Source organism: Pinus tabuliformis, chromosome 5_1, assembly GCF_031772625.1.
Source record: "Pinus tabuliformis cultivar Carrire ecotype Pingquan chromosome 5_1, CPIR1, whole genome shotgun sequence".
Taxonomy (NCBI): Eukaryota; Viridiplantae; Streptophyta; class Pinopsida; order Pinales; family Pinaceae; genus Pinus; species Pinus tabuliformis.
In genome coordinates this window covers 322629509-322917866 of record NC_142305.1, presented here as the reverse complement: position 1 = coordinate 322917866, position 288358 = coordinate 322629509, and the positions used below count along the sequence as shown (strand labels likewise).

Sequence of the window (288358 nt, the reverse complement as noted above, 5' to 3'; positions counted from 1 at the left end):
AAAACTGAAACAGATGGAATTGCAACTAACTAAAATCTATCTTGTAGAAATGAAAATGCGGAATTGAAATGAAAGCAGGAAAGGACTAATCTACTTTGTTGAAATCAAATTGTTGGAATGAAATGCTAGACTACGCTTGCAGAATTGAAATTCTATTCTATGCTTGCAGAATTGAAATTGCGGAATTGAAAGGCTAATCTATGAAGGCAGGAAATGTCTATTTTACTTTTGCAGAAATGAAATTGCAGAATGGAACTAAAATAAACTACTTAGCAGAAGGTTAGAGTAGGAAAATAGAAGAAAAGTAGCAATCACAAATACTCTGACGCTTCCCCGGCAACGGCGCCAAAAAGAGTGGTGAGCCCCAGTATTTCAACAATAATGCTACAACTCCTGGAACTCCCTTCTTTACTTTTATCAACCCGGTAGTTCGTAACAAACTTGGAAGCAACGGTGTTGTACGCACAAGTACTAGCTCTTGCCGCAGCTGTCACTTGGTCAGCTGGCACAAGTCCGCTAGGGGCTTAAGCCAACTTCTGTGAGCTCTAAGAAGAAGCTTTTTAACTAATGGACGAAGACTAACTCAAAGAGGGCTGATCTACTTGCAGAAAGAAACTGGAAAGCTGAAAGGAAACATAACCCTAGCAAACCCTAATTTCACCAGCTGTCCCTACCAATGTAAGAAAGAGGAGGAAAGCTACTGAAAGAAATGCCATTGACTTCTAGGAAGGTAAATACATGTATCTATGCTACTTCTACAGTGACATCTACAAAAAACATCTTTTTTGTATTTTTGAATAAGTTGCCAGAATTATTATGCATGCGATTTGACTGTTTTGACTGTGCAGAGGTGGATTGCCGAGAGGAAATGCTTGAATGAGGTCGGGAAGGTTCATAGAGGGCTTAAGGGGTCCCTAACACCCTTCCAGATAGTTTCACAGAGTTTGGCTATCAAGAAACCTCATTCGTGAGCTTCTACAGGAAGTCTGCAGGGGTTCTACAGGATGTCTGTGATTTTCTACAGGATGTTCTGTAACTTTCTACAGGATGTTCAGAAATGGGATTTTGGAGGATGGATGGATGGATAAAGATGAAGGAGTGGGTATGGAGGTAGGATAAGGGTTGGAGGTGGTCCAGGACTTGGTGGATGGAGTTGAGCACAGATGTAGATGGCTGGATTTGTTCAAGGAGGACTGAAACAATGATGCACAAAAAACTAGGGTTATGTGAGCAAATGGAAATCATAAGGCTAGAAGCTGAGCTGAGGAATGGAGCAGATGGGTTTGATGGAGTATGGGCAGGTAGAGAAGTGGTACAGGTGCTCTGCAAGTCGTTTTTCCAACTGAACCAACGAAAACTTGAAAAAATCAAAGACCTAGTTACGTTGACCTAATCTGATCTAGCTGTCAGTAAGGAGAATTAACATAAGTTGAACTGCAATGAAGCCATGTGTTCTAACTCATGCAACTAAGGGAGAAAATGTCTGAACTTGTAACCAACTTCTACACATGAAAATCAAACACTAGTGATTGCATGGCAAAGCAAAATCATTGTTTTTGTGGGCAGCAAGGTCATCCTGATCACAGCTCCTGATCCCACTGAGGGAGAGGTGAAACCAGAGATGGTTGATGGCCCTTTTTTGAAGCTTTTCCCTGTAAACAACCTATCAACTAAATCTGAGCATCAAAAGTATTTCTAACCATTAACAGTGACCTAGTTAATCAGCAAGATTTAATCTACTTAACAGAAATAATTTTGCAAATGCATGAAGAAAAAATAACAATACATAAAGGAGGCCTTAGCACTCGGGTTGGGCCCAACCCCAAGAGCTGCAGGCTCCTATAAAGAACTCAGATCTGATGCCAAGTAAAGCTGCTTCTCATTACTCAAAAATAATCATCACAAGAAAGTGTACAGGAGTAGTTAAGAAAAACGAGCTGAAGAAAAGACAACACTATAGTGCAAATACCAATAGTTCCAAAAGTAAACTATGAAGGCTAAGGCCTTCTTATTTATACAATACGAGGGGGCTAGCAGACCTCCTAGATTCAAGGGACTCGGCTGTTCCAACTACAATAAACAGTCACTCTTTCCAAAGTTGCTTGGCTGCCTTTAGAACTCGTTTTGGTGGCCTGTTGAGCTCGGAGTTGAGGGTGGAGATTTCGAGGAAGGGCCATTTAATGCCACAGCCAACCTCCCTCCAAATCCTCACCTCAAGCTTGGCTGTCACCTGGGCCATAACTGCTTGGTTTTGCTCCAAAATTTGTCCAAAAAACCTGAAATGACCATGTATTAGCCTCCTTGGTAGAGTGACCACCCTTATTCGTTCAAATAACATAAACATACTAGAAAAACATGCATAATCTATGAAAAATGGAGGATTGAACAAGGACAATTAGGCAAAATGAGCCCAATAAGTTACCCAATTCGGGGCTCATCACTCCACATGATTGATTTCTAATTTGTAGCAATCTATTTCAATTAATTTGAGTGATTGTCAGTTTAACTATTTCTAACTATTATAATAACTAGTGGAAGTCAAGTTGTGGAAGTGGAACTTCAGCCACACCTAGTCATCAACTAGTTAATTAATCAATCAACCCAAAACAATTATTGTATGTAGAGAATTTGAGTTACCCAGTTGAATTTGAGATGGATATTCTAAGGTAGTGCACTATCAATCGTAGCATATTCCATTGTGTACAGGTGGTGCATGCAGTCAGAGAATGACCTTAAGCTATTGCGCAATTCCAGAGTGTGAAATTCCTAAAACATAGGGGAAATTTACCAATGGAACAACGCAAGGAAATAGGAGCTTGGGAAGGCATGAAATTAACTAAATGTTGGCCAGGTTCAACCAGTGAGGCATAGGGATAGACTATACACTTGTAATCTGTTGTTAGGCTTAAGAAAGCATTATATTTCTTCTCTATTCTCTCATTAATGCAATATAGATGGTAAGGGGTTTTGAGCATTTGCTTTCCCCTAGATAAATATTTGTGCATGTATGATGTTTCCTTTTGCATGTTTATGATTATTGTTTTAGCTAGTGAATTAACTTATGTAGATTAGTAGAGTAGCTTCAAGTCTTGTGGTTTAGAAAATTTCATGAGAAGTATTAAATATACATATTAATTTCTACATGGTATTAGAGTTGGAATCACTATAGAACATATATTTCGAAGTTTTCATTGCTAGAGGTTTGAGGTTGTAGATCAGGTTGCAGGTTTTCTTCGGAACTGAGATGATGGATTTCAATGAACTAAGGATCGAGTATGCCCTTGAGGGAAGCTTGAATTATGTTGCATGAAAGGACGACATTGAAGAATTACTGAAGGATAATGGGTTGAAGGAATTCATTGCTAATGAGATTCTAAAACCATCAACATTTGCTGCAAAGGATCTAGAAGAATGGAAGAAGTGTGTTGCTAAGGTAAGGATGATCATATTGGAGGGAGTATAAGACTATATTGTCTCTAATCTCCATGGGAAAGAGACTTCATATGCAATGTGGCAAGAATTGATAGATTTGTTCCAAAATAATAGTGACCACAAGAAATTGGAACTCAAGGATAAGCTTCGAAGTATGAATATACAGAGGAACGAGACCATTCCATAGTACCTGAGCAGGTTCACATGTGTCGTGATGAACTTGGTCAAGTAGGTGTTACTATAGAAAAGGATGATTTTGTGATCCTAGCCCTTCTAGGCCTTCCCAAGAGCTAGCACAACTATCAAGATTCAGTGAATGGGAGGGAGAAACTACCAAATTGGGAATGCTTGTGGTCTAATTTGGTACAAAAGGAGATAAGGAAAAATACCAGAGACAGGACTTCATCCAAGGGTGAGGATGAGGAGAATTGTGCCTTGGCTAGAAAGGCAAAGAAAGGGAAATGGAATAAATCCCAATCCAAAGCAGAATAAAGTCAAGGGGGTAAGAAGAAAGACTTGTCCAAAATCAAGTTCTTTCACTATCATGAATTTGAGCACTATGCAACGAAGTGTCCACACAAGAAGGAAAGCAAGAAGACCACAGGAGGAGCAGTGGGTAAAGCCTTGGCTTCACATTTCGAGCTCGATTTTACTCTCATTGCATGCATGGCCAGCATGGTGATGGGAAGTGTGTGGTATCTTGATAGTGGTGCCTCGTTCCATATGATGGGGAACAGTTTTTTTTAGTTATTTGGAGAAGGATCTCGAGATGCACATTGAGATGGGAGATGATGGAAGGTACAATGTGATTGACATTGGTACAATCACCTTTTAGAGGGAGTTGGGCTTCCCTCTTAGGCTCAAGATTTCACATCGAGATGAGAGATGACGGAAGGTACAACGCGACCAACATTGCTACAATAACCTTTTAGAGGGAGTTGGTCTCCCCTCTTAGGCTTAAGGATGTGATGTTTTTACTGGGTCAAAGAAGAATCTTGTCTTTGTTACAGTTTTAGAAGATCGTGGCTACGATGTGATCTTCGGCAAAGGAAATGAATTCTTGAGACTCATAGCCATGGGACAGGTGAAGAAGATTGAGGTTCGAATGAAGAACCTCTATAAGTTATATGTAGAGGATTGTGGTGCATTGAGCACAAAGGCAGAGAAGGTGCAGAGCCGCAATGTCAACCAACTCTTGCATAGAAGACTTGGCCATTTCCATCATGGAACTTTGAATGTCATGAAAAATATTGTAACCACAGGGCTCCCCAAAGGAGCACGAGAGCAGCATGACACATGCAAAGGGTGTACCTTGGGGAAGTACACAAAATCCACTTTCCATGATCGGGACAATAGAGCACATGCAATCCTTGAAAGGATATACTCCAATGTTTGTGGACCTTTCTCGATGGCCTCCACTACCAGGCACAAGTATTTTGTCATCTTTATTGATGAATATTCATGAAAGTGTTGGATCTTATTCATGCAATAGAAGGATGAGACTTTCTCCAAGTTCTTAGAGTTCAAGTCACTAGTGGAGAAATTAACGGGTTAGAAGGTGAAGCCTCTCAGGAGAAATAATGAAGGTGAGTTTGTGTGGAATTAGTTTAATTTTTTTAATGCAAAATAAGGCATTCGACGATAGTTGACAGCACCTCACAACCCACAGAAGAATGCAGTGGCCGAGAGGAAGAACCAAAGCATTGTGGGAGAAGCACGGGTGATGTTGCATGACTAAATCCTACCTCTGCACTTGTTGGCTGAAGCATGCAACATAACAGTCTATTTGCAAAATAGGAGTCCTCATCAGATTCTTGGCATGATCACACCAGAGGAGGATCTCTTAGGGAGGAATCCTAATGTGTCACACTTTAGGATCTTTGGAGCCTATGTCTATTTCGATGTCTACAAAGATTTAAGGAAGAAGTTGGAGTCGACAACAAAGTTGGGGGTATTTGTGGGTTACACAGACACTCCTCACAACTACAGTGTGTATTTTCCATCCCTAAGAATGAAAGTTGTATGATGAGATTTCAAATTTGATGAAGACAAAGCCATGTAGTGCTCTCTTGAGAGGGAGCTATAGATCCCACCATTGGAGGAGCTTTTAGCTCCAAATAAGGAGCGTCATGATGTTGTGGAGCAACCACAAGTTGAGGAGAAGGTAATGGAGATAGCCACTCAATAAGAATCATCCAAAGAAGGCAGGAAGATAACCAGTGAAGCTGAGAGACTTGTGTAGGATGTGAGAGAGAATGTGGGTGCTCCTCCAAATAAGCATAGGTATAGAAGGTCCCTAGGTCAGTACAATAGCTACATGGCTCTTATGAATGAGCTAGTAGAGACTGATCCATCCTCTTTTGAGGAAGAAGTAGAGAAACCAGTTGAGTTGATGCAATGGTGGAGGAGTATGAATCCATTGTGAAGAACTGTGTTTGGGAGGTGGTCCCAAGCCCATCAGTCAAATCAGTTGTGGGCTCGAGATGTATCTTCAAGGTGAAGCAATTAGCAGATGGAAGCATAAAAAAATAAAAGGCCATATTTGTGGCTAAGGTGTACTCTCAGATGGAGTGGATTGACTATGAGGAGACCTTTACTCCTATAGGAAGGTACTCATCCATCAGATCAATCATTTCTTTCACTGTGAAGATAGGGTGGAAGATCCACCAGATGGATGTGAAAACTGCATTCCTCAATGGAGTTATTGAGGGGGAGATGTATATCGAGACACCAGAAAGCTTCAAGAATTGTTATCAAGAGTCTCATGTGTGAAAACTCAAGTGAGCATTTTATGGTCTAAAACAAGAACCTCGTGATTGGTACACCAGGATCGATAACTATCTCACCAGTTTGGGTGTCACCAAAAGTGAAGCGGATGCAAACCTCTATCATATTTTGGTATAAGGTAAATTATTGATTATTGTTTTATATGTTGATGAATTAATCCTTACTGGTGATGAGAAGTTGATCAAATCTTGCAAAGAGGACCTTGAAAGAGAGTTCGAGATGAAGTACATAGATCTCATGCACTACTTCCTAGGATTGGAAGTATGGCAAGGTCATGGGGAACTATTTGTATCTCAAGGAAAGTAGCCAATGAGAAACTTCAAAGGTTCTGCATGGATAGGTGCAAAACCATGGAGACTCCTCTAGAAACCAATTGGAGGAAAGAGGATGCCACTTCAGGTGAGGAAGTAGATGTGACTCTTTACCAGGAGTTGCTGGGTTCACTCATGTACTTTGTGATAACATGACCAAACATGTGTTATACAGTTAATGAAATTAGTCAAGCTATGGTTAGGCCAACCAAATTGTTTTGGAGGGCACCTAAACATGTTCTATGGTACCTCAAAGGCACTACCCAGTTTGGATATGCTACACACAGACAGAGGGAGTGAAGTTGTATGGCTTCACCGATGCAAATTGGGTGGGAAGTCCATCAAAATGGAAGAGTACATCAAGTGGAATTTTCATTGTTGGGTCCACAATAGTTTCTTGGTACAGCAAGAAGCAGAGATCAGTGGCAATGAGCTCATCAAAAGCATAATACATGGCTACAAGTCAAGAAACATGTGAGGCAATATGGATGAGAAAGATACTTGTTGGCTTGTTTGGTCAGATGATGGATCATATAGTGATTTACTATGATAATTAGAGTTGTATCAGACTCTCTGAGAATCTTGTTTTTCATGATTGATTTAAGAATATTGATATCCGGTATCACCATCTATAGAATTGTGTGCAGAGGTGGATTATGTTGTTGCAGTACATTCCAATAAAGGAACAAGATGAAGATATTTTGACAAAGGCCTTGTCAAGAGGGAAGTTTGAGTTCCATAGGTGCAAGATATGGGTGGTTGATAATACCTTTCTTATTGAGAGGGAGTGTTCAAAATGCAGAAAGAAAATATAGTTTTTACTTTGCCTTGGTCAAACTAGTTTAAAATTCGAATTTCTCTTTCAACAAAATACTTGGAGGTATTTAAATGAGGTTACATGGAACTTGTCACTTAGTTAACTCAGTAAATTTGATTTGTAGAAGCTTGAGTTTAGTTCTACATGATTTATTTCTAATTTGTACCAATTTATTTTAGTTAATTTGAGTGATTGTAAGTTTAACTAGTTCTAACTGTCAGAAGAACTAGTGGAGGTCAAGTTGTGGAAGTGGAACTTCAACCATACTAAGTGATCAACCAATTGACTAATAAATTAGCCAAAGTAATTGTTGCATGTAGATAATTTGAGTTACTGAGTTGAGATGGAGATGGAGATTCCAAGGTAGTGTATTATTAGTTGTAGAATATTCCAATATGTATAGGTGGTGCATGCAGTTAGAGAATGACCTAAGGATATTGCGCAATTCCAGAGTGTGAAATTCCTAAAAAAATAGGGGCAATTTACCAAGGGAACAGTGCAAGGAAATAATATTTTGGAAGGCTTTAAATTGCTAATCGTTGACCAAGTTTAGTTAGTGAGGCAGAGGGATAAACGATACACTTCCAGGGTGTGCTCATGCTTGAGAAAGCATTGTATTTCTTCTCTATTATTTTATTAATGCAATATAGATAGTAAGGGTTTTTGAGAAGTTTTTTTCCCATAGATAAATATATGTGCATGTGTTATGTTTCCTTTTTTCATGTATATGATTCTTGTTTTATATGGTCAATTAACTTTCACAGATCAGTAGAGTAGCTTCAACTCTTGTGATTTAGAAAATTTCATGAGCAGTATTGAATCTACACATTAATTTCTACAAGTTAGAGGTAAGGAAAAAAGATTGAAGGAACAATTACTCAATGTAGAAAAGAAAATTCATTTTTTTGATGTAGAATTAATAAATCTTCAAAAGGTTCAACTAAAAGAGGCAAAAATAACCGAATAAATCCTAATAAAGAAACTAATCGACAAACAAAGGGGCTGTGAAAGGCTAGAATATGAAATCACATATTTGAGAAAGTATTTATCTAAGAAATATGAAAGAGAGATCTAAATTAAAATCATGAAGAAGAAATCATCCTCCTAGAGACTCAACTTGAAGAGGGAAAAAGAAAAGAATAAATCCTCCAAACCTACTAACAAGATGGGAGAGAAATTGTGAAAAGATTGAAGTAGAGGTAGTTCCTCTAAGAAAGGTGTTATTATCCAAATCAAAATAATATAGAAACATAAGAAAAGATAGATTAACTACTTGATAATAAGCCACTTAAAGTGGGCAACATCCTTTTACATCACATAAATGAAAAAATCTTGGATGAATCAAATTACAAGACCTCCTTGGTACATATAGGAATTAAAGGGTCAAAATATAATTAGGGTATGCATACCAATAATAATTTAAGGCCACAACAATAACAATGGTGGGATTATATGGGGCACAACAATAAAAATATATGGGCTACACTAGTATTATAGGGACCTAACATGACCTTCTCCTTCAAAAAAACATTGTCCTCAAAACTTGAGTAGTTTTGGATTCTTTTGTATAAAATAATCATTCTCCCATGTGGAATCTTTAACAGGTAAGTTCTTCCACTTAATGAGATACTTTGAAATTGATCGCTTTAGCTGCTAGATTCTTCTTTTTTTGACTTCTTTAGGCTCCAATAGGATTTTTCCTTCCTCTTCAAGTTCTAGAAATATAGTTTGAATTGGGATATTATCACCTATAAGCTTCTTTAAGCGTGAAACATGGAAAAATTGGTGTACTTGTGAAGATGTAGACAACTCCAATATGTATGCCATAGTACCAATCTCGTGCAACACCTTGTAAAGCCCATACTACTTGGGTGATAGTTTATTAACATTCTTAGATTGCTTGAGGGATATTTGTTTGTATGGTTATAGCCGCAAAAAATACCCAATTTCCCATGTTGAAAAATTATTTCATCACGATGTTGATTTGCTTGTTGTTTCATTTGATTATGAACCAGAGTCATATTATCCTTTAAAAGTTGGAGAAATTTTTGTTTATGTTCGATGTGATCTTCCACTCCTTGAACCTCAGAATTGTCTCTTAGTGATGATGTGATGGACGGTTAGTGGGTGATATCCATAAAGCACCAAAAATGGGGTCATTTTTTCTATGCTATGGAAGGAAGTTTCATGCCACAATTATGTCAATGGTAACCACTTGACCCCTTGTGCTTGTTTATTAGATACAAATTAATGAGATATTTTTCCAAACATTAATTCACTATCTTAGTTTCCCATCAGATTCAGGATGACAAGATGATCTATGAGCTAATTAAGTACGAAGGCAAGAAAATAATTCTATCCAAAAAATTCTAGTGAAAATGGGATCTCTATGACTTACAATAATATTTTGTTTTCCATGTATCTTTTGAACTGTTTCCAAAAAGCAGTAGTGACTGTATTGGATTTTAAAGGATGATATAGTGCACAAAAGTATGCATAATTGAAAAGTCTCTCAACTACTACCATGATGACACTCTTTTCTTCAGACTTGGGTAGACCTTTGATAAAATCCATTGAGAACTCCTTCCAACGCTGACTTGGAATGGCTAATGGTTGTAAAATACTTTGGTTCTTAATTGTCTCGACTTTATTTTGTTTGAAAACCAAACATGCCATGAAAACTTATGAATATCATATTTAAGTGTTGCAAAATGTAACTAGGTTCGGTCTTCATTAATGTATTTGAGTCATCATAAAATGTACCTATCGAAAGAATAAAGAAAAGGTTTTTTAGTATTGTATCAATAACTTATTAAAGCATGGGTTTCATGCTTGGGTCATCATTATATTAGTCATAGTCCCCATTGTGGACTCCTAGTATTAATATTGAGTTTATAGGGTCATTGTACGTTCAAAGAGACCCTTCTTGGGCTTTTGAATCATGTAAAAATGTTTACTATTGAGTTAAATATAACTTACGTAACCTCCACACCAAGTCGGCCTAGAAGAGATTAAGTCAATCTAAGGAAATCAATTCTACCTCACTTGGAGCCTATAAATAGAAGGGAGTCGAATTCATTTGGAGCATCTCAAATCAATCTAGTTCGACATCCCTAAGGAAGTTGGAGAGTGCGAAGTGGGTCTAAGGAAGAAAAAGGAAGTGCGAGTTGGGTCAAGTCTAAGGAGAATAAGAAAATTGAAATTTTGGAGCCTCTCTCTCTTCGTTTCATGCCCTAGTTTGGAAGGTCGAAATCTTCCAAGTTTTGATACTATTGGATGTCGGAAGCTACTACATAGTCGAAGTTGTTGGGAAGGAAGTGTTGCTAGAAGGAGGTCGAAGATCTGGGAGGTTGAATTGGTGTTGAGGGATGGTTTGGTATTTGTCTAGGGTGAAGAGTCACAAAGAATACTATTTAAAGGAAGAGAATTTTTTACTCTGTTTTCCCCTTAAGGGGGGTTTTTCCTTGGCATAGTGCCTACATCTTATGTCTCTAGTTTTGTGATATTCATACACACATAATATGGTAATTTCTTGATCAAATATAAGATAATAAATAAGACAACATAAAGCATAAGTAATTATCAAGCAAGGGGAATCAAAGCCTAATCTGTTTGCATTGATTCTCCAACATGGTATCAGAGCTAAGGTCATGAAAAGTTGAAGATCACTTTTTTGGCATGGATTATGCCTCTTTGATGAACTACAAAAGAATGGGTATCAGCATTTTTGGAAGCTAGATTAAGAAGGTCATCCATTATTTATTCAACAAGTTCAAAAGTCAAGGATCCTTGTCTTCTCTTACAGGTTCTCTTAATGATGACAATGCATGGATCATTGATAGTGGAGCATAAAGACACATGACGTGAGATAGTAAAGAAAATCATACAATATAAAAGGAGCCATCTTGTCATGCAGTGGAATTGGGTGAAAACAAAAGCTAAGTTTTTATAGGCCTAGGATCAACATCGTTGAAGCTAGAAAATGGATCAAGGCTGCACCTCAACAACATTCTATATGTTCCAGGTTCGAAAAAGGATTTTATTTCTATTTCTTGTTTAGAAGATAAAGGGGAAAGAGTTGCTTTTTTTGATGGAAAAGTATGGTTTGAGAAAAAGACTCTAGCATTGATAAAGCTAGGGTTATTGGAGTTTGTGAAGGAAGCCTTTATAGAGTCATTACACCACCTCCTCAAGATTTGGTTCATATGGAAATCAATCTCATTGAGCTATGACATAGGAGGTATGGTAATCTACATTATAGGGTCATCCCTACTCTTAGCCAATTGGTTCATGGAATCCCCGATATGAATTTAGGTCATGAAGGTGTGTGCAAGGTATTCTCTAGATCTAAACCAGATCTAAAGAGATGTTATACCTCATCCATTCTGATGTGTGTGGGCCCATGTCTTACAGATCACTTGGAAGTCATATCTACTATGTACCATTCATTGATGACCATTCTAGAAAGACATGGATATACCTTCTCAAAACAAAAATATGAAGTATTTCATAAGTTCAAGGAGTTTAGGTCCAAATTGGAAACCCTAAACGAAAGAAAGATAAACAATCTAAGGTCCGACAATGGTGGGGAATACACTTCTAAGGAATTGATTGCATATTCTAAGGAAGCAGGTATTAAGAGGGAGCTCATTGTTCCTTATTATCCTGAGAAAAATGGATTGGATGAAAGGAAGAATAGGTCAATTGAAGAAGGCATTTGAACTATGCTCCTTGATCAAGACAACCAAAACTCTTATGGGGAGAAGTATCAATGAAAGTCTTGTACATTCAAAATAGATTTCCTCGTAAAAGTCATAATAATACAAAACCCTACTACAAATCATGAACAAGAAGAAGGATCAAGTGATCCTATTCAATCGATGGTCATCCCAACCACAAGGAAATGACCAAATTTATTAAAAGCTACATTATAAGATGTTGATGGACATGAATTTGTGAAAGGAACCTTTAGGGAAAGTAAGAAACTAAAAATATATTATGGTTATGTTGCATACATGAAAAATTTAATTGAATCTGAACCATATACATTGAAGGAAGTTGCTCATCAAGAGGTTAGGAAGAAAGCATTGCAGGAAGAATATCAATCCATCATGAAGAATGGGGTTTGGGAAATTATTCCTAGACCTAATGAAAAAATGGTTATCACTTCCAAATGGATCTATACGATCAAACATGCTATTGATGGAAGTATGGACAAGTACAAAGCGAGATTCGTTGTAAGGGGTTTCTCTCAAAAGGAAGACATTTATTGTGAAGAAACCTTTGCTCCCATAGAAAGGTACACTAACATTACATATTTGGTTTAATTGGATGTTACAATGGGTTGGAATATCCATCAAATGGATGTGAAGACTACATTTATGAATGGGACCATTAATGAAGAAGTGTATATCAAACAACCCGAAGGCTTTGAAGTTAAAAGCAAGGACTCTCATGTTTGCATACTTAAGAAGGCCCGATATTGTTTGAAGCAGTCACCTAGGGCATGCTATGAAAGGATGGATGCATATCTAATTAGAATTGGGTTCATGAAGAATTATGTTGATCTGAATCGCTACATCAAGGTTGTGAATAATGATCCCTTCATTATTCTACTATATGTGGATGATCTATTCATCATAGGTGTGGAGCAAAGAATTCAAGAATGTGGGAAGGTGTTGGTAGTTGAATTTGAAATGAAGGATATAGGATTGATGCACTATTACCTGGGTCTAGAAGTATGGCAAAGACCTGGGGAAATATATTTGGGGCAAGGAAATTACATCACAAGTTGTTGTAGAAATTCAGGATGATGGATTCCAAGTCGATGACTACTCCTATCATCACCAATCTCAATAAGTTTAGGGGATCTGACTCTAGTCTCATGGATCCTACATCTTATCGACAGTTGGTGGGTTCCCTAATGTATTTGGTAAATACTAGGCCAGAGATATGTTTTGTAGTAAAAATTTTGAGTTAGTTTCAGTTGGAACCTTGTCATGATCAAATGGATAGATGCCAAAATTATATTGAGGTATCTTCATGGCACTATACATCACTGCTTAAAGTATGTTAGTAAGGAATTCAAGCTAATTAGCTTCATAGATTATGAATGGGGTGGCAGTGAGACCGATGGAAGGAGCAATACCAGAGGATGTTTTAGTCTGGGAGCTACTATGATCACATGGATGAGTAGGAAGCAATATCCCATTTCTTAAAGTAGTGCTGAGGCAGAATATGTGGCTACATTTGAAGTAGGAAAGGAGGTTGTTTGGTTAATAAGTTTTTGAGACATTTGTTCGAGAAGTATTTAGGTCCCACTGTGATTAATTGTGACAATCAAAGTTGTATCAAGATGTCTCGAGATCCTGTGTTTCATGATAGAAAGAAGCATATCAACAATAAGTTACACTTTATTAGGAACCTGGTGTAAGATGGGATCATGAAGTTAGAGTATGTCTCAACAGATGAATAAGTAGCAGACATACTAACAAAGGCTCTTCCTAATAAGAAGTTTGAATATCTAAGGAACCTGTTTGGTTTAGTAGATATTTTTTATTGTATTAGTGATAAGAAATTGGAAGAGATTTGTTGAGGCTTTGCGAGTGAAGCATTTCCCAGGAGGACATTTGGCCAGCACTTTGTGTTGATGTCTAAGTCCCAAAGTATGGAAGGTGGTGTGGGTTATAGAGCTCTGACCATGGATGTGCACCTAGGTCCCTGGGTTGTTGGTTAGCAAGTAAGCATGATGGTAACTAGAGAGGCTAAAAGCTTGAGTCCACCTTATTCCCACTTGGATAGATTTCCCTAGTCAAGAATCTAGTCCATGGCATTGGGGTGCCTAAATTTATGAGAGACCAATGGATAAATTTTCCTGGTAAGGAATCTAGTCCATGGCATTGCGGTGTCAAAAGTTCTTCATTGTTCATATAGTTTGAGATCTTCCATTGTATTCGTATATTATGAATACCTCCCTAGTTAAGAGGGAGTGTTGGAAAATGTTACTAGGTTCGATCTTCATTAATGTATTGAGTCATCATAAAATGTACTTGTCAAAAGAATAAAGAAAATAATTTGTATTATTGTATCAATGATTTATTAAAGCATGGGTTTCATGCCTAGGTCATGATTATATTAGTCAAATTCCCCATTGTGGTCTCCTATTATTAATATCGAATTTATAGAGTCATTATACATTCAAAAAGATCATTCTTAGGCTTTTAAATCATGTAAAAGGGTTTACTATTGAGTCAAATATAATTTATGTAACCTCCACACCAAGTTGGAATAGAAGAGATCAATTTGGCCTAAGGACATCAATTTGACCTCACTTAGAGCCTATAAATAGAAGGAAGTCGAATTCATTTGGAGCATCTCATCTCAAGCTAAGGAAGTTGGAGAAGTTCCAGATGGGGCTAAGGAAGAAAAAAGAAGTGTGAGTTGGGTCAAGTCTAAGGAGAAGAAGAAAATCGAAATTTTGGAGCCTCTCTCTTTCTGTTTCATGCCCTAGTTTGGTATATCAAATTCTTCCAAGTTTTGTTGTTGCCTGATGCGAAAAGTTGCTGCATAGTCAAAGTTGTTGGGAAGGAAGTGCTACTGAAAAGAGGTCAAAGATATAGGAGGTTTACTTGGTGTGGAGGGAAGGTTTGGTTTTATTCTAGGGTGAAGAGTCTCAAAGAACACTTTTGAAAGGGAGGAATTTTTGACTGGGTTTTCCCCTTGAGGGGGGTTTTTCCCTGGCATAGTGCCTACATCCTGTGTCTCTTGTTTTTTGATCTTCATACACACATAATATGGTAATTTCTTGATGAAAGATAAGATAATAAATAAGTAAAAGAATCCAACATAACTCACAAGTAATTATCAAGTAAAGGGAATCAAAACCTAATCTATTTTCATTGATTCTCCAACATGGTATCAGAGCTAAGGTCGGGAAAAGTTGAAGATCACTTTGTTGGCATGGATTCTGCCTCTTTGATGAACTACATAAGAATGGGTATCAACACTGCTGGAAGCTGGATCAAGAAGGTCATCAATTATTTATTCAACAAGGTCAAAAGTCAAATATTCTTGGCTACTCTTACATGTTCTCTTAGTTATGAAAATGCATGGATCATTGAGAATGGAGCATCAAGACACATGATAGGAGAAAGTAAAAACTTCATACACTCAAAGGAGCCTCTAGGAAAGGTGTGAAATTCATAAGTTTTTAAAAATCCTAAGTTCCCTCCTATAGGAAAGGTGTGAAATTCCAAAATAACATTTTGTTGGAAATATATTCAGTACTTTGGGGTGGGGGGGGGGGGGGGGGGGCGTGGGGGGGCGTGAATTAGTAGTGTGAAACTTTTAAACTTTTTTCTACAATTACTTAATATTTTATACCATACACAAGTTGAATCACAAACGATAGATTAGAGCACAAAAAATAAAGCATGAAATGATAAAAAGCAATCACACGAGAACACAAAGATGTATGGTGGAAAACCCTCTCTAGGGCACAAAACCACCCATTGCTGTTGCACTGCTGAAATTCTATTATATCAAATAATTCTTTACATAGAGATACAAATATGGCTACTCTCAAATGGAGACTGTTTCTCAATCGGATCTATGGACTACCATCCGTTGAAGGCCAAAATGATCAACGATCCTCGCTTGGATACTCTTGAACCAAACAATCGACTTCACAGACTTCAATCTGATGGAAGCTACCACCACCAACAAGCCTCACCCATTTTCTGCCAAACTATCCTACCACCATTGGATTTGAGAAATCTTCTCTTTAATATTGATTTCGCCTGAGCTCCCATTCTTCTCCTTTATGTGGTTCTCATTTCATACACTAACTCCACTAGGCTTTTTGATCTTTTCAACTTTGATCACTTTTTGGAGGTCCCACAAATTTTTCCGACCATAAATCAAAAATTTTAGATTAATGAAGTCATCACAAGCTAAAAATTATCTCAACTGTGTGAGGAATGCAGAGCTATACTTGAAAAATCCCCTGGATTCTCCCATAGCACATTGTATGTGCATATAAGGCCTTGGATTCTCCCTTGATCTAGTCATGCATGCGTCTAGAGACTTCCAGACTCTCCCACGGGCTTCTATGCATGCAGTTGGGCATATAACCTTCCTTTTCTCTCAATATGGACCAAATTTTGAAAAATTTCTCTTCAGGAAGCTAATTTGGTCCGTTTTGCACAAAACCCATGTCTCATAATTTTGATATTCATATGCATTTTCCCAAAAACTCCAATCCAAAATTTCCACTTCTATCCAAACACCATACTCAACAACTGGGCCTAAAACTTAAGTAAAACATGTGTTCTTCAGTCTAGAACCTCTGCCACCTAATCCATCATCTTCCTCTACTCCTATACACTCCTCCAAGCCTATAAAATAGGTCTTCAACTGATGAATAGGTAAGGAACAATTCTATGACATGTTAGGTACTTATTCTGCCAACTTTAGGACCAAGATGAACAGCTCCAGCTCCTCAAGAAGAAAACTCAATATCTCTAACACTTATAGCAGCATCTCTATCCTCTATAGCAACATCGTAAAGTATTGCGGCATTAACAACATGCCATACCACTACCTCCAACACTGGTGCAACCACCTCCAACACAAGCAACCTAAAAACATCACATGAAGAAACAAACCAATGTATCCAAGACAAGTAGATACATATGCAACAACTATGACAACACTCCAACAACCTCCTGCAACAAAAAAATCTCCAAGCTACACCACAACACCATGAGCATCTCTCCATCCTCCTGCAACAACAACATCTCCATCCACAACATGAGGATCCATCTCCAGGTCAGTAGCCATAACATCATCTCTATTATGGTCTAGTCATAAGGATGTTGACATAACTGCCAACTAACAAGACCATCACCACAAGCATCCATCACCAAGAAATCATCACATATCACACATGCATGTGACCAAAAACACAAAGATCTTGTTGAAATCAATGCCAACACTATAATTCCAACACCTTTTGTTTGAGTTGGGAGTTTTTACATATATATAAGTGATGTTTGTACCAAAATTAATCATTTTTCCAGATAAATGTATCATATGCATTGGTATCTTGTTGCAAATTTTGAATGAGTTTCCATAACTCTTCATCATTCTTCCATTGATCCCTTGCTTTATTTATCCAATCAGATTAGATGATAGAAATGGCACAGAGCAATGCCTCCACATCATCATCCTTTATTGAGAGTGCATATACACCAACATTATACTTCCCTTTTTTGTAGATGATTTCAAAGTCATAACCCAACATCTTTGTGACCCTTTTTTCTTCTCTTATAAAGATAATATTTGCTTCGAGTATTTAAGACTACCATGATCTGTTTTTACCTTGAAGTGTCTTCCCAATAGGTAACGACACCATTACTTTAGGGCATGTAGTACTTTCAACATTTCTTTCTCATAAATAGGTTTTTTTAAATTCTTTACCTTGATTGGATGACTTTGAAAAGTAATGGGTCTTCTTTCCTGCATCGAAAAGACATCGATGACATTTTGCAAGGAATCACATTCCAAAATGAATGTTTTTGTGAATTCTGGTGTATCCAAGATCAAAGCTCGACACATCACCTGCACCCTGAGGCATTTCTCGCTTCAATGGAAATTTTCCTTTAGTCTTGTCATTAACCTTCCAATCACGCTTAGGCTCAGTCTTACACTTTGATTGCAAATAACAATTCTCAAAATTCCCAATGAATTCCTCCAATCACTGTGGTTCATCATACCCAATCCAATCCTCGACTACTAATGGAATTTTACTAATGAACCTGTGTACCTTCGTCTTCTCATCCTTAAGATAAGGAACATATCTCAATATGTTTAGAAACTTAGTCATGTACCCTTCATCTGCTATAGATCCCATCTTCAACTGGTAGAACTCCTTGGCGTTTCAGTCATAGTACCTTTATGACAAATACTTCTTCCTAAAGAGTCTTTTGAATTCATTCCAACTCAACACGCTTCACATCTTTTCACCAAATGTTTTCCTTTCCCTTGAGATTGAAAATATCTATCTTGGATTTCATGTTCTCTCAATAATCACGTAGCTTGAAAAACTTATTTATCAGAAGCAACCATGCTTCTGAATCTTTAGGTTTCTTTAGCTCTCCATCAAATGTAGGAGGCTTGGATTTCTTGAACTCATATTGTAAGTATCTCTTCTCACTCCTTCTGTAAGGATGATAATTATGATGTCCATGATGTCTACCTGAACCAAAAATAGAATAGAACCCATAACCACTACCTCTCATGTTAGGTGTATCCATCCATCCGCCACCTCTAACTATATCATCCTCATATAACCTGTGCCCTAATTGAGATCTACTACCATATTCCCCATTAGTCATGTCTTCCTATCAATAATTGATTCGCGGTTGTTCCTATCTCTGCAAATCTTACAAAATATGAAGGATCACTACATTGAACTCTACTTTCTTTTCTTGAGCCTTGGATATCCTTTCTTGTGACTAAATTATTCTATCATTTTCCACCTTACAACTTATGATCTATGCCTTTAAACTTCTCAAGGTAATTGCTATGTCAAGAGAGTACTTATCTCTTGGCTGCTCATTTGATCTACAAGGAGTTACATGAACTATAATCCACCATTTTTCCAGTCATCTTTGATATTATTCTTCCTGTAAACATACCATGTTACATAAACAAATATAAACATAATCAACTTACCTTAGTGAAGTTCAATGGAGGCTATCTCATCTGCACAATTAGTCCATATTTAGCACTATACATAAATATACATATTCATATCAATATATCGACATCATGCATGATAACACTAAATTCATACAATGACCTCATGCACAATAACCATAATCATGAAAATGTATGCATAATAATTTGCATCTAGCCCATCTAGTCCAAGTATTTGAACTTGCTCCGATACCAATCTGTAACATAGCCAACCAAAATTTACCTTTTTTTTCAATCCCTCCAGGTAGATTTCAAGAAGAGTGCCACTATGACATGACCCGACTTCCAAATTCTACTTAAGGAAGTGAGACCTACAAACTTAAACCTTCCTCATCATCCTCGGGGACTACAAACCACCAAGGAGCTAAACAACCACTCCTGGTGCCCAATCTTTGAGCTAGATTGCTTTTTTACTAACCTAGGCCCACAACTACATTCACGACAAGGCTAGAGTGTGGTTATAGCCCTCCAACTACATACAAAATCCTCCTTCCCTGCAGTTATAGCCCAAAATATCTAGTTCATAAGGTGCAATCTTGAGATCTGAGCCGTGTTTCCAAGCCAGCCTCCAGACCACTTCCCAAAACTACCTGTAACTTCTGAGAGTGATAAATGATATAATGACAAAGCTATTCATACAAAACTTGAGCAAGAAATTGACCTAACTAGGCCTAACCATGACAGTCATTTAGTCAAACATATGGTGAACATGTGAGTTACAAGTCATGAATGCATATATGCTCTTAAGAGTTCAAACCTCATATGAGAACCATCAAAAAGGTCTAATTCTTTCCCTTAATAGATTTAATAATACTTGTTAGCCCATACATTCATCAATCAACAATTAGCATGCCAAATCATGAACAAGAGCCAAAACTAGAGCACATCATAGAACCATTCTTGTAACCAACATATAACCAGAATAAGAACCATGAAAAATAGGCCATATAATCAACATAATCATAAGTACACATTATCATTAATCACATTATGTAAACAAATCTTAAACACATATTCAAATCCAACCAAGACAATGAATTCCATGTACCACCCGACCATAGATTGGGTTGAACCAAATCTTTCTTTCAACCAATCACCCTCATGCCATACTCCAATCATGAAGGTGGGATCTCATGGGATAAACCAAGACATGAAAAACCAAGAGAATCCAAAGGTTAAACCACCTCCACCTTCAAACTACCCCGATCTTTCCAAAGCCGGTCAAGAGATCACAAACCAAATCAAGCTTGGATTCCTTAGAATTCCTTCACCATACCTTGAGGAATTTTCCTGTATCCACCCACCTGTCAAGGGCTTCTCAGAGAAGACCATCTCCATCCCCAACCCTTGGGAGTTTTCCTGAGACCACCTCACCCAGTTTAAAACCTTCCTGTAATCCAAAGCTAAACCAAGAAACAAAACCTTTCACACCATGGTTATCCAGGAAATGGCAAGGCAAGGTTGAAACGAATTTCAAACCCAGCAAAAATCATTCCAATGACAACGAATGAACCAAATAAAAAAATGTAGGTACCATGCATTCACACCTCAACTAGGAAATCACACATGCAACCTGTCACCAGAAAAATTCTCCTACTAAAGTTGTTGATCCAACATTTTCCTTTCTTTCCTTTTCTTTTCTTGCTTGCCCTTACTTGTCCCTTTCCTTCCTTTCCTTCCTTAATTTCTCCTCTTTGTATTTTATCCCTCTCTTTCTCATTTAGCCTAATCTAAAACGGATAATAGATGTGAATTGATCCTTAGAAGCCTTTTTATCATTAAGGCCTATATTTTCTTCATTTTCCTTAAGTTTCCTTCTAATTTCCCTCTCATGCAAATGTGTGTCTCTTCATCTCTTGTTTCTCCTATTTTCCTTTATTTCTCATAATAAATTACAATTAATGCCTCTTTTGCTTTTCCAATGCCTTTGCCAATTTGCATAGCCATTAATAAACTGACTGTGATGCCCACTATAATTCTTTGCCCAATATTCAAATTGGAATACATCTCCCATGATCTTGGTTTTATTTTGTGTTTATTATCCTTTATTACATGATATTCCCAAGGATGTTACATATACCTATGTCAGGCTTAGCCACTAGTTTTAATCTGTTTTAGGCTTGTTCCATCCTACATTTCATGAAATGTTGTCAAAAACTATAAACTTTCTTAGCCAATTCCATTCAATTTAAGTGAAGGTTTGTTGAGAAGAGTTTTGGTTTATATTTTGAGCTCCAAAATCAACACGCATTGAGAATTATTTCATTGTTGTGTTGTTGGGAGGAGTATTCATGTTATTAAATATTGCATTATTCCTGGGTAACCATACTTTTCAACACAAACATTTTGGAAAAGCCTCCCAATAATTTTTGAAGAGAGGCTTACTTGAAAAGATTCTAGCATAATTTTTTGTCTATAAATAGAAGAATTATTGAAAACCATAAAGTTGTTTCACTCTATTGGAGACTAGAGTAATTGCTTCCATCCAAAACACACTAGTATAATCACAACCTATAAAGATATGGGAGATGTATTCTACTTGATGAAAGGAAAGAGGAAATTGGGAGGGGCCACAAATGGCTCTCTTTCTTAAACTCTTAGTTGTTGGAATATTCTTATGAGAAAAAATCTAGAAAAAAGAGTTTATATTTGGATTTACATTCACTTCCCGTTTTTTTAAGAATTGTTGAGGTTTGGGGGAGCTCAATATTGGAAGAGTAAAGAGACATATTCCTCCTTCACTGAATAAACTAAGGCATTCCATTCTACATGCTATGCTTCTTCTAATATCCATGGTGTGCATCCCTCCAGTCAATCAAGAAGCTTGAAGGCCAAGTGCTAAATAGTGACTTGTGGCACGTCGTACAAGTTCGCTCTACTGAACTAGTCTATAATCAGGTCACTGTGGGAGATTTTGCATAACTCTTCCTTGGAGAATCCAATTTGGATCAGACTGGTGGCATTGAAAAGAGGACACAATGGGCTACTGCAAGTCACAATTTCAGAACTGGATGATCTAAAAGTACATAGATACATCAGAGGCAATAACGAGCTCCTACAAAGTGAAAAAAGGTGTGTAGATTCTTTTAAATTTTTGCTTAAGATTGGTTTGAAAATTTATTTTGAAGGAATTCAAAGGGTATAGTAGAGCATTATTATCGGTAAGGGATGCCCCAAGGAAAGAAAATGCAAACACCTAGTAAGCAACCTGAAAGCCCTAGCATGACTCACGAAGAAGAGGAAGAAATGCTACATGATATATCAAAATTACAAGAACAAGTGCAACAAATGTCACACTCACAAAATCTAACGAAAGCTAAGATAAATGGTGTGGAATCTAAGATAAAGGGCATGGAAGCTAAGATGGATGATTTGAAGATAGATTTGAAGACATATTTGAAGAGAGACATGGTAGATTTGAAGACAGATTTGACAAATTTTCTACAAGAAATACTTACTAATGGTGAAAAGGTTGTAAAGGAAACTCATGATGCGAACAAAAGAAATGTTAATCAGGATTTCATAGACTCTAATGTGGGATCAAAGACCCACCATATTCCAAAAATCTATATGAGGAACTTTGATGGCAAGGATACCGCAACATGGATATTACAGATGGAGCAATTTTTCGATCTCAATAATGTGCAAAACACACAAAAGGTACGTATTGCAACTTTATATTTGGAACCAAATCAGTTTGTGTGGTATCAATTGCTTTTCTCTCATAAACAAATTATCACTTGGGAAATTTTTACGGAAGAATTGACAGAATATTATGAGGATACAAAAAGCAACACTTTCTTTAGCTGATTGATAAGTCTCAAACAAAAGGGTTCAATAATGGAGCACATTGAGGAGTTCCAAAAATTGAACATAAGGGTAAAAAATATTCCAAGGGAGCATAGGATTGATGTGTTCATAGGGTCTTTAAAGGATAATATCCAACATGATGTTCTCCTTTGGGAACCTGATTCATTAGAGAAGGCATTCAGGTTAGCAAGAAAAATGGAAAGCAAAATTATGGCAACCAGGAAGCATACCACTCACAACTATAAAGATGGAAGTGTTGTTGCCCCTAGTCTTCCACAACCTATAAGGTTGACACCACAACAATTGGAAGAAAAAAGAGCAAAAGGGCTTTGTTACAGTTGTGATAGCAAATACACTAAAGGTCATAAGTGTGCTGAGAAGAAATTATTCTACATAGATTGCGAAGAGGAAGAAGAAAACGAACAAGAAAGGTCAAAAGAAGAGGATATACTCCAGGAACAAAGCCTAGATAAAGAAGAAATGAATCTGACCATATCTTGTAATGCATTGGCTGGAATTACCACTCCTCAAACCATCAAGATAGAAGGACAAATCAAGAAGAAAAAGGTAATAGTGTTGATTGATTCAGGTAGTACCCACAATTTTATTGACTGTGTGGTAGCAAAAGAATTGAATTGCTTCTTATATCCAGCACCAGAGTGTCAAGTGATGGTTGCAAATGGAGGAACAATACATTGATCTGGAAAGTGCCATAATATCAAGCTATTGATGGGAGAATATGTATTGACTAGCCCAATTCTTTCCATTCCAATGGGAGGTGTTGATGTTGTACTAGGAGTACAATGGCTACAATCCTTGGGTACAATAGCTTTTAGTTTTCAAGAACTTTTCATGAAATTTTATATGGAAGGAAAGGAAGTTGAATTAAGGGGTATTGCAGGGAAACCAGGAAAGATAATCAGCTCTAATGGTATGACAAAGTTTCTAAAAAAGGAACAATGGGGTGTAATTGCACAATTATGTTCGCTAAATGTTTCCACATTGGAATCATCTATTTCTCCAGATCTCCAAAAAGTCTTGAACAATCATTCCAAGGTATTTGAGACTCCCAAAGGTCTCCCACCTATTCGTGATCATGATCACGCTATTCATCTGATTCAAGTGTTCCTCGAAACATCAGGCCATACAGATATCCCTATGCCCAAAAGAGTGAAATTGAACGTATGGTTGTAGAGATGCTAGAGGCTGGTATAATTCAACCGAGTCAAAGTTCTTTCTCTGCTCCAGTAGCATTAGTGCACAAGAAGGATGGATCATGGCGCATGTGTCCAGATTATAGGGAGCTCAACAAGCTCACTATTAAAGATAAGTTTCCCATTCCTATCATTGATGAATTACTGGATGAATTGCATGGATCAATTTACTTCACCAAGTTGGATCTTCGTTCAAGATATCATCAAATCAGAATGAAGACTGAAGACATTGCAAAAACAGTGTTTAGAACTCATGAGGGTCATTATGAATTTTTGGTCATGCCTTTTGGCCTTACCAATGCACCTTCAACATTTCAAGGTTTGATGAATTCCATTTTCAAACCATTCCTTAGAAAATTTGTGTTAGTATTTTTTGATGATATACTAATCTACAGCAAGTCTTGGAAGGATCATGTTGAACATGTTGACAGGGTGCTACAACTATTGGAGGAGAAACAATTATATGCAAAAATATCCAAATGTTTCTTTGGAGTACAAGAGGTGGAATATCTAGGTCATATTGTATCTCATGAAGGAGTTAAGGTAGACCCTAGCAAAATTAAAGCCATTAAGGAATGGAAAATCCCCACATCCATAAAGCACCTACGAGGATTTCTCAGGTTGACAAGGTATTATCGCAAGTTTGTTAAGAATTATGGGGGAACAACAGCACCTCTAACAACATTATTGAAGAAAGATGCATTTTCATGGACTCTGGAAGCAACAAAGGCCTTCGAACATCTTAAAGAGGCAATGTGCCAAGCACCGGTCTTAGCTACACCAGACTTCACAAAAACCTTTATTGTGGAATGTGATGCTTCAGGGAATGGAATTGGTGCTGTTTTAATGCAAGATGAAAGACCCATTGCTTTTGAAAGTCGTCCAATCAAGGGAAAGATTTTACACAAAGCTATTTATGAGAAGGAAATGTTGGCAATACTCCATGCACTTAAGAAATGGCAACCCTACCTAATGGGAAGACACTTCAAGGTAAAAAAAGATCATGATAGCCTTAAATACCTCTTAGAACAAAGATTATCCTCTGAAGAGCAACAAAAGTGGGTCACAAAGATGTTGGGTTATGACTTTGAAATCATCTACAAAAAAGGGAAGCAAAATGTGGTGGTAGATGCACTCTCAAGAAAGGATGAGGACGTGGAATCATTATTGTGCACCATTTCTATTATCCAACCAGATTGGATAAATGAAGAAAGGGAGGAATGGAAGAATGACGAAGAAGTGTGGGCACTTATTCGAAAGTTACAACAAGATTCCAGTATGTCTGATACATTTAGCTGGCAAAATGATTCTTTATGGTACAAAGATCACTTATACATCTGTTAGAATTCCCAACTAAAACAAAAGATTCTTATGGAATTGCACACTTCTCCCTTAGGAGGGCACTCAGGATTTTTAAAAACTTACCATAGGGTTAAGAAGGAATTTTTTTGGGATGGCCTTAAATCGGATATTCAAAAGTTTGTGGCAGAATGTTTGGTTTGCCAACAAAATAAAGTTGAAACAATTAAGACCCCGGGTCTATTACAACCTTTATCCATTCCAAGCCAACATTGGGAGGAGGTTTCAATGGATTTTATCACAGGTTTACCCAAGTATGAGGGAAAGAGTGTCATCATGGTGGTAGTTGATAGACTTACCAAGTATGCACACTTTTGTGCATTATCACATCCATTTAAAGCCAGTACAGTATCTACTGCATTTATGGAAACAATTCAAAAGCTACATGGAAACCCAAAGATTATTGTAAGTGACAGAGATCCCATTTTCACTGGAAATTTTTGGACAGAATTATTTTCTTGTCTTGGTACTCAGTTAGCTCATAGCTCATCTTATCATCCTCAATCTGATGGGAAAACTGAGATAGTAAACAAATGTTTGGAAGGATATCTTCGTTGCTTTGTATCTGATAAACAGACACAATGGGTCCAATGGTTGCCTCTAGCTGAATGGTGGTATAACACTTCCTTCCATACAGCAACAAAAATGACCCCATTTATGGCACTTTATGGATATCAGCCACCATCCATCACATCATATTTAAGAGAAAATTCTAAGGTTCAAGCAATGGAACATCACATCGAACATCAAAAACAAGTCCTCCAACTCTTAAAGGATAACCTTGTGTTGGCACAGAAAAGAATGAAACAACAGGAAGATCAACATCGCAGCGAAAGAAGTTTTGATGTAGGTGATTGGGTATTCCTACGACTACACCCATATAAGCAAATGTCCCTCAAGCAAGCTAAGAAGGATAATAAATTATCACCAAAGTATTATGGTTCGTACAAGGTGTTGCAAAAGATTGGTACTATGGCATACATATTGGAGCTTCCTGCAGCTTCTCGATTGCACCTAGTTTTCCATGTTTCATGTTTAAAGAAGGTTATAAGCGACAAGCTCTCAGTTCAAACAATATTGCCAGAACTTGACGAGGAAGGAAAAATTATATTGGAACCGGAAGCAATCACAGAAACAAGAACTTGACAGCTATGAAATCGATCAATTTCGGAGTATCTTATCAAGTGGAAGAACTTATCCGCTGAAGGTTCCACATGGGAGGATGAGAATTTTATACAGAAGCATCCAAAACTACTCAAGCATTGAGGACAACTATTGGGTCCCTATAATACTAGTGATTACCCCATTACTATTGTAGTTATATCCCTTATTAATATTGTTGGCCCCTATTGCCCCCATATTGTTATTACTGTGCCCCATACAATCCCTCTATTGTTATTTTTGTTGCTTTATATTATTATTGTTAGTTTGGCTGGATTATATTGGACTCCTTAGACTCCTATATATAGAAAGGAGGTTTTGTCATTTGAATCATCCAAGAATTGTTCATTTATGTAATGTAAAGGAGGTTTCCCCCTCGAAGAGGCTGAATTCTAAGGTGTTGATCTATCTTTTCTATATTTTCTTGAGATGGTTTCATAACATTTGGTATCAGAGCTTTGGATTCTAGGGTTTCACTGCTCCAAACAGATCATCGTGGCATTTTTGCTATAACTTTTTTTCTACGATGTTTCAGAAGTTGCAAAAAAAAAAAATTGAGAAGAAATCACGTTGAACCTCGGATCCAAATTTCAGAGCTTTTCGCGCTATATTTGCAGAGATATGATCTAAGGAAGTTCATCTTTTTGCAGACTCCTGAATTACATTCCAAACAGGTGACCTGGGGAAAATTGTCATAAATTTCTCTCTGGGGATCGGATTGAAATTTCATCAGAAAGTACAGAAAGAGGACGGACTATAGTTTCTTGTATGCATTTTTCAAATCCAGAGGTCGAAACAGTGACTCGTGGCACGTCATACAAGTTCGCTCTACTGAACTAGTCTATACTCAAGTCACTGTGGGAGATTTCACATAACTCTTCCTTGGAGAATCCAATTTGGGTCAAACTTGTGGCATTGGAAAGAGGACACAAAAGGCTACTATAGGTCATAATTTTAGAACTGGAGGATCTGAATTTACAGAGATACATCAGATTCAATATCAGGCTTCTACAAAGTGAAAAAAGCTGTGTAGTTTTTTTTTTTTTTTTTTTAATTTTTGCGTAAGCTTGGTTTGAAGGAATTCAAAGGGCATAGTAAAACATTATTATCGGTAACTGATGCCCAGAGGAAAGAAAATGCAAACACCTAGTAAGGAACCTGAAAGCTCTAGCATGACTCATGAAGAAGAGGAAGAAATGCTACATGATATATCAAAATTACAAGAACAAGTGCAACAAATGTCACGCTCACAAAAGCTAACAGAAGCTAAGATAAATGGCGTGGAATCTAAGATAAATGGCATGGAATCTAAGATAAAGGGCATGGAAGCTAAGATGGATGATTCAAAGACATATTTGAAGAGAGACATGGTAGATTTGAAGACAGATTTGAAGACAGACATGGCAGATTTGAAGACAGATTTAACAAAGTTTCTACAAGAAATACTTACTAATGGTGAAAAGGTTGTAAAGGAAACTCATGATGTGAACAAAAGAAATGTTAATCATGATTCCATAGACTCTAATGTTGGATCGAAGACCCACCATATTCCAAAAATCTATATGAGGAAGTTTGATGGCAAGGATCCCGCCACATGGATATTACAGATGGAGCAATTCTTCAATCTCAATAATGTGCAAAACACACAAAAGGTACGTATGGAAACTTTATATTTGGAACCAAATCAGTTTGTATGGTATCAATGGCTTTGCTCTCATAAACAATTTATCACTTGGGCAATTTTTACGGAAGAATTGATAGCACATTATGAGGATACAAAAAGCAACACTTTTTTTAGCCAATTGATAAGTCTCAAACAAAAGGGTTCAATAATGGAGCACATTGAGGAATTCCAAAAATTGAACATAAGGGTAAAAGATATTCCAGAGGAGCATAGGATTGATGTGTTCATAGGGTCTTTAAAGGATAATATCCAACATGATGTTCGACTTTGGGAACCTGATTCATTAGAGAAGGCATTCAGGTTAGCAAGAAAAATGGAAAGCAAAATTATGGCAACCAGGAAGCATACCACTCACAACTATAAAGACGGAAGTGTTGTTGCCCCTAGTCTTCCACAACCTATAAGGTTGACACCACAACAATTGGAAGAAAAAAGAGCAAAAGGGCTTTGTTACAGTTGTGATAACAAATACACTAAAGGTCATAAGTGTGCTGAGAAGAAATTATTCTACATAGATTGTGAAGAGGAAGAAGAAAATGAGCAAGAAAGGTCAAAAGAAGAGGATATACTCCAGGAACAAAGCCTAGATGAAGATCAAATAAATCTGACCATATCTTGTAATGCATTGGCGAGAATTACCACTCCTCAAACCATCAAGATAGAAGGACAAATCAAGAAGAAAAAGGTAATAGTGTTGATTGATTCAGGAAGAACCCACAATTTTATTCATTGTAAGGTAGCAAAAAACTGAATTGCTTCCTATATCCAGCACCAGAGTGTCAAGTGATGATTGCAAATGGAGGAACAATAAATTTCTCTGGAAAGTGCCATAATATCAAGCTATCCATGGGAGAATATGTATTGACTAGCCCAATGCTTTCCATTCGAATGGGAGGTGCTGATGTTGTACTAGGAGTCCAATGGCTACAATCCTTGGGTACAATAGCTTTTAATTTTCAAGAACGTTTCATCAAATTTTCTACAGAAGGAAAGGAAGTTGAATTAAGGGGTATTGCATGGAAACCAGGAAAGATAATCAGCTCTAATGGTATGAAAAAGCTTCTAAAAAAGGAGCAAAGAGGTGTAATTGCACAATTATGTTCGCTAGATGTTTCCACATTGGAATCATCTATTTCTCCAAATCTCCAAAAAGTCCTGGACAATCATTCCAAGGTATTTGAGACTCCCAAAGGTCTCCCACCTATGCGTGATCATGATCATGCTATTCATCTGATTCTAGGAAGTGTTCCTCCAAACATCAGGCTGTACAGATATCCCTATGTCCAAAAGAGTGAAATTGAACGTATGGTTGCAGAAATGCTAGAGGCTGGTATAATTCAACTGAGTCAAAGTTCTTTCTCTGCTCCAGTAGTATTGGTGCACAAGAAGGATGGATCATGGCGCATGTGTCCAGATTATAGGGAGCTCAACAAGCTCACTATTAAAGATAAGTTCCCCATTCCTGTCATTGATGAATTACTGGATGAATCGCATGGATCAATTTACTTCACCAAGTTGGATCTTCATTCAGGATATCATCAAATAAGAATGAAGACTGAAGACATTCCGAAAACAACATTTAGAACTCATGAGGGTCATTATGAATTTTTGGTCATGCCTTTTTGCCTTACCAATGCACCTTCAACATTTCAAGGTTTGATGAATTCCATTTTCAAACCATTCCTTAGAAAATTTGTGTTAGTATTTTTTGATGATATACTAATCTACAGCAAGTCTTGGAAGGATCATGTTGAACATGTTGACAGGGTGCTATGACTATTGGAGGAGAAACAATTATATGCAAAAAGATCCAAATGTTTCTTTGGAGTCCAGGAGGTGGAATATTTGGGTCATATTGTATCTCATGAAGGAGTTAAGGTAGACCCTAGAAAAATTAAAGCCATTAAGGAATGGAAAATCCCCACATCCATAAAGCATCTGCGAGGATTTCTCGGGTTGATAGGGTATTATTGCAATTTTGTTAAGAATTATGGGAGAATAGTAGCACCTCTAACAACATTATTGAAGAAAGATGCATTTTCATGGACTCCGGAAGCAACAAAGGCCTTTGAACATCTTAAAGAGGAAATGTGCCAAGCACCGGTCTTAGCTACACTGGACTTCACAAAAACCTTTATTGTGGAATGTGATGCTTCAGGAAATGGAATTGGTGTTGTTCTAATGCAAGATGAAAGACCCATTGCTTTTGAAAGTCGTCCAATCAAGGGAAAGTTTTTAAGCAAAGCTATTTATGAGAAGGAAATGTTGGCAATACTCCATGCACTTAATAAATGGCGACCGTACCTAATGGGAAGACACTTCAAGGTAAAAACGGATCATGATAGCCTTAAATACTTTTTAGAACAAAGATAATCCTCTGAAGAGCAACAAAAGTGGGTCACAAAGATGTTGGGTTATGACTTTGAAATCATCTACAAAAAAGGGAAGCAAAATGTGGTGGCAGATGCACTCTCAAGAAAGGATGAGGATGTGGAAGCATTGTTGTGCGCCATTTCTATTATCCAACCAGATTGGATAAACGAAGCAAGGGAGGAATGGAAGAATGACGAAGAAGTGTGGGCACTTATTCGAAAGTTACAACAAGATTCTAGTACGTCTGATACATTTAGTTGGAAAAATGATTCGTTATGGTACAAAGATCGCTTATACCTCTGTAAGAATTCCCAGCTAAAACAAAAGATTCTTATGGAATTGTACACTTCTCCCTTAGGAGGGCACTCAGGATTTTTAAAAACTTACCATAGGGTTAAGAAGGAATTTTTTTGGGATGGCCTTAAATCAGATATTCAAAAGTTTGTGGAGGAATGTTTGGTTTGCCAACAAAATAAAGTTGAAACAATTAAGACACCGGGTCTATTACAACCTTTATCCATTCCAAGCCAACGTTGGGAGGAGGTTTCAATGGATTTTATCACAGGTTTACCCAAGTCTGAGGGAAAGAGTGTCATCATGGTGGTAGTTGACAGACTTACCAAGTATGCACACTTTTGTGCATTATCACATCCATTTAAACCCAATACAATTTCTACTGCATTTATGGAAACAATTCAAAAGCTACATGGAAACCCAAAGATTATTGTAAGTGATAGAGATCCCATTTTCACGGGAAATTTTTGGACAGAATTATTTTCTTGTCTTGGTGCTCAGTTAGCTCATCGCTCATCTTATCATCCTCAATCTGATGGGCAAACTGAGATAGTAAACACATGTTTGGAAGGATATATTTGTTGCTTTGTATCTGATAAAAAGACACAATGGGTCAAATGGTTGCCTCTGGCTGAGTGGTGGTATAACACTTCCTTCCATACAGCAACAAAAATGACCCCATTTATGGCACTTTATGGGTATCAACCACCATCCATCACATCATATTTAAGAGAAAATTCTAAGGTTCAGGCAGTGGAACATCACATCGAACATCAACAACAAGTCCTCCAACTCTTAAAGGATAACCTCGTGTTGGCACAGAACAGAATGAAACAACAGTCAGATCAACATCACAGTGAAAGAAGTTTTGATGTAGGTGATTGGGTATTCCTACGGCTACAACCATATAAGAAAATGTCCCTCAAACAAGCTAAGAAGGATAATAAATTATCACCAAAGTATTATGGTCCGTACAAGGTGTTGCAAAAGATTGGTACTATGGCATACAAATTGGAGCTTCCTGCAGCTTCTCGATTGCACCCAGTTTTCCATGTTTCATGTTTAAAGAAGGTTATATGCGACAAGCTCCCAGTTCAAACAATATTGCCAGAACTTGACTGTGGAGCGATAAAAAGGTGTCTTGTGAACTCCTAATTACCTCACATTAATTATCAACCCAGGGACGACTTTTTATTTCAAGAGTGTACTCTGTCTGAGGCGGCTATTTACTTAAGAGTAATGTTTCGCAGTATAGTGCTTAAAACCCAAAAGTAAATGAAAGCTGGAAACAAAATCTAAAGCAAGAAACTGAAATGTTCTAAACTAAATCATTCATTCAAATAACCATCAATCGAGGATACAGTTGCAATAACTCATTCCTCTAGAAATTAATGAAGGAAAAGGAATTAGAGTATGGATCATGGATCTGGGAGCATAATAGCGTCTGCTGTGTCTCACGACAGCCTTGATCCTCCTCCCACACTAAAACAGTAAATGCAAGTAAATGGAATGGAAATTAGAGCATGGACCAAAGATCTGGGAGCTAAGCAGCGGCTTGCTGACTCACTACAGCTTTAGACCTTCTCTCACACCAAAGCAATAAAGGCAAGTAAATAAATCAGCAGAAAGTAAAATGGAACGGCGAAATGGAAATGGGACAGCAATAAATGATACAACAGTAAAATGGAACAGCAATAATCAAATGGAACAACAACAATCAAATGGAACATCAATCCTTAATGAATTACGAAACAACAACTATCACCCGTATGTACATGATTTACATTAATATAGCAATCTGAAAGTATTGAATGATATGATTACGTTTCTGAATAAAGTAATATTGTCTTCAAGCCTCGCAAATACTTATTTTATATGAATCCAATGATGATAACATTTATACAAATATCTTGCTATGGAAATAGATGCAATTCAAATAGATTCACTTCGCGTAATACAGAGACATGAGTTAAAGAACTTATTCAGATTCAGATATTAAGTATAAAGCATAATCTATCATATGAAAGATATATCAGATTGCTGAAACAATAGAAATAAGCAAACCAAACACAATTTACCGTATAACAATACAACGGCAAGTGTCCGTTGGAGCCGGGCCCGTAGCTTCCAATGGCACCGCCGTAACTTACTTCAGATGCAGGGATGAATTGAACACCAAATCCTTTATATTGATTGCATTAACAAAAGTATACAAAATAAGATCTCAACAAGACTCCATGATCAAAGTTGTTCTGAAACTTATAATTACAACAACAGTCGTCTCTATTCCAATCCCCTCTGATCTTTGGTTTCATTAAATAGAGAAAGATCAGAGCATAGATAATTACAATCATGATTTCTCTTACAAATTTAGGTTGATTCTAACCCATTGATCAACAAGAACAAGGCGGATTTGGGTTTGCAGCTAAGATTTGGAGGGCGGCCGCAACAGCAAATCTCAGAAAATCGTGCTCAAAGAACCCTGCGTTTCTCCCTGTACAAGCCGAATTTGGGCAAACTGTTCCTTAAGAAGATAATTGGGCCCGTTCTGGACAAAACCCATGTTCCGGATTTTCCAAATGCGTCTTCATTTTCTCAGAATCTTAACCGCAAAACTGTCACTCCTTAAACCAGCGAATTTCTGAGTTGGCTGATTTAAAAATCAAATCTTCAATCTGGAAGTTACTTTGGAGGTTAAAAATGGTAAATAAGGTTACAACCAACTTATTAGAACTATCATTGGTAAAATAATGCATAATAATCAATTTATTAGAAATAAAGGAGAATAAATAATATTTATTCATGAGAGCATAAATAATTAATAAAATGGATTTAAATGATAAATTATAATAAATGGCATGATGAAGAATGGTAGAAATGGGTGAAATAAACGTTCACAAGTGACAATAATAATGGCATATTATCGACTCTACACACCCCCACACTCAATATGTTGCATGTCCTCATGCAACGAAAACTGAATATATTGCATGTCCTCATGCAACCCAAAGACAAAAACCCATGTGTTAACCAAGCAATAAAAAAATATGTTCATCTCAGCTCATGAAATGGATAGAACAAATGAATTCTTCCTTAATTAATGAATATTCACTTTTGGTGATCTTGATGAAGGCATAACAATTTTTACATTGACATTCAATTATATGTATATATGAAGTTGCAACAAAATATGATATGTAACAGCAAACTTCATGAACCATTTTCTCAAAAACTTACAAACCAGCGTTTGTTGAAATTTGGCAAGTAAATTTATAATATATGAATGCCTTTATGATCCAAAAATCAGATTGTTTTGATGCATGGATCATGAGATATAAACAAAATGGCTGTAGGTGAGAGTGCATGATTTCCGAAATTTTATGAACCACTATTTCTTGAAATTGTGTGGGTTTGTATTAATGATAGGTATGTGTTTTCCAAAAATTACAAGAATTGGGTTCATAGTTTTAAAAATATGTGGAAATCAAAAAAATGAAATTGTATGCCTTAAATAAGGAAGAAAGTAGAAAATATCCATCATGCATAGCAATTCCTCCCCCTCTCTGAAAAATTAGCATGTCCTCATGCGATGCTAGAAAACAAATAGAGGTGGTTGCTACCAGCTGTTGAATTCTATGCTTGGTGTAAAACAACATGGAATAAGGGAGGTGTTGAGAGTGAATAAGAATAGCAATGGATGATAAAGAATATAAATGGCGTGGTGATAAGAAAAAAATGAAGGAACACTCCCCCATATTCGGAAATGATATGTTGCTGAAAAAGGGAAAGTAGTAAAGATGTGGAATGAAGGATGACAAATAATGCTCAAAATGGATTTTCAGTAGATTCTCCTAAATTTATAATAAATTAGAAAACTATGCAATTTTACCTCAAGTTTTACCTCCAAAAAATGTGGAATGACATATAAATACTGGCAGTTGTTGAAGCTGATGTAGGCAGAGTTGGTGCTGAAAGTGATGCAAAAGGTGGAATCCAGGTAAGCACATAATGTCTGAAGAGTTGTTCATGTTCGCAAGTTGCTCGAGCCGCGTCTGTTAGTTGCAATAGTGTGGTCATGCTGTGAATAGAATTTTGCCCATACTTGTTGTTCTCCTGTAAACAAAGCACTATTTTGCATACAATGTGCTTGAATCCATAGTGTTGGCTTTGAATATCAACAGATAAGATGCATGAAAAATTGCAATTAGAAAAACTCAAATCAACAAGGTATGGCAAAGTGCAGTAATCATATCGCATGCAATCCCATAATGCATACATTCCCCCTTCCAATTGGAAAATGGGTTCCATAACCATAAAGCATATGAAAGGGGTGGTGCTGACGGCAAGGCAATGGAATGAACAATATATCAGTAAGGGAGGCAGAGTACACTTATCAATGATAGGACGGTGAAAGTTATGATTATTTTGAGAGCAAAGTGTGTAAAGATAGTTATGAATAAGAGATAGGACGCTTTGGATTGATGATAGTTTATACAAACGAAAAAGGACAACAATATGCTAAAAAGATGCTTTGCTGACGGTATTCTAGCTGAAAATGATGTGATTGATCATAAAACACTTTCTCATGCATAAAGGTTCAAACAGGGAAAAAGTTAAGGAAATAACTTCTCTGATAAAAAGAAAATAAGAAAAAGGGTATTATAATAATAATTGACGAAAAGATATAACTTCAATACCATAAGCAGAGCCGCTGCTGCCAGCAGGCGTCCATAGCCTCGGCAGGGTTGCTTTTTAACCCATATGAGCCAGGATCCTCAATTTATAAATGGAGAGTTTTAGTGTTGTTCTACAGAAGAGATCAGTGTGCTGGCGTGGTAACCAAATAACCACACTGCCATTCACTAGGAGGTAGCAAAAGTGATCAGGCCGGCTCGTGATGAGACCTCCTGTTCCAAGGATAATTTGGCTATCCAATGGATCATAACCCTGGTGTGGTGGCCATAATGGGAATGTCACTTTGTTACAGCCTTATGAACATGGTAGGCTGGCTCGTAATGAGACCCCCTATCCTCCATCTGCGAACAAAATTTTGTTATTATTACACATTTTTATGATAAAAAGAGGGAGGCTCAGTACTCCTTAAGAGCAGGGATGGCGGAAGAAGTTGAAGATGTCAATAGAGAGAAATATACCCATAATCTCATTTATTACAGACAAAGAAGATTATAACCAGGGATGATGGAACCAGCATGGTATTAAGATGATCAATCAATATCATGTTCAACAGAAAACAATGCAGTAAAGTAGTATATAAATAATTGTGTCTCTTTTGAAAAAAAATCTGTCATCAAGGAGCTGTCCTGTTAAAGATCATAACGTAAATGATAATACTTGCTTCAAAAGAATCCATAATTCTTGTCCTCATAAAAATAGTGTACTTCATGCCATGAAAGAGAATCAGGAGAATGTGGTTGAGCTGACTATGAATAATCCCACAAGAGAAAGGAAAGGGTTGCCCTCAAAAATATTCCCAAAGTGTTGCTCTTTTGAATGAACAGCAAAAACACTCACAAAGCGGTGTTTCGTGTAAGGAACATCAAAGAAAATGCACACCAAAAAAACAAAAATACATACAAAAAACGTGAAAATGCAAATGTCGTTCGAAAAATCACAAATATTGTTTCTTTTGAGAAAGGAACAGCAGAGACACTCAAATGTTGTTCCTTTTCGCAAAGGATGAGCAAAAACACACAAGTGTTGTTCCTTTTCGCAAAGGAACAGCAAAAACATGCACGTGCTGTTCCTTTTCGCAAAGGAACAGCAAAAAACACACAAGTGTTGTTCCTTTTTGAAAAGGAACAGCAAAGTCACACAAGTGCTGTTCCATTTTGAAAAGGAACAGCAAAATCACACAAATGCTGTTCCATTTCGAAAAGGAATAGCAAAAACACACAAATGCTGTTCCATTTCGAAAAAGAACAGCAAAAACACACAAATGTTGTTCCATTTCAAAAAGGAACAGCAAAAACACACAAATGCTGTTCCATTTCGAAAAAGAACAGCAAAAACACGCAAGTGCTGTTCCATTTCGAAAAGGAACAGCAAAAACACACAAATGCTGTTCCATTTCGAAAAGGAACGGCAAAAAGACACAAATGCTGTTCCATTTCGAAAAGGAACAGCAAAAACACACAAATGTTGTTCCACTTCGAAAAGGAACAGCAAAAACACACAAATGTTGTTCCACTTCGAAAAGGAACAGCAAAAACACGCAAGTGCTGTTCCATTTCGAAAAGGAACAGCAAAATCACACAAATGTTGTTTCATTTCGAAAAGGAACAGCAAAAACACGCAAGTGTTGTTCCATTTCGAAAAGGAACAGCAAAATCACACAAATGCTGTTCCATTTCGAAAAGGAACGGCAAAAACACACAAGTGCTGTTCCATTTCGAAAAGGAACTGCAAAATCACACAAATGCTGTTCCATTTCGAAAAGGAACGGCAAAAACACACAAATGCTGTTCCATTTCGAAAAGGAACAGCAAAAACATCCAAATGCTGTTCCATTTCGAAAGGGAACAGCAAAAACACACAAATGCTGTTCCATTTCGAAAAGGAACAGCAAAATCACACAAATGCTGTTCCATTTCGAAAAGGAACAGCAAAAATAGCAAAAACACGCAAAGAATGAATTAGCTGTTCACTGCATTGATGCTGAGGATGAGTTGCACTTTGAATGAAGCAACACCTGTAACACAAAATATAAAAGAAATTAGAAAAAAACAACATTTTATTTAAAAACAATATGTAAATTAGTTTACAACAACTATGATATTATGTAAAAAAAATGATTTTTTTTGAAAAATGTTTTGGCAGCAAAGAGATGACATGAATCTTCAAATGGAAATCAATTCTTCATTTGTTCTATTATGAATCCGTTGGGTAATGATTTGGATAAAATTCCTTTGTTTTATAATTTTTTTTTTGAAAAATCACTCGTCCATAAATTGACCTTCTTTATTTTCCCAGGACCTGCAAAAAACGAGTGCCTACCTGCAATAAAACATTCAATCATGGAGAAAGAGAGGTGATCGGGCTCCCCTAATCCAAGAATTATGCAAAAAACAACAAGTAGTTACTCTGTTATAACAAATCCATAGAGAAAATAACAAAGTAAAATTTATTTGTTACCTGCGGGAGAGCAGTGGTCGACCATACTAACCAGCAGTGTTTTAATCACAACTTCTTTGTTTTTTGTCCAAATTGAGTGATTCCAAAGCCAAATGAGAGCTAAATCAAAGGTTTATCTCCAGTAGAAACAGGTTTTAAAAATTCAATCATATGATATGTCAAATTTGTTTAGAACAACCTGCATAATAGAGTCATTTTCGATTACCCGGCTTAGACCAACAGTTGATATTTCAAGCATAACTTTTTCGTTTGATGTCGGATTCGAATGATTCAAATTGGAAATGAAAATAGATTCATTTATTGATCTCCAATAGAAACAGGTTTTGAAGACAAGAAGAATTGATAGGTCAAATACTTTAAGGAACAGCTGGAAAGACATAGTTTTAAGAGTGCTGATTTACGATAGACAGTCAGTATTTTGATCATAACTTCCCCATACGATATCGAAAATGAGTGATTCAAATTTAATTGTAAACTAGATTCATAGGGGAATCTACCATAGAAACAGGTTTTAAAAATTCATTCATTTAGGCCTCCAAAAACTGACTGTCCCAACTCTGTTCCTGAGCTGCCCGCTAGACATCCGGTCAATGTTTTGGCTCTAACTTTTTCGTTTCAAATCCAAATTGAGTGATTAAAATTGGATTGGAAAGTAGAAATCAAGGGCTACTTAGGATTGAAACATGTTTTTAAAAATATTCATTTTTGGTCCCTCAAAACATGATTGTCCCGACTGTTTTTCCAGAAAGTTCATCAAGCCCGCAAGCCAAAAAAAATGAAATTCAAGCATTTTTTCAAATTGGTGATAAAAATGAAAATGAGTGTTTGTAGAACTTATTATTTCAATCATGATTCATCCACATACACAAATTATATAAAAAAAATTATCACCGATGTTGATTTGCATAGCATGTTGCAACAAAAACCCTAGTTTTTTACAAAAAAATAAAAAAAATGTGCTTGTTTTATTTCGTTATTTATTTTATTTTCTCCACTATCCTACTCTTCTTTCAGAATTGATTATGTTTATGTATAAGAGTATTTCCAGTGGAACCATGTTAGAAATAAGGCCTCTAGTATGCACATACCCAAATTTGAAAAATACATGTTGATAAAAATTAGGGTATGAGAAGCCAACTTCCCTTGAAAAGATGGAGTCAAAAATTGTTGAAGTGTGGAGCAATGTTGCAAACAAGTGATGGAGTGAAACCAACCTTCAATGTATGCGTTACTTTGTTGATTTCTCATATCCATCAAATCATGAAGTCCTTGGTCTTTTAAAATAATTTGTTGATGCATCCTACAAGAAACCTCATTTTCTTCCATAGCTTCTACAATTTTTGCATTTGAAACATTCTGAATCTCATTGTAGGTTTTCTCTAATAATACATGTGAGATAGAATGGGTGGGAAGGGTGGGTAAATTTGCCAGCTCAACATTGTAAGCATGTTGTATTGGTTTATTATGGTGAGGGTGTGGAATTAGTTGAGCAGGAAAATGTGTAAAGAATGGAGCATTGTGATGATGTGGTTGGTTGGGTTGAGTGGATAAATTTGATATGCAAGTAGGATGTTGCAAAAGAGCCGGTGGAGAATATGGAGAATGTGTTTGTGCTACAAGATGAGGGAGAGTAGTCATGCCATCATAAGATGAACCATGCCCAACTTGTAAACAAGATAGGTGGTTATATTGAAATTGACATGGCTGCCCTAACACATTAGCATTCCATAATGGATTATGCAAGTATGACAATGGAGAAAAAGTGTTTTGAACCATACCTGTAGGCCTTGTTGCAGCTTCCTCACCTCTTTGATATGCTACTTCCATCGTAGATAAGGAAGAGTGAGTATCTATGAAATGCTCCTTTCGGTCATGAGAACAAAACATTTCATCAAATTCTTCATTTTTATGAACCTGCAAAACATCCAATTTTTCATTTAGAGAGCTAATAAAATCAACTTTAAAATTTTCAAATAAAACATTGATTTCAGCTCTTATGTCTCCTGTTCTTGTAGCAGATTTGGAAAACAAAGAAAAAACATCTCTAGGATTCTTACCAGCCTTGGAGATTCCTCTTGAATACCTTATGCACAACTCACAAACATCATCATATGATAACTGAAAAACATCACCTTTTCCTATCAAATTTAAAAGTTCTAAAAATTCATCTTTGATTCCTTTAAGGAGTGTTTTTAAGATCTTTTTTTCCAAATGCTTATGCTTTGATTTTTGAAGGTTGTAATGAAATCGATCTACATAGTCCTCCAAACTTTCATCTTCCCCTTGTATCATATCGAAAATATCTTCATTGGCTTTGCAATAGTCCTGGTACTTCTTCAAGAATATGTTCTTCATGTCCTCCCATGATTGGATGCAATTCCCACCTAGGCTCATGAACCATCGGAGAGCTGCTCCTTTTAGAGTAAGAGGAAACACTTTCAATTTTTGATCATTAGTACAATAATCATATCCTCTACAAAGTATTTCAAACTCAAACATAAATGTATGTGGATCTTCATTTGCTAAACCACGAAAATTTGGTAAAGATGGGGGAATTATGTGCATTTGTGTCACTCCTAGATCTTTGATAAGAATTTCAAAAGTAGCAACGTGAGCCATTTCTTACCATAGCTTAAGATGTTCTTCATGTGTTTCTTCGAGGCTCCTTCTTCAAATGTTCCTGTCAATCGGTTAGCGAAATGGGTGGTGCTTACATCACCACTTGCGTGAGATCATGTAATTCATTTTTTTAAAAAAATTTCTATTTTTCCTAATAATTCACACAAAAATTCAAACATCTATTTCTACTCTAGGTTCTTTAACAGTCCTGCTGGAAAGCGGACGGGGGAGCAGGGCTTTTACATGCTCCGTACGCAAGTTCTTACCTTCCGTTTTTAAGATCCAACTCTTCCCTAGCATGCACTCATCAGATTCACACTACTCTTTAGAAATGGCTACACTCTCCCCGGCAACGGCGCCAAAATGTGGAGCGATAAAAAGGTGTCTTGTGAACTCCTAATTACCTCACATTAATTATCAACCCAGGGACGACTTTTTATTTCAAGAGTGTACTCTGTCTGAGGCGGCTATTTTCTTAAGAGTAATGTTTCGCAGTATAGTGCTTAAAACCCAAAAGTAAATGAAAGCTGGAAACAAAATCTAAAGCAAGAAACTGAAATGTTCTAAACTAAATCATTCATTCAAATAACCATCAATCGAGGATACAGTTGCAATAACTCATTCCTCTAGAAATTGATGAAGGAAAAGGAATTAGAGTATGGATCATGGATCTGGGAGCATAATAGCGTCTGCTGTGTCTCACGACAGCCTTGATCCTCCTCCCACACTAAAACAGTAAATGCAAGTAAATGGAATGGAAATTAGAGCATGGACCAAAGATCTGGGAGCTAAGCAGCGGCTTGCTGACTCACTACAGCTTTAGACCTTCTCTCACACCAAAGCAATAAAGACAAGTAAATAAATCAGCAGAAAGTAAAATGGAACGGCGAAATGGAAATGGGACAGCAATAAATGATACAACAGTAAAATGGAACAACAATAATCAAATGGAACAACAACAATCAAATGGAACAGTAATCCTTAATGAATTACGAAACAACAACTATCACCCGTATGTACATGATTTACATTAATATAGCAATCTGAAAGTATTGAATGATATGATTACGTTTCTGAATAAAGTAATATTGTCTTCAAGCCTCGCAAATACTTATTTTATATGAATCCAATGATGATAACATTTATACAAATATCTTGCTATGGAAATAGATGCAATTCAAATAGATTCACTTCGCGTAATACAGAGACATGAGTTAAAGAACTTATTCAGATTCAGATATTAAGTATAAAGCATAATCTATCATATGAAAGATATATCAGATTGCTGAAACAATAGAAATAAGCAAACCAAACACAATTTACCGTATAACAATACAACGGCAAGTGTCCGTTGGAGCCGGGCCCGTAGCTTCCAATGGCACCGCCGTAACTTACTTCAGATGCAGGGATGAATTGAACACCAAATCCTTTATATTGATTGCATTAACAAAAGTATACAAAATAAGATCTCAACAAGACTCCATGATCAAAGTTGTTCTGAAACTTATAATTACAACAACAGTCGTCTCTCTTCCAATCCCCTCTGATCTTTGGTTTCATTAAATAGAGAAAGATCAGAGCATAGATAATTACAATCATGATTTCTCTTACAAATTTAGGTTGATTCTAACCCATTGATCAACAAGAACAAGGCGGATTTGGGTTTGCAGCTAAGATTTGGAGGGCGGCCGCAATAGCAAATCTCAGAAAATCGTGCTCAAAGAACCCTGCGTTTCTCCCTGTACAAGCCGAATTTGGGCAAACTGTTCCTAATGAAGATAATTGGGCCCGTTCTGGACAAAACCCATGTTCCGGATTTTCCAAATTCGTCGTCATTTGCTCAGAATCTTAACCGCAAAACTGTCACTCCTTAAACCAGCGAATTTCTGAGTTGGCTGATTTAAAAATCAAATCTTCAATCTGGGAGTTACTTTGGAGGCTAAAAATGGTAAATAAGGTTACAACCAACTTATTAGAACTATCATTGGTAAAATAATGCATAATAATCAATTTATTAGAAATAAAGGAGAATAAATAATATTTATTCATGAGAGCATAAATAATTAATAAAATGGATTTAAATGATAAATTATAATAAATGGCATGATGAAGAATGGTAGAAATGGGTGAAATAAACGTTCACAAGTGACAATAATAATGGCATATTATCGACTCTACATTGACAAGGAAGGAAAAATTATATTGGGATCGGAAGCAGTCACAGAAACAAGAACTCGATAGCTACGAAATCGATCAATTTCAGAGTATCTTATCAAGTGGAAGAACTTATCCGCTGAAGATTCCACATGAGAGGATGATAATTTTATGCAGAAGTATCCAGAACTACTCAAGCGTTGAGGACAACACTTTTTTGAAGGAGAGGGGCATGTTGGGTCCCTATAATACTAGTGATTACCCCATTACTATTGTATTTATACCCCTTATTAATATTGTTGGCCCCTATTTCCCCCATATTGTTATTACTGTGCCCCATAGAATCCCTCTATTGTTATTTTTATGGCTTTATATTATTATTGTTAGGTCGGCTGGATTATATTGGACTCCTTAGACTCCTATATATAGAAAGGAGGTTTTGTCATTTGAATCATCCAAGAATTGTTCATTTATGTAATGTAAAGGAGGTTTCCCCCTCGCGTTGCCCCCATAGAAGCCCACTATCGTTATTATTATGCCCTTACATTATTATTGTTATGTCGGCTCTGATTATATTATGACCCCTTAGACTCCTATATATATAAAGGAGGTATTTTCATTTGTATCATCCAAGAATTGTTCATTTATGTAATGTAAAGGAGGTTGCCCCCTCAAAGAGGCTGAATTCTAAGGCGTTGAACTATCTTTTCTATATTTTCTTGAGCTGGTTTCATAACAAATTAGTAGTAATATTATAATAATAATATATATTATTATTATTATTAAACTTAGTGGTAATAATAATAATAGTAAGGCATGAACTAATAAATACTAAAAGTATCTATCTAATAATAACTGTTATTACTGGGTGAATAGAGGATAAAGTCAAGACAAAAGAAAAAAAAAGAAAGATAGATAAAGAAATATAGGGAAAGGGAAACCATAAGGCTAATGAGAACAAGATTTAAGGAAGAGCATAAGAAATGGGGAAATGAGATGGAAGGAATGGGGATAGGATGGAAAAATGAAGGGAAATGAAAAGGAAAGGTAGTGGGAAAAGATATAGAAGAGGGGGAACATAAGATATAAGGAAAGGAAAAAGGGAAGGGAAAGTAGAGGAATAAAGAAGGGAAAGAAAGAAAAATTGAGAGGGTTAGAGAAAGGAAATTGTCAGAAGTAAAGAGACACGAGAAGGGGGCTAGAAATAAGGGAAGGGAAGAAAGATGGAATATTGGAGGGTAGTTGGAAGGAAAGGTAAGGGGGGAGAGGTAATATAAGAAGGAAAGGAAATTGAGAGGACATGGAGGGAGAGCGGGGAGGGAAGAAAACAAAATGGAGGAAAAAATAAAATAGAAAGAACCAAGGTGTTACACTAAAAAATGTCACCATGACTATTTACAGTTAGTATGGCTCTATCAACAGTCATGCTATCCTCTTAGGCAAGTCTTATACCTCTGCTCTCCATGTCAAACTCCAAAAAAGAGAGAAAGTCTTTATAAATGTATTTATCTCTGGGTACGCAGGTTCTCTCAACCTTACCTGCGGGGACGCACCCAATGTTCACAAAAGCTGCGTCTTTGGACACTGTATGTAAAGGGGCAGGTGCGTCCCCCTGTAAAGGTTAAAATGCGCAAGTTTCATCTTTAAAAAGTTACTTGTGGTCATTTCTAGAGCATTCTAGAAGGTTGTTCGACGTGTATTGAGCGCCTCCAGATGGTTCATGCACTCCTACCAAAGAGGAACTTATCCCATCAATAAGGGAGCTATCCCATCCAAAGAGGGGATTATCCCATTGATGGTGGACCTGATTAACCTCCTCTTGAGCACTATAAATACAGGCATTGGGCCAGAAGGAGGAGAGGTTGGAAGCTATACATTTCTAAGGGTAAATGCTGCAGGAATTAGGACTCCCATTTAGAAGCTTGTGAGGAGAGATTGTCATCTTTGCTTGTTCTATTTGGAAGTGGGTGAGCTTTGTCAAAGTAAAGGAGAACTCTTGATGGACCCTGGGAGGGACTTGCACAACACCAAGGCTCAGGTTGTATTTGTTCCTTTTGTTACCTATTAATGCAAATGAGTCCATTCTTCTCAATAACTTGTTATTTATGAGTTGTTTCATGTACTCCTTGGTCTATGTGTTAAATATGTTTTATTCTATGAGATTATCAAGTGCTATTTAATCGTTTGATTGTTAGTGTATGCAGGTTTCAAAGTGAAGGAGGAGCTCATCCGGATCAGCGGAGCTGGACTGCTACAACAGCGTTGGACTACAGGTAGGATCTAAACACTTGATTTCCCATATAATAAATGCATGTTTAGATAAGGATTGCTCTTGTTTGTCTTGTTTGTCACTAGAGAGTCTTAGGCTCCTAGGGAGGTTGGTTGTGTCCGCACAATCGACTCTTTCCGCCTGACAAATTGGCGACTCCACTGGGGACTCCATTGATGTGAAAGTCTTTTCCTTTGTATGAACTTTGCTCTGAGAAAATTGGTTTATTTTTCTGGTTTTTGGTTCTGTGACTTTGTCTTTGGGTGGGTTAGCTTAGGGTTAGATTTATTTTGGTTTTTCTTGAATTTTCCAGTAGGATGCACCCTCTGAGTATTGCACAGTGCGTTCCTGGACGCACTGTCGCTGTGTGCACAGAGCGGGCCCGCACCTGTCTTAACGGGTCGCCTGCGTCCCCTGCTAAAATTTGAAAAAATTCCATTTTTTGCATTTTTTCTCTTAGATTTTGCTTTTTCTTAGTTTTTACTGCCCAGATCCATTAGTCTCTTGTCAAAGATCTTCACCTGAACTTGTTTCGATAGCATTGAGTGTTTTAGTGGATTTCATAGAAATTTAAGCCCTAGGGTTTGATTTTTGAGTAGGTCTTGTAGTGACTTTGGCGGTAGAAGTTGTCAAGCCTTAGATATCTCTGATTTTGTCAGCATTCTTAGAAGTCAGACCTGTCATAAAGTCTACCTGTGAGAGCAACTTACCATTGAGTTGTTTCTTTGGGCAAATTTCGAAGTGCTTGTTGATTGAGTCTTGAATTCCATTTTACAAAAAGAACAAAAAGATTTGAGTTTTGTTTTGACTAGTCTTTTGATTCTGCATTAGCTGGTCCTTGATTTGATTTTGGTCAAGTAAAACAACCTAGAATCATCTTTGTGAGCTTTTTCCTTGTTAGGTTTGCTTAGAGTAATTTCCTTTTTTGATTTGCTTGTGAGTCAAGTTTTCATAGATTTTATAACTTTTGAGATTGATTTTCGTTAAGATAGATTTATATGCTTTATTAAAAAGAGAAAATACAAAAACATCTCCTTTGAAAAGCTTTGTTTCAAGTAGCTTTGAAAAGTTTTGAAAGAAAAAGAGTTTTTTCGTGCACGTAAGGAGTGGTCATGTTTGTATGCTTGAAAAGATAAAGAGAATTGTTTCTTTGATTGTCTTTACTAAGAAAGTTGTTTTCTATAAAATTTGCGTCTCTCAACTCTCTTAGTTAAGAATTTCATTGAAAAAGGAAAGTAGCGTAAATCATCTTAGGTGCATCTTTGTAGTGGTTTGAGTCGAGTCTACACACCATTGGTTTCACTTCCGCTACCTTTTGTCTTTAAGAAAAACCATAAAATTAACGCTTAAAGTAAAATCAACGTAGTAACTTTTATTTACTAGGGCTCTGAAACACCAATTTAGATCAGGCTAGTGTCTTGGAGTAGGTGAGTAATTAACTCTCCAAGACAACAAAACCAAACAAGTAGCTTATCTTGTGATAGAATAAATCCAATTGTCTCATTTGTACTCTGGGAAAGCTCCTCTTAAAGGAGAAGCACGAGCTCGTGTCTGAACCAGTGAGGGGATCAATCCCCCCTCGTTGGGAACGACGCCAGACACGCACGTATTACAAACGGTAAACCTCGGATTAACCATTGTCGAGGAGCCAGGGGTCACTTGTCGGTAAACCTTGGATTATGTCAAGGAGCCAGCAAGGGGATTGAGCTTGATACTCTGCCCTTGCATGCTGTCGGAGTTTAGACTGTTCCCCCAGGTGCATTTGTTGCGGTTGGTAACCTTAGTGACCATTATCTTTAGGATTCTACCGAGGTGACGGTGGAGGGAAGATCCCACTGTACCTGGAGCAGACGTCGGCTAGACTCACTTGGATTTTCTGGGGGGTTCACTTCACTCGAGACGGTTAAAGTGGAGGAACTTGGTCCAGTCTATTCATTAAGCAGGTTACCGGGGTAACTGTTCCACCCGCCACTTCTGTACTGAATCCAGTGATGTTGGGCTTCATCACCAACTAGCGCTTTCGGTCTGGAAGGCTACTGTTTGTGCTTGGTTTGACGCCCTAGATTCTTTAGGCGTGTGATTCAAATTTGTTTGGTTCTTTAGAGACTTTAGGTGGTTTGATTTGAAATTTTATTTTGTTTTCGTGTGTAGTAGTTAAAAGTTTTTAGCTGTGGCGGAATTACCGAGACAGTCCCATAGACTTCGGTGCCAGTCTCCTGAAGTTGTTTCTGTGGCCGAATTGTTGAGAAGATCCCGTAGACTTAGGGGATCACCTCCTCGAGACGACCCGGGTAATCTAGAAGGTTTAAAGGTCCTTGTAACTCCTCCTAGTGGCAGTAGAGTAGGTTCACCTGAAGAAGGAGAATCTTCCTTGGTAGTCCATTCAGATTACCAAGGCTTAGAGACAGGTTATAATCCCGAAGCTGTTACAGTTTCTGAGCTTGTTGGTAGTTTTTCGTCTGCTAGTGATACAGGCGAAGAACCTGAAATATCTGAACCTGTTACTCCGACTTCTAGTGTTCCAGATTCACCGAGAATAGAAAGAATTATCACCGAAAATCTTCCTACTGGTTTGATTGCTATCGAAGAACTTGCTCCAGAGGAAGAAATAGGCGTTTCTAACCTTGAAGATCAACTTACTATTGATCTAAGGGAGCGTGAATCTATCTTTTACAGTCCTCCTAGAAGTACTACTTGGTACCTTTCGTTAACCAATTATTTAGACAACTCAGGGATAGGTTTTTCTCCACCTCGTACTCCTTTTCCACCTGGAGGTATTTATACTCCTGTAAATATGTCTGGTCAGTCGTCCGTGTTTACTCAAAGTCCTGAATCTTTCTTACACGGCGGTCCTTCTGTTCCCACTGGGTATCAATCACTTTCTGGTACCTTTGCGGGGGCATCTCCTCAACCCGTCGATCATGGGTTATTAACTGGAAACAGTGGTAATATACCATTGGGTGTAGGAGACATTTACATGATGTCAGGTTCCATTCCCGTTTCCCAACCTCAAGGTGGCCAATTACCACCTGGGGGGTAGCCTCAGTTAACGCCTGGGGGGCAACCTCAAGGTACACAAATCGTGTCTGGGGGGCAACCTCAAGGTCAGTATGCACCTATGGTACAATACATGCCTCAAGGTCAACCCCAGCCTCAATATGTACCCCAGGGTCAACCTCAGTATCAATATCAACCTCAAGGATGGCAACCCCAAGGGTATCAACCCCAAGGGTATCAACCTCAAGGGTACCAACCTCAAGGTCAAGGTCAACCCCAGTATCAGTATTTACCCCAAGGTTATCAACCTCAAGGTCAATACTCGAGTCAAGGTTATCAACCACCTCAAGGTCAGTCATATGGTCAAGGTATGGGAACTGCACCTTTCAATTATCAATCCTATCCTCAATCCGGTTATGGATCTCAGTATCCTCAACCTGTTACGGGTCAATACCTTAGAATGTTAGTGTGGGATCCATCACAGGGTCAACAGGTGTTGCAGCCAAGTATACAGTTGGTACCTCAAGCTGGACAACCCGTAGTTTCTGGTTCACCCCAGCAACCGCAACCTGCCCAGTCAAATGTTCAAACTTCTGTAACTTCGGTAGTTACTCAGCCGCCAATTTCACCTAGTACTCCATCTCAAACTGCTGCTGCAACTACCGCACTTACTTCTGGAGTATCGACAGCTCCGGTTTCTACTGTCTCTGCAACCACTCCTCAGGCATCTTTACCGTTGTCTGGACCTACGATTCAAACCACGGTCCAGATGCCTATAGGTCAGCCTGGTATAAGTACGGTTGTCACTTCTCAACCTCAATTTGTTCAACAACCGTACCAGGGACAGTACCAACAAAGGCAAGCTGTCCGGCAGCCGGTTTACCAGTATCAACCGTATCCTGGGTACACTTATCAACAACCTCAACAACCCCAGTACGGTCCGGTTAATCCTGGTTTTCCAAGAGGATATAATATCCCTAATGCGATTCCTGTTCCTAGTTATCCTGGATATCCTCCTCCTGGGGCTGGTGTCATGACTCAGAGTTTTAGAGATCCTAATCGGCAATTACTGTTTATCGCAACTTTGGATTTACCAGATTTGACGCGCCTAACGAATGATCCAATTCAATATCTTCAGTTCTGGCCGCCAATGCCAAATAAGTTGCCCAGTGATATACCCAAGTTCGAAGGTAAGCCTGGAGAGGATCCATCCAATCATGTGATGACTTACCACCTCTGGTGTGCTTCAAATTCTATCTCGGATGATTCGATCCACTTACGTCTTTTTCAGCGTACACTCATTGGTCTCGCGGCCAAGTGGTACATTAAGTTACCACGGGCCTCTTTTTACAATTTTAGCCAGTTAGCTACCTCGTTCTTAACTCACTTTCAGTTGCCGGTCAGATACGATAACGGCACGGAGTTATTGACTTCACTAAAACAATCGACGTCCACGTATATTTCCGATCACATTCATGAGTGGAGACGTCGAAGAAGGTTGGTGAAAGTTTTTATTCCGGACCAAATCTTAGCTGAATGGTTTGTTAAATCATTGTTACCGAAGATTACTGAAGATGTAGCTAAGGCCGGAGTAGTTACTTAGGAGCAAGTCATTGCTCAGGCGCAGTACCTTGACTTAGTTTATACTCAGTCGGGTACGTTACACGAGAAGATTCCAGATCTTCCAAAATCGAATCAAATCGCTGCTGCTCCTTCGGGATCTCATGCCGCTGATGGTATGATTGGTACGGTGAACACAAAGATCAAGAAGAAGTCTTCCAAGAGTTCTACTACTCCTATAATCACCTTGCCTGATTCCCCGACAGGAGAGTCTTCTCCTGAACTTTCCGCCGATATTCACGCTGTAGAGTCATCTACGGCCAAATCAAAAAACGGTGGAAAGAAGAAAGGAAAGAAGAAGGCTAAAGCAGACAAGGCTCCGAAGGAGAAAACGGAAAAGTCGGAAACCAATGACGAAAAGCGCAAACCTCGATATCCTTGTCTTATTTGTGAAGAGGATCATTTTACGAGAGATTGCCCTCATCGGGCCGAGGTTGTGAAAATAGTCAAAGGTTCTCCCACTCCTGCTGTGTTAAAAAATCCATTTCCGGAGCAGGAGAATAAGATGATAGGTTCTTCCTCGAATGCCAGTGAAGAACCCATTTTGATGATGTCTCATGTGAGGATTGCGACTCGATCGCAAGATTATGGTAGTAAGAATCCTGTTGATGGTAAGGAAGCAGAATCTTCTCACTCTAACCCATCAACCTCAGCTCCTGGTTTCAATCCACTACAGATCGAAAAACCTAACCCGGACTTAGTAATCAAACCGCCTGCCAAGGGTGTACTTCGAAGGTCTGCTTTCAATCCACATTCGAGAGCAGCCCAGAATTACAACATTGTTGAGGACTTAGCTGTTTCACCCTCAGCAATGTCGGCGTTAGAAGTGCTGCAATCATGCCTAGCACAACGAAAATTACTTTTGTCGGCTATCGGAGTTGTTGATGTTCAGGACCCGAACCTGATAATCTTCGATCTAGAAAATAGTACACCGCGTCTACCCCATCAAATGGCTTTCCAAATTCCAGTGATAGTAAAAAACAGGCCTATTCATCGGACTGTGATTGATGAGGGAGCTTCTACGTGTATTATGTCGATTCAATGTTGGAGATCTCTTGGTTCTCCTTCGTTGAACCAATCCCCCACCATCCTTAAGGCCTTTGATGGTCGTGGGTTCCGTCCGTTTGGTATTCTACAGGAATTACCTATAGGGGTAGAAGGTAAAACCGTTAGTCTGGATGTGGAAGTGGTTGATGCCCCTCTAGACTACAACCTTCTTTTGGGTCGAAGTTGGTCATATGCTATGACAACGGTCGTTTCATCGGTCTTCAGAGTAATTAAGTTTCCACATAACGGTAAGATCGTGACTATTGATCAGCTGACATACTTTTCATCCGACCCAGCCTCTTCAGAGAGTATCCAGCATGTCGGTAAGACGACAATCCCTTATAGGGACGTTGGCGTCGGTTTAGTTAAAGATTCGGTTTACTGGGAACTTTTCCTTTCCCTCCAATCAACGCAGACCCTTCATTTGCATTAATTCATATGATTACATTAGACAACATTATTTATGATGATCCTTGGATCATCCCATCTGAATCTGAGATAGACTCATTCGGTGATGCTATGCCTTTGAGTCCATATGAAATTGCTTATGAAGCCGTCATGTCTTTTACCGACTCGCGTTCAACCCAAATCGACCAAATGAATGTGGTCAGTGAAGAGTCACTTTTCACCTCAACCTTAGAACGGATAGCGTTTCCCGAAGTCGTGTCATCTGACGAACAACTTCGCGAAATCCTAAGTGTAGACGATCTACCATGGGAAGATCTCCATCACAGATCTTCGTTTTTACCTAAGGATGATGCATTTGAAAATGATTTTTCATCTATTTTTACCACTGAATATGTCAAAGACGCTCAGGATCCAACGAAACATTCTGATTCAGAGTTGAATTTGGGGAATATTTCTCGTACTATTCCCATTGATATTTCAGTGAAGCCCGGAATTGAGGAGAACATTCATATAGGTGCGGCATGTACAGAAGATGAAATCCAAACTTACAAGGCCCTATTCCAAGAATTCCGCGACGTGTTTGCCTGGTCTTACGAGGAAATTCCGGGAATCGATCCTGCCATTGTTGTTCATGAAATAAAAACCTACCCGGATGCTAAACCCGTCCGGCAACGGTTGCGTCAGATTCACCCTCGAAAAGCGGCTGTGATTAAAGCAGAAGTCAAGAAACTGTTGAAAGCAGGTTTCATTTATCCAATCCCGTTAATGGATTGGGTATCGAATATTGTTCCGGTTAACAAGAAACAAGGAACAATAAGAATCTGTATCGATTATAGGGATATAAATCGAGCTTGTCCAAAAGACAACTATCCAACGCCTTATATCGATCAAATAATTGATGATTGTGCCGGAAGTGAAATGTTTTCCTTTATGGATGGTTTTTCAGGCTATAATCAAATCAATATTCTACCTGCCGATCAACCAAAAACGGCATTCATTTGTCCATGGGGGACATTTGCTTACTGCAAATTACCTTTTGGGCTTAAGAATGCCGGAGCCACTTTTCAACGGGTGATGTCTTACGCATTTCATGACATCAAGCACATTGTGCAACCGTACCTCGATGATTTGCCTGCTCATTCTTTACATCGAGCTGATCACCTTGTCCACTTACGAGCAATCTTTATGAGGTGTAGGCATTATCGTATTCGGTTGAATCCACACAAGTGTGTTTTCTGTATAGAAATAGGTCGATTGCTAGGCTTTGTTGTTTCAAAAGCCGGCATTCGCGTCGATCCCTCGAAGGTCGAAGCTATCATCAAATTGCCTCCTCCTTCGAGTTTGCGCCAACTCCAAAGTTTGCAAGGGAAAGCCAACTTTTTACGCCGATTCATCCCAAACTACGCCGAGGTCACTAAAGGTTTTACACGGTTGTTGAAACAAAACGCTAAATTCTTTTGGGACGAGATTGCCCAACAATCTTTTGATGCACTTAAACACGCGTTGACCCATGCACCGTTGTTGCATCCTCCCAACTACAACCAGGACTACTTCTTATACCTCGCAGCTTCGCATTCCACCATTGGAATGGTGTTAGTTCAAGAAGATGAATTCGGAGCGGAACATGTGATATATTATCTCAGTAGGACCTTAAATCCCACTGAGCTAAAATATTCGCATGTGGAGAAATTGGCCCTGGCAGCCGTTCAAGCTGTCCAGCGTTTTCGTCACTACATTCTTCTCCGTAAAACTACAGTTATTTCGGATTGCAACCCTATGATTTACATTTTGACAAAACAATTGCTAGGGGGCAAGTACTCTAAATGGATCGTTATCCTGCAAGAGTTCGACTTGGAATTCAAGAAGTCCAAGTCTAAGAAATCCTTGGTTTTTGCGAAATTGATGTGTGATTTCCCTCGTGCTGACACAGAGACTGTGGCAGAGGAGTCCATTGCGGACGAATCTTTGTTTCTTATCAGTACTTTAGATCCGTGGTACGGGGATATAATCATTTATCTCCAAACCCAAACCTTTCGGCCTGAAGCTTCAAAGGCGGAACGTCGAAAAATTCAGTTTCAATCCCAGCAATACAAAATTATTGGAGATACACTTTATCGCCGGGGGGCAGACTTAGTTTTTCGACGTTGTTTAACTCACGAAGAGGCTGAGAGGGTTTTGAATGATTGTCACTCTGGAGCATGTGGCGGTCATATGTCTGGGTATGCCACAGCTCAGAAGGTGTTGCGCGCTGGCTATTTCTGGCCGTCCATGTTTAAAGATTGTATCATTGCAGTCCGGAAGTGCCACAACTGTCAAGTGTTTGATCGCAAGATGCGCGCACCACCTGCTCCTCTCCACCCTATAATTGCCGTTGGTCCATTCGCCAAATGGGGTATCGACTTTATTACTTGTAACCCTCACTCGGCCGGGGGGCATGCGTATATCATCCTCGCGGTTGATTATTTCACTAAATGGGCCGAGGCAATGCCTACATTCGACGCAAGCGGCAAAACAGCTGCAGTTTTCGTATTCAATCATATTATAACTAGGTTTGGTGTCCCACAAGCAATCATTACTGACCATGGGAGCCACTTTCGAAACATCATGATGACTGAGCTTACAAGCCAGCTTGGTTTGCGCCACGATAGCTCTACTTATTATCTGCAAGCCAACGGTTTGGTTGAGTCTATCAACAAAGTTCTGGTTATCATGATCCGACGAACCATTGGTATTCATCGGTCGAATTGGCACAACATGTTATTTTCAGCGCTATGGGCATACCGAACCTCAGTGAAAACTTCAACAGGGTTCACTCCTTTCCAGCTAGTTTATGGCTTGGAAGCTGTGTTACCCATTGAATGCGAAATCCCATCACTTCAAATGGCTGTTGAATTACTTCCAGCTACTTCCGAAGAGGAGAAACGTTTATTGTACTTAGCTAAATTAGATGAGACTCGACGTGACGCTGCATTGGCAATCGAGACTCACGCGAAGCGAATGAAAGCTCAGTATGATAGAAATGTGACCCCTCGAAGTTTTTCGGAGGGAGACCTAGTGCTATTATATGATCAAGCTAACGATAAGCTAGGTGCTGGAAAATTCGTTCCTATGTGGCATGGACCCTACATTGTAAAGCGAAAGCTAGCAAAAGGGGCTTATGAGCTGGTAGATTTTGATGGGGACTCTTTGGGTAAACCCAGAAATGGACTTTACCTAAAGAGGTATTATGCTTAAATGGTGGGTATGGAGAATTTTTAGTTAGGTTAGGTTTTCTTTCTAGCTAGTATGTTTGTTAGTTAGTCAGTGTGCTTAGCTTAGAGAGTGTGTTTTTCGTCGTTCTTCTGGCTTATCTTGGTTTTACTCTTGATATTGCAGATGTCGACGCCTCTCCAAACATACATTGGATTTGCTGATGGTGCTTGTCGTAGTACACGGAATATCTCTTCTGCAGCTTGGGTTATTTATTCACCCTCTGACGAGTTAGTTTCTATGCATGGGGTAAGCCTCGGTCAAACAACGAACAACATTGCGGAATACAGTGCAGTGGTTGAATTATTATCCGAATCTATTTCATTTGGAATTCGACGTTTGATAGTGAGGTTAGATTCTGAACTTGTTGTATTACAGCTTAATAGAGTTTATGCCATTAGAAATCCTGTGTTATTAAGGTTGTTTTTGAGAGTGCGTCTCTTGGAACGTGAATTTGATTACATTGAATATCAGCATATTCCAAGGTCTTTAAATACATTAGCAGATGCAATTGCTTCTCAAATGTTGGACAGACATTTACAATAATCATGCAAGTAAATTTAAAAACATTTCATCACATATGTTAAACAAGATAAGCCGGTAATAGTGATATATATATAGATAGGAGTGTGTCAAAAAATATACATCGTCTTCGATCATAGGTTGAAAAACACCTTATGATCGGCAAAAATGATAAAGTACAAAAAGTCAAAAATGTCACATGTGTCTACAAAGTGACTAGCCAATCACTGGTGGTGATCCCTATACGACACCACTGCACGGGCTACCTTACACAAAAATCTCCTAAACGGTCCAGGGACTGCGACTACATAGCGCTGAAGTCTGATAGGAATATCATCTATGGTAGTCTCAGGCATATCCGCCGTCAGACGCTCTAGATCCTGCTCCAACTCAGCTAGTGACTCTGCAGCCGCGTCCTGTGGGGCCGGTACCGGTGCAACTGGATGTCTCCTCTCAAAAGGCCGGAGGTTGGCTGGGCGCTGTGGACCAACATCTGCATTTTGAAAATTTTTACTGTCAGTTTTGAGACGATATATATAAAAAACAAAAAATACATAATTTGAAAACTTGTGAAAAATAAAGTACCTCTGTCGTCCCATTGTTCTCCCTGTGGAAGAACCATGTTCGGATCACCTCGAAAATCTACTCCGGCATACGGAAAGTCCTGGATCGAAAAAACCTGGTCCTCTAACCAGTGAAAATAACTATCAGAGAATCGAACAATCGTTGTGCCCTTGTCAGGATGCCGGGCCATCACCGTAACCCATCGTATTAGCTTTGGCTCCCGAGGACCCAAGATATCAACAGTGAGTTGCTGAGGGATCAGCATCGGAACTCTCTCTAAGGCAAAGCTCACAACTAGAGGCCCATATCCAAAGGTCTTCAGTGGTCCGTTCTTTGCCCTAGTCAGTTGGCTCTTCATATTAGCCGACACAGCATCACACCAGTTGAAAATGGTGCCTTGGTAACAGTCAATCACCATCCGCATTTGGGACCCGGAGGCAATATGTAAAGCGGCTGCGCCGCAAATTCTGGTAACCGTGAAAGCTATAACTTTGAGTTCACGCAGAGAGATGTGTTTGATTTCCACGCCTTTCGCATGGTGTGCATTGGGTGTGCACCAATCTGCCCGGAGACTAGCAAGGGATTGGCCACCCGGCCTAGTCCTGGCTAGATTGAGTTGCTCGCCTCTATTTGGCAAGCCAGTGAGAAAGTATACGTCAGAGGGCTCTATCTCGAGCTAGTGCCCTCCTATGTAAAAGCATTGCTCTTGAACGTTCCATCTCTCAACCAGCCATTCCAAGAATCTCACCTGAGCCCTCATGCCAGGTATGGCCCAGTATTTATATAGCCCGCATGCTTTTAGGGCATCAATGGAAGGTTGATGTTCAATTGCGGCTAAATCAACGTCCTCGTGCTCTCTTTCTCTCCAATCCAACATGGTGAGTGCCCTACACACCAAGAAACAAAGATTAGAATTCATTTGGGAAATTTTAAATGGTTGCTTGTGGAGTTTGGGGTTTCAAATTCCGCCTTTCGTGGGGGACGCACTCCGCGTTTAGAACACAAGGCGTCGGGACGCAGCTGGCCTGAAGGTGGGCTGCGTCCCCCGACCTTTTTCCTGTACAGGAAAAAGTCGGGGGACGCAGGTCACCCGAAGGGCACCTGCGTCCCCCGCAGAGCGCACTTTGAAACCCAAAACCCCCCAAAAATCAAAACTAAAACCTAAAACACAATTTTAATCGGATGAAATTGAAGAGGAGGATGTTGTAAAATACCTGGAAGAGACGGCGTTCGATTCTGACGGTCGGATTTTCCGCAGCGACCACGGGAAGTTTCTTGCCAAAAGCCCTTTTTTCAACCTCAACAGTAAAATGGTAAAAATGACATGGTAAAAAGTCTTTTTATAGGTTTTTTGGATGAATTTGTTCATTTTTCACCATGGAAGGATGTTTTTCGATGTATTTTTGCCTATCTTAAACAGGTATGAGTAATGTGTCGTTTTTGTGCAGGACAAAGGGATTTAGGGGGAAAATTGTCATTTTTCACGAACCAAAATATCAGAGTCATCTTTTAAGCCCTTTTCTGACTCCTAAAAAATGAAAAGATTGCCGAGCGTTTCTTTTACACTCGTTAAAATGGAATTAAAAGACGGTCCCCTTATAGCTCTTTTCTGACCGTAAAATCAGGAAAAGATTGCCGGGTTTTTGTCGTTTCAAACTCGATATGGAAATAAAACGACGTGTCCTTGATCGCTTTTTACTTTTCAGGTCAGTGGCACTAATTATGAAAGTACTCCTTGGTCGCAAGATCAAGCGGTTCCCCCAGGTATTATTTTGTACTTTTTCGGGCTTGAGGGACACAAATCTACGAAAAAGTTCAACTTGGAGTCTTCTTAAGTTTTTCAGACTCTCTAAAATTGAAAAACGCCGAGTTTCTCCTATACTGGGCTCGTTAAACATTTCACAGTAAAGGACCTGTTCAATTACAAACAGGAACGAACCGCTCCTTCCTAGGGTTCGAATCAAAACTAGGTTGGACTCATCCGAAGGATGAGCTTATAATCAAGCATATGTTATCCTCCTCAAGCTTGTTAAAAATAAAGAGGTACTTGCCAGAAATGGTGGGGGAAAAGAGAGAAGAATGAGCCTATTTGTTACCTTTTGTCTCAGAAGAAACTTTATTACCACTCTTGAACACGACACTTTTCATTCACCTGGGTTGGGAAATCCTTTACCTCACAGTTGATCAAACCACTTTGAAAGTCTTCAGCCGGGTTCCGGGGATTAACTTTGAGTCGTTTATCACCAAGCCATTTGTTGTGTCGTTATGTGTTCAAGAGGTCTGCAAACAAAACTTTCATCTGCAAAATACTTATCATCCATTTGACCATCCCTGAGTCAGTCCTTACAGCAACATTTCTTCAACTTGAACAATGATTTCGTGTTGCGGGCTTGCCTGCAACGAGTCGCTTTCTATCGACATCAGCACATTATCTAGAGAGATGACTTAGAAATCGTCAGTACCTTGAAGTCTGCATGCATCAATGGCAGGTTTCTCGCCTTTGACGTCAGTTTACATAATTGACTTTCGATCGAAGGATTCCGTGAAATGTTCGACATCAACTCATTCATTCACATCTCATGGATTGTATTGGGTACTTTGAGAACCATTGACATTACTGGTGGTCTCTCTCACGCTTGTTAACAATTTTCATCATCGACTGGTAATCAAGTGGTTTCTACCATGTTCGACATCAACTCATTTATTCGCATGGCTAGAATCGTACCAATTCGGGAAGTAGAAATGAAGACCCTGGATCTAGTTACCACCATCCAGGCTGCGAGGAGTTTTGTATTCATTATCTAAGTAGACTAATCATAAACAGATGGCTGCGCCCATACTGTGTCTACAAAAGTCTATGATTATGATGTACTGCAAGATCATTCCTGTATCAGAGTAGTTAGTCTGTTAGTTAAAGTTTTAATCTGAGTATGGGAATGCCTACCTCAGTGATGATATAATCTTATACATGTATTTTGTGTTGAAAATTGCAGGTTCTAACGAGGCTCTCCACGAGATAATCCTTGAAATGATAAAGCGCTTCACCCTTCCTAGATAATACAAAACCCTAATCTATTACAGGCTTCGCACTTTAGGGGGCAATCTGTTACACTAAAAAATGTCACCATGACTATTTACAGTTAGTATGGCTCTATCAACAGTCATGCTATCCTCTTAGGCAAGTCTTATACCTCTGCTCTCCATGTCAAACTCCAAAAAAGAGAGAAAGTCTTTATAAATGTATTTATCTCTGGGTACACAGGTTCTCTCAACCTTACCTGCGGGGACGCACCCAATGTTCACAAAAGCTGCGTCTTTGGACGCTCTGTATGTAAAGGGGCAGGTGCGTCCCCCTGTAAAGGTTAAAATGCGCAAGTTTCATCTTTAAAAAGTTACTTGTGGTCATTTCTAGAGCATTCTAGAAGGTTGTTCGACGTGTATTGAGCGCCTCCAGATGGTTCATGCACTCCTACCAAAGAGGAACTTATCCCATCAATAAGGGAGCTATCCCATCCAAAGAGGGGATTATCCCATTGATGGTGGACCTGATTAACCTCCTCTTGAGCACTATAAATACAGGCATTGGGCCAGAAGGAGGAGAGGTTGGAAGCTATACATTTCTAAGGGTAAATGCTGCAGGAATTAGGACTCCCATTTAGAAGCTTGTGAGGAGAGATTGCCATCTTTGCTTGTTCTATTTGGAAGTGGGTGAGCTTTGTCAAAGTAAAGGAGAACTCTTGATGGACCTTGGGAGGGACTTGCACAACACCAAGGCTCAGGTTGTATTTGTTCCTTTTGTTACCTATTAATGCAAATGAGTCCATTCTTCTCAATAACTTGTTATTTATGAGTTGTTTCATGTACTCCTTGGTCTATGTGTTAAATATGTTTTATTCTATGAGATTATCAAGTGCTATTTAATCGTTTGATTGTTAGTGTATGCAGGTTTCAAAGTGAAGGAGGAGCTCATCCGGATCAGCGGAGCTGGACTACTACAACAGCGTTGGACTACAGGTAGGATCTAAACACTTGATTTCCCATATAGTAAATGCATGTTTAGAGAAGGATTGCTCTTGTTTGTCTTGTTTGTCACTAGAGAGTCTTAGGCTCCTAGGGAGGTTGGTTGTGTCCGCACAATCGACTCTTTCCGCCTGACACAAGGAAGACATGAAAAATACGAGGAACTTTGGAAAGAACAATCAAAAGAACGACACAAAAACCAAGATAGAGGAGAGATAAAAAAGAGGAGTAAGAAATGAAGAAAGATGGAAGGTAAGAGAAAATAATCAAGATTAGTTTCTAAAGGATCTAAATTTGTTAATCAAGGAAGCTAACTTCCACTAATATCAGGACCAAATTATTTTTAATTCACGTAACATATATTTTAATATTATATTTTATTAAAAGAATAAAAAATAGTAATTATCTATATAATATTAATTTTCGTATGTTTTTTAAATTTTTAACTTGTAATTTCAACATATTTCTTTACATTTTTTATTGGAACTTGATAACTTTCAATATCTATGTGTTAGTCATTTATTATTTGATTTTTTCCAAGGAAAAAATTAAACTTTCCATTAAGGCAATAAAAAGTTACATTTGTAGATGCATTTAAGCATTCAAAATATTGTATGTCCAGAAGAAACATATAGTAAGCCATCTCTGGGTTGATCAAAGTAGTGAAAACTACTCAAACCCAAAATCCAAAAATAACCATATCTAGATCTCGAACCTCCCCATTAATGAGGAAAATTACCCATAAATACATAATTTCTTTTTCAAAATATACAAAATTTGATAACCATAATCCATCAAAACAAGTTTATGAAAATTGTAATGACAACAACATCAAAAAGTAAATAACAAAGCTGATCATAAATTTTTGTTGAGTATCCTTTCAGATGAAGAGTTAAATCATTGCTGATTCAGCACACGGACCTTGTCTTCTTCAACTTTAGTTATGCACCAAGAGCCCATAGCATGTTGCAGACCCTCCTTAGAAAGGAGGCCTACTTGTGAATTCTTCTCCTTGTAAATGTGACAAATAGTTATGAGATCAAAATGTTGCTTTCGATGTAAGATCTCTTCTAATAATGGAATCAAAATATAATTTTGATATCTTTGTTCTTCGTTAAACCATTTTATAACATTCAGTGAGTCACCGAATATTTGAACCGGTCCCATCCTCATATGAATAATCCAACATAGTAAAAGTTTCAGTGATTGAAGTGTTGGCTTGTATGGGCCCGACCCAAGTTCAGAGGTGATTTAGCCAAGAAAATCCTAGTACTACTGGCCCTTTCGGTAACAATCCGTGGAGTGAGGTCTCACCTGAAGTACTATGGGAGGGTGCTAGAACCAGGTTTCTGCACCCTGGGGATGTCTGATGAGCTTTTGGAGGTCTGTGGTTTGACCCTGCGTGCATGTCGCTACGCGCACTTGTTATTTCCTTGCAACCTGTGATGCTGCTTCCGCACAGCCCTACTCGGGGTGCAACCCATATTATATCTAAGTTCCTTGCTATTTAATCTGTTATTACCCGATTACTTAAATTATTTTTGTTAGACTAGTGATTATTACAGCATATCCAACAATCATATCAGTGCGAGTGATAAATAGAATAGTATAAATGTAAAGAAGGCAATGCACAAGAAGATACACAGATATTGGAATAAGCTTCTCTTTATTATTCTTCGATCAAGATTATGGACTCGACACCACCCTGCGTACTCAGTTGCAGGGGTCCGCGCACTCAGCTACGGATTGTACTAGGCCTCTACGCACTCAACTACAGAGCCTCTTCCTACTACTATGACCCAATACACTTAGACTCTTACTCTATGCTCAAACCATGCGTTTTCATCATAATTCTCTCATTCCTTCTTAGCTATCTTTACAACTTAGAGCCTCGCTCTATTTATACAATCCCATGGTCCGGTAGGCCGACATGACATTACATTACTTTACAATACTTAGGGCGGACAATCCTATGACTCAACCTATACTTCACGCTCTGTGCCTATAATTCGCAGAGTCTTATAATACATTGACTAAAACTTGGGCTTTGAGCCCCAAAACATGCTGTGGGGGGATTCCATGCCCAACAGGCCCCCAACACAATCATCGAGACTCATCCTGAGTCACTCTATTGGTGTGGAGATCTTGGCATGGAGTCTCTCGAATCTAGTCCCGACGGCGTGATTGTCGACAGCGCACTGAGCCGCTGTCTACTGTACCTGTTGCATTCTTGTTTCTGAATCATCTGCGTCTGAATCGTGTCCTTGGTAGCCCAGAGTGATGAGTACTTTGCAGCCTTTGTTAAGTCTTGTTGCTAGTGAACTGACTGTCCTTGGGCAATTCTCCTATTACCAGCAAAATGGACAAGAGAAACCACGCATAGTGGAAGGTCTTGCCCTACTCCTGGCTTCCTTGTAGTTGGTCAAGAATTCCTCGCAGAGGAACTCGGCCCAGTTGAATTGGACCCCTTCTACGCATTGTTCGGCCAGCACAACTACCGACACTAGTACCTCATTGCCGTGACATTTTCTCATTAGCTTCCCGGCCAAGAGTTGGGTGGCTAAGCGCACCCCTTTATCTTTGATGCTGTTGATTGCGTACCCCCTCTTTTTCTTCTCAAGCTTGTATTTTTTCTTCATGGCCTCTGCGAGTGCCAAATCTCCACTTTTTCCTGCTATTGCCATGGGGTCCTTTCCCTTACAGGGGAGCTGGGAAATTCTATGGATGAGATCCGCCGTGATGGGAATAGGCTCCTCCAGCCATAAGTACCCATCGTGCACCAGACAAAGTAGTTACCTGATGATGAAAATAGTGATAGGCACATGGTGAAAGTGTGGAATCCACAACATATGAAGTAATCCAGCCTTCTCCACACTACACAACCCTTTTCATTGCTCTAGTGTTGTGACTGGCCCCTCTGTGCTCTACTTCATGAGGCTCTCCATCTCTAAGTGTGGGAACTTCTTGCTATCCACGAGGTCCCAATATTCAAACTTCATTGTGGGCACGCGACCCAGGTGCGAGCCCTCAAACACAATTCCATCGGGGAGGAGCAGGGTCTAGAGTGAGCTCTTAGTGGCATCCATGTCCTTTGGTATCTTAGTTTTCCCTTTCCACAGAGGGATGTACTCGAGAAATTTCGCTGCAGAACGCACTGGCTGGATGTCATCTTCCATGTCTTCTACTTCGTCTATCTCATCGACGAGAGCCTTTAGGTCCTCCTCCTCCTCATCTGTCTCAATGGTGACAGCCTTGCCCTTTTCTTCCATTGAGAGTTTACCGAACCACGGATTCCTCAGGGACATGCGAACTGGTCTCGCTGCCTGCTTATCTTTCTTGGGCCTCGGTGTTTGAGGCAATTTCAGGATTTCTGGCACGACCCTAATGTCTCCGAGAACATCATGTACTGTGGGGTTCTACGCGGCCTCGTCGGTGGTTCCTTCTGCAGAGCCCAAACCTCTCCTGGTAGCCGTCATCCTATTTGAACTATCTGTGGTCATTTGCGAACTTTGGGGCTCAAATATTGCTTGGCGCTCAACACTCTGTGCTCTAATCAACTGCTCAAATCTCAAGTGAACAAGTATTGTCTCGTGGCTAGCCCTTGGAGTTTTATAGTGCCTTTTCAATTCAAATTCGACCGTTCCCCCCAATTTTGGGCCATCAATTCTTTCTTGGTGGTAGATTGCCCCAAATCTTGCCCTTAATGTGTGTCTTAAATGCCTGCCGCCCACTCCCTTTTGCCTTAAATCAGACATCTTGTCATGAATAGTGACACCAACAATCACTTCCCAGCCTACCCGCGTGGCAGCGCAGCCCCCCATGCCATGCTGATTCTGCGTACACCTCCCTCATCGTGCAACTCCTAAATAGACTCTTTTATAGTCCCTCACTCTTTTTCAACTACCTGGAGCATTGAGGCTGTGCTCCCTACGGCTAGTCAAGTGGTTATACCACCTGTGCGAGACTTCAAATCGCCTTTTAGTATAGTCCGCAGAAACTCCTCAATTGCCTTCGCGACAGCCAGCGCCGCACATTCTACTGTATGTAGTGTGATCCCTTGGTTACTGCATTTAGTGAGGTGTGGTCGTAGCCATGGTAGTAGAGTCATAAATTCCTGATGACAATCTTCTAATCCAGTGGTATGATCATCTGCACCTTGTCTTGTTATCCTTGGTTGATCGACAAGACCTGCTTGCTTGATCTCATTTTCCAGCCTTTTGATCTCGACATCCATCAAAATGCTTTTCTTCTGTGGTCGTACCCAGTCCTTTTCGAGTTTAAGAAGTCTAAGTTTCCCTCGTCGAATGGCTTCCTGAACCTCTATGTGTTCGACCTCGCATAGCCATGTGATTTCTTCATCTTGGTCTTCGCATACTATCACAATTGCTGGAGCTATTACATGTGGATCCGTGTTTGCATTCTCTTCAGAAATTATGGTCCCTACTCTGTTTCACACCTTCAGAATCGTTTCCGTGGTCAGTGTTTTGCATATGGTCCTATAGGCCCATTGAACCGCTGGTATGTGTAGGTCCCAATCAGTACATCTTTCCTGTTGAACCTTGTTTAGTACTCTGCACACCCTATCGAATGCTTCATCGTGGATAATTGGTAGCACGCATCGCCTTTCCTGTTGCTGCAGTTTGTTCCAATTCTCTATTCTGGGGGTGGTGTGCACTTTTTTGGGCTATACAACATATGTCTGTACCCATCGAGAAAGGTGGGCATGCAAGTTGTTCTGCCCCTGCTGACTGGCTCTTGTTTGGAGCTGGGGTTTTCGAAAAAATAGGAACATAATCCTTCTACATCCATGCCAATCCTCAAAATTTCCCTGATGCATACCCCAACATCGAGCGGGCATCATGTGTAGTGCCCACTTCAGCACATCGAACCGTTGTTGTTCTGGTACTATGCTTTTAAATTTTCTCAGGAGTTCATCCACCATTGTCAACCCATCATATGTTGGCAGATCCCTTGCTTCTATTTTCACGTAGCGCAGTGATCTAACCATCATGTTGCAATTAAGTGTTGTTACTTCGTGCAGCTGATTCTGCCATCATTCTATCTCTTTGTCTGAATCCAAGGTGCAGGAGATTTCACGCTCCCACGAAATCCTTCCATATGTAGTCGGATTCACCTAATCCTCTTCTCACGCAGTTATCTTGTAAATATAATCGAGATCATCATCACCATCATCGTCGCATACTAGTTCAGTGTATCGCACTCCTTTGGCTAGATCTAGCGGTACTACTATGCGTAGTGGCTTTTTCTCAAAGATCATTTTGCGCTTTTTCATATTTATGACTCCGTTCATAATGGTGGCCCAGTCTATTCCTAGTAGCGCAAGATAGGGATTATTGTCATCGACAATCTCTATCACTTCAAAATCTGTCTGCGTGCTCGCTCCTTCAATATCTACTGTTACCCCTTGCAATCTTCCCATGGGCAAGATCTTCTATTGGTTTGCCATCCGTAACTGAATAGGAGACCACTATAGCAAGGGTTTGCCCATGCGTTCCCATGTTTTCTTTGGTAGTACATTCGCGTCCGATTCCAGATCCAGGATTACCTGATCCACCTCATACTCCCCAATTTTTGCAGTCAACCTCATTTACCTTCCTCTACGCAATGCATGTTTTCCAAGTTTCCAGACCACACGTGGTTCTCCTGACCCCGCGCACCTAGTGATAAGTTCCTATAGCCCTTTTACTGTCTTGTTTTCATGCAGCAGTTTCATGAATGTCTCCAAAAAGGTAGTGAGCATTGAAGGATCCATTCCTGGTTCTAATTGATCCTTACTATGAAGTGGAGGCCTTCGTGAAGCTCTTCTTAGCTTCCATGAATGTCTCCTTCGCACGTTCTAAACCAAATTCAGGTTCCTTAGTAGGAGCCTTGCGAACCCATGCACTTTCTTTTGGCTGCTTACCTTTATCATCACTAGTGGTCATACCACTCCTGAGCATCATGTTTACATTCGAGTTTTCTTCATGCGGTTCAGACCTCATCATCTGTAAATTTTGAGTCAGAGGGGGCTGAAGTACCCCTTTTTTGCGCAGTCTCGCTATTAGTGTAGGGCAGTCTTCTACCTCATGGTCAGACTGAGTATAGTACAAACATGATGTCCTTGTTGGGTTTGTACAATCGTGGGCATAGTGCCCTAGCCCTCTGTATTTATAACAAATTAATTGTCTGCGACCCCTTCCTAGTCCCATTCCACCTCGACCTTGACCGCACCCCTGAAATCTAGTGCACGCCATTCCTACATTTGGGTCGAGGGATCATGTTCCAGTCTGCACCCTGTAGGCAGGGGTCCGATCCATCATTAGTTTGTAGCTTCTGTAGATGCGCTCATCATGGCCTACTAACTTGCAGAAGTTACAAAATAATTGATGGGATGTCTACGTATACTTCTACAATAGATGACAATTGTCTGTAGTGTGTTTTCCTCCTATCTAACAGATCATGCACCATAATGGAGGCATTGCGCTTGGCCCTGCCTTTGCCTCGGGTCTTAATGGCATCGACCCTCCTCCTACCAAGTAGTTCACAAACACCGGACAGTGGTCCTTGTCGTGCCCTTGGCCTTTGTATTTTATGCACCATAACTCCTCGCGCACCTCCAGCCGAGGGGTCCTGTCCTGTTTCAAACTTTGCATTTCTAGACACAGATTTTGCAATTGCTCATGGATTTGTTGGACTCCCAAACCAAGGACTTGTATAGGGATCTCATGCAATCTCATCGCCATTTATAAAGCTTCGGCCTGGTTGGAAAGTTTTTGCTGTGACAGCACCGTCTTTAAGTATGGTGTCAGTGATGCTACCAACCATGCATGATGCTATCCATCTGTTAACATCATGTTGGCTTCATGAATCATACCCTTCAGTCTTTGGTCCAAATCCCAGGGAATCTCGCCCAGGAGCATCGTGATCTCCTTAAACCCGATGATTGATTATGTTTATGACTTTGGTCTGCTAAATTCCCTGTTCAGTGTGGCCTGGATTTCTGCGATTCCTGTGTTTGGATGGTCATTATAATGCTTGATGTACCATGTTAATGCACTTACCAATGTAGCCTTCCTGATATTGTCATCCGCGACGCTTTGTGCTTCCCATACTGCTCTTACCACAAACTAGAATTGGTCCGGATCTTCATTCCTACTCCTCTGAATACCGATAGTTCGACCACACTCGCCATACTGAATTGTGGTGGTGGTGGAGGTGGGGTCGATGGAGATGGAGGCGAGGAGGGTGAGATGGGTGGCGTTGTGGGTGGAGGTGGTAAATGTAGAATGCGATGCCTTATCAGACTGACTGCACTTCTCAGAGAAACTTTCGCGAGCTCTTCCTCGCTTTCCCATGAGGGGGGAATTAAGGGACTGGTTTCTAACTCTTCACTAGTTCTGCTTCTGTAGATCTTCCCACTTCATGTAGTCCCAAACATTAATTTATTCGCATAACCTGCTTTTCACACAATAAAATCTTAATCCAAATGTTCAAAGATTTAATATACTTACCTCGAAGTCCCTTGAGGAAACATCGCTCTGCCTCACTGTAGCTGATGGTCATATCTACCATGAACTCAGTGATAAATCCTACTATAATTCAGTCGAGCCAATGGTCCACAGCCCGTGCGATCTTAACTCCTGAAGTTTCTAGTCTTCGCACTAATTCTAGAGTCCACACAATTGGTTTGTCGATTCTACACCTCCCCTAACTGTCTATAGACCTCCCCTGACTGTCTGCTAACTTCGCGATCCACTCATACAGCTCAGAAGGAAAGGATGCAAAGAAAATTTCGTGGATTTCTGTATACAAGTAGCACTCCAACCACTGTTCCTTAGATACTCGCGGATTTCTATTTTCATGTGCCATGAACTCGTGAATCTTCTTGTCCAACCACTCTTCAATTTATTTCTTTGTTGGGTTCCAGTGGCATGACATCAGACATCCCTTATGTAGATCTTGGTCCCAGCAATGGAACCATTTGTTGGCTTGTATGGGCTTGACCCAGGTTCATAGGTGATTTAGCCAAGCAAATCTCGGTACTACTATCCCTTTCAGCAACAGTTCGCAGAGCGCAGACTGAGGTCTCACCCAAAGTGAGAGGGTGCTAGAACTAGATTTCTGCACCTTGGGGATGTCTGATAAGCTTCTGGAGGTCCGTGGTTTAACCCTGCGTGCATGTCGCTACATGCTCTTGTTAGTTCCTTGCAACCTGTGATGTTGCTTCCGCACAGCCCTACTCGGGGCGCAACCCATATTATACCCAAGTTCCTTGCTATTTAATCTGTTATTACCCGATTACTTAACTTATTTGTGTAAGACTAGTGATTATTACAGCATATCCAGCAATCATATCAGTGTGCGCGATAAATAGAATAGTATACATGTAAAGAAGGCAATGCACAAGCAGATACACAAAAATTGGAATAAGCTTCTCTTTATTATTCTTTGATCAAGATTACAGACTCGACACCGCCCTACACACTCAACTACAGGGGTCTACGCACTTAGCTTCGGACTCTACTAGGCCTCTACACACTCAGTTGCAGAGCCTCTTCCTACTACTATGACCCAATACACTTAAACTCTTACTCTATGCTTGAACCCTGTGTATTCATCCTAATTCTCTCATTCCTTCTTAGCTATCTTTACAACTTAGAGACTCGCTCTATTTATACAATCCCATGGTCTATGGACCATGGGTAGACCAACATGATATTACATTACTTTACAATACTTAGGGTGGACAACCCTATGACTCAACCTATACTTCGCGCTCCGCACCCGTAATTCACAGAGTCTTACAATACATTTGATCAAAACTTGGGCTTTGAGCCCCAAAACATACTGTGGGGGGATTCCATGCCCAACATGTAGTTCAACAAATTTGTTTGATCCTGGGCCAAGGCCCACCGAAGCTTTCAAAATTTTTGTAGTTGACATGAATGACAAGTCCCGAGCCACATTTGTCCTGAGATTCAGATGCACCATCAAAGAAATCCCATGGAATGTCAACCCTGATTTATTCTTCTCTAAATATCCTAGATGTCTTGACTGGGTTTGGCAGGGGGATTAGTGTATAAATAGAGGCACATTCAACAACAATTGGGGACTATGAAGGGGACAAATCCTGGAAAATTCTCTTATTTCGAGCCAGCCAAATGCCCCATGAGATGATCAAAGGGAGATTTCTCATGTTTTCACCTGGGGCCACATTCGACCATCTTCACCAGGCATCCCTTAAATTTTCCCCATTACATATTTTAGATTTCCCCAAAAGTCTCAAAGTTTCTTCCCAAGTCTTAATGTTGAATGGAAAACTTACGAAGAGGTGTTGGATTGTTTCTTCCTCGCTTTTGTAGAGAGTACACCAATTGGGACCCTGTTTGTTTCGTTTCTGGAGGTTATCCCATGTAGGAATTTTGTTTCTTAGGATACACCAAAAAAAATTCTTGATTTTGCTAGGATTTTTAATTTCCATAGCAGTTTACACCACCATTCCTAAACCCCCCATGCCCTTCTTACCATAAGGTAGTTGTAACCAAACTTTGGAGAATATTTTCCTGTAGGAGCATGTACCCATCTAAGCACATTAAGTTGGTCCCTTAACTAAACATTTATTCGCTGAAGTTCTCTAAGGTAACTCTGCCATTCCTCTTCCCATTTGGGCTCAAGCTGCAGATCCTCTGTTGATTTCCATTCATGATGCCATATAGTAGATAAATATTCCCTTGCAATCTAATTCAGAAAGTGAAGCCCTTGGGTATGTAAGCAAACCATAACCTCCCTTGTGAGAGAAAACCCTTCATTGCATCCCACCCACGGGTCGATGCCTATTCAGAGGTTCTCTCCATTTCCAATGTGCTAGGCTAGTCCATGTTCTATTATATTGAAAGAATCTACTGTCACCTTCCATACTGTTGAAACATGGGGAGTCTTTTTGTCAGGTCTTTGCAGTCATTCATCAATGGGGATTGGGTCAATATATTTCCTTTTGACAACCATCATCCACAGATGCTCCATTGATATCAACCTCCACCCTAATTTTGTTGCTAGTGAGGATGCAAAAAATGAGAGATATTTTATTCCCCTTCCTCCCCATTCCTTTTGTCTAGAAACTTTGTCCCATGCTACCCATGGCAGCATGAAATCCTGTTTTATTCCATCCCAAAGAAAATGGCTACACACTTTCTTGATTCGTGAAATTATGCCTTTTGGGACCCATGTTAGCAATCCAGTAGACATGAATGGATAGAAGGACCGATTTTATCAAATCTAGTATCCCATCTCTCAATAGCCAATTATAAATCCAGTGTTTTATGTGATTTTCATTTTTTCCCAGAAGCCAGAGCCAACCTTGTTTCCTGTAATTTTCCGTTTTAAGGTGAAAACCCAAAAACTTGAAGCTATCCTTCATCGCCTTTTCTTCAAATGGGAGAACTGAGGTGATCCTTGTAATTTCATTCCTAAAGAAGCCTTCATGAATTAGAGATGATTCCTGAGAATTTATACACATCCCCATTACTACTAAGAAAAGATCGAGGGAGGATTTTAAGTGTTGAATGTTACTTCTACTTCCATCACTAAATAACAATATATCATCCACAAAAAATGAGTGATATACAAATTTATATCTACTTCAATACCTTTAAGTTCACCTCTTCTCTTCACAACCAGAATCAACTAACTAAGACCTTCTACTACTAGTAAGAAAAGGAGAGGGGACAGTGGAAATCCCTGCCAAAGACCTCTTTGGGTGTGAAAGAAAGGGGAAGATACCTCGTTGATCAGAAAAACAAAACTTACATTTGATATACATCCCATTTCTTTATTTATAAAACTAATGTTGAACCGAGGATGCTCAACATCATACGGATATAGAGCCGGATGATTCTATCATATGCTTCAGATAGATCAATTTTAACTATCACCCATTTTTTCCTGGTCCACTTGATATTATGCAATGTCTCCTGAGCAACCCTGATTTCTTCATAAATCTGCCTACCATCGAGGAACCCATACTGTTCCTTTGAAATATTGCTTGAAAGAATTCATTTCAGACAAACTACAATAACTTTAGCTATAGTTTTATAGATGCAATTACAAAGAGAAATAAGCCTAAACTCATCAAAATATGAAGGCTCATCCGTTTTAGGAATTACGGCCATGAAAGTAGTATTGATGGGTTCATATACAAAGCCTTTATCCCGAGATTTCCTCCACCACTCCAGTAAGTTCATCCCCAATGAGTTCAAAATAGTGTTGGAATAATTCCACTGTCCACCCATTAAACCCTGGAATCTTATCTCTTTGCATAGCTTTTAAAACCTATTCTACCTCCCCTTTTGACACTGGAGCCATAAGCATCTCATTTTCCTCATCCTCAATGTATCGGGGAAAGAGTTGGGCCACATGTATCACCTCTGCAATTGAAACCGCTTCAGGAGCTTTAAATAAGTTTTAAAGTGGTTCCTTCCCATGGTGGCTAGGTCAACAAAGGAGTTTGTTATGCCCCCATCTTCCCATTTTAACCCCCAGATCATGTTTGTATTTTTCCTTCCTTTGGCATAATTTTGAAAAAAAAAACAAATTTTCATCCCATACTGCAAGCTAGATTGCTCTACTTTTGAGTCTCCATTGTTTTTCCATATCATTTACAATTTTCCTTCTTTCTATCTCCAGTTGTTTGATCTTTTCCCTCTTCTATTTTGTTTCATATCCATTCATTTCTACTCTCTCCATTTAGTCCAGTTCCTCCCCTATCCTGCTTAATTCAGGGTCATCCCTAATATTTTTGGCTTTTGCACACTCTATCATTTCCTTCTTCATTATTTTTAGCTTCTCCATAAAAGATTGGGCTAGAGAGCATCCCTAATTGCTAGCCAATGACCTCCACATATATTTTACAATGTTGTTGAATGACGTCTCTTTTAGGAGGAAATGGTCCAATCTCTTTTCTACCCTGACATCCCCCACACTCCTATTCCTCCAAGTAGCTCCGGATTTCAGTAAATTTACGTATTTAAGCTTACCAGAGCCAATTTTGTTCATAAAGAAGGCATCCAAGGGGTCATCTTGGGCTACTGGACCATAGGTCTCTGACAACCCTAAGGAGAAATTTAAACCTCCCCCCCGGCAACAACCAAATTAAGCTTTTTCATAAATATTTGGAGAAAAGGTTATTCTAGAAAATAAACCTATCCTGACATGACCCATAGATATTTAAGAGTAACAATTTTGAGTAAAGTTCCTGATAATAAACCTAATCCCCCAACACGAGTTCCGATCCCCAAGAGTTTAATTACTTCACACTAAAATCTTTGACTCTGAAAGCCAAACCCCTAGATCTTCCTTTGGCATCAACGGTCATAAATGACCATCCCGGTAGAATTTTACTGAGAGCAAGTTTTACATCATCACATACTCCAAGACATCAAGACATTAGTTGAGAAAAAAATAATTTAGTGCTAGTTTTTTAATGGCGCTAGCAAAACCACGACAATTGAAGGACAACACAATCATTTTGACACCTTGGTCAGGGTCTATGCTACTCTAAGCACCCCTTGTAAAGATAATTTTTTCCCATCAACAATGTTAATTTTAGCTCTTTTTTGAGCCTATGATAGGTTAGACTTTCTTCCTCGAGTCTATCGGTGCACAAAGGGAGCCTAAGAGTCTCCCAACTAGCCAACAACTCCCAGTGGGATAGCATTCTTTTCTTGGGGACGAAGATTATAGAAGGATTTCTCAACAATGTTCACAAGGGAGGAAAACTTCACAAGGCCTTTAGACAGGGCAGGGTCCATATTAATATCCATAATTTATCTTATAAGACTATATAGAGTATCATACATAAATCCAATAGGAAAATCAACCAAAGGGTCAGGCCTAGAAGGACTAGGCCTCGAGATCTAATTGAAAAAATATTTAAAGGATTCATTTATTGAGGGAAGGGGAAGAGAGACAGTACCCTTCGGGTGAGGTGTAGGGTCCATTTCTCCCATATCCTCTCAATCTTCCCGAATTATCTCCTGAGGCTGATCCTGCTCCTACACAACCACAGTCTCCATCTGCATGCTCTGGTCTTCCTAATTTTCCATCTACACTTTTTCACCCTCCTGCTACTTCCCCAGCTCCTTTGCTTGCGTCATTTCCTCCTCTTTGGCCTAGACCGATCCACAAACCCTGGATATCCTTTATGTCTTCTTCTCCTTCTGAATCCCAAAGGGCAATGTCATGCCAAATTACCATATTTATGGTACTTGTGACAGAAGAAGGGAAGCTTCTCATAATCGATGATCTGGGAGTAAGAATATCCTTGATATTGTAGGTGAATTTCCTCTACCAAACCCTCCCTTGGATCCAACCTTACCAAAATACGAGCCAAGCTCCTGTACCTTCTTTCCATGAACGATATGTCTGCCTCTAGAAAGGATCCCAAAGTATTTCCTATCACTCTAACAACATCCTCCATCCAAAGGTGTGGAGGGAGTCCTAGAAGGCGAACCCAAACCGAAATCTTTGCCACCTTTTATCTTTGAGAGTCGAAGAGAGGATTCCACCTTTTATACAAGATTAGTGCTCTCCCAAAGCACCAATTTCACCTAATTACCCATTCCAATGTCTCTCCTTTGCTGAATTTAATCATAAACCATCCCCTATCCAATGTGGTCACTTCGACCTATTGATCCGAAGCTTCCCTCCATGATTTAGATATCTATTTTTAGATGTAGTTTTCCGAGTATTTTTTTCCTTTCATTCTTCCTACCAAAGTTGCTTCTACAACTTCCATGACCCTATCAATCTGAATGTCAAACCCCAGAACCAAATTCAGACATACGACCTTCCTCTTTACTAACTTCCCTTTCTTCCTCTTCGCCCCTGTGTTCCAATCCCTCCCCGCTTGCCCTGCGAATAGCTGCCCCTCCCTCCGATCAATTCCTTCTTTGGAGAGCAGCCCTAGCCACGTCTTTGCTACCCATTTCCAACTAGTAATAGCCCTGGATGCTAAGAGCTTCCCCACCTCTCCTGAGCCTAAATAATGGGTCTGCTCCCCCACTTCCTGGAACACTAAACCCTAGATCCATTCTTCTTTGAGTACCAGTGGTCTAAGTGAGGGACTACTTGCCTTATTTTTCCCCCTAAATTCCATTGAATCTTCTACTATCTCTTCATAGTGTGCCTAGAAACCCTGGAGAAATACTTCTGCTCTCAGCCTTTCCAGATTGGAATTGTCATAGATATTAAATGTCTCACTGGACTTCTAATTCAAAGGGCTCTTGCATGCAATGGTCCTATCTAATATTTCCCCCCTACGAACTTCAAATTGTCCCAGATCCGAGACTAGACACGATTTTAACCCCTCATTTCCCCTGATGCTACTGTTGATAAAAATATCCTCTAAGCCTCCTGAGAACAGACCAGATATAGGGAAATAACCAAGGTTTTTTGTACTTACTCGGTTCTCCACCTACTCTTCTGCAACGTGACCTGCCAAAACTACCATTGTCCCCTGACTCTATTGGGATACCTTGTCAAGCCCCCAACCCCCCACCTTTGAAGCACAGGGAAAACCAGCTTCCACAAACCCTAAACCCCCATCCAAGTTCTAGTCAACCATCATGCCTCTCTGTGTCGCGGCAGGAGATCTACCTAGATGAATGACCTATTCTAGGTTTTTTTGAGTGAGTTCCAACCCCCAAACTGAAAGAATTTCCTCCAGTTCGGGCTCTAGGTCGACGCAATCCTGGGAGTTGACCATACCTATTGTCTCTATCTGAAGGGTTAAAATGACCACCATAAAACTCTTGTTATTAAGCTTCTTCGTCAGGCATGTGTAGGTGAGGGAGATCACAAGTGAAACAAATAGTAAAAGTAGAAAACCCCTCCTTTGAAACTGCCCATCCCTATTACTCCATTTTGATGCAGCTCCATTCCCTAGGCTGCTTCCATTGTTGCTAGGTATGGTCCATGCATTGGCTAGTCTCTGCCACCTACAACCATGTGTACAAACCTCCCTACATTCCATCTCCACTCTCAATGTCGCCCTCCTGACCTGGATTGGATGCCATTGTACCTCCCCTCCTTAGGCCGTAACGTGAGTCATTTATTATTTGATATAAAAGCTTTTCATTAAGATCTCAATTATTGCACAATTCTTACTCTTCTTAGCCCACCGACCTACCATAATTTTTCTTCTCATTTAACTTTTAAGTTGTTTAGATTTGATTTTGTTCCTCTACACTATGTACATTTATTTTTATTTTCATTTTTATTATTATAATTTTGTGTCATGCACATCACATATCTTCTTAGATTTTTTATCAATTTATCTTTATAAGTTTTTATTTTCATATATATATATATGTGTGTGTGTGTGTGTATAGATATAGATATAGATATATATACCCACTCTACCGATCTTGTAACTTATTATTGGAGAATTTAAAAAAAAAAAAGAAGAAAAAATCTTTACTTATGACTAAATCTTTAATTCTTAAACGAAATATGTATATCTTTATCATTAAATATATTAATATTTAATTAAAATAAATAATTCAGTTATTAAATTTAAATATATAACAACATTTTCCAATGGACACCTAAAAATATAAAAATATTTTTCATGAAAATTTAATGTCTCTAATATCTATGTATATGGAAATTTATATCTAACATCTATAGTATATGAGAACTTATATTTTCAAATGGATTCATACCACTATGAGAAGATGAAGGAAAAAGAGTGTCATGGCCCTACCTTGTGGTAGTCTTTCAACCACACTGTTGATGGTGCTGGACACGCCAACATGTTAAGGGGATCTCTCCGGTAAGAAGTCCCAATTAGACCTCAGACCATTTGGTGTAGGAGTCCCAGCAGTGGGTCATAAGGTAATGGCTTGACTGCGACGTCGCGTAGAGGCAAGTAAGATAACTCTGTCAGTAGCAAGGGTGTGACTGCTGTAATGAGTCAAGGAAGGTGAATGAGAGGTTCTAACACATGGGGGGTGAGATGAGTGCAACCCTTGGCAACCTGTAGCAGTACTCAACAGAGAAGGGAACACATGAGCGAAGATGCATCAAAAGATGGAAAGAAGATCAATCATAAATCCAAAGTGATGGTTAAACCAACATCATATCTGCAACAAGATTCATATAATCGGATATGAAGCAGTTCATACACAACTACGTAAGTTAAACAACATATATTGCTAAGCAACAGGAGCAGGTCAACTACAATAACAACATATGAATGAAAATGCGTTGGCTCTTATTATATAAAGAAGTGTAAGTCCAAATCATACAATACATCCATGTAAACCTACTAGCCCCAACAATGGAACATTACAACCACACCTGCTTGCTCCTCCAAAGAGATGTACTAGCTTTGTGCAGTGGAGAATCCAAGGCGCGTTACAATACTTTCCAAGCTCTTTCCAGGATAGTCTTATTAGAAGCATGGTTGACCAAAAGCCCTTACAATGAGTTACAAGGGACTATTTATAGCAAAGGGTGGGGTGACCCTTAACATTCCCCTTTGCAACCATTCAACTACCCTCATGACTCTTCACCTACTCTAAGACTGTTACATCCAACTATTGACACTTGACTTACACTTTACATGACTCAACGTTACAATGCACATGTACTCATGTGAGACAACATGGCTTGAGCAAGCCATGCAAGACATCACTGACACTCTGTTCACTTTGATGAGACCAACTCTTTGACATGCTTGTGATGGTGAAGGTGGTGAGCTGATGCCAAGCTTAGTCGTCCATGATGGTGTGCATGCACCTCATGGTGACATATTTCTGAAGCGAACTCTTGCCTCCGATGCAACCGGTGCCTTGGTTCAGTCCCTTCATCCAACTTATCTACTAACATGCGCACGATCTTCTTGGGTGTAGCTAAACTGGCAACACACTAATGCATAGTGTCTGTGCTAATCTTCAAGTATATGTTGGTGGTAATGTGCATCAACTTTCCAAAGTACATGTTCAGCTCCAGTTGGACTTGCTTCTTGTCTTCGCCTTGGTGAGTGTGTTGAATGGGTTGGATTGCATGCCTGCACATAATGACATGCATGCTATTGAATCCCTTGCATGCGATCAACAACAATGCTCACTATGTCTACTCTGTGTCAACTACTAGGATGGATCTTTAACTTGTACAGGTGCAGTAACATCTGTGAGTGCATGTTGCACCCACTGTTGTTCATGTTCCTGCTGCAACTCATTCATCTATTTGTGCAGCTTCATGTTCTTCCTAAGTTGCTGCTTTAGCACATGCAACTCCTTCTCTGTTCCATTCTCTGTCTTTGCACGATATTCATGTCGCACCATCACCTCATAGCCTAAGTCTCCAAAGTTTCTTTCATTATTGGTGCATTTGCTTGATCTTGCAACTTTGTTCCACCTCTGTGTTGTCAACAACCTTCCTCTTGCATTCATTGCATTCGCTGCGTTCGTTGCATTCGTTGTATTCACTGCGTTCGATATGATGCCTTCAACTGTTGTTCATGATGCTTCTTGTTGTTATATCTTGATGTTCTTATCTACGAATAACTTGATATCTTCGTGAGTAGGTAAGCTCATAGAAATTTGATCAACTGTATCTCCAGGTGTGCTCTGAACAGTGTCTTCGACTCTGCTCTCTTGGAAACCATTGTACCTGTACATCTTGAGAGACATATGGACACCTGCAATACTTGGAGACATGGCAACACTCATGGCAAGAAAACTGTCAGTCGAAAACCAAAATGAACTTGAGAATTGACTTTCAACATACCTGTGTGACTAATCATGAAGGTTGTGCAATTTCGGCCTGGAGGTCAGGAGACAGACTACCAATACTGCGAAAGGCATAGTCTGGGTTGCTGGGAGACTAAATGACTACTAGAACTGCATAATGTACAGTGCATTCTAGATGTTGACTGTTGGAACTGCGTTGGAACTGCATAATGTATAGTGCAGTATGGCTACTGACTGCTGGAATTGTGCAATGCGCAATCTTAGCTGGAAATGGTTGTAGGCTCAGTGACTGCATTGTGCAATTTTCTGGGCCAATAGTCATTTTCCCTCAAGATTGCACAAAGCATGCCTAGGGAATAGTTGTTAGGTAGAAATGCACATTTCTTGAGAGGAAGGCAGAGCATTCCCTCTTAGGATTGTGCAATGTTGTCTTGGTGAGTCTCTTGGTGAGGCAGAGTCTGCGCCAAGACTGTCCAGACTCGCCGATAGGCAACTGAAATTGAATGTGGGTGTGCATGTATGGTGATACTGCGTGTAAGCATAAGTGAATGATCATGCATGAAAATGGCGAATGACAGATTCAGAAAATGGAACAACATGCATGTGAGTGAGGCGAGTCATCGAATCTGCGACCATTCGCGAAAAAAAGTTTCATGCATGCGACAACAGTGAGACGTTGATGAAAACTGAAATGGTGCTAGGAAAATCTAATATACATGTAAAAAACAACATGCATTCAAAGAAATCATGAAAACAATACTCATAAAAGCAAAAACACAAAAAGCGATAGAAATGCAACACAAGGCATGGGAAGCGGGCTTACCCCAAAACAACTGAGTTGAATGTACCGACAACTCTTAGATGTGATGTGGGTTGTCAGAGTTGCAAGGTCCCAAGGCCAAGGTCCCTTGGCCAAGGGATGAGATCTGAAGCATCCAGTTAATGAGTTTTGATAACATCGAGGTTATGACGTGCATGCCACAAATCTAGGGAAAGCGACACTTAGTGGGAGGTTTCTGAAATGATCCTTGCATGTAACCTCCAACTACTAGAAAAATATCCCTGAAACAAGGGATGCCTTTGCATGTTGTCTTGGGAGAAGCAGCTCATGCATGCATGCAAGCTCCCAGATGGAACCGATCAACTCACCTGCACATGCAAGAGACTGCTCAACTGCTGGGAGAGGACTTGTGGTTGGGAGTTGGGCTAACTTCCCAGGAAATTTGCACAATTTCTGGGTAGAGCAGCTGACTGCTGCCTAGATTTGTGAAAATTCTAGGCTGAGCAGACCTGCTAGGGAAAATTGCGCAATTCCTGCTAGGAGTGTTGACTGGCAGAATTGTGCAATCTTGAAGCCCAGTAGGCTGCCAGACAGGATTGCACAATTTCTGTCGGGAAGGCTGGTTTCCCTCCAGAAATGTGCAATTCTCTTGGGGAAGTTGCTCAACCTATAGCTGGACTAAGTCCGGGTGAACAACCTGTGAGGGGAATTCATCAAGCCATAATCGATAGGTTGCCTTTGCGCAAGGAAAATACTGAAGCTCGTGAACCTGATGAAGCAAGACAAGCTGTTGTGAAGGTTGGAAATGAGGCTCCAAAATGAAGCTAAGGAAAAATTTTGGAGGGTGGTTGTAGCCGCTACAACACACACATAGGTGGGTGTGGCACTGCCGAAATTTTTGGTTTCACCACTACTCAAGCACACAGACTACACCTACTCAACACTTGACCAATTTTCTCTAAGTGTTCACAATGAAATGAAAATAACATTTATTTTATTTATCTTCTTCAATTATATTTCATATATGTAGTGGAATAAATCATCAATAACACAAGTTTATGCACATTTATATGGGAGGGGAACTCCCAGTTAAGTCTGCACAACAATAATATAAATCTACAACTTTACTTCAAATACAATAATTTTACAAATTTACATAAGTTTGTGCAGCCACCCAAGGTCGTCCTGCAAACCTTCTCGAAATTTCCCGATGGTCATGCCCGGGTCATGAACCTCTCCCCATTGTGCTTCCGCTGCCACCCATATGCACTTCCTCTACTTAGAAACCCCAAAATTTGTGCTGCCAATAGTTCTTGCAACACTCTTCTGACTCTACCCAGCGTGTGGCACTTCTGCTCGAAACACTGCCTACGTTTGACACTCCTGTCGTTTATGCCAAGTTCGAAACTATCCTCCAGCACTATTGATTCTTCCCACACCATTCTGCAGCACTCAATCTTTTGCACAATTCTGTCGCATGCAGCCTTTTTGCATGGTGAACGCACCAACTGAACCTCTGTTCACTACTCATTCAACCAAACTACTGTCGCACTACCACCAAACCCAAGTTCACCTGCCCAAGGCGGCGCATGGCCCGAACCACCTATGTGTGCAGTGCCCTATGGAACTTTGTCGGCATCCCAATACACATTGTTCACCGCCATACCTACAACCTGCTCCTGCCTTTCCCCTTCGGTTATCCAAACTCACCCTTTCGCTGTGTTTTCTTGTGTAGAACAAACTCTACGATGGTGCCTAAATCCACCTCCTCAATGTCATACTTATATGCTTCTCCATCGAATGTAATTCACCAAGGGTCACATCGTTTGGTGCTACCCATGGGTTGACCCAACGTGTAGCCAAGTTTCCCATCAACATGACACACCCATCTGCCAAATTTATTTTTCCCAATTGTCACGTATGTCCATGTCTACCCATGGGTCAACATGCCTACATCATTCATGCGACTTACACATTTCTCTGCCATCGTCACACATGCACCAGTTCACTTAACTTGTCCGCCCAAGCCGTCCTCTCATCACAAATCAACTTTCCTATTGCACCTTGTTTGTCTGTAGCACATGACTCATCTATCAGTTGCTCGTCGCACACAACTCACCCATCGCACATTGGTCACTCATCCTGTCAGGAAAGCATTCACCCACCGATGCACTCGCTACACATGCTCACCCATCCGTTGCACATAACCAACTAAGTGACCTTTAACCGATGGTGGGGGTGCACATAACCAAACATTTTTCCTCCAAGTTTCCTTTATCCGAATGATCCAACTGAGTCACCTTTAACCGAATGCGGGAACCTGTTGCACATCTAGTCATGCTTGTACTACAACTTCGGTTTTCTGACTCCCTCGGGCCTTCCTTACTCAAATTCCTGACATCCTCCCCCATTCTAAATAAGGTTTTCATCCTCTATTACACAATCTTCGTATAAACTCCATAATGTCACAAAGTGTTGCTAGCTCCAACATCCAATGTCCATGATGACCAACTCTACTCTCCATCGTACAAACCTCCACCAAGGCTCATGAATCCATAAATAGGTAAGTCTCCTCAATCCATGATCATCATCCACATCTATGGCAATCTCCTCATGCTTCCCCATCATGTAAGGTTGGGACCTCCAACTCGGCTACATGCTCTCACTGCAACATATATCATGTCAATCCACCCTATATCATCATAAACTGAATATCTACCATGGTACTCCATCCCAGCACAACATATCTTAGTCGTAGCCCAGACATATCTTCGACATAACTCTGCACACTACTAGCCCCCATGACTCAAACTAGTTGGATAGCTAATCCAAATGTCATGCTCAACTCATGAGATGCAAATCCTCATGCCATTGTTGGTTGTTTCTCTGACATCCTATCATGTTCATCAACTCAGTCAATAATCTATCCCATCTCTATCCAAATTTAAGGTAAGCTATATCCAAGGTCCATGAAGTAGTCTCCATCCCATCTGCAATATGTTATCCATCAATGCTATCGTCCATGTGCTGCCCATGGTCATGTACCAATCAACCACGTCCATCCAAGCATCATCATCGTATGTGTGAGAGGCCCTTCCCCATGTTGAAAAGTGTCACTAGGTTCGGCCTTCATAATGACATATAATTATGATTTTATGTAATGAGATGTAAAATCAAATTTCTTATATTGACTTGCTTCATGGGTTTCATGAGCAAGGGATTTTCTTGTTTTAGTCCAGACTCCCATTGAGAGTATTTAGGAATTATTTTTCATCTAGTCATAAAATTATAGATTCATTGTCATGTAATGAAGTCATGTTACACTTTGTAAAAGGTCAATAATGTCTATGTAAAGTATCCTCCAAGAACTTGTCACTTATCCTCTTCAAGTCGGCCTAAAATGATGGAAGAACCTCTTAGAAGAAGTGGGCCTAAATACACGTAATCATGTCAGCCTAAAGGACAAGAGAAGAAGTGCATATACAACCTAATTTGGCCTCACTTGAAGACAAGAAATTCGAACAAGCAACTCAACTTGATCTCAACAAGAAGAAGTGCAAAGTAGAAGAGAAACATAAGTGCAAAGAAGGGGTCAAGAGAAGTGCGAAGAAGAAGTAAAGAAGGGCAAGCGAAGATTGGTTTCTTCTGGGAAGTGCGAAGATAGGTTTCTTCTAGGCTAGCGAAGGAGGACTCTTCTGGGCATAATGAAGAAGGTTTCTTCTAGATCAATGAAGAAGAGTTTCTTATGGGGCAGTGAAGAAGAGATTCTTTTGGGGCAATGAAGAAGAAGTTTCTTCTGGGGTAGTGGAGGAGGTTTCTTCTAGGACAATGAAGGAAGGATTCTTCTAGACACTTGGTAACCAAGAAAGAGATCTAGATATTGATATTATCTATATCATAGAGACTGAGTTTCTCTAGAAGATGTCAAGAAGTAGTAGTGTAAAGGATAGAGACTGATTTTCTCTAGAAGGAGTCGAGGAGAGTAGTTCCAGATCAAGAAAGGAAGACGAAGGGAAGAGGCAGAGCATTAAGGATAGTGACAAAGTTCTTGGAAGGATACGAGAGTCAAGGGTCTATGTAATGGTCTCGATACTCGTCAATTGAAGGTCTAGAAGAAAAATTTTGATCAGGTTTTCCTCTCAAAAGGTGAGAGGTTTTGGCCCTAGCTAACAAGCCTTCATACTATGTCACTTGTCTTTTATTATTGGTAATTGTCTTAATGAAAAGAACACAATAGTAACATAATGAAGAGAATATCATAAGCTAAGAAGTGAAAGTATATCACAAACAATTATCAAACATAAAAATCTCTTAACTATTCATGCCCTAGATTTCTTAACATGGTATTAGAGCTTAGGTGTTGAAGTCATGAAGGCGCATCCAAATCAAGTTGACACATCAGGAAGGATCAAAGAAATTCAAATAACACCAATCCATCCAATCAAGAAGACATCAAGCATTGAAGAAGGATCATAGCAGATTCAAGGACTACCAAAGGAAAATCCTAGATCGAAGAAATCTACTCCTACAAGAGTCTTGAAACCATATTCAAGAAAGAAAGGAAGACTAAATCATTCAAGGAGGATCGTAAATCAAGCTCTCTCTTATCAATCTCTCAATAAGAAAATCCTCTATGAACACCAAGATTAAGGAGAAAGTAAGCATCAATCTCTCAAGTAAGTCTATGACTATATATGATAATAAAAAAAATATTTTTGTAAGGAAAATAATAAATTGGTTGGGACTGTAAATTTCCTTGCATGGAAGAAAAGGACATACATAAATCTTATTGAGAATGAGGGCATGGATCACATCAAGGGATCAATATCCCAACCGCCAAAGGAATATACTCAAGCACATGCTATATTCATGAAGGGAGAAGTGAGAGCCCAGAGGATTCTTATAGAATCTATAAAAGACTATCTAATCCCATATGTATCAAAGTTGGAGACTACAAAAGCCATATATGACAATTTGGTAGAGTTGTTTTTCGTAAGTACTACAGGAGAAGTAATCTCATTAAGGAAATAACTCTACAAATTGAAGATATCCAAGGAAGATGGAATAGCCTCATATTTTATGACGATATCAAAAATTTGAGATCAACTACAAGAGCTAGGAGAATTCATGTTTTATAAAGAGATGACCACAATAGTACTAAATGCACTATCAAAAGAATGTGGTAACTTCACTTCAAGTTTATAAGGAAAGAAAGAGACTATTCCATTTCAAGATCTATGGTCACTCTGTAAGATCGAAGAAACCAGACTAAAAGAAAAGGTTGATTTCAAACCAAATGAGTAGAATCAAGCATATGCTATTATGGCAAGAAAGAAAGGGAAATTTTGAAAGTTTGTTCCTCAAAAGAAATGGAGGAACATGGATAAGGTAAGATGGTATGGATGTCAAGAGCTTGGGCACTATAGAAGAGATTTTCCTAAATGTATAAAGGAAAAGAGGAATATGGAAGAATCCCACATTACTAAAGAAGTGTAAAAATGAAGAAGTAAAAGATCTCTACTATGAATGACATGATCTTCTTCATTAAAAGGTATTTTTCACTTGTAATTTATAGATAGGAAGTCATGTAAATAAGATAGGGTGCATCAAATTAGAAAATATCATTGTGATAGAAGCATTAGAAATAAGAGCTCATGACATGAATAGTAGATATAATGTTTGAAAGAAATTCTATTGAGTACAAAAGATAAGGGCTTGCAGAAATCTCAAGTAATACTTATAGAAAGAAGTAGAGGTCATCATCGATTGGGATCATCATACAATAGTCAATAAGGAAACATCTATCAGGTGAGGATATGAAAGATCTTAAAAGTTTTTCTGATGGAATCCTCATCAAAGGATTCATCGATCTAAAAGGACAGAAAGAGTTTCATCAAGAACTCCAACTCGTGGGATTTAAGGGATGATGGTATGATGACATAACAAGAAATAAGGGCTAAAGGATGAAGTTCTTTCATTCAAATGAAGCTGCTACAGGAAGTCTGGATGACCAAAATGAAGGATGAGGTATGTATGCTTACATAGATTATTATTAAAGTCATGTCATATGGTTGCAGATAATACGGATCACTATTTCCATCTTGGGAAATGTGATCAAAATAAGAAAGGATATCCTCCTTTGAAATATTGCAAAAAAGCATAAGTCACACTAAATGAAATCAACATAATATGTCCTCATATGAATCATGAGGAATATGACTACAATTAAGTAGCTCTAATTGGAAGATCCTAGGAATAAAGTTTGTGAAAAAGAAAGGAAGATATCATGATAGTATACAACAAAGATAAAAGGCATTCAGCATCTGATTCCAAGAAGAGCTGACTAGAATATCTCCCAGAAAGATATGAAGACTCTGATAGAAGTCAGAAAAGATGGATACCCTTGACAAAGGATATATTTTGGAAATGTGTCAATATATATGCAGGATGTTGATACCCACAGAAAGATGTCATGATGAAAGGCCATCACAAAGGTAATTTTGAGTTAAGTGTTCATTTCTTATTTTTGATCTAATATCTAGATGGGCTTATGTAGGATTGCCAAAGGGAATATTTGTGGATGACTTCATCTTGAAGGATACAAGATCCTTCTGAAAAATATGGCATGAAAGCATAATGACATAAAGAAAATTCCAGATGGAAAATCTGATGGATCACTTTCTGATGAGGTGACGACATGACTAACTTATGGATGAAATTGATGGATGGTCTATGCCCTATGAATAACTCCCCAAAAGATGAATACTCCATGACAAAAGAAATTGATGAAATCGAAGAAAATAGGATTTCTTTAGGCAACTAGTTTTTCCACATGAGAAGCTACTATAGGTCCCTAGTTAAGAGGGAGCCTGAAATAAAAGTTTCTTACTTGGAAGAAACTTGGAAATTACTAAGCTAAGAGGGAGCTTAGCTACAATCCTTTTTGGTAGGAATGAGTACATTCCTTATTGGAATATCTCCTCCCTATGTGAGAGGGAGAGATAGACATGACATTTTGGTCTTCAACTAGGAAGACATAATGGAGGATTGGGTAATCATTTGGCATTTGATACTCTTTGGGGATGAGATAGGGCATCCAATGGAAGAGTAGTCCTGCATGACCAATTTTATTTGAGGGTTGGGGAGTCCAAGATAAGAATAATCCTCATGGAACATATCTTGAGAGAACCCGGGTGGGGTATGTTCCGAGAGAGACAATGATGAGGGTGTATATAAATCATTGATCTCGCTAGCATTGAGCTCAAATATTGTGGAGATAAGGAATTTTTAGTAAAGGCCTTACTATGTAACAATTCTAGTTTATATGATGCTATACAAATGAGTTACCAATCTGAATTATTCTTATGAGAAATTCTTCAGATTGAGAAAGTCCAAGTAACATTATGAATACATCCCTAGTTAAGAGGGAGTGTTGAAAAGTGTAACTAGGTTTGGTATTCATAATGACATGTAATTTTGATTTTATGTAATGGTATGTAAAATAAAATTTATTATATTGACTTGCCTCATGGGTTTCATGAGCAAGGGATTTTGTTTTTTAGTCAAGACTCCCATTGTGAGTCTTTAGGAATTATTTGTCATCTAGTCATAAAATGATAGAGTAATTGTCATGTAATGAAGTCATGTTACACTTTGTAAAAGGTCAATATTGTCTATGTAAAGTATCCTCCAAGAAATTGTCACTTACCCTCTTCAAGTCAGCCTACAACGATGGAATAATCTTCTAGAAGAAGTTGACCTAACTAAAAGTAATCATGTCAACCTAAAGGACATGAGAAGAAGTGTATATATAGCCTAACTCAACCTCACTTGAAGACAAGAAATTCAAACAAGAAACTCGACTTGATCTCGATAAGCAGAAGTGTGAAGTAGAAGGGAAATAAAAGTGCAAAGAAGGGGTCAAGAGAAGTGCAAAGAAGAAGTAAAGAAGGACAAGCGAAGATAGGTTTCTTCTAGGCAGTGTGAAGATGGGTTTCTTCTATGTAGTGTGAAGATAGGTTTCTTCTAGGCTAGAGAAGGAGGACTCTTCTTGGCATAACGAGGAAGTTTCTTCTAGATCAATGAAGAAGAGTTTCTTTTGGGGTAGCAAAGAAGAGATTCTTCTGGGGCGACAAAGAAGAAGTTTCTTCTGGGGCATCAAAGGAGGTTTCTTCTAGGACAATGAAGGAATGATTCTTCTGGACACTTGGTAACCAAGATAGAGATCTAGATACTGAGATTCTCTAGATCATAGAGACTGCGTTTCTCTAGAAGGAGCAGAGGAGAGAAGTACCATATCAAGAAAGGAAGACGAAGGGAAGAGGCAGAGCATCAAGGATAATGACAAGGTTCTTGGAAGGATACTAGAGTCAAGGGTATATGTAATGGTCTTGGTACTTGTCAATTGAATATGTAGAAGAATCATTTTGATTGGGTTTTCCTCTAAAAAGGTCAAAGGTTTTGGCTCTGGCTGACAAGCCTACATACTGTCACTTCTCTTTTATTATTGGTAATTGTCTTGATGAAAAGAACACAATAATAACATAATGAAGAAAATATAATAAGCTAAGAAGTGAAGGTATATCACATGAAATTATAAAATAGATAAATATGTTTCCTATTCTTGCCCTACATTTCTCAACAGCCCAAAGGCCCCTTTGTCATGGTGGTGCAGTCCTCCTCATCATCAAGGTACTGCAAACACCAATCTCCAAATGTCTAGTGCATGACAAGGTCCTCGAAGTTTCCTCCCTAAATCTCATCTACCCAAGTGTCAGATTGATGTTATGTCCTCAAGTACTCATGCACAACAACAACCTCCTCCTGTGTACATCCAAGCTTCTCAAGCTTGGCTTTCATCAACTGAAAGTCATATATGCCCATAGCATACTTGAAATAGTCCACAATTCCAGTTGGATCTCTACCTACATACTCCCCTCCATCCTTTTCCTTAGAATAATTACTTGTACTTCCTCTTTCATCAACAATCTCATGGTGAAGTATCCTAGTAGAAGATACATCTACCATTTTCCCCATGATGGGTGGAACTACCTTTCCACCTCCATCCTTCTTTTCCTTCATAGCTCTCGCAACAAAGTTGATCATCCTCTTATCCTTCATTACTTGAGTCACACATCCAAGTTCCCTTTGATGCACATACTCATTCTTCACATTTAGGTCCTTTGGATACAAAGTCATCGAAGCAATCCTTGACCTATATCCCAAGTGACTCTTCCTTGTTGTAATAACACTGGTTAAAAATCCATGTAAAAATATATAAGATCATGGTCATGGGACGCGTATTCCAAGCTCAATGGTGGGGAAAACATACTAGTGGGTGTTCATTTGGTTCATTATTGCTAAGGAAATTTGCAAAGGAAATGGTAAAGGCTTTGGAAAGCAAAAAGACATTAATTGGAATTTTATTTATGAAAATAATGGAAATTAGGAGAAAATGGAGATGAAAGGTCACAGGTTGCATGTTAGGAGGAAAATGAAGGAAAATAATGGAAATTGAAGAAAATAGAGGCCTCATTAGTAAAAAGGCTTCTGTGGATCGGTGGGTAAGCTTGGTCAGTGTAGCTTGGTCAATTCAGTTTTGGTGGAGCTCTCTTCTATTCTCTCTCTCTCATACTCTTGGACACTTAGATTTTCCTTGGAGCACTCTTGGAGGGTGTGGCACACTTGGATTTTTGGAGCAAGAAGGCAAAGGAAGAGAAATAAAGTGCAAGAGGACATCAGGATCAACAACTACAATGGATTTTTCTTGCAGGTACAGAGTTGCACGTATGTTTTCCTCACTAGTTTTGGCATTCATGGCACATGCATGTGGTTTATTGGTCATGATCTATCATTGGCATGGAGGATGGTTAGGATTGACAGTGGATTTTCCTATCCTTTCCATTTATTGGATAACCATGGTAATTATGGATTTATTTCCTTGTTTTATTTCGGTTGGTTCTCATGTTTCCTTAGCTTGGGTTGGGTTACTAGTCCTAGAAGCCATGGTTGGAAAAATGCTTTGGAATCCCTGTAACAACTTGGGTTGAGTTACTAGTCCTCAAAGCCTTGCTTTGACAAATGACATGGAAGCCCTTGGTGGGTTGAGTTACTAGTCCTAGAAGCGCTAGTTGGACAAACACTCTACAAGCCTGGAATAAGTTATGGGTTGAGTTACTAGTCCTGGAAACCTTGGTTGGACAAATGCTCTAGAGCCCTGGAAGGCTTGGATAGATACCAATCTGATGATGGTTTTGTGATATACAACCATGAGGTGGAATCATTGTTTCATGGGTTGAGGTGGATGGCCTCTGGAAGCCTTGGATGGTTTTGGATTGATGTTTTCTATGAGATCCCACATTCATGCTTGGAATATGGAACGAGGATGAATGGCTAAAGAGAGATTTGGCTCAGTCATTCTAGGTCAGGTGGAACATGGAAGTCCCATCTCAGGTTTAATTTTTCATCATTAGTATGAAGTTATTTCTCCTTGTATTTCTATGAGTATTATACTAATTCATATGTGGATTATATGGTTGTGATTTCCTTGGTATTTTTGTTGCTATTATGCTGGTTATGTATATGTTTTATGGCAGTAACTAGGTATCGCTCTCATCGTGTTATTACCTATAAATGGATGAAAAATGTAACTATGACCTAATGGATGAAATGATAGCCAATGTGTTGAGGCATCCATGCTTCTTAGTGATTCTCAGATGAGTATGAGACCCCTATGATTATATCTATTATTTACACCTGTAGATTACATATTCATGATATGCTTGATGAAATTTCTGTCATGGCCAGTAGAGTTACAGTTAAGGGATTGTTCAAGTATTTGCATTTGCATCATTTTTTCCTTGTTAGATTTATGTTCTGAAGGTGTCATTCAATTCTAGGCAGTGACCTGGGCTCTGGGCCTGAAAAAGGGGCTCAAATCCTGGGGATGTTAGCACAACACTGAAAAATAGTCCCTAGATGCTGACATGCCTTGCCATGAGAGTGTCTAGAGCCTCCTGAATGCTTACAATCCTATAGAATGGGAGCATCCAAAGGTAAAGTAGTCAAAATTTTAGTAGGACCTAAGGGCTAGCTACATGAGTGGTTGGGATGGTTCCTAGGAGTCATGTAGCTGATGTGGAAGGTCTGCATGTTGTGTTTCTGTCGATTTGACTTCCTTAAGGTCACATAGGAGGTTGAATCCAATCATAGTAGCCTCTCATAACATGTTTACTGCAGTTGGTCGGTTACTTGGGTAGATGTGGGAGGAGGGTTATGCAGAGTCGTATCAAAGCATAGTTCACCCCTCGAATTGGATGGGGAGTGTGTTGGTCATGCATTCATTTCAGTTGCATATGCATTCCTTATGTTGTAAGACCATGTGCTTGTTGCATTTTCATGGTTTTTATCATGGTTGTAGTGATGTAACCATGTGAAGTCTAATGGGGTTTTTTTGGGATGTATCTCCATGAGTGTATGGTTGTATATGCATTTTTTATGCATGTCAATGTCTATATGTTGCTATGCATGCATTGTCATGGTTATAGATATGCATGTATAGTAGGTCAAACATGAATTTTGAGGTCAGTGTATTCAATTACGTCATCATGATGCTATTGGTATGTTATGAGGCTAATGTGTTGGTTGAGATAGAGTAGGAGATGCAGACCATCAAGGTAAAGTTGCAACATTGGACCTCGAGGCCAGAGCATGTCATCATACAGGTTTGTATGTTGAGCATGTAAGTATGTAGGTTAAGGATTGTTATATGCATTATGATTATGTGTGTGCCTTTCTTTTATTGTTTTTATGGTTACATGTATGATAGATACTAGTTGATTAGTGTGGTCATATGCACATGGGTCATATAGTCATGAATGATAGTAACATGTGGTTGTATGCTTTGTTATTGTTGTTTTATGTTAGATAAATTGTTGATAATGTTATATGTTGTTGATGAGTACGTTATAGGTTAACTTGTTGATGTTAAATGATCTTTAGCTTGATGATTAGGTTATATGTTGTTGATGAGTATGTTATAGGTTAAATAGTTGTTGTTATATGATAGTTAGCTTGATGATTAAGTTATATGTTGTTGATAAGCATGATGTATAACTTGTTGTTGTTATATGCTAGTAACTTGATGATTAGGGTTATTACATTAAGATCTTGATGGTATATGTATCATACTAAGTTGGTTTGGTCTATGCAGATGGTTATGATTACAATATTCACATATGAGTTACTATGTTTTGATATTATGTCATACTAATATAGACTGATTGTGCATATGTGATTGCTATGCATGAATGACAATCGTTTATGAGCTTATGATGTGAACATGTTAGCTAGTGACTATTATGAATATCATGACCATGTTTATGTTTGAGTTGATATGTTGTGAAGTTATATCATGCTAATCTAGATTGATTGTGCAGACAAGATAGCCTCCCCGGAGATACATTAAGGTATGAGATTTCTTATGTCGTCTACTTTTTGCTTGAATGTTTGATTATGTCATCTAGTTGATTAATTTAACATGGTATGTTTCCAAGTTGGTTGAATGTTTGATGAATTGCATAATATGAGTATGTGTTCAAATGATCTTGTTTTAAGATGATTGTACTAACAAATATGTGTTGAGACAGTTGATATGTACTTGAGTGTAGTAGGTGACAGTTGTAGCATTATGTCTAATGACTATGATTTGACTATGGATTATGACATGATTTAAGTCTTTGTAAACATTTATTTCAAATTGACAGATATGATTGTCTTGATATTTGGAACATGTGGTTGACATATGTAAACAATTGCAGGAAACATGCTTGGTATTAGCGTGACAAGGTAACAATTGATGTATTTAAATAATTAACAATTAGGTAATGTGACAGTACATAGTAAGCCTCGATTGCAATAAGGTAAAAAGGTAAAAGAAAGGAATTAGACAAGAATTCCTTCGGATATGTTTGGAAACCCTAATTCCAAACGAATGAGTGCTTTTCATACAGGAAGTATTCTTAACCTTAAGCTTGTATGACATTATGTGGATATGTGCTAGAATCATGAACATGTACTTGACAAGTATATTAGCTAGTCTCTAGTTATAGGTGGATCTATCAATGGAATTGGAGCCCCTTGAGAGATGGCATGGACATGTTTAGTTACAAGGCAATGTGCTTGGCACAAAAAGGTAAGGTAACTAGTATGTTGTTATGTTTATTTATGCACTGGCAATTACACATTCATGGCAATATGATGCAGGGGATTGCATGGAAAAGTGACTACCATGAAATCTTGAAGAAGTCTCATGTTGAGCTTTCCTTTGGAAGCATTGGGAACCATGAGTATTGAGTCATGGTGTCTATTGTTAGTCTTGTGCTTTTGATATTTTTTTTATTTTCTTGTGCTTGATTTGTAGTTTTTTTTATGTCTAGTGCATGATCATGACACTTTGATTGTGGTGTGGTATTGTTATTGGTTTTCATGGTTTTCTTCTTGTTTGTTTCTTTTGCTTGCCTTTTAAGTTTTGAGTCTTGCAAATTGGTTGGGAAAGAGGAAATTTAGGAGCTCGAAGAGAGCTGAATGAAATCCAGTAGGAAATGTAAGACTTAGATGAAGTCGATGCATGTATAAATGAAGCTAAAGGCAAGCGTATAACAAGTAGTTGGATTGGTTGGGTCCATTGGTGTAAATGGATGATGTTGGGATAGTCATGAGAAAAGTAATCATGAAAGGTAAAGTAAATAGATTTGAGGCATGATATGACTTAGCTACATTGTGAATTGTTGTTCTCGATGTTGTACATGTGTTGCACGCATAAAGGGAGTTCTCTTAACCTTGAACTTATGATATCTAGTGATTATGTTGTGACCATGATTATGTTGATGTCCATATTGTATACATGTATGTATGTATGTATGTCATTTCTGATAGAGTCATCAAGGGTCATGATTATTTTATGCTAGTGTTTATATATACATATGTATGTATCTATGTCGTTGACTGACTAGATCATTATTATTTCATGTTGATTTTTATATGTATTAATGTGTATGTATGCATATCATTGTCTGACAGGATCATGATTGTTTATGCTAATATTTATGTATGTATCATGTATCTATGTCACTATCTAAGGGGGTCATCAGGGATCATTCTTATGGAATAAGTATTTCTTATGTAGGTGAACGAAATGAAGAGGTTCATGGTCTTACAAGGAATCAATTGGGAGGAGTAGCCACAAAAATATACAAGGTTAGTATCATGTGGATATGAATTGATATTGTATGCTTGTATTATGCATATGTTTATGTTATGACATGTAACTCTGAGGGATACATCAGCTGAATGAAAGTAGTGAGATCCACAACATGCTAGGATAAGCATGGATGTTGGATAAGACACTAGAAGCAAGGTTGCTTGGAAGAGATAGCGTGGTTTTGGATGTGTCATACTACTATTATGCATATGTTGTACATGTTGCATATGTATTGTTATGCGCATGAGGTGTTGTGTATATATAGTGTGTACATGTTGTTTGTGCAATTTTATGTACAGGGTGGTACACATAGTATTGTGTGAATATTGCATATGTATTGATGGGTATAGATGGTGCTATGTGCATGTTGGATATCAGGTGTTGTGTACATATTATACTATACACATGATGGATATGCGGTGTTGTGTGCATATGGTGTTGTGCACATGTTTGATATGAAATGTTGTGTACATAGGGTGATATGTATATGCTTAGTATGTAATGCTATGTACATATGGTGTTGTGTGCATGATTGTACAAGTGGTGTTGTAAGCATGTGGTTCCATGTACATGTTGTACATATGGTGTTGTGTGCAAGTGGTGTTGTGTACAAGTCATGCATATGGTGTTGTGTACATGTGGTGTCGGGTACATATCGTGCATGTGTTGTTGTGTACATCTGGAATTGTGTACATGTTGTACAAGTCTTACGATGTACATGTGACATTATGTACAAGTTGTGTAGGTGGTGCCATGTACATGTTATGTTATGCACATGTTGTGTAGGTGGTGCTTTGTACAAGTGGTACTGTGTATGTGTTGTACATATGGTACCGATGTACATGTGGTATTGTGTGCATGTCGTACATGTTGTATTGCGGACATGCGATACTATATATGTGCATTGTGTAGTCATGGTATCGTGACATGTGTAATTGTTATGTTGTGATTTGTGTACGTATATCATGTATTGTGTGGGGTTGTACATCGGGTATAAATGTATGTATTGTGTTGCACATTGTGCATAGGTGTAAGTACTATGTGGTGGTGTACACCGGGTGTAGGAACATGTATTGTGTTGTGTTGTACACTGGGTGTAGGTGTATGTGTTGTGTGTCAAGTGTAGATGCGTGTATTGCATGGTGTTTTATGTCATGTGTGGTTTTATGTGTGTGATGAACATTATGTGTATGTGCACATGGTTGAGGAGAAGGAGATGGATGTTTGTTGGGTGTGGAAACTGATCCGATGTGGGTATAAAACAAGGAAAAAGGTAGAAGCTAAGGATTGATTAAAGAATAAGTATCAATATTTTATTTTAGTTTTATTATGCATGAGATTTATGATTCTAGTCTATGATGATTACATGTGATCTATGATTCTGGTTTATGATGGTTACATGTGATTTATGATTTTGATCTATGATGGTTTTGTTTTGAGCTAACCTGATGTGATATGTTTATACATGATGATTTGGTCAAATATGCTAATTTGACTTATTGTGACAGGGAGCAGACAAAATTACAAGTGTACCTTATTGACGGGCCACTAATGAGGTATGTTTTGAAGTTATTTCATTTTATTTTGAATCTAATGGAAGTTATGTGCTTGGTATAGGAAGCACGGAAATGCTTGATTAGGTGGTTGAAACTGATGGAAAGCATTAGCAGCAACAAAAAAGGAATTGGAAAATGTAACAGTATGATGGTAAAGTATTAAGGAGCAAGGCCATTATGGAACATTGGTACCCAATAGTTTCCATTGATTTCCATGAGCATGCTATGACTGGTATGATGGTTTGAGGCATGGACATGCCTTGGTTTTTCTAACTTCCGATGTGAGGAAGCCTTTCCAAGGGATGGACTTCTTGAGATGGGGGTGCCAACTGAACTTGGAAGGTATGTGACTACATGGAAGGGGGTGACTGAATTTCCTGAGGGACTATGTAGAACATAAGGGAAGGTCGAGGATGGATTTGTTTTTGGTCATTAGCATTCCCAGATGGAATCAGATGCACGTTGCGAGTGCTCCCTGGAACAATGAGTCAGTAAATGTTTCCTTAGAAGACAAGTGGTGTAGGATTGTAGCACTGGACATTGGATGCAACTTTGACCTTGACTGTGGATTCTGGACTTCCTGGGAAGGAGGTGGATCCTCGTACTACCTTTGAGGTTGGAGGTGTGAGCCTCTGGATTTCTTTTTTGATTAATACAGGCATCATATCCTTTTATTTGTTGGTCGAGAAAATGTATATATGTGTGTATTATTGTAAATACTGTATCGAATTGGTTTATAAAGCTCCATAGACAGTATGATTATTTGTTGGTTGAAGAAAATGTGTATAAGTATATGTGCATTGTAAATACCATAATGAGATATGTTATAAAGCTCTATTAAATGGTATGTTTGTCATGTTTTAGTAGATGGTCATTGAAAATACTGCGACGAGTTGTGTTATAAAGCTCCATGGGCAGTATGTTTTGTTTTCAACAGTCTTACTGGTTATAGGTGTCATTGAACATCGAGGATGGTTTTCCCCCAAGGGGGAGGGTTCTATAACAACCCTGGTTAAAAATCCATGTAAAAATATATAAGAACATGGTCATGGGACATGTATTCCAAGTTGAATGGTAGGGAAAACATCTTAGTGGGTGTTCTTTCAATTTATTATGGCTAAGGAAATTGGCAAAGGAAATGGAAAAGGCTTTGGAAAGGAAAAAGGAATTAATTGACATTATATTTATGAAAATAATGAAAATTAGGAGAAAAGGGAGGTGAATGGTCACGGGTTTCATGTGAAGAGGAAAATGAAGGAAAATAATGGAAATTGAAGAAAATAGAGGCCCCATTAATAAAAAGGCTTCTGAGGATCAGTGGGTAAGCTTTGTCAGTTCAATTTTGGTGGAGCTATCTTCTATTCTCTCTCTCTCATACTCTTGGACACTTAGAGTTTCCTTGGAGCACTCTTGGAGGGTGTGGCACACTTGGATTTTTGGAGCAAGAAGGAAAAGTAAGAGTAAGAAAGCGCAAGAGGAAATCAAGATCAACAACTATAATAGTTTTTCCTTGCAGGTACCAAGTTACATATATGTTTTCCTCACTAGTTGTTGGCTTGATGGGGCCTGACCCTGGTTCGACATTATCTACACCAACCAACAAAACCCTAACTACTGGACTTTCGGCAACAACCTGCATAACGCAGGCTACAGTATCACCCGAACCAGTATTAGGGGATATTAGAACCAGGTTTCTACATCCAAAGGCATGTGTGATGGTTTCCTGAAATTCCTATGGCTTATATCTTCCTTCACGCAACTCTAATCCTTCCAAACAAATAACTACTACAAATATATCTAAACGATTTCCATATCTTCGCGAAGGTACTTAATTGTACCCATCATGCATAAAGATTACAGATCTACCACTTTCGCACAATAAACAAGCATTAATTCTTATAAAATATATCACAGAGTGAAGATACATGAACTTAACAGAAGTAGATAATAAGACACAGATGCATCAATTTCGGCCCAAAATAGTCTTAATTAAGTATAATTACAGACTTCTTATCCCTACGCACTTAGTTGTAGAGGCCCACGCATTTAGCCTATGGACTTACCAAGGTCTCTGCACACTCAGCTGCAAGAGCCTTCCCCTTTCGCTTAAGTACAGGGAACAAACTTTTCCTACCTTAGCACGTTCCCATTACAATGATTCTTCACTATATGATTCCCCTTAGACTCGCTATGAATCAACTATATATAGAATTTTCTTTACAATAACATGGTTTGTGGACCATGGGCGGGTCTCAAAACAACTCTATCACCTACCCAACTAAGGGACTAAAGCCCCTTTGACTTCTACTAGCTTCGCGCTCTACTTCCACATTTCATGGAGACTTTACATTCGTTACAAAAATATATTACAAAATTTTCCAAGACTTTGACCACAGTGACCCCATCCCAATAGGCCCCCAACCCAAATTTTGTGACTCGCCCTCGAGTCACTCAGATGGCATAGAAATCTTAGCTTGGATTTCGATGAACTCCACCTTCAACACTTGCAAGTTAGCAATACCCTACACTGTGGCCTATTGCACTTCCTCGACCAGATTCTTTGTTGTATGACCTTCCACCGTGAGGCCCATTATCTGTTGTATTTGCTGGATAGTCTTCAACTTCTCTTGGACTAATAGAGTAAGCTAGATTGGTTCCTCTATCCACGGTTGTGCCCTGGCCTTCAAGATGGCCTCTTTTCTCTGCAGCTCCTTAATTTGTACTTGCAGTTGTTTCCCCTCAGTTAAGCGAGCAAAGCGATGGACTAGTGCCAAAGTGTGCACGGTTTCGCTGAGTTCATTGAATTGTTTCTGCTTCTCCCAGATATTTGTTCCAGTTTTCTGTAGAGTTGGGTCCCCCCTACAGAGTCGTCCATAATTCCATTGTTTTTTGAAAAATATCAGTGCAACCTTTAACCATTTCATCTAACGTTACCATTCCCTCTTTGATGGCCACACCGCTCTGCTCTGAGACCTGTGGCGGAGTAGTTGGCTGCAGCTTTAGCTGTAATTCTGAGATCTACATGTGCAATTCAAATCAAACTCGGCCGATTATCTCTTTGAATTCCGTTACTGTGATAACCAATTCCCTAATCTTTGCTGATGATGTTGCATCTTCGAGAATGCTGAGCTCTGGAAACTCATTAATACCTGTGTAATGGTTGCCTCCAAAGTCTGGTTGCGTGTGGCCAATTCTTCCTTCTCTTTCAAGGCCTGTTCCTTTTCTGCAAAGATTTGTTCATTGTTTGTCTTTACCTTGCTGATGACTAGAAGCACATGCTTCTCCCTAACCTAAAGCTCATCTGATATCCCTTGATGGAGTGCATGGAGGGTCTGAATCGGTAGTGCTGCTAGTTTGACACCCACATCCTTAATCTGTGTTAACTGGGTGTTTGCTTCTTCTATCTATTCGCTTAGTGATCCCTCTAGTAATGGTATGACTATGAGTTCTAGAGTCCTATCTTTCTCCAGCACAATCACACTCACTTACTACAAGCTCGTTTGAATCCTGCTCGCCTGTCCCACGCTCGATTGAAGTTGGCCTGTTTGAATTTGCAACTCGCACAGATCCTTTTGCACATTGCCTAGTGCCTGTTGGTATTGTTGTTCAAATTCTGTCCATAACTTTGTCATTGTGTCACAGACCTTGTCTCCGATCTCATCCAAGTCTCCCTCAGTGAGGGCCATTGGATCTACATGTACGTGCTTATCCAATTTCTAATTTTTCTTGGGCCTGGAAGTCATCTCCTTTTGTCACTTTGTTATTTTGAAAGGAGTGCTCTGCTTCTCACCACCACCTCCTTCCTCCTTGGACCCTTCCTTGTCCGCAGTATGTTGAGAAGCAGACTCCTAACCTTCCATTGTGGTCTCCTTTGTGGTGTGCTCCTTTTTAGAAGCTTCCTTAGCAGCAGCTACCTTGGCAGCAACTTCCTTCATTTTCTGTGCGACTTTGTCTTGAGCTGCTACCTGATCGACCTCTTTATTTTTCTGCACTATCATCTTCTCCACAGAGGAACTCTCTTCCCTTGTTTGTTCCTACATCAAGATCTATGGGGTGCAGTTACTCCCATGGCCATTTCCCCGTGACTTCCTGCACATTGGCCTCATTGACTAAGTATGGAACTTGTACTAGACCTTTTTTGGATCTCATCGCGTGCAGATAGACACATTGTGACGAATCCACCTTGAACTCCATGTATGCCTCCAACTGCTCAAATAAGGTTGGTGACAACCTCGGCCTCTGGCTAATCACCTTGCGGAGGTCCATCTTGACCAGCACCCAGAATATCTTCGTCTCCATGACCCTCTCCATATCCTTTGTTGCCCACAATGAAGTGAACTTCATGACTTCTGGTAAATTGACATCGTGTGGAGGGAACTGACTATCTTCTGACAGTCTCCACGCAACTAGGGAAATTAACAACAATAACCAGGCACAGTGGAATTCCTTGTCGTCATCCTATGCTTCGCAATAATTAAACAAAAACTCCTTACACAGATATTGTGCCTAGTTGTAATGCACCCCCTTCACGCATTGTGCATCCAATGAAATGACTAGAGCCGACACCTCATCCACGCGACATTTTCTCATAACCTTGCAAGCCAAAATCTGAGCAGAAAACTACAATTCCTTATATGTGATTGAGCGGATGGAATATCTGCGCAACTTCTTTACGAATATGAACTTGCTCTTCATTCTTTCTGCGAGTTTCTTTTCCTTACTCTTGCCTCCAAAATCCTCGGCTAGATCCACCCCTTGATAGGGCAACCGTGTGATGCAGTGGATCAACATGTCTGTAATGGGGATGAGATCTCCCATCCAAAGACACCCAACATGAACCAATGTGAGTAATTGGCGTATGCACACTGTGTTGATAGTGGTCCTGTCGAAATGTGGTACACTTAGCATATTCAACAATCCAACCTTCTCAACCCCCACAACCCACTTCATAGGCTCCAGTCGTGTGACTCTTGTCTCTTCATAATAGATCTTGGCCAAATACGTGTTTTGCACCAACTACAGAAATTTTTCATGATTAGCTAGATCCCAATATTCCATTTTAAGTGCAGGAATGGGCCCTAATAGAGCGCCTTCAAATACCACATTTTCTGGCAACAACGATGTAGATACCATAAACTTGCCAAAATCGAGATCTTTTGGGACCTTCACTTTGCCTTTTGCGGAGGGATATACTTCGGGAGCCTAGTAATAGGCTCACCCTCCTCCTCATCATCCAACTCTTCAACCCCTTCATGATGCTCCTCTTCATCAATATCTAGGGGTTCATGTGGTTGTTTGGATTTGTCCATCTTCCCTTTCTACCGAATCTCCATAGGATTCTTCCTCAGTGACTGCCTCACCGGAACGAACTATGGTTTCTTCTGTTTCTCCTTAGGAGCAGATGGTTTAGGCCTAGGTGACCTTGGCACCGTAGGCACATATGGCGTAGCTTCCATCACCAATGTGATTTCAATGGTTGTGGCTTTAGAACTTGTGGCTTCTGCGGGGTTAGTGGATTTCAAGTTGTCTGCAAAGGAATCTCGAAAGGTTTTAGATACGTTAGCTAGCCCTGGACGCTTAAAAATATCTTCCTAATCTTCTCAGCTCATAGACATACAATAATTGTTCTAACAACAAAATCTCTAAAAGAAAAGTGTTTTAATGCAAGCTATCATACCAGATTTATAGGCGATTTCAAATTCAAATCCTACCATTCCCTCCAAATTTATATCATAAATGCACCTTTGGTGGCAGATTTCCAAATATTTGCACCATAACTGCAGCTTACTTGCTCCTCCTAATGGGATTTTCAACATCCAATCAGTTACAGTGCACCCATAAACTATTTTTTGACCCTTCTATGTGGCACCATTCTCCATGGCGCAACCCTCTTAGTGCATCGTCTTTTGGCGCATTTCTTTCTTCTGTCACGTAGCCCCCTTACTTCGTTTTTCCACTTTTTGGGCAATGTAGTTTATAGTCCCGCACCTCCTTGCAGCTGCCTAGAGTACTAAGACTATCCTGCCATCATGTAGTCATTATGCAGGGGCAAGATCCCCTTGATACAACTTCAATCGACTTCCATTGATTCTTCCAGGAAATAATTCCCCATTCAGCTTCGTGAGCGGAACTGCACCACCATTTATAATTTCCTTGACTATATAGGGTCCCAACCAGTGCATTTGAAACTTTCCAGGAAACTTCGTGAATTTTCTATCATAAAGTAGGACCAAGTCATTCACCTTGAAGGTGCATAGCTTAATATGTCGATCATGCCAGGCCTTCTCGCATTCCATTTGCACTTGTTGGTGAAATCCTATGAGAAACCTGTATTCTTCTAATTATAGCAATTGTGCATGACATTCCTCCATAGTCTCGTGATCCAGGATATTATTCAATGCTACAATCCATAGATTTGACACAATATACTCCATGGGCATCACAACCTCTATCCAATAGAAAACCCTGAATGGGGTCTGGCCTGCCAACTTTTTGCACATCATCCTATATCCCCATAGGACTGTTGGTATGCATAAATCCTAGTCATTCCTCTGTGAGTTGTAGATCTTTTTCAATGTGTTTTCCATGATTTTATTGAATGCTTCAACCGTACCATTTTCCTGAGAATGATAGGGTGTACCCTTTTGATGATAGACTTGGAATTCTTCGAGCATCATGGAAATAGTTTCAAGTAGAAAATGCATACCCCTATCACTCATCAGTATCTTAGGACAACTGAACCTTATCAAGACATATTCAAATAGGAACTTCACAGCTATAGTAGTGCTACAGTCTTTCGCTAGATGTGCTTCTACCCATCGTGTCAAATAATCAATCGCAATAATAATATACCACATGCCCGTCTTTTTCCCTGTGGTTGTATCGAACCTACAAAGTCAAACGCCCATTTTTCAAAGACTTGTAATGAAATTTGAGGATTTAAGGGCAGTTCATCCCTCTGTGATGGCTTCCCCATCCTCTAACAAGCATCGCATGCCCTACAATATGCCTTAGAATCCTTATGCATTGTTGGCCACCATAATCCTGCACGCAGAATCTTCTGCGCAGTTTCTCTACTTGCATAGTGTCCTCCCGCTACTCCTCCATGTGCTTCGATGAGGATGCTAGTTTGTTCAAACTCCGAAACATATCGGCATAGTATTTCATCAGTGCCCATCTTATACAAGTGTCCTACGATCACAAAAACATCAGTCGTGCGAACCAGTAATTCCTTTTTCTACTGGGTAGAATATCCTTCTGGGGCTGTGCCAGTAGTCAAAAACTAGATTATATTAGCGAAATGATCATCTGCGACACGCACTGTAAAGAGTTGCGCATCCTGCAACCCATCTTCTAGACTAGTAGGTTCTTTGCCTATCTTGATCCTAGATAGGTGATCTGGTCCCGCGTTTAATTGTCCAGGCTTCACAATTACCTCAAAATCATATTCCTGAAAAAGAAATAACCACCTGCAGATCTTCCCCCCAACACAGGCTTGTTGACCAGGTACTTGAGAGCAGAGTGATCTATGTACATTTTGAAATGTGCGCCTAATAGCTAATGTCAGAATTTTTGCAGCACGTAGACCATCGCCAGTCCTTCATGCTCTGTAGTTGAATAATTCTTCTCAGCCTTTGACAATTTTCTACTAGCAAAGACTATAGGATGATCAATTTCACCTTCTCCTAGCTGGGTCAATACCGCACCCAACACAATACAAGAGGCATCCACATGTACATGAAATTCTTTCTTCCAGTCTGGAAACACCAAAATGGGTGCATTCACCATCTTTTCCTTTAACACATCAAGACTGTGCTGACACTCCTCGTCCTAGTAGAAAGTCATGTCCTTCTTCAGCAATTTCTCCATTAGCACAATTATCTGTGCATAAGATTTTATAAACTTTCTATAGTAACCAATGTGCCCCAGCATTGCACGCAATTGCTTAACATTCTTTGGAGCCTCTAAATTGACAATCACAACTATCTTTGTAGGGTCTACCATTAATCCTTGCTTACATACCACATGGCCCAACAATATCCCATAAGGCACACAAAAGATACACTTCTTCAAGTTTAGAGAAATTTGGTATCTGTGACAAGTATCCAACATAAGGCACAGACTTGCAACGTGGCACTTTACCAACCCAAAGGCAGTCCAATCATCAAAATAGACTTCTAAAAATTTATGGATGAACTCTTTAAACACTGCAATTAGAACCCTTGAAAATATTGTAGGCGCATTCTTCAGCCCGAACGGCATCACTGTGTACTGGAAGAATTTCCACTCCATCGTGAAGGTTGACCTACTACGATTCTCCGATGCGATCTTGATCTGATGGTACCCTGAAAACCCATCAGTGAACGAGCAAGCTTCCTATCCTCCCACATTCTCCCAAACGTCATCAGCAAACGGGGTTCGAAATGGGTCGTGGATGCATGCATCATTAATATTTCTCAGATCTACACATATCTTGATTACACCTTGTTTCTTCCTTTCATAAACAACCATAGGTCTTACCCAATCAGATTCTTCTACAGGCTTAATGATTCCATCTTCTATCATTTTTTCCAACTCTTTGCACACCTTCTCCTTATACCTAGGATTTAGACGATACTGTCTCTGTTTCATGGGCTTCGCATCGGGCTTTAAGGTTATCTTCATCACTCCTAGATCCCCTACTATTCCTTTGAGGTCTGAGAACTTGGTCGGAAACAAGTCCTGGTATTCGCATAGTAGTTCTGGCACTTTATCAACTGTATCTTCATCCCAATAATCATCTATATTTTCAAACTTAGGTTGCACGTCAGACCCAATGTTCACTTTCCTACTCTTCAATGATTCTGTTATGTCAGGGTTCACTTCTTTAGGTCCTTCAACCTCATGTTGTCCTTCAGTTTCTAGAATTTTGATCTTCCAGGGATCCTCTTCTTCTTCTTCTGTAATCACATTGTAGCATTCCGGCGCATGGAAGAGCTGGGTTTCTAGTCCGGTTGAACCCATTCTACCGTCTCTTTAGGTGTTCTAAAGATAGCGCCTTAGTTTCCTGGAGTGCTTCATCAATGCACTCAAATCCATCCTCAAAGCTTAAAGTTAACAAGAAACTATCTCTCAAGATATCCCATTCGGTCGTCCCATGGCATAACTCTGTTTCCAAGTACCAATTCATTGGAATAATATCTAAGGTGTGACAGAAGGTATGCACCCATTCCTGTTATGGCTCTTCTCCCCAAGCTTTAGTCCACTGTGCCAAGTGCTCACACAAGTCATATTTCCACTTTATTTTTTAGTCATCCAGGTATTAGTGTAACCAAACCTTAGCTTCAGCATCCGCTTGTATTCCCTCCAATTAGTGAAGCCATCCTTATGCGTACCCCACCAACAGGCCGGAATAGCGTGCAGTGCCAGATCTAGTGCTTGGAATCAATGTTCCTCGACTAACTCCCTCTCAAACACATCCAAAAATAAATTAACATCATCTAAGCCATCATAATGCAGGAGATTCCTTACCTTTATTGATACATACCACAACGATTTTGTCATCATATTGCAACATAGCGTGGAAACTTCATGCAATCTATTCTGCCAGTGTTCGAGCTCTTCATCTGAATCTGTGGTGCATGAGATATCTCTATCCCATGCAATTCACCCATCTGCAGTAGAATTGATCCAATCCTCGTCAAGCGCAGTAATCTTGTATATTTTATCCAAGTAATTGTCCTCCACATAGTCGTGAACTAGTTCAGTGTAGCACGCTCCCTCCGCAGGATCTAGTGGTACAATAACTTGCAATGCCTTCCTTTCAAATGTCATCCTTCACTTCTTCAAGTTAATTAAGACATCCATGTCAAAGGCCCAATCAATCCCTAATAGCGCAAGGTAAGGATTGTTTTCATCCACTATTTCAATTACTTAAAAATTGGCCAGAGTGCTTTCCCCTTCAAGGTCGACTATTACCCCATATAGGCGCCCCATAGGAATGATTTTCTACTGATTGGCCATGCATAGATGTATAGGCAATCATTGTAGTGTAGGCCTCCCCATCCTTTTCCATGTCTACTTAGCCAGTACGTTCACATCAGATCCCAGATCCAAGATGACTTGATCCATTTCATACTCTCCAATCTGCACAGTCAACCTCATCTCGCGCTCTGTCCACTTCTTATGTTTACCCAGTTTCCTCACAGTGCATTGTTTTGAAGGAGTCTTAATTTTTCCCCTGCAAATATCAATTAGCTCCTGGAGCCCTTCTACCATCTTTTTATCCCGCAACAACTTCATAAAATTTTTCAGAAAAGTAGTCAATAGTGAGGGATCCAAGTCCTATATTTCATTGTTTTCAGCTGATTTCTCTTGACTCCCTGATGTAGAAGCTTCAACAAAATTCTTCTTGGCCTCCATAAAAGTTTCTCTAGCCTAGTTGAAGTCAAATCCGACTTCTTTTTCGGTAGCCTTGGCACCCATCCCTCGGTCTTCGGCTGCTTTCCTTTATCTTCTCATGTGGCTATACCACTTCATATCATGATATTAATGCTATGATCCTCTTCGCGAGGCTCTACCCTCATCATCTGTATGTTTTGTGTAGGTTGTTGTGTCGTTTTCTCCTACATCTTGGAATTCAGCATCAGGCAGTCTTCTATCACATGATCAAATTGTCTGCAATATTGATAAGATGGATGCATAGGGTTCTAACAGTTGTGCAAAAAATGGCCTGCTTTGCCAAAGTTATAACCGATGATTTGTCCACGACCTTTGTCAACCCCTCCTCCTCTTCCTCTTCCACAATCTTGAAATCCTCCAGCCACTGTACTTGTGCCCTGATCCTGAGGTTGATTTTCTGCTTGCATTTAATATGCAGGGGTTGACTCCATCATCAATTCATAGCTTTGACAGTTTCACTCATGTCCAACCAATTTATAAAAAGTACAAAACAATTGTTGCGTTGTCTGAATAAAATTTTGCAAGAGGTGACAATTATCAGTCGTGTGCTTCCTAGCTATCTGGCAGATAACGCACAATAATGGTACTCCCATGCTTGGTCCTATAATGTTAACAGGCTTCAAAGGCACAAGACCTCCTTCAATCAAGTAATTATGATAAATAGGTCAATGATCCTTATCATGTCCCTTCTCTTTGCATTTTATATAGCACACTTCAGTGCGCACCTCTAGCTAAGATTCCTTCCCTGTCTTCAATATTTGCAAGTCCATGTGTAGGCTTTCCAGTTGCAACTGAATATGTTGTACTCCAACATTCCTATCCTGCACTGGCAAGGCTTCTAACCTCATTGAAATCTCCACAACCTCTGCTTGCATTCCTATCTTCTGTTGTGATAATGTTAATCTCAGATGAGGTAACAATGAAGCAATGTACCAGTCTCTATGTTGATCATCGGTGATATTCATATTAGCCTGTCGGATCAAGCATTTTAGCCTCTAATCGAAATACCACGAGGACTCATTTAACCTCTGTTGTATTTCCTTAAACTTGGTTACAGATTGCTCCTAATACTTGGGCTTCTTAAACTCACTGTTCAACACCTGCTAAGTCTCTGCCATCGTCGCTCTAGGTATATCTGTACAGAAGTTGATGTACCAAGTCAATGCTCTGTCCTGCAGCACTGTGACTAGCCACACTTTCTTCATATTATCATCTGTAATCTGTTGTGCTATCCATTGAGAATCTGTGACAAACCATAATTGTTCAGGGTCTTTGCTTCGCAAGCATTTGAAAATCAGCATCTTCATTGCATTCACCATGTTGAATGGTTGACGCGGAGGTGGAGGTGGAGGTGAAGGTGTAGGTGTATGTTGCAGAGGTGGAGGTGGAGGTGGAGTAGATGGGTGAGGTATCCTTGAGATACCCTGACTTACCATCTACAATGTGCTTCACGGTGTACTCATAATATTTCCTTCATCATCCCTAGAAGAGGATCCTAACAACGGACTGTATTCAGAGCCTAATTCTTCATTATTTTTCAATGGTTTTCCACTTCGCATAGTACCAAACATCAAGGTAATGGCATAACCCTTTTTTCACAAAACAACATCTTAATCCAAATTTTCAAAGATTTTAAATACTTACCTCACAGTCCCTTGAAGAGCCTGCACTTTGATTTGCTATAGTTGATGGTCATATCAATCGCAAGCACAATGACAAATCTTCCTAAGATACGATCAATCCAATGATCAATGGCCCATGCGATTTTATCTTCTGAAGCTTCCAAGCACTTCACCATTTCTGGAGTCCACACAATAGGTCCATCAAGAATCCACGTACCTTGACCGTTCGCTAATCTATATAGCCACTCATGTAATTTTCAAGGGAAAAAACATAAAAAGGCTTCGGTTTCATCTGTGTACAGGTATCTATTCAACCACTGTTCCTTGGATAACGTGGGTTTCTATTCTCCTAAGCTGCAAACATGTGCAACTTTCGATCGAGCTACTTCTCAATTTCTTTCTTAGTACAGAACCATTTATTCGACATTGCGCATTCCTCAGATAGATCTTGGTCCCAGAAACGGAACCATTTGTTGGCTTGATGAGGCCTGACCTAGGTTCAACATTATCTGTGCCAACCAGCAAAACCCTAATTGTTAGCCCTTTCGGCAACAACCCGAATGGTGCAGGCTGCATTCTCACCCGAAGTAGTATTAGGGGATGCTAGAACCAGGTTTCTGCATCTAGAGGCCTGTGTGATGGTTTCCTGAAGTTCCTATGGCTTAGATCTTCCTTCATGCAACTCTAATCCTTTCAAACAGATAACTACTACAAATATATCTAAACGACTTCCACATCTTCGTGAATGTACTTAATTATACTTATCATGCATAAATATTACATATCTACCACTTTTTCATAGTAAACAAGCATTCATTCATATAAAATATATCACAGAGCGAAGATACATGAACTTAGAAGAAGTAAATAATAAGATACAGATGCATCAATTTCGGCCCAAAACAATCTTTATTAAGTATAAGCGTTTAATTACAGACTTCTTACCCATGTGCACTCAGTTGCAGGGGCTTGTGCACTCAGTTGCAGGGGCTTACCAAGGTCTCTGCACACTCAGCTTCAGGGGCTTACCAAGGTCTCTGCACACTCAGCTGCAGGGGCCTTCCCCTTTCACCTAAGTACGGGAAACAAACTTTTCATGCCTCAGCACCTTTCCCTTACAATGATTCTTCGCTATATGATTACCCTTAGACCTGCCATGATTCAAATATATATAGCATTTTCTTTCCAATACCATGGTCCGCGAACCATGGGCAAGTCTCAAAACAACTCTATCACCTACCCAACTAAGGGACTACAACCGCTTTGAATTCTACTAGCTTCACACTCCGCTTCCACATTTCTGAGAGACTTTACATTCGCTACAAAAATATATTACAAAATTTGGCAAAACTTTGACCACAATGGACCCAGGGACCCCATCCAACACTAGTTTTTGCATGCATGGCATATGCATGTGTTTTATTAGTCATGATCTATCATTGGCATGGAGGATGGTCGGGATTGACAATGCATATGCCTAGCCTTGCCATTTCCTGGATAGTAATGGTGATTGTGGATTTATTTCCTTGTTTTGTTATGGTTAGTTCTCACGTTTCCTTCGCTTGGGTTGAGTTACTAGTCCTAGAAGCCCTGGTTGGACAAAAGCTTTGAAAGCCCTATAACAGCTTGGGTTGAGTTACTAGTCCTCTAAGCCTTGGTCGGAAAAATTCTCTGGAAGTCTTTGGTGGGTTGAGTTACTAGTCCTAGCAGCCCTGATTGGACAAGTGCTCTGGAAGCCCGAAATAAGGTGTGAGTTGAGTTACTAGTCCTGGAAGCCTTCGTTGGACAAATTCTCTAGAGCCCTGGAAGGCTTGGATAGAGACCAATCTGATGATGGTTTTGTGATGTTTGACCATGAGGTGGAATCATTGTCTTATGGGTTGATGTGGATGGCGTTTGGAAGCCCTTGATGGTTTTAGATTGATGTGTTCTATGATATCCCACATTCATGCTTGGAATAGGGTACGGGGGTGAATGGCTGAAGAGAGATTTGGCTCAGCCATTCTACGGATGGGTGGAATGTAGAAGCTCCATCCCAGGTTTGGATTTTGCATCATCAATATGAGGTTATTTCTCCTTGTATTTCTATCAGCATTGTACTGGTTCATATGTGGATTATATGGATGTGATTTCCTTGGTATTTCTATTGCTATTATGTTGGTTATGCATATGTTTTATGATAGTAGCTAGGTATGGTTGTCATCATGTTGTTGCTTGTATGTGGATGAATAATGTATCTATGAGCTAATGGATGAAATGGAAGCTAATGTGTTGAGGCATCAATGCTTCTTAGCAATTCTCAGATGAGTATGAGACCCCTATGCTTAGATCAGTTATTTACACTTGTAGATTACATCTTCATGATACATTTAACAAAATCCCTGTAATGGCTAGTAGGGGTCCAGTAAAGGTCTTGTTCAAGTATTTTCATTTCCATAATTGTTTCCTTGTTAGATTTATGTTCTGAAGGTGTCATTCAATTCTGGGTAGTGACCTAGGTTCTATGCATGAAAATGTGGCTAAAATCCCAGGGATGCTAGCACAAAACTGAGCAAAATAGTTCCTAGATGATGGCATGCCTTGTCGTGGGAGCATCTAGAGCCTCCTGGACACTAGCAGGCGTATAGCATGGGAGTGTCCAACGGTCAAGTGGTCAAAAGCTTCAGTGGGACCCACGGGCTGGCTACCTAACTGATTGGGATGGTTCCTAGGAGTCCTATAGCTGATGTGGAAGGTATGTATGTTGTGTTTCTATCGATTACACTTCCTTGGGGTCACATAGGAGGTTGAATCCAATCATAGTAGCCTCTTGTTTCATGTTTACCTTGGTTGGCCAGTTACTTGGGTAGATGTGGGAGGAGGGTGTTACACTTGTCATCGGAATGACCATGGTTTTCCCTCCAGCTATAATCAAGAGTATTTCATGGGCCACCATTAGTATGGCTTGTGCAACTACAAATAAATCCTATCCCAAAACCATAGCATGATCATCCATCTCAATAACCCTCAAATCTAAATTTCAAAACCATGAATCCACTCTCACTTGTGTTTTCCTCAAAACATCTGTCACAGCTTTCATGGTTGAGTTAATAGCTTTGAAAGCACTCAAATCCCTTTCCACTTCATCTTTCTTCCCAAAATATGTTGTTTCCTTTCTACCAAGGAAACTATGTGTAGCCCGTATTTCAACAAATGCAGAAAATTTCTTCCCATGTATGGTCACCTGCACAAAACTCAACCTCAAGGCATCTCCATCCTCTATAGGATTCGTCTTGTGTCTTATCTCGAGAACCTTCTTCAACATTTCCACCTCAAAGTTGTCTTTGGACTTGTGCCTTGACCTGGTTGTCCTCTTAAGGTATACAATCTCCTCTTTAAGTTCATTTGAGGAATCTAATCCTAGTCTAGCTTTCATTCCATCAAGCTTCTCGTTCTTCATGTACTAGTCAAGTGAACCTACTTGTTATACATCGATCTCCTCCACTCGAAGTGACCGAAACATCCACAATTCATCCTACATGGCCTGGTAGTAATCTCCAAGTTTGTCAATGTATTCAATTTCAGCTTCTTCTAAAACAACAAGTTTACGATCAAGAAAGTCCATCTTGATCTCTTCCTCAAGTCCCTTGAATTTACCCTGCAACATGGCACTTTTCTCCCTTAAGTGAACTTGCTCATCCATGAGTTCTTGCAGTCTCCAGTCACCTATCTTCTCGTCAAGTTCCTCAAGTTCAGCATACCTTCTATGAAGATTGTTCAAATCCTTCTGCACATCCACTATTCCATCTCCAATGTGCCCCAATAATTCCCACTCTTGCATAAGAGCTTCATAATGTTTTTACCTCTTGTCCTTCCAATAATATGTCATGTCTTCAAGATTTTGAAAAGCCCTTACATCTGCCATCTTCCTTTCTTTAGCTTGGCCAAAGCTCCTACTTTGCCCATGCTCAACTATGTCACACTACAACCAAATCCTAAGTAACCAAGCTTCAATACCAATTGCAACCATTGCCTATTGTATTCCTACTTCTTCTTTAATCAGCTCATCTTGCCCTGAACCAAGCTCTAATACCAACTATCACACCCCTACATTGTGGTAGTCTTTCAACCACACATAGGCGGGTGTGGCATTGCTGAACTTTTTATTTTCACCACTACTAAAGTACATAGACTACACCTACTCAACACTTGACCAATTTTCTCTAAGTGTTCACAATGCGGCGGAAATAAAATTCATTTTATTTATCTTATTCAATTATCTTTCATATATGCAGTAGAATAAATCATCAATAACACAAGTTTATGCACATTTATATGGGAGCGGAAACTCTTGGTTAAGTCTGCCAAACAATAATATAAATCTATAACTTTACTTCAAATACAATATTTTTACAAATATACACAAGTTCGTGCAACAACCCAAGGTCGACCTCCACACCTTGTCGAAATTTCCCCATGGTAGTGCTCGGGTCATGCTGCTCGGACCACCGTGCTACTGTTGCCACCCGTCCTCACTACCTCTACCTAAAAACCCCATAATTCGTGCTTCCAATACATCATGCAACACTCTGCCGAATTTCCCCAACGTGTAACACTTCTTCCCAAAACATTGTCTGCATTCGACACTCCTATCATTTCTTCCCAGTTCAAAACTGTCTTACACCACTCCCGATTCTGCCCGCACCATTCTGCAGCGCTCCACCCATCACACAATTTTGCCACACTACAACTTTGCTGCATGGTGGATGCACCAATAGAAACTTTGTTCACTACTCGTTCAACCGAACTATTGTCACACTGCCACCCAACCCAAGTTCACCTGCCCAGTGTAGGGCATGACCCGACCCGCCTATTTGTGCGGTGCCTTGGGGAACTCTATCAGCATCCCAATACATGTTGTTCACTACTTGACCTGCGACCTACTCCTACCTTCGCTCTTTAGTTATCCAAACTCACCCTTTCACTCTATTTTTTTGTTTAGAACGAAATTTGTGATGGTTCCTAACTCCACCACCTCAACGCTATACTTATATGCTTCTCCATCGAATGTAATTCACCAAGGGTCGCGTCGTTTGGTGCTTCCATCAGTCAGCCCAACATGTACTTGACCTAGCCATCAACATGACAAACCCATCCGCCGAATGTATTTTTCCCAATGGTCGCGTTAGTCCATATCTACCCATGGGTCGGCTTGCCTACAACGTTCAGCTGACCTACATCGTCACACACTCACCCATTCACTTAACTTGTCCACCTGAGCCGACCTCTCATTGTAACTCAACATTATCGTCGCACCTTGGTCGCACGTAGCACATGAATCGCCTATCAGTCGCTCGTGACACAAGATTCACCCATCACACATCAGTTTGTCTTGTTGGGATAGTGCCTGCCCATAAGCGCACCTGCTACACGTGTTTTCCCATCCCTCGCACATAGCTGACTGAGTCACCTTTAATCGGATATGGGGTCGCACATAACCGAACTTTTTGCCTCCAAGTCACCTTTAACTAAATGCTCCACCCGAGTCACCTTTAACTGAACATGGGTGCCCGTCAAGCATCTAGGCACGACCATAATTTAAATTCGATTTTTTGACTCCCTCAGGTTCTCTTAACGTGAAGTCCTGACAAATAGGGAAACATTTTAGGGATGGCATTTTACTTATTTGTTTATAATTTTTTTGTTGAGAGGTTCTCTACAATCGAGTATAAGGGGTCACAAAACGTTATATTTAAAAAAGTAAAATAATATTTTAAAGTAACAACTTAAAAAAAAATAACAAAAGAAATTAATGTCGTCCATAATTAAAATATTTGAATTTGCACCTTAATTTTATATAACTTTCTATAGAGATATAAAGTAACCTAAAGTAAAAATAAATAAATAAATAAATAAATTACTTTTAGTATGAGGAAGAAATATAATTTCTTCACTACTTAATATGAAGATGAATAAAAATTAATTTAATTGTTACTACATGGTCGAAGAAATGTAATTTTTTCACTAGTTAATATTATGATAGGGAGAAATAGTATTATTGATATTACATGATGTGTAGTTCATTCTAAGTTTATTTTACATTTGATATTTAAAACAAAAATATATTAATAAAAAACAATATTTTACTCTCAACCATAAGTAACATAGTTCAAATTCCATATAAAATAACATAATTTATATCTAGTTTATATAGAGGAAAATAAAGTAAGTTGTCAAATACCCCCTTCGTAAATAAATAATATCATGTAAAAAAAAATATTAAACATGAACTAAAATGGCTTTTTATATTTTTTATAAAAAAATAATAATCACCTTACAAAGCATTCATATAGTCTTATGCTATACTTTAATAGCATTACCCTTATTTAAATATTTATAATTTTATTAGATGATAACTAATTTAAGCTTTGCAATGACCAAACTCTGCATTTCACTAATTTTTAATCCCCAAACCTAGCTGATGGCATGGATTCAAGTTGGACACTTTGAGATAAACACATCCTCCTTCCACCAGGCATGCCCTTGCATTGGGATGCGTACAACATCTATAGCTCAGAGGTCTCCTTGTTCATCGTATGGTAGAGGGTTCGATAAGGGTTTCTTTGGCAACCAACTCTCTTATGTTCTGACCACAACTCAGTTTGGAAATGTCTCGAAGGGTTCTGTAGTGAGTCTGTTACAGGAATTTCATCATATTGTCTCTAAGGTAACGTTTGATCACTGATAAACCCCTCTTTCCAACTTGTGCTTACTGTCTTTTCTAATAAATAATGATTATCGTTAATTTTGGTGGAGGACATTGGATGAACAAGAGGATTTTCTTATTGTTCCCTTCCTTGTTCTTGCAAATTTCTAGTATCATTTCTCTATTCTTTGCACAGGTTTGCCCGGAAGAGACTATGGAAAAATTGCAGGGTTTACAGGTAAAACCCCAACCCCTACACTTCCACTCATAGGATTGTTTCAATTTTCGTTACTCTTATCCCTTTCCTTACAATTTTTCTTCTTTGGATTACAGACGAAATCTCCACTTTGGCTTCCATGAATAGGTTGGTTGTTTGCTGCTCCTTTCAGACTCTCTCTAGTAGAGGCCTCTTCCCATAATGCTCAGGTGCTTCCAGAATTGAAACCCAGTTTCAACTAAGGGCTTTCTCCCAGGTAAAGCTTTGAATTGTTTACATTATCAGCTCTCTGCCGAGGGTTACGACCTCATAGGAATGCAGTATCATCTATTGACTTTAGTCATGAAAGATACCCTTATTTAAATGTGAAAGACTAGTCTTGAGATCTTTTACAGGGTTAGTTTTTAGTGAAATTTGTACTTGCTACTAAATTCAAAAAAACCTAAATGATTTTACTTCAAACCATTAATGGGTAACTTTCCTTTTTCTTCTACAGTCATTATTGCCACAATGGTTTTGTTTAGAGTTTTTCCTTTACTAATTAGGAACTGGCCCTGCGTATTTAGCAATAAATTTTGTATGTGTACATCCTAGACCTGTCACACCTATAGAAACTAAAGGAAGGTCTAGAACTACTCTCAAACTACCGGTATTTACTAGTTGAGTCAGGTGATGTTAGGTCCCTATACTACTAGTGTAACCCCTTATTGTTATTAGTACAACCCCCTTATTACATTGTTCTGCCCATGTAGTCCCCATATTGTTATTAATGTGCCCCATAGAAGCCCACTATTATTATTATTGTGCCCTTACATTATTATTGTTATGCCGGCTCTGATTATATTATGACCCCTTAGACTCCTATATATAGAAAGGAGGTCTTGTCATTTGTATCATCTAAGAATTGTTCATTTGTGTAATGTAAAGGAGGTTTCCCCCTTGAATAGGCTTATTTCTAAGGCATTGATATATATTTTCTATCTTTCTGTGAGCTAATTTCATAACATTTGGTATCAGAGCTTTGGATTCTAAGGTTTCACTGCTCCAAACATATCATCATGGAATTTTTGCAATAACGGTTTTTTTGCGAAGTTTCAAAAGTTAAAAAAAAACCCATTTGAGATGAAATCACGTTGAACCTCGGATCCAAATTTCATATCTTGTCTCGCTATATTTTAGGATATATGATTTGAGGAAGTTAGGGTTTTTGCAAGCTCCAGAATTTAATCTAAAATAGGTCATCATGGAATTTTCGCTATAAATTTTCCGCTACGAAGTTTCAGAACCTAAAACAAAAACCCATTTTAGAAGAAATTTTTCTGAACCACGGATCCGAATTTCAGCTCTTATTTCTCTATATTTTCAGAGATACAGTCCAAGACATTTAGGGTTTCTGCAGGATCCCAAATTACATCCCAAATAGGTGACCAGGGGAAAATAGTCATAACTGTCTCTTTGAGCATCAGATTGAAATTTCGTAAGAAGTTACAGAAGAGGATAGACTATAGTTTCCTATGTATATTTTCAGATCCGAAGGTCAAAACAGTGACACGTGGCACTTCATACAAGTTCGCTCTTCTGAAAAGGTCTATAATTAGGTCATCGCGGGAGATTGGGAATAAATCTTTCTTCAGGAATCCAATTGCAATCAAACTTGTGGAGTTAGAAATAGGACTCAAAGGGCTATTACAAACCCAAATTTCAGAACTTAAAGATCCAAAAGTACAGAGTTACAGTCATTTCAAGATCAAGCTCCTAAAATCAAGAAAAATCGAGATGAGGAAGTTTGATGGCAAGGATCCTGTAAATTGGATACTACAGATGGAGAAATATTTTGATCTACATGGTGTATCACTATTACAAAAGGTATGTATTGCATCTTCATATTTAGAACAAGATCATTTTTATGGTATAAAGGGCTTTGTTCTCGTAAACCACTTGTTATGTGGTCAATTTTCACGAAGGAAATTATAGCACATTATGAGGATACAAAGAGAAACACCTTCTTTAGAGAAACACCACAACAATTGGAAGAAAAAAGAGAAAAATGGCTTTGTTACAAAGTGGAAAGCAAAATTATGGCAACAAGGAAGTCTACCCCTCACAACTATAAAGATGGAAGTGTTGTTTCTCCTAGCCTTCCATAACCTACAAGGGTTACACCACAACAATTCGAAGAAAAAAGAGAAAAAGGGCTTTGTTACAATTGTGATAGAAAATGCACTAAAGGTCATAAGTGTGCTGAGAAGAAATTATTTTACATAGATTATGAAGAGGAGGAAGAAAAGGATCAAGAAACGTCAAAAGAAGAGGATATACACCAGGAACCGACCCCAGAGAAAGAAGAAATGAATCCGACCATATCTTGTAAAGCATTGGAAAGAATTACCACTCCTCAAACTCTCAAGATAGAAGGACATATCAAGAAGAAAAAGGTTCAAGAAGTGAAAGATCACATTGAGAAAGAAGAAATGAATCCGAACATATCTTGTAATGCATTGGCCGGAATTACCACTCCTCAAACTATCGATATAGAAGGACATATCAAGAAGTGAAAGATCACATCGAGCATCAAGAAATGAATTCGACCATATCTTGTAATGCATTGGAAGAAATTACCACTCCTTAAACTATCAAGATAGAAGGACATATCAAAAAGAAAAAGGTAATAGTGTTGATTGATTCGGGCACCACCCATAATTTTATTCATTGTAAGATAGCTAAGGAATTGAATTGCTTCCTATATCCAGCACCAGAGTGTCAAGTAATGGCTGCAAGTGGAGGAACCATAAATTGCTCTGGAAAGTGCCATAATATCAAGCTATCCATGGGAGAATATGTATTGAATAGCCCAATGCTTTCCATTCCAATGGGTGGTGCTGATGTTTTACTAGGAGTCCAATGGCTACAATATTTGGGTACGATAACTTTTAATTTTCAAGAACTTTTCTTGAAATTTTTTTCGAAAGGAGAGGAAGTTGAATTGAGGGGTATTGAAGGGAAACCGGGAAAGATAATAAACTCTAATAGCATGACAAAGCTTTTAAATAAATAACAATGGGGCGCAATTGCACAATTATGTTCACTAGAGGATCCCACATCGAAATCATGTATTTCTCCAAATCTCCAAAATGTTTTGGACCATCATTCCAAGGTATTTGACACTCCCAAAGGCATCCCACCTATTCGTGATCATGATCATTCTATTCATTTGATTCCAAGAAGTGTTCCTCCAAACATCAGGCCTTACAGATATCCATATGCCCAAAGGAGTGGGAACTCATTCAAAAGTTGCAGAAGGTCCCAGTTCAAACAGTATTGCGAGAACTTGAGAAGGAAGGAAAAATCATATTGGAACCAGAAGCAGTCACAGAACCAAGAAATCGACACCTATGAAATAGATCAATTTCAGAGTATCTCATCAAGTGGAAGAACTTACCCACTGAATATTACACATGTGAGGACAAGAATTTATACAGAAGCATCAAGAATTACTCAAGCGTTGAGGACAACACTTTTTGAAGGAGAGGGGCATGTTAGGTCCCTATACTACTAGTGTAACCCCTTATTGTTATTAGTACAAACCCCTTATTATATTGTTCTACCCATGTAGTCCCCATATTGTTATTAATGTGACCCATAGAAGCCCACTATTTTTATTATTGTTCCCTTACATTATTATTGTTATGTCAGCTATGATTATACTATGACCCCTTAGACTCCTATATATAGAAAGGAGGTCTTGTCATTTGTATCATCTAAGAATTGTTCACTTGTGTAATGTAAAGGAGTTTTCCCCCTCGAAGAGGCTTATTTCTAAGGCGTTGATCTATCTTTTCTATCTTTCTATGAGTTGGTTTCATAACAGGAACTAATCTGGTCCAGATTTTATACCCTACGAATGTTTATGTAGATACATATTTCCTCTCTTGAGTCATTTTGAAGTATAAGGTTAAAGCTTATATACAGCTGGATAGTTTTTGTTTTTCTTTAATTTTTCTTTCAACAAGTTAAACGGTTAATTTATTTTCCATTAAGAATTCATTTGTTTTAATTTGGACCGTGTCACTAACTGCATGCTTACACTAACAATTTCCAGTTCCCTGTTTTTCATTTGCCATTCTATGGTTAAAATGAACAATATCATTAATATTCTTTATTTGTATAAATTGTTTCACTGTCCAGTTGACTACACCAAGTATAATTTTCTCTTAGTACTTTTAGTCTTCATTTTAGAGAATTAAAAGAAATAGTTCAGAAAGAATATGATGTTTCTTACAGAATAGTCATGACCTATAACCCTATTTTGTCCGATTTTAAGGGTATGGTTGTTATCGGAGTTTATAAATAATTTTTTTGACTCAGTTAGACCGTAAACCCTTACAGACATTCATAGAGTTATAATAGTTGCAAACTTATACTTAATTTTTTACTTTTCACTACTTTATGAAGTACACGAAATATTGTTCCCTTTACATTTCTAATCTGCATTCAGCCAAATATTACAAGTTTAAGCTTGTAGTTTTCTATATCAAGACATTCCACAGTTACCTAGATTTTGTGGTTTTTTTTTCAATTTAAGTAATATAGCATTATTCATAAAGCCCATTAATAGGCTATTAAACAATCTATAAGTTCACATATTGCATCCATACAAAACTTATAAATTTAAAGTTAGATACTAGTTTGTTATCTGCACCATCCAATACAAAAATATGGCTCCACCTTGTAGGAATAATGTCGGTTTATCTCCCAACCACGAGGCGAGTCTTAGATTGAGTCTCCCCCCGTATCTTCACATGCAGGGAATTTTGTAACTTTCAAACAACTTCGTTGTGACTATCTGGTCCTAACCAAACTTAGTCTAGTTTTAGCTTGTGTGAATTTGTCTGACCTTTCAGGATGAAATACTTGTTTTCTTTCTTATAGTTCTCTCCTCCTTCTTCTTGTTACCTCAGGTACCTCATACTCTTTTGGTTTTCCCTTTTGAGAATTAATTATGAAGAATAAGTTATGGGTATATAACCTCCTAACCATAACTGTCAACTCAACCTGAAATGTGAGATATAATAGCATTCCTTCCAAGTTGTTCCGATTTTTGCATAGCCTACAACAGAATTATTATTAAAATAAAACAAAATATTTTAATTGTCACCCAACCTTTCCTAATTCTAACAATAGTATCATGTTTGTTTTTGGTTGTAGTAATTAATATTTATAGAGTTACCAGGGGATATCACATCTTCCCTCCCCCCCTAAAGTAAACATCATCCCGATGTTTATGCACTATTAAGCAGTCTTGGGTATGCTTCCTTCATAATTTTTCATCTTCCCAGGTAGTCTCGTCTAGGCTAAAGTGTTGCCATTGCACCTTAACCTGGGTGATAACTCGCTTGCACAATGTTACTTCTCTTCGATCGAGTATACGCAACGGTTCGACCAGAAATTCACCTTCCGGCTTGACCTACATACATAGTCAATGGAAATATATATCAATTTCCTTCTTACCATTAAATCGATAATAATATATATAACATAATATTCTTATGACTGCATAAGTTACCTATATATTCTGCCAACTGATTATATGGCTAGGATCATATATGTATTTTTTTAACACAGAAACATGAAAGACATTATTCACACGTATGTGGCTAGGTAGAGCTAGTTGATAAGCTACAAGTCTAATTCTAGCAAGAACTTGAAAAGGACCACCAAATCAGGGTGTTAGTTTGGCATAGCCTCCCCATTGCAAAGTACTTTTCTTGGGTCTCACTCGAAGATATACATGATCACTAACTTCGCATTCCTGAAAACTTCACTTCCTCTCTGCATAGGTATTTTGTCTGTCTTGAGCCGCCTTCAAATTCATTCTCACTTTCTTCACTATATTTCCATTTATTTTATCATGTCAGGACCCATCATTATTTTTTCTTCAGGACCTCCCCAATTCAAGGGTGTCCTACACGTGTGACCATATAACACCTCAAATGGGCTCATCCGCAAGGATATATGATAAATGTTATTTTAGGAAAATTCTACCAAGTGAATCTAATCTTCCCACTTGGATGGTTATTGCATCACATACATTTTTAGCATATCTTCAATTACTTGGTACACTTATTCAGTTTTCCCATCTGTCTAAGGACGATAAGTCGTGCTAAACTATATTTGCATGCATAAGCTTTCAAATAAGGCTTTCTAGAATGCAGACGTAAATTTCACATCTCTGTCTAAGACTATGGACTTTGGTATTCTGTGTAATCTAAAACTATCTTTCATAAATACGTTAGCAATTTGAACAGTTTTAAATGTAGATTGTACCAGAATAAAATGAGCAGATTTGCTCAACTTATCTACTACCACCATTATTGAATCATTCTGTTTTTTGGGTTTTAGGAATGGGCAGTGGGTGAAGTAGCCCAGCTAGATGCTGGTGTTCTTCCTTCACCTATTGACACGCCAAACAATGGACTAATTAGTCTGCCACATGATTTTTCATACCAGGCGAAAAACAATGTTTTCTTAATGTAATGATTAGTTTCTGATAACCAGGGTGAGTTGTATAAGGAATTTTGTGATGTTTGTCTAAAATTAATTGATTTATATTTTCTAATTAGTAATATACATATTACCTCGATATCGGAATTATTCTTCGTTTACTTTATATCCTAATCATTGTTCATTGTTGTTTGGATCTTGAGTTTGCTGCTATAGAAATATGTATTCGGCATCCTTTTGCGTAGCTTCTTTAATCTTCCCCTTAAAAGTGGTGTGAACTTCAATGAAGGAAATTTCATAGACAATTACTCAGGAATGCAACCCAATGTGCCTATCGAGCATTCTGTGTAGGCTGCTTGAAATAGTTAGTTAAGCTATGATGATCTGTCATTAATAAAAACTTCTTACCCAATAAATAATGTCACCACATATTTAATGCATGTATCACCACAAGTAACTCCAGGTCATAGGAGGAGTATCTCTACTCATGCTCCTTCAATTTCTGTTGGTTGGATAAATCGATCTTGCGGACAAGGCCGATCTCCCTAGTATCAATAGATATCTAGCAACAAGCAGGACAAGCAAATCTACCTTTCTCTAAACATATTGTGATTCATTAATAAAAGCTAAAGAGGTGTTTTAGACCCTACCTTAAGTCCAACGCTAGTTTGTGGCAGCCATGTTTCAACCATCTGAAAGAGTTTCCTTTTGAGAACCTGCAATCACAAACAAGCACACATCAAATAACACCTACATAGCTAATATAATAAATCATGTTCATTATGATGATCAAGGAGTTTATAAAATAAACCATAAAACAAAGCTTATTGAGAAAAATAAACTTGATTGTATTAACTTTGAAATAGAAGAACTTTACAACCTTTGGTGCCTTGATATTGTACAAGCTCTTCCCAGGGTCTGAACAGGAATCTCCTTAACTTTGACAAGCCTCACACTCTTCCCAATGAGATCAAAAAAGGTATGTAATCTCTCCTCTCAAAAGCTCAATTAGGAATACTAAGTTCCAGCAGCATTTCACCTCAAAAATATTCAGCTTTCAACCTCCTTAGTAACCAACCCAATGCTTCATTTTATAGTGCAAACGAAGGAGGTTATAGGTCCACCTATGAAGGGATAGAGTCCTCCTTCAAAGGGATAAGCTCCTCACATCAAGGAGTTAGCACCTTAAGGTATGGGATGCATGAACCTTAAAGGAGTGAACTTGCCACCTCAAGATTCCTTCTAGAAGCTTCCAAAAATGACTCAAAGTGAGTTTTTAAGAATGTACTTGCGCCTTTTTGACTTTTACAGGGATCCGCACCCATTACACAAAGACAAAGCAGTCAGGTACGTAGGGGACATGACCATTAGGTGCGGGACCGCAGGTAATGCTAAGAGAAAGTGCGAAACCAGAGTTTTAGCGAATTTTAAGGGCTTTCTCTTATTTTCAAGGCTTGACATGAATAACCGAGGTTTAAGACTTGCAAAGGAGGAAAGTATGAGTGATGATAGACTCACACAGATTGCAGAATGTCATGGTGACAATTTTTGTGCAACAGATTGCCCCATAAAGTGCGAAGTTTGTAATAGATGAGGATAACATTTGTCATCTAAGAAGAGTGAAGTAATTTATCATTTCAAGGATCATCTTGTGGACACCCCAGTTGGAACCTGTAAAAAGATTCAATGCAAAATATATATATGTGAACATATCATCGGTGAGGTAGGCATTCCCATACTCAGATCAAAACTGACTAGAAAACTAACTAAACTGCTCTGATACAGGAATGATTTTGTAATACATCACAAGTATAGACATATGTAGACACAATATGGGCACAGCCATCTGTTTATGAATAGTCCACTGTATAATGGATAACAAAATTCCTCGCAGCCTCGATGGTGGAAACTAGATCCAGGGTCTTGATTTCTATTCCCGAACTAGTACGATTCTATCCATGTGAATAAATGTGTCGAAGTCGAACATGGTAGAAACCACTTGATTACCAGTCAAAGATGTGAATTGTTAACAAGTGTGAGAGAAACCACCAGTAATGTCAATGGCTCTCAAATTACTCAGTACAATCCATGAAATGTGAATAAATGAGTTGATGTCAAACATGTCACAGAATCCTTTGATCGAAGGTCAATGATGCAACCTGTCGTCAAAGGCGAGAAACCTACCATTAGGGCATGTATATTCCAAGGTACTGAAGATTTCTAGATCATCTTTCTAGATAATGAGCTGAAGTCGATAGAAAGCGATCCGTCGTAGGCAAGCCCACAACACGAAATCATAGATCAAGTTTCAAAGAAATATAGTAGCAAGGACTGACTCAGGGACGGTCAAAATGGATGACAGATATTTTGCAGATGAATGGTTTATTTGAACTGACCTCTTGAACACATAACGACACTGCAGATGGTTTGATGGCAATTGACCCAAAGCTAATACCTGCAAACTGGCTGAAGACTTTCAATATGGTTTGATTAACTGTTAGGCAAAGGATTTCCCAACCCAGGTGAACAAAAAGTGTCGTGTTCAAGAGTGGTTAACTACTCTTATAAAACACAAAGTGTAACAAACAGCTTCATTTTTCTCTCTTTTCCCCCACCATTTCTGGCAAGTACCTCTTTATTTTTGGCAAGCTTGAGGAGGATAACATTTGCTTGGTTATAATCTCATCCTTCGGATGAGTCCAACTTAGTTTAAAATTTGAACCCTAAGAAGGAGTGGTCTGTTCCTATTTAAAATTGAACAGGTCCTTTACTGTTAAATTTTAATGAGTCCAGTATAGGAAAAACTCGGTGTTTTTCAATTTTAGGGAGTCAAAAGAAAAACTTAAGGAAACTCCATGGGTGTCCTTTTTCATAAATTTGTGTCCCTCAAGCCCGAAAAGGTATAAAATAATACTTGAGAGAACCGCTTGACCATTACGATCAAGGAGTACTTTTCATAATTAGTGGCTCTGATCTGAAAAAGTAAAAAAGCGATCAAAGACACGTCGTTTTATAACCAATATCAAACTTGAAATGACAAAAGTCCGATGATCTTTTCATGTTTATATGGTCAGAAAAGAGTTGTAAGTGGACCGTCTTTTTAATTCCGTTTTAACAAGTTTAAAAAGAAAAACTCGACAATCTTTTCATATTTTACGAGTCAGAAAAGAGCTTAAAGAGGACTTTAATGTTTCACTTTTTTGTAAATTTTGGAAGAGTCCAAAAAGGTGAAAAAGTATGCTCTTTGTTGAAAATGATCAATTTTTCCTGAAAATCCAATATTCTACACAAAAACTCAAAACATTACTCATACCTATTTAAGATAAATAAAAATGCATAAAAAAATTACCTTTTTAAAGTGAAAGATAAATAAATTAAAAATTCATTTATTCAAAAAAGCTTATAAAAAGGGCTTTTGTAAATTCATTTTTACCATTCGATTTCAGAGTGAGAAGTGAGAGCTTTTGGGTAAGAAACTTCCTGTGAAGATTGCAGAAAATCCGTCTGTTGGAATAAAAAACCGTCAGCTCCAGGTAATCCACATCATCCTTATCTTTCATTTCAACTATTTACATTTCGTTTTTAGGCTTCCATTTTGATTTTTTAGGAGAATTTGTTTTTAGAAAAATGCTCGAGGGGTCCGCAGGTGCAACATGCAGCCCCTGCGGACCTCAACTTTTTTCTACAAAGGAAAAAGTCGTGGGTCCGCACCTGTTACTTAGCACAAGTGTGGACCTATGCACTGTCCCTAACTAGCGGGTGTGGACCCCACGAAATAGGTTTTAAAAATTCCAATTTTCCCCATTTCCACCCAAAAATTTTGAACTAAATTGTTCTAATACATCTTTTTTTTGCAATGTAGGAAATACAAAATGCTTATTTGGCGGGAACGCGAGCACGAGGATGTGGAACTTACCTCAATAAATGATCAACCCTCTTTGGATGCATTGAGAGCATGTGGGCTGTTTAAATTCTGGGCCATACCTGGCATGAGGGCCCAAGTAGACTTCTTGCAATGGTTGGTAGACAGGTGGAACATACAGGACCAGTGTTTCATGATTGGTGGCTACCGGCTCGAAATTGAGCTAGAGGACATATATTTCTTGACTGGTTTAATCTCCACACCCAGATTTAAGCATAATATCTCTTCAGATAAAGACCATTTCTGGGTTTACCCAAAGAGACATCGTCAAAATATACCAATTCATAGGCCCCCTTTGCCAACTTTCGCTTAACAATATAAGGACCATGCCACATAGGTAAACATTTTCCAGCCCCTAGCTTATCATTTGCTTGATCATATAGTAAGACTAGATCTCCTTCCGAAAAAATATGGGGTGTAACATTTCGATCATACTGAGCTTCTATTCGTTTGGCATGAGTTTCGATTGCTAATGCAACATTACGTCGATTCTCATCTAGCTGAGTTAAGTACAACAAATGTTTCTCCTCTTCGGAAGTGGCTAGGAGTAATTCTATGGTTATTTGCAATGACGGAATTTTGCATTCAATGGGTAACACTGCTTCCAAACCGTAGACCAGTTGAAAAGGATTAAAACCAACTGATGTTTTTGCTGAGGTTCAATATGCCCAAAGTGCTGAAAATAACATGTTATGCCAATTCGACCTATGAATACCGATGATTTGTTGGATCATAGTGACTAGAACTTTATTGATAGCTTCAACCAGACCATTGGTCTGTGGGTAATATGGAGTAGAACTATCATGACGCAGGCCAAGTTGATCTATCAGTTCAGTCATCATGATGTTTCGAAAATGACTTCCATGATCAGTAATAATCACTTGAGGAACACCGAATCTAGCAATTATATGATTGAAAACAAAAATTGCAGCAGTTTTGCCATCTGCCGAAAATGTAGGCATCGCCTCAGCCCACTTAGTAAAATAATCTACCGCAAGGGTGATATATGCATGCCCCCCAGTTGAGTGAGGGTTACATGTAATAAAGTCGATACCCCACTTTGCGAAAGGATAGACGGCAATTGTAGGGTGGAGAGGAGCAGGTGGAGCACACATCTTATGATAAAAAATTTGACAATTGTGGCATTTCTAGACTGCATAGATACAATCTTTAAATAAGGATGGCCAGAAATAACCAGCGCACAATATCTTTTGGGTTGTGGCATACCCAAACATATGACCGCCACATGCTCTAGAGTGACAGTCATTCACAACATTTTCATCTTCTTAATGAGTTAGACAATGTCAGAAAACAGAATCCGCCCCACGACGATAGAGTGTATCTCCAATAATATTGTATTGTTGGGATTGGAAACGTATTTTCCATCGCTAAGATCATGATATTTCAGGCCGAAAAGATTGGGTTTGGAGATAAACAATAATATCTCGATACCATGGATCAAGAGTACTGATAAGAAACAAGGATTCGTCTGGAATGGGCTCTTCCGCCACAGCTTCAGTATCAACACGCGGGAAATCACACATTAGTTCTACAAAAACCAAAGATTTCTTTGCCTTAGATTTTTCAAATTCCAAGTCAAATTCCTGCAGGATAACTATCCATTTGGAATACTTTCCCCCTAGCAATTGTTTAGTCAAAATATACATCATAGGGTTACAGTCAGAAATTACGTGGTTTTTCGTAATAAGATGTAATGACGAAATCTTTGGACAGCTTGAACAGCTGCCAAGGCCAATTTCTCCACATGCGAATATTTAAGCTCAGTCGGATTCAGAGTTCGACTAAGATAGTAAATCACATGTTCACTGTTGAATTCATCTTCCTGAACTAAAACCATTCCAATGGTGGAATGAGAAGCGGCGAGGTACAAGAAGTAGTCCTGGTTGTAGTTGGGAGGATGCAATAATGGTGCATGGGTCAACGCGTGTTTAAGTGCATCAAAAGATTTATCAGCTATCTCATCCCAAAAGAATGGAGTACTCTGTTTCAACAAACTAGTAAAACCTTTCGTTATCTCGGCATAGTTAGGAATGAAACGAAGTAAAAAGTTTGCTTTCCCTTGCAAACTTTGGAGTTGGTGAAGAGTTGAAGGAGGAGGCAATTTGACAATAGCTTCAACCTTCGAGGGATTGACACGAATGTTGGCTTTTGAAACGACAAATCTCAGTAAACGACCTGTTTCTATATAGAAAATACATTTGTGTGGATTCGGCCTAATTCGATAATGCCTACATCTCATAAAGATTGCTCGTAAATGAGTGAGATGATCGACTCTACGTAATGAATGGGCAGGTAAATCATCGAGATAAGGCTGCAAAATGTGCTTGATGTCATGAAATGCATAAGACATAGCCCTTTCAAAAGTTGCTCCGACATTCTTCAATCCAAAAGGTAATTTGCAATAAGCAAATGTCCCCCATGGACAAATGAAAGCCGTTTTAGGTTGATCATCAGGGAGTATGTTGATTTGATTGTAACCGGAAAAACCATCCATAAATGAGAACACTTCACTACCGGCACAATCATCAATAATTTGATCGATATAGGGGGTTGGATAATTGTCTTTAGGACAAGCTCGATTAATATCCCTATATTCTTATCGTTCCTTGCTTTTTATTAACAGGAACAATATTCGATACCCAATCCATTAAGGGAATTGGATAAATGAAACCTGCTCGAAGTAATTTCTCAACTTTAGCTTGAATAGCAGTAGCTTTTCACGGATGTATCTGACGCAAACGTTGCCGAACAGGTTTAGCATCCGGGTAAGTTTTAATTTCATGGACAACAATTGATGAATTGGTTCCTGGCATTTCCTCATATGACCAGGCAAACACGTCACAAAATTCTTGAAATAGGGCTTTATAAGTTTGGATTTCATCGTCCGTACAGGAAGCACCTATTTGCATGTTTTCAATAATTCCGGGTTTAATTGAAATGTCAATAGGAACCGTTCGAGAAATATTTCCCAAATTTAACTCAGAATCGGGATGTTGCAATGGATTCTGTGGTTCTTTGACATAGTCAGTGGTAAAAATAGATGAAAAATCATTTTCAAAATGATCAAGCTTAGGTAAAAATGAAGACCGATGATGAAGATCTTCCCATGGTAAATCATCAACAGACAAAAGTTCACGAATCTACTCATCAATATGAACAGACACACAAAATGTTGTTGAAGCTGAGGTTGATATTGAGAGTGATTCTCCATGGACCACATTCATTGGATCAATTTCAGTTAAAAAAGGGTCAGAAAATGACTGTACAACCTGATATGAAATTTCAAAGGGACTCAAAGGCATCGCGTCACCAAATGAATCCACCTCAGAATCGGAAGGTACGATCCAAGGATCATCAAAAGCAATAGTGTTCGATGAAATCATATGAATAGTGGCAATAGAAGGCAATACGTTAGGAGGAAAGGAAAATGTTCCTAGTAAACCAGAATCTTTAACCAAACCTACCCCAACATCCTTGTAAAGGATAGTTGTTTTACCGACATGCTGAATACTATCAGAAGAGGCTGGATCGGATGAAAAATAAGTCAGCTGGTCTATTGTAACGATCTTTCCATTATGAGGAAACTTGATAAGCCGAAAGACCGATGAAACAACAGCAGTCATAGCGTAAGACCAACTGCGACCCAAGAGAAGGTTGTAATATAGAGGGGTGTCAACCACTTCTACATCTAGATTTACAGTTTTGCCTTCAACCCCTATAGGTAAATCCTGTAAAATGCCAAAAGGATGAAACCCTCGGCCATCAAAAGCCTTTAGAATCGTCGGGGATTGATTGAGTGTCGGAGAACCAAGCGATCTCCAACACTGGATCGACATAATACACGTAGAAGTTCCCTCATCAATCACAATCCGAAATCAAGGTCTGTTTTTGAATAACACTAGAATCTAGAAAGCCATTTGATGAGGTAGGCGAGGTGTACTATTTTCTAAATCGAATATTATTAGGTTTGAATCCTGAATATCAACAGCTCCTATAGCCGACAATAGTAATTTACGCTGTGCTGGGCATGATTGCAACACCTCCAAAGCCGACATTGATGAAGGGGAAATAGCTAAGTCTTCAACAATGTTATAATTCTGAGCAGCTCTCGCATGTGGATTGAAAGCTAACTTTCGAAGTATACCTTTTGCAGGCGGTTTGATTACTAAGTCAGGGTTAGGTTTCTCAATCTGTAGTGGATCAGAACTAAAAGGAGTTGAGGTTGATGGGTTTGAGTTAGAAGATTCTGCTTCCTTACCACCAACAGGATTTTTACTACCATAATCTTCCGATCGCGTCGCAATCCTGACATGAGACATCATCATTATGGGTTCTTCTGAGGCATTTGAGGAAGAACCAATCATCTTACTAACTTGATTAGGAAAAGGATCGTTCAAGACAGCAGGTGTTTGAGAACCTTTGACGATTTTCAAAACCTCAACTCGATGTGGGCAGTCTCTTGTAAAATGCTCCTTGTCACAAATGAGACAAGGATAGCGAGGTTTACGTTTCTCGTTAGTAGATTCATTTTTATCTGATTTCTCTTTTGAATTTTGTTTATTTTTCTTCTTCCCCTTCTTTTTACCACTGGATTTTGATTTGGCCGTAGATGATTCTACGACATGGATATCGGCAGGAATTTCAGCGGAAGAGTCTCCTGTCGGGGAATCTGGTAAATTTATAATAGGAGAAGAATTCTTTGAAGATTTCTTCTTGCTTTTGGTACTAACTAAACCAATAATACCATCAACGGCATGAGACCCTAAAGGAGCTGCAGTTATTTGATTGTGTTTGGAAATGTCGGGGATTTTTTCATGTAAAGTACTCGACTGCGTATAAATGAGGTCAAGGTACTGAGCCTGAGCAATTACTTGCTCTTCAGTAACAACTCCTGCCTTAAATACATCTTCAGTGATTTTAGGTAATAATGTTTTAATGAACCATTCTGCTAAAATTTGATCTGGAATAAAAACTTTCACTAAACGTCGTCTACGTTGCCATTCATGAATATGATCTGAAATATATGTGGACGTGGATTGTTTTAATGAAGTTAATAATTCCATGCCATTGTCATATCTGACAGGCAACTAAAAATGAGTTAAGAAAGAAGTAGCTAACTGACTAAAATTATAAAAAGAGGCTCGTGGTAACTCAATGTACCATTTGGCAGCAAGACCAATCAGAGTTCATTGAAAAAGACGTAAGTGAATTGAATCATCAATAATGGAATTAGATGCACACCAGAGGTGATAAGTCATCACATGATTTGACAGATCTTCTCCTGACTTACCCTCAAACTTTGGGATATCACTAGGCAACTTATTAGGCATTGGTGGCCAATATAGAAGATAATTAATTGGATCATTTGTAAGGCGCGACAAATCAGGTAAATCCAAAGTTGCAATAAAAGGTAACTGACGGTTAGGGTCTCAAAAACCTGGGGTAACAAGACCAGCCCCAGGAGGAGGATATCCAGGATAACCTGGAATTGGATTTGCATTTGGAATATTATAACCTCCTGGGAAACCAGGATTAACTGGACCAAACTGGGGTTGTTGAGGTTGCTGATAAGTATACCCAGGGTACGGTTGATACTGATAAACTGGGTTTTGCATAGCAGGACCGAATTGGTACTGTCCCTGGTACAGTTGATAAGTAAATTGCGGTTGACTTGTGACAACCATACTTGGACCAGGTTGTCCTATAGGCATCTGAATCGAAGTCTGAACTGTAGGTCCTGACTGTGGTAAAGAGGCTTGAGGAGTTGATGTAGGAACAGTAGAAACCGGAGCTGCCGATACTCCAGAAGTAGGTGGGGTAGATTGAACAGAAGCTGCAGTAGTTGCAGCAGCAGTTTGAGGCAGAGTTCGAGGTGAACTAGGCCCAGGCTAATGAACTACACTAGGTGCAGAAGTTTGAACAGTAGACTGACAGGTTGTTGGGTTGAACCAGAAACCAAAGGTTGTCCAGGTTGGCTTGATAACTACACATTAGGTTGCAAAATCTATTGAGTTTGAGATGGATCCCACACAACATTCATTCTGGGGTATGGACCCATAAAAGGTTGAGCATATTGAGGACCATAACCAGGTTGAGCGTGAGGCTGATAATTGAGAGGTACATTTCTAGTTCCTTGTACAAATGGTTGACCAGAAGGCAGTTGGAAACCTTGAGTTGGGTACTGACCTTGAGGTTGATAACGTTGAGGCACGTACTGAAACTGGGGTTGACCTTGAGGTATATATTGATACTGGGGTTGACTTTGAGGTATGTACTGAGTCTGGGGTTGACCTTGAGGTATGTATTGTCCCGAAGGTATGTATTGTCCTTGAGGTTTCCCCCCAGGTGGTAACTGACTACCTTGAGGTTGCCCCCCAGGTGGTAATTGAGTACCTTGAGGTTGCCCTCCAAGCATTAACTGACTACCTTGAGGTTGCGGATTTGGAATAGCACTAGACATCATAAGAATGTCCTCTATGCTCAATGCTTGAGTTCCATTATTACCAGTAGATATCCCATGTTCAATTGGTTGAGGAGATGCTCCTGAAAAAGTACCAGTGAGTGACTGATACCCCGAAGGAACATAAGCACCGCCATATAAAAATGTTTCCGATGATTGGGAAAACATAGATGAGTGTCTAGACATATTCAAAGGAGGATAATAACCTCTGGGCGTAGGATGAAAAGGAATTCGAGGTGGTGAAAAACTAAGACCTGGGTTTTCTAAAAAATCTGTCAATGATACGTACCAAGTGTCACTTCTAAAAGGACTGTATAAAATTGACTCACGCTCCATAAGTTCTAAAGTTGGTTGATTTTTAGGGAGAGTTATATCTTCATCCGGACTAACAAGTTCTTCAATAGAAATGAGTCCAGAAGGAAGATTTTGGGTGATGATACTTCCAACCCTGGGTGAACCAGGACCACTAGAAGTTGGAGAAGAAAATCCTGAAGATGGAGTAAGAGCAGGTTCAGTTTCAGGCTCAGAAATTTCAGGTTTTTCAGCTAATTCACTAGTAGGAGAAATACTACCAGTAACTTCGGAAAGTGAAATTAGCTCAGAAATATACTCCATTGTTTGAACTTGATAATCAGGATGAATAATTAAAGATGACTCTTTGACTTCCGATGACCCAACTCTACTCTCACTAGGTGATACAAGAGCTCGTATCCCTTCAATCTGACTTGGTGTATATTCAGTAGGTTTCCCCCGAAGTATACTGGATTGTCTCGGTAATTCAGCCACAATTAAATATTTAATTACTTCACACACAAACAAATAAAATACCAATAAAACCACCTAGAGTCTCTAAAGAACCAAATAATTGAAACACACGCCTAAAAAATCTAAGAGTTCAAACCACATACAAACAGTAACTTTTCGTACCAAAAACACTAGTTGGTGATGAAATCCAACGTCGCAAAATTCAATACAGAAAGGGAAGTTGGAACAGTTAACCCGACAACCTTCTTAATGAAACAAACTGGCACAAGTTTCTTCACAAAACCGTCTCGAGAGAAGAGAACCCCCCAGAGAGTCTAAGTGAGTCTAGTCGACGTCTGCTCCAGGTACAGTGAGACCCATCCTTCACCGTCACCTTAGGAAAGAATCTTAAGATTATGGTCACTAAGGTTACCAACAGTAACAAATACAACTAGGGGAACAGTCTACGATCCGATCTACGTGCAAGGGCAGAGTAACAAAGCTCAATCCCCTTGAAGGCTCTGTTATCACTCAGGTTGTTCCCTTTGACTCCCAAGGGAATACGGCCGAGGTAACCACAAACCAATCTTTGGACTGCAGGTCCTAGCCTACCTGCAATCAGAGAGGGCACTCTCTTTATAATTTAACTTCGTTGATGATGGTTTTAGGCTAGTTATTGAGTTCAAGGGGTTTTGTTTAAGTTTGGTGGGAAGGATGATGCTTTCAAGAAGAGATGAAATGTACAGTATGATAAGTACAAACCATTGGGCATGGAGTCATGGAATAGGACTGCTGGTGCGTTTTCTTGGTCACAAGAGGAATATGGAGCAAGACAGTTACACATGAAACAACTTTCAAGCCAAATGGAGATGGATTGAAGGCTAAGGAATGAGAGGCAGTTAAGAATCTCTCTTTCAGCTTAATAGCGGGAAGGTGAATGAGCTCTATCTAGGAGCAGTAAAGAATCCCTAGATAATTGTCAAACATGAATGAAACAGAGCAAATATGAGCCATGAGGAATTCATATTTATGCCTGAATCAGAAGAAAACATATAGAAGTCACAGAAACTGAGCATAGAGTGCAGCCATGCAAATTCTAAACTAATCTTTCTTTTTGTAACTTAGATGGTGATATATGTATGATAAAACATATATGAATTTAAAACAGAGATAAGAAACACTTATTGAGTCATGTTGCAGCACAAGAATTCCATATTCATTCTTCAAAACATTAATACCATAGTAGACAGTCCATCCTCCAAACTTTTCAGCAGTCTTTGATTAATGAAAACATCAAGTATACAGAGCGAGTCTCTCTTGGAGCTATACAACCAACGAACCCTTTAAACAGTGAATTAGGGTGGTTTTATAAGTAAAATATCTACAAAAATCAGATCTCAGACAAATCTGTTGTAATAAGTGTCCTTAACCCAACATATGTCTGAAATAAATGCGAGAAAATATCTTCGAGCTGCGCTGGGGGCAGCTGTATCAAAAAGAGTTAATGTGTTGTCTTTATGGCTCTGTGCTGATCACTTAGCCATAACTGTGCTTTGGGTTTTGATCCATTGCTGTTTCGTGGCTTTAAATGCTTCGACTGTGATCGGAGAGATTTGATGGGCTTTCACCGCTTTCTTTGACTTTGTTGGAGGCCATTCAATGTTCACCTACTTTGGGAAATAAAGATTTCCATTAAAAACATTTGACTGATACTCTTTGCCGCTTCCTTGATATGCTTTGGCACTGAATGTGCACCTTTTCTCACCTCTAATACTCTTTAAATTGTTCCATCGACCTTTCATGGCTGCTATTCGGCCCTCTGCTTGCTTTAGAACTCTCTTTTCCCCCTTTCCGAATCCTGCGCGAAGAAATTCTTGTCATTTTGCGACTTTCAGGCCCTGCTGGTAGCCGCGCCATGAGGGGGCTTCCATTTTGGCCTATTTCCCTTAGCGATGTGCGATTACGCGCTTCAAAAACTGCCTCGGTTCTTCATTCCGGGCATCCGTTGTGCAGATTTCGCGCTTTGCTTTTTTTGACGATGACATCAGCATGATGTCAGCGGTGGGTCCCAGTATGGCAAGGTGACGTCAGCAGTACGGCCGGGTGACGTGGCAGTACGGTGGGGGTGATGACATGGCAGTACGGTGGCAGCGACGTGACAAGGATATGGTGGCAGGAGGTCGACGCAAGATGATGATGTCATGATGATGTGGTGCTGACGTCACATAGGGGAAGCAGTTTGTGGTTTCATATCGCACCGCTTTAGCGTAGAAGCGGTTTCAGTGGAGGGGGCTCCGAAATAGCCGGGAGAGCGACGCGTGGCGGGAGTACGACGGGAACACCACCCATCTCCCGGACGCTAACCCTCGGCACATCGGGGCACAAAAAGACCTGCCCACCATAGATCTTGGGCACGCCAGATCTGACAGCCGACGGGACAGTTAACGCGGCGGATGGTTAGGGACAGGGCCCGCAACGCTATTTTATTTGTTTATTCATACGGCGGGGGGGGAAATTTAATAAAAATGGGTTTTTATGGGTTTTATATAGCATTGATATGATTTGAACCGATTTATCACAAAATTTGAACACGGATTGACATAGAAAATGGTTCTTGAGGGGAGGGGGGAACAAATGGCTATCAATTCAACTAGAGGTTTAACTGATTCCAAGGGGCAAACGCGGAAGGGTTAAATATAAGTCCCAGATGGACTTAGTATTTCCCCAAACTTTTGAAATATATGGCTATAGTGCCAAGGGGTGGGGATATTATTATTTTTGGGATTTTACATAGCTTTTTTGTAAAATAGGGGGTAGGGAAATGATCTAGGGAGCTAGATAGTAGAGTTAGGAGTTAATATGAATTGGTGAGGTGAAGTGTAGGGGAAAGGCTAAGTTTGTGAGCTGAAACTTAGACATAGGAAGTGAATGGACTGTGGAGACATGATTTTACACAAGAAATGTGGCTTCTTTTCACAGAAGAAAGTCAAAGCTTGACTTGGTGCTTTACAAAAATGAAGTGATAACAGGACTGGTTGGGCAGATCCCAAGGTCCTCAAGGGGATGTTAGTGAGTGATTTGGGGAATGAGAAGAAGGGGGAGTTAGACATGCCTCACTTGAGCTCCTCCAAAGGGGAATTGCCTTGCACTTGTGATCTGAATAGATATAACACTTGAAAAGATGAAATGGATCACACAGCTTGATTCTCCAACCACAAAACTACTTACCCAGCCTACTTACCTAGCATTTTTTCTTCTTTTTTGCATGGGTGCACTTGGACTTGCAGAGCCTGATTATCCTTTTTCTTTTTGCTGTCCTCCTATCTAAATCTACACTTATTTCTTCCAAGGGCCCAGATTAAGCAGTTGGACTCCTTTGTTTCTCTACCTATCTACAAATCTGCCAAGATTAAACTGTTTGGACAGATTTTCATTCTCTACATTCTAGAACAAGAAATTGAAACCTAGGGAAGCCAAGATTAAGCTGTTTGGCCTTCCCTTAACAAAAAATTCTTCAAAAAGGAATAACTTATCAAAATTGGAATAGAGCAGTAGCATTTAGACCGGCACACTTTCATGGCCTTTTCTTTGGCCTCTTTTGGAAATATGGAGCATTGCAGCATGCAAAGTATGACATATTTGGCACTTTCAACTGTCAATCATGAAATATGAACACCTATTGCAACAGGAGGCTAACAGTGGCTCCACTTGGGGATGGCTTTTCCTTGTGAAAAGCCAAGAACAGCAGGTCAGACTGCCTTGATCCTCTATTGTTGCTGTAGACTGAAGCTTCCCTTGTGCTGGCTGTCAAATAATTGAAACTTTGAAACCTGAACACAACATTCTCATCAACTGAATTTTTATAGCATAGCAACATCGCCTGCTTTCTTCTGCGTGCTCTATTATTACATGCACCTGTGCCTGAGAACCTGCCTTTGAAATAAACACAACATAGGGGAACAAAACTGGAGCACCTCCCTTGATTCTTTCTTGAAAAAGGGTGCTGATGTAAACTGAAAATCTTCTTCTCTTTTAATACCATTGACTGCAAAATTGCCTACTCTTTTGCTGTGATTAATGTCATAACAGAGATCTGAATGGAGGGCTTACGTTGGTTCTGCCTTTAAAAACTTTGCTGCACTGTTCCATTATTTGGCCTGCTAAAAGAAACAAAGTGCTGAAAATACAAGTATTTATGTACAAATATAATACAGCTGCATTGTGCTCAACAACAGGGATCATAATAATGCTTTAGCATTCGGCCATTGACAGGGCCTTCTTCAGTTGTGTCGACCTCTACAGATTTGAGGAAATATGTGTTGTTGCCTTGCATAGCACTGATAACAAATGGACCTTTCCATAAAAAATCAAATTTTGCAAGTTTGCCTTTGTCTTCTCTTCGTGAGTCCCACCTTAGAACTTTGTTGCCAACACAGAAATCTTTAGCCTTAACTCTCTTATCAAACATCTTTTTGAGCTTCTCTTGCAAAATTTGTGCTCTGTTATAGACATGTTCTCTTGTTTACTGAAGATGAATGGTCTGGTTTATTCTTCTTTGAATATCATTTGGTTCTGCTTGGATCTCTTCTAAAAGCTTGATGATAGGAGTGCCCAAGGAAGATGGAAATCTGGCCTCCATGCCATACACCAGCTCATAAGGGCTCATCCCAATGGATTTCTTTGTTGAAAGTCTGTCTGCCCATAGGGCATTTGTGAGCTTTCTATGCCAGTTCTTTTTTTTTTCTTCTAAGATCTTCTTGATAATATTAATCAAGCTCTTGTTGGATGATTTGGCCAAGCCATTACCTTGAGGGTAATAGGCTGTGGAATGAACCAAGATAATGTGAAATTTATGGTAAAAATTGATCTTTTTGGATTTGAAAGCAGCAGCGTTGTCAGTAATGATCTTCTCAGGGCAGCCAAATCTAGAAAGGATATTGCACTCAAGGAATTGGATAATGATGGAGTCATTGGCCTGTCTACATGGGATGGCTTCAATCCATTTAGTGAAATAGTCGGTGGCTGTTAGAATCCACTTATGCTGGCCTGAGGAAGAGGGGTGGATTTCTCCAATGAAGTCAAGACCCCATTGTTGAAAGGGCTTCTCAGTTGAAATGGGCTTAAGAGGCAAGGGTAACAGCTTTCTTTTGCCCTCAAAGATTTGGCATTTATGACATGAGATAGCAAACTTTTTTACATCTGCAAACAAAGAGGGCCAATAGAAACTAGCCCTTAAAATTTTATCAGCAGTCGACTTCCAATATAGATGTCCTCCACAATCCCCTGCATGGAATTCTTTCATGACATTATTAGTTTCATTCATGGTTAAACAATTGAGCAATATGCCTTCATGATTTTTCCAAAATAAAGCACCATCTATGACACAAAACTTTGAAGCCTTCATTTTTAAAAATCTTTTCTTGGTTCTGGACAATCCTGGGGGAGCAAACAGGTTTAACAATACAAAACATATATCAGCATACCATGGGGATTGCAAAAAGGTTTCACTGATCTGTGGAGTCGCCAGCTCCTGTTCATTGTCCAGTTGGTTAATGTCTAAAGCTTGAAAGTTTGTTTTGGACATCACTTTGGCTAAACCTTGTCCCTTTATGAGCTTGGTTGGTTTTATTTCTATGTCATACTGAAGGATGTTAGCAATCCACTTGCCTCTTTTGCCTTCTAGCCCCTCTTGGGTTAATATGTCTTTTACAATAGCATTTGGGACATAGGCAATCACATGTGAATATAAAATGTAAACTCGGAAATATTTGATTGCTTTAACAAGGGCATAGGCCTGCTTCTCCATGATTTGGTACTTCAAAGGGGCATCTCTTAAGGCTCGGCTGAAAAAAGCAATTGGCTTTTCAGCTCCTTGATCATCCTTTTGCAAAAGGACAGCAGCTATGGTGTGATCAGATGCGAATGAGAATATGATAAAGTCCCTATGAAATTGTGGACTTGTGAGGACTGGAGCTTGGGTTAAGGCAGATTTGATACTCTCAAAGGCTTGTTTGGTTTCAAGAGACCATTTTACCTTGGCATCCTTTTTTAACATGTTGCTTAACAGTCTTACTAGCTTGGCTAGATTTGGGATAAACCTCCTTAGGAAATTGATCTTTCCAAGGAATGCTTGCAACTCTTTTATGTTTCTTGGATATGGGATTTGCAAAATGGCTTGGATCCTTTCCGGATCTATTCTAATACCATCTTTTGATATGATATGGCCTAGTAATTTACCTCCTTCAAGGCCAAAGAGAGACTTCTTGGGGTTCAAGGAAATGCCATATTCCTACATGTCATGAATATTTGCCTCAAATGTTTTAGGTGTTCTTGATCAGATTTGGAGAAAGGGGTTAAGTCATCGAGGTAGACAACTAGGAAATCATGTATTTCCTTAGCAAATGCAATATCCATTGCCCTTTGAAAGGTAGCACTAGTGTTTTTAAGTCCGAAAGGCATCTTCACATACTTAAATGTTCCCCATGGTGTGGTAAAGGCTGTCTTGTCTTGGTCATCCGGGTGAACCAGTATTTGATTGAAACCTGAAAAGCCATCTAGCAAAGAGATTCTAGATGACCCCACTACTCTTTGTAGAATGTGGTCCATTTTTGGCAAGGGGTAGTGGTCTTTTAGGGAGACTTGGTTTAAATTTCTTAGGTCTACACATAGCCTAATCTCACCTATCTTTTTTCTTGTGGGAACAAGATTGGATACCCATTCAGAGAATCTGATGGGTGCTATGATACCTGCTTCAAACATTCTTTTCACTTCCTTTTCAATCAAAGGAAGGAGCACAGGATTGATTCTTCTAAGTTTTTGTTTGAAGGGCTTTTGGTTTGGTTTTAAGGGAATGGTGTGTTGGATCACTGAGGTGTCATAGGACTTCAAGTCCTCATAACTCCAAGCAAATACATCTTGGAATTCTTTGAACAAATCAACATATTTGGGCTTTTGATCATGTGGCAAAGATTGAGATAGTTTGATCATTTTGGGCTTCTCTGCTGTCCCAATGTTGTGTTCTTCTATAGCAGCGTTTAAGGGCTGCATTTTTTGTTTTTTGGGAACATCATTTGCATCGAACATATCTTCTAACAGGGTGAGGCCAGCAGGGAGAAAGTTATCTTTTAGATCAATGATCTCGGCCTCTGTTTCTGCTATTTCCTCCAAATGCATCTGTTTCATCTCTTCTATGTTTGCATTGTCAAAAACAGTTGGGTTCAGCATTTGTTTGGCTGTTACAGCTGTTACAGCCTGCTGATTTTCATTTGTTTGCTGTTGTTCATCCGTCATAGCATCCATGTCAATGTTAATATTTGAAAACTCATGCTCAAGAGTAAGGAAGTTGTTAATCTGGGCATCATTTTCAAACACTTGCCAATCTTTAACATTATTTGGGATAGCAGGCCTATGTTTTATCTCGGCAGTGAAATGGTGATTTGTTTCAAAAGGAAGCTTGCATGTACTAGCAAAAGTGGCTAGGCTGTGCGCATGAATGTTATGATCTCTTGAAATCTTGGCAAGCTTGGATTCAATGAATGTATTGAGTATATTAGTGGCAGCAGTCCTATAGGCCCTCATTCTATTGTCATTGGTAACAAAGTTGCCTTTCATTTGTTGTATGATTAAATCAGAGTCACCTAGAATGGACACTTTTGCAACCCCTAGAGCTTTGAGCAGTTTAAGGCCTAAAAGGAGAGCCTCATACTTTGCCATGTTATTGGTGCATTTGAAATTTAGTCTGTAGGCATGGCCTTCTGCATGATTGTTATGAGTATTGTGAATCCATACACCTGCCCCTGCTCCTAACTTGTTGACAGAGCCATCAAACTCTAAATACCATGTGATTTCTTGCTTGTGGTTAGTATCGAGAGTTTCAGTCATTCTTGCAGTGGGCAGATTTGAATTTTCTATTTGGGGAGGTTCTTCTTGTATGCTGGTTGCCTTGATTGTTTTGACAGTTTCATCAGTATGGGCAACCGATTCTTCATTGATGTGTGTGTCCAGTTCTAAAGCCAACGGCTTGTCATCAGTGGGAGGACTTGTTTCATCATTAAATAAAATAAAAGAATCCATATCAGAATGGATTGAGTGGATAGGAAAATTTTGGGGCTTGTCCTCACTAGTTACCACATACTTCATCAGTGTTTCTCTATATAGTCTCTTTGGTTGCCCAAAGACAAATATAGTGGCATAAGAGAGGTCTAATTGGAGGGATCCTTGGAGTTTTGCTCCCCAAGATCTTGACAATAGCATGCCATACTTTGGTGGAATGTCAACAACCACCACATCCATGAGGTTTGTCTTGTTGGGATATTGGACTAAGGAGACACACAAGTCTTTGATGAGGCCTAAACACTTGACTTGACTTGAGTCAAAGGAAAATAGATCTTTGTAGGTTCTTGTAACATCAAGTTTTAGCTTCTCCATTACAGCTTTGGGCATAAGATTGTGTGAGGCACCTGAGTCAAACATAGCATTGTGCAAGACTTTGTCATGTATATGTAAACTGACATAAAAGGGTAAAACAGATCCATATGTTGATTTTCCATTAACTTCTGGACCGAACAGCAGTTCAAGGGTATCATCTAGAACATTCACATCATCCTTGACTTTTGGCATTTGAAGTGATCTTTGAATTTGTTGCCTATGCACATCATGTTTGGCAAGTTCCGAGAGGGGGACAGATATCTTCAATCTACCTATTTCTGCCTCTAAATCAAATGATTTTTCAGATTGGGTTTTAGTATTGTGAGAGGCAGGCTTTCGTTTTTCCATTGGAGTATCAGCAATTTGGTCTTGTTTATCAGCGTTATGGGAAGTGATTGCTTGCGGTTTTTCAGTTTTAGGAGGGCTTTTTGGAATGTTGTTCAAATTCTCTTTCGAGGAAGAAGGTGGCAGAGGCTGATCATTAGAGGACTGCATGTCTGTGACATCCTCTATGGTGACATCCTTTGGATTAGGGACTGTTTTATCAGCAGTTTCTATGAGGGCAACCTTTTCTTTGATCTTCTTCAGCTGCTTGGTATCATTTGGTTTAACCTTTTCAGGCACATATATGGTTCTTGTCCTCAGCTTATATTGTTTGTGGACCTCATACACAGCAGTATCATAGCCTTGTTTAAAATCAAAAGACTCACCAGATTTAGTTTGAAATCGATTAAAGTCATGCTCATCTTGGTCTTGTTGAGTTAGGAAAATTTGTTGCTCAGCCTTCAAATCCACCAAATTCATGTGAGTGTCCTCTGTGGGCTCGCTAGATGTAGATGCTTCAGCATAATTTTCATGAAAAGGAGGCCTTACATCATGGTCTGGGCTAGACCTACCAGCATTTGTGTTCTGAGTTTTCCAGAAATTTGGGTTCCTTATGGTATTAGGTTGTTGTCCATCCCATGATGATTTCCTCTCAACACTCTCTACTCTGTCTCCCAGCCTGTGCATGCCACTGATAATAGCATCCAGCTTTTGATCTAAGGCTGAGGGTTCCTCTTTAAAGGTGGTTCTTCTCTCAGTTCTAGCTCTGTTTCTTTTGGCAATTAGATTTGCCTCTACGCTAACAGCAACATTTTGCATGTCTGCAAGGGTTTGAGAGCCTCTTTCCCTTAACTGATAAGCCATGTTAGTATCAAAACCATCAGGGAATTTATACAACGCAAGATCAGGTGGAGGTCTTAAGTTTTGTGGTATTGCATTATAAACATTATTGAATCTTGCACAATAGTCCAAGACAGACTCTTGAGGGCCTCTTTTGATGGTGTCATATTCAGATAATATGTGCAAGGGGTATTTCTTTTTCTCCCATCTGTTGATAAATGACTGGTATAAGGCTTCATGGTCTGCTATGGAATTGACTGTGAGTGCTCTAAACCAAGTCCTGACATCACCTGTCAAACTTTGGACGAAAATCTTCATTCTCACGCTATCATCATCTATCTCGTAGTTCTCAAAATAGTCTTGCATCTTCTTGGTATGCTGAAGGGCTGTGCAAGAACCAGTTCCATCAAAATATGTGATTTTAGTTTGATAATCTTGGGGCATAGCCCCAGGATTTGCAGGTAATTGCAGGGGTGCATATCTATTGGCCATGTTCACAGGGATAAGTGGAACAACAGGGACAGCTGGAAAAGCTGTAACAACAGCGGTAATGGGAGTATGTGCAGTGAATGGAGGTGTGGAAGGAGTGCTTTGAGAGGTGGACGATGAACAAGGGGAAGTAGGGGTTGACCGAAATAAAACTTTGACAGGGGTTGGAACACAGCTTGGCTGAACTGTTTCAGGGCTAAAATCAACAAAATCTTCTCTTTGCTCTAGCTTCCTGAGGTTCCTTGGGATTAAATTCAGATTTTCAAAAAGCAGCTGGGGGGTTTGGGTCTGGATTTGACCTTGTATAACGTGAGTTCCTTTTGGGAGCTAGATTCTGAATTTGTTTTGGTATTTTCTATAAATGTTTTTAGAATTAGCAAGGAACTAATCAAATTTTGGGATAGCTATCTATAGCTTAAAACTAGCATGAAGATTGACTAAAGCAGCTTTTATTTGCTGCTGTAAATGCAAAGCAAGAATAGTTTCAAAGGCTCCATGGCTGACATTCAGGCTTCATGTGTAGTTTTAAGGAATATACAGCAATTGGAAAATTCATTGTTCCCCAGTGGAGTCGCCATTATGTTATCACTCAGGTTGTTCCCTTTGACTCCCAAGGGAATACGGCCGAGGTAACCACAAACCAATCTTTGGACTGCAGGTCCTAGCCTACCTGCAATCAGAGAGGGCTCTCTCTTTATAATTTAACTTCGTTGACGATGGTTTTAGGCTAGTTATTGAGTTCAATGGGTTTTTTTTAAGTTTGGTGGGAAGGATGATGCTTTCAAGCAGAGATGAAATGTACAGTATGATAAGTACAAACCATTGGGCGTGGAGTCATGGAATAGGACTTTTGGTGCGTTTTCTTGGTCACAAGAGGAATATGGAGCAAGACAGTTACACATGAAACAACTTTCAAGCCAAATGGAGATGGATTGAAGGCTAAGGAATGAGAGGCAGTTAAGAATCTCTGTTTTAGCTTAACAGCGGGAAGGTGAATGAGCTCTATCTAGGACCAATAAAGAATCCCTAGATAACTGTCAAACATGAATGAAATAGAGCGAATACGAGCCATGAGGAATTCATATTTATGCCTGAATTAGAAGAAAACATATAGAAGTCACAGAAACTGAGCATAGAGTGCAGCCACGCAAATTCTAAACTAATCTTTCTTTCTGTAACTTAGATGGTGATATATGTATGATAAAACATATATGAATTTAAAACAGAGATAAGAAACACTTATTGAGTCATGTTGCAGCACAAGAATTCCATATTCATTCTTCAAAACATTAATAGCACAGTAGACAGTCCATCCTCCAAACTTTTCAGCAGTCTTTGATTAATGAAAACATCAAGTATACAGAGCGAGTCTCTCTTGGAGCTATACAACCAACCAACCCCTTAAACAGTGAATTAGGGTGGTTTTATAAGTAAAATATCTACAAAAATCAGATCTCAGATAGATCTGTTGTAATAAGTGTCCTTAACCTAACATATGTCTGAAATAACTGCAAGAAAATATCTTCAAGTTGCGCTGGGGGCAGCTGTATCAAAAAGAGTTAATGTGTTGTCTTTATGGCTCTGCGCTGATCACTTAGCCATAACTGTGCTTTGGGTTTTGATCCATTGCTATTCGATGTCTTTAAATGCTTCAACTGTGATCGGAGAGCTTTGATGGGCTTTCACCGCTTTCTTTGACTTTGTTGGAGGCCATTCAATGTTCACCTGCTTTGGGAAATAAAGATTTCCATTAAAAACATTTGACTGATATTCTTTGCTGCTTCCTTGATATGCTTTGGCACTGAATGTGCACCTTTTCTCACCTCTGATACTCTTTAAATTGTTCCATCGACCTTTCATGGCTGCTATTCGGCCCTCTGCTTGCTTTAGAACTGTCTTTGCCCCCTTTCCGAATCCTACGCGAAGAAATTCTTGTCATTTTGCGACTTTCGGGCCCTGCTGGTAGCCGCGCCATGAGGGGGCTTCCATTTTGGCCTATTTCCCTTAGCAATGCCGCTAATCGCGCATCAAAAACTGCCTCGGTTCTTCATTCCGGGCATCCGTTGTGCAGATTTCAGGCTTCGCTTATTTTGATGATGACATCAGCATGATGTCAGCGGTGGGTCCCAATACAGCAGTGACATGAGCAGGGTGACATCAGCAATACAGCCGGGTGATGTGGCAGTATGGTCGGGGTGATGACGTGGCAGTACGGTGGGGTGATGATGTGGCAGTACGGTGGCAGCAACGTGGCAAAGACGTGGCAAGGATATGGTGGCAGGAGGTCGACGCAGGATGATGATGTCATGATGACGTGGTGCTGACGTCACATAGAGGAAGCGGTTTGTGGTTTCATATCGCACCGCTTTAGCGTAGAAGCGGTTTCGGTGGAGGGGGCTCTGCCACATCCGGGAGGGCGACGCGTAGCAGGAGTACGATGGGAAAACCGCCCATCTCCCGGACGCTAACCCTCGGCACATCGGGGCGCAAAAAGACCTGCCCATCGTAGATCTTGGGTGCACCAGATCTGACGGCTGACGGGACAGTTAACTCGGCGGATGGTTAGGGATGGGGCCCGCAGCGCTATTTTATTTGTTTATTCATATGGCAGGGGGGAAACTTTAATAAAAATGGGTTTTTATGGGTTTTATACAGCATTGATATGATTTGAACCGATTTATCACAAAATTTGAACGCGGATTGACATAGAAAATGGTTCTTGAGAGGGGGGGAACAAATGGCTATCAATTCAACCAGAGGTTTAACTGATTCTAAGGGGCAAATGCGGAAGGGTTAAATATAAGTCCCAGATGGACTTAGTATTTCCCCAAACATTTGAAATATATGGCTATAGTGCCAAGGGGTGGGGATATTATTATTTTTGGGATTTTACATAGTTTTTTTGTAAAATATGGGGTAGGGAAATAATCTAGGGAGCTAGATAGTAGAGTTAGGAGTTAATATGAATTGGTGAGGTGAAGTGTAGGGGAAAGGCTAAGTTTGTGAGCTGAAACTTAGACATAGGAAGTGAATGGACTGTGGAGACATGATTTTACACAAGAAATGTGGCTTCTTTTCACAGAAGAAAGTCAAAGCTTGACTTCGTGCTTTACAAAAATGAAGTGATAACAGGACTGGTTGGGCAGATCTCAAGGTCCTCAAGGGGATGTTAGTGAGTGATTTGGGGAATGAGAAGAAGGGGGAGTTAGACATGCCTCGCTTGAGCTCCTCCAAAGGGGAATTGCCTTGCACTTGTGATCTGAATAGATATAACACTTGAAAAGATGAAATGGATCACACAGCTTGATTCTGCAACCACAAAACTACTTACCCAGCCTACTTACCTAGCATTTTTTCTTCTTTTTTGCATGGGTGCACTTGGACTTGCAGAGCCTGATTATCCTTTTTCTTTTTGCTGTCCTCCTATCTAAATCTACACTTATTTCTTCCAAGGGCCCAGATTAAGCAGTTGGGCTCTTTTGTTTCTCTACCTATCTACAAATCTACCAAGATTAAACTGTTTGGACAGATTTTCATTCTCTACATTCTAGAACAAGAAATTGAAACCTAGGGAAGCCAAGATTAAGCTGTTTGGCCTTCCCTTAACAGAAAATTCTTCAAAAAGGAATAACTTATCAAAATTGGAATAGAGCAGTAGCATTTAGACCGGCACACTTTCATGGCCTTTTCTTTGGCCTCTTTTGGAAATATGGAGCATTGCAGCATGCAAAGTATGACATATTTGGCACTTCCAACTGTCAATCATGAAAGATGAACACCTATTGCAATAGGAGGCTAACAGGCTCCTCGACATGATCAATCCGAGGTTTACCAAGAAGTGACCCCAAGCTCTTTTACAATGGTTAATCTAAGGTTTACCATTTTTAATACGCACAAATCTTCTATCTTTCCAAATGAAACAGACTTGATTGTCTCAAAGGTTCGGACATGATCTCGTGATTGACTCCTTTAAGAGGAGCTTCCCAGATGATATTAATTATAATTGGATTTATTTCCTACTGTAAGATATAGCTACTTGTTTTTTTAACTATCTTGGAGAGTTAATTACTTCCTACTCCAAGATACTAGCCTAAGCTATATTGGTGATAAGAGCCCTAGAAATAAAAGATTGCTAGATCAGTTTTAATTAAGCGTTATTTTTGTGGGTTGTTTCTTAAGTCAATAGTTATGGAGATGAAACTTTGATGGTGTGAAGACTCGACTCCAAAAACACTAAAAAATGCACCTAAGATGATAAACAATTCGTTTTTCCTTCAATGAATTTCTAGCTAAAAGAAAGAGTTTGAGAATGCAATTCTTTGAAAAACAAATCTTTCCTTCAACATGTAAATGAAAAGAAAATCTTTTTGTCTTTTTCAATAAAATAAAAATGAGACTACTAATTATGCTCACAAAAAATAAATCCCTTTTTTTTTCAACACTCAAAAACTACAAAAAACAATTCTTTCAAAAGAGATTCTACGATTTCTAGAAAACACTCAAAACTATGAAAAACTAATCTTGAGATCTAAAAACTTCTAAAAACCTAATTGAAATAAAAGCTTCAAATATTTTTGAGGACGTTTTACTTAGTTATTCAGTAAACTAAGGATTAATTCGTTCAGAATAACAAATCAATCAAAAAACACCCAGCTATGTTTTCTTTTATAAAAATGAAATTCAAAACATATAAGCAAGTTCGTTCAAAGCTTTGCAAAGAGAAACGAAATCTATTTCTCACCAAGGATAGATTTCACAAACCAGCTAGACTCATCAAGAAGACCAAAGACACTAGGGTGATCTAAAGTTTCTTAGGCTTCTAATCTTTGAGTCACTACAAAGACCAAGTGAAAATCAATCTAGGCATGCAAAACTTCTAGAAAGTCACCTAAAACAAAAATACCAATGGAACTTACTTACAAGAGATTTTTGACAGGACACATGTAGATCTGGGCAGAGACTAAAATCCGTAAATAAAACCTAAACTTAACTGGACGAAAACATTTTATGTTTTTCAAAAATTTTGACAGGGTCCGCAGGCTTCCAATAGAACCAAATGCAGTACCGCTCTGTGCACTAAAGGAACAGTGTGGATATGTCTGCACTTTCTTGTAAAAAGAAAGTGCAGTCCTCTTTAAAATTTTTAAAAATAAAAAATTACTCCAAATCCTAAAAACTACCCAATCCCACACACATCAAGAAAAAACCAGAAACAAGAACAAGTTTCTCAAGTCAAAGACAAAGGAAAATCAAAAAACCAAATTCAGGTCCCCAGTGGAGTCACCAATTTGTTGGTCGGATAAATCGATCTTGCGGACAAGGCCAATCTTCCTAGTATCAGCAGATATCTAGAAACAAGAAAGACAAGCAAATCTACCTTTCTCTAAACATATTGCGATTCATTAATAAAAACTAAAGAGGTGTTTTAGACCCTACCTTAAGTCCAACGCTAGTTTGTGGTAGCCATGCTTCAACCATCCGAAAGAGTTTCCTTTTGAGAACCTGCAATCACAAACAAACACACATCAAATAACACCTGCATAGCTAATATAATAAATCATGTTCATTATGATGATCAAGGAGTTCATAAAATAAACCATAAAACACAACTTATTGAGAAAAATAAACTTGATTGTATTAACTTTGAAATAGAAGAAATTTACATCCTTTGGTGCCTTGATGCTGTAGAAACTCTTCCCAGGGTCTGAATAGGAATCTACTTAACTTTGACAAGCCTCACACTCTTCCCAATGAGATCAAAAAAGGTATGTAATCTCTCCTCTCAAAAACTCAATTAGGAAGACTAAGTTCCAGCAACATTTCACCTAAAAAATATTCAGCTTTCAACCTCCTTAGTAACCAGCCCAATGCTTCATTTTATAGTGCAAAGGAAGGAGGTTACAGGTCCACCTATGAAGGGATAGAGTCCTCCTTCAAAGGGAGAAGCTCCTCACATCAAGGGGTTAGCTCCTTAAGGTATGGGATGCATGAACGTTAAAGGAGCGAACTTGCCACCTCAAGATTCCTTCTAGAAGCTTCCAGAAATGACTCAAAGTGAGTTTTTAAGAATGTACTTGCGCCTTTTTTACTTTTACAGGGGTCCGCACCCATTACACAAAGACAGAGCGGTCAAGTACGCAAGGGACATGACCATTAGGTGCGGGACCGTAGGTAATGCTAATAGAAAGTGTGGAACCAGAGTTTTATAGACTTTTAAGGGCTTTCTCTTATTTTCAAGGCTTGACATGAAGAACTGAGGTTTAAGACTTGCAAAGGAGGAAAGTATGAGTGATGATAGACTCACACAGATTGCAGAATGTCATGGTGACAATTTTTGTGCAACAATTTCTAAGACTCATAAGCTATAACTCTTCTTGCATCATTACAACCCCTATACCTTCCTTACAGGAATCGATGCAGACAACAAACTCTTTGTCTAGATCCACAATTCTTAGAATAGGAGTAGTGATAAGTAAGTTTTTTAATCAGTCAAATCTATTTCGACACTCCGTTCTCCATTTGAAGGTTATCCCCCTTCTTTTTTAAGGAGGTAATGGGATATGCCACTTTGGGGAACCCCTCAATAAACCCCTTGTAATATCTTTCCAGTCCCATAAATGATCTTATGTTAGCCACATTCTTTGGAACTAGCCATTCCATTATGGTTTTTATTTTCTCTGAATCGACAAAAATTCCATCTTTAGTAATGATATGTCCTAAATATTGAATTTGTTCTTTAAAGAAATCACATTTATTGTATTTTGCATATAGTTGATGTTCTCTTAAAGTTTGTAAAACAATTCACAAATTCTCCTTATGATCTTCTATATTTCAGGAGTACACTAGTATATCATCAATAAATATCAATACAAACTTATGCAAATATTTGTGAAATATGTTTTTCATAAGAGACATAAAAGTCGTTGGGGCATTAGTTAGCCCAAATGGTAATACGATGAATTCATAATGCCCATAGCGAGTTCTAAAAGTTGTTTTTAGCTATGTCTTCATCCTTTATTCTAATTTGATGGTAGCGTGAATAAAGGTCAATCTTAGAGAATATTGTGGCCCCTTTTACCTGGTAAAACAACTCATCAATGTGTGGTAAGGGGTATTTATTTTTAACTGTCGGTAATCAATACACAAACGTAAGGTTCCATCCTTCTTCTTTACAAAAAGTACAGGAGCTCCCCAAGGTGACACGCTTGGGCGAATGTACTTTTTATCTAATAATTCTTGTAATTGCATTTTAAGTTCTGTTAATTCTGGCACACTCATACGCTAAGGTGCTCAGGATAATAGAGAAGCTCCAGGGACTAGCTCGATAGTAAAATCTATATCTCGCTTTAGGGGAAAACCAGGAATATCGTCAGGAAATACATCAAGAAAGTTTTGTACCATAAGTAGATTTTCCAAGGTAGCAAATTTTTCTTTTGAATTATAGTATCCTACCTACACTAAATAAATATGACACCCCTTCCAAATGCATTTTTCCAACTGAGAAGAAATTATTGGTCTTAATTTCAAGGGTCTTTTTACTCCTTGAATTTCCTGTCTGATTCCTTTTTCATTTAAATAATTAATAGTTTTATCTTTACAATTGATGAGGGACCAATGTCTTTCCAGCCAATCCATGCCTATTAGAACATCATAAGACCCTAGAGGTAATATATTCAAGTCTACCACAATTAATTGACCTACCAGTTCCATGGGACAACTATTAACCTTGGATAATACCCTTCTCTTGCTCACGTGGCCAATTTCACCAACCAATGATTTTTAAATTTAATTTCTTGCAAGTTACATTGTTCTACCACTTTAGGTCTTATATAACTTAAACTATCCCCCAGATCAATTAAAATAGATACAATTTGGTCGAAAATCTACCTTCAAATTCTACCATTGTCGGTTGGTACTCCGCCTGATGATCTTCCAGCACAACATTAATTCTAGATAGACTCCTTTCCACTTCTCCCATAGTCGATACTTCTTGGATCTGTGGAACCTAATCGATTCTTTACGATATAGACAGTTGTTAACATAATGTGGTCCCCCACATCCCCAACATCGTACAAGAGGTGTGGCTATTGGTTATACTTCAGTTTTATTTGATTTCTCATTGGGTTTGGATTCATTTGGCAATCTAGACATTTGCTGGGATTTATTGGCATTTCTACCTTGCTGATTTTTGTAAGGTCCTTTAGCATTGGAGAATTTATTCCCTTTAGCAACATGAGGAAACTTAGATACTCTCTTTTCAGTCCACTTCTTTCCTCCATCTCCCTTTTGTTTGACCTGTTGATAACAAATACATTCCTTTATTATAACTTCATCCATAGTTTTTGGGTTATCAAATTCTAAACTCTTTTTCATGAATGCAGGAAGACTGCTTACAAATCGCTGAACATTTTTTGTTTCCTCACGTATATAAGGGACGTATCGTAACAAAGGTAAATTTATTTATAAATTCGTCCATAGTCAGTTGTCCTAGTTGAAGGTCATGAAATTCCTTTGCTTTTTCATGATAAAATCATTCATTTAGATATTTATCCTTAAAATACTTCTGAAATTTATCTTAGGTTACGTTCCGTTGACTAATTCCACGTACTATTTTTACTTCCTCCCACTATAAGGTGGAATTTCCTTGTAGTTGCTAGATTCCTAAGCGAGCCAAAATATTATGAGCATATTTGTATAATTAAAAGTACTTGTTCATGTTGATAATCCAAGCTTAAACAACCTCCTCTTGTTCACCGTCAAAGGTTGAAGGTTTTATCTCCTTGAATTCTCTCTACAACTATTTTTTCTGTCATTTGTGCTTTTTATGGTCTGATACATTATCTGATTCTTCTTCCTGATTCCCTTCGCTACAAGCACCCTCCAAAATTTTGGATCATATACAAATTTTTGAGCCTACCTTGTATCCGACGATTGATCATTCGTTGGTAACTTCTTGGTAAGTTGGTGATCTCAAGCTCCCCTCCTTAATCTTAAGAGTTGTTCATGTTTTCATCTTTATGCAGCATGTGTTAACTTTGGGCATAGTGATTGTTGTTTGTCATGGAAAGGGAATGTTGTTTTGCTTCAAGGGAAATCTTGTGTGTATGAGTTGTTTTCATTACATAAACGTGTTTCACACTCACTTCACGCACTCTTGTCACAAAGGTTTTTGCATAAAATAGAGTATGTTTTATAAATTCTGGATGGTCTACGTTGTATCACTAAGTGTTCGTGAGTGATCATAGTCGAGTCCTATCATTTTTTACGTTTGTTCCCCGATCTCACACTTAGCCAATTTCCCGAGCAACCTAGCCTCATCCAACTTCCCATAATAGTGCACTTTGCTTCTGCAACCCTCAATATATTTCCATTTCCTGCTGGAACTGCACATTGTGCAGATACCCCAACCTCCCTTGGCATCCAAAACTGCGTTGTGGTTTCATCTAGTGTCCTTCCCCATTCAAAACCCACTGTCATAAAAAAATGTGCAATATTGTCCCTCAACTACTCAGTCTGCCTTGCAACCTGAAATTGTGCGGATGTGTCCTCCCGGAACCCATCCTGCAATAGTACATTGCATCTAGAAACTGTGTAGTATTGCCTCTCAACTACCTAGGCTACACTACACTCAGAAACTATGCAGAGGTGTCCTCCCGGGACCCCATCTCGTAGCAGTGTCCTGTGCCTTAAAAATGTGCAGTGTTGTCCAAGTTGTCCTGTCTGTGTTGCATACAAAAACTGTGCAGATGGGCCTCTTAGGGCCTCATCCTGGCAGTAGTCATTACTCCTTGAAACTCTGTGATCTATCTCTCAGTGTGATCTGGATTTAAGCAGAAACGCAATATATTACAGAGATAACCATAAATACAGAGATGCGATAACCATAAAAACAGAGATGCAGCGGAAATAATACTTCATTTCATTAATGGAGAATACTGAAATATGCTTACAAATAGAAATAACCCAGCTAGGGCGATGGTAGCTTATCTCTGAGAAGAGATGTGTGGGCTACATGCCTCTGAACTGTTTCGAATTGTGTTTACAATGAGGCTCGAAGGCCTATTTATTATTGAGAAACAATGGAAAACCCTTAACATTCCAAAACCTAACCCTAGAAGATGAAACACCAAACTATGGGCCCCGTTTGGGTAAATCGGTACATCAACTTCCCGGGGTCGTAACTTTGGCATACGATCTCCGTTTGACGCGCATGATAGCCCGTTGGAAAGATCTCTCCGAGGACTACGACGGAAAATATGGGATAGATTTCCCAAAAAACATCGTTTAGGGCCTCAAAACGGCTCCGGAAGTTTAGGACCCGAAAAACTGCTAAAAATAGTAAACTGCACTATAATTAAGGAAACTGAAAAACTGAAAGAGACAGTTGTGGGGGTCCAAATGGGATAGGTGGGTGGCCACCAACATCCACCTGGATCACTCCTCCCCCCTTAGGTAGCAATGGTCCCCATTGCGTTGAGTTCCTCCTTGAGATGAGGAAGCTTCTGCTGAGCCGGGTCTCCAGTGAGCTGTTTTGCAATCTCTGATGTGTCCAGAAATGGTGGGAAGCATGGTCGGCGATGGTCCACATTGAACAATCGATGCAAGTGAAGGAATGGTGGAATGTTGTGCTTCAAAGCATTGTTGCCCTCAGCCTTGTTACTGGTGTAAGGACCATGTCAAAGCGGTCTGAGTTTCTTATGGGTTCTGATAAGGCGTTCTCTCTGCAGATGTAACCAAACTTTTTCGCCCACCTGAAACTTGTGTGGTACCCCTCTGGGTAAGGAGAAGTTGTTCCTGTGTTCTGTCATGACTATATCCCTATGTTGCTGTTGCTGCGTGGAGGAACCCTTTGCGGGGGTCATGGATGTAGCAACGATCTTCCCCTTACTTTGGGAGCGAACCAGACAGAAAATAAATTTCCTAGTCTGTGAGATGAGCTTGCTGCCTTTCTTAGCAGTGATCAAAGAGGTGGTGGTAGGTGGAGCTACCTCTAGTATCCTGTATAATGAATTATCCAAAGAAATAATGACAGCGCGAGGCCTTGACTCATACATAGCATGTCGCCTCCACAAGTATGGCTGGCCTAATAGTACATCACAAACATCCAGAGGTGTAACATCACACAATACCTCATCTGTGAAGGGCTTGATGCTGTAGGGAAGGTGGCACTGCTGGTGAACTTTGAGATCTCGTTCTTCGTGAAGCCACCCGATACTGTACGGTTGTGGGTGTGGCGTAGTTGGTAGGCCCAACCACTTCACGACCTCTGCTGAAACGAGGTTCTTTTGGCTGCCACTATCGACAATGAATTGCAGCGGCGAACCCTTCACCCACATTTGTGAGTGGAAAAGACGTTCCCCCTCCTATGGCTCTTCAGGCTCATTCTTCTGGATCATGGTAGTGGCAACAGTGGCACTAGGATCCGCATCAATGATTTGCTTCCCTTTGCCATCCCCCTTGTCGGGTTCCGGCTCAGAGTCAGAACATGCATCTGATTCGGAAGCCTTCAACTCGGCCACTAGCGACTGCTTGGTCCAACACTCACTTGTGTTATGAGTGGGACTCTTGTGGAACTCACACCACTTTCCTATGTCCTTCTTCGTTTTCGTGGTGTTGTTCTTTTCTTGCAGCTTAGAGGGGTTGTCTTGGGTCACCCCGCCTTGGCTTTGTCCTTTGGGCTTCGGATTTGCAGATCCAAAGTCTCGCTTCTTCTGTTTGAACTTTTGCTCGATTTTGACAGCGTATCGGTATGCTGTGCCGAGTGAGGAGATGTTCAAGAACTCCATCTCTTCCTGGATGTATCTGTGTAGGCAGCCGCGGTATTTGAGTACCAGATGCAGCTCATAATCTTTGATACCCAACTGTGTGCGAAGGGTATGAAAAATATTTGTGAACTCTGGTACATCTTGGTCTCGTCCCTGCCGCAGTGTGGTCCATTTGATGTATTTGTCCTCATAGCTTTTGACAGGGTAGTACTACTCCTTGATAGCATCCCGGAAGTCATTCCAAGTGGGGGCGGCTGAAAACAGTGAGCCTGTACTTTCATCCTTCTGCTCGCAGTATGTTTCCCACCAGTCCTTGACGTGGGGGGCTACTTTGAGAAGAGCGAAAACAATCTTTTCCTGACTTGAAAATTCATGAACAGAAAAATACCCATCTAGCAGATTTAACCATTTATCTATGGCATCTACGTCTATTTGACCCTCGAAGATGTGGATTTCAAAATTAACTTGTACCTTAAATGGTGTGGCGTTTCCAGAGTAGCTGTTGGAAGCCGATGCGTCGCCTCTGGGTAGCCGCTGAAGGATCTGCGCAAAGTTATCCATCATCGCGTTCCTTTGCTGCTCGAGGGCTTCTTCGAGCAAGATTCTGATAGGATCTCCTGCCCCCTCGTCTTTCTTCTCATCCGCCATGGGAGGTCGTCAAGATTTGCGAGGCTGGTCTTGCAAAGGTTCGACCAATTCAAGGCCTAACTCCTTATATCCTGACCTCGTTGGGGACATGCAAAGAAAAACAGAGAAAAAGCAGACCGCTCTGATACCACTGATCTGGATTTAAGCAGAAACACAATAGATTACAGAGATAACCATAAATACAGATATGTGATAACCATAAAAATAGAGATGCAGCGGAAATAATACTTCATTTCATTAATGGAGAATACTGAAATATGCTTACAAATAGAAATAACCCAGCTAGGGCGATGGTAGCTTATCTCTGAGAAGAGATGTGTCGGCTACATGCCTCTAAACTGTTTCGAACTGTGTTTACAATGAGGCTCGAAGGCCTATTTATTATTGAGAAACAATGGAAAACCCTTAACATTCCAAAACCTAACCCTAGAAGATGAAACGCCAAACTATGGGCCCCGTTTGGGTAAATTGGTACATCAACTTCCCGGGGTCGTAACTTTGGCATATGATCTCCGTTTGATGCACATGATAGCCCGTTGGAAAGATCTCTCCGAGTACTACGATGGAAAACGGAGGTAGATTTCCCAAAAAATGTCGTTTAGGGCCTCAAAACGGCTCCGGAAGTTTACGACCCGAAAAACTGCTAAAAATAGTAAACTGCGCTATAATTAAGGAAACTGAAAAACTGAAAGAGACAGTTGTGGGGGTCCAAATGGGATAGGTGGGTGGCCACCAACATCCACCTGGATCACAGTGAATACAGGAATTGGTTACACACTAAGATCACCCACAAGGAGTTTAGGAGAAGGACCAATAGACTAATTGATGGCAAAATATCAGGACCGCATGCAAACTTTGTCGGATGTATGATCATCTCGAGGGTAAGTATGGTAATTAAAGAACACCTTTCGAAGTACATCTCTTAGTTGAGTTTGCAAGATTTCTTTTCATTTTCATATCATCATGTCTTCAGTAACATGCATGTGTGCAAACACAAAAGTCATTTCATGTGTTTCCTCTACATGTCTTGCTTCCTTTTCGCTTGTTTGACCAACTTTCATCTTCGGCATGTTGATTGCTATGTCATGCTTGCGACCTTGTTCTGGTGATATCGAAGGTTTGTATTTGTGTGCATGAGTTGTTTCGACTATGTAAACACCCGTTTCACTCACACACAATGTTGTAAGCATTGTCGCACAAGTGTCATCACGGTCATCCAAAGGTCTATCCCAAGTGTCGCACTTGTCGCTTACATCATTAGACAATACGGCAGAGGGTCATGCCAAGCATATGTTGTCTTGTTAGTTTGAGTTGTCTTTTCATTGTGTCATGTTGATTGTGTGTTCGCAAGGTCATGTATACACGAGTGCACTCACTCACACACTTAACCCTTTTTTCGAAGATCTATTGACCGGACCACCCTCCATCAACCGGACCTCCACTGAGCTGCACAGCGGAGTCTTATCCCTCAGAGGCATTGCACTCTTTCCCATAAATGCGCATAGCATGAGGTTGTCCTACAGGCAGTCTACACTACACAGTTTTGGAATCAAGCCAACCGACTATCATCCAGAAAAGCACAAAAATTTCCCAAGAAGCCATTTTATTCTACGCTTCTTGGAAGCCTTTCCATCAAGCCTCCCATTGGTCAACCAAAAATTTGACTTGAGTTGTGACCCAGAGCTGCACTCATCTCCAAAACTGTGCAGTAGTTGTCCAACCTGCTTACCTGCACTACCTACAGAAACTCTACAAACATGAGGGGCAGGGACCTACTGCCTATCACTGCACTATCTCGGAAGGGGTAGTCCCCCTATTGGCTTGCTCTCCACTCCTCCAGAAAATTTCATAGCTTTCATTAACAGTCCACCTGTTGCCCAACACTCCTCTCAACCCGGAAACTGCGCAGTCATGTCTTGCTTGACTTCTTCCTAGAACTGTGCAATTATGAACAACAAGCTCCTGTAGCCCAAACCTTGCCTCCTCCAAGAAATTGTGCAGTTTTCACTGCCAGTGCTCCCGCAACCCAATCCTGGCCTCCTCTGGAAAACTATGCAGTTTTCAGTGCCATCGCTCCCTACTTCCTGCACTACACAATGTAAAAAAACTGCATAATTTTGTTGGAAATATTACTGAGAGGGGGGGTGAATCAGTATTATCAAGTTCTTTTAATAAATCTTCCTTATTTATACTTTGAATTATTTTTGCATGTCAGTACCATAAAATAATGAGCATGAACAAAGAAAACAGATAGTCACACCAAAGAACACCAGATGTAAGGTGGAAACCCAATGTGGGTGAAAACCACCTGCTGCAATATGTCTCTATCTTCTTTCAAATTAGAAACTCCTTTTACAATGGTTTTGTACTGGTGCAGTCCTTTACCAGTACGCAGGCTGCAACCTACAGAAAGCTACAACTCTCTCTCGTTTTCCAGTCTCTCCTGGAAGGGAGCTACAACCCCCTACTTCTTTTCTTTCAAGGACAACTTTTCATAAATTTTCAAACTGGATCCATAAACATCAAGAGATCATCAAGTACAAGAAAATCACCCAGTCAACTGCAGTAACCAGATCAATAGTAATAGTAAACTAAACCCAGAACACCTTATCAACAGAGAAAAGTCAGTCAAATAAATGCCTTGATACAGATACACAGTTTTTCTTTATCTGGTCTGCGTGGCTACGCACTTGACCTTCTGCTCCCCTGCGTATACCCGCAGAGAGCCTTCTGCTGCACCACGTACCCATGCACTATTTCTTCAATCACGCTGCGTGCTGTTACTGTAGGCACGCACCCACAGATACTATGTAGGCACGCACCCACAGATGCTATCGCGCCGCGTACCTACGCACCTGCGGCTTCTGATGCACCGCGTACTTTCCCTGTGCCTACGCACCTGAACCTCTGTCACGCTGCGTACCCACGCACTGCGCCTTCTTCTGCTCTGCGTACCCACGCACTTCTCCTTCTTCTACTCTGCGTACCCACGCACTTGCACCGTTAATCACCTGCGTACCTCTGATTAGGGCCGAATTGGCAGTCCCCCCAGTGTGCCACAGATAGTCAGATGCTCAGATCTGATCATGCGCTCGAGAGATCACCCTTCATAGATTCGCTTTCGTCTTCACTTTTATATAGATCAAGCTTTTAAAACAATAACCCAATATTTCAGATCTTAAGATATTCAATTTGCAAAAGATACATAGCCAAGTGATCTCATTTGCTTTATATAGGCAAGCTCTTCCTAAAATCATGGATCAATACCATAGATAACCAAAACATGGGGCTCAATAATAATAATAATATAAAACAATACCACGGGCCAAAACCATAGAATCAAGAATGGCGGGCTAAATACCACGGGCCAAACATAAGAAACCCCATGTGAACGCGCTTCTCTGCCTTGAAGTAAGTGAACTGGGGGTACGCACCTTCTGAATGGGTGACCTGCGTGTGCGGCCGCAGTCCCTTCACGGCGTACCTACGGGTACGCACCTTTTGAACTATTCTCCTGCGTACTTCTTAATTTCCAACATTTTGAGAGCCTGATCAGAGCATTGCCACTTGAGGGTGTTGCCGTCAAGTACAACATCTGTATCATATAGCCATACCAGAATCATAATGCTAACAATCTCCCCCTTTGGACTTGATGGCAACCTTAAAATCTTCAATGTCATTCTCCCCCTTTGACATCAAGGGCAAAGGGTTATGCTCCCCCTAAGAACATGCTCCTCCTTAATATAAACCAGATCTGTAAAGAAGGACCATAATCCGCCAAACACCATAAATGACCATGAAAGAGACATATTGCAGCAATATTCAGACCAGCATCCATGATCTTCTTCTCTACGTCCTCCATAATGCCAACAATGCATTATATGCTCCCCCTGAACCTGTGCCATTCGATCTTCAACCAATCCGCAACCCAACACATGTACGCATATGCCCCAGATGAACCTTGCGTACAACCAACCATCAGAAGAGCTTCAACAAGATGATGCATCAACAACCCCCAGCTTTTGCCTGAGGTATTCAAAGGTCTCCCTGGGCAATGGTTTGGTGAGTATATCAGCAACTTGTTCCTTAAAAGGAACATACTCCAACTTGACCTTTTGTTCAAGTACTTGTTCCCGGAGAAAATGATACTTGATCGGTATGTGCTTGGTCTTTGAATGCATGACTGGGTTCTTTGAAATGCTGATTGCACTTGTGTTATCACATAAGATGGAGATAGGTGGTGTACAAGTGATTTGAAAGTCCTGCAAGGTCTGCATCATCCAAAGGAGTTGAGTGCAGCAAGATGCAGTAGCAACATATTCTGCTTCAGCGGTAGACAAGGCAATCGAACTCTGTTTCTTACTGAACCAAGATACTAATCTGGAACCCATAAAGAACGCACCACCACTTGTGCTCTTCCTGTCATCCACACTTCCTGCCCAATCTGCATCTGTATAAGCATGAAGTGTGAGATCTGTATCTCTAGGATACTATAAGCCATAATTTTGAGTCCCTTGAAGATATTTAAAGATTCTCTTCACTGCCTGAAGATGTGTTTCCTTCGGATTTGCTTGAAATCTTCCAACTATTCCCACTGCATGCATGATGTCTGGTTGGGTACCTGTCAAATAAAGTAGACTTCAAATCATAGATTTGTAGGTTGGTTGATGCACTGCTGCTGATTCATCATTTGCACTGAGGCTACATCCTGTGACCATGGGTGTACATACTGGTTTTGCATCTTCCATGCCATATTTCTTCAAAATCTGCTTGAGATACTTGGTTTGAGACAAAAAGATCCCTCCTTCTTTTTGTTGGATTTGCAAACCAAGAAAATATGTCAGTTCTCCCAGCAAGGACATTTCGAATTCTTTCTGCATCACCAAGGCAAAGCTTTGACTCATAGCTTCTTCATTGCTGCCAAAGATAATGTCATCTACATACACAACAAGTATTAGCAATTTGTCATTTTCAACTTTTATATAAAGATTGTTGTCTGCTGATCCTTTTGAAAAACCTTGTTGATGAAGATATTTGTCCAAACGATAGTACCATGCCCTTGGAGCTTGTTTGAGACCATAGAGAGCCTTTTTCAATCTGCATACAAGATCTGGATCATTTCCAAGAATGAAACCATCTGGCTGCTCAATGTATACTTCTTCTTCCAAGTCTCCATTCAGAAAGGCTGATTTCACGTCCATTTCAAATACTTTGAAGTTTTGAAAGCTTGAGAGAGCAAGGAACATTCGGATGGCCTCAAGTCTTGCAACAGGAGCAAAGGTTTCTTCAAAATCTATTCCTTCTTGCTGCGCATACCCTTTACAAACAAGTCTGGCCTTGTTTCTAATTACTTCTCCATTTTCATTCAATTTATTTTTGAAGACCCATTTTGTCCCTATAACATTCTTATCCTTTGGTCTAGGAACCAGCTCCCAAGTGTTGTTCTTTTCGATCTGCTCAAGTTCTTCATCCATTGCTTTCACCCAACATTCATCTTTGCATGCCTCTTTCACATTTTGTGGTTCAGTGGAAGAGAGTAATGCCAAATAGCTTGAAGCTTCTGCAACTGTTCTTCTTGTTTGTACACCTGCTTCTTTCTGCCCCAAAATCTGAGATTCTGGATGATTCTTCTGAACATATCTGGATGGAGTCTTCTCTTCTATCCTTATCTGCTCCTCTGGTTCTTCTTGAGGTTCTTCTTCTTCATCATTCTGTCTTTGAGGGTAGTCTTCATCTTCTTCGATATCTTCATGATTTACTTGCCTAGGAATGTATCCCTTCTCATCAACCACTACATCAATGCTATCAACAATTCTTCCAAGCCTTTTATTGTAGCACTTGTATGCTTTGTTGTGTGGAGAATAGCCAAGAAGAATGCCTTCATCTGCTCTAGGTTCAAGTTTGCCAAGTTGCTCATCAGCATTCTTAATATAGCATTTGCTCCCAAAGATTTTGAAGTGCTTTACCGAGGGAGTCTCACCATACCAGAGCTCATGATGAGTTTGAGTGCTATTCACCCGGACATTTGTTTTGTTGAGAATAACAACTGCGGCATATGCAGCTTCACCCCAGAAAGTTACGGGAGTTCCAGACTCATCAAGCATAGTACGAGCCATTTGTTGGACTGTTCTGTTCATTCTTTCCACTACTCCATTTTGCTGAGGAGTTCTAGCTGTAGAGAATTCTCTTCTTATCCCATGTTCTTCACAGAAATCGAAAAATTCATTTGAGGTAAACTCCCCACCTCTGTCGCATCTGAGGCACTTAATTTTGTGTCCTGATTCATTTTCAAGGATTTGAATTTTTCGAATGCTTCATCTTTGTGCTTCATAAGTCCTAACCAGACAAACCTGGAGAAATCGTCAATGAATAATATCAAGTATTCTTCTCATCTGTATGTACAAGCTCAAGAGGCATGCTAGCTGATCCTTCCTTCTCTGGAAAGTTAGTTCTGGTTTGCTTTCCAAACTGACATGATTTGCATATGGTGTTGTCTGGAATTTTGATATCTGGAAGACCGCGAACTGCATGATATTTGCATGCTTTCCTTATTTGTGAAAAGCTTAGATGCCCCAACCTCCGGTGCCATAACCAGTGTTCATCATCCTTGCTTAGATAGCATTGTTGTTGTCCTTCTTCAAATATGTATAGATTATTTGGAGTTCTTTTACCTTTGATCACCGCTTTACCTGTATCAAGATCACGAACAAGACATCCATTTGATCTAAATATCACCTCGATTCCTTGATCACACATCTGGCTGACACTTAGAAGATCATGCTTCAATCCATCAACATACAAAACATTTCCAGCTTTGACCTTTTCTTTTAACTAAGCAGTGCCTTTTCCTTTTATAGCTGCAGGAGTATCATTTCCAAAAGAAACTTTCTTTCCCATTTCTAAAGCAGAATATGATTCAAGTTTTTCTTTATCACCTGTCATATGCTTCGAACATCCACTGTCAATGTACCATAGATTTTCTTGTCCCTCTGCATAAAATGCTATCCCACATCTTTCTGTTTGTGGTTCCTTTATTCTCCATGCTTTGGTGCTTGAGGCTTGTTCCTTTGTCTGCTGAAACCTGCTCCTGCATTCAGAATCTTCATGGCCAAAGTTATTGCAAATAGAGCATTCAACTTCATTTTCAAGAACCAAAAAGTTGTTATAGGTCCTTTTTGTAATCCCGGTCATACTTCTTTGTTTTTGAGCTTCTCTAGTCATGATCGTTTTATATGCAACACATTGAGCTGCTTTGTGACCAAAGTTATGGCAAGAAAAGCATTGTCCATTGAAGAAATTTCTGCGGTTATCAAATCTTCCGGCCAAACGATTGTAATTTCTATTGTCATTCATTCTTGAAGCAAATTGAGAGGATTTTACCTGTGGCTGGTTGTAGCTTTTGTTCATCCTTAAGATGGATTGCCCCTGGTTTACCTGATAGTCTTTGTTTGTAATTGGTCCCTGTTTTACCTGGTGATCTCCATTGTGCTTTTGCTCATTCCTTCTTGCTGCATCAAGATAACTCTTTGAGGTGGATGCTTGAGAAGTTTCTCCGTTATACCCCAGACCTGTCTTGTTTAGTGGAGAATGTTGTACATTGATGATCTCATCCAGAGTTTCAGATCCTTTGACAAACTTAAGATTAATAGCCTTTGTTTTCTCAATCTCTTTTCTAAGACCAACAATTTCACCTTCTAACTTTTCAAGATATTTTTCTTTTTCATCAATCTGAAATTGTAGAGTATCAATGATCATATTCTTTTCTTCTATACATGTCTTGAGTCTAGAAATTTCTTCATGAAAGCTATCCACATCTATAGCATCCATGTAATCATCATCTTCAAATGCCATTAAAAGTTTATAGTCATTACCTCGTTCATCTTCATCACTATTTGATAGACCATCACTATCTTCATGAGTGTAGTAGCTTTTCTTATTTGCATTCTGTTTCTTGCTCCATCTAGCAGGTTCCTTTCCTTTGTCAATATTGTCCTTATGAGGACATTTCGCAGCATAATGACCTACTCTTCCACAAGCAAAACATTTAAAAGGTAACTTACCTCTGAACCTTCCAGTACCCCGTTGAAGATTTCTGACAAAATTTGATTCTTCTTCTTCTTCTGGCACGTAACTTGCTTCATAGTAGTCTCCTTTACCTGAAGCCTTGAAAGCAGCTTCTCTCCTGTCTGATGGACCTCCCTTTCTCATTTCATAAGCAGTTAGAATTCCGTGTAGCTGAGACATAGTAAGAATTCGTAGATTTTCCTTTTCTTCTATGGCAGATACTTTAGATTCAAATTTGGGGGACAATGATCTTAAAACTTTTTCAACCACAATAGCCTCTTTTATTTCTTCACCCAAGTTTTTCATGCAATTAACAATCTCGTCTACCCGAAGAAAATAGTTAGCCACACTTTCATCATTATACATTCTGAGATTCTCATACTGAATCCTGAGGGTTTGAAGTTTAGCACGTTTTACCTATTCATCTCCTTCGTAGCTCAAGACAATCTTGTCCCATATTTCCTTTGCGGATTTATATTGCATAACCTTTACGAATTCTGTTTGAGATAAGCATCCTAGCAGAGTATTGACTGCTTTAGCATTGGTTTCATATTTATTCTTCTCAGCCGAATCTGTAGGAGTAGATGAAGGAAAAGTGTAGCCTGTATCTATGATATCCCAAACTTCTGTACCAGGAGATTGAAGATAGGCAGTAACTCTTACCTTCCAATAATTGAAGTTTGTCCCATCAAAGATTGGTGGCCTAATTGATGCTTCCCTCTCGTAGTTGCTCATGATGAATGATCTTCCTTCAAGCGATCAAGCTTCTCTGAAGGACCTGCTCTGATACCAATTGTTGGAAATAATACTGAGAGGGGGGGTGAATCAGTATTATCAAGTTCTTTTAATAAATCTTCCTTATTTATACTTTGAATTATTTTTTCATGTCAGTACCATAAAATAGTGAGCATGAACAAAGAAAACAGATAGTCACACCAAAGAACACCAGATGTAAGGTGGAAACCCAATGTGGGTGAAAACCACCTGCTGCAATATGTCTCTATCTTCTTTCAAATTAGAAAATCCTTTTATAATGGTTTTGTACTGGTGCAGTCCTTTACCAGTACGCAGGCTGCAACCTGTAGAGAGCTACAACTCTCTCTCGTTTTCCAGTCTCTCCTGGAAGGGAGCTACAACCCCCTACTTCTTTTCTTTCAAGGACCACTTTTCATAAATTTTCAAACTGGATCCATAAACATCAAGAGATCATCAAGTACAAGAAAATCACCCAGTCAACTACAGTAACCAGATCAATAGTAATAGTAAACTAAACCCAGAACACCTTATCAACAGAGAAAAGTCAGTCAAATAAATGCCTTGATACAGATACGCAGCTTTTCTTTCTCTGGCCTGCGTGGCTACGCACTTGACCTTCTGCTCCCCTGCGTATACCCGCAGAGAGCCTTCTGTTGCACCGCGTACCCACGCACTGTTTCTTCAATCACGCTGCGTACTGTTACTGTAGGCACGCACCCACAGATACTATCGCGCCGTGTACTACTACTGTAGCCACGCACCCACAGATGTTATCGCGCCACGTACCTACGCACCTGCGGCTTCTGATGCGCCGCGTACTTTCCCTGTGCCTACGCACCTGAACCTCTGTCGCACTGCGTACCCACGCACTGCGCCTTCTTCTGCTCTGCGTACCCACGCACTTCTCCTTCTTCTGCTCTGCGTACCCACGCATTTGCACCGTTAATCACCTGCGTACCTCTGATTAGGGCCGAATTGGCAGTCCCCCCAGTGTGCCACAGATAGTCAGATGCTCAGATCTGATCATGCGCTCGAGAGATCACCCTTCATAGATTCGCTTTCATCTTCACTTTTATATAGATCAAGCTTTTAAAACAATAACCCAATATTTCAGATCTTAAGATATTCAATTTGCAAAAGATACATAGCCAAGTGATCTTCTTTGCTTTATATAGGTAAGCTCTTCCTAAAATCATGGATCAATACCATAGATAACCAATACAAGGGGCCCAAAACATGGGGCTCAATAATAATAATAATATAAAACAATACCACGGGCCAAAACCATAGAATCAAGAACGGCGGGCTAAATACCATGGGCCAAACATAAGAAACCCCATGTGAACGCGCTTCTCTGCCTTGAAGTAAGTGAACTGGGGGTACGCACCTTCTGAACGGGTGACTTGCGTGTGCGGCCGCAGTCCCTTCACGGCGTACCTGCGGGTACGCACCTTTTGAACTATTCTCCTGCGTACTTCTTAATTTCCAACATTTTGAGAGCCTGATCAGAGCATTTCCACTTGAGGGTGTTGCCATCAAGTACAACATCTGTATCATATAGCCATACCAGAATCATAATGCCAACAAATTTTTCCTCCCAGCTGATCCATCTCCCGTAGATGTCATTGCTATCCCAGACCACTCAACCCAGCCTCCCAGTGACCTCTGTGTAGTTTTTCCCGATAGTGTCCCAAAGCCTCACATCCCAGCCTGACATGTTCTCTGCGTTGTTTTAGAGCCTTGTCCTCTCTCCCGGTCACCGGCACCCGGAAATGAAATTCAATGCATCATGGTAGACTAGGGGATTTCTGGATTTGATGTCGTCTCATCACAAGTGATTGAAGAAACAGGTACATGGATGAGACATGGTGCAACGACGAATGGGATGAACAAGGAGCGCATGCTAGAAGACTTGCTCGCGGTTGGAAAAACATACAAATCATACCAAGTAGCAAGCGAAGTAGACACATGCACATGCATGAACCATCAAGAAAACACCAAGACCATCAAAGACCCCACACGCTTCATCATGCAATGGTGAATATATGATACACTGAGATCACACTCATCACTCAGCAGCACAGTAGCTTAACACAAACAACATAGCTAGCATGTGCATATCAGTAGTTTCATGTCGAATTGTATCATGAGTTGTCTCAGCCACATCACTACTATGGGCCATACGTGTTGTAATTATTGCAATGTAATGTGGAAGTCCAAGATACCCACATATGAAGTTGCAGAGTCATGTCAGTTGAAGAGTCATGTACGTCAAACAGTCATGAGGGAAGTCCAAGAGTCACAAGGGTCAAGTTCACCCTTGGCTATATACACCCCTCATTTGTACATGTAAAGGAATTTTCACCTTGGCTCCTCCCACATAGTCTTGAGAGTCTGTAATATTTTCTTTGAGGAGCAAGCAGTGGCTCCAACGCTCCACTACTAGGGCTAGTGATGTATGGTGTACGAATGTGTCTTGGAACTTTCGCTTAATTCAAAAATATTGTCATAGGCCATCATGTTTTCATGCATGTGTTGTATTTGTTTGTAAGACTATTCTTTAAATGCTTGTAATGCATGTTTGCTTAACTTGTACTAGGATAGTTGAACTGCTTCAGTTATTCTAGTGCATATATTGTTGAATATGTGTTACAATGGTTTCTATTGTTGTCCTGTCCGTGTGGACTATTCTGCCAGACACTAGATAGATTCATTTTGTATATTTGTTATAACGATCATTACATCTGTGTGGACTACTCCGCTGGGTGTTGTACGTGTTATTCATTTACCTTAGTGTTTGCGACTATTGCATCCGTGTTGACTACTCCGCTAGAGGTTGTGCATATCCTGTTGTGTTGTGTGTGTCTCTATCTGAGTTGAGACTACTCCCTCTCAACCAAAGACTCACTTTCACCCTCCCCCTATATAGTGAAGGAACTCAGACACAAGTTTCACTAAGCACTCACCAGGCACATGAACCTTGTTGTTTGAAGACTAAGTATACCATTCTCATGTGCTGACAAGCAAGAGCTAAGGCATATCTTTAAGGTAATGGAAACCGGGCCATCATAATGGATGGGACACCTACACCAAACGATTTGAGGTCTATTTGGGACTTCATACCGGGGAGATCCCCTGAATGTTGGTGGATCCATCACCATCAACATTTCTAGTGCTAGAAGGAGGGCTAGATGACAAGTTGAGCCCTCACAATCTGTTTTGAATCTCTGCTCATTTATCATGGCTAACCGTACAATTCATCTTCAGAAATGTATGTCTTATTGAAAGGACTTTAAAATCTCGGAGAAGATATGGAATGACTTATCATGTAACACAGGAGATGGTGAAGGCAGAGCATCCTTGCTTAGAGACATAATTTCCTTCGTAGGCTCCTGTGAAAGGCATGAAATCTAAGAAGATTACATGACCTGCACGTTATTCACATTCACGTTTCAAAGGCACCCACTTCTATAGTGTGCCACGCTGCCCGAGAAATCTATTCACTCTTTCTCTCAATTGATTGCAGAGATAGCCCATGATTTCAATCATTTTGATCGTAAAGCACTCAATAAAGAAATTCTGAAATTACAGAAAACACCTGATGAATCCATTGAGCAATTTCACACACGGTTTTGTAATCTTGCATACCGATTTACTGAAGATAAAAGTGGCCAGAAATTCCTCAATGGAAGAATTAAGTATCTTCTTCACATATCCTAAAATCCACAATTCTTAGAATCATTTGAATGCCTCCCAGCAAACCTCAATGTTAGAGATGCCAAATCTAAGATGGACAAGGTCACTGTCACAAGTGACTCTCTATCCCCTTCTCATCAAACAGCTCTAGCTCCGCAGTGTGAGGTGGGAGAAGGTGCACGAACATCTGTTGAACTGCAACATCCTTCCACCCCACCTGCTCTCAATGTTTGTGCAGATTTGGCTTGCAAACCTATTGGTTGTCACGTGGACTTGTTCCTTCAACCTCCATCCCCACGTTCCATTGATCCTCTAGATTGTACTGTGTTGTGGTCTCCCATTCCGAACTCCACATCTTATGTTCACAAGGATCAAGTTGTCGATGAAGTTGGTGTTATGCAGCCAACCCACACTATCATTCATGATGTGTGTGTGCAGGAATTTGAAGAAGAACTCGCGGTGAAGGATGACTCCCTTCCATCCTCACCTCATCCACTCTATCTTGAAATCTCTTGTGATTCTGTCACTTTTGATTTTCCCTGTGAAAAATCATATCCGGATGTTTCTACTTCTGATCATTCAAAGGATACACCAGATGTCATCCTATCATTACATTATGGAGAGGACACATATTACTCTGAAAATCCATCCCATTTGTCATCTACCATTTTTGAAAACACAGAGGGTCAAATTCCTTGTTTCTCATCTACCCCTCTGCATGATTCATCAAATCATGAGGATGCCGACAAACATCCCGAATTTTTTGATCGTAGTTTTCATGATCTTTTTACTTCTTCATTGAGTCACAATGTTGATTCACTCGTTATTAATCTTTCTAAGCCACTGGCTTCTGACGATCTATCTATTGACGAAGTGGAAACCCCGTAGGCTGTCAAGGCACTTCAGCCTGAGCTGATGGTTATGTCAGGCCCTCGTTGTCCTGAGGTTAGTTCCACTTCCAATCAGAAAATTTTTGAAACACCCAAGGCTCCTCATCACTCTCTTCTTCACATTGAAGATCAATCTAATACACAAAGTTCACTTCCTCCACCCGAATCACATGATCCCATCGCTCATGCCTTGGAGGAATCTTACACAATGAGCACGCTTGCAAAGCATAAGCTGTATTTCTTTCTCATGTTTGCTCGTATGTCACATTCCAAAGAGTATGTATGTTTACCATCTACACGCAGTACATCGCAACACCATGGTACGTCTACAGAATGTTTGTCTTGTGCATTCACTCTTTTCTTTTCTGCGAACTCATTATAACTCAGAGCATGATGGTCTTTGTTGATCTATCTTTCTTGTTCGCTAGTTTACATGCATAACTTTCTCATTTACCATGCCTTCGCCAACATGGGCTAGCCAATGCACCGATGGCTACATTGGAAATATCACTTTACGTGAGTAGGCCCATGGATTGTTTAGCATAGGAGTAGGAGTAGTCCTTTCTTTCTTTCTTTTCTTTGATTTCTGGTTTTCATGTTTTCTTTGCTTGCTTACTTGGTTTCGTTTTATTTCTTGCTTGATTTTCTTACTTTTTGCTTCTACTTTACTTCTTCTTTTTTCTTTTTCTTTCCTTGCTTTCTTGTACCGTAGGTTAGCCTCTCATGAAACCGTTTTTCGCTCTCGAGACAAGCTAGGAAAATCTAACAGGACTTGTACAACCATCAACATTTGGTTATCTGTTGTCCTCTCTCTTTATGAAGAGCTTGTTGTCTTCAGTCGATGATTCCTTGATGGAAAATATGTTCTGTTCAGAGTGAGTCTTGGTGAAAACACAATGCTTGCACTGTTAACTAGTACCACCTACTCTAATCAGTTCTTTTGGGTTAACCCTTGTCAGCTCAGTAAAGTAGAGTAAGGTGGGGGGAATCTTAAAAAGTATGCCAAAGGTATATATAACATGAGTCCCTGAAGGAACAACCTCTTCTGCTCTCAATAAGTCGGGATCCCTCTTCCGCCTCTGAAATAAATAAGTGCCTATGCACAGTCCTTTGAAAAAATGAAAAATGAATAAGGCAAAAGAAGAGAAAGGCTTCCTATGTAGTGAGGTGATACAATTAAATCCATCGGGGTACTAACCAGACTTGCTGGCATTGGAGTGATGCTTGTGTTCCTACGTGACTCTACCGGGGTACTACCTAGGCTTGCTGGCAGCGGAGCAACACTAGAGATGAAACTTAAACTCTAACAATTATATTACTTGTGCGTAAATATACTTTCAATCCCTAGTTAAAACAATTTAGTTAACTTGGCTTGGAATGTGTGTTGACCAATTAAGAGAACGGTAGAGACTACATCTTTCACACAAGCTAGTGTAGAAGCCATCACGATCAAAGAATCGAACAATACTTCTAGAAAGGTTAGAATCACTTTTCACAAAATAAGGTCCATACAGAGAGATGGAGTTCTACCAATGTGTCGCCAATGTTGTAGCGGCTACAACCAACCTCCAAAATTTTGGCTCACATGCAAATTTTGGAGCCTACCTTAGATCCAACGATCGATTGTTCCTTGGTCACTTGTTGGTAAGCTGATGATCTCAAGATCCCCTCCTTGATCTTAAGATTTGTTCATGTTCTCATCTTTATGTAGCATGTTTCATCCTTGGGCATAGGGATTTTTGTTTTTCATGAAAAGGGAATGTTGTTTTGCTTCAAGGGAAATTTTGTGTGTATGATTTGTTTTCATTACATAGACATGTTTCACACGCACTTCACGCACTCTTGTCGCGAAGGTTGTTGTATAAAGCAGAGTATGTTTTATACATTATAGATGGTCTACATTATATCACTAAGTATTCGTGTGTGATCATAGTCGAGTTACATTTGTTCCCTGATCTCACACTTAGCCAATTTCCCGAGTAACCTAGCCTCATCCAGATTCCAAAAACTATGCACTTTGCTTCTACAACCCTCAAGATGTTTCCATTACCTTTTGGAACAGTGCAGTGCACAAAGACCCCAGCCTGCCTTGGCATCCAAAACTGTGCAATGGTTTCTTCCAGTGTCCTTCCCCTAGTCAGAGCCCACTATTATCAGAAACCACACATTATTATCCCTCAGCTGCTCAGTCTACCTTGCAACCTGAAACTGAGCAGATGTGTTCTCCCGGAACCCATCCTGCAACACTTCCTTGCATCCAGAAACTGTGCAGTATTGCCTCTCAGCTGCCCAGGCTGCATCACACTTAGAAAATGTGTAGAGGTTTCCTTCTAGGACCCCATCATGTAGCAGTGTGATGTGCCTCAAACTACGTAGTGTTTTCCAAGCTGTCTTGCATGAAGAAACTGCACAGATGGGCCTCCTAGGGCCTCATCTAGGAAGCAGTCACTGCCTGCTGAAACTACGTGATCTATCTCTTAGTGACTACAGGAATAGGTGACATGATAAGATCACCCCCAAGGAGTTGAGGAGAAGAACCAAGATACTAATTGATGGAAAAATATCAGGACCGCATGCAAACTTTGTTGGATGCATAATCATCTCAAGGGTAAGTATGGTAAGTAAAGAACACCCTTCGAAGTAAATCTCTTAGTTGAGTTTGCAGGAATTCTTGTGATTGTCATTTCATCATGTCTTCAATAACATGCATGTTTGCAAACACAAAATTCATTTCATGTGTTTCCTCTACATGTCTTACTTCCCTTTCGCTTGTTTGACCAACTGTTATCTTCGGCATGTTGATTGATATGTTATTCTTGTGACCTTGTTTTGGTGATATCAAAGGTTTGTATTTGTGTGCATGAGTTGTTTCGACTATGTGAACACCTGTCGCACTCACACACAATGTTGTAAGAATTGTCACACAAGTGTCATCAGGGTTGTTCGAAGGTCTATCCCAAGTATCGCACTTGTCGCTTTCATTATTAGATAGTCCCACAAAGGGTCATGCTAAGAATATGTTGTCTTGTCGGTTTGAGGTGTCTTGTCATTGAGTCATGTTGAGTGTGTGTTTGCAAGTTCATGAATACACGAGTTCACTCGCTCAAACACTTAGCTATTTTTCTGAAGATTTGTCGACTGGACCACCCTCCATGCACAGGACCTCCACAGAGTTTCACTGCGCAGTCTCAACCCTTAGTGGCCTTGCACTATTTCCTATAACTGCGTAGAGTTTGAGGTTGTCCTCCAGGTAGTCTGCATCGCGCAGTTCTAGAATCAAGCCAGTTGATTGTCACCCAAAACAACGCGGAAGTTGCCCAAGAAACCATTAAATTAGTATGCGCTTATGGAAAGCCTATCCATCAATCCTCCCACCGGTCAACCAGAAAAATTGACTTGAGCTGTGACCTAGGGTTGCACTCATCTCCAAAACTACGCAAAAGTTTTCCAACCTTCTTATCCACACTGCCTACAGAAACTACGCAGACATGAGGGGTAGGCACTTGCTGCCTGACACTGCACTATTCTGGGAAATTATGCAGTTCTACCAGGCTATCCCCTTGCTTGCTTGCTCTCCACTCCTAAAAATTTCACAGTTTTCATTGATAGTCCACCTACTTTCTGACACTCCGCTTAGCGCGGAAACTACACAGTCACGTCGTTCTTGACTTCCTCCAAAAACTACACAATTATTACCAGCAAGCTCATGTAGCCTGATTGCAGCCTCCTTCAGGAAACTGCGTAGTTTCACTGCCAGTGCTCTCGTAGCCTGATCTCGACCTCCTTTAAAAAACTGTGTAGTTTTCACTGCCATTGCTCCCTACTTCCCACACTGCCTTCGCGGAAAAACTGTGCAATTATTCCTCACAACTAAACCATCTCCCGTAGATGTCACTGCCACCCCAAACTGCTCAACCCAGCCTCCCGTGACCTATGCACAGTTTTTCCTGATAGTGTCTGGGAGCTTCACATCCTGGCCGACATGTGCTCTGCACTGTTTCAGATCCTTGTCCTCTCTCCCGGTCACCAGCACTCGGAAACGAAAATCAATGCATCATGGTAGACTAGGGGATTTCTGGATTTGATGTCGTCTCATCATGAGTGATTAAATAAACTTGTACATGGATGAGACATGGCGCAATGATGAACGACATGAACAAGGAGCACATGTTAGAAGACTTACTGACGGTTGGACGAACACACCAAGCATACCAAGTAGCAAGCGAATGAGACAAATGCACATGCATGAACCATCAAGTGAACACCAAGACCATCAAATACCCCACACGCTTTGTCATGCAAAGGTGAATATATGATACACTGAGAGCACACTAGGGGATTTCTGGATTTGATGTCGTCTCGTCATGAGTGATTGAAGAAACAGGTACATGGATGAGACATGGTGCGACGACGAATGAGATGAACAAGGAGCGCATGCTAGAAGACTTGCTCGCTGTTGGAAAAACATACGAATCATACCAAGTAGTAAGCGAAGTAGACACATGCACATGCATGAACCATCAAGTGAACACCAAGACCATCAAAGACCCTGCACGCTTCATCATGCAATGGTGAATATATGATACACTGAGAGCACACTCATCACTCAGCCACACAGCAACTTGACACAAACAACACAGCTAGCATGTGCATACAAGCACTGTCATGTCGAGTTGTGTCATGAGTTGTCTCAGCCACATCACTACTATGGGCCATATATGTTGTAATCAATGTAATGTAATGTGGAAGTCCAAGATACCCACATAAGAAGTTGAATATTCATGTCAATTGAAGAGTCATGTAAGTGAAACAGTTATGAGGGAAGTCAAAGAGTCACAAGGGTCAAGTTCACCCTTGGCTATATACACCCCTCATTTGTACATGCAAAGGACTTTTCACCTTGGCTCCTCCCACATAGCCTTGAGAGTCTGTATGGTGTACGAATGTGTCTTGGAACTTTCACTTAATTCAGAAGCCTATCATAGGTCAACATGTTTTCATGTATGTGTTGTATTCATTTGTAATACTATTCTTTGAATGCTTGTAATGCATGTTTGCTTAACTTGTACTAGGATAGTTGAATTAGCTTGATTATTCTAGTGCATATGTTGGTGAAGATGTGATACAATGGTTTTTATTGTTGTCTTGTCCGTTTGGACTTTTCCGCGAGACATTCGATAGATTAATTTTTCTATATTTGTTATAACGACTGTTACATCTGTGTGGACTACTCTGCTGGGTGTTGTATGTGTTATTCATTTACCTTAGTGTTTGTGACTGTTGCATCCATGTGGACTACTTCATCGAAGGCCATGTAGATCTTGTTGTGTTGTGTGTGTCTCTACCTGAGTTGGGACTACTCCCTCTCAACCAGAGACTCACTTTCACCCTCCCCCTCTGCAGTGAAGGAAATTAGACACAAGTTATAGTAAGCACTCACCGGGAACACAAACCTCGTTGTTTGAAGACTAAGTATATCACTCACATGTGCTGACAAGTAAGAGCTAATGTATATCTTTAAGATAATGGAAATCGGACCATCATACTGGATGGGACTCCTAAACCAAATGGTGTGAGGTCTAGTTGGGACTTCATACCGGGGAGTTCCCCTGAATGTTGACGGATCCAGCACTGTCAACACATTCATTCATTTTAATTTGGACCATGTCACTAACTCCATGCTTACGCTTACAATTTCCTATTCCATGTTTTTCGTTTGTCATTGTGCAATTAAAATGAATGATATCATTAATCTTCTTTATTTGTATAAATTGTATTACTCTCTGGTTGACTACACCAAATATAGTTTTCTTCTAGTACTTCTAGTCTTCATTTTAGAGAATTAAAAGAAATAGTTCAGAAAGAATCTGATGTTTCTTACAGAACAATCACGACCCTTAACCCTGTTCTATCTTATTTTAAGGGTATTGTCGTTATTTGATTTTATAAAGAAATATTTTGACTCGGTTAGACCATAAACCCTTACAGACATTCATAGAGTTATAACAATTTCCAACTTATACTTAATCTGTTACTTTTCACTACTTCACGAATTACACAGAAATATTGTTCCCTTTACATTGCTAATCTGCACTCAGTGAAATATTACAAGGTTAAGCTTGTAGTTTTTTGTATCAAGACATTCCACACTTACCTATCTTTTTTGTTTTTTTTTGCAATTTAAGTAATATAGAATTATTCATAAAGCCCATTAACAGGGTATTAAACAATCTATAAGTTCACATATTGCATTCATACTAAACTTATAAATTTAAAGACAGATACTTAACTTATAAAATTTAAAGACAGATACTTATTTGTTATATGCACCAGCCAATACAGAACTCTGGCCCCACATTGTAGGAATAATGTCAGTTTACCTCCCAACCACGACCGTGTTACTCTGGCCCCACATTGTAGGAATAATGTCAGTTTACCTCCCAACCACGACCGTGTTATCTTCACATGCAGGGAAGTCTGTAACTTTCAACTAACTTCGCTATGAGTATCTTGTCCTAATTAGACTTAGTCCATTTTTAGCTTATGTGAATCTGTCTGACCTTTCAGCACGAACCACTTTTTTTTCTTTCTTACAGTTCTCTCCTCCTTATTACCTCAAGTACCTCATACCCTTTTCGTTTTACCTTTTGAGAATTAATTATGAAAAAGAATTTATGGGCAACCTTTGGCCATAACTGTGAATTGAACCTCACATGTGAGATATACTAGAATCATGTGAGATATACTAGAATTCCAAGGTGTTCTGATTTTCACATTATTAAAATAAAATAAAATATTTTATGAAAAAGAATTTATGGGCAACCTTTTGACCATAACTGTGAACTGAACCTCACATGTGAGATATACTAGAATCATGTGAGATATACTAGAATTCCAAGGTGTTCTGATTTTCACATTATTAAAATAAAATAAAATATTTTAATTGTCACCCAACCTTTCCTAGGTCTAACAATAGTATCATGTTTTATTTTGACTGTAGTAATTGATATTTACAAGGTTACCTGGGGATATCACAAGTAATTTAAATTTAAAATTTTCTTATATTTTCACTTTTCATAACTATGAAAATGCGTAATTTATTTTATTTCTATGGAAATGTGTAATTTATTTTATTTCTAATACGGAGTTGATATATATGATTTTAAAAATATCAATAACAACAAAATTTAACTTAGGTTATAAATAAAATATTACAAGATTTTAACATCAAACATATATAGAAAGATTGAGAAAATTCTTATTCAATTCATAACTTCTTTCTAATTCAATGTAGGAGGGATATTTGTAATTCCTTGAATATCTAATATAGATTTGATATGTAATATTTTAGAAAATATTAATAATAAAAATAATTAAATGTATACATACAGAAAAAATATGAGGGGGCACGTTTTAATATTTTAATATGGAGAATCGTGAATTAGAAATAAAATATTTCAATGTCAAGTACATATATATTATACCAAATCCATCTTAATTTTGAATCTACTAAGCCCTAAAGAAATCAAATCTATCCATCTTAACTTTGAATCTACCAAACCCCGAGAGAGATCAAAACTCTTTTTTGCATATATGATCTCTTTCTGTGCTTGGTAAATCCATAGTTAAAATGAATCTAAACTGATATAAATTAAATTTATATTTCTATTGTCCATAGTTAAAATGGATCTAAACTGATACAAATTAAATTTCTATTTCTATTTATAAATGTAACAGATTATGATTATATATATATATATATATATATATATATATATATATATATATTAAAATTAATATTAAAATTAATCTTAATAATAAAAAATATTACATTATATTAAATATATTTATATTCTTAAATTATATAAAAATATTTTTGAAAATTAAATTAATTTATTTAAAAATATACCTATAACAAAATATATATATATATATATATATATAATTTTGAAGTGCCTTGTTTTATAAGGTTGTCCACACTTAAAAAATCTCACCATCATAAAAGTTGGTATAATCTAAACAACTTTCTATTTTGGTTAACCTTTTTTAAACAACATACAAAGATGTATTAATAAATAAATAAAAAAACATTTAAAATATAATAATTTGTATTTGAGCCCATGGGGCTTTGGATTGATGGTGAATGGGTGCACTGTTAAGGCACTCCTTGCGATAGGTCACCGGTTCAAATCCCCGTGGGTACTTAGGTTAGTCTTAACTAGAAAAAAAAAAAAAATTGTATTTGTATTTAAAAAATTAATTATTTTAAAAATATTAAAATAATAATAACAGTTCAAAGTTATTTTTAAATTTTAAATTTTTTTTTCGGCAAGGCGGACAATGGAGAATTAACATCTTAAGAGTATTTAAAGAATATTTATGATAATGTGTAATATACAATGATTTCAAAATTAGTTATAAATTTCTTAAAAATGATTATGAAAATTTTAATTAAAATAAAATAATTGACATTACCTATCTCCTCTTTCTCTGTAAAGTTTAATGGGAATCAATAAATGTAATAGGTATTGCAACTTCCATAGAGAACTATTCCACTAAAACATGCCTCCTGTTCACCGTGTCTTAAAATGGATTCGTAATTTAATTAAATATAACTATTTGACTGTGAAAATGGATTCATGACTTAACTATGAATATTTGGTGTGGGTTTTCTCGTTGCTGTCCAGGCCCAAACACTAATTTTCATTGGACGTTGGCACAAGGAATGCCCAGCATGGGAGTGATTACGATGTGAGCGTACACATTATAGTTCATCAGTCCGGCACAAGGATAATTTTAGGGGCGAATGTTCGCCCTTTGGCGAAATTAAGGGGTTTTAAATTTTTAGTGGGCGAATATTTTGTATCATAGTACATTTTTACAAATCACCTCAAATAGCCCACCTTATTTTAAGGGAGAGGGTAAAAAAGGTAAATTTAGCCCTTGAAACTAGGACTTACAACCTTCCATTCGCCCATTTTCAAGAATAGGTTTTATTTAAGTGAATCCTATGGGCCAAATACCATATTTATAAAAAAGAGGTATGGTAAATTAATAAAAATATAAATAAATGAGAGGTATGGTAAATAAATAAAACATTTTTTATATTTACTCCATAAGTCACCTTATATACATGTAAGGGTGTAAACAAATAAAAATATAAGTAAAGTGGAGGTATGGTAAATAAATAAAACGTCTTTTTATACTTACTCAAAAGGTATGGTAAATAAATAAAAATATAAATAAACTAGAGGTATCGTAAATAAATAAAACCTCTTTTATATTTAGTCCATAACCCTCGTTCTATTTATGAAGGCTTAAGAAAGAGGTTTTATTTAAGTGAATCCTATGGGCCAAATACCATATTTGTAAAAGAGGTATGGTAAATTAATAAAAATATAAATAAACGAGAGGTATGGTAAACAAATAAAACATTTTTTTATATTTACTCCATAAGTCACCTTATATTTACGAACACTCAAAAAATGGGTTATATTTAGGTGAAACCTATGGCCAAAATACTATGGGACAAATACCACAGACTAGATTGTTATTAATACCATGCAGAAAACCATTATTAACCCTAATATTAGAATTAATAAAAATAAAAATGGCACATGGTATTGACCCATGGTATTCACTAAAATGGCACATGGTATTGACCCATGGTTTTCACATGGAATGTAGCCTATTTAAATGAGGGAATTAAACCAGCATGTAGCCTATGCTAAGATTCACTAGGACTTTACAAAGTTTTATTATTTAGTGAAAGACTCGCCAAGATCTTACAAGATTTTATAATTGAGTAAAATATTCGCCATGTCTGGTGAGAGATTCGCCAAAAAATTATATATACATATTATATTATTGATAAAATCGCCTTCCATTTTTCCTATATACCATGGAGATTTGCCCATTTATTATATTTATAAATTTAGGGGGGGTTCTTAAAATTTTCCCTAGTCCGGCAATGGACGAATATGAGAATCCTGCAATCCATGGGAGAACAAATACTGTGCAACATCGTTGAATGTATGATTGTTTACTTGACATTTACACTCAGGATTAATAACGTGAATCTATTTCCAATGAATGTAAGAAAGGGGCAACAATATGCCATAAGTGAGTTTCCTTTCTTAGGCAAATTTGGTTCCAAGTTAGTGGCGTGTCACAAGTAGACATATGCATCTCCTGCGAGAAAGAAATTTGAGAACAACACATAGTGCACACAATTCCACACAAAAGTTATTGATATATTATTCACCAAACTACACAATTACATTAACTATTTAAAGTGCTTACTAGGTGTATCAATTTCTAAACTAAGAGATGGATTGTTGAGAAAATAACTCAACAACCAAATCAAATATTACCTATTTAGTAACGTAAGCATTATTTGCAAGTTTTCCCTTAACGCTTACATCATTACATAAATCACAAATTACAATATAGAGAACAACATAACTGATCTTTCTCTAACTATTCTTCATCAGCACCCATATCCACTCTGGAATCTTCCAAACACCCCTCTTTCTTCACCACCACATGTTCGAGCTATCACTTCACATCCATTTAAAACATAACTACCTCTGACCATCGTTGACGAACTTTGCAAGATCAACAATATTGAAATCTCGGCTCGTCGGAACTTCCACTAAAAGTTGCTAAGTAATGAACCATCCTATGGACCAACCACCATCTGTCAAATATTTCTCTTTCATCTACCCATCCATTGATAGAAGGGTGGTCTGGATAATGAATGTATTCAAAAGTTGATCAAACAAATTGACCTATCTCATGCACATGGATCTCATAAAAATACCCTATAATGGATGCTCTAGAAGCCCAAAGCACAATAAGACCCATCAGCGTATAATTGACTCACATAATCAAATTAGCAATATGTTCTCTCGGCACTAAAGAACATCGAAAATCACTAATTTAATTGCATTCCTTTGTTCATCATTTAGTTATGCACCTTTTACAAGCATAATGGAAAATTACACAAATTTCACAATAACAAAATCAATAACCATAAAACTATCCACAACCATCCAAACATGAACAAATCACCAGGTTCCCGCACAAGTCAACTGTTGTTCATATATAAGTGTTTCATCTTCATTCAAAATTTATCTTAGAGTTTCACCTCTTCACAATCAAATGTTAGAGTGGTCAATTCTAACAAGTTCACACTCCCATATTTAGTTGATGTTTATTATTCAAACTGTAAAATTCAAAACACGTTTTATTTCACAATGACCAAGAATTTCCATGATCACCAACACCACATGACACGATTCCCATTGCGTTAATAGGAGAAATCATTGCAATTTTCTAGTAGCACAAACTACCTTGGTTTTGCGAAGCCATTTCAACAACATAATGTGCACTCGCAGTTTAATATTCTAGACAATCCCACACTCCACCACAATTACAACAGACTGGATTTTTAAGTAGTGTAACTAGACTATAATCCATCAACATCAAATTACCAATACATGCATTTTACATGTATACTTTATGTTCACACATTGGTTGTAATGGGTATGTCGTAGAGTAATTCCCTCCATGTTTCACATTCACAACAGTGATCAAATCTCAGCTATGGAAACCTGCAATGCACTACAACTAGCCTAGATCCATCTTAACCCTTGATCAATCAAGCGCTGAGAGGTATCAAATCTCTTGAGGTGCAAACCTCTTTTTTTAGTGCAAAACCTCGAGAGGTTTGCACCTTGAGAGGTTTGATCCCTCTCGGTGCTTGATAGATCCGAGGTTAAGATGGATCTAGGTTGGTTTCAGTTGTGTGTGGTCATACAAAATTTTTTGAACATATATATCTACACTAAAATCAATGCATCTAGTGCAAGTGATCATATAGGATTAGAAATAAACATCTACACTGAAATCAATGCATCTAGTGCAAGCGATCATATAGGATTAGAAATCAATATCTACACTAAAACCAATGCATCCAATGTAAGCAATCAAATAGGATTTGAAATTGGCATCTACACCGAAATCAATGCATCTAGTGCAAGCAATCAAATACGATTAGAAATTGACATCTACACTAAAATCAATGCATCTAGTGCAAGCGATCAAATATGATTAGAAATCAATATCTACAGTAAAACCATCACACCTAGTGCAAGCAATCAAATAAGATTAGAACTTAACATTTGCACTAAATCAATGCATCTAGTGTAAGGTATTAAATAGGATTAGAAATTGACATCTACACTAAAATCAATGCATCTAGTGCAAGCGATCAAATGGGATTGGAAATCAATAACTACATTGAAATCAATACATCTATTTTAGTGAAAAACCAAAATATTCATGACTTTCTAGATCTAACTTCTATGTATGTATTTGTCTCTGTGTGTCTCTTTCTTCTTCCCTATCTCTCAACCTTCCATTATGTGTCTATCTCCCTCCCTCTATCCTTCTCTCGCTGCCCCTCCCTCTCTCCTCTGTCTCTCTCTCTCTCTGCCTCTCCCTCCCTTTCTTTATCTTTCTCTTATTCCCTCTCCCCCACTGCCATCTATATCTATACCTCCCTCCATCTCTCCTTATTTCTCTCTCTCTCTCTCTCTCTGTCTCTTTATATCTCTATATCAGCATGCACACATGCTCTTTCTTTCCATATCTATCTATTTATCTCTCCCTCTTCCTCTCCTTGTTTATCTCTTCCCCCCCTCTCTCTCTCCATCTATATCTCTATCTCAGATCCCAAACATACACACTCTCTCTCCATATCTATCTATCTCTCTCTCTCCCTTTCCCTCTATTGAGCCTCATGATTACTTCTTTTTGACACCCTTTTTCCACCTATTTTACTCTTTTTTAATCATCATAATCACTCAATGGACAATAAATCACATAATCTATGGCATTCCAGGTATATGAAAGTCTTTTATTTCATAAGTTAATAATGTTATTTATTATTAGTCTAATAGTTGTTTTAGCTACTCGATTGGGATGATTCTGTAGCTAATGTATAATTCTACAGCTAAGTCCATTGTTTCATAGGTTCTAAGGTGCGAGTGGGAACGAGAAATATATGGGAAGATAGAAATCAATGCATTCCATGATTCCTTCCTACCTTCATGAACCAAATCGATCAAGAAAGCTTCCAGTTACATGGTCAAAGGAAAAAGTCAACTCTGTCAGCTATACAGGTGAGTGAGGAACGATATGATTAACGATTTGCTTTGTTAAATAGAAAATCATTAGCGAATTTCATTACAATATCTTTCATAGTTAATTTTAGTATTTTGTTAAGCAAAGCTAGGCATGAAGCTCTCAACATTTAATGCTACGGGATTTATAAAATGACTTCGTAAGAAAGGAAAAACACAGTGATTTTATTATGCGACAGTGAGAAATAAAACTTTGTTTCCAATTCAGTTATAAAGAATCCTTCTTATTTTGATGCATAGTTGATTGTTCAATTGGATCTCATGACCATATTCTTATGCAGGGCCCCTCAAGTAGTAAGGTTCTTTTATGTTTTTAAGTGAATTTCCTTATAACATTTTGTAAGTTTGTTTTCTGAATGCATCTTGTATAATTTCCTTATCGTTTTCCTTTGTTGATTTCTGAGTTAAATAGCAAGAGTGTGGTTTTCTTATTAACTAATTTTCTTTATTGATTCAGGAGCACATGAATTGAGTTTAATGAGTAATGATAACAACAATGAGATTTTAGATTTAAATTGAAATTGTAATTCTTAAAAACAGAGCATTTGATTACAGGTTTTGTTTCAAGCAAGAATGATTCATGATTTTGAGCAAGTGAGAATATATTTTCAATTCATTTTGGATTTTCATGCAAGAGTGTGTTAGTATGATGGATGATTTTATTCCTTTAGAGAATTGAGTTCCTTTCAAAGCATAATTCATACATACAACAAAGAGAGAGAGAGAGAGTGATTTTCTGAGTTAAATTTCATTTTACAAGTGTGAGATTGATTTATAATTCTGAGATTTTCATAAGTTGTGTGGATTTCATAATTAGAATTAATTTTCATAAGTGTGGGATTGATTTAATTTTATGTAGTGTTGTGAAAGTTTCTTTTTGAAGCAGTTGATAAAAGAGAGTGATCATTTTATTTTCTAGGGGAAATTTCTCTACTCATGTGCATTCCAATAACTTAATTTAGAACCTATATTTTGATAACTCAGTATAATTTAAAGGTGTGAATAATCAAGGACTTCTAACACATACAATGCACTTACAGTTCATTAACTTACTGGCTCTAGTCGATAATTTATGCAAGTAATTTAACATTAATTAAATTACCAAACTCTCTCTCTCTCTCTCTCTCTCTCTCTCTATCTCCATATCTATCTCTCTTCCTCCCTCCCTCTCGTTTCCTCTCTCTTTTTCTTTCTCTCCCCCATCCATCTATATCTCTATCTCCCCTTGTCTCTCATTCTCACCCCCAAAACATACACACTCTCTTTCTCCATCTCTCTCGCTATTGCTCTCCTCTCTCCCTCACCGTCTCTCTATCTCTCCCTTGTCACTCCCTCTCCCTCTCCACTTTCTCTCTATATGTCTTTATTCCCCTTCCAACTCCATCTCACTCTCCCCTTCTCTCTATCCTCTCTCTCAAGTCATCTATCTCGTCCTTCCTCTCTCTCCCTTTCTCTCCCACCTCCCTCTGTCTCTCCCCCCCCATCACACACACTCTCTCTCCACCCTCCAACATTGTCACTATCTCCCTCTCTCTCTCATTATTGTTGTCCCCCTCTCTCCCCCCTCCATATCTATGTCTCCATGTCTCTCTCTTCCCCTTCTTTTCCTATCTCTATCCTCTCCTTTTCTCTCCCTTCCCTCATCTCTTTTCTTCGTCATTCCATCTTCATCTCTCCCTTATCACTCCGTCTCTCTCTCTCTCTCCACCTCTATCTCTCAATGCATTTGTTCTTCCCTCCCTCCCTTTACCCCTTCCAACTCCATCTCTCTCTCCCCCCCTCTCTCTCCTCTCTCTCATGTCCCCTATATTTTCCTTCCTCTCTCTCGCTTTCTCTACCACCCCCCTCTGTCTCCCCCCCCCCCCATCACACACGCTCTCTTTCTCCACCCTCCAAATCTGTCACTATCTCCCTCTCTCTTTCTCCCCTTCTCACTCTCCCCCTCTCTCTCCCCTCCATATCTATGTCTCCCTATCTCTCTCTTCCCCTTCTTTCCCTATCTCTATCCTCTCATTTTCTCTCCCTTCCCTCGTCTCCTCTCTCCCTCATTCCATCTTCATATCTCCCTTATCACTCCCTCTCTCTCTCCACCTCTATCTCTCAATGTCTTTGTTCTTCCCTCCCTCTCTTTCCCCCTCCAAATCCATCTCTCTCCCTCCCTCTCTCCTCCTCTCTCCCCCCTCCTCTCTCTCTTCCTTCCTCTCTCCCTGTCTCTTCCCCCCTCCACCTCACTCTCTCTCTCTCTTAAATATGATCCCATTGTATTTTATTTAAGAAAGTATCTAAAATATTGGTTGTAAAATATTAAACCTATATTTTGGATCAATCATGTCAAAGGAAATACAAAAATAAAAATCTTAAAGAAGCATGCACTATCTTTCCTCTATCATTGTTAGTCACTTTTCTTTCTCTCTTTGCTTGGATCTTTGGTTAAAATGCATCTAGTTCTTTATAATATTATTTATATTATATAAATTTCATATTTGTATATATAAAAGTATTCTCATTTTTAATTTATTAAAACCTCGATCGAGGATGGCAGGGTTAGATATACCTAAAAAGTAATTATAACCTTTTGTATTTTAGATTTAATGAAAAAAATTATAAAATTAAATTAAAGTAAAGTATTTGTAAAATATTTTGATTTTAAAATAAGTTATGGTTTTTGGGCATGTGCTATTGATATGCCAATGGCCAAGGTATTGACCCATGGTATTGTAACAGAGTAATTAAAAGCCTAGGTCCATAACATAATAATGGAAAACCTAGATGGCCTATGGTATTGATAAACCATGGTATTATGATTTTTTTCCCTCCTCTCCCTTTCTCCCTCCCTCCCTCTAATTAGAAGTTAATAATATCCATGGTAAATATTCCTGATTAACAATCTTGTTATATTGTAAATATTGATTTTTTATAGGCTTATCAATTAAATTTAAAGATGGTTATGCAATCATTATTTTAATTTATATCATAAATGGATGTTAATTTACAAGTACTATTTATTTTTTTTTATATTTTAATGTGATATGTATATTATACTTTCTTTTATCTAAAAAATTGTTCTTAATTTTATTAATAAAAATAAAATTTCAATATAAAAAATTTGAATTTACAAAAATTTCACATTTCACATTTCAAAATTAACATTTAATGCTCACCCATCCACCTTAAACTTAAACTAAGGTTATAGAGCGCCTCTCGATGCAATAGCAATACTACTTTTACAACAAACTCAGCCACACCACTACTAAAGAGTTCTTCATGCTACAATTTTTACACTAAAATATTAATTTTTGAAAAAATATCTCAACCATCTAACTAATGAGCAAGCCAAATCTTACGTAAGTATTATTTCCAAATTCTAACTAATGAGCAAGCCAAATCTTACGTAAGTATTATTTCCAAATTTGTGTAGTATTACAATGAAACTTAGTACACAACCATCCCATTAGTGTGTCGAAAGGGTGAAGATGGCCGTATCTGATAGATAGAAGAAAAAGTCAAAAAATTACACTGTAACACAGATAAAAGCAAGTGAAATCCTCAACACTTGCCCTTCAAAGTGCTTAATGTCAAGACCGATGATGCCACCGTTTGCCACTCCATTCTAAATGACCACGTCATCTGGCTTCTTGCAAACTAGCTGCTACCTGATCATTCCCATCTCTTATGTATGCTCTATCTCCACTATTGTCAGATACACATACATATAATATACGTCATCCTCTCTATCTTTTCGTCTGCCTTTTACAAGAACGGCAGTCCTACTTCCGTAACGCTCTATATGGAATAAATCTGTACGGTTTTTATTGCAATCTCCTGCCATTGAAATACTCCTTTGAATGGATAACCCCTAATCCCTATAACGTGTTGTCTTCAAAAAAGAAATTAAAGAATCTTGTATTTCGGGATGTGAAGTGCATGGTTGTGGTTTTGTCGTTTATTAACGTACGGTCATAGATAGATAGATATAGTTAGTTAGTTAGTTAGTTCGTTCTAGCTAGCTAGCTAAGCAGGATGTGAAGTTCATAATCGTGGTTTTGTCATTTAGTCTTAAAAATATTGTAATCTATAATATTCATTATTAATGTGTTTGATGTCATTTGTGAATTAAATTAAAATTATTATATATAATTTTAATTTAATAATAAAAAATATTAAATAAATGAAAAATTTTAATTTTTCAAAAAATTAAAATATTCTTAAAAATATATAAGTTATAGTTTTTTGGACATGTGGTATAAGTAAAAAAGTATAGGTCATTTTATTGTAACAAAATCTATTTAAAAGTTCAAAATTTTCATAATAAAATAAGATAAATATCAAAATTAAAACTCTTATAAATTTATTAAAATAAAATTTAATTAATTTTTATGATTTTATTTTAATTTTAGTAATTATGAATTAATGTCTAATTAAATTTATCACCACTATATTAGTTTTAAAATTATAATCAAATCAAATATCAAATTAATAACTAAAATACTTTTAATTTTAAAATTTAATACAACATTATTTAAAATATTCAATACCAAATAAAATATATATCACAATATTTATTACATATTCAAAATACCTTGGCATTAAAACTTTACTAAATCCGTCCATTATAAAAAAATTCCATATTACACTTTATTGCATAAACATCCTACTACCACGAAAGAGTCAAAATCCCCCGGTTATAAATTCTTCTTTACATATTCATCACCCACGTCATCGCTTATCCCGTTTAAGTATAGATTGGCATTATGGAGGAGTAAAAGTTAATAAACAAATTATCACCAACATCGTTCATTTGTGGACTTTTTTGGCATACGATCTTTTCCTAAAGGCGAGTCTAAGTAATGATGGATCAACGCATGAGTCCGCAATTCTTTTTGAAAGAAATTGCCTCCAGATCTGCAGGTTTCAATCTTATCGTGTAGGTGTACGGGTACCCACTCTAATTGACCATGTCTAAACTACTTGAGTCGGCTCGGCAGATGCGAAAGTTTCCATAGCAGTAGTTGGTTTTGAATAGATAATCGACAAGGGTTTCGTGTTTTAAATAAAGTAGTTGCTGACATTTGCATGTAGAGATATTATAAACAATGGTGGCATAGAGATATTGATGAGTACAATTTCATGGTTTCAAGCCTATAAATACTCATTACAGCGCTATGAATCTACACAAGCAACTACTCTAATACATCGTTTCATTTCTGAGCACATTTTCATATTAGATTATAGTTTCCGTATATCTTGCAAGTGAATATGAAGGCGAGTGCAGTCCTAATTGCAGTTGTGTTACTCTTTGCTGCTTCTCTTAGGTCTGCTTACTCTGCAGATCCGGATCCCGTTAGAGATTTTGCGACGGGATTGAGTACCTTCACCCTGCGTAACATTTTCAAGAATGGAGAAGTTAGTAGCGATACGGGCGGGATTCGAGCTGCAACCAATCCTCAAAACTTTCCTGCAGTCCGGTAATATATTCACATCATTCATATTCACATATTGTTTGCTTGTAGATATATTTTCTTTGTATGGCCTGTGCATTTGATAATAAGTTATTTAATTAATAGTGTTAAATTGAATTTACAGAACACAAGGGCTATCTGTAGTGAGGTTCAAAATGGTTCCCTGCGGAAGCAACCTTCCTCACACACATCCAAGAGCTTCAGAAGTTCTCTCCCTTTTGTCTGGAGGACCCCTTCAAGTTGGCTTTGTTGACACCACTGGTATTGATCCAACTCATGCCAACACATTTTTTTCTCTTATTATCATGATGCCTATTCACTTATTATTATTATTATGTATGTATATGATCTGATCATTCAAATTGATTTGTTGTAAATTAATAATTAACTAGGTGCGTCACACATTGATATTCTTTACCCGGGGGATGTTACCGTATTTCCCCGAGGTGTGCTCCATTTTGAACTCAACGTTGGAAAGGTGGAAGCCGAGTATTTGTCGGCACTTAACAGTGAAAATCCCGGAACTTTGGTATGCCTTCCTCCTTGCACCAATTATATCTTCATTATAATTTGAAACCTAGTGCCGCAATGTTTGGAATGGTTGTTGATTATATAACGTTATGCGTTCCTATATTGTTTTATATGATTTCAGACGAGCACCGAAGCTCTATTTCATATTCCCCTGAGAGCGCTGGCAACATCGTTGAACGTGGACCAGAAGACAGTAAATGGGCTGAATTCAACAGTGCCCCGATACGCTCCTGGTCTGAAGAAAACTATAAACAGTGGTTGTGTCCCTGGCAGAGATATTACCACAGCCTTTTAGTCAGCATTGCCTTGGCTTTCTCTATATAAAGTATAAATATAGTGGAATAAACTCCGCCAACGCGTAGGCGATCAAGTAGCCAGAATGACTTTTATCTTTGGAAATTGAAATAATATTAATATTGTAAAAATAAATGCTTCAAGATTGGGAATTTAATTCTTGGCTTGATTCATCTCGAATACTGAGTTTTTTCTCTCGAGACATCAGTTTACGTGTGTATTCCATTTTATATGTTTCCACTGTTCGGTTTCTACCATGACGTTTAAGTATAACTGTGTCCTCAACCTGTATGTAAGGTTTGCTATCAAAATACGGTATCTCCTTTAATGGCTTTCGATGAAGAAATTAAAATAATTTGAAAAATTAAATATAAATCATTTGAATAGTTAAATAAATAGATTAAGATTCTAATTTTTAAAGCAGAATATATGCTATTAATAATTAAATTCCCACCTATAGCTAAAAATAATTAGTAATATAAAATACTAATTTATTAATAAATTAATGATGTGAAATAAGGTAGCCTCATATAATAAAACCAAATTATTTTTATAGTTTTTTTCCTATATTTCCTTTATATTTTATTTCATGTTTCAAATAATTTTTTTTTCAACTGGGATTATATTTTTTCAATGAAATAATTATCTGACTAAGTAAACCATGTTTTCCATGATTTATTTGATAACTCTATGAAAATATATATATTCTACTTTTTTATTTTTGAAAATGTAGAAAAAACACATACTTTTAAGTATAAATATAAATACCATTTAAATAACATATATATTCTACTTCTTTGATTTTGAAAATGTAGAAAAAACACATACTCTTAAGTACAAGTATAAATATCATTTAAATATCTTTTACAATCATATTGATAGGAAAATAAAAAATATATATATATATATATATATTTTATATTCCCTACATCACACACATATAAGTATGTTGTAAGAAATTATATATATATATATATATATATATATAATCTTTTATTTTTATTATTTTTATTTTATAGATGTGCATTGTAATATTACTATAATGGATATCCATGTTAAATTTAAAGTTAATAATATAAATAATAATATAATATTTATCATGGAGTAAATATTTTTATATTAATTATATATATATGAAAATTAAAACATTTCAATAATAAAAAATATTTAATATATAAAAAATTTAAGACATTTCATGTCCCGATATCAAAATAGGCATTTTCAACACCCACATCATTTGCTTGTGGATTTGAGGATATCTTTGTAGGTACGAGAGCAAGTCGTACTGCAAACAATCCTCAGACGTGTCCTCTATTGTTTGCATCATATTCACACATTGTGTCCTGCTTGGTGCACCATGTGTCTCTTACATACGTGTGTTTTGTTGTCATGCACATGTGTTTTGTTTGTATGAGTTATGAATTTCGAATTTGATTATTGCTTACTTAATATGATGCCTGAGATTTAAAATGGTTATTGTATTTGACTATCTAAATTTTGGGATATTTAAATAATCAAATTAGCAATTCGCTAAACCTATTTAATTTAGGAAATTTGCAACCTACGTTAAGATGACTGTCAACCTTGATCGTAAAGGTCCAGACTTTGTTAACACCGCTGGTAATCTTAGCGTGAACACATTTTCTTATTAAAAAGCCCATTTAGTGCGATGTCATATCCTATATTAGAACTGTTCGTATTTAAATTAATTAATTGCTGCCCCACACATAGATATATTTTTTTATCGGGAACCTTACCGTATTTCCTAGACGTGTGCGCCATTTTGTTCAACGTTGGAAGCGCTAATATTGGCTTTATATTACGACTCTTGAGTTTAAGTCAATCGCAGATTTCCCGAATATTCGGGAATCAGACAGACGTGGATGTGGTCCAAAAAAAACTTAAGGATGCCTTATTACAACTACATGTTACTCATTATATTTTTTTTTTTAATATAGGAATATTTGTCCGCACTTAATGGAAATCTTGGCTTTCTTGTAGCCCTGCATATGTTACTGATCGCATCTAAGTTTTGGTTTGAAGTGTAGTAACTCAAATTAACATAATCTACTCAATATGTATTTATTATTTTATGGACAACAAATTTGTCTAGTTTCTAGAAAAATAACATCAAAATTAGAGATATAAATAAGTATTTAAAAAAATAGAAGTTTTTATGTATTTGCAGTTTAAATAATTAAGTTTGTGATTCTAAACCTATATCTAAATATATCAACTCAACAAACATGTATGCTAGAATTGTCACTTTTGTTACAATGAATTGAATTTAAAAGAACATGCCTAGTAAGCTTTTAAAACCACATGTATGTTCTTAAAAGTATGTGTACTCTTAACAGCACACACACTTTTTTAACATTGTGGGAACAATTTTAAAAATACATATGCACTTTTGTGACTATTATGTTGTCTAATGTCTCTAATCATTAGCGAAGGATATCAATGATATTATAGGATTTGAACATCAAGTATAGGTACTATGGTTCTTAACATGGTAGAGGAAAGAAATTTGGGTCCATATCATAGAGGTTACTTCTAAGAATTAAGGTCCCTAGACCAATAACTTGCACCACCGTACTTTACATATTTAGAGCATCCTTGTCTTCCAAGTAAGAATGCATGCATTTTTAAAATATTTTAAGCATTATTTATTAGACTCAAGGCCCTTGACATGGTCATGGAAGCAAACATTGTGGTTGGATCCTAAAGAAATCATTTTGGAAAACATAGCTATTAAAACCAATTCAAACCAACACATAAGACCTCATAAGGTTCTCCCCTCTTTCAATTAGGTCTCTCTCTCTCTCTCTCTCTCTCTCTCTCTCTCTCTCTCATTCAATTTCCCCCTTATATCCCTCTTTCTCTCTTTCATCCACTTTGCATGTCTCCCCATCTCCCAATCTCACCCTTCCCCACTATCCCCTTGTTGGAAGGGCTAGTTGAATCACTTGACTAAACCCTTTACATTAAAATAATTGACCAAACTCTCTAAAATATTTAAATTGGTTGACTAATTAGTCAAGCTAGGATTCCATGTTTTGTCAACAATTTAAGTAATTAACGTGGTTAGTTGGATGTAACTATTGATATTTTGGTATAAATAAGATATATTATAATGAATGTAGTCGTGGTACTTGTGGATTAGTGCAAGAAACATTTTGACTAGCTTACCACAAATCTTGTTTCTTTGTTCTATATATGTCATGTGTGTTATAGATCTAACCCAAAAATATATGATAATAGAAATAACCCAATAAATAACAAAATCTGAATATAGAAATGCTTCTCTTTATTGATCAAACCCTTAAGGTAGGGCAACACCATATATTCACTCCTTAAGGAAGGAGAACACTCCACAAGCCATATGCCTGTTCATACAATAATCTTTGACCTCTTTCAATGGGGAGTCTCTAGCCTCTATATAGGCCTCATACATACAATACCATGGGTCATTACCATGGTTCCCTCAATACCATCTATCTAATGCCATGGGCCCATTACATTATTACTAACTACTTGTGGTTCCTTACATGATGCGGGTTAACCAGCGTATTTATTACTATGGCCCATCACATTATTACATTATTCCCTTGGGTACTTCCCTTTGTACCCCATATTATCCCCCCTAGGTATACTACATTCCACCCCCCTTAACATGTTTCGTCCCCGAAACATGGGAAGAACACAAATAATAAGATCTACTCAAAAGAGTAGTCCACTAGTACCATGCACGTGCATCTAGCCATCCAAGAGAAAGGTGAAACCTCAATCTCGCTGGTGCCTTGCTCGCTTGAGATGGAAGTTGACCTTGGAAAATCTTCTGTGTTGATATGTAGTAGGTGGATCTCCGCTCCTCTCTATTTGTCATGCGGAGGTTGTTGTCCTTGTGGCTAATTCGTTGTCATCTTGTTGGTTGTTTTCTTTCGGGGTGATGTGGGTGGTGATATGCTGAAGTGTTAACCAACGATGTATCTTTCTTTAATTCACCACCTAATGGAGCCTAATGGGTATCTGGTACCTGTTGTGGTGCCTGTTGTTGTTTCTTATCTTTCAATATTACTTCAACCACTGAGTCCCCCTCTGATGTAACATTTTCTGCTTCAGCCTCTACCTATTTTTCTGGTACCTGGTTTGATGTTTGTGTGTGGTTGTTGACCATCAATGGCTCATTATCTGATATGTCAGTCCCTAGAACACCTTCTGCTTCAGCCTCTGTGGACTCTACCTATTTATTGATGGAAATATCCTGTAATGTAATTTTTTTCTTTTTATACCAGAGCTTCAGGAATTTCTTCGGCACATTAATATTGATAGTACCCACGGATTCCATCCAAGGATATCCCAAAAAAACATCCATGTTATCCAGATCTGAAGTATAAAAATCACCATGCAACACATACTTATCCATAGAAATCTTCAAATCCTTATAAACTTGAACATCCTCATCATCAACCTGTGTGTTTTCAATGTGTTTTGCTGGAACTTGCAATTTTTTTTCCAAATTAACATTGATAAAATTATGCTGACAACTAGGATTTATAGACACAATGATCTTCTCCTTCTGAATGAATCCATGAACCTGCAATAATGATATACCAGTAGAAAATAACCCCTTACATGTCTCATTCTTCTGTTTTCTAGCATGAGACCATTTGTCTAAAAGGACTCTTTCAAATTCTTCATCTGACAGTTTGGTCCCCTGCTTGTTGTCAAATGAGCGCAACCATTTGGATGCCTCATCTTGGAAATTAAGCGGTACCATAGCCCTCCAAAATTTCCCATATTTGAACTTTTGTCTCTATATGAATTCTTCAATAGTAGGGCTATCATCTTTTCCTGTAAAATATAACATCTCCATGAAGAGGGTTTGGGAAAAACTCACTTACTTGGCGAAAATTTTAAATGGCCACAATTCTATCAATATTGCTCAGAATCCCTATTATGACTTGTTTTAGGAAATGGAACAACCATTTTGCAACTTCCCGTGTGGTAGAAATCCTGATCTAGGCATTGGAATTTTAGATCCGCGCTGCAACTGTCCTACCATCACAAAAAAATTCTGAAAAAAAACACTGATTTTAAATCAGCGATATCTCCCTCATCCAGACTCCAATTCGACTGATTTTTTTTTTGAACTTGGGTATTTTTCACAAACAATCCAGATCTGTGATTATATTCTGCATATTTTGCACTAGAATGTACAGATCTGCGCCACAAATTCGCCGCCCCGAAAAAATGTCTGCAACACCACTGATTTTTCAGATCAGTGATATCTCCTTCATCCGGACTCCGATTCGGCCGATGTTTTTTTGAAATTGGGTATTTTTTCACGAACCATCCAGATCTGCAATTAGATTTTGCATATTTTGCACCAAAACTTACAGATCTGATCTGAAAACTCGGCGCCCAAAAATTTCCTGCAAAAATTTAAAAAAAAAATTCTTTGCTTTGCCTAAGAAAGTGCTCTGATACCACTTGTTATAGATCTAACCTAAAAATATATGATAATAGAAATAACCCAATAAATAACAAGATCTGAATATAGAAATGCTTCTCTTTATTGATCAAACCCTCAAGGTAGGGAAACACTATATATTCACTCCTTAAGGAAGGAGAACACTCTTTAAGGAAGGAGAACACTCCACAATCCATATGCCTGTTCATACAATAATCCTTGACCTCTCTTAATGGGGAGTCTCTAGCCTCTATATAGGCCTCATACATACAATACCACGGGTCATTACCATGGTTCCCTCAATACCATCTATCTAATACCATGGGCCCATTACATTATTACCAACTACTTGTGGTCCCTTACATGATACGGGTTAACCACCTTATTTATTACTATGCCCCATCCCATTATTACATTATTCCCTTGGGTACCTCCCTTTGTACTCCATATTATCCCCCCTAGGTATACTACAATGTGTTACATGTCTCTCTTTTCTTAATATTTTCTTAGTTTATAGATGTGTACATAACAATTTATACCTTTCCATATATTAAAACATCGATTTTGTTGCTAACAATTTCTAAACCCAATTCATCTTAATATGCACACATAAATGTTGTTCCTATAAGAGATTCAAGAATGGTGGTAGAGAAAAATTAATAACTTCCCAAGGAATTATGTTAGGAGAAACAAATTATCTCTAGTTGAACCTAAATCTCAATTCTTATAGAGACACATGAAATCTTTATTAGATCCATCCCCGTTGAATAGAAAAAGTACATAATCTTATTGACTAATGTATGATGAGCCTTGTCCTAGATGACTTCTTCATTTTTCCATAAGTATCCTTTGAGATTTCAATGAGGTTTCCGAGAGCTATATTCTACATAGCTACATATTTTGTCTCATGCATCCTTCATGTTACTAATGTCATGAGCTATTATTTCTAATGCTTCTATCATGATGTCATTCTCTAATATGATGAATCATATCTTATTTATGAAGCTTCCTATATATAATTTAAACAACAACATAATACCTTTTAGTGAAGGAGATTATCTTAGACATAGTAGAGATCTTTCACTTCCTCCTTCTTAGGCTTCTTTGTTTCAGGTTCTTCCACTTCTTCGGTAATATGGGATTCTTCCTTATTTCTCTTGTTATTGTCCCTCTAAGGATAATATCTTCTATGGTGCACATATTCTTGACATATATAGCACTGAACCTTAGCCATGTTCTCATTTTTCTTCTAAGGACCAAATTTACCTAACTTTTCTTTTCTTTTATTAACTGTTTGACCCATTTTTCTAGCTTCTTCATCACATTTTCCCTTCAACCTGTTTTCTTTTGTCTTACATAGAGACCACAAGTTGTTGAATGGGATAGTTTCCTCTTCCTCATTGGACATCAGTCAGTGTATTTACTATAATGTAGATCATTTCCTTATCAGATATCATCTCTCCTAGATCTTGTAGTTGAGTTTTTATTTGAGATACTTTTGGGAGACATGAAGATATCCCTTCATCCTTTGATATGTTTAATTTATACAGATCAAATCTAAGAGATATGATATTTCTAATTGTAGTTTCAGAGAATAGTTCTACTAGCTCATCATATATCTCTTTTGATATCTCTAGCTCGGCTATATAGGGAATGAGAGGATCTTTGATAGATTCCTTAAGAATCATTTGAGATGTTATATCCTTTTCCATGTATTCAGATATTGCTTGATCTTTGGATGGCCTGGATACCTTTCCATGGACATTATCAATGACTTCATTTACTTCGAGGACTATTTCTATCCTTCTTTTCCATGCAAGGAAGTTTGATGTCCCAACCAACTTATAGTTATCCCTGAAACATGAAGTCATCATACTAGATTGGGTTACAACAGAAAGGTACTGACTTGTTAAGCGAAGATGAAATCTTCAACTTGATTTGTTTGTTGGTGATGATTGATGAAGATGACTTGATGCTTCTTGGATGATCCTTGACAATGCCTTTCGATCTAGCCTTCTTTAGTCTTTGAAACGCTTCCAATCCTTAGATGATGAATGAATGATGATATTGGAAATGCTTTTATGGTCTGCTTCCTCCTAGATAATGATTTCAAGATTCTTGTTAAAGTATATTTCTTCGATCTAGGGTTTCAGAATGACGAAGATCTTGATCTCTTGCTTGGTATCCTTTGTCTCGATTTGATCACTTTGAAACTTGACCCTTGTGTGTCTCCTTGATTGGATGCCCCTTCTTGACTTTAGCACCTTAGCTCTAATACCATGTTGAAGAATCTAGGGCATCAATAGTTAAGTGATTTCTCTACTTATGATAACTACTTGTAATATACTTTTTCTTCTTGATTATGATATTCTCTTTCCTATAATTATTATTGTGTTATTTTCATAAAAATAATTACCATATCATGAACAATAAAGAGACAAGAGACACAATATATAGGTTTGTCAGACAGGGCCAAAACCTCTCACTCTTTCAGAGGAAAACACAAACAAAATTGTTCGTATAGATAATCAATTGACAAACACCAATACCATGATGAAGACCCTTGACACTAGAGTCCTCCCAAGACCAAGTCACTAGCCTCCTCTATAACGCAGCTCTTCCTTTTCACCTTCTCGGCTTTCCTTATAATCTTAGTCTCCTCTTAAAGGTCTGAAACCCTACCACAGAATCCCTAGATCACTTTCTCTTCCTTGAATAGCCTCCTTAAGAGAGAGACTTATTTCACTTCTACTCGGCTCCTTCTATCGAGGTATTCTACCTAAACAAGATCACCTCAATGTTTTTGCAATCCTTTGACCTTCTCTAGACACCTTCGGATCCACTACCTTCGCACTTGGGAAGAAAAGTTAGCACAAAAAAGTTACAACTATCTTCTCTAACCTTCCTTCTGGTTGCGCTAATATAGAGGCTCCTTCTAATATCTTTTTCGCACTTCTTTGTAGACCTTTTCCATTGAATTGCTTATGTCCAAATGAGGACAAGCACTTGTATATATAGTCATTGGTTATGATTGTTTCATCCGACATGATCTTTGGAGAAGGCCGAATTCATATTCTAGATTCTTCCTTTCATTGTAGGTTGACTTGATGAGGGCTAGTGACAAGGTATTGGAGGATGAATTTACATAGACAAGTATGACCCTTTAAAATGTGTAACATGTCTTTATTACATGACAATGACTCGTTAGAATTTTATGACTAGATGACGAAATTCCTAAGGACTCTCAATGGGAGCCTATAAAATCCCTTTTTCATGAAACCCATGATGCAAGCATTACAATAATTTTATTTTTCTTCTTTACATCTCTTACATAAAATCACAATTACATATCATTATGAAGACCTAACCTAGTTAGACTTTTTAACAAGATTAACCAAACAATTGATCAAGTTAAGTTGATATAATAGTCAACCGACCATAATAATCAACCAATTAGTTCTTCACCACCCCATCAACCAACTGAAGCAAATCAACCACTTTAATCCTCAAAAATAGAAATGGAGCTAAGTCGTATCCCTCTCTATGAAGGATAGGAGGTTCCTAAAAGACACAGGTTCATCTATGGAAAGTTATAGAAATCACGTGGTATTGATGATGAAGATAAGAATATTTCCTAGCTCATGAACACCCTTAGAAAGAGAGCCCTCACTTGGTTTACCAATTTCACAAAAGATCAAGCTTGATCCAAATCCTAAATTAAAGATATTTTCCTCACCTTCTTTATCACCCAAGTTGTTTGACATCTCGTTGCAAAAACAATCAAGTATATCAAGAAAATTCCAAAGAACTAATTTGGGAGTATGATAAAAGATCTAAGGATCCAGTCAATCAAATTAATAACAATATATGAAAGAATATCCTAGTTCAATGGTATGCAACTATATTACTTTGAAAAATAAAAAAAGACATTATGAATGTATGGGATAAGCACACGTGAAGAAGCATTGAAGAAATCTCATCATATTGAGGCTAATAATGACTTCCCATTGGCTTCCTCATTAAAATTAAAATAAGAATACAATTTTGAACAATTGCAAAAAATATTTTCAAAGTTTGTGGTTCGAATGAATGCCGTTTGTTGTACCAATTGTATGAACGAAAGTAATACAAAAGATAGTTGCAAATTTGTAAATTCCTTTGAACAAGACATCCATCAAGTGAAACTCAACTTATTTTCTAAAATATATAAAATGTTGATGAACCACACTAGTAGATATTTTCCCTACAATCTGAAAAATGTAAGACTAAAGTGGTGCACAATATGTGAGGATGAGACATATCCCACTTAGCAATGTCAATTGAATATATTAAATAAACCAAATTACATATAGTTTATCATAAACAACTGGGTTACTAGTTGATCAACCCTATAATGCAAGGTGGAAGAGGAAACTCCTACCAAAGTTATGGCTATCAGAATTGCGGAAGATATCAAGGAGGAATAGGATGCATGATCTGAGTGGAAATTGGTGGTTATCCACCTTTTCCATCAAATCACCATGGTCAATAAATTTTTTCTACTATTAGTGGTTTTGAATCCCATAGTTTTAGTAATCCATGGTATCCACCCATGGTGTTCGATAGGTCAAAGAAAACAAAATAAAAGTATAATCATACAATTATATTTTACCATATACAACTATTCAATAGGTTTTATCATAGTGATTTATGGTTTTCACTCATGATTTCTGTAACCTGTGGTATTGGGTATATGACAAAAGGGCATGAGTCTAGATGAAAGGGCACCATAAATAATATAAATACAAGACTTCACTATTGTAAAACTATGAAATTGTTTCTCATGGTGTAGTCTAATGATATTTTTTCCACCTGAAAATAATTAAACTCTTTTCATGTGACTTGTATCTTGTAACATATGTGGATCGGGTGAATTTCCATAATATCTAAGAAATTCCTAAATAAAAAGTTGTAAACTTGCTTCCTTTAGTGCCAAAACATGAACTATTAAATTCAAAAAATATTCATATTGTAATTTAGGATAATAAAATCAGCCCCATAGGCACAGGTATCTAGACTAAGATAGATCAGTACTCCTTATCAATATGCTAAACACTGAGAAGAACTAAGGGAAAAAATATCCTAGTTTTTTACACACAATGACCTTGATTAATATGTCAAACATTGAAAATGAATGTCAGATAGAGGAAATATCCTAGAAGAATTTATTAAGTTACTCAAGGAAAAGTAATTATCGCATTGAGCAATCAAATTATTGATCATAGTAATAAAATGGAAGGATGAACAATGACCGATCAAATATCTTCACAAGCTTAACCATGACAACTTTTATGAGGATCATGATCTTCAACTCAACTAGGAAATTAATGTGTACATGGTAAAATAGGTTGCAGTGACCTTTGGATCTCAAGTCAATATCTTACCTAGAGAAACATGGAATAAGCTTGGAAAAATGGTATTGCATAGAACAATAAAATATCTAAAGCTAGCATATCAACACTTCTTATAGTCGATTGGTATGATAAATAATATTCAAACAAGCATAATTGGTATCCTAACTCTTGTAAACTTCAAAGTAATCGAATTGGTCAAGGGAATACATCAAATATAGATCTAAGTGGGTGACCCTGGAGTATTAAAATGGAATCCACCATTTCCATTGAAGGGGATAGTATCAAGTTAAGAGATAATAAAAAAAATATTGTTAGCCCTTTGGACTGAAAAGAAGGCAAACCTTGGATCAAAATTTGGGATGAATATCATACTAAGTAATGAATGAATATAACGATAGCATGGAACCTAATGATGAAGTAGAAATGTTACTAGGCTCACCACTATCCATTGGAGAAATTTATGATGTTGAAATGTACCAATGGCAACTAGAAAACTATGAATCGATGCCAAAATAATTTTTCTATATAGAAATTATTTCAATTAGAAGAAATAAATTGTATTTTTGAGTCAAGGAAATGCCAATTCTATATGAAAAAAATCAAACCTTGTCTTTGGTTCCTTCAAAATTAGAAGTATGGTCGAGTATTCCTTTTTGTTTAAATGAATGGAATTCTTCCACAGCACATCTTAACAAAGTATCTAAGTCAGTTGGATACCAAGGTCAAATGTAGAGTCTTGTCTAGAGATTTACGAGACAAGGAGCTTGTTGGTGGGATACTTATGCACCCTGACTACAAACATGGATTACTGAAACAACATACTTGGCCAAAAAATTTGGTGGAAATAAAATGTCCAAGAAGTAAACATTCCAATATTTAAGACAATATATGATCATATTAAGAATAATTAATGTTGTGATAAAGAACATGTTTAGCCACATATTTGTGATCTATGCTGGATGAATTTCGCAACAGATGGTATAAATTTGAAGAGGCACAACGTGAAACCTTGTAGTGGTAAGATTTAAAGAAAATATTCATAAAGGACTTTAAATTCACACCATATGAGGAAAACACAACCCAATAGATATTACTTGAAAAGGAAAGATGAAGGTAAATTCCACTTCAACTTCAAGTTGTAATAGAGTATCTTATCATGACCAAGCATCTGCTTGAATTGATAAGGAAAAAATAATAATTCTAGGTTAGAGTTTTTGATGGAAAAAGAACCATCTTCAAGTTGTTGCTACTTAACCTTTTAGCCAGCTTCATTCATAACAGCCCATTGTCCTTCCTACATCACATCTTACATCTTACAATCCTCATGAGACTCATCATAAAGAAATTGCAATAATTTAAATTATACCTCATTAGTAGATTTATTCATGAGGTGAACTCTGCATTTTTAGTTTACTTCCTATCATACCCAAACCCAATTAGTCCATAATCCAAATCATCATAAATCAAAACTTTAAATAAAAGTAAATTATGGAAATAATTTAGAAATTCATTAAATCAAATGAAATAATTAATACCTACCTCTTGTTTTCTCTTTCTCATTTGATTGACATGTACTGAGTGATTTTCCAAGTCTGTCTAGCATTTAATAGTTCTCATGCAACCCCATGCAATCTTCAACTCAAATGCATTAAGATAGTTTCCAAAATAGGAAACATCTAGTGGTGGAAATGCTCCATGTAATACTTAGTCTTCTACTCACACACACCGGATCAATTTCCAAAACCTACAAGCATCGAATGGTGGAGGTGCCCCACGGATCTTCGATATTCTACTCACACATACTAGATTGATTTCCAAACCCAGCAAGTATCCAATGGTGGATTTCCTCCACGTTATCTTAATTCTTTGACTCCCAGACACTAGATCTGTTGCAAAACCTTGCAAGCATCGGGTGGTGGATATGCTGAAAATATGCCCATTCGCTTCACCACGAGTATGGGAACTACCAATCCCAATAGTCTTCAGTCGACGGGAATATTATCATAGGCCCAAGAAGTCCCATATCTACCTCTCCAATATCATCATAGGCCCAAGTAGTCCCATACCTTCTTGTCCCAATAATCGTTAGTATTTAGTATGTCGGTCGATCCCACATCACAAATATATACACATTATACAACATATGCACATATACACATTACACAACATATACACATATGCACATTACACAACATACACACATATACACATTTCACAACATCATCACTTCCCATCACTTCCCCAATGCTCAGGAAACCCCCAATCTTGAGTGGTATAGCTACCCAAATATCATATTAGGAAACCACCAATATAGGTGGTCTACCTATGTGGATTGTCTCATACTTTAAGCAAGGATCTATTTTTTAATTGATATACCTACTAACATGATATTCAACATTTCCTATTCAAAGACATGAAATAAACATAAGTGTTTGAAGATCATGATATTAAAATCATAAATCATCAAGGATTCCTCTTTTTCAATTGATTCCTCACACAATCAAGAATCTTAAACATGTTATTCGTACATGCATTCAACTCATAAACATTATTCATTATTCTTCCATGAGAATGATCCCTAACGAGAACCTATCAATTTCAATGGCATTTTTACACATGTGTTTACATTACCATGTTCATGAATATACATATACACATAATCACTTATGTGAATGAGATCAGAGTTTAGAGAATCCATTCATCTATGGAAATTATGCATAGAATTAAAATAACAATTTCCAATGCAGCCAAAGGAATTATTTTATCTAAATTCCTCCCTTTTACCTTACTGCCATCACCAACAACTTTATTTGGTATTGTTGTTGTTGCCATTATCATTAGTGTGTTTAAATTCAACATTTCCCTCATGGATGCTATTCATGTGGCAACACATATTCATCATATTTTTATAGATAGGTAGCTTGTCTTTCTATTATGATGGTTCTCTACCAAATACCTATAGGTTCGAAGGACATATTTCATTCCTTCTATGTAATATGACATAAGGAATGCATATAGAGGTGTCTTGGTCATGCCAACAATGCACTTCCCAAATATGTTCCTAGTTACTGAAACCATTCAATAACCTTACTAATTGTCATATCATGGCAATTGCAATTTTTCATTGCTTTTATGTTTTTCTCATGATTGTCACATCACAGTTCATTTTTATTCTCATGGACCCAACTAGTCCCCTAGATGTTTTGTTGCCTTTACCTATCTTCAACTACCCTCTATTCATATACATGGTTCTATCTTGGTTGCATATTTATGTTGGGTCCCACTCAGCTCTCCTCAGCTCCTCCCCATATATCCATGGGTTCCTTTCCACACCCAACTGATTTTCTCAAGGCCCCTAAAGCATGAAAGTTGAAAAGGAAAAATCAAGAGAAACAAGAGCATTAATAAAAGAAAAAATATTCATGACAACAATCATAAAATCATAAAATAATTTAGCATGACCATGTGCATATTCCATAGTGAATAACAAAAAAAATATAAATTCATTCATGAATATACATTAAACATATAACCAACCCAAAAATTTGACACAATATTATTGAGTTCAATGTTCAATGCACTTTTCAACATCATAAAAAAATACATATATGTGTTCGGTTTTCAAGTTGAGTGCATTCTAGAGATCTTTTTACTGCTTCAAAATTCCAATGCCAAGAAATAGTCCAATAAGGACTGATATCTCTACACACACACACACACACACAGAGATCAGAGGTCTTGAGGTGATGCTCCCCCCATTCCTCCTACACTACTTTCTATCGATTCTTGTGCCTATAGGTCGATTGCTTCATCTCCCTTCTTCTTCAATCTATTAGATCAATCCCTTTCAAGTTCTCCCCTTCATAATGCCAACAAGAACTATTTCCTTTCTCTTTCAGCATTACGAGGCCTCCCTTTGGCCGTATAAACATGAAATTTGTCCACATCTCGGAGGGTTGAAGTGTGTTACAACAACATATGTATATAGCACATGTTTTACATGAACATGGTATTCAATTTTTCCTATTCCTTTTGATTTTTGATAAGTCCTCTTTTCTCTACCTTGTAGCTCTTGAGCTCAACCTTCAAACTATTGCAGGTTGTTTCTTTTTCGAAGGAACTTTCTCTTTCTTGTTCATAATCGACTTGGTCCATTTCATGCCGCGCCATGCCACTATCCATGCCTTCCTTCTTGATAAAACTGAGACTTTTCATTTTTTCTTCTCTTGTCTTGTCTTTTGTATTGTCACAAGCACTCAATTATTATTTTTAATCAATATAAATAAATTAGCTATTACCTTGTCATGCTAGTTCCAGACATGTTAAACTATAGCTATAGACATGTCTCAAATTGCTATCAGTGACATGTCTCAAAACTCATGACATAAATGTGTACCTTTATGTAGCTCAAAATAATTCCCAAAAATCAAAATTTACATACACTTGTACATATCTTCTTAATTAGTTACATTCGATGTCTTTACTGAGACCATCATCACTAATCGATAACTAGCCTCTTTAACAAGGCCATGGATAGAAAATGTATTCAGACTCTTTACCAAGGCTATCCACCATGACATCTACAATCTTAAAAGTCAGTTAGAAGCAATCTAACATAGTAGCATCTATCCTTTCTAGTATTTAACCATCATAATATCATCATACAATGCACAATCTGCAATTAACACATAACCATAATGCATAGTGCCACAATCAACACCTACTTGCAATAATTACAAAACATTTTACTATATATTAGATTCACAAGATATTAAGCCCTCAAAGGTCTAGCATATAACATTTTCAATTGAGCCCATCAAGTTCAAGTAGTAAACTTAGATGTCCTAGCCCCATATTGAAATAACAACCATTGCAGGATTTAATTATCCTCCCCATATGCTAAACACTATAGTTGGACCAAGAAGGTATTGAACATTGATGACAAGAAACCACAAAAAATATCATGACAACAACAATTAGTATATTGAAACATCCAATTCTCCAATTCATTGAAGCTCTTTGCCACATGTAATATGAAAATTATGGGATTCCACGTCCCACTCAATGTGCATATAGTTATATGAATGCTTAAAATTCACTTAATCAAGCAATGTGATGCAAACACATCAACACATGGATTTTTCTCCAAATTCCTTCTATTTTATGATCATTCACATCTTTAAAAAACACACCATTTCACTAGTAGTGTTCGTATACTATAAGCACACTTCGTCATGTCGTCAGTTCTATAAATTTTAAGGAAATGACAAGCATCCAAGGTCACATAATAGACTATCCCAACCTTCAGGATGTGAGAAAGAAAATGCATAAAAATTCATTGTGTGTCTAATAATTCAAACATCATTATAGTTAACATGAAATCCATAATCAAATTCTATAAGAAGCATACAATCATATTCCCATTCGACTACTACACTTAGAGCTTGAGCTTCACTGATCTCTAGAAGTCCATGGATTGAACCTTCTACTTTGATACCACTCTATAACAACCCCTAGCCCATAGCCCATACCAAGGGTAGAATAAGGTGTTATTATCATTGACACGACCTCCATAGTCTTATTATGGAAATGGTGTCTTAAAAATTATTATTTTTCCAAACTCCTCAAAACTATAAACTAGTGCCGCCATTACATCTGACTCGGTAAGACATTTTTTGGTGATATAAAACTTAACGTAAACTAACTCTTAGGTCAAAATATATGGTCGTTTAAAGATAGATCGCTAAACACTTGCCACATCAACATTATGCTGCCACGTGAGACCCATATGCACCCCATGTGGTGCCCACATGGCAACCCTCCATCCCTCGTTGGAGGTCCACATATGCTTAGTCACACTCATGTCACACAACCACATCATTGTTTCATCCTCAACCCCATCATCTTCGCCCCCACCTGGCATGCAATCAAACCCCATTATGTGAAATATTAGCCCTTCACCTAGTCCCTCGACTTACCATGACTTGCTACTTAAAAGCTAGGGTGAGATGGATTTTATTTACGTCACTTAATAGGAGGAGTTATGCTTTATCTTCTTTGTCACCATGCCCTTCCTAGCCCCACCATACATGGCTCATAACAAAATGTCTAGTGTGAGACTAAAAAAAAATCCACATTAGCCGACAGGTTGACTTCTCCTCTCAATCCGTCTCTTGGTAGGTCTCCATAGCATGTATTGGAAAAGTATTGAGGTTCAAGATTTTTGTGTTAAATGTTAAATACCTTCTCCGTTAATCACAGTTGTTGGTCGTCGACCTATTTCCATAGTGCATGTATTGACTCCTCTAATGGCCCGAGATGACATCACCCTAAGATGATGTCATGTTGATGTCATCCTATCGACATGGACTCCTCCAAAAGTACCATGTCCCACTCACTTTAGAGCTCCCTGACCATCCGATATAGTTGAATCCAATTTTCGCATGGTAGACTCTTGTGGTGCCATGTTAGCCTAGGTCCACATCATGTTGCCACCTAGTCTAGATCCCACTAGCCTCGACTCTTTGGTGCAAAACATATCTTTCTTGTTATAATTAAATATCAATCTTGACCATCCATTTTTCCTTGGCATGTGGAGAAACACACAAATCATTAATTCCTGGGTGATACAGATTAAATTCACATTAGTTGTCGACCAATGTTTCTTGTCTCTCAGCCCTCACTTCCTTGTTGTCGCACTGTTAGAAACCTCTGAGGGCTCCCTAAAGTCCTGGGATGGGGATATTGTTACATTTGTTACTGGAAAAAAAGGTATTTTTCTCAGTCCCTCCTCCTTCGAAACTTAGTCGAATCCTTGTGCGACTCCCTCCTAATCTCATATGTATATGTATGTATATGAGAGCCTTTACCAATAACTCTTGATTCCTGGAAACACCTATTTCTCCTAATATTTCCATATATATATGAAGGCCAATCTCTCCTGAGATTAATAAGAACTCGATCCAGCTTCCTTATTGAGCTTCACTCTTACATATATCTATATATAGGCACTCTTTTTATAAGTTAGTTGACAACACAGGCCACAAAATACCAATCATTTTCCTACCATACAATATAACTGGTGAGACAAATATTCACAATCATATCCATATTTCCACAGTGCATACATGTATGAGCATCTCCACCCAAGCATAGATTGGCTTGCACTACAATCTTTCTTGTAGCCGATCACCCCCAAGCTAGTTTTAGAGCTTGAGGAAGAGTAGTCAAAGGAAACTTCTCACACCATCAACACCACTATGAGACAAGAGATCCCTATCTCCACCCAACAACGGAATACCTTGATGCCCTAGTGTCTCTACCCTCAACCAAGAACCTAGAGACTAGAACACTGCAAACCTGTTGTCATGCCTTAATAACTGTCTTCTTGATAGTTAATCATGAAAAAAATATTTTCATAGCCCATTTTGTCCTCCTTTGTTGTTATTTCCTCATTTTATTTTGTGCGCACTCCCTTGAGGTTAAGTTCTCCCTCTGTAAGTGCATTCCACTTCTTAGGCGCCACATTGTCGTGTTCTCAGACCAATCACGTGGGTATTTTCCTTTCTATTTTCTTCCTCATTTTTCCAGTGTGATACCACTCTATCATTAGGTATTCTAATTGTGTGTCCTCTTCCTATGTGTTCCCCCACATTGTGTTTCTTTCCATCTCCCTAGGAAACTATCATCTATCTTCGAAGGAATTCCTCCTTGCCTGGATTCCAAGAGTTTCCTCCTTATTTTTCTTTATGCCAGGTCTCATGCCCTATATTCATACTCTATGTTTTCCCCTCCTATCCCTACACTACTCTATTTGTTGATTTTCTCCCATCATTTTGTTTCCACCATAGGTGGTTGTGGAAATTTTGGTATGCCATCTCTCCACAGCACTCTCCCATGTAGCGAGCATTGCTCCACCTCTTTCAATTTAATTTTTATATTATCCTTTTGCTTGTGTATTTTCCCAAAGGAGTATGGGATCCTCCTCTATTCCTCTCACTTAATTCAATGTGTAGTTACGCCATTTATAGGACCACCAATTAGCCCATGACTGGTATTAATAACTACTTCCTTCTGTTCCCAAGAAACCTCCTCCTCAAGCTCTCAAATATGTGTCCCATGTCTTAGTTGGTTTATATTTGAGTTATAAGAATGTTTCAAGTGTTTATAAGAGGGGATTAACCCAAAGGGGTTCTCACATTAATTCTATGACCCAGTGGGATGACGGATTCTTGCACCCCACCTTCACTCATTCCAAACACCCCATTTGAGGACCATCAATCCATCTAAATAAGCTAACATAATCCTTTTTGAGAGGTGAGTTATACACGAGGCTATAATATGGGAGATCTCCTTTGAAGATGTTGAAGCAATAATTTAATAGATGGCCTACCACAAATCTCCCAACCCTAAGGGTTTATATCTTAGTTTTTCCAACATTATTGGTCCATAGTAGTACTAGATGTCCAACAGGTAATGGAAGAATCCAGACAGTCAAAATCCATCCTCAAAGTCTTCAATGCCACTTTTCTCATGTTAATTCCAAATAAATACAAGGGGGAGGACTCGAATGGATACAGGCCTATCACCTTATGCAATTTCATCTACAAATTCATTTCCAAAATCATTTCCAATAGGTGTAAACCTCTCCTTCCATAGCCCATTTCACTAGAGAAATCATTCTATGTTGAGGGGTGCCAAATTCTAGATGGTATCATGGTATCACATGAAACCATCCATTCCTAAAAAAATTCAAAGCAAGTGGTATGATACTCAGGTTGGACCTCTCAAAGTCCTTCAAAAAGCTCAATTAGTGCTACCTATTCAACATTCTTATAACCTTTAGTTTTAATCTAGAGTCGATTGCATGGATCCAAAGCATGTTATATTTTGCATTGTTCTATATTCTCATCAACAATTCTCTGGCCAATCCATTCATAACATCTTGGGCATTCTTTAAGGAGATACTCCTTCACCATTCCTCTTCGTATTGGTAGTGCAAGGGCTGAGATGATCCTTTAAAGTGGTGGTAGAAAAGTACAAGATCAAACATCTTTGATTATTTGGAATAGATCTTCCTCTAACTTATCAACAATTTGTAGACAATACTATCAGAATGGCAATCCCCACTATTTAATAGGTTAAGGGCTTCATACAAATCCTAGACAATTTCTCTCAAGCCTCAGGTATGCAGATTAACAAAACCAAGTCTCAAGTTTTATTTTTTAACACCCCTCTCTTTGTATATTGACATATAGAAAGCATCCTGAAATTCCACATATGAAAACTCCCCTCTAAGTACTTTGATACCGCTCCTGCGGAAAACTCATTCAAATGGAACTTATGGGAAGAACTTAACCAAGATCAATATTAAGTCGACGAGATGGGCATTTTGCTCCTTAAGTATGGTTGGGTGCCTTATCCTTCTACAATCCCTCCTTCTCTATATTTTCTATATCCTCATGGCCCCTACTTCTATTCAAATTGAAATCTATTGAAGTTAGTGCACCTTCCTTTGGAGGTGACCCAACATGGAGAAAATATGGTCCCTAGTTGCATAAGACAAAATTTGTTTACTAAAAATGAAGGGTGGGTTGGGATTGCATGATCCCACCACAATGGAAATAATCCTTGGTGCTAAAACATGGTGGACATGGATCCAAGGTGGATAAGATCTATGGAAGTGTCTTTGGTGTTGGAAGTATGCCAATCATGCCCCTCCTCAGCTCCTTATTTGAATGAATTTCCCCCACATAGGCACTTCCCTCTAGACTATCAGAAAAAAGGGCATGCACCTAATTCAACAACATTATTTCTGGGAAATCATAGATGGATGCTCTACTTAGTTCTAGGAAATTTCATAGAAACATCTCCCCAAATTTCAAATTAAATAAATTCTAATATGTCTACCAAATTCACAAGTAATTTTATTGATTATATCACCAGAAGATTTCATTTCTTGAATGATCCTGAAGGTAGGATGCTCAAAATACCATTTTTCCTTGAAAAGTCTCTATTTTCCTTTATAGTTGGGGCCTTTTACATTCCAAGATATGATCTTAATGTTGAGGGTGGGTTGGTTGCAAAGTAAACTTCTAAGATTAATTTGATTCGCTCTGAGTTGACTAAGATCCCTCTTAATTCTTCTAAGATTTGTTGATTTCTTTTTCTACCATTTTTCTTTTCTTTCCTATGGGATTTTGTTGTCTCCTTCATTGATTTTGGTTTGGACTCCTAACGATCTCATAGAGGGAAAAATAGTTGAGGGTTTGGAAACTTCTTAGCAAGACTTGAGAAATTCCCTACCCAGTTGTTTAACTTGGTATTTCAGGAAGGAGTTTGGGTCCGTACCTTTCCACATATTGGCGATTGTTCAGAGATCTAGTGAGTCTAGGTCTATGTCCTCATTGGTATCCATGGAGGTGTCAAGGCCACAATTCAGACCAAGTTAATAAAAGGGAGAGGTGTTCGAAGGTGGTGATGAGATGGAGGGTTGATTAATGGGAGTGATCAGTGGAGGTTTGGAATTCGGCATTTGACTTCTAGGAGCATATTGGGAAAAGAGGGATCTAGGTTATCCAAAGAGGAGAGAGGCCCGAAGCGATAGGTGGTAGCCAATTTCTTTACCCAAAGAGCTAGCTGCAAGGGAGGGTGTTTGGACCCTTGCACTTTCCCATTGTCTGTGAAAATCCATCAAAATTAGGGAGAGGAATATGATATGGGTTGGTGTTAGCTATAAGAAGAGTACAATTTCTATATAGATGGTCATACTCATGGAATTTTATTCAATGGAAGGGATTGTGTTCATAATCTATGTTTGCTTCCATAGCTTGTCGTAAGAGTAGATATCAATGGATTTTGGGAGTGCTAGGCCTATTTGGTGGGTTTTGAAGCTTTTACAAAGTGGCTCAGGGAATTTCCAACGCCAACTAAGTTCTCCTTGTCCCAAAACTCTCGTGGGAGTGAGTACATTTGAATCCATAAGCGAAGGTATAACCTGGCTGAGTTAGAGATGTACTAGTTATTTTCAAAGACACAAGTTCTATCTTTAACATTAGCATATATTATGGTAAAAAATATTTTAGCTCCTAATTCAAGTTTAATATTTCCCGTATGTATCCATTTTTGCTGGATCCAATAGTAGAGTGCTTTCTCCAAGGGAAAATTACCCAATTTTTTTCCTATTAGAGCATGACGTTGCATAGATTGAATGTATTCTCCAATATGATTGAACCTAACTTCATATTTGGGATCTAATGCTGCTTTTTGGAGGCAACTCTTTGGTGAACATTTTTCATGCAAAGTGTGAGGTGGAAAACCATGTTGAAGATCCAAGTTGGTGTGTTGGCCTCAGAAATTAATGCTTGAAACAAAGGCCTACCCAAAGTCACTGTAACCTATTGCATAAAAGAACACCACTCCCTCCCGTGGGACTAGCCATGGAAAGAGTGGTTAGAGAGTTACAAATAACAAATAAAATTACACTCTAATGAAAAAAATTTGTCAAACTCAATCTTTTTTATTTTTAAAATTTAAAATCATTAAACATATTAATGTTCAAACTAAATAAATCAATTATTAAATTAATCATACAACAACATTCTTAAATGCACGTCTAAAAAGATACATGAATTAAAAATACATCATAATTTTGATAAAAACGTGAGTCTCTAACATCTAGGTATCTAAAAAATACATGAATTAAAAATACATCATAATTTTGATAAAAACATTATTCTCTAACATCTATGTATTTGAGAACTTATATCTTCAAATGGATTTTTACAACTAATAGGAGATAAAAGTACAATGGGGAACGATGTTAAGCATTGTATTTTAATTTTATTGTATTATAATTTTAATTAAAAAAATATTTTATAAATTAATAATTAAAATATATTAAAATTAAATTTAAAATTAATAAAAAAGAAAAATAAATATAAAAATATATTAAGCATATTTATATTTTTAAATTAGACATAAATATTATATATGTATATATAAATTATGTTATTATATTAATTAATTTGAAAATGATTTTGTTTTGTTTTATAGGATGAGTTTCTTTAAAAATTCCAACTAAAATTAATAGATTTAAATAATATTTAATTACATTTTGTTGTAAATTATATACTATTTTTCTACATCACAAACACACAAACTATTTTATATGACACAGTGTGAGTGAGCCTAATGGTTAAGAGAATGTGTTTCCTCCTAAGAGGTCACAGGTTGAAGTATGCCTTAGTAGGCTTGGAAATCAAATCGCTGCGCAAAAGTGGAGCCCTTGTCCCACAAACAAAAAAGTCTCATACACAAATTTGGTACCTAACTTGATGGTGACCTTAAAAATAGGAGTGGTGTAACGAGGCGGAGGAATTGCCCGGACGGCCAAAAGTGGCCGGAATCTGGGCAAAAAAATTTCAAAAAATCTTGTAGAGACAGTGTTTGAATCGTGTGTTTGATGGTGGAAATGGATTCAGCACCATCAAAAAACTCTAAGACACCTAAAATTTTGAAGTTTAACAACTATAACTTGGTTTACAAAAATTCTTGCCTAATTTTCTTTAAATATGAACTGAATTTCTATAACTTTCCAGACAACTCCTCTTCCACAGACTACGCCTTAAAAATAAATAATAAATAATAATAAATATATAAATCCGTCTGTGATAAAAATTCCTGTCAGCGCCGTCATTTTAAAATTACAATTTACTTCAGAAACATCCTGATCACCCACATTACAACTTTTTGATAAAAATGTTTGTCACCCGCGTCATCACTTATCCCGTTATATATAGATTGGCATTATCGAGGAGTAAAAGTCTCACCCGATCTAAACAAATTCATCACCAACATCATTGTTTGGCATATCCTTCCGAAGAGCGAATCTAACTAACGATGGATGACTGGGATCTCCCCAATTTTTTTTTTAAGTTTGGTCTCGAAGTCTGCCATATCTTTCCAAAGTCAAGTCTCGGTCGAAGATTGTATGGGATCTGCTGGTTTCAATTTTCACATTTATGTGTACCCACTCTCATTGACCATCTCTAAATCACTGGAGTTCATTAAAAAAACACGGTACATTCATTGAGCGTATTCCATTTTATATGTTTATTTCTACTATCATAATAGCTTTGAGGTTTACGTATAACTGTCTACCCAACCTGTATATACCGTTTGCTATCAAAATACGGTATTTGCCTTTATCGTTTTCGATGAAGAAATTAAAATAATTTAAAATGTTAAATATAAATTATTTGAATGGTTCTCTTTTAATCAGTTAAATAATAAATTAAGATAGTCATTTTTAAAGAAGAAATATGTTATTAATAATTAAATTCCCACAGATTTTTAATGGTTAAAAACAATTAAATTCCCACAGATTCTTAATAGCTAAAAATATAAAATATTAATTTATTAATAAATTAATGATGTGAAATAAAATCCCGGAGGTAGCAAAACAATTTTAATAGTTTATTTATTTATTTATTTTATGTTTCATATATTTTTTTTCAAAAAAATAGTTATGGGATTATGTGGTTTTTCAATGAAATAATTATGGGACTAAGTAGAGCATGTTTATGATACTATTGAGTCTATGAAGATTTGATTGCTAAGGGTGATGTCCTAGCAAATGTAAATATTTATTTACCGTATTTAAAACAAATTGAATACTGATTAAGTTTATATAATTAGTTAATTTTGATTCAAATGCATGAAAAGTGGAATGCCAGAATAATGGCAGTAATTGTTTGATTAAAGTTAAATGAGAATGAATTGTCTAAAGGGTGACACTTTTATTTCTCAAACAATTAGGCTGGGCAGTTACCCAACCCTAACTACTTCCTTGAGAAATTTATTCCAAAGAAGGGATCAAGAGAATGGAGGTATCTGAAATCCGGAGAGAAAAAAGAGGAATAGATTGAGGGATATGAGAAAAGAGATTAACTGTGCTGGAAGGACAGACAATGACAAAGTAGCTAAGTTTGGTTAAGGCCAGATCGCTACTACAGTTCAAGACGGAAGTTACAACATTTCAAAACGGAAGTTCTGCTAAGTCTAGTTACCAAATAGCTACTATTCAAGACGGAAGTTCTTGAGGAGGGTTTTTGGTTAAGACCAGATCACTACTACTTTTCAAGACAAAAGTTATTGAGGAAAAAACCATTTGAGGCATAGCTCGGGGGAGACTTAAATGCTAAGTCTGGTTAAGACTAGATAGCTACTACTGTTCAAGACAAAAGTTCTTGAGGAGGGTTTTTGGTTAAGACCAAATAGCTACTATTGTTCAAGACGAAAGTTCTTGAGGAGAAAACCATGTGAGGGGTAGCTTGGGGAGGAGAAAACCATGTGAGGAGTAGCTTGGGGGCAAACGCAGGTCTCATTGTTGGGAGGCAAAACAAACAGAGAATTAAAGTCCAGTTCAAGTGGGATATAAGCGAGACAGATAAGTATAATTTGGAAATCCTAACTATTTAGTCAAAAGATAGTTCATTTCAAGTGGGATATAAGCGAAGCAGATAAGTATAATATGGAAATCCTAACTATTTAGTCAAAATATTGATTTTCTAATTAGCATGATGGATATATTTTTAAGTAAACTATTTACTATTAAATTATAGACGTAGTAGTTAAGAACAGATTGTGTGAACCTGTAGATATCAAATTATTTACTATTAATTCAGAGAGACAGTAAAAAAGTAAAGATGGAAAACCTTTAGATAACTAAATTATTTACTGTTAATTTATGGAGACAATAAATGAAGTAAAGATGATGAACCTGTAAATAACGAAATTAATTACTGTTAATAACAATGGTGAACTTCTAAATAAATGAAATTATCTACTGTTAAATTCTATTATTTACTGTTAATTTATGGAGACAGTAAATGAAGTAAAGATGGTGAACCTGTAAATAATGAAATTAATTACTGTTAATAACAATGGTGAACCTCTAAATAAATGAAATTATCTACTCTTAAATTCACAGAGACAGTCATTGTTAATTCATAGAGATAGTAAGGTTATCTACTCTTAAATTCATAGAGACAGTTCCCTGTAAATAAAGAAATTAATCATTGTTAATTCATAGAGATAGTAAGGACAGTTCACCTGTAAATAACAAAATAGAGATAGTAAGGACAGTTCACCTGTAAATAACAAAATTAATTACTGTTAATTCATAGAGACAATAAATGAAGTAAATGAAGTAATGATGATGAACCTGTAAATAAATTCATAGAGACAATAAATTAAGTACAATGGTGAACATGTAAATAAATGAAATTATCTATTGTTAAATTCATAGAGAAAGTTCACCTGTAAATAACAAAATTAATTACTGTTAATTCATAGAGACAATGAAATTAATTACGGTTAATTCATAGAGACAGTAAATGAAGTAACATGGTGAACCTGTAAATAAATGAAATTATTTAATGTTAAATTCATAAAGACAGTAAATGAAGTAAGGACTATAATTTACTGCTATTTCATAGAGATAGTAAATAAAGTAAAGATGGTGTTAAATCAGGCAAAATTATTTATTTACGGGTAAGTCACAAATTTAGTAGATGAACAAGGTATGTGCCAAATAGTTATTACTGTTGTTCCATAGATTCTGCACAAGGGAAAGGTTTGTGTGTAATTTTAAGTTAGAAAGAATGCAAACAAACGCTCCCATTATCCATACTTGTTGAGTAGAACGTGGAAGTTTGGATGAGGAACGAGGGTTCTGCCTCAAAGAGAGAAAGATAAGATGGAGGGTTTCAAGCACCAACTTAGCTCAAATACGGCAGAGCCGGAACTATATTTAGCTAAAGGTTATACTCAGAAAGAAAATAAAAAAAAATAAAAAATAAAAAATAAAAAAAAATGGAAAAAAACCTTTCCAACCAATAAAGTAAATGCAAGATATAGGATGGAGGGTTTCAAGCACCAACTTAGCTCAAATAGGGCAGAGCCAGAACTATATTTAGCTTAAAGTGATACTCAGAAAAAAAGAACCTTTCCAACCAAGGAAGTAAATGCAAGATACACTGTTGAAGGAGATGACTGCAACAAAGATGTAACCAATGTAAAGGCCATAAACAACCTGCTGTAAGTTAAAGAAAATACAACGCCACATTTAGAAACTGAAGAACGAACAATATTATAAGATTTTAAATACATGGAGTACTAACTATACGAATTCGGGAGGGAAAACACTAGAGAAATACCCTGTAATGATCCTTAATAGGAATACAAGTGATAACAAGCAAATAATACATGCAACAAATTACAAAAACGAAATATTCAACAAACACGCATGTAAAAGATGCAAATGGAGAACTTCTGAGTCATTTTATAATATTTATGCAAGTCAAATACAATAGATGATGGAATGGTGCACCCGAGATTCTCTGAAAGGACAAGCAGGACCAAACCCAGGTAGGAAAATGGCTGAGCTGAAGGTTGCCAAGCTGTTGCACCAATCTGCACTACGCTGCCTAGAAACTACTGCTTTGCTGAAGTTTGAATGGCTGGAAGGTGCAATGAAACTGCCCAGGAATTTATATGCTTTTAAGCCCGAACTCCTTGGCCAAAACCCATAAAAACCCATAAATGGTTTGGCTCGATTTGGACTTCCAAAAATCAACCCCCAAAGGCACTATTCAATCCCCAACAATTCTACATTGTCTGCTGCAAAGATATGACTTAAAAACCCACCTCCGGTGCTCAGAAAATTATGAAACTTTGTATTTGGGATCCTTGTCAAAAACCCATAAAAAACCTAGAAAGGATTTTGGCTGGTTTAGGCCTCTGATTTTCGACCCCCTTCGAGCATCACCTTAGCTCTAGATGTCAATTTCGACTTACTGGAAACTGTATGTAAATCCACCTGGAAAATTCTCCAAAATGCCGAGTTCACCTGTGATATCCAATCCTTGACTCCCTAGATGATCTCTTGGCCCAACTTAGTTGCTCCCAAGTACCACAAAAATCTGTTATGTGGCCTCTGCATTGTCTCCTAGCCCAGTAGTTTGAATTGTTGGAATGTTGGCTTAGCTGGTTGTAAAACACAGCAAGAACATTAGTCTAATGTTGCTACCTCAACTCCCCAACTCTTGGACAAGCAATCATATCTTTGCCTGCCTCAATCTCCCTCTGTGTTTTTCCTGGCTGCCCAGAAATATGCACTCCTTGCTCTGCACTAGTTGGTGGTGTTATTTCACAAGCCCAAAACTCCTAAAATAATTTTAGAATTGCCTCTCTAAGGTGGGCATGGATGGTCCCCCAAAGTAGAGGTTGAATCTCCCGCTTGAGAGATTTGTGGCTAAACAGCAAGTTGACTCAGCTAAATAGTAGAGTGAACATTCAAGTGATTTTGTTTGCAAGATATATGAATGAATCCAAAATGGGAGTTTTTCCCTCCTTATAGCTCCTTGGGCCTCCCTAGCCTCATGTGGGCCCCTCCATCCACATATTCGACTTTCCCTCCAAGTTATTCGAATGGGCCAATTCGAACTCCCATGTGGGTGGCTCCCATATTATTTTGGAGAATTTGGTATCTACGGATAAATACTAATTCCCTGTATAAGTTGCCATATCTAGAACAATAGTTTAAAGCACTTTACCCTTTTCCTATAAGAAATAGATAAGACAAAGAAGATGAGAAGACCTACTTGTAGTTCCGCTTTCCTCTTGTCTCCTTTGTATCGATCTTACCGCTCCTTCCCATACCTAACACGCTTGAGAAGTACTTGTAAACATCAACAGAAGACAAAGAACCGATCAAAGAAAAAGACCTATTGAATACAAGTAAATGGAATCAGATACATTCACAGATATAAGCATCATATAACAAGATAAGCATATGGAAAAAGGTTCAAATACTTTATTGAATAGAAAAAGGGATTACAACCATCAAGTCTGATTCGAAGTCACTCCTCCAGCTTGGACCCCATCCACATCACATCAAAAGCATGACAAACTTGTAGCATAACAATATTTGTCTCAAAGCCAATTCTGATAGCAACATTATCTCCTTACAATTCAACATAGTCCAGCCCCTGATCACATAGATGAGTGTTCAATCTATAGGAGGATAAAGGAGGTTATGTCATAAATGGGTGTATTGAATGGCCTTCCATACTTAGAATTAGTTCCATGGAGAAAGAGATGAGAGGATAGGATGGATCTTAACTCATTCCTCATCTGTTTTCGAGCTCATAGGATTTGATAAGTGAGGGAAACTTCTAGAAGACTTCAAGAGATAAGAATATTCCCCAAACCCTATGTGAATTTTGCTCAATCTCGCCCAACGCAGGTGAAAGAGGGCCTAAGTGCTCTGCAGAGCACCCTGGCATGGACTCAACTACTTGCAGTGCACCCTTACATGGGCCTACCTGCGCTGATCCCTTTAGAGGTCATTTTAGGATGTCTTCAAGCCATGAAATTATCTACTGTTAAATTAATAGAGACAGTAAATTAAGTACAATGGTGAACCTATAAATAAATGAAATTATCTACTACTAAATTCATAGAGACATTTCACTTGTAAATAACGAAATTAATTACTGTTAATTCATAAAGACAACGAAATTAATTACGGTTAATTTATAGAACAGTAAATGAAGTAACGATGGTGAACCTATAAATAAATGAAATTATCTATTGTTAAATTCATAGAGATAGTAAATGAAGTAAGGACTCTAAACCTGTGGATAAGGGAAATTATTCACTGCTATTTCATAGAGATAGTAAATAAAGTAAAGATGGTGTTAAATCAGGTAAAATTATTTATTTACGGGCAAGTCACAAATTTAGTAGATGAACAAGGTATGTGCCAAATAGATATTACTGTTGTTCCATAGATTCTGCACAAGGGAAAGGTTTGTGTGTAATTTTATGTTAGAAGAAATGCAAACAAATGCTACCATTATCCATAGCTGTTGAGTTGGAAGTTTGGATGAGGAACGAGGGTTCTGCCTCATTTCCAGAACAAGAAAATAACTAACCCTCAAAGAGAGAAAGATAGGATGGAGGGTTTCAAGCACTAACTTACCTCAAATACGGCAGAGCCGGAACTATATTTAGCTGAACGTTATACTCAAAAAAAAAAAACCCCTTTCCAACCAAGAAAGTAAATGCAAGATATAGGATGGAGGGTTTCAAGCACCAACTTAGCTCAAAAAGGGCAGAGCCGGAACTACATTTAGCTTAACGTGATACTCAAAAAAAAAAAAAAAAAAAAAAAACCTTTCCAACCAAGGAAGTAAATGCAAGAGACACTGTTAAAGGAGATGACCGCAACAAATATGTAACCAATGTAAAGGCCTTAAACAACCAGTTGTAATTTAAAGAAAATACAAAGCCACATTTCGAAACTGAAGAACGAACAATATTACAAGATTTTAAATACACGGAGTACTAACTATACAAATTCCTGGGGAGGGAAAACACTGGAGAAATACACTGTAATGATCCTTAATAGGAATACAAGTGATAACAAGCAAATAATACATGCAGCAAATTACAAAAACGAAATATTCAACAAACACCCATATAAAAGCTGCAAATGGAGAACTTCTGAGCCATTTTATTATATTTATGCAAGTCAAATACAATAGATGATGGAATGGTACACCTGGGATTATCTGAAAGGACAAGCAGGACCAAACCCAGGTAGGAAAATGGCTGAGCTGAAGGTTGCCCAGCTGTTGCACCAATCTGCACTGCACTGCCTAGAAATTACTTCTTTGCTAAAGTTCGAATGGCTGGAAGGTGCAATGAAACTTCCTAGAAATTTATATGCTTTTAAGCTCGAACTCCTTGACCAAAACCCACAAAAACCCATAACTGGTTTGGCCTGATTTGGACTTCCAAAAATCGACCCCCAAAGGCACTATTCAATCCCCAACAATTCTACATTGTCTACTGCAAAGATATGACCTAAAACCCCACCTCGGGTGCTCAGAAAATTATGAAACTTTATATTTTGGATCTTTATCAAAAACCTAGAAAAAATCCAGAAAGGATTTTCGCTGGTTTAGACATCTGATTTTCGAACCCCTTGGAGCCTCACCTTAGCTCTAGCTGTCAATTTTGACTTGCTGGAAACTGTCTGTAAATCCACCTGAAAAATTCTCCAAAATGTCGAGTTCACCTGTGATATCCAATCCTTGACTCCCCAGATGATCTCTTGGCCCAACTCAATTGCTCCCAAGTACCACAAAAATCTGTTATGTGGCCTCTGCATTGTCCCCTAGCCCAGCAGTTTGAATTGCTGGAATGCTAGCTCAGCTGGTTGTAAAACACAGCAAGAACATTAGTCTAATGCTGCTACCTTAGCTCCAAACTCTCGGACAAGCAATCAAATCTCTCCTTGCCTCAATATCCCTCTGCGTTTTTCCTGGCTACCCAGAAATATGCTCTCCTTGCTCTGTGCTAATTGGTGGTGTTTTGTCACTACCCCAGAACTCCTAAAATAATTGTAGAACTGCCTCTCTAGGGCAGGTATGGATGGTCCCCCGAAGTAGAAGTTGAATCTCCCGCTTGAGAGATTCATGGCTAAATAGCCAATTGACTCAGCTAAATAGCTGAGTGAACAGTCAAGTGATTTTGTTTGCAAGATATATGAATGAATCCAAAATGGGAGTTGCTCCCTCCTTATAGCTCCTTGGGCCTCCCTAGCCTCATGTGGGCCCCTCCATCCACATATTCGACTTTCCCTCCAAGTTATTCAAATAGGCCAATTCGAACTCCCATGTGGGTGGCTCCCACATTATTTTGGAGAATTTGGTATCTATGGATAAATACTAATTCCCTAGATAAGTTGCCATATCTAGAGCAATAGTTTAAAGCACTTTAGCCTTTTCCTATAAGCAATAGATAAGACAAAGAAGATGAGAATACCTACTTGTAGTTTCGATTTCCTCTTGTCTCCTTTGTATCGATCTTATCGCTTCTTCCCGTACTTAACACACTTGAGAAGTACTTGTAAACATCAACAGAAGAAAAAGAACCGATCAAAGAAAAAGACCTATTGAATACAAGTAAATGGAATCATATACATTCACACATTTAAGCATCAGATAACAAGATAAGCATATGGAAAAAGGTTCAAATACTTTATTGAATAGAAAAAGGGATTACAACCATCAAGTCTAATTCGAAGTCACTCCTCTAGCTTAGATCCCATCCACATCACATCAAAAGCATGACAAACTTGTAGCATAACAATACTTGTCTCAAAGTCAATTCTCATAGCAACATTATCTCCTTACAATTCAACATAGTCCAGCCCCTGATCATATAGATGAGTGTTCAATTTATAGGAGGATGAAGGAGGTTATGTCATAAATGGGGGTATTGAATGGCCTTCCATACTTAGAATTAGTTCCATGGAGAAAGAGATGAGAGGATAGAATGGATCTTAACTCATTCCTCATCCATTTTCGAGCTCATAGGATTTGAATAAGTGAGGGAAAATTCTAGAAGACTTCAAGAGATAAGAATATTCCGCAAACCCTATGTGAATTTCGCTCAATCTCGCTCAATGCTGGTGAAAGAGGGCCTAAGTGCTCTACATAACACCCTGGCATGGACTCAACTGCTCTGCAGCGCACCCTTAAATGGGCCTACCTGTGCTGATCCCTTTAGAGGTCATTTCAGGATGCCTTCAAGCCATGAAATTATCTATTGTAAATAAATGATATTATCTACTGTTAAATTAATAGAGACAGTAAATTAAGTACAATGGTGAACCTGTAAATAAATGAAATTATCTACTGTTAAATTCATAGAGATAGTTCACCTGTAAATAACGAAATTAATTACTGTTAATTCATAGAGACAACAAAATTAATTATGGTTAATTCATAGAGAGAGTAAATGATGTAACGATGGTGAACCTGTAAATAAATGAAATTATCTAATGTTAAATTCGTAGAGATAGTAAATGAAGTAAGGACTGTAAACCTATGGATAAGGGAAATTATTTACTGCTATTTCATATAGATAGTAAATAAAGTAAAGATGGTGTTAAATCTGGTAAAATTATTTATTTACAGGTAAGTCACAAATTTAGTAGATGAACAAGGTATGTGCCAAATAGTTATCACTGTTGTTCCATAGATTCTACACAAGGGAAAGGTTTGTGTGTAATTTTAAGTTAGAAAAATGCAAACAAATTCTACCATTATCTATAGTTGTTGAGTAGAATGTAATTCGAAAGTTTGGATGAGGAACGAGGCTTCTGCCTCATTTCCAGAACAAGAAAATAACTAATGCTCAAAGAGAGAAAGACAGGATGGAGGGTTTCAAGCACCAACTTAGCTCAAATATGGCACAGCCGGAACTATATTTAGCTAAACGTTATACTCAAAAAAAAAAACTTTCCAACCAAGAAAGTAAATTTGCAAGATATAGGATGGAGGGTTTCAAGCACCAACTTAGCTCAAATAGGGTAGAGCGAGAACTATATTTAGCTTAACGTGATACTCAGAAGAAAAAAAAAGAACCTTTCCAACCAAGGAAGTAAATGCAAGATACACTGTTAAAGGAGATGACCGCAGCAAAGATGTAACCAATGTAAAGGCCATAAACAACCCAAGGTAAGTTAAAGAAAATACAACGCCACATTTCGAAACTGAAGAACAAACAATATTATAAGATTTTAAATACACAGAGTACTAACTGTACGAATTCTTGGGGAGGGAAAACACTAGAGAAATACACTGTAATGATCCTTAATGGGAATACAAGTGATAACAAGCAAATAATACATGCAGCGAATTACAAAAACGAAATATTCAACAAACACCCATATAAAAGCTGCAAATGGAGAACTTCTGAGCCATTTTATTATATTTATGCAAGTCAAATACAATAGATGATGGAATGGTGCACCTGGGATTGTCTGAAATGACAAGCAGGACCAAACCCAGGTAGGAAAATAGCTGAGCTGAAGGTTGCCGAGCTGTTGCACCAATTTGCACTACGCTGCCTAGAAACCACTGCTTTGCTGAAGTTTAAATGGCTGGAAGATGCAACGAAACTGCCCAGAAATTTATATGCTTTTAACTCCCAACTCCTTAGCCAAAACCCACAAAAAACCATAAATGGTTTGGCCCGATTTGGACTTCCAAAAATTGACCCCCAAAGGCACTATTCAATCCCCAACAATTCTACATTTTCTGCTGCAAAGTTATGACTTAAAACCGCACCTCTGGTGCTCAGAAAATTATGAAAATGTATATTTGGGATCCTTGTCAAAAACCCAACAAAAACCCAGAAAGGATTTTGGCTGGTTTAGACATCTGATTTTCGACCCCCTTGGAGCCTCACCTTAGCTCTAGCTATCAATTTCGACTTGCTGGAAACTGTCTGTGAATCCACCTGAAAACTTCTCCAAAATTATGAGTTCACCCATGATATCCAATCCTTGAATCCCCATATGATCTCTTGGCCCAACTCAGTTGCTCCCAAGTACCACAAAAATCTATTATGTGGCCTCTGCATTGTCCCCTAGCCCAGCAGTTTGAATTGCTGGAATGTTGGCTCAGCTAGTTGTAAAACACAGCAAGAACATTAGTCTAATGCTGCTACCTCAGTTCCCCAACTCCCGAACAAGTAATCAGATCTCTGCTTGCCTCAATCTCCCTCTGCGTTTTTCCTGGTTGCCCAGGAATACGCACTCCTTGCTCTGCGCTAGTTGGTGGTGTTATGTCACTACCTCATAAATCCTAAAATAATTGTAGAACTGCCTCTCTAGGGCAGGCATGGATGGTCCCCCAAAGTAGAGGTTGTATCTCCCACTTGAGAGATTCGTGGCTAAACAACTAGTTGACTTAGCTAAACAACAGAGTGAATAGTCAAGTGATTTTGTTTGCAAGATATATGAATGAATCCAAAATGGGAGTTGCTCCCTCCTTATAGCTCCTTGGGCCTCCCTAGCCTCATGTGGGCCCCTCCATCCACATATTCGACTTTCCTCCAAGTTATTCGAATGGGCCAATTCGAACTCCCATGTGGGTGGCTCCCACATTATTTTGGAGAATTTGGTATCTACGGATAAATACTAATTCCCTAGATAAGTTGCCATATCTAGAACAATAGTTTAAAGCACTTTAGCCTTTTCCTATAAGCAATAGATAAGACAAAGAAGATGAGAAGACCTACTTGTAGTTTCACTTTCCTCTTGTCTCCTTTGTATCGATCTTATCGCTCCTTCCCATACTTAACACCCCTGAGAAGTACTTGTAAACATCAACAAAAAACAAAGAACTGATCAAAGAAAAAGACCTATTGAATACAAGTAAATGGAATCAGATACATTCACACATATAAGCATCATATAACAAGATAAGCATATGGAAAAAGGTTCAAATACTTTATTGAATAGAGAAAGGGATTACAACCATCAAGTCTGATTCAAAGTCACTCCTCCAGCTTGGATCCCATCCACATCACATCAAAAGCGTGAAAAACTTGTAGCATAACAATACTTGTCTCAAAGTCAATTCTCATAACAACATTATCTCCTTAAAATTCAACATAGTTTAGCCCCTAATCACATAGATGAGTGTTCAATTTATAGGAGGATGATGGAGGTTATGTCATAAATGGGGGTATTGAATGGCCTTCCATACTTAGAATTAGTTCCATGGAGAAAGAGATGAGAGGATAGGATGGATCTTAACTCATTCCCCATCCATTTTCGAGCTCATAAGATTTGATAAGTGAGGGAAACTTCTAGAAGACTTCAAGAGATACAAATATTCCCCAAAACCTATGTGAATTTTGCTCAATCTCGCCCAACACAGGTGAAAGAGGGCCTAAGTGCTCTATAGAGCACCCTGGCATGGACTCAACTACTCTGCAACGCACCCTTACATGGGCCTACCTGCGCTAATCCCTTTAGAGGTCATTTCAGGATGTTTTCAAGCCATGAAACAGTCTGGGAAGGAGGCATTCAAAAGGGTGACTTGTTTAGGGCATGTATCAACTTAGATTAGGGTTTGATGATCCCTAAAACACTAATATGGATGATGGGAGTGATGTGCCCAAATGGATCTGTAACAAATGCCCCATAAAGCATGAAGTTGAAAAAATGTTAATGTCGAGTGATATGCTTTACGATGTGATGAGGAGGTTTCGAAGTGGAAGGTGACCTACATCAATTACAATACATATATCATGATTTTTTTATTTTTTCATGAATTGCTAAGGGAAGGCATACCCATGCTCAGCATATATACTTTCGATACATGTACATAGACAGTCATCTATAGATATAGACCCATGATCAGAATGACCATCAATGTAAAGCCATTGTACATATGATTTAGTACTCCGAAAATCACAGCCCAGATGGATGAAACTAGATCCAGGGTCTTCTATCACATTCAATTGTTCACTCAAGTACGAGTCTAACCATGTGAATATATGATGTGAAGTTGAACATGGGAAGACACCATCTGATTACCAGCCAATGATGTAAGCCGTTAACAGACACGAGAGAAATCACCGATAATGATAATGATCCTCAAGGTACTGCAGTACATTCTACATGGTGCGAATAGATGATTTGATGTCGAACACCATACAAAGTCTTTCAGTCAAAGGCCAGTGATGTAAACCTATCGCCGGAAGTGAGAAAATTTCCATTGATGTATGCAAGTCTCAAGGTACTGGAAGGGTGTTTTTAAGTCAACTTCTTGGATAATGTGCTGATGTCGACAAGAAGTGACTCATTGCGAGAGGGCTTTGATGTATCCCACATCAACAACACGAAACGAGTGTGATTATTTTGGAGACGGAATTTGACTGACAACACAAGGTTCAGGAATGGAAGTCATGAAAATGAAGGTTTATGGTACTGTAAAGGATGAATTTAAACTGGATGACTTCTCTTGAACATGTCAGCGACATTGAAATGAATTGGTAACATTGACCCAAAACAAAGTGATGGATGGTATGATAGACCAATGGTATGATAACCATCAAGCTGATAACCCAACCCAAGTAGTCATGGTGATGAAGTGAAAATGTCATGTTCAAGAGCGAACTGCTACCATAAAGTGGTTTTCCCCTTTTCCCATTTTCCCCGATCATTGTTGACCAACACCTCTTTATTTTTATCAAGCTTGAGGAGGATAACATATGCTTGTTGTATAATTCCACCTTTCAGGTGAATCCATCGCTATGTGATGTTTTAACGAGTGTAGTGAAGGTGAAACTCGGTCTTGTCTAGATGGACAAGTTTGTCACTATTTGATGTTTTAACGAGTTTAATGACAAAGATAACTCGGTCCTTTTCATGTTTAGAGAGTTTGAAAAGGGACAAAATGAAAACTCCACAAGATCTTTTTTGTTGATTTGTTTCTCAAGCCCAAAAAAGCATAAAACAATATTAGAGAGAACCTGTTGACCATGTTCGGTCAACGTATACCTTTTTCATAGTTAATCTATCTCAACGCGAAAAGGGGTTAAACTTATACTGAATGACTTGTCACGTAACACAGGCAATGGTGAAGGCAGAGTAGCCTTGCTTAGAGACACAGTTTCCTTTGTAGGCTCCTATGAAAGGCATGAAATCCAAGAAGATTACATGACCTACGCGTTATTCATATTCACGCTTCGAAGGCACCCACTTCTATGGTGTGCCACGCTGCCCGAGAAATCTATTCACTCTTTCTCTCAATTGATCGCAGAGATAGCCCATGATTTCAATCATTTTGACCATAAAGCACTCAATAAAGAAATTCTGAAATTACGGAAAACACCTGATGAATCCATTGAGCAATTTCACACACGCTTTTGTAATCTTGCATGCTGATTTACTGAAGATGAAATTCGCTGGAAATTCCTCAATGGAAGAATTAAGTATCTTCTTCACATATCTGAAAATTCGCAATTCTTAGAATCATTCGAATGCCTCCCAGCACACCTTAGTGTTAGAGATGTCAAATATAAGATGGACAAGGTCACTGTCACCAGTGACTGTCTGTCCCCTTGTCATCAAACAACTCTAGCTCCACAGTGTGAGGTGGGAGAAGGTGCATGAACATATGTTGAACTGCAACATCCTTCCACCCCAACTACTCTCAATGTTTGTGCAGATTTGGCTTGCAAACCTATTGGTTATCACGTGGACTCGTTCCTTCAACCTCTGTCCCCATGTTCCATTGATCCTCTGGATTGTACTATGTTGTGTTCTCCCATTCTGGACTCCACATCTTATGTTCACGAGGATCAAGTTGTCGACGGAGTTGGTGTTATGCAGCCAACCCATGTTATCATTCATGATGAGTGTGTGCAAGAATATGAAGAAGAACCCACGGTGAAGGACGACTCCCTTCCATCCTCGCCTCATCCACACTATCTTGAAATCTCTTGTGATTCTGTCACTTTTGATTTTCCCTGTGAAAACTCATCTCCGGATGTTTCTACTTCCGATCATTCAAAGGATACACCGAATGTCATCCTATCATTACATTGTGGAGAGGACACATCTTACTCTGAAAATCTATCCCATTGTCATCTACCATTTTTGAAAACACAGAGGGTCAAATTCCTTGTTTCTCATCTACCCCTCTGCATGATTCATCAAATCATGAGGATGCTGACAAACATCCTGAATTTTTTGATCGTAGTTTTCGTGATCTTTTTACTTCTTCATTTGAGTCATAATGTTGATTCACTCATTATTAATCTTTCTAAGCCATTGGCTTCTGACGATCTATCTATTGACAAAGTGGAAACCCCGTAGGCTGTTAAGGTACTTTAGCCTAAGATGATGGTTATGTCAGGTCCTCGTTGTCCTGAGGTTAGTTCCACTTCCAATTAGAAAATTTATGAAACACCCAAGGCTCCTCATCACTCTCTTCTTCACATTGAAGATCAATCTAATACACAAAGTTCACTTCCTCCACCCGAATCACATAATCCCATCGCTTATGCCTTGGAGGAATCTTACACAACGAGCAAGCTTGTAAAGTATAAGTTGTATTTCTTTCTCATGTTTGCTCGTATGTCACATTCCAAAGGGTATGTATGTTTACCATCTACACGCAATACATCACAACACCATGGTATGTCTACAGAATGTTTGTCTTGTGCATTCACTCTTTTCTTTTCTACAAACTCTTTAGAACTCAGAGCATGATGGTCTTTGTTGATCTATCTTTCTTGTTTGCTAGTTTACATGCATATCCTTCTCGTTTACCATGCCTTCGCCAACATGGGCCAGCCAATGCACCGGTGGCTACATTGGAAATATCACTTTACGTGAGTAGGCCCATGCATTGTTTAGCATAGGAGTAGAAGTAGTCCTTGCTTTCTGTCTTTGCTTTGCTTTCTAGTTTTCATGTTTTCTTTGCTTGTTTACTTGGTTTGGTTTTATTTCTTGCTTGATTTGCTTACTTGTTTTGCTTCTGCTTTACTTCTTCTTTTTTCTTTTTCTTTCCTTGCTTTCTTGTACCGTAGGTTAGCTTCTCATGAAACCATTTTTCGCTCTCGAGACAAACCAGGAAAATCTAATAGGACTTGTACAACCATCAACATTTGGTTATCTGTTGTCCTCTCTCTTTATGAAGAGCTTGTTGTCTTCAGTCGATGATTCCTTGATGGAAAATATGTTTTGTTCAGAGTGAATCTTGGTGAAAACACAATGCTTGCACTGTTAACTAGTACCGCCTACTCTAATCGGTTCTTTTGGGTTAACCCTTGTCAACTCAGTAAAGTAGAGTAAGGTGGGGGGGGAATCTTAAAAAGTATGCCAGAGGTATATATAACATGAGTCCCTGAAGGAACAACCTCTTCTGCTCTCAATAAGTCGGGATCCCTCTTCTGCCTCTGAAATAAATAAGTGCCTATGCACAGTTCTTTGAAAAAATGAAAAAAAATGAAAAATGAATAAGGAAAAAGAAGAGAAAGGCTTCCTATGTAGTGAGGTGATACAAGTAAATCCATCGGGGTACTAACCAGACTTGCTGGCATTAGAGTGATGCTTGTGTTCCTGCGTGACTCTGCCGGGGTACTACCTAGGCCTGCTAGCAACGGAGCAACACCAGAGATGAAACTTAAACTCTAAGAATTATATTACTTGTGCATAAATATACTTTCAATCCCCAATTGAAACAACTTAGTTAACTTGGGTTGGAATGTGCGTTGACCGATTAAGAGAATGGTAGAGACTACATCTTTCACACAAGCTAGTGCGGAAGCCATCACGATCAAAGAATCGAACAATACTTCTAGAAAGGTTAGAATCACTTTTCACGAAATAAGGTCCATACAAAGAGATGGAGTTCTACCAGTGTGTCACCAATGCTGTAGCCGATACAACCACCCTCCAAAATTTTGGCTCTCATGCAAATTTTGGACCCTACCTTGGATCCAACGATCGATCATTCCTTGGTCACTTGTTGGTAAGATGATGATCTCAAGATCCCCTCCTTGATCTTAAGAGTTGTTCATGTTCTCATCTTTATGTAGCATGTTTCATCCTTGGGCATAGGGATTGTTGTTTTTCATGAAAAGGGAATGTTGTTTTTCTTCAAGGGAAATCTTGTGCATATGATTTGTTTTCATTACATAGACATGTTTCACACACACTTCACGCACTCTTGTCACAAAGGTTGTTGTATAAAGCAGAGTATTTTTTATAAATTATAGATGGTCTACATTGTATCACTAAGTGTTTGTGTGTGATCATAGTCGAGTTACATTTGTTCCTTGATCTCACACTTAGCCAATTTCCTGAGTAACCTAGCCTCATCCAGATTCCAAAAACTATGCAATTTTCTTCTACAACCCTCAAGATGTTTCCATTACCTTTTGGAACTACGCAGTGCGCAAAGACCCTAGCCTCCCTTGACATCCAAAATTGTGCAATGGTTTCCTCCAATGTCCTTCCCCTAGTCAGAGCTCATTGTTATTAGAAACCACCCACTATTGTCCCTCAGCTGCTCAGTCTACCTTGCAACCTGAAACTGAGCAGATGTGTCCACCCGGAACCCATCCTACAACACTTCCTTGCATCCAGAAACTGTGCAGTATTGCCTCTCAGCTGCCCAGGCTGCATCACACTCAAAAAAAGTGTAGAGGTGTCCTTCTAGGACCCCATCATGCAGCAGTGTGATGTGCCTCAAAACTGTGTAGTGTTTTCCAAGCTGTCTTGCATGCAGAAACTGTGCAGATGGGCCCCCTAGGGCCTCATCCATGCAGCAATCACTGCCCACTAAAACTGCGTGATCTATCTCTTAGTGACTACAGGAAGAGGTGACATGATAAGATCACCCCCAAGGAGTTGAGGAGAAGAACCAAGATACTAATTGATGGAAAAATATCAAGACCGCATGCAAACTTCGTCGAATGCATAATCATCTCAAGTGTAAGTGTGGTAAGTAAAGTACACCCTTCGAAGTAAATCTCTTAGTTTAATTTGCAGGAATTCTTGTGATTGTCATTTCATCATGTCTTCAGTAACATGCATGTGTGCAAACACAAAATTCATTTCATGTGTTTCCTTTACATGTCTTGCTTCCCTTTCCCTTGTTTGACCAACTGTCATCTTCGGCATGTTGATTGATATGTTATTCTTGCGACCTTGTTCTGGTGATATCAGAGGTTTGTCTTTGTGTGCATGAGTTGTTTCGACGATGTAAACACCCATCACACTCACACACAATGTTGTAAGCACTGTCACACAAGTGTTGTCACGTTTGAAGGTCTATCCCAAGTGTCGCACTTGTCACTTTCACTATTAGATAGTCCCGCGAAGGGTCATGCTAAGAATATGTTGTCTTGTCGGTTTGAGGTGTCTTGTCATTGAGTCATGTTGAGTGTGTGTTTGCAAGTTCATGTATACACGAGTTCACTCACTCAAACACTTAGCCGTTTTTCTGAAGATTTGTCGACTAGACCACCCTCCATCAACAGGACCTCCACAAAGTTGCACTGCGCAGTCTCAGCCCTTAGTGGCCTTGCACTGTTTCCTAGAACTGCGTAGAGTTTGAGATTGTCCTCCAGGCAGTCTGCATTGCGCATTTCCAGAATCAAGCCAGCTGATTGTCACCCAAAAGAACATGGAACTTGCCCAAGAAACCATTAAATTAGTATGCGCTTCTGGCAAGCCTATCCATTAATCCTCCCACTGGTCAACTAGAAAAATTGACTTGAGCTTTGACCCAGGGCTGCACTCATCTCCAAAACTACGTAAAATTTTTCCAACCTTCTTACCCACACTGCCTACAGAAACTACGCAGACATGAGGGGCAGGCACCTACTGCCTGACACTGCACTATCTCGGAAAATTATGCAGTTCTACCCGGCTATTCCCCTACTTTCCTGCTCTCCACTCCTTCTAAAAATCGCACAGTTTTCATTGATAGTCCATCTGCTTCCCGACACTCCACTCAGCACGGAAACTACGCAGTCACGTCTTTCTTAACTTCCTCCCAGAACTACACAATTCTTACCAGCAAGCTCCTACAGTCGGATCGTGGCCTCCTTCAGGAAACTGCGTAGTTTTCACTGCCAGTGCTCCCATAGCCCGATCTCGACCTCCTTTGGAAAACTGTGTAGTTTTCACTGCCATTGCTCCCTACTTCCCACACTGCCTTCCCAAAAAATTGTGCAATTCTTCCTCACAACTGAACCATCTCCCGTAGATGTCACTGTTATCCCGAACTGCTCAACCCAGCCTCCCAGTGACCTTTGCAAAGTTTTTCCCGATAGTGTCTGGGAGCTTCACATCCTGGCCTGACATGTGCTCTACACTGTTTCAGATCCTTGTCCTCTCTCCTGGTCACCAGCACTCGGAAACAAAAGTCAATGCATCACGGTAGACTAGGGGATTTCTGGATTTGATGTCGTCTCATCATGAGTGATTAAATAAACATGTACATGGATGAGACATGGCGCAATGATGAACGAGATGAACAAGGAGCACATGTTAGAAGAATTATTGACGGTTGGACGAACACACCAAGCATACCAAGTAGCAAGTGAATGAGACAAATGCACATGCATGAACCATCAAGTGAACACCAAGACCATCAAATACCCCGCACGCTTCGTCATGCAAAGGTGAATATATGATACACCAAGAGCACACTAGGGGATTTATGGATTTGATGTCGTTTTGTCACGAGTGATTGAAGAAACAGGTACATGGAAGAGACATGGCACGACGATGAATGAGATGAACAAGGAGCATGCTAGAAGACTTGCTCGCGGTTGGAAAAACATATGAATCATACCAAGTAGTAAGTGAAGTAGACACATGCACATGCATGAACCATCAAGCAAACACCAAGACCATCAAAGAACCTGCATGCTTCATCATGCAATGCTGAATATATGATACACTGAGAGCACACTCATCACTTAGCCACACAACAGCTTGATACAAACAACACAACTAGCATGTGCATACCAGTAGTGTCATGTCAAGCTGTGTCGTGAGTCGTCTCAGCCACATCATTACTATGGGCCATACATGTTGTAATCAATGTCATGTAATGTGGAAATCCAAGATACCCACATAAGAAGTTGAAGATTCATGTCAGTTGAAGAGTCATGTATGTGAAACAGTTATGAGGGAAGTCAAAGAGTCACAAGGGTCAAGTTCACCCTTGGCTATATACACCCCTCATTTGTACATGCAAAGGACTTTTCACCTTGGCTCCTCCCACATAGCCTTGAGAGTCTGTATGGTGTATGAATGTGCCTTGGAACTTTCACTTAATTCAGAAGCCTGTCACAATCAACATGTTTTCATGTATGTGTTGTATTCATTTGTAATACTATTCTTTGAATTCTTGTCATGCATGTTTGCTTAACTTGTACTAGGATTGTTGAACTACTTCAGTTATTCTAGTGCATATATTGTTGAAGATGTGCTACAATGGTTTCTATTGTTGTCTTGTCCGTTTGGACTATTTCGCGAGACACTCGATAGATTCCTTTTTGTATATTTGTTATAACGACTGTTACATCTGTGTGGACCACTCTGCTAGGTGTTGTACGTGTTACTCATTTACCTCAGTGTTTGTGACCGTTGCATTCGTGTGGACTACTTCGTCGGAGGCCCTGTAGATCTTGTTGTGTTGTGTGTGTCTCTACCTGAGTTGGGACTACTCCCTCTCAACCAGAGACCCACTTTCACCCTCCCCCTCTACAATGAATGAAATTAGACACAAGTTACAGTAAGCACTCACTGGGAACACAAACCTCGTTGTTTGAAGACTAAGTATACCACTTACATGTGCTGACAAGTAAGAGCTAATGTATATCTTTAAGATAATGGAAATCAGACCATCATAATGGATGGGACTCCTAAACCAAATGGTGTGAGGTCTAGTTGGGACTTCATATCAAGGAGATCCCTTGAATGTTGGCAGATCCAGCACCGTCAACACATTCATTCGTTTTAATTTGGACCATGTCACTAACTCCATGCTTACACTTACAATTTCCTATTCCATGTTTTTCATTTGTCATTGTGCAGTTAAAATGAATGATATCATTAATCTTCTTTATTTGTATAAATTGTATTACTGTCTGGTTGACTACACCAAATATAGTTTTCTTCTAGTACTTCTAGTCTTCATTTTAGAGAATTAAAAGAAATAGTTTAGAAAGAATCTGATGTTTCTTATGGAACAGTCATGACCCGTAACCCTATTCTATCTGATTTTAAGGGTATTGTCATTATCTGATTTTATAAAGAAATATTTTGACTCAGTTAGACTGTAAACCCTTACAGACATTCATAGAGTTATAACAATTTCCAACTTATACTTAATTTGTTACTTTTCACTACTTCATGAATTACACAGAAATATTGTTCCCTTTACATTGCTAATCCGCACTCAGTGAAATATTACAAGGTTAAGCTTGTAGTTTTTGGTATCAAGACATTCCACACTTACCTATCTTTTTTGTTTTTTTTTTAATTTAAGCAATATAGAATTATTCATAAAGCCCATTAACAGGGTATTAAACGATCTATAAGTTCACATACTGCATTCATACTAAACTTATAAATTTAAAGACAGATACTTAACTTAAAAATTAAAGGCAGATACTTATATGTTATATGCACCAGCCAATACAAAACTCTGGCTCCACCTTGTAGGAATAATGTCGGTTTACCTCCCAACCACGACCGTGTTATCTTCACATGCAGGGAAGTCTGTAACTTTCAACTAACTTCGCTATGAGTATCTTGTCCTAATTAGACTTAGTCCATTTTTAGCCTATGTGAATCTGTCTGACCTTTCAGCACGAATCACTTTTTTTCTTTCTTATAGTTCTCTCCTCCTTCTTATTACCTCAAGTACCTCATACCCTTTTCGTTTTACCTTTTGAGAATTAATTATGAAAAAGAATTTATGGGCAACCTTTTGACCATAACTGTGAACTGAACCTCACATGTGAGATATACTAGAATCATATGAGATATACTAGAATTCCAAGGTGTTCTGATTTTCGCATTATTAAAATAAAATAAAATATTTTAATTGTCACCCAACCTTTCCTAGGTCTAACAATAGTATCATGTTTTAATTAAAATAAAATAAAATATTTTAATTGTCACACAACCTTTCCTAGGTCTAACAATAGTATCATCTTTTATTTTGACTCTCGTAATTGATATTTACAAGGTTACATGGGGATATCACAAGTAATTTAAAGTTAAAATTTTCTTATATTGTCACTTTCCATAACTATGGATATGTGTAATTTATTTTATTTCTAATACGGAGTTGATATATATGATTTTAAAAATATCAATAACAAAAAAATTTAACTTAGGTTATAAATAAAATATTACAAGATTTTAACATCAAACATATATAGAAAGATTGAGAAAATTCTTATTCAATTCATAACTTCTTTCTAATTCAATGTAGGAGGGATATTTGTAATTCCTTGAATATCTAATATGTATTTGATATGTAATATTTTAGAAAATGTTGCTTCGTGGTGGCGACATTCCGTTTGAGAGGTGGTGCAGCAGGGCAAGCTTCCTCAACCCGGCCTTTCTCATACAAGGACGCAGTTCACTCGGAGAACCCCAAACCCCCGGAAGCCCTTAAATCTAAGGCCTTCTTAGTTGAAAAAAATGATGAAGTCCCTTCGGTTGAACTCATGCATGAAGAGCTGGCTTCCCAGCATCAAGTATTTGCAGAAAGAGCCATCATTTGCAGATTTAATGGACTGTGGCCTCGATCTCAGGATCTCTATGCATGGATCCATGCAAACTGGACACATCACTGTAAGATCTTCTTCTGCTCGAAAGGTTATTTCATTGTTCTCTTTGATAACATTAAGCATTATGAAAAGGCCATCGAAGAAGGACCTTGGTTCATGGGTACGGCAGGGCTTTTTTTGACCCCCTGGTTTCCAGATTTTGATCCAGCCTCTGCAGTCATTACCAAGACACCGGTATGGATTCGACTTCCAAACTTCCCTGCCCATCTATGGAATACTCGTGTCTTCAGAGCTATAGGAGACACACTGGGCAGCTTCATCCATGGAGATTTCTGGAGGGCATCCAAAGGCCTCTACTCATATGCAAGAGTGTGTGTGGAGTTAGATCTGAGCAAGGGCCTTCCAGAGCAAATCAATCTCAAGATAAATGACTTCGTCTGGACCCAGACGCTGGATTACGAGAACACTGCTTTTCGATGCCGTCATTGCCAACAACCTGGGCATCTGCAGAACACTTGTCCTTCTCGCCCGGTAAAAAAGAACAAGGCTGAAGACTCCAAGCCCAAGTCTAAACGATGGGCTCCATGCTCTCCTCCTCCAGTCGAGGATTCAGATTCCTCCAGTTCTGAAGATGAAGATAGCGATGAAGAATTGAAACAGGCCCCTCATTCTGTTGCCCCCTCCACCGAGGGCCTGGCGCCTTCCTCTGATTCAGCCATTGCCCAGAAACGTGTCCATTTGTCCTCTTCCTCGGACTCAGAAAAGGAGGGCTCCCCGCGGGAGGACCCCAATCTGCAAGTTGTAATTGCCCATCCACCCCAAAGTGGCTGGGTTGAAGTTAAAAAAAGGAAAGGGAAAAAGCATCGTGTTGAGACCCCTACTCTTTTAGGGTAGCCCATTATGCTGCTTAAGCTTTAATGTCCAGTTGTAGCTCCCTGCTTGCTTCTCTCTTTTCCCGGAACCGAGGTTGATAGTCCTATCATTTCCGGTTGCCGGCTCGCTTCTGCCACTCTGTTCTCTAGTTTCCTCTTGCTCTGTTCATCACTCTTGTCTCTTCCTCTAGGAGCCGACGTGGATAGCACATCCTTTCCGGCTGCCTAGGCTCTTGCTTCTCTTGGATGTAAGTTCTGGTTGTACTATATTTTCTCTTAATAGATTTAGTTATTTACCGATAAAAAAAAAAATATTTTAGAAAATGTTAATAATAAAAATAATTAAATGTATACATACAGGAAAAATATGAGGGGCGCGTTTTAATCTTTTAATGTGGAGGATCGTGAATTAGAAATAAAAATATTTCAATGTCAAGTACATATATATTATACCATATCCATATTAATTTTGAATCTACTAAGCCCTAAAGAAATCAAATCTATCCATCTTAACTTTGGATCTACCAAACCCCGAGAGAGATCAAAACTTTTTTTTGCATATATGATCTCTTTCTGTGCTAGTTTATCCATAGTTAAAATGGATCTAAACTGATATAAATTAAATTTATATTTCTATTTATAAATGTAACGAATTGTATTTTTAACTATATATATATATATATATATATATATATATTATAAAATAATAATTATGATATATTAAAATTAATTTTATTGTTAATAAAAAATATTAAATATATTTATATTTTTAAATTATATAAAAATATTTTGAAAATTAAATTAATTTATTTAAAAATATACATATAACAAATATATATATATATAAAATTAATTTTGAAGTGCCTTGTTTTATAAGGTTGTCCACATTTAATAAAAGTTGGTACAATCTTCCCGGATGCGGGTGTATAGCCAGGATGTAAATGCGATGGGACAGGGGTGCGGCGAGGTGGATCGACACCTGCCTACCCAGTACCGCATAGATAAACACCTGCTGAATGAAGAACCTCGACATTTGAGGTACGCAGAGTTCATATGCTTCGCCTCAAGCAGCTCTGATCCTCCCAGCCTGTCATCCATTATGTTTATCGCCTACGCACGCTCTGAACTGCCCCGGACCTCAGCTCTCTTCAATGCCATAGTTATGGTGGGTGCTTCTCGAGGCATGACTGAGGACGATAAATTAAGGCTTAGTCATGAGACTGTTGTGGCGCCTTTGTTGATTCACGCGCACTACTACCCTGCCTCTGATCTCTGTTCTGGTCATGGTCTGTATGGTGCTGGCTCTCATGGCTTGAAAGGGGCGAATAAGCTGGAGCTATGTTCTGGTCCTCCTGAGGAGCAGCCTCCGCCATTTCTCTGGTCTCTCTCTTGGGCCTCTGGCCTTCGTTTTGACGTCTATTTGATTCGCCCGTGCTCAGCCATCGTTGTTGCTCAGCCTTGTTTTCATCTCGCTGCTGTTGTTTCCCCTATGCCCCGTCTGCGCCATAGAATGAGGAGCCGCAGGGGCACTCCTCGGTGTGTGCCCTCCAGCCCGTCCTCCGATTCTCCCTCCCTCTCCAGTGAATTCATAGCTAGCCATTACCCTCGTACTCGTAGTGGGAGAGGGCATCTTCATTTGCCCAGCCATTACCCTGAGTTCCATCCTCTAGACTCCACGTCTTCTCCCTCATTTGGCTCTGCGATTTTCACCTTCAATTGCTCTCTGAACCGCCCAAGGATTACAACTCACATTTCTGTGGTCTTTCATGAGGAACCCCAGGTGGGAGAGTCTAGCTCGCATCAGGAGGGCCCTGGCTCTGTCTTTGCTCCGAATCCATTTTCTTTGCAGGCCACGGAGGCTCAAGCTCGCAATGCTCTTGACGTTGTAATGGCTCCAGCAGACCCTGGCCCTTCTAATTCTGAGGCTGCTCTTGCAAGGGATCTGCCTGATTCTGGTTGGTGCAGAATTGTGGAAGAGCCTCCAGATGATTAGTTCGCACAACGCTGCCTTGTTATCTTGTCCTGAGGTCCATAATAGCGGGCAAGTTTTTGTTCAAACTGATATGTGGGTTCATTTCTGCAAGTCTTGGTTCAAATTGCAAGTTTTTGTGAATTTCTGTAAACTCTGTAATATCAAGAAGGTCATCACTTGTTCCCCTGCGTGGGATCTGATATCTAGTTCTAGACTAAGTTTCCTGTTATGGGCTGTGTTTTTGATATTCTCTGCCTCTCCTTCAGGGCAGTGTTTTTGACTTCGGTCAAGTTGTAATTTTACCCCCCCTTTTTATGTTAATAGAGTAATCTTACTTAGAAAACAAAAAGTTGGTATAATCTAAACAACTTTCTATTTTGGTTAACTTTTCTTGAACAACATACAAAAATGTATTAATAAATAAAAAGAAACATTTAAAATATAATAATTTGTATTTGTATTTAAAAAATTAATTACTTTTAAAATATATTTTAAAATAATAATAATAATAGTTCAAAGTTATTTTTAAATTTTAAATTTTTCTTTAGGCAAGGCGGACAATGGAGAATTAACATCTTAAGAGTATTTAAAGAATATTCATGATAATGTGTAATATGCACATAGGAAAGTTCATATTGATTTCAACATAAAAATTTACAATGATTTCAAAATTAGTTATAAATTTCTTCAAAAATTGTTATGAAAATTTTAATTAAAATAAAATAATTGACATTACCTATCTCCTTCCCTATCTCCTCTTTTTCTGTAAAGTTTAATGGGAATCAATAAATGTAATAGGTATTGCAACTTCCATAGACAACTATTCCACTAAAAAAGCCTCCTGCCCACCATGTCTTAAAATGGATTTGTAATTTAATTAAATATAACTATTTGACTGTTAAAATGGATTCATGAGTTAATTATGAATATTTGGCTCGGTTTTTCTCGTTGCTCTCCAGGGCCAAACATTAATTTTCATAGGACATTGGCACAAGGAATGTCGAGCATGGGAGTGATTACGATGTGAGTGTACACATTGTCGTTCATCAGTCCGGCAATGGACGAATATGAGAATCCTGCAATCCATGGGAGAACAAATACTGTGCAACATCGTTGGAATCTATGATTGTTTACTTGACATTTACACTCAAGGTTAATAACGTGAATCTATTGCCAATGATTGTAAGAAAGGGGCAACAATATACCATAAGTGAGTTTCCTTTCCTAGGCAAATTTGGTTCCAAGTTAGTGGCTTGTTACAAGTACACATATGCATCTACTGCTAGGAGAAAGAAATTTGAGAACAACACATAGTGCACTAAGATTTCACACAAAAGTTATTGATAAATTATTCACCAAACTATACAATTACATAAACTATATAGAGTGCTTACGAGATGTATCAATTTCTAAACTAAGAGATGGATTGTTGAGAAAATAACTCAACAACCAAACCAAATCTTACATATTTAGTAATGTAAACATTATTTGCAAGTTCTCCCTTAACGCTTACATCATTACATAAATCACAAATTACAATATAGAGAACAACATAACTGATCTTTCTCTAATTGTTCTTCATCAGCACTCATATCCACTATGGAATCTTGCAAACACCTCTCTTTCTTCACCACCACATGTTCAAGCTATCACTTCACATCCATTTAAAACATAACTGCCTTTGAACTTCGTTGATGAACTTTGCAAGATCAACAATATTTAAATCTCGGCTTGTCAGAACATCCACGATAAAAGTTGCCAAGTAATGAACTATCCTATGGACCAACCACCATCTGTGAAATATTTCTCTTTCAGCGATCCATCCATTGATAGGAGGGTAGTCTAGATACTAAATGTATTCAAAAGTTGATCAAACAAATTGACCTATCTCACACACATGGATCTCATAAAAATACCCTGTAATAAATGCTCTAGAAGCCCAAAGCACAATAAGACCCATCAGCATATAACTGACTCACACAATCAAATTAGCAATGCGTTCTCTCCGCACTGAAGAACATCGAAAATCACTAATTTAATTACATTCCTTTGTTCATCATTTAGTTTTGCACCTTTTACAAGCATAGTGGAAAATTACACAAATTTCACAATAACAAAATCAATAACCATAAAACTATCCACAACCATCCAAGCATGAAAAAATCATCACGTCCCCGCACATGTCAACTATTGTTCATATGTAAGTGTTTCATCTTTGTTCAATCTTTCTCTTAGAGTTTCACCTCTTCACATTCAATTGTTAAAGTGGTCAATTCTAACAAGCTTACACTCCCATATTCAGTTGATGTTTATTATTCGAACTCTAAAATTCAAAACACGTTTTATTTCACAATGACCAAGAATTTCCATGATCACCAACCCCACATGACATGATTTCCATTGCGTTAATAGGAGAAATCTTTGCAATTTTCTAGCAGCACAGACTACCTTGGTTTTTCAAAGCCATTTCGACTACATGATGTGCACTCGCAGTTTGATATGCTAGACAATCCCGCACTCCACCACAATTACAACATATTGGATGTTTAAGGAGTGTAACTAGACTATAATCCATCAACGTCGAATTACCAATACATACTTATGCACTGATCTTTTACATGTATACTTTATGTTCACACATTGGTTGTAATGGGGATGTCATGGAGTAATTCCCTCCATGCTTCACATGCACAATAGTGATCGAATCTCAGCTATGGAAACCTGCAATGCACTACAACTGACCTAGATCCATCTTAACCCCAGATCTATCAAGCACTAGGAGGTATCAAATCTCTCGAGGTGAAAACCTCTTTTTTTAGTGCAAAACCTCGAGAGGTTTGCACCTTGAGAGGTTTGATCCCTCTCGATGCTTGATAGATCCGAGGTTTAGATGGATCTAGGCTGGTTTTAGTTGTGTGTGGTCATAAAAAATTTGTTGAACATCTACATCTACACTGAAATCAATGCATCTAGTGCAAGTGATCATATAGGATTAGAAATAAACATCTACACTGAAATCAATGCATCTAGTGCAAGCGATCATATTGGATTAGAAATCAATATCTACACTGAAACCAATGCATCCAATGTAAGTACAAATAGGATTAGAAATTGACATCTACACTGAAATCAATGCATCTAGTGCAAGCGATCAAATACGATTAGAAATCAACATCTACACTAAAATCAATGCATATGGTGCAAGTGATCAAATATGATTAGAAATCAATATCTACACTAAAACCAACACATCTAGTGCAAGCAATCAAATAAGAGTAAAAATTAACATCTGCATTGAAATCAATGCATCTAGTGTAAGATATTAAATAGGATTAGAAATCGACATCTACATTGAAATCAATGCATCTAGTGCAAGCGATCAAATGGGATTAGAAATCAACAACTACACTGAAATAAATACATCTATTTTAGTGAAAAACCAAAATATTCGTGACTTTCTAGATCTAACTTCTATGTATATATTTGTCTATGCGTGTCTCTATCTCCATTATGTCTCTATCTCCCTCCCTCTATCCTTCTCTCGATGCCCCTCCCTCTCTCCTCTCTCTCTCCCTCTCTCCGCCTCTCCCTTCTTTCTCTATATTTCTCTTATTCCCTCTCCCCCACTGCCATCTACATCTATACCTCCCTCCATCTCTCCTTCTCTCTCTCTCTCTCTCTCTCTCTCTCTCTCTCTCTCTCTCTCTCTCTCTCTCTCTCTATCTCTCCATCTATATCTCTATCTCCCTCTGTCTCTCCTTCTTTATGTCTCTATATTAGCATGCATACATGCTCTCTCTTTCCATATCTATCTATCTATCTCTCCCTCTTCCTCTCCCTGTTTATCTCTTCCCCCCTCTCTCTTTCTCCATCTATATCTCTATTTCAACCCCCTAACATACACACTCTCTCTCCATATCTATCTATCTATCTCTCTCCCTTTCCCTCTGTTGGGCCTCATGATTAATTCTTTTTGACACCCTTTTTCCACCTATTTTACTCTTTTTTTTATCATCATAATCACTCAATGGACAATAAATCACATAATCTATGGCATGACAGGTATATGAAAGTCTTGTATTTCATAAGTTAATAATGTTATTTATTATTACTCTAATATTTGTTTTAGCTACTGGATTAGGATGATTCTGCAGCTAATTTCTAATTCTGCAGCTAAGTCCATTGTTTCATAGGTTCTAAAGTGCCAGTGGGAATGAGAAATATATGGGAAGATAGCAATCAATGCACTCCATGATTCCTTCCTACCTTCATGAGCCAGATCGATCAAGAAAGCTTCCAGTTACATGGTCAAAGGAAAAATTCAACTATGTTAGCTATATAGGTGAGCGAGGAACGATATATACGCTTAACGATTTTCTTTGTTAAATAGAAAATCGTTAGCAAATTTCATTACAATATCTTTCATAGTTAATTTTAGTATTTTGTTAAGCGAAACTACGCATGAAGCTCTGAACATTTAATGCTACAGGATTTATAAAAAGACTTCGTAAGAAAGAAAAAACACAGTGATTTTATTATGCGACAGTGAAAATTAAAACTTTGTTTTCAATTCATTTATAAAGAATCCTTCTTAAAAATATACATATAACATATATATATACACACACATATATATATATATATCTATATATATATATATATATATATATAATTTTGAAGTGCCTTGTTTTATAAGGTTTTCCACATTTAAAAAATCTCACCATAATAAAAGTTGGTATAATCTAAACAATTTTCTATATATATATATATATATATAATTTTGAAGTGCCTTGTTTTATAGGGTTGTCCACACTTAAAAAATCTCACCATAATAAAAGTTGGTATAATCTAAACAACTTTCTATTTTGGTTAACTTTTTTTAAACAACATACAAAAATGTATTAATAAATAAAAAGAAACATTTAAAATATAATAATTTGTATTTGTATCTAAAAAATTAATTATTTTTAAAATATTAAAATAATAATAATAGTTCAAAGTTATTTTTAAATTTTAAATTTTTCTTCAGGCAAGGCGGAAAATGGAGAATTAACATCTTAAGAGTATTTAAAGAATATTCATGATAATGTGTAATATGCACATAGGAAAGTTCATATTGATTTCAACATAAAAATTTACAATGATTTCAAAATTAGTTATAAATTTCTTCAAAAATGGTTATGAAAATTTTAATTAAAATAAAATAATTGACCTTACCTATCTCCTTCCCTATCTCCTCTTTCTTCTGTAAAGTTTAATGGGAATCAATAAATGTAATAGGTATTGCAACTTCCATAGACAACTATTCCACTAAAAAAGCCTCCTGCCCACCATGTTTTAAAATGGATTCGTAATTTAATTAAATATAACTATTTGACTGTTAAAATGGATTCATGAGTTAATTATGAATATTTGGCTCGGTTTTTCTTGTTGCTCTCCAGGGCCAAACACTAATTTTCATAGGACATTGGCACAAGGAATGCCGAGCATGGGAGTGATTACGATGTGAGTGTACACATTGTCGTTCATCAGTCCGGCAATGGATGAATATGAGAATCCTGCAATCCATGGGAGAACAAATACTGTGCAACATCATTGGAATCTATGATTGTTTACTTGACATTTACACTTAGGGTTAATAACGTGAATCTATTGCCAATGATTGTAAGAAAGGGGCAACAATATACCATAAGTGAGTTTCCTTTCCTAGGAAAATTTGGTTCCAAGTTAGTGGCTTGTTACAAGTACACATATGCATCTGCTGCTGGGAGAAAGAAATTTGAGAACAACACATAGTGCACCGAGATTTCACACTAAAGTTATTGATAAATTATTCACCAAACTACACAATTACATCAACTATATAGAGTGCTTACGAGATGTATCAATTTCTAGACTGAGATGGATTGTTGAGAAAATAACTCAACAACCAAACCAAATCTTACATATTTAGTAATGTAAACATTATTTGCAAGTTCTCTTTTAACGCTTACATCATTACATAAATCACAAATTACAATATAGAGAACAACATAACTGATCTTTCTCTAATTGTTCTTTATCATCACTAATATCCACTATGGAATCTTGCAAACACCTCTCTTTCTTCACCACCACATGTTCGAGCTATCACTTCACATCCATTTAAAACATAACTGCCTTTGACCATCGTTGACGAACTTTGCAAGATCAAAAATATTTAAATCTCGGCTCGTCGGAACTTCCATGATAAAAGTTGCCAAGTAATGAACCATCCTATGGACCAACCACCATCTATGAAATATTTCTCTTTCAGCGATCCATCCATTGATAGGAGGGGGTCTGGATACTGAATGTATTCAAAATTTGATCAAACAAATTGACCTATCTCACACACATGGATCTCATAAAAATACCCCGTAACTGATGCTATAGAAGCCAAAGCACAATAAGAACCATCACCATATAACTGACTCACCTAATCAAATTAGCAATACGTTCTCTCGGCACTGGAGAACATCGAAAATCACTAATTTAATTACATTCCTTTGTTCATCATTTAGTTTTGCACCTTTTACAAGCATAATGGAAAATTACACAAATTTCAAAATAACAAAATCAATAACCATAAAACTATCCACAACCATCCAAGCATGAACAAATCACCATGTCCCCGCGCAAGTCAACTGTTGTTCATATGTAAGTGTTTCATCTTTGTTCAATCTTTCTCTTAGAGTTTCACCTCTTCACATTCAATTGTTAAAGTAGTCAATTATAACAAGCTTACACTCCCATATTCAGTTGATGTTTATTATTCGAACTCTAAAATTCAAAACACGATTTATTTCACAATGACCAAGAATTTCCATGATCACCAACCCCACATGACATGATTCCCATTGCGTTAATAGGAGAAATCTTTGCAATTTTCTAGCAACACAGACTACCTTGGTTTTTCAAAGACATTTCGACTACATGATGTGCACTCGCAATTTGATATTCTAGACAATCCCACACTCCACCACAATTACAACAGTTTAGATATTTAAGGAGTGTAACTAGACTATAATCCATCAACGTCAAATTACCAATACATACTTATGCACTGATATTTTACATGTATACTTTATGTTCACACATTGGTTGTAATGAGGATGTCGTTGAGTAATTCCCTCCATGCATCGCATGCACAATAGTGATCGAATCTCAGCTATGGAAACCTGCAATGCACTACAACCGACCTAGATCCATCTTAACCCCAGATCTATCAAGCACTGAGAGGTATCAAATCTCTCGAGGTGAAAACCTCTTTTTTTAGTGCAAAACCTCAAGAGGTTTGCACCTTGAGAGGTTTGATCCCTCTCGGTGCTTGATAGATCCGAGGTTTAGATGGATCTAGGCTGGTTTTAGTTGTGTGTGGTCATACAAAATTTGTTGAACATCTACATCTACACTGAAATCAATGCATCTAGTGCAAGCGATCATATAGGATTAGAAATAAACATCTACACTGAAATTAATGCATCTAGTGCAAGCGATCATATTGGATTAGAAATCAATATCTACACTGAAACCAATGCATCGAATGTAAGTAATCAAATAGGATTAGAAATTGACATCTACACTGAAATCAATGCATCTAGTGCAGGCGATCAAATAAGATTAGAAATCAACATCTACACTAAAATCAATGCATCTAGTGCAAGTGATCAAATAGGATTAGAAATCAATATCTACACTAAGACCAACACATCTAGTGCAAGCAATCAAATAAGAGTAAAAATTAACATCTACACTAAAATCAATGCATCTAGTGTAAGATATTAAATAGGATTAGAAATCGACATCTACATTGAAATCAATGCTTCTAGTGCAAGCGATCAAATGGGATTATAAATCAACAACTACACTGAAATAAATACATCTATTTTAGTGAAAAACCAAAATATTCATGACTTTCTAGATCTAACTTCTATGTATATATTTGTCTCTGTGTGTCTCTACCTCCATTATGTCTCTATCTCCCTCCCTCTATCCTTCTCTCGATGCCCCTCCCTCTCTCTCTCTCTCTCTCTCTCTCTCTCTCTCTCTCTCTCTCTCCGCCTCTCCCTTCTTTCTCTATATTTCTCTTATTCCCTCTCCCCCACTGCCAACTACATCTATACCTCCCTCTCTCTCTCTCTCTCTCTCTCTCTTTATCTCCCACTGTCTCTCTTTCTTTATATCTCTATATTAGCATGCATACATGCTCTCTCTTTCCATATCCTTCTATCTATCTCTCTCTGTTTATCTCTTCCCCCCTCTCTCTTTCTCCATCTATATCTCTATTTCAACCCCCAAACATACACACTCTCTCTCCATATCTATCTATCTATCTCTCTCCCTTTCCCTCTATTGGGCCTCATGATTACTTTTTTTTGACACCCTTTTTCCACCTATTTTACTCTTTTTTTATCATCATAATCACTCAACGGACAATAAATCACATAATCTATGGCATGACAGGTATATGAAACTCTTGTATTTCATAAGTTAATAATGTTATTTATTATTAGTCTAATATTTGTTTTAGCTACTGGATTAGGATGATTCTGCAGCTAATTTCTAATTCTGTAGCTAAGTCCATTGTTTCATAGGTTCTAAAGTGCCAGTGGGAATGAGAAATATATGGGAAGATAGCAATCAATGCACTCCATGATTCCTTCCTACCTTCATGAACCAGATCGATCAAGAAAGCTTCTAGTTACATGGTCAAAGGAAAAAGTCAACTATGTTAGCTATACAGGTGAGCGAGGAACGATATATACGCTTAACAATTTGCTTTGTTAAATAGAAAATTGTTAGCAAATTTCATTACAATATCTTTCATAGTTAATTTTAGTATTTTGTTAAGCGAAACTATGCATGAAGCTCTGAACATTTAATGCTACAGGATTTATAAAAAGACTTCGTAAGAAAGAAAAAACACAGTGATTTTATTATGCGACAGTGAGAATTAAAACTTTGTTTTCAATTCAGTTATAAAGAATCCTTCTTATTTTGATGTGTGGTTGATTGTTCAATTGGATCTCATGACCATATTCTTGTGGAGGTCCCCTCAAGTAGTAAGGTTCTTTTATGTTTTTAAGTGAATTTCCTTATAACATTTTGTAATTTTATTTTCCGGATGCATCCTGTAGAATTTCCTTATCATTTTCCTTTGTTGATTTCTGAGTTAAATAGAAACAGTGTGATTGTCTTATTAACTAATTTTCTTTATTGATACAGGGGCACATAAATTTAGTTTAATGAGTAATGATAACAATCGTGAGAATTTAGATTTAGATTGAAATTGTAATTCTTAAAACAGAGCATTTGATTACAGGTTTTGTTTCATGCAAGAATGATTTATGATTTTGAGCAAGTGAGAATATATTTTCAATTCATTTTGGATTTTCATGCAAGGGTGTGTTAGTATGATAGATGATTTTATTCCTTTAGAGAATTGAGTTTATTTCAAAGCATAATTCAGACATACAACAGAGAGAGAGTGAGTGTGATTTTCTAAGTTAAATTTCAATTTACAAGTGTGAGATTGATTTATAATTCTGAGATTTTCATAACTTTTGTGGATTTCATAATTAAAATTAATTTTATAAGTGTGGGATTGATTTACTTTTATGTAGAGTTGTGAAAGTTTCTTTTTGAAGTAGTTGATAAAAGAGAGTGATCATTTTATTTTCTAGGATAAATTTCTCTACTCATGTGCATTCGAATAACTTAATTTAGAATCTGTATTTTGATAACTCAATGTAATTTAAAGGTGTGAATAATCAAGGACTTCTAACACAAACAATGCACTTACACTTCATCAGCTTACTAGCTCTGGTCGATAATTTATGCAAGTAATTTAACATCAATTAAATTAGCAAACACCCTCCCTCTCTCTCTCTCTCTCTCTCTCTCTCTCTCTCTCTCTCTCTCTTTGCTTCTCTCTCCCGCCCATCTATATCTCTATCTCCCCTTGTCTCTCCTTCTCACCCCCAAAACATACACACTCTCTCTCTCCATCTCTCTCTCTCTATTGCTCTCCTCTCTCCCTCACCATTTCTGTATCTCTCCCTTGTCACTCCCTCTCCCTCTCCACCTTTCTCTCTATATGTCTTTCTTCCCCTTCCAACTCCATCTCTCTCTCCTCTCTCTCAAATCATATATCTCTTCCTTTCTCTCTCCCCCTTTCTCTCCCACCTCCCTTTGTCTCTCCCCCCCATCACACACACTCTCCCTATCCACCCTCCAACTCTGTCACTATCTCCCTCTCTCTCTCATTATTGTTGTCCCCCTCTCTCCCCCCTCCATATCTATGTCTCCCTGTCTCTCTCTTCCCCTTCTTTTCCTATCTCTATCCTCTCCTTTTCTCTCCCTTCCCTCGTCTCTTCTCTTCCTCGTTCCATCTTCATCTCTCCCTTATCACCCCCTATCTCTCTCCACCTCTATCTATCAATGCATTTGTTCTTCCCTCCCTCTCTTTCCCCCTTCCAACTCCATCTCTCTCTCCCCCCTCTCTCCTCTCTCTCATGTCCCTTATTTTTTCCTTCCTCTCTCTCCCTTTCTCTCCCACCTCCCTCTATCTCTTCCCCCATCACACACGCTCTCTTTCTCCACCCTCCAACTCTGCCACTATCTCCCTCTCTCTCTCCTTCTTGCTCTCCCCCTCTCCCCCCTCCATATCTATGTCTCCCTGTCTCTCTCTTCCCCTTCTTTCACTATCTCTATCCTCTCATTTTCTCTCCCTTCCCCATCTCCTCTCTCCCTCATTCCATCTTCATATCTCCCTTATCACTCCCTCTCTCTCTCCACCTCTATCTCTGAATGTCTTTGTTCTTCCCTCCCTCTCTTTCCCCCTCCAAATCCATCTCTCTCCCTCCCTCTCCCCCCCCTCCTCTCTCTCTTCCTATCTCTCCCACCTGTATGTCTCTCTCCCCCACTTTATTCCCCCTCCACCTCACTCTCTCTCTCTTAAATATGATCCCATTGTATTTTATTTAAGAAAGTGTCTAAAAAAAAAATAATTAGGTGTAAAATATTAAACCTGTATTTTGGATCAATCATGTCAAAGAAAATACAAAAATAAAAATCTTAAAGAAGCATGCACTATCTTTCCTCTATCATTGTTAGTCACTTTTCTTTCTCTCTTTGCTTGGATTTTTGGTTAAAATGCATCTGTTCTTTATAATATTATTTATATTATATAAATTTCATATTTGTATATATAAAAGTATTCTCATTTTTAATTTATTAAAACCTCGATTTATCTCTATGGGAATATTTTTAGTAGTCGTGAGGATGGTGGGTTTAGATATACCTAAAAAGTAATTATAGCCTTTTGTATTTTAGATTTAATTAAAAAAATATTATAAAATTAAATTAAAATAAAGTATTTGTCAAATATTTTGATTTTAAAATAAGTTATGGTTTTTGGGCATGTAGTATTGATAAGCCAATGGCCAAGGTATTGGCCCATGGTATTGTAAGAGAATAATTAAAAGCCTAGATCCATAACATAATAATCGAAAGCCTAGATGACCTATGGTATTGATAAACCATGGTATTATGATTTTTTCTCTCCTCTCCCTCTCTAATTAGAAGTTAATCATATCCATGGTAAATATTCATGATTAACAATATTTTTATATTGTAAATATTAATTTTTATAGGCTTATCAATTAAATTTAAAGATGATTATGCAATTATTATTTTAATTTATATTATAAATAAATATTAATTTATAAATACTATTTATTTTTTTATATATTTTTAATATAAAAAGTATATTATACTTTCTTTTATAATAATTTTATTAATAAAAAATAAAATTTCAATATAAAAATTTTGAATTTAAAAAAAACTTATATCTCACATCTTAAAATTAACATCTCACATCTAATACTGACCCATCCACTCTAAATAAACGCTCACTCCAACTGAAATATTAATTTTTAAAAAAATATCTCAACAATCTAACCAATCAACCAATCAAATCTTATCTATTTATTAATGGAAGTATTATTTCAAAATTGATGTACTATTACCATGAAACTTAACACAACTATCCCATTAATGTGTCGAAAAGGTGAAGATGGCAGTGGTGGAGTTGTCGATTGTACATGGATATCTGATAGCCAGAAGAAAAAGTCAAAAAATTACACTGTAACACACAAATAAAAGCAAGTGAAATTCTCAACACTTAGCCTTCAAAGGGCTTAATGTCAAGCCCGATGATGCCACCGTTTGCCACCTCATTCTAAATGACCACGTCATCCGGCTTCTTGCAAACTAGATGCTACCTGATCAATCCCATCTCTTATGTATGCTCTATCTCCACTATTGTATACACATACATATCTATTATAATATAATATAATACGTCCTCCTCTCTATCTTTTGGTCTGGCTTTTACAAGAACGGCAGTCCTAGTTCTGTAAAGCTCTAAATGGAATGAATCTCTAGAGATTTGTCGGACAGTTTGTATGGCAATCTTCTGCCATTAAAATACTCCTTTGAATGGATAACCCCTAATCCCTATAACGTGCTGTCTTTAAAAAAGAAATTAAAGAATCTTGTATTACCTATAGATTTCGGGATGTGAAGTGCATGGTTGTGGTTGTCGTTTATTAACGTACGGTCATAGATATATATAGTGTGTGATGCTTAAAGATTTCGGCATGTGAAGTGCATAATCGTGGTTTTGTCATTTAGTCTTCAAAAATATTTGTAATATGTAATATTCATTATTAATGTGTTTGGTGTCATTTGCGAATTAAATTAAAATTATTATATATAATTTTAATTTAATTATAAAAATTATTAAATAAATAGAAAATAGAAAATTTTCAAAAAAATTAAAATATTTTTAACAATATATGAGTTATAGTTTTTTGGGCATGTGATATAAGTAAAAAATATAGATTATTTTATTGTAACAAAATCTATTTAAAATTTCAAAATTTTCATAATAAAGTAAAGATAAATATCAAGACTCTTGTAAATTTATTAAAATAAAATTTAATTAATTTTTATGATTTTATTTTAATTTTAGTAATTATGAATTGATGTCTAACTAAATTTATCACCATTTAATTTATATAACTACATTAATTTTAAAATTATAATCAAATCAAATATCAAATTAATAACTAAATACTTTTAATTTTAAAATTTAATACAACATTAATTAAAATATTCAATACCAAATAAAATATATATCACAATATTTATTACATATTCAAAATACCTTAGCATTAAAACTTTACTAAATCCCTCCATTATAAAAGAATTCCATATTACACTTGATTGCATAAACATCCTACTACCACGAAAAAGTCAAAATTCATCACCCACATCATCACTTATCCCATTTAAGTATAGATTGGCATTATGGAGGAGTAAAAGTTAATAAACATATTGATGATGATGATGATGATGGTGGTTACCGTCCACTGAGACCAAATTGGTCTATCGGACTGTTGATGCCCCGAAAATCGTTGCAACAACATTGGGGAAACTGGTCCCATTACCCCCAGTCGGAGCCACTATCCCAAACGGAAAAGGAGTTGTACTAAGGTCTGAAATGGTCCGAGCCATAATTTTTGAAACTTGGAGTGTTTACCTTTGTCTTCATGGGCTTTGTCCCATTTCAGAACTAAATCTCCGACTTGGAATTGTTTAGGACTAGATGAGGCTAGATCAAAAGCTGATTTAATGACTTGCTGGTGCTTAGCGTGCGTAACCTTGGCCTTTTCCCTTTCCTCTTCAAGTTTGAGAATTTGATCATATCTGAGCTGGATAGAGGAAGAAGGAGTTTCCTCAATAAATTGCACTAGGGCTAGAGAGGGAAGAAGAAGATTGGTTGGTATAATTGCTTCTTTTCCATAGACAAGTTTAAACGGAGAGGTTCCAATGGAAGCTTTCTGTGTTATTCTATCGGCCCATAATGCAAATACTAAGGATTTATGCCAGTTTCTATGATTCTCTTCAATTGTTCGCTTGATAATTTTGATTAGGTTTTTATTAGTTGACTATGCTAGGCCATTACCCTGAGGGTAGTAATTAGCAGAATACTTTAATTTAAACCCTCTTTTGATAGCGAAATGAATCATTGCATTACCTGAGAAATAAGAAGCATTATCAAAGACAAGAGCGTTTGGAACGCCAAACCTGGTAATGATGAATTGATCAATGAATTCAATGATGGCTTCAGAGTTTGTTGTCTTTAACGGAACTGCTTCTACCCACTTTGTAAAGTAATCGGTGGCTGTCAGGATATATTTATGTTGCTTGGAAGAAGGTGGATTAATTTCACCAATGATGTCCAATCCCCATTGTTCAAAGGGCTGTTCAATGTTGACTGGTTGCAAAGGGAAAGCTGGTTTTTGTTGTTTTCCACCAGAAGTTTGGCATTTGAGACATTTCCTTACATACTCGTGAGTGTCTTTAAACAAAGTAGGCCAATAGTAACCAGCATGAATAACTTTATGAGCTGTTGTATCAGCTCCAAAATGTCCTCCTGCCGGTCCGTCATGTAGCTCCTGCAAAACCTTTTGAGCCTCAGGTTTTTCAAGACATCTTAATAGAACATAATCATAATTTCTTTTGAAAAGTACATCTTTAATAATCGAGAAATTCTTCGCTTTTAATCTAATGGCTCTTTTGTTTTTGTAAGACAAATTCGGAGGTGCATAACCATTCTTTAAATAAAAGATTAAATCTGCATATTGAGATTCAGAATATGTAGCACTTATCTGATTAACTTCTTTGGTTTGATCTGTATCGCTTGATTCCGGAATGTTAGATGCTCCTGCCAATATCCTGCAAAAACCTTGGCCTTTAACAATCTTTGCTGGCTTAATTTCTAGGTCATACTCTTGGAGTGCTGCGACCCAGTTTGCCCTTTTTTCACCCAATTCTTTTTGAATTAATAGTTGCCTGACTGCCGGGAAAGGAACTATCACTTTAGTATGGGTTTTTAACAGAAAGGGTCGATAATGCTTGACTGCCTTAAACACAACAAAAGCTTGTTTCTCAACATCAGAATAATTTAATTCGGCGCCCTGAAAGTTTGAACTAAAGAAGGAGATGGGCGCTTCCAAATTATCATCATTTAATTGCGTGAGTACTGCAGCGTAAGATAAGTCGGATGCAATGGTATACAAAATAAAATGATTAGAAAAATTTGGAGTATTCAAGGCTGGGGCAGTGATTATTGATTGCTTGATAACATCAAAGGCATGTTTTTCTTCCGATCCCCACCTGAAGGTTGAATTTTTCTTAATCATCGTCTGGAGTGGTAATATTATCTGTGAAAAATCTGGAACAAATCGTTTGACAAAATTAATCTGACCCAAAAATGATTGCATCGCTTTTTTGTTGTGTGGAAAAGGGATTTCAGAAATTTCCTTAATCCGATCAGGATCTATATAAATGCCATCTTTAGATACAATAAAGCCTAAAAGCTTACCCTGGTCTAGAGCAAAGAAAGACTTTTTTGGGTTGAGAGAGATGCCATATCTTTTGCATCGCTGAAAAATCTGATTCAAGTCATGCAAATGATTATATCTCTTTTTAGAATACACAGTAATATCATCAAGGTAAACGACTACTGTTCGGTTAATCAACCCCCTAAAGGTTGTATCCATAGCTCTTTGGAACGTTGCTCCTGCATTTATGAGTCCAAAAGGCATTTTTTGATATGCATATGTTCCCCATTTTGTTCTGAATGTGGTTTTGAGTTGGTCATCAGGATGAACTAGAACTTGGTTATATCCTGAGAATCCATCAAGAAAGGACATCAATTCAGATCCTGCTACTGATTGGAGGATCTGCTCCATAGTAGGCAATGGGAAGTTATCTTTCAAGCTTGCTTTATTCAAGTTTCTGAAATCGATACAAATTCGGATGTCGCCATTTTTCTTCCTGACTGGTACCATATTGGAGACCCAATTTGAATGTCGGACAGGAAAAATAATCTTGGCTTTTAAAAGCTTGTTAAGTTCCGACTTTATCTGGTTCTCCAAATTTGGGTGGATTTTCCTTAACTTCTGCTGAATCGGCTTCTAATCGGGAAGCATAGGAATAGTATGTTGGATGATAGATGTGTCATATGTCTTGAGGTCATCATACCTCCAAGCAAAAACTTGTTTGTTTTTCTTTAACAGTTTAACAAATGCTTCCTTTTCTTCTACAGAAAGTCCTAATCCTAAGTTGATATTTTGAGGAGCTTGCTCAGTTCCCAAATTAATTAATTCAAACCTTAGGGTAGAGCTTTGGAGTTTTGCATTAATTACAGGTTTGAACCTGTCTTTAATGTCATAAAGGTCTTCGAGCTTTACCACGGGCTTAGGGAACGCGTTTTCTTGAGATGTTCTTTTCATTTGGGAATCATGCTCATCTTCTTCAATGATTTGATTGTCATAGGATTTTTCAGAGGTTAAGAATTGTAAGATATCCTCATCGTGGTTGAAAACCCTCCAATTAGTGATATTATCAGGAACTGAAGGCCTAAAAATTAATTCTACAGAAAATCTATCAAGGCTAAAGTCTTCAGAAGGCAGAAGTTTGGAAGCTACGTTGGCCAGTAAGTCGGCTGCTAAATTCTGTGTCCTAGGAATTGAGGAAATATTGAATGCTGAAAAATGTGAGGTGAGATCTTGCACTAGCGATTGATAATGCTTAAGGTGGCTTGAGAGGCAATGAATTGCATTCCTTACCTGCTTAACAATGATTTCACTGTCACCGAACACTTTAAGATATTGGACTTTAAGGCCGATTGCCTTATATAATCCTTGAACCAAGGCTTCGTATTCGGCTGTGTTATTGGTGCATTCAAATTCTAGTGTACAGGACAGCATTGTCTTTTCTCCTTGCGGACTAACCAAAATGCAACCTGCTCCTGAGCCCTCACTGGACTTAGAGCCATCAAAATATAAAGACCAAAACAAAGGAGTATTAACAGACAAATTTACAGCTTTTTCATTATCATTAAAACATCTAGACAAATCGGTTTGTGAAAAATTCTCAATCTGAGATGTACAATGATTAACTGAAAAAGGAGAAGGTTGGGCAACAAAGTTGCCAAAGAATGATTTTGACGAATAATTCCCCAAAATGTTGTTGTTGAACGCAACAGGCTGGTTTTCTTGATTGAAGTCAGTTACTGTGTGGGTCATATGTTTCTCACGATCAATCCTGATTTGATTAGGCTTGCCTTTGTAGGGAAGCCACATATGTGACCAATCAGTGGAAATGTACCCATGTAGTTTTTCGGACCAATCTCTGCTCAGAATTAAGCCGTAGAATTCAGGTATGTCGGCGATCAAAATATCTATTCTTTGTACAACCCTAGGGTCAGCAGACAACCTGATGGTTACAGAATTAATTTCACCCACAACCTGCACTTTGGTTCTGTCAAGCTGTACAATGTGAATAGCAGATTTCTGGGGTTCGATGTTCAGTTGAGAACAAACTGAAGCTGGCATAATGTTAGATGATGCCCCTGAATCGATTAAACAATTGTGCAGATTTCGATTATAAATTTCATAGGTGAGCAAGAAAGGTGGAGTATGAGAATTGGACCTATCTCCAATCAGAACTGAATCGGTAGCCTCTACCATACCTGCAGGAGGCAGGCCTTGATCACTGGCATCTCTTGTACTAGGAAGTGGAGTAGAGGGGACAGCATTCAACTCTTTTAGAAGTAATTTCTGTTGATGTTTCAATTTACTTAGCTCAAACATAGTTATGTTTGCCTTAGTCTTCTTCATATCATCAACAATATTATACTCCATGGAGTCGGATACCACTAGTGTTTTGGATGCTGAAGGGGAATTAGAAGTTAAGGGCTGATTTTGGGGAGGTGTCACAGGCGATTTCCTTGGAGGAACTTTCTCTTTTGTTGTGTTAGCACCTGCGCTCCTTTTCTTTGTAAATAACAGGAAAGGCTTCCTCTTCGTTCTCGGTATCAGAGTTTGGGAGTATAAAATCCCACATGACGTGGCATTCAGCTACTTCTTCTTCCTCCTCAGTATGAGAGGTTGTTTCCTCTTCCTCTTCCTCTTGGTCAGAGTCTGCATTGGATATAACATTGGGCGGCTTTGATTCAGTTTTCTTGTAAGTTCTAAATGGTCTTTTATTTGAGGTTTCGGCCACCTGCTTCTTGATGTCAACCATTTCGTTAGACAATGTTTTAAGGACCTTTTGTAAACCTTCCATGTCATAAGGGTCCTTTGGGGTTTTCTTCTTGGAATCTTCTTTAAATGAGACTTTTTTAGCTTTTCGGTCTTCTAGAGCAGCTTTCTTTTCTAGAGCATTAATGCGCTTTTCAACAGCAAGTGCTTCTTTCATGTTTTCAGCTAAGGTAGGTTTGCCAACCCTATCTACAAAAATGGCTATGTTGGCATGTAGGGCGGTAATATACCATTCGCTTCGGATTTGTTCACTTGGTTTAGAATCGGTAGGGATTTTATTCAGGAGTTTATTAAATCTGGCATTAAACTCCTTTATTGGTTCCCTGTGCTCTATCCTTAGATTGGAGAGATAGTTTATCAAAGTAGCTAAGGACCTATCATCTCCATACTTGGTAAGGAACTGCTCTTGGCATGTGTTCCAACTGGTAATTGAACTAGCAGGTAAGGAAAAATACCAAGATCCTGCCGATCCTTGTAAGGTATAAGGGAAGAGTCTTACAACAACATCTTGCTCTGTCACTCCTTTTAAGTTTACTGCTAACATAAAATTGTTAATATGTTCTTCAGCTTGGGTTCCGTTATTTGGATTAAATTTAGGCAGCCATTTTTCGGGAGCATCTAGTAGATCATGCAATGGTCCGGGCATATTGACTGCACCGGGCCTAGTCCATGGGTCTGCCATTGTGCTAGCGACAGTGGTTGTTACTACTGTTGGGATTCCAGATGTTTGGGACGGTATCAAAGATGAGGAGTGAATAGGTTGGGGTATTGAAGGTGCTGATCCCTGATGAACAACAATATGTAATGGAGGAGTGGGTGTTTGACTTTGCAGATTAGGAGATGAGATGGAGGATATGGAAGAAAGGTCTTCACTATCAGATCCTCCAGTGATTTTCTTTTCTTTTTTCATTTTTGGTAAAGGGAACTCAGTGGGTTCAATACCGAGTTTCTCGCTCTGAAGTCTGGTAAGTGGATGAGATAAATTGAACTGCGAAGTCGCACTGCTTTGCGATACTTCAGATTTCTGTGGGGAAATCGAGAAGCTCTGAAGTTTGTGGATAAGAGACTGGACTTCAGGAGATTCAAGACTCAATTGTTCTGAAATATGATGGGTATGAGCAGTGGTGGTTGATTCTCCTTCTTCTCGATTGGGTGCTGGAGAACCAGCATGGGATTGAGAAGCAGGAGGGGTTTTGGAGGGAGAATTACTCTTAGAATGGCCTACAGATTTGGGTTTGCTTGCCATTCACAGTCGAGGCCCTCCTTCTAGCGCCAAAAATGTTGATGCCCCGAAAATCGTTGCAACAACATTGGGGAAACCACCCGGTCCGGACCTTAGTGCAGCTCCTTTTCCGTTTGGGATAGTGGCTCCGACTGGGGGTAATGGGACCAGTTTCCCAGAATTATAGATAAATGGGATGGATGAGTGACTTCTGTATTATGCTAGCGGTAAGCGATGGACTTATACTATCAGCAAAAATATAACAACTAAAATCTATCCCGGGGTCTTATCAATCTTTCAAAGTGTAGCGTTTGATAATCTGTGCTTTAAGGTAGGCATATAGATGACTCTAACACTAAAGCATAGAGGTTTAAATCATTAAAGATTGTTCTGCATAATTAGTTATGCAGAACGATAATAGCGAATTACTACACTTATTCATTTATATCATTGACACACGCATGAGTAAAAGAGATAACAAATCACAAAACATTCAATAGTGAAATGAAATGAAGATTTGCCGTTATATCGCATTCATGTATTCAACAATAGCAAAGATAATAACATAACAATTCATATAAAAGGAAAGAATGCAGATGCAGATAAAAGTACCATGTAAGCTGCTTAACAATCCAATGTATCAATCGCTATGTCGCAGTCCTTCCTTCAAACCAGAAAGCATTCCAAACAAGAGACAATAGTGCGCAATTGCATAAAACAGCCTTCTAATCAAAATTAAGAACCATTGGTCGAGTTTCACAAAAGAATATAGACTGAAGCACAATAGTGCAAACTTCAGCCTTTAAGTCTATTACAAAATTTTACGACCCTTTCCAAAACAATGAAAGGGTCTATAAATACTATGCTAATCTAAATATCTAAAAAACTGAAAAGCTACTAAATTGGCATTATCAAATATCAACATCTTTTCTGGCGATCTGGCAGTCGGCGGCAATGCTTCATTCGGTGGTCTCTTTGCCTTTACTCCTTCGCTGACATATCGCCAGCATTGGTTCCACTTCTGGTGGAGTGTTGAGACGAGAAGTTAGCTGGGCATCATATGTGGCATCTTGAATGTCGGAAATCAGGTATCGGAGGGCGTCTGTTAAACAGTTGAGAGCCGACCTTTGAGAGTGTGGTTTAATCAGAAATAGCCAGTATGCGTCGGAGGTTAAAGTATTTACTCCCGCGATTAATCTTCCTTGTTTCTCCAGATCAGGATAATTTCTCTGCTCAAGCATGTTTGTCGTTGTTATGCTTCCAGGTGTGCACTGGGAGATCATATTTGCCAGATAGAGTGTGTCGTTGACTAGATTGATCATGTTGCTGGCAATCATTTTACATCTTGAGGCCGCCCTTTCCGCTTTCATTACCTGGGTGTTCCACTCCATGAAGAGTATGTCTTTGTACGCTTCATAAATTCGGGGCAAATTTGCCGCTTTCCCTTCTTCAGAATCTTGCCACTCAAGATATTCGGATATGGCGTCTTCGGCCTGATCTAGCTCATTTCTGGCTTTCTCTATCTGCTGACATACTGCTGTGGATGTTTCGCATAATGAATCAGCGTCAGTAAGTTGTCGGCATAAAAGCCTGATCTGAGATATTAATGCGCCATTTATTCGAGTTGCCTCTGCTCTGAAGTCGTCAACACTCTGGGTGTCCTTGATACTGTCGAGCTGTGCTGATAGCTGAGCTATTTGCTCATCTTTTGATTTCATTATCAGCTCGTTCGCCGCTCTCAACTGTGCCAATGTCTCTGACAATGTATTCTGCCTCTGGACTGCGTCCTGGTCTGCCTTCTGCTTTTCGGCCTGCATTTGCTGGGTTAATACATTGTTCTCTTGCCGTTGTGCCAGCAACTGCTCTTCTACCTGTGCTGCCTTGTTTTTCGCCTCTATTACTTCTGCCTGTAATGCATAAATTTCATGGTCTTTAGTCTTCAACATAAGACTTACCTCTGATGCTTTGTCGATAGTTGCTGCCGAATAAGCTCCCGCGAATTGCGATAGCTTAGTTAGATCATCGGAGGGGTCCAATTCCTCTTTCCAGACCACATTGCCCGTGACTGTTCGCTCAGGAGAAATAGAAGGTTGATCAAGCCTTCGTCTCTTCTTAGAGCGCCTAACAACGGCTCTATGCTTTGGGCTGTAGAAAATATCCAGGGGAGGAATTTCTTCCACCTGGAGATCAATTTGATTGGACGGGTCTTGAGTGATTACCTCGACATCCTGTGAACTGGGTGGGCCGCTGGTTCTTTCTAGAACCTGAGAAGAAGTAGTATTGGGAGCATTGCTTATTTTAGAGGTGTCTGAGTCTTTGGAGGCTTCCTTACCACTGATAATGGAATCGAATTGGTTCCATTCTTTAATCAATTCAGGATCGGTGGAGGTTTGCTTATGTTGCTTTTCTTGTTCTGCCCTCTGCTGCTCCTCCTGCGCTTTCCGTTGCTGCTCCTCCAATTCCTTTTTCTGCCTATCTTCTAGTTCTTTCTTCTTCCTCTGTTCCTCTATCTCTTTCTTTCTATGCTCTTGTTCCTTCTGTGCCTTTTGCTGCCTTTCTTTCTGCAGCTTGTTTTGCCTTTCCTCCTGTTGTTTGTCCTGTTCTTTAGTTATAACAGGAGGTGGACGTATCTGCTGCTGACCAGGCTCGCTTGAGGAAGATGCTGGGGTTGTGGATAATAAATCTAGAGGCAGAGTTTGCAACCTCTGCTCTCTAAGTTTATTAAACTCAGTTAAAGCCACATCATTGTATCTCATTGCAGCAAGCTGTTTGGTTTGGCTTATTGAACTGGCACCTACGAACAGGTCATCAAACTCATCTTCTTGATGGACAATCTTTGATAGTTTGGCCTGTTCCAGGGCAATGAAAGCAGTCTTGTTCGGATCGTAGAGTCTGTTTGGGATAGTGGCCAGGGATATCATTTGGAGTTTCGTTGCTTCTTTTTCTGCATGCTTGTAATTAAGTAGAGTATAAACTCCAATTCTTAAAGGAAAAGAGGGCCAACCTCTTTTCTTCTCCTCTTTGAGAGTTTGTGTGACACTCTCGGACATAATCTGGTAGCAGATTTCTCGGGCTAACAGTTTGTCTGGGATGTATAAAGGGAGAACGTGCGGCCTAGCTTTGCTTCCAAAAACTCTAATATAGGTGAAATGCTCTTCCCCGAACCAATTTGCTATGGTTGGTAAGTCAAAAGAAGCTTCATGAGAAATTCTTGGGATGGGTCTGTCGAAAATAGAATAGTGAATGGGCACCATGAAACCATTGCAAATTTGATACAAATGGTCCTTGTAAGAGGACTTCCACAATTTCCGATGGTACAAATGGATGGGTGTTGGATCATGGGTAGTCCATCTCCAACCGAGGACAGGAAACTCAGAATTAAAACACAGGGTATCCATAATGTAAGCAGAGTAATAAAACGGTGGGATTTTCCTTTCGCTGACTATGGTTTTGGCTCTAAATTCACGAACAGCTATGACCAACTTATCAGACAAAATAGTGGCCCAATCCATAATTGTACTATTGACAGCCGCTTCCATTAGGGGGACCATGTCAATATGGATATTAGCGGAGTCATGTAATCCCCACAATCTACACATCATAATCCCCGCATAGCAATAGGGAGAAGCCAAAGAAGCATTGGAGTACTTACCCGAACTTTCATGCTTGTGTTTGGCTGGGTTCTGCCTCCAATCTCGGAGAGGTTCGGATGGTGATTCATTCTCGTTCGCGAACTTCTCCACGAAGGCTCTGTTATAGACTAGCTCTGGTTCAGGCAAATGATACATTCGCCTCAGGTCATCAGGCTTGAACGACCCGAAAATCCTTCCATCCCTTGTATGAAAAGTTCTATCAGTGAGAGGAATTTCCTCGATCGCCCAGCGTACCACATCAGTGAAAGGTAGAACCTGCTCTCTTGCTGCTATTCTGTGCAAAAAGGAGTCGGCCAAGTCTTTGAGAGTTGCATCAGATTTCCTTTGTTCGTCAACGCTAGCCTCCGTCACTGTCTTCGCAGGTTGCTCGGCTTCTAATAGATTATATGTACCCTGCCATGTAGTGCTAGGAAGACCGGTGCATGTAGTATCTGAGATTAGGCCTTTCTTCGAAACTGTGGCAGCTTGACCTGCAACGGGTGCTGCATTAGAACCCGCAGCCTTCTTGAACTTCTTCCCCATCATTTTCAGGCTTCTCTCGACAGCTGAACTCTACACAAATGCAAGAGAAATCGTAACGAGGAAATAACAATGACAATCCATAACGGGAAAGATATATCACTTGAAGCGTGGCAGAATTAATTCTAAAAGGGGCTGCGGATCTAATCATTTAAGAAGACACCACGGATGCAATGATGGTGATTTTACGACCTGCAGCTCCATAAATGACCATTACATCGTCATTAGGCTGAATGACCCCTTAACGCGTGCAACAGATTTTTTAAAGGTCTAATCGTAAGTATTCGTTAAATCGAAGGGGCAAAGTTTTAAATACGCATGCATTACCTTATCCCTGCATTTAACGGCATTTTGAAATCTGTACTTTATCAACCGGATTAAAATATAACTTAAAAGCTTTGAAGGAATCACCTTTTAAGAACTCTAATCATCGTTAAACGTCATCGCATCGCATTGGGGGGGTGAGTGATACTATCATTTGGGAGCTGTCTTGGCGAATGCCGATTGCGACATCGCATCGAATTAGCGCATGAGCACATTACCAGATGTATGTCAAGTGAATGCCGACCTCCGATTGCGATATCACATCGCATCGGGGAAAAGACCTGAGCGTCTTGTGAAAGTGTTTGGGGTTCCGCCGAATACCGATAGCGATATCGCATCGGGTCGGGGCTTATAACTTAAGGCGTTTTTCCACAAGAGGCGGTGCCGATAATCGATCGCCGATATCACATCGCATCGGGGTGTAAGATATGTGTTCATTTCGTGTGTGCATCGAATACCGCCGATCGCCGATAGCGATATCGCATCGGCAAGAACCAAGGTGATATTTAAATGTGTTTCTCTTGTTGTTGCGACATGCGATCTTGCGATTGATTTTTCGCACTAACCAAAAATGCTTGATATTTATTCAAAAAGGCTCTCATTCATAAATTCGTTTGATTATCATACCGTTTTTGAACAAATTCATTAATGCCAATTAAATTTTTAAAAGGGACCCATTTCATATGCTAATCGTTTGGAATATAAGTGCTATGAAATGGGGGGTTGTTGTAGGGCACAACAATTGGCGATTCGCTGGAAGAACCAGTTATCTCTGGGACTGCTTTAAAAACTCTTAAACTTTTTCAAATAGAATCTCAATCAGAAAAGGAAACTTTCTAATATAACTAGATATCTATTGATTCTGAATAAAGCAGAATTCTTCTGTTGACTTCCTTCTTTTGTAAAGATAATAAATGCATTCTAAGTTTTAAAACAGGTCTTTAATGGTTTATAATGGTAAAACAGAAAACTTTTCCCAAATCAGCTTTTGAAGTAAACTCCTCTGTCATAGGTAGAGCCTCTGCTGCCAGCAAACGTTCATAGTCTCGGCAGGGTTACCTTTTAACCATGCTGTTGTCCATTGTTCCATTCACTTAAGAGTGTGATTAAACAGAATGAATTCATCACATATTTTCCATATTTTGAACTTCATTTTTGCTTGAGATAAAAAGCCATTGTCCTGGTTTGGTGGCCAGATAATGACAATGCCACTCACGGGTAGTAATCAAACTGAACAAGCTGGCTCGTGATGAGACCCCTTGTCTTGAAATTTCAAGCCATTACCCTGTTTGATATGCAGTTTTGGTAATGTCAGTTAAATTATTTTCCTATGAACATGGTAAGCAGGCTTGCAATAAGACCTCTTATCTTTAATCTTTATATTTTAGAATTACACTCTGAGTAATCATAAACTTTTGGTGAATGGGATGAACAATTGTCTCTTTGAGAGAAAATGGATGACAGGTTGAGAGTTAAAGATGCTGAAGATGGATTAGCTTCTACTTTAATATAGATAACCTTTGGAGACCAATTTTCTAAAACCTAAAATGATTCATAGGACTTTTTCGTTTTGAGGGAAGTTTACAAAGTAGGACTGCGATCTCAAAATAAAAAGATATCTAATTTCCTAGAAATGATCCTTCTTGGTTTAGGATTCTATTATTCAAAAGCGAATATCGAAAGTGCCCCAGCGAGACAACTTTTGATTACAGCAAAAAGTCAACCGAAGATATCCCACACCCTTATTTTCTACAAATCCTACAAACTATAAAAATCTATCAAACTAAAAGGAGAAGGGGTCACCTCCTCAATTAAAGAATTTCTTTAAGATCAGACCATTAACAGGGAGAGAATCTCTCACCCCTGATAAATCTTGCAGTATAAAAGTGGAATGGCCTATCTTTTCACAGATCTGAAATGGTCCGAGCCATAATTTCTGAAACTTGGAGTGTTTACCTTTGTCTTCATGGGCTTTGTCCCATTTCAGAACTAAATCTCCGACTTGGAATTGTTTAGGACTAGATGAGGCTAGATCAAAAGCTGATTTAATGACTTGCTGGTGCTTAGCGTGCGTAACCTTGGCCTTTTCCCTTTCCTCTTCAAGTTTGAGAATTTGATCATATCTGAGCTGGATAGAGGAAGAAGGAGTTTCCTCAATAAATTGCACTAGGGCTAGAGAGGGAAGAAGAAGATTGGTTGGTATAATTGCTTCTTTTCCATAGACAAGTTTAAACGGAGAGGTTCCAATGGAAGCTTTCTGTGTTATCCTATCGGCCCATAATGCAAATACTAAGGATTTATGCCAGTTTCTATGATTCTCTTCAATTGTTCGCTTGATAATTTTGATTAGGTTTTTATTAGTTGACTCTGCTAGGCCATTACCCTGAGGGTAGTAATTAGCAGAATACTTTAATTTAAACCCTCTTTTGATAGCGAAATGAATCATTGCATTACCTGAGAAATAAGAAGCATTATCAAAGACAAGAGCGTTTGGAACACCAAACCTGGTAATGATGAATTGATCAATGAATTCAATGATGGCTTCAGAGTTTGCTGTCTTTAACGGAACTGCTTCTACCCACTTTGTAAAGTAATCGGTGGCTGTAAGGATATATTTATGTTGCTTGGAAGAAGGTGGATTAATTTCACCAATGATGTCCAATCCCCATTGTTCAAAGGGCTGTTCAATGTTGACTGGTTGCAAAGGGAAAGCTGGTTTTTGTTGTTTTCCACCAGAAGTTTGGCATTTGAGACATTTCCTTACATACTCGTGAGTGTCTTTAAACAAAGTAGGCCAATAGTAACCAGCATGAATAACTTTATGAGCTGTTGTATCAGCTCCAAAATGTCCTCCTGCCGGTCCGTCATGTAGCTCCTGCAAAACCTTTTGAGCCTCAGGTTTTTCAAGACATCTTAATAGAACAGAATCATAATTTCTTTTGAAAAGTACATCATTAATAATCGAGAAATTCTTCGCTTTTAATCTAATGGCTCTTTTGTTTTTGTAAGACAAATTCGGAGGTGCATAACCATTCTTTAAATAAAAGATTAAATCTGCATATTGAGATTCGGAATCTGTAGCACTTATCTGATTAACTTCTTGGGTTTGATCTGTATCGCTTGATTCCGGAATGTTAGATGCTCCTGCCAATATCCTGCAAAAACCTTGGCCTTTAACAATCTTTGCTGGCTTAATTTCTAGGTCATACTCTTGGAGCGCTGCGACCCAGTTTGCCCTTTTTTCACCCAATTCTTTTTGAATTAATAGTTGCCTGACTGCCGGGAAAGGAACTATCACTTTAGTATGGGTTTTTAACAGAAAGGGTCGATAATGCTTGACTGCCTTAAACACAGCAAAAGCTTGTTTCTCAACATCAGAATAATTTAATTCGGCGCCCTGAAAGTTTGAACTAAAGAAGGAGATGGGCGCTTCCAAATTATCATCATTTAATTGCGTGAGTACTGCAGCGTAAGATAAGTCGGATGCGATGGTATACAAAATAAAATGATTAGAAAAATTTGGGGTATTCAAGGCTGGGGCAGTGATTATTGATTGCTTGATAACATCAAAGGCCTGTTTTTCTTCTGATCCCCACCTGAAGGTTGAATTTTTCTTAATCATCGTCTGGAGTGGTAATACTATCTGTGAAAAATCTGGAACAAATCGTTTGACAAAATTAATCTGACCCAAAAATGACTGCATCGCTTTTTTGTTGTGTGGAAAAGGGATTTCAGAAATTTCCTTAATCCGATCAGGATCTATATAAATGCCATCTTTAGATACAATAAAGCCTAAAAGCTTACCCTGGTCTAGAGCAAAGAAAGACTTTTTTGGGTTGAGAGAGATGCCATATCTTTTGCATCGCTGAAAAATCTGATTCAAGTCATGCAAATGATTATATCTCTTTTTAGAATATACAGTAATATCATCAAGGTAAACGACTACTGTTCGGTTAATCAACCCCCTAAAGGCTGTATCCATAGCTCTTTGGAACGTTGCTCCTGCATTTATGAGTCCAAAAGGCATTTTTTGATATGCATATGTTCCCCATTTTGTTCTGAATGTGGTTTTGAGTTGGTCATCAGGATGAACTAGAACTTGGTTATATCCTGAGAATCCATCAAGAAAGGACATCAATTCAGATCCTGCTACTGATTGGAGGATCTGCTCCATAGTAGGCAATGGGAAGTTATCTTTCAAGCTTGCTTTATTCAAGTTTCTGAAATCGATACAAATTCGGATGTCGCCATTTTTCTTCCTGACTGGTACCATATTGGAGACCCAATTTGAATGTCGGACAGGAAAAATAATCTTGGCTTTTAAAAGCTTGTTAAGTTCCGACTTTATCTGGGTCTCCAAATTTGGGTGGATTTTCCTTAACTTCTGCTGAATCGGCTTCTGATCGGGAAGCATAGGAATAGTATGCTGGATGATAGATGTGTCATATGTCTTGAGGTCATCATACCTCCAAGCAAAAACTTGTTTGTTTTTCTTTAACAGTTTAACAAATGCTTCCTTTTCTTCTACAGAAAGTCCTAATCCTAAGTTGATATTTTGAGGAGCTTGCTCAGTTCCCAAATTAATTAATTCAAACCTTAGGGTAGAGCTTTGGAGTTTTGCATTAATTACAGGTTTGAACCTGTCTTTAATGTCATAAAGGTCTTCGAGCTTTACCACGGGCTTAGGGATCGCGTTTTCTTGAGATGTTCTTTTCATTTGGGAATCATGCTCATCTTCTTCAATGATTTGATTGTCATAGGATTTTTCAGAGGTTAAGAATTGTAAGATATCCTCATCGTGGTTGAAAACCCTCCAATTAGTGATATTATCAGGAACTGAAGGCCTAAAAATTAATTCTACAGAAAATCTATCAAGGCTAAAGTCTTCAGAAGGCAGAAGTTTGGAAGCTACGTTGGCCAGTAAGTCGGCTGCTGAATTCTGTGTCCTAGGAATTGAGGAAATATTGAATGCTGAAAAATGTGAGGTGAGATCTTGCACTAGCGATTGATAATGCTTAAGGTGGCTTGAGAGGCAATGAATTGCATTCCTTACCTGCTTAACAATGATCTCACTGTCACCGAACACTTTAAGATATTGGACTTTAAGGCCGATTGCCTTATATAATCCTTGAACCAAGGCTTCGTATTCGGCTGTGTTATTGGTGCATTCAAATTCTAGTCTACAGGACAGCATTGTCTTTTCTCCTTGCGGACTAACCAAAATGCAACCTGCTCCTGAGCCCTCACTGGACTTAGAGCCATCAAAATATAAAGACCAAAACAAAGGAGTATTAACAGACAAATTTACAGCTTTTTCATTATCATTAAAACATCTAGACAAATCGGTTTGTGAAAAATTCTCAATCTGAGATGTACAATGATTAACTGAAAAAGGAGAAGGTTGGGCAACAAAGTTGCCAAAGAATGATTCTGACGAATAATTCCCCAAAATGTTGTTGTTGAACGCAACAGGCTGGTTTTCTTGATCGAAGTCAGTTACTGTGTGGGTCATATGTTTCTCACGATCAATCCTGATTTGATTAGGCTTGCCTTTGTAGGGAAGCCACATATGTGACCAATCAGTGGAAATGTACCCATGTAGTTTTTCGGACCAATCTCTGCTCAGAATTAAGCCGTAGAATTCAGGTATGTCGGCGATCAAAATATCTATTCTTTGTACAACCCTAGGGTCAGCAGACAACCTGATGGTTACAGAATTAATTTCACCCACAACCTGCACTTTGGTTCTGTCAAGCTGTACAATGTGAATAGCAGATTTCTGGGGTTCGATGTTCAGTTGAGAACAAACTGAAGCTGGCATAATGTTAGATGATGCCCCTGAATCGATTAAACAATTGTGCAGATTTCGATTATAAATTTCATAGGTGAGCAAGAAAGGTGGAGTATGAGAATTGGACCTATCTCCAATCAGAACTGAATCGGTAGCTTCTACCATACCTGCAGGAGGCAGGCCTTGATCATTGGCAGCTCTTGTACTAGGAAGTGGAGTAGAGGGGACAGCATTCAACTCTTTTAGAAGTAATTTCTGTTGATGTTTCAATTTACTTAGCTCAAACATAGTTATGTTTGCCTTAGTCTTCTTCATATCATCAACAATATTATACTCCATGGAGTCGGATACCACTAGTGTTTTGGATGCTGAAGGGGAATTAGAAGTTAAGGGCTGATTTTGGGGAGGTGTCACAGGCGATTTCCTTGGAGGAACTTTCTCTTTTGTTGTGTTAGCACCTGCGCTCCTTTTCTTTGTAGTAACAGGAAAGGCTTCCTCTTCGTTCTTGGTATCAGAGTTTGGGAGTATAAAATCCCACATGCAGTGGCATTCAGCTACTTCTTCTTCCTCCTCAGTATGAGAGGTTGTTTCCTCTTCCTCTTCCTCTTGGTCAGAGTCTGCATTGGATATAACATTGGGCGGCTTTGATTCAGTTTTCTTGTAAGTTCTAAATGGTCTTTTATTTGAGGTTTCGGCCACCTGCTTCTTGATGTCAACCATTTCGTTAGACAATGTTTTAAGGACCTTTTGTAAACCTTCCATGTCATAGGGGTCCTTTGGGGTTTTCTTCTTGGAATCTTCTTTAAATGAGACTTTTTTAGCTTTTCGGTCTTCTAGAGCAGCTTTCTTTTCTAGAGCATTAATGCGCTTTTCAACAGCAAGTGCTTCTTTCATGTTTTCAGCTAAGGTAGGTTTGCCAGCCCTATCTACAAAAATGGCTATGTTGGCATGTAGGGCGGTAATATACCATTCGCTTCGGATTTGTTCACTTGGTTTAGAATCGGTAGGGATTTTATTCAGGAGTTTATTAAATCTGGCATTAAACTCCTTTATTGGTTCCCTGTGCTCTATCCTTAGATTGGAGAGATCGTTTATCAAAGTAGCTAAGGACCTATCATCTCCATACTTGGTAAGGAACTGCTCTTGGCATGTGTTCCAACTGGTAATTGAACTAGCAGGTAAGGAAAAATACCAAGATCCTGCCGATCCTTGTAAGGTATAAGGGAAGAGTCTTACAACAACATCTTGCTCTGTCACTCCTTTTAAGTTTACTGCTAACATAAAATTGTTAATATGTTCTTCAGCTTGGGTTCCGTTATCTGGATTAAATTTAGGCAGCCATTTTTCGGGAGCATCTGGTAGATCATGCAATGGTCCGGGCATATTGACTGCACCGGGCCTAGTCCATGGGTCTGCCATTGTGCTAGCGACAGTGGTTGTTACTACTGTTGGGATTCCAGATGTTTGGGACGGTATCAAAGATGAGGAGTGAATAGGTTGGGGTATTGAAGGTGCTGATCCCTGATGAACAACAATATGTAATGGAGGAGTGGGTGTTTGACTTTGCAGATTAGGAGATGAGATGGAGGATATGGAAGAAAGGTCTTCACTATCAGATCCTTCAGTGATTTTCTTTGCTTTTTTCCTTTTTGGTAAAGGGAACTCAGTGGGTTCAATACCGAGTTTCTCGCTCTGAAGTCTGGTAAGTGGATGAGATAAATTGAACTGCGAAGTCGCACTGCTTTGCGATACTTCAGATTTCTGTGGGGAAATCGAGAAGCTCTGAAGTTTGTGGATAAGAGACTGGACTTCAGGAGATTCAAGACTCAATTGTTCTGAAATATGATGGGTATGAGCAGTGGTGGTTGATTCTCCTTCTTCTCGATTGGGTGCTGGAGAACCAGCATGGGATTGAGAAGCAGGAGGGGTTTTGGAGGGAGAATTACTCTTAGAATGGCCTACAGATTTGGGTTTGCTTGCCATTCACAGTCGAGGCCCTCCTTCTAGCGCCAAAAATGTTGATGCCTCGAAAATCGTTGCAACAACATTGGGGAAACCACCCGGTCCGGACCTTAGTGCAGCTCCTTTTCCGTTTGGGATAGTGGCTCCGACTGGGGGTAATGGGACCAGTTTCCCAGAATTATAGATAAATGGGATGGATGAGTGACTTCTGTATTATGCTAGCGGTAAGCGATGGACTTATACTATCAGCAAAAATATAACAACTAAAATCTATCCCGGGGTCTTATCAATTCTTTCAAAGTGTAGCGTTTGATAATTTGTGCTTTAAGGTAGGCATATAGATGACTCTAACACTAAAGCATAGAGGTTTAAATCATTAAAGATTGTTCTGCATAATTAGTTATGCAGAACGATAATAGCGAATTACTACACTTATCCATTTATATCATTGACACACGCATGAGTAAAAGAGATAACAAATCACAAAACATTCAATAGTGAAATGAAATGAAGATTTTCCGTTATATCGCATTCATGTATTCAACAATAGCAAAGATAATAACATAACAATTCATATAAAAGGAAAGAATGCAGATGCAGATAAAAGTACCATGTAAGCTGCTTAACAATCCAATGTATCAATCGCTATGTCGCAGTCCTTCCTTCAAACCAGAAAGCATTCCAAACAAGAGACAATAGTGCGCAATTGCATAAAACAGCCTTCTAATCAAAATTAAGAACCATTGGTCGAGTTTCACAAAAGAATATAGACTGAAGCACAATAGTGCAAACTTCAGCCTTTAAGTCTATTACAAAATTTTACGACCCTTTCCAAAACAATGAAAGGGTCTATAAATACTATGCTAATCTAAATATCTAAAAAAACTGAAAAGCTACTAAATTGGCATTATCAAATATCAACATCTTTTCTGGCGATCTGGCAGTCGGCGACAATGCTTCATTCGGTGGTCTCTTTGCCTTTACTCCTTCGCTGACATATCGCCAGCATTGGTTCCACTTCTGGTGGAGTGTTGAGACGAGAAGTTAGCTGGGCATCATATGTGGCATCTTGAATGTCGGAAATCAGGTATCGGAGGGCGTCTGTTAAACAGTTGAGAGCCGACCTTTGAGAGTGTGGTTTAATCAGAAATAGCCAGTATGCGTCGGAGGTTAAAGTATTTACTCCCGCGATTAATTTTCCTTGTTTCTCCAGATCAGGATAATTTCTCTGCTCAAGCATGTTTGCCGTTGTTATGCTTCCAGGTGTGCACTGGGAGATCATATTTGCCAGATAGAGTGTGTCGTTGACTAGATTGATCATGTTGCTGGCAATTATTTTACATCTTGAGGCCGCCCTTTCCGCTTTCATTACCTGGGTGTTCCACTCCATGAAGAGTATGTCTTTGTACGCTTCATAAATTCGGGGCAAATTTGCCGCTTTCCCTTCTTCAGAATCTTGCCACTCAAGATATTCGGATATGGCGTCTTCGGCCTGATCTAGCTCATTTCTGGCTTTCTCTATCTGCTGACATACTGCTGTGGATGTTTCGCATAATGAATCAGCGTCAGTAAGTTGTCGGCATAAAAGCCTGATCTGAGATATTAATGCGCCATTTATTCGAGTTGCCTCTGCTCTGAAGTCGTCAACACTCTGGGTGTCCTTGATACTGTCGAGCTGTGCTGATAGCTGAGCTATTTTCTCATCTTTTGATTTCATTATCAGCTCGTTCGCCGCTCTCAACTGTGCCAATGTCTCTGACAATGTATTTTGCCTCTGGACTGCGTCCTGGTCTGCCTTCTGCTTTTCGGCCTGCATTTGCTGGGTTAATACATTGTTCTCTTGCCGTTGTGCCAGCAACTGCTCTTCTACCTGTGCTGCCTTGTTTTTCGCCTCTATTACTTCTGCCTGTAATGCATAAATTTCATGGTCTTTAGTCTTCAACATAAGACTTACCTCTGATGCTTTGTCGATAGTTGCTGCCGAATAAGCTCCCGCGAATTGCGATAGCTTAGTTAGATCATCGGAGGGGTCCAATTCCTCTTTCCAGACCACATTGCCCGTGACTGTTTGCTCAGGAGAAATAGAAGGTTGATCAAGCCTTCGTCTCTTCTTAGAGCGCCTAACAACGGCTCTATGCTTTGGGCTGTAGAAAATATCCAGGGGAGGAATTTCTTCCACCTGGAGATCAATTTGATTGGACGGGTCTTGAGTGATTACCTCGACATCCTGTGAACTGGGTGGGCCGCTGGTTCTTTCTAGAACCTGTGAAGAAGTAGTATTGGGAGCATTGCTTATTTTAGAGGTGTCGGAGTCTTTGGAGGCTTCCTTACCACTGATAATGGAATCGAATTGGTTCCATTCTTTAATCAATTCAGGATCGGTGGAGGTTTGCTTATGTTGCTTTTCTTGTTCTGCCCTCTGTTATTCCTCCTGCGCTTTCCGTTGCTGCTCCTCCAATTCCTTTTTCTGCCTATCTTCTAGTTCTTTCTTCTTCCTCTGTTCCTCTATCTCTTTCTTTCTATGCTCTTGTTCCTTCTGTGCCTTTTGCTGCCTTTCTTTCTGCAGCTTGTTTTGCCTTTCCTCCTGTTGTTTGTCCTGTTCTTTAGTTATAACAGGAGGTGGACGTATCTGCTGCTGCCCAGGCTCGCTTGAGGAAGATGCTGGGGTTGTGGATAATAAATCTAGAGGCAGAGTTTGCAACCTCTGCTCTCTAAGTTTATTAAACTCAGTTAAAGCCACATCATTGTATCTCATTGCAGCAAGCTGTTTGGTTTGGCTTATTGAACTGGCACCTACGAACAGGTCATCAAACTCGTCTTCTTGATGGACAATCTTTGATAGTTTGGCCTGTTCCAGGGCAATGAAAGCAGTCTTGTTCGGATCGTAGAGTCTGTTTGGGATAGTGGCCAGGGATATCATTTGGAGTTTCGTTGCTTCTTTTTCTGCATGCTTGTAATTAAGTAGAGTATAAACTCCAATTCTTAAAGGAAAAGAGGGCCAACCTCTTTTCTTCTCCTCTTTGAGAGTTTGTGTGACACTCTCGGACATAATCTGGTAGCAGATTTCTCGGGCTAACAGTTTGTCTGGGATGTATAAAGGGAGAACGTGCGGCCTAGCTTTGCTTCCAAAAACTCTAATATAGGTGAAATGCTCTTCCCCGAACCAATTTGCTATGGTTGGTAAGTCAAAAGAAGCTTCATGAGAAATTCTTGGGATGGGTCTGTCGAAAATAGAATAGTGAATGGGCACCATGAAACCATTGCAAATTTGATACAAATGGTCCTTGTAAGAGGACTTCCACAATTTCCGATGATACAAATGGATGGGTATTGGATCATGGGTAGTCCATCTCCAACCGAGGATAGGAAACTCAGAATTAAAACAAAGGGTATCCATAATGTAAGCAGAGTAATAAAACGGTGGGATTTTCCTTTCGCTGACTATGGTTTTGGCTCTAAATTCACGAACAGCTATGACCAACTTATCAGACAAAATAGTGGCCCAATCCATAATTGTACTATTGACAGCCGCTTCCATTAGGGGGACCATGTCAATATGGATATTAGCGGAGTCATGTAATCCCCACAATCTACACATCATAATCCCCGCATAGCAATAGGGAGAAGCCAAAGAAGCATTGGAGTACTTACCCGAACTTTCATGCTTGTGTTTGGCTGGGTTCTGCATCCAATCTCGGAGAGGTTCGGATGGTGATTCATTCTCGTTCGCGAACTTCTCCACGAAGGCTCTGTTATAGACTAGCTCTGGTTCAGGCAAATGATACATTCGCCTCAGGTCATCAGGCTTGAACGACCCGAAAATCCTTCCATCCCTTGTATGAAAAGTTCTATCAGTGAGAGGAATTTCCTCGATTGCCCAGCGTACCACATCAGTGAAAGGTAGAACCTGCTCTCTTGCTGCTATTCTGTGCAAAAAGGAGTCGGCCAAGTCTTTGAGAGTTGCATCAGATTTCCTTTGTTCGTCAACGCTAGCCTCCGTCACTGTCTTCGCAGGTTGCTCGGCTTCTAATAGGTTATATGTACCCTGCCATGTAGTGCTAGGAAGACCGGTGCATGTAGTATCTGAGATTAGGCCTTTCTTCGAAACTGTGGCAGCTTGACCTGCAACGGGTGCTGCATTAGAACCCGCAGCCTTCTTGAACTTCTTCCCCATCATTTTCAGGCTTCTCTCGACAGCTGAACTCTACACAAATGCAAGAGAAATCGTAACGAGGAAATAACAATGACAATCCATAACGGGAAAGATATATCACTTGAAGCGTGGCAGAATTAATTCTAAAAGGGGCTGCGGATCTAATCATTTAAGAAGACACCATGGATGCAATGATGGTGATTTTACGACCTGCAGCTCCATAAATGACCATTACATCGTCATTAGGCTGAATGACCCCTTAACGCGTGCAACAGATTTTTTAAAGGTCTAATCGTAAGTATTCGTTAAATCGAAGGGGCAAAGTTTTAAATACGCATGCATTACCTTATCCCTGCATTTAACGGCATTTTGAAATCTGTACTTTATCAACCGGATTAAAATATAACTTAAAAGCTTTGAAGGAATCACCTTTTAAGAACTCTAATCATCGTTAAACGTCATTGTATCGCATTGGGGGGGTGAGTGATACTATCATTTGGGAGCTGTCTTGGAGAATGCCGATTGCGACATCGCATCGAATTAGCGCATGAGCACATTACCAGATGTATGTCAAGTGAATGCCGACTTCCGATTGCGATATCACATCGCATCGGGGAAAAGACCTGAGCGTCTTGTGAAAGTGTTTGGGGTTCCGCCGAATACCGATAGCGATATCGCATCGGGTCGGGGCTTATAACTTAAGGCGTTTTTCCACAAGAGGCGGTGCCGATAATCGATCGCCAATATCACATCGCATCGGGGTGTAAGATATGTGTTCATTTCGTGTGTGCATCGAATATCGCCGATCGCCGATAGCGATATCGCATCGGCAAGAACCAAGGTGATATTTAAATGTGTTTCTCTTGTTGTAGCGACATGCGATCTTGCGATTGATTTTTCGCACTAACCAAAAATGCTTGATATTTATTCAAAAAGGCTCTCATTCATAAATTCGTTTGATTATCATACCGTTTTTGAACAACTTCATTAATGCCAATTAAATTTTTTAAAAGGGACCCATTTCATATGCTAATCGTTTGGAATATAAGTGCTATGAAATGGGGGGTTGTTGTAGGGCACAACACGGACCTATAATATTTTTAATTTTTAATTGTCTGGCTCCTTGTCTTTCTTGGCGAGATTGGTGTTGTAGCTCTCTTTTTTTTCTCTACGGTCTTCCAACTTCCTTTATCTTGCATCTCCTTCATCTCTTCTAGTTCTTGAAACAATGGTGTCTTAGCTTCGCGATCAATTGTGTTCGTCCTTTTGAAGATAGTCGGAGAAGAGGTTTGGTCTAGGAGATCTGCTTTGTTGTCAAATGAAGATTTATTTTGCACGATAATCGAATCCTCATAACTGTTGACACTTGAGGGGTTGTCGAGTGCACTTTTTTGTTGTTGGGCAGGGCTTTCTCCATGCTTGTCTTGAGAGTTGTTTCTGTCTTGCCCAATTTCTTGTGATTCAGAGTTTTCTCTAGAGTATTCTTCTTTGATGACAGTGTAGTGTTCTTTTTGTGCTCCTTCCCACCAAGTAGATCTGTGGTGGCTTTTTTTACCAGGATTTTTTCTGGGAGGCTTTTGGGCAATTTTTGGCTAGATGGCCTGTCTCAAAGCAGGATCGACATAGGAAGAGGACACTTTCATAATCGAGTTTCTGGTTCCACACATAATCTTTACTTGTTAGGTTTATTTCCGCTGGGAATCCGGCACTGAAGTCCATTTCCACACAAATGCGTGCATAGGTGGTTCTGGCATATTCCTCTGTTTCTGGACACCTGCAGTAAAATTTCCCAATTGCATTTCTAATGGCTTTTAGCGAGGAGAGATTCCAGAGATGCAAGGGTAGGCTTGGCAATCTCACCCAAACTGGTGCTGAGGTTATCACTGCTGTTGAGGGATCAAATGATGGGTTCCATGGCTTCATGAATAAGCCTGATTTTTCCCAAAACCAAGGGCCGGAATCCATAATACATTGTTTGCTTTCAGGATTTTCAAAATCTACTATAAAGAAACCCCTAGCACAGGGGTAGATATTAATGTCATCAGAAATTACAGGCTTCCATACCTCGGAGATCCAATTGTGGAGAGCTGTTAGTCGCGGCCAAAAACCATTGAACCGACAAATTAGGGCACTTTCAGAAAACTTCAAAGCCTCATCGAGTGAGGCTTGGACCACCTGGACAGTGGGTGCTGGGGCTTCACTGACAATATGGGCAGGAGCTTGCCCTCCAGGAGCTGACGGCACTGAGCCAGCTGCTATTTTCGCGAAGCTGGGAGCCATATTTTACTTCCTTGTAGAACCCAGCCGTAGAGGAAAAAGACAAAAGATTAGATCTAGATCTAGTCGGAAAAGATTAGATCTAGATCTAGCTATAGAGGATTAGAACCCAGCCGCAAAGAGATAACCCAGAATATTAAATCTATCGCAGCCAGAAGAAACCTATCGCAGCCAGAAGCTGCGTTCAGAAAGGGATTATTGCCTTCCGAAGAAACCTATCGCAGCCAGAAGCTGCGTTCAGAAATAAATCTAGATCTATGTATATATCTAGATCTGCGTTCAGAAGCTGCGTTCAGAAATAAATCTAGATCTGCGTTCAGAAATAAATCTAGATCTATGTGAAGCTGCGTTCACGGCGAGATAACCAGCCAGAAGAAACCTATCGCAGCCAGAAGCTGCGTTCAGAAAAATCTCTCGTGAGAAAAAGCTGCGTTCAGAAGAGAGGAATAACCGCAGACGAAGTCACCGAAGAACCGCAGACGAAGTCACCGAAGAACCGCAGTCACCCAATATAAAACAATATAAAACAGTCACCCAGACGAAGTCACCGCAGACGAAGTCACCGAAGAACCGCAGCCACCGAAGAACCGCAGCCACCGAAGTCACCAACATCGTTCATTTGTGGACTTTTTTGGCATACGATCTTTTCCTAAAGGCGAGTCTAAGTAATGATGGATCAACGCATGAGTCCGCAATTCTTTTTGAAAAAAATTGCCTCCAGATCTGCAGGTTTCAATCTTATCGTGTAGGTGTACGGGTACCCACTCTAATTGACCATGTCTAAACTACTTGAGTCGGCTCGGCAGATGCGAAAGTTTCCATAGGAGTAGTTGGTTTTGAATGGATAATCGACAAGGGTTTCGTGTTTTAAATAAAGTCGTTGCTGACATTTGCATGTAGAGATATTATAAACAATGGTGGCGTAGAGATATTGATGAGGACAATTTCATGGTTTCAAGCCTATAAATACTCATTACAGCGCTATGAATCTACACAAGCAACTACTCTAATACATCGTTTCATTTCTGAGCATATTTTCATATTAGATTATAGTTTCAGTATATCTTGCAAGTGAATATGAAGGCGAGTGCAGTCCTAATTTCAGTTGTGTTACTCTTTGCTACTTCTCTTAGGTCTGCTTACTCTGCAGATCCGGATCCCGTTAGAGATTTTGCGACGGGATTGAGTACCTTCACCCTGCGTAACATTTTCAAGAATGGAGAAGTTAGTAGCGATACGGGCGGGATTCGAGCTGCAACCAATCCTCAAAACTTTCCTGCAGTCCAGTAATGTTCAATATATTCATGTCATTCATATTCACATATTATTTGCTTGTAGATATATTTTGTTTGTTTGTACATTTCATAATACGTTAATTAATTAACGGTGTTAAATTGATTTTACAGAACACAAGGGCTATCTGTAGTGAGGTTCAAAATGGTTCCGTGTGGAAGCAACCTTCCTCACACACATCCAAGAGCTTCAGAAGTTCTCTCCCTTTTGTCTGGAGGGCCCCTTCAAGTTGGCTTTGTTGACACCACTGGTATTGATCCAACTCATGCCAACACATTTTTTTCTCTTATTATCATGATGTCTATTCACTTATTATTATTATGTATATATATGATCTGATCATTGAAATTGATTTGCTGTAAATTAATAATTAATTAGGTGCTTCACACATTGATATTCTTTACCCGGGGGATGTTACCGTATTTCCTAGGGGTGTGCTCCATTTTGAACTCAACGTTGGAAAGGTGGAAGCTGATTATTTGTCGGCACTTAACAGTGAAAATCCCGGAACTTTGGTATGCCTTCCTCCCTGCACCAATTATATCTTCATTATAATTTGAAACCTAGTGCCGCAATGTTTCGAATGGTTGTTAATTATATAACGTTATGCGTTCCTATATTGTTTTATATGATTTCAGACGAGCACCGAAGCTCTATTTCATATTCCCCTGAGAGCGCTGGCAACATCGTTGAACGTGGACCAGAAGACAGTAAATGGGCTGAATTCGACAGTGCCCCGATACGCTCCTGGTCTGAAGAAAACTGTAAACAGTGGTTGTGTCCCTGGCAGAGATATTACCACAGCCTTTTAGTCAGCATTGCCTTCGCTTTCTCTATATAAAGTATAAATATAGTGGAATAAACTCCGCCAACGCGTAGGCGATCAAGTAGCCAGAATGACTTTTCTCTTTGGAAATTGAAATAATATTAATGATGTTGTAAAAATAAATGCTTCAAGATTGTGAATTTAATTCTTGGCTTGATTCATCTCAAATACTGAGTTTTTTCTCTCGAGACATCAGTTTACCTGTGTATTTCGGTTTCTACTATGACGTTTACGTATAACTGTGTACTCAACCTCTATGTAAGGTTTACTATCAAAATACGGTATCTCCTTTTATGGCTTTCGATGAAGAAATTAAAATAATTTGAAATATTAAATATAAATTATTTGAATGGTTAAATAAATAGATTAAGATTCTAATTTTTAAAGAAGAATATATGCTATTAGTAATTAAATTCCCACCTATACTTAAAAATAATTAGTAATATAAAATACTAATTTATTACTAAATTAATGATTTGAAATAAAGTAGCCTCATGTAATAAAACCAAATTATTTTTATAGTTTCTTTTCCTATATTTCCTTTATGTTTCATGTTTCAAATAAAAAAAAATTCAACAATTTTATATTTCATGTTTCGAATAAAAAAAATTCAACAAGGAAATAATTATCTGACTAAGTAGACCATGTTTTCCGTAATTTATTTGATAAGTCTATGAAAACATATATATTTTACCTCTTTAATTTTGAAAATGTGGAAAAACACATACTCTTATTTATAAATATAAATATCATTGAAATATCTTTAAAAAAAAATAAAAAATTATATATATATTTTTTTATCCCCTACATCTCACACATATATAAATGTGTTAGTAAGGGATAAAAAATATATATATAATCTTTTATTTTTATTACTCAACTTATTTTTTATTTTATAAATGTGCATTGTAATATTATTATAACGGATATCCATGTTAAATTTAAAGTTAATAATATAAATAATAATATAATATTTATGATAGAGTAAATATTTTTATATTACTTTTATATATATAAATAGTTGAAAATTAAAACATTTCAATAATAAAAAATATTTAACATATAAAAAATTTAAGAATTTAAGACATTTCATGTCCCGATATCAAGATAGGCATTTTCAACACCCACATCATTTGCTTGTGGATTTGAGAATATCTTTATCGGTACGAGAGCAAGTACTCTCGTACTGCAAACAATCCTCAAACGTGTCCTCTATTGTTTGCTTCATATTCACACATTGTGTCCTGCTTGGTGCATCATGTGTCTCATACATAAATGTGTTTTGTTTGTATGAGTTATAAATTTCGAATTTGATTATTGCTTAGTTATTTTATAGAATATGATGCCTGAGATTTAAAATGGTTATTGTATTTGACTATCTAAATTTTGGGATATTTAAATAATCAAATTAGCAATTTGCTTAACCTATTTAATTTACGAACTTTACAACCTACGTTAAGATGACTGTCAACCTTGATCGTTAAGGTCCAGACATTGTTAACACCGCTGGTAATCTTAGTGTGAACACATTTTCTTATTAAAAAGGCCATTTGGTCAGAGTCATATCCTATATTAGAACTGTTCATATTTAAATTAATTGATTGCTAACCCACACATAGATATATTTTTTATGGGGAACCTTACCGTATTTCCTAGACGTGTGCGCCATTTTGTTCAACGTTGGAAGCGTTGAAATATTGGCTTTATATTACGACTGCATGTTACCGATCATATCTAAAGTTTTTTTGAATTTAGGAGTATTTGTCCGCATTAAATGGAAGTCCTGGCTTTCCGGTAGGCTTGCATGTTACCGATCGCATCTAAATTTTAATTTGAAGTGTAGTACTTCAAATTAACATAATCTACTCAATATGTATTTATTGTTTTATGGACAATGAACTAGAGATATAAATAGGTATTTAAAAAAATTGAAGTTTTTATCTATTTGTAATTTAAATAATTAGGTTTATGATTCTGAACCTATATCTAAAGATATCAACTCAACAAACATGTATGTTAGAATTGTCATTTTTTTACAATGAATTGAATTTAAAAGAATGTGCTTATGCTCTTAAAACCGCATGTAAAGCACACACACTTTTTCAACATTGTGGGAACAATTTTAAAAATACATATGCACTTTTGTGACTATTATGTTGTCTAATGTCTCTAATCATTAGCAAAGGATATCAATGATATTCTAGGATTTGAACATCAAGTATGGGTACTACGGTTCTTAACATGGTAGAGGAAAGAAATTTCAGTCCATATCATAGAGGTTACTTCTAAGAATTAAGGTCCCTAGACCAATAACTTGCACGACCATACTTTACATATTTAGAGCATCCTTGTCTTCCAAGTAAGAATACATGCATTTTTATAATATTTTAAGCATTATTTATAAGACTCAAGGCCCTTGACATGGTCATGGAAGCAAACATTGTGATTGGATCTTAAAGAAATCATTTTGGAAAACATAGCTATTAAAACCAACTCAAACCAACACATAAGACCTCATAAGGTTCTCCCCTCTTTCAATTAGGTTATCTCTCTCTCTCTCTCTCACACACACACACACACACACACATTCTCATTCAATTTCCCCCCTTATATCCCTCTTTCTCTCTTTCATCCACTTTGCATGTCTCCCCCTCTCCCAATCTCACCCTTCCCCACTATCCCCTTGTTGGAAGGGCTAGTTGAATCACTTCACTAGACCCTTTACATTAAAATAATTGACCAAACTCTCTAAAATATTTAAATTGGTTGACTAATTAGTCAAGCTAGGATTCCATGTTGGGTCAACAAATTAAGTAATTAAGGTTGTTAGTTGGATGTAATTATTGATATTTTGGTATAAATAAGATATATTATAATGAATGTAGTCGTGGTACTTGTGGATTAGTGCAAGAAACATTTTGACTAGCTTACCACAAATCTTGTTTCTTTGTTCTATATATGTCATGTGTTACATGTCTCTCTTTTCTTAATATTTTCTCAGTTTATAGATGTGTACATAACAATTTATACATTTCCATATATTAAAACATCGATCTTGTTGCTAACAATTTGTAAACCCGATTCATCTTAATATGCACACATAAATGTTGTTCCTATAAGAAAATTAATGTAGTTTGTAGTACCAATTGTATGAACGAAAGTAATACAAAAGATAGTTGCAAATTCGTAAATTCCTTTGAACAAGACATCCATTTGTAGTACCAATTGTATGAACGAAAGTAATACAAAAGATAGTTGCAAATTCGTAAATTCCTTTGAACAAGACATCCATCAAGTGAAACTCAACTTATTTTCTAAAATATATAAAATGTTGATGAACCACACTAGTAGATATTTTCCCTACAATCTAAAAAATGTAAAACTAAAGTGGTGCGCAATATGTGAGGATGAGACATATCCCACTTAGCAATGTCAATTGAATATATTAAATAAACCAAATTACATACAGATTATCATAAACAACTGGGTTACTAGTTGATCAACCCTATAACGCAAGGTGGAAGAGGAAACTCCTACCAAAGTTATGGCTATCAGAATTGTGGAAGATATCAAGGAGGAAGAGGATGCATGATCTGAGTGGAAATTGGTGGTTATCCACCTTTTCCATTAAATCACCATGGTCAATAAATTTTTTCTACTATTAGTGGTTTTGAATCCCATAGTTTTAGTAATCCATGGTATCCACCCATGGTGTTCGATAGGTCAAAGAAAACAAAATAAAAGTATAATCATACAATTAGATTTTACCATATACAACTATTCAATAGGTTTTATCATAGTGATTTATGGCTTTCACTCATGGTTTCTGTAACCTGTGGTATTGGATATATGACAAAAGGGCATGAATTTAGGTGAAAGGGCACCTTAAATAATATAAATACAAGACTTCACTAGTAAAACTATGAAATTGTTTCTCATGGTGTAGTCTAATGATATTTTTTCCACCTGAAAATATTTAAACTCTTTTCATGTGACTTGTATCTTGTAACATATGTGGATCGGGTGAATTTCCATAATATCTAAGAAATTCCTAAATAAAAAGTTGTAAACTTGCTTCCTTTAGTGCCAAAACATGAACTATTAAATTCAAAAAATATTCATATTGTAATTTAGGATAATAAAATCAGCCCCATAGGAGTAGGTATCTAGACTAAGATAGATCAATACTCCTTATCAATATGCTAAACACCGAGAAGAACTAAGGGAAAAAATATTCTATTTTTTTACACACAATGACCTTGATTAATATGTCAAACATTGAAAATGAATGTTAGATAGAGGAAATATCCTAGAAGAATTTGTTAAGTTACTTAAGGAAAAGTAGTTATCGCATTGAGTAATCAAATTATTAAACATAGTAATGAAATGGAAGGATGAACAATGACTGATCAAATATCTTCACAAGCTTAACCATGACAACTTTTATGAGGATCATGATCTTCAACTCAACTAGGAAATTAATGTGTACATGGTAAAATAGGTTGCAGTGACCTTTGGATCTCAAGTCAATATCTTACCTAGAGAAACATGGATTAAGCTTGGAAAAATGGTATTACATAGAACAATAAAATATCTAAAGCTAGCATATCAACACTTCGTGTAGTCGATTGGTATGATAAATAATATTCAAACAAGCATAATTGGTATCCTAAATCTCATAAACTTCAAAGTAATTGAATTGGTCAAGGGAATAACATCAAATATAGATCTAAGTGAGTGACCTTGGAGTATTAAAATGGAATCCACCATTTCCCTTGAAAGGGATAGTATCAAGTTAAGAGATAAAAATAAAAATAAATAAATAAAAATAAAAATTATATATATATATATATATATATATATATATATATATATATATATATATATATATATATATATATATATATATATATATATATATATCGTTAGCCCTTTGGACTAAAAAGAAGGCAAACCTTGGATCAAAATTTGGGATGAATATGATACTAAGTAATGAATGAATATATGATAGCATGGAACCTAATGATGAAGTAGAAATGTTAATAGGCTCACCACTATCCATTGGAGAAATTTATGATGTTGAAATGTACCAATGGCAACTAGAAAACTATGAATCGATGCCCAAATAATTTTTCTGTATAGAAATTATTTCAATTAGAAGAATTAAATTGTATTTTTGAGTCAAGGCAATGCCAATTCTATGTGAAAAAAATCAAACCTTGTCTTTGGTTCCTTCAAAATTAGAAGTCTGGTCGAGTATTCCTTTTTGCTTAAATGAATGGAATTCTTCCACAACACATCTTGACAAAGTATCTAAGTCAGTTGGATACCAAGGTCAAATGTAGAGTCTTGTCTAGACATTTACGAGACAAAGAGCTTGTTGGTGGGACACTTATGCACCCTGACTACAAACATGGATTACTTCAACAACATACTTGGCCAAAAAAATTGGTGGAAATAAAATGTCCAAGAAGAAAACATTCTAGTATTTAAGACAATATATGATCCTATTGAGAATAATGAATGTTGTGAGAAAGAACGTGTTTAGGCACATATTTGTGATCTATGCTGGATGAATTTCACAGAAAATGGTATAAATTTGAAGAGACGCAATGTGAAACCTTGTAGTGGTAAGATTTAAAGAAAATATTCATAAAGGACTTTAAATTCACACCATATGAGGAGGAAGAAGAAATAAGATAAGTGGTTCAAAGCTTTCACGACTTCATTGGAAAACATAACCCAATAAATATTACTTGAAAAGGAAAGATGAAGGTAAATTCCGCTTCAACTTCAAGTTGTAATAGAGTATCTTATCATGACCAAGCATCTGCTTGAATTGATAAGGAAAAAATAATAATTCTAGGTTAGAGTTTTTGATGGAAAAAGAACCATCTTCAAGTTGCTACTACCTAACCTTTTAGCCAACTTCATTCATAACAGCCCAATGTCCTTCCTACATCACATCTTACAATCCTCATGAGACTCATCATAAAGAAATTGCAATAATTTAAATTATACCTCATTAGTAGATTTATTCATGAGGTGAACTCTACATTTTTAGTTTACTTCCTATCATACCCAAACCCAATTAGTCCATAATCCAAATCATCATAAATCAAAACTTTAAATAAAAGTAAATTATGGAAATAATTTAGAAATTCATTAAATCAAATGCAATAATTAATACTTATCTCTAGTTTTCTCTTTCTCATTTGATTGACATGTACTGAGCGATTTTCCAAGTCCGTCTAGCACTTAATAGTTCTCATACAACCCCATGCAATCTTCAACTCACATGCATTAAGATAGTTGCCAAAATAGGAAACATCTAGTGGTGGAAATGCTCCATGTAATACTTAGTCTTCTACTCAAACACACCGAATCAATTTCCAAAAATGACAAGCATCCAATGGTGGAGGTGCTCCATGGATCTTCGATCTTCTACTCACACACACTAGATTGATTTCCAAACCCAACAAGTATCCAATGGTGTATTTCCTCCATGTTATCTTAATTCTTCGACTCCCAGACACTAGATCTGTTGCAAAACCTAGCAAGCATTGGGTGGTGGATATGCTGAAAATATGACCATTCGCTTCACCATGAGTATGGGAACTACCAATCCCAAGAGTCTTCAGTCGACAGGAATATTATCATAGGCCCAAGAAGTCCCATATCTACCTCTCCAATATCATCATAGGCCCAAGTAGTCCCATACTTCTTGTCCCAATAATTGTTAGTAGTTAGTATGTCGGTCGATCCCACATCACAAATATATACACATTATACAACATATGCACATATACACATTACACAACATATACACATATGCACATTACACAACATACACACATATACACATTTCACAACATCATCACTTCCCCATGCTCAGGAAACCCCCAATCTTGAGTGGTATAGCTACCCAAATATCATATTAGGAAACCACCAATATAGATGGTCTACATATGTGGATTGTAAATGATAACATATGTGTCTCATACTTTAACCAAGGATCTATTTTTTAATTAATATACCTATTGACATGATATTCAACATTTCCTATTCAAAGACATGAAATAAACATAAGTGTTTGAATCTCATGATATTAAAATCATAAATCATCAAGGATTGCTTTTTTTCAATTGATTCCTCACACAATCAAGAATCTTAAACATGTTATTCATACATGCATTCGATTCATAAACATTATTCGTTATTCTTCCATGAGAATGATCCCTAACGAGAACCGATCAATTTCAATGGCATTTTTACACATGTGTTTACATTACCATGTTCATGAATATACATATACACATAATCACTTATTTGAATGAGATCATAGTTTAGAGAATCCCTTCATCTATGGAAATTATGCATAGAATTAAAATAACAATTTCCAATGTAGCCAAAGGAATTATTTTATCTAAATTCCTCCCTTTTACCTTATTGCCATCACCAACAACTTTAGTTGGTATTATTGTTGTTGCCATTATCATTAGTGTGTTTAAATTCAACATTTCTCTTATGGATGCTATTCATGTGGAAACACATATTCATCATATTTTTAAAGATAGGTATATTGTCTTTCTATTATGATGGTTCTCTACCAAATACCTATAGGTTTGAAGGACATATTTCATCCCTTCTATGTAATATGACATAAGGAATGCATATAGAGGTGTCTTGGTCATGCCAACAATGCACTTCCCAAATATGTTCCAAGTTACTGAAACCATTCAATAACCTTACTGATTGTCATATCATGGCAATTGCAATTTTTCTTTGCTTTTGTGTTTTTCTCATGATTGTCACATAACAGTTCATTTTTATTCTCATGGACCCAACTAGTCCCCTAGATGTTCTGTTGCCTTTACCTATCTTCAACTACCCTCTATTCATATACATGGTTCTATCTTGGTTGCATATTTATGTTGGGTCCCACTCAGCTCTCCTTAGCTCCTCCCCATATATCCATGGGTTTCTTTCCACACCCAACCGATTTTATCAAGGCCCCTAAAGCATGAAAGTTGAAAAGGAAAAATCAAGAGGAACAAGAGCATTAATAAAAGGAAAAATATTCATGACAACAATCATAAAATCATAAAATAATTTAGCATGACCATGTGCATATTCCATAGTGAATAACAAAAAAATATAAATTCATTCATGAATATACATGAAACATATAACCAACCCAAAAATTGACACAATATTAATGAGTTCAATGTTCAATGCACTTTTCAACATCATAAAATAATACATATATGTGTTCGGTTTTCAAGTTGAGTGCATTCTAGAGATCTTTTTACTGGTTCAAAATTCCAATGCTAAGAAATAGTCCAATAAGGACTCATATCTCTCTCTCTCTCTATATATATATAGATATATATATGTATATATATATATGTGTGTGTGTGTGTGTGTGTGTGTGTGTGTGTGTGTATACACACACGCACACACATAGATCAAAGGTCCTGAGGTGATGCTCCCCCCATTCCTCCTACACTACTTTCTATCGACTCTTATGCCTGTAGGTCATTTGCTTCATCTCCCTTCTTCTTCAATCTATTGTATCAATCCCTTTCAAGTTCTCCCCTTCATAATGCCAACAAGAACTATTTTCCTTTCTCTTTCAGCATTACGAGGCCTCTTTTTGGCCCTATAAACATGACACTTGTCCACATCTCGGAGGGTTGAGGTGTGTTACAACAACATATGTATATAGCACATGTTTTACATGAACATGGTATTCAATTTTTCCTATTCCTTTTGATTTTTGATAAGTCCTCTTTTCTCTACCTTGTAGTTCTTGATCTCAACCTTCAAACTATTGCTAGTTGTTTCCTTTTCCAAGGAACTTTCTCTTTCTTGTTCATAATTGACTTGGTCCATTTCATGCTGTGCCATGCTGTTATCCATGCCTTCCTTCTTGATAAAACTGAGACTTTTCATTTTTCTTCTCTTGCCTTGTCTTTTGTATTGTCACAAGCACTCAATTGTTATTTTTAATCAATACAAATAAATTAGCTATTATCTTGTCATTCTATTTCCAAACATGTTAAACTATAGCTATAGACACGTCTCAAATTGCTATCAGTGACATGTCTCAAAACACATGACATAAATGTGTACCTTTATGTAGCTCAAAATAATTCGCAAAAATCAAAATTTACATACACTTGTACATATCTTCTTAATTAGTTACATTCGATGTCTTTATTGAGACCATCATCACTAATCGAGAACTAGCCTCTTTGACAAGGCCATGGATAGAAAATGTATTCAAAGTCTTTACCAAGGCTATCCACCATGACATCTACAATCCTAAAAGTTAGTTAGAAGCAATCTAACATAGTAGCATCTATCCTTTCTAGAATTTAACCATCATAATATCATCATACAATGCACAATCTACAATTAACACATAACCATCACACATAGTGCCACAACCAACACCTACTTGCAATAATTACAAAACATTTTACTGTATATTTGAGTCACAAGATATCATGCCCTCAAAGGTCTAGCATATAACATTTTCACTCGAGCCCATCAAGTTCAAGTAGTAAACTTGGATGTCCTAGCCCCATATTGAAATAACAACCATTGCAGGATTTAACTATCCTCCCCATATGCTAAACACTATAGTTGGACCAAGAAGGTATTGAACATTGATGACAAGAAACCACAAAAAATATCATGACAATAACAATTAGTATATTGAAACATCCAATCCTCCAATTCATTGAAGCTCTTTGCCACATGTAATATGAAAATTATGGGATTCCACATCCCACTCAATGTGCATATATTTATATGAATGCTTAAAATTCACTTAATCAAGCAATGCGATGCAAACACAATAACACATGGATTTTTCTCCAAATTCCTTCTATTGTATGATCATTCACATCTATAAAAAACACCCCATTTAACTAGTAGTGTTCATATACTATAAGCACACTTCTTCATGTCATCAGTTCTGTAACTTTTAAGGAAATGACAAGCATCCAAGGTCATGCAATAGATTGTCCCAACCTTCAGGATGTGAGAAAGAAAATTCATGAAAATTCATTGTGTGTCTAATAATTCAAACATCATTATAGTTAACATGCAATCCATAATCAAATTCTATAAGAAGCACACAATCATATTCCCTTTCAACTACTACACTTAGAGCTTGAGCTTCACTGATCTCTAGAAGTCCATGGATTGAACCTTCTACTTTGATACCACTCTGTAACAACCCCTAGCCCATAGCCCATACCAAGGGTAGAATAAGGTGTTATTATCATTGACATGACCTCCATAGTCTTATTATGGCAATGGTGTCTTAAAAATTATTATTTTTCCAAACTCCTCAAAACTATAAACTAGTGCCACCATTATGTCTGACTCAGTAAGAAATTTTCTGGTGATATAATACTTATCGTAAACTAACTCTTAGGTCAAAATATATGGTCGTTTAAATATAGACCGCTAAACACTTGCCACATCAACATTATTCTACCATGTGAGATCCATATGCACCCCATGTGATGCCCACATGGCAACCCTCCATCCCTCGTTGGAGGTCCACATATCCTTAGTCACACTCATGTCACACAACCACATCATTGTTTCATCCTCAACCCCATCATCTTGGCCCCCACCTGGCATGTAATCAAACCCCATTATGTGAAATATTAGCCCTCGGCCCAGTCCCTTGACTAACCGTGACTTGCTACTTAAAAGCTAGGGTGAGATGGATTTTATTTACATCACTCAATAGGAGGAGTTATGATTTATCGTCATTGTCACCATGCCCTTCTTGGCCCCACCATACATGGCTCATAACAAAATGTCTGGTGTGAGACTAAAAAAAATCCTCATTAGCCGACAGGTTGACTTCTCCTCTCAATCCGTCTCTTAGTAGGTCTCCATAGCCTATATTGGAAAAGTATTGAGGTTCAAGATTGTGTTAAATGTTAAATACCTTCTCTGTTAATCACAGTTGTTGGTCGTCGACCTATTTCCATAACACATGTATTGACTCCTCCAATGGCCCAAGATGATGTCATGTTGATGTCATCCTACTGACATGGCCTCCTCCAAAAGTACCATGTCCCACTCACTTTAGAGCCCCCAGACCCTCCGATATAGTTGAATCCAATTTTCGCATGATAGACTCTTGTGGTGCCATGTTAGCCTAGGTCCACATCATGTTGCCACCTAGTCTAGATCCCACTAGCCTCGACTCTTTGGTGCAAAACATATCTTTCTCGTTATAATTAAATATCAATCTTGACCATCCATTTTTCCTTGGCACGTGGAGAAACACACAAATCATTAATTCCTGGGCGATACAAATTAAATTCACATTAGTTATCGACTGATGTTTCTTGTCTCTCAGCCCTCACTTCCTCGTCGTCGTGCTTTTAGACACCTTTGAGGGTTCCCTAAGGTCCTGAGATGGGGATATTGTCACATTTGTTACTAGAAAAAAAGTATTTGTCTCAATCCCTCCTCCTTCGAAACTTAGTTGAATCCTTGTGCGACTCCCTCCTAATCTCATATGTATATGTATGTATATGTGAGCCTTTACCAATAACTCTTGATGCCTGGAAACACCTATCTCTCCTAATATTTTCATATATATATGAAGGCCTATCTCTCCTGAGATTAATAAGAACTCGATCCAGCTTCCTTATTGAGCTTCACTCTTATATATATCTATATATCTATATATAGGCACTCTTTGTCTAAGTCAGTTGACAACACAGGCCACATAATACCAATCACTTTCCTACCGTACAATATAACTAGTGAGACAAATATTCACGACCATATCCATATTTCCATAGTATATACATGTATGAGCATCTAAAAACATGATTTGATTTGCAATAAATCAATGGCTGAAAAAAACAATCAGTTCACATGCCTAAGATCAACTAGTAAAATAGGGGCCATATATTTCAAACGAAAAGGCTTTATATTGGCTTTAACTCAACATTGCACATAGGAGCATGAATTATTCATCACATTACATAGGCATATGCATTCCTTATCAAGAATAATGGGAATATCCATTCCTGATGACTAACACATGCATTTTAAGAACAACAAAGAACACTCATGAACTTCTGCATTATAATCAAATGCTTAAAAATATAGGAAGAAAACTTATCTTATGTCTAAAATCTTGGCAACTAAGATTGAGACACCAAATCTCCACCCAAGCATAGATTGGCTTGCACTACAATCTTTCTTGTAGCCGATCACCCCCAAGCTAGTTTTAGAGCTTGAGGAAGAGTGCTCAAAGGAAACTGCTCACACCATCAACACCACTACGAGACAAGAGATCCACCTATCTCCACCCAACAACCAAATACCTTGATACCCTAGTGTCTCTACCCTCAACCAAGAACCTAGAGGACACTAGAACACTGCAAACCTGTTGTCAAGCCTTAAAAATTGTCTTATTGATAGTTAATCATGAAAAAAATATTTTCATAGCCCATTTTGTGCTCCTTTGTTGTTATTTCCTCATTTTCTTTTGTGCGCACTCCCTTGAGGTTAAGTTCTCCCTCTGTAAGTGAATTCCACTTCTTAGGTGCCACATTGTCATGTGTTCTCGGACCAATCCTGTGGGTTTTTTCCTTTCTATTTTCTTCCTCATTTTTCCAGTGTGATACCACTCTATCATTAGGTATTATAATTGTGTTTCCTCTTCCTATGTGTTCCCCAACATTGTGTTTCTTTCCATCTCCCTAGGAAACTGTCATTTATCTTCGAAGGAATTCCTCCTTGCCTGGATTCCAAGAGTTTCCTCCTTATTTTTCTTTATGCTAGCTCTCATGCCCTATATTCATACTCTATGTTTTCCCCTCCTATCCCTACACTACTCTGTTTGTTGATTTTCTCCCATCAATTTGTTTCCACCATAGGTGGTTGTGGAAATTTTGGTATGCCATCTCTCCACACCACTCTCCCATGTAGTGAGCGTTTCTCCACCTCTTTCAATTAAATTTTTATATTATCCTTTTGCTTTTGTATTTTCCCAAAGGAGTATGGGATCCTCCTCTCTTCCTCTCACTTAATTCAATGTGCAGTTACGCCATTTATAGGACCACCAATTAGCCCATGATTGGTATTAATAACCACTTCCTTCTGTTCCCAAGAAACCTCCTCCTCAAGCTCTCAAATATGTGTCCCATGTCTTAGTTGGTTTATATTTGAGTTATAAGAATGTTTCA

At 38.2% G+C, this 288358-nt stretch overlaps 2 protein-coding genes across 2 annotated transcripts; both read left to right on the top strand.

Annotated features, from left to right (window-relative positions):
* The first annotated feature begins 184842 nt into the window (after positions 1-184842).
* On the top strand, positions 184843-186156 carry LOC149164654 (putative germin-like protein subfamily 1 member 9). Its single transcript, XM_089430948.1, has 4 exons — positions 184843-185157; positions 185276-185412; positions 185544-185680; positions 185804-186156. Exons 1-4 carry the CDS (start codon positions 184949-184951, stop codon positions 185975-185977), a joined length of 657 nt encoding a protein of 218 aa, XP_089287074.1. The 5' UTR covers positions 184843-184948; the 3' UTR covers positions 185978-186156.
* An 87822-nt stretch (positions 186157-273978) lies between these two features.
* Positions 273979-275285, top strand: LOC149164653 (putative germin-like protein subfamily 1 member 9). Its single transcript, XM_089430947.1, has 4 exons — positions 273979-274284; positions 274405-274541; positions 274670-274806; positions 274930-275285. The coding sequence occupies exons 1-4, from the start codon at positions 274076-274078 to the stop codon at positions 275101-275103; spliced, it is 657 nt and encodes a 218-aa protein (XP_089287073.1). The 5' UTR covers positions 273979-274075; the 3' UTR covers positions 275104-275285.
* The last annotated feature ends 13073 nt before the right edge of the window (positions 275286-288358 follow it).

Bases quoted from the DNA above. Each gene is read 5' to 3' on its own strand.
- LOC149164653 (XM_089430947.1), top strand. From the start codon at position 274,076: ATGAAGGCGAGTGCAGTCCTAATTTCAGTTGTGTTACTCTTTGCTACT. The intron at 274,285-274,404 runs GTAATGTTCAAT...TTGATTTTACAG, and splicing joins CAAAACTTTCCTGCAGTCCA to AACACAAGGGCTATCTGTAG. The intron at 274,542-274,669 runs GTATTGATCCAA...ATAATTAATTAG, and splicing joins TGGCTTTGTTGACACCACTG to GTGCTTCACACATTGATATT.
- LOC149164654 (XM_089430948.1), top strand. From the start codon at position 184,949: ATGAAGGCGAGTGCAGTCCTAATTGCAGTTGTGTTACTCTTTGCTGCT. The intron at 185,158-185,275 runs GTAATATATTCA...TTGAATTTACAG, and splicing joins CAAAACTTTCCTGCAGTCCG to AACACAAGGGCTATCTGTAG. The intron at 185,413-185,543 runs GTATTGATCCAA...ATAATTAACTAG, and splicing joins TGGCTTTGTTGACACCACTG to GTGCGTCACACATTGATATT.